The sequence below is a fragment of the Corythoichthys intestinalis genome, chromosome 3 (genome assembly GCF_030265065.1).
Source record: "Corythoichthys intestinalis isolate RoL2023-P3 chromosome 3, ASM3026506v1, whole genome shotgun sequence".
Lineage (NCBI taxonomy): Eukaryota > Metazoa > Chordata > Actinopteri > Syngnathiformes > Syngnathidae > Corythoichthys > Corythoichthys intestinalis.
This window is the reverse complement of record NC_080397.1, coordinates 65,211,532-65,464,075: the sequence shown is the minus strand read 5'-3', so window position 1 is coordinate 65,464,075 and position 252,544 is coordinate 65,211,532. Positions and strand designations below refer to the sequence as shown.

The window sequence follows — 252,544 nt, the reverse complement described above, 5'->3', positions numbered from 1 at the left end:
GTTATGCTGACACTGATGCAGGTTGGACCTACAGTAGCAAAATTAATGGTGTGTTCCCCACTTCCAAAACAATGATGTCTTTTTTAATTTCTAACAGTGGCTGCTGCTGGCTGAAAAAAAAAAAAACTTCTCATAGCTCTAATATCTAATGTGGGTGTGTGTGAGGGTTAAATCATCAGCCAACCAAATGTGCGTTTAGGAGGGGGAAAATGGACCGGCACATTCAGCAAGTGAAAAGATGTACGTGTACATCTAAACATAATAAAAATAATTCACTTAATAATGGTGGGGTCAGTTACAACAATTAAAACATATGGGAAGACAATATAAATAACCTATATAGCTCAAGTCATTACATAATGCAAATAAGGTTGCTTGAAAGTTGGTGGGGGCAATTTAAGCATCCTGAAAAGTTGGTAGTGTTTTGTCCCAACCGTCCCTAAGCAAACCTACGCCCTTGACTGTAGTAGTTAAGTTCAAACAAAACATTTATTCTAAGTCATTCATTATGGTATTTGCTTTGAGAATATTTCGAATAAAAATATATTTAGATTGTAAAAGATGGCCTTCAGTACATTTCTTATATCACTCTGATATCACTCTATTCATTATTGCTCTATACGCTGTATGTTTACATACCGTATTTTTCGGACTACAAGTCGCTCCTGAGTATAAGTCTCACCAGCCATAAAATGCCCAACGAAGAGAAAAAAAACATATAAGTCGCATCGGAGTATAAGTTGCATTTTTGAGGGAAATTTACTTGATAAAATCCAACACATAGAACAGACATGTCATCTTGAAAGGCAATTTAATATAAAAATACAATAGAGAACAACATGCTGAATAAGTGTACAGTGCATGAACAACGAAATGCGAATATACTGTCCGGCTACTGCTCGATTCTGGCAATTCAGCGGGCTAAACTCCCAAATGACGATGCTGGACGTCCGTATAATTTGCTGAATCAATTCCGTCCTTGATACCAAACAGGTTCGCGTCAATGTAAATAAATGATAATTAGGTGCTTTTACAACAATGACACATACGGTTAGCATGCGTTCGCTAGCATTAGCACATCGTTCAAACAACCACACAATTGGCTCTAAGTGTCTGATCGCGGGTGGAAAACACACAACAACTGAAAAGATGATACACACAGGCGTTGCCTCTGTAGAGATATTTTAAAGCATAAACAATGAACGTAGGTTCGCAGCCGTTTTTCTCTCTCGCTAACTCGCCCACTCACTCAGTCAGAGCTACGTAGCTGTCAGTCTTCTTCTGGCGTGTGAGCGCTCTTCTTCATGTAAACACGTGCGAGTGCGCCCCCACGTGGGCGTGAAAGCGCCACAAACTCAAAGCATGCATTTCAATATAAAAACGTCAAAAATACAATTGAACACACACTGCCAAAGACAGAACGCGAACATGGCCATAGCTATTAAGAGTTATTCCGATAACTATAGCATAAAGAACATGCTAACAAGTTTACCAAACCATCAATGTCACTCCAAAACACCAAAATAACATGTGAAATGATATCATTCATTCATTCATTCATTTTCCATGCCGCTTTTCCTCACGAGGGTCGCGGAGGTGCTGGAGCCCATCCCAGCTAACTACGGGCAGTAGGCAGGGGACACCCTGAACTGGTTGCCATCCAATCGCAGGGCGAGATGATATCATAAGGTGTTAATAATTTCACAAATAAGTCGCTCCTGAGTATACAGTTGTGGTCAAAAGTTTACATACACTTGTGAAGAACATAATGTCATGGCTCTCTTGAGTTTCCAGTTATTTCTACAATTCTGATTTTTCTCCGATAGTGATTGGAACAGATACTTTGTCACAAAAAACATTCATGAAGTTTGGTTCTTTTATGATTTTATTATGGGTTAACAGAAAAAGTGATCAAATCTGCTGGGTCAAAAATATACATACAGCAACACGAATTAGCAATTTCTTGTGAGTGATTATTGACTTGAACAATCATTGACTTGAAAAAGTCAGGAAAGTCACTTGGAGCCATTTCAAAGCAGCTGCAGGTCCCAAGAGCAACAGTGCAAACAATTGTTTGTAAGTATAAAGTGCATGGCACTGTTTTGCCACTGCCACGATCAGGAAGAAAACGCAAGCTATCACCTGCTGCTGAGAGAAAATTGGTCAGGAGGGTGAAGATTCAACCGAGAATCACCAAAAAGCAGATCTGCCAAGAATTAGAAGCTGCTGGAACATAGGTGTCAGTGTCCAAAGTCAAGCGTGTTTTGCATCTCCATGGACTGAGAGGCTGCCGTGCAAGAAGGAAGCCCTTGCTCCAAAAGCGGCACCTTAAGGCTCGACTGAAGTTTACTGCTGATCACATGGACAAAGATAAGACCTTCTGGAGGAAAGTTCTGTGGTCAGACGAAACAAAAATCGAGCTGTTTGGCCACAATGCCCAGCAATATGTTTGGAGGAGAAAAGGTGAGGCCTTTAACCCCAAGTACACCATGCCTAACTTCAAGCACAGTGGTGGTAGTATTATGCTGTGGGGCTGTTTTGCTACCAATGGAACTGGTGCTTTACAGAGAGTAAATGGGATAATGAAGGAGGATTACCTTCAAATTCTTCAAGATAACCTAACGTCATCAGCCCGAAGATTGGGTCTTGGGCGCAGTTGGGTGTTCCAACAGGACAATGACCCCAAACACACATCCAAAGTGGTAGTGGAATGGCTAAATCAGGCTAGAATTAAGGTTTTTGAATGGCCCTCCCAAATTCCTGACTCAAACCCTTGTGGACAATGCTGAAGAAACAAGTTCATGTCAGAAAGCCATCAAATTTAACTGAACTGCACCAATTCTGTCAAGAGGAGTGGTCAAAGATTCAACCAGAAGCTTGCCAGAAGCTTGTCGATGGCTACCAAAAGCGCCTAATTGAAGTGAAAATGGCCAAGGGACATGTTACCAAATATTAGCGCTGTTGTATGTATATTTTTGACCCAGCAGATTTAATCACTTTTTCTGTTCACCCACAATAAAGTCATAAAATAACCAAACTTCATGAATGTTTTTTGTGACAAAGAAGTATCTGTTCCAATCACTTTATCAGAGAAAAATCTGAGTTGTAGAAATAACTGGAAACTCAAGAGAGCCATGACATTATGTTCTTCACAAGTGTATGTAAACTTTTGACCACAACTGTAAGTCGCACCCCCAGCCAAACTATGAAAAAAAACTGCGACTAATAGTCCGAAAAATACGGTAAATATATTTTCATCTTAAATTAATGCAGAAAATGCACAAATTAGTGTGTAAAGATTCACCAGAATGCAGGAAATTACGGAGTTGATACTCTAAATGTGTGTGTGTGTGTCCCGGCACTTTTGGTGGGGCCCAAAGTGATATCTTTTCATGGGGCCCAAAATCCCTGGCAGTGCCCCTTATGATGACCGTCAATCCCCACGTGTTTTATTCCAACACATTGTCAAGGACAGCAAGGTGGCTGATGGTTAGAAATCGTAGCAGTTCTTGAACGCGTGACGAGCAGCTATGCTAAACGTTATCTCCGAACGAAACACCCGCCGCTTCAAAACAAAACAAGTTTCAATGGACTATTTTGTTCGCCTTTGCGTAAACAGAGAGAAATGGGGAACTTTTTAGAGAAAAACTAGAAAGGTAAATGAGAAAGCCCTCAAAGTTACCAGTTACTGAACTGAACAAAAAGTCCCACACTGTGGCAGAGACCTTAATACTAACTGCCCGCCATAAGCGGATTTTAAGGGGGGGCGAAAAGAGTCATTGCATGTAATTGACTTTCCTATTTATGATTTTAAAATAAAGAATTTTCTGGTAAAATATTGTCTATAAAAGTTGTATAGCAATAAAACAAACAAAAAAAATTAATACAATTAACTTTTTTTTTTTATAATGGGTCAAAATGATTTTTCGAACAGATCATGCGACTATTGTAATTATATGAGCAAATCATATCTGCATGTTCGATTAGTAATGTCTGATCGTCACAGCACACGGAAGTTAAAGATACACAGCGAGCTCAAGACAGCTGATAAAAAGCCCGCCAGTGGACAGTTAATGTTGATGATGCCTCTCTTCTGTTCTGTAACTAAAGATCTGTCAGTAAAAAACATCAACCTTTCAGTAAGTTGTCTTATTGAAGAAACCCACAAATGCAAAGAAACACAACTAGCACCTTAGACGGACATTTACTTTGCTTGGCCAAAACCACCTGAGGAACGAAAAGGCAAGATGGATAGCTATTCGTAATTTTTTCAAACCTAAGCTTTCAAAAGTGACAACAACTACTGAGCAAGAACCAAGGATTGAAAATGTGGACCATGAAAAGCCAGAGAGAACTGCCTAAATGGTGAGCGGAGTTTAAAATTTGCACCACTAAAGACGCTAATTGTACAACAAATTTTGCACCCTGACAATATCTTGTTCCCAAAGCTGTTGTGGCGGTGAATAAGCCCTCTTTTACATTCAACTGGATTCTCAATGTTATCCACAGGTGTTAAATAAACAAGTAACATCGTAAAACATATATGTTCCACACGAATATGGCGTAAATTCATGCTTAACGACACGGCGAAGACGTAAACAGTGAGAGAACGGCGTGCAGTTGTTGTGTGCAGCTAACATGGCAATATGTGTCTGAGGAGAACTTTTCTACATGTCCGTCCATGATCAAACCTAAATATTCGTTTTTTGTTTAAAGAAGTTTTGTAGTGTTTACTTTGCAACCGCTGTACTCGCGTCCATTTTTAACATAAAGTTGCAATTTTTGATGGTGTGCGATATTTGACAGAACACCTGTTAACACCGGCGGGCGTACCATATTCAATGGATGGCGATCTTGGCAAAAAGCATAGCTGTCCTAAGTAGCCTGATTAAGAATTCCACTCAAAAATGATGGAAAACAAAAAAACGCTTATTTTCAACTTATTATTATACTTATTCTTGGAAGTTAATTTTATTGCTGAAACTGCGTTTCGGGTTCATCAAGATGTTGTGCCCCCCTGCCCCAAAAGTCAAACTCCGCCTATGCTGCCCGCAAACCCATTGTCAGCAAGATGCTCGACCATGATGAGGTAAAAGACATTGCTAAAGTCCTCCTGTCTGATAATTTTGAGCTTCTCAAGCCTAACTGCTATATGAAAATAAAAAGAGAATTGAGCGCTGTTGACGAAGATTCCTGCCAGGATATCGGCTTTGTGTTCATCTAAACAGGCTCGGGTTTCACACTGAGTAAGTATAACTATTAAGACATTATTTTACAATTAAATATACTGTACAGAAGGTAATTTTGGAATGTTTTTTTGTATGTGATGTGCCGTGAGATTTTTTCCAAAGTAAAACAGTGCTGTGACTCAGAAAAGGTTGAAAAATACTGGTATAGGGAATGGAACGTACTACGTCATTGTTCGTGAGGTGAGGTTCTAGGGCTAGTTCGTGGTAAGGACTAACTGTAGCCAGGATGGTGTGCCGGTCAGAGCACAGGAAAAAAGGCATTGAAACCACTGCTGCTTTAGAATGGCTTTAATTTGCCTTAAATTGTCCAAATATTCCTTGATGTACAAATGAGGAATTTAACTCCACAGGACGTGAAGTATAAACCCAGGTATAAAACCAGTCTGAAACAATAAAAGGAAAAAAGGAATAAACTCAATTATTATCATGCATTTCAAATTAATCAAGAAAATACAGCCAAATGCACACATTAACCAAAAAGCATACAATGACTGACTTAGCTGACAATAAATGGTCTAATGAGGTCATCTAGCGGCCGTAACGTGAACTACCGTCTGATGACATCACAGTCTCCAATACTAATTTTCCCCAATACCAGTTTACAATACAAATTTAACACAATCTCAATTTAACACAGGAAATAACTCAGGTCATGCAACATCCACATCCTACATGCATCGCGAAGGTATAAAAACATAAACAATGCACATATAAACCACTCCATTAGCGCCCGTTAGCGATAGCGACCGTTAGCGATCGATGCTAATATGCTAACGAATCCACAAACGTCTCAAAAGGAACTAAACAGACGAAATACACCTGTATAACAGTTCACCTACTTGTAATCATTCACTGATGTGCCTGGACGCACACCAAGGAACGAGGAAAAGGAAGGATTGCACAGATTAAAGATGCTCAATGTGCTCAATGCTCAGTTGCTTACTAGCCAACACTAGTAAAAACCAGGCCTTGTCAGATAGCGACACCCACAGGAAAACCGCGGGAGAACAACTTAAGAAAATAAAATACACCTTAATCCAAAAATAATAGGAAGAGGGCTGAGCCTTTATTACAGCCGCCCCCAAATGTGCATGCACATTTGCTTCCAAATAAAGGCATCTTTTCACAGAAAGTCTACTCTTCACCGGATGGAAGAGCTGGCAACGACACCAGGCGAGCAACGGGACGGGTGTAGACATGACCTTTAACGTCCACATCAGCTGACCTAATACACCCATCATCACTCCTGTGGACCTTGGTCACCTGTCCAATGGGCCACGAAGCTCGGGGAAGCTGTGGTTCCACAATCATGACGACGGCCTTCTCTTGGAGCTCGGGGGTAGCAGAGTGCCACTTTTGCCTGATGTGTTGGGTAGGGAGGTACTCCTTTATGTACCTTGACCAGAATTGGTCAGCAAGGACTTGTGAGTGCCGCCATCGTTTCCGACTCAGAGTCTCTGTCTCTGGATACACAACTTGCGGAAGCGATCCATCTGGCCGCCCCATCAGCAACGTGTTCGGGGTCACGGGATCGATGTCGGCAACATCACTGGAGACGTATCCAAGTGGTTTGGAGTTGAGGATAGATTCTACTTCCAACAGAACGGTGAGGAGGACATCTTCGTGGACTGGTTGTGCTCCAACGCCGGTGTGCAGAGCAGCCTTTACGGAGCGGATCTCCCGCTCCCACACTCCACCAAAATGAGGGGCCGCCGGGGGGCCGAAGCAGAACCCGATCCCCTGAGAAGCAAGCCGCCGCTGCAGGGCGGGAGCCATGCCAGCGAAGGCCTCCCCGAGTTCGCGCTCTCCGCCCTTGAAGTTGGTCCCCTGGTCGGACCACAGCTCGGCAGGGACTCCCCGTCGAGCGATGAATCTGCGTAGAGCCATCAAGAACGCGTCGGCATCCATACTCTGCAGGAGGTCCAGATGAACTGCTCGAGTAGTCAGGCACTTGAAAATTATCCCCCAGCGTTTCTCATGACGTCTGGCCACTTTAACCAGCATCGGCCCAAAACAGTCAACTCCAGTTGAGTAGAAGGCAGGCTTGAAAAGTCTAAGGCGGGCGGTTGGGAGATCCGCCATTTTGGGGATAGATGGTCTAGCTCTCCATCGTCTGCATTCTACACAGGAATGCTGGTGTCGGCGAACTGCTTCTCTGCCTCGGAGGATCCAGAAGGACCTACGCATTTCGGCGTAGACTCGCTCTGGACCGGGATGATTTAGGTCTGCGTCATACTTCTGGATGAGCAGCTTAGTGACAGGATGTGAGGGGTCCAGAACAATTGGGTGCAATACAGAGTCACTGAGCCCTTCAGAACGTCGTAGTCGACCACCTACCCGTAACAAGCCAGAAGATCTGTCCATCTCAGGGGATAAGGTCAGCAGGCGACTTTTAGAGAGGACTGGCTTCCCCTCGCTCAGCAGCTTAAAGTCCTCAGGGAATGACTGTTGTTGGGCCTGCAGCAATACCTCTCTCTCAGCACGCTGGTACTCACGTGCACTTGGTGAGGACCCAGGTGAGCTTTGTCCCTGAAGCTCCTGGACTTTGGCTTGGATTAGCTGCTGCCATGTATCATACACCGGACCACTTGAACTGGTGGGTGTGGTAACTGCCAGGGCGCAGAAGGTGGCCTTGCGGAGTTCAGACGAGTCGGCAAGTGGCTCTGTCACGGGCTTCTCGGGCCAGGTGTCCGAGCTCTGTTGGAGGAAGGGGGGTCCCAAAGACCATCTGTTAGGTTTTGCAAGGTCTCGCAGGGACTTACCCCGCGTCAGGTCGTCGGCAGGATTATCGGCTGATCCGACGTAGCGCCAGTTGCAGTCCTGAGTGAGCTCTTGGATCTCAGTTACTCTCGTCCCAACGAACACTTTGAAACGGCATGACTGGGATTGTAACCATGCCAGGACAGTAGTGGAATCAGACCACAACACTATTTGAGTCACTTCCAGGGTCAACTCTTTCTTGAGGAGGTGGGCGAGCTGTGCCGCTACCAGTGCTGCACAGAGCTCCAGGCGGGGAATGGACTGTGTGCGTTTGGGAGCGACGCGTGATCGTGCAAGGATGAAGGACAGCTGCACGCGACCCTCTCCATCTTCGGTTCGTAGGTAGGCGACAGCTCCATACGCCTTTTCCGAAGCATCAGCAAAGATGTGAACTTCGTAGGACGTGCTCTCCAGCTTGGACTCTGTGGAAACATAGGGACGGGGAAGAGACACAGCAGGTAGGTATTCAAGCTCACCCTCCCAATTAGACCAGGCCTGCACCAATTCAGAGGGGAGGTTTGCATCGTCCCACCCACGCTGTCTGTCCCAAAGCTGCCTAACAATAAGCTTGGCTCGAGTAGAATAGGGCAGCAAATAGCCAAGGGGATCATACTGAGAGGCTAGGACTTTGTAGATATTTCTCAGAGTCAGGGTTTCATAGGATACAGGCCTGTGCTTGTAGCTCAAAGAGTCTGTCTCCCAGTTCCAACTAAGGCCTAGAGTGGATTCTTGGGGGTCAGCATTGTCTTGAGTTAACCACTTGTCCAAACTCTCTGACCGAGCCTCCTGAGGAAGGTGGCTCAGGACAGTTGCGTCGTTACAGGCCCACTGACGCAAGTCAAACCCCGCTGTGGCTAACAGGGCTCGAAGGCGAGTAACTAACGACTTAGCTTGGTCTGGGGTGCGTAGGCTTTGTAGACAATTATCTACATAAAAACAGTTCTCCACGGAAAACTTGAGGTCGCCCTCAGTGTCACCTGAATTCTCCACGTGACACTGCAGAGCATAAGTTGCGCAACATGGACTGCAGGTTGTGCCGAAAGGAAGAACATGCCACTCAAATACTCGGGGGGTTTCATCCACATTCAAGTCTCGCCACAGGAATCGGAGTAAGGAGCGATCCTCAGGGAGTACGCGGACTTGGTGAAACATGCCCTTTATATCTCCACTGACAGCTATCGGGCGCTCGCGGAATCTCAACAATACCCCCAGTAAGGAAGCTCCGAGGGTTGGGCCAGCCAGGAGGTATTGATTGAGGGACTGTCCAAGGAATTGGTGAGAACAGTTGAAGACTAGGCGGCACTTCCCATTATGGCTGACAAGATGGTGAGGAATGAACCACTCTTCTTCATGTGGCGTCTCTGAGGTGACTTCACGTACTGCACCGGAGTCTAGGAGCTTCTGTATCTCTTTCTTATAGGCTTCAGCCTGGGTAGGATTTTTCTCTAGACGTCTTTCGGTACTGCGCAGCAGTGGCATAACAGAGTCTCTAGTGGCTTTGAGGAGCGGCATGTCTGGATGGCGAAGCAGGGGTGTAGCGTACCTTCTTGTGCCTTCCACATTGACACGTACAGTTTTAGCTTTGAGCAGAGCCACTGCCATTTTGTCTTGCTTTGACCGCATTACTTCCTTCTCTGGTCGATGAGGGACCGTGTCCATTTGCCACAGCCTCTCAACATGTTTGTACAGCTCTTCAAGCTGGGGTGGGGAAGAGGTGAACAAACACTGTACTGAGTTGGTGTGCCGCCCCATGGGCTGAACTGGGCCTTGGAGAGTCCACCCTAGTCTGGTGTGGATGGCTGCAGGGCTGCCAGGCGGACCTAACCTGACTGGTTGGATCGGTGTGACTAGGTGCGGCTGATCTGATCCAATCAGAAGTGACGGTTCCGCTTCTGTGAAGGCAGGAATGGGAAGGCCTTGGAGGTGTCTGAACTTCTGCTTAAGGCGTTCCACCGGGTAGGTGTGTTTGGCGAGGCTAAGGCGGCTTGCAGTGAACGCACCTTTGATCTGGTAGCTTGTGTGAGGATTGGTAGCGGAGGAGATGCGGAACGACACTGTATATCCAGGAAGCACCTCAATGTCTTGCCTCACTGTGCGCAAGGGAAGGTCTTCGGGTATGCCTTTAATGCCCAAAGCTTTGACTGCACTCGGTAGGAGCATCGACCTTTCAGACCCGTCATCTAAAATTGCAAAGGTGTTCATGGTCCGGGCTCCGTAGTGAATGAGGATGGGCACAACCTTTAACATCACTTTATTCCCTGCGTCTGGGCGATCGAGGTAGAGGGAACGTGAGGAAGAGCTAACTAAACAGCTCTCTTCTTTAACTGCCACTTCTTGGGGGCCCCTCTCTGGCTTGGCATTTATCTCATGGAGGGCGAGTAGGTGCTTGCCCTGGCAACGGCTGCAAGGCTTCTTCAATGTGCAATGGACCGCTAAGTGGGCGCGTGCGCAACGCCAGCAGCGTTTATTAGTCTGAATCCATTCTTTCAGCTGCTCTTTGGAGAGCTTGGCAACCTCAGTACACTGACTAAGATAGTGTTCGTTGCTCTCACAGTAGGCGCAGTAGGCATTGGACTTAGACTTCACTTTATTGGCTTTACTCTGTGAGGGGTAAACAGCGGACTCACCGGCTCCATGCAGGACACTCACTGTTTGTTTGGCAGTCCGGCTATCATTCCTCACGTTTGGCCGCTCCCTGCTAGCCTTGATACCAATTTGACTGTCGAACCCCTGACACCACGACTCATAACGAAGCCACTCAGACAGGTCACAGAGGGTGTGGCTAATTCCTGACTGCTTGAAAGTGTGTCTTCGAAAGTCTGCACGCTGTTCGGCGGGAAGCTTGCTTAATAGGCGTGCCACGTGCGAGCCACACTTCAGTTCGATTTCCCCAGCTGGACCGAGGGTCTGCAGCAGGCCCACCAAGGATTGTATCTGGAGAGAAAACTTTTGAAATGCGGCAATGTCACCTCGCTTGACCTCCGGGGCTTCTAGGACAGCAGCTATTTTGCGAAGGGCAAGTTGATGCGGTTGACCAAACTTTTCATGGAGGGCTGCCATGGTATCAGAGTACGGAGTGGGTGAGTTCAAATAGGCGTCAGCAATAAGCCTGGCTTCTTCCAACCTAAGGTGATCTACCAGGATTTGGTAACGGAACAGCTCAGTGGCATTGCCTGGAAGCAGGTTTTCTAGTGCTATACGCAGTCTTGCGAACTCACTAGGGTCTGGGTTGCTGAACTTTGGAATAGTGGGATTTGGCCCTCTATAGACTGACTCTGATATCATGGGTGACACATGGCTACTAGGAGGACAACTGTAAAGGTTTGAAGGGTGCTGAGCTGGTCGTGTTGAAGGCCATGTCATGGGGTTTGCTGGAGCGGGCATCGAACACGGAGGAGGTGGAGCAGGCCATTCGAAGTCGTGCGCTTGTTCTTGAGGAGAGGAGACGTGAAGGAACTGATTGGTGACATCTTCTCTTTGATGGAACTGTCTGTTACTTGGCAGATCTGGTTCAAGCTTAGGCCAGGGTGGAGGAGGCAAATCATGTTCTTCCCGAAGGTCTGCTTGGAGGGAGTAGCTAATTGGCGCTACAGCACTGGAGGGATGCTCTGGTATCGCAGCAGTGCGAGGAGGTTGAGCCATGTCCGTCTTCAAAGAGCGGGCAATGTCTATCAGTTCCTTGATCTCATTTCGGGCTTCATTAAGTTGCTGCATGCCTGACTTGAGCCACTGTTGTGATTGGTGCAACTTTGCATTTTCCTCCTGCATTGCTTGGAGCGCTTGAGGAAAGTGGTGGTAGCTGTCATATGAGCTGTCCAAAGGTGATGCTCTAGATGGGGTTCCATGCAGGTTGTCCCATTCTGCGTTGGTCCACCGATGACGACTTGGGGCTAGCTGAGGCGTCTCGAGGTGAGCAGCATTCCCATAAGATCGACGGTGGGGAGGTGTCCGGAATGGGGTGGCTTGAGCTTGGTACTCCAAGAAGGGTTGTGGTGGTCCAGCTCGTGAGTGGCTTCCTATGTAATCCACTTCATAGTCGCGAAGCGCAGGAGGAGGCCGGGTTTGTCTCTTAGGTCTCACAGCAGGGTTCACTTCTTCCACTGGGTCCATCCTGATTACAATTATCCGGCTCGAAGGACCAAAATGTTCGTGAGGTGAGGTTCTAGGGCTAGTTCGTGGTAAGGACTAACTGTAGCCAGGATGGTGTGCCGGTCAGAGCACAGGAAAAAAGGCATTGAAACCACTGCTGCTTTAGAATGGCTTTAATTTGCCTTAAATTGTCCAAATATTCCTTGATGTACAAATGAGGAATTTAACTCCACAGGACGTGAAGTATAAACCCAGGTATAAAACCAGTCTGAAACAATAAAAGGAAAAAAGGAATAAACTCAATTATTATCATGCATTTCAAATTAATCAAGAAAATACAGCCAAATGCACACATTAACCAAAAAGCATACAATGACTGACTTAGCTGACAATAAATGGTCTAATGAGGTCATCTAGCGGCCGTAACGTGAACTACCGTCTGATGACATCACAGTCTCCAATACTAATTTTCCCCAATACCAGTTTACAATACAAATTTAACACAATCTCAATTTAACACAGGAAATAACTCAGGTCATGCAACATCCACATCCTACATGCATCGCGAAGGTATAAAAACATAAACAATGCACATATAAACCACTCCATTAGCGCCCGTTAGCGATAGCGACCGTTAGCGATCGATGCTAATATGCTAACGAATCCACAAACGTCTCAAAAGGAACTAAACAGACGAAATACACCTGTATAACAGTTCACCTACTTGTAATCATTCACTGATGTGCCTGGACGCACACCAAGGAACGAGGAAAAGGAAGGATTGCACAGATTAAAGATGCTCAATGTGCTCAATGCTCAGTTGCTTACTAGCCAACACTAGTAAAAACCAGGCCTTGTCAGATAGCGACACCCACAGGAAAACCGCGGGAGAACAACTTAAGAAAATAAAATACACCTTAATCCAAAAATAATAGGAAGAGGGCTGAGCCTTTATTACAGTCATTGTTTGGATACACCGTCATGTTGGCAATATACTTTCGGTCCGGCAGACTCAACGCAGATTGTAACCAGTCTTGCAGTTTACTTCACAGTAGGATATATATTAGGGGTGTCAAACGATTAAAATTTTTAATCCAGTTGGAAAGATAAGACACAAGATGGATATACACATTCAATATACTGTACATAAGTACTGTATTTGTTTATTATAACAATAAATCAACAAGATGGCATTAACATTATTAACATTCTGTTAAAGCGATCCCTGGATAGAAAGACTTGTAGTTCTTAAAAGATAAACGTCAGTACAAGTTATAGAAATTTTATATTAAAACCCCTCTTAATGTTTTCGTTTTAATAAAATTTGTAAAATTTCCAATCAAAAAATAAACTAGTAGCCCGCCATTGTTGATGTTGATGTCAATAATTACTTACACAATGCTCATGGGCGCTGAAGCCTATAGACCAGGGGTCTCAAACCGATTCCACAAAGGGCCGCAGTGGGTCCTGGTCTTTGTTCCAACAGATCCAAAACAGACAGTTCAACCAATGAGGTTTCTGCTAAAGTAAGCAGCACCTGACTGCAATTAACTGATTACACTTGTTAGACACCAGATTGGTGAAAAGGGATTGTTCTCGTTTGGTTGGAATGAAATCCAGTACCCACTGCGGCCCTTTGAGGACCGGTTTGAGACCCCTGCTATAGACCCTACTCACCAACTTCACAGAATGAAGTGTCGCTGTAAGTGCCCCATATTGTCCGTCATTGTTTATCCGTATTCTCAATGGTTTCAATTTGTCGTGCAATTTATAGTGCAATTCATGGAAGCCCCGGTGCTTTCAGACGCTGTAAACTCATTGGATGCGTTGCATAAAAGGCGTTATGTGGAAAAGCTTCAGTCTATCCATTCGCCAGATCCATATTTGATGCCTAAATCGATATTTACAGAAAAATATGGCATATTTATAGGTGTTTTGAATTGGGATTAATTACGATTAATTAATTTTCAAGCTGTAATTAACTCGATTAAAAGTTTTAATCGTTTGACCCCCCAAATATTTTTTTAATTAAATCGTTTTCTAATTGTATTTAATGTTACAGACAAAATGTCTTACACTCATCCAGAGCCTTTAGTTTTGGTTTAAAGATTGGTTCATAATAACAACAAACATCCTCCCCTGCCATTTATTGTCGCACTCACAAAGTGTGGCACCGAAAAAAACTTGGAACATTGTCAGCATTGTCATGTTGGACAATAAAAAAAGATACTTGGAGGAATTGAATTGAGTTTTATTCATTTTTTTTTTCTTAATGGATTGCCAAAATGTATATGATCGGGAAAAATTATTGGGAATGATTGGAATTGAATCGGGACCAAAAAAAAGCAATGGGATCGGGAAATATCAGGATCGGCAGATACTCAAACTAAAACGATCGGGATCGGATCGGGAGCAAAAAATTACATGATCGGAACAACCCTAGTTAGAATATTATAAATAAATTCATATTATTTGAAAAATTGAGTTTTATTTTTGTTTCATATTGCACGCTATAGAGCCTACCCACGTACCACGTGCTCGCTGTATGGTTCCGCCCACTTGTCCGTCATTTTGACTCTGTATTAGCATTGTTTTCAATTGATGGCGGAATTTAAAATGCATTTCATGGAAGACCCGGTGCTTTCTGATGCCGCAAACTCACTGGATCTGTTGCATAAAAGGCGTTATGAGGAAAAGCTTCGTTCTATACAGTCGCCAGATCCATATTTGATGCCTAAATCGATGATTTTTGACCGGCTGCCTTCGCCGTCTCTGCCTGACCCTGATATTTACAACTATCTCGTCCACACAAAATCAGCCTATTCTCACGAAAGTTTGAAAAACTTTAAGAGCTTGGAGGCTTATAAATGCTACGTTGCTGGTTGGGTGAAACAGGTCCTCGTACACGAAAATTCGGCAGGAATCTTGTGCTCGGAAGGTGAGTTACGAAATTTTCAGTTCAAAATCTTTTGTTCTTGCTAACATCCACTGTCAAGTCTAATGTATTTCATGTCGTTTGTCAATGGAGTTAAGGCTTTTAATATTTATATGGTTTAGCGATAGAACTCTCACTACATACATACGTGTATGTTGTCGGCGATTAGCCTAGCAATGATCTTAATGGCATACCGCACGCAGGCTATTTTTAGACCGTGACGTCACATCGTAAAGCGGAAGTAAAGCCGAAGTGGGACATTATAGACCCGCCCTCGCATAGACTCCACGTAAAAAGTGCTACTTTTCGCCGGTAATCTTTCAAAAACCAACATGCCGATCACGCATTGCTTTTTTGGAACTTGTAGAAATGACTCTAGACATTACGACCATGAACGATGTTTTCTTCATACGTTCACGGAAACCTAAAACTCGGGAGGAAAAAATGTGAAGACCGAATCAACTTGCGCGGACTTTTTAACACCAGCTCGGCGAATCCATTCAAGTTTCATATGCAGTAAACATTATGTTGGGTTGGCATGGTCTTTCAGAGGACAAAGAGGTAAGCCATTTTTTATTTTTTACTTTTTTTTTAGCGTAACGTTGTACCGTACTGCTTCTGTCTGACCATGAATGACCTGAAAAGAATTATAATGGTATCTGACTGCCACTGTCACCGTTTCTGTTTTATATATATTAAAAAACAACTTTAGTAAGGGGGGAGTGTAAATAAATTATAGGATTAAGATGTGTTATCAATGAAAAAATTACAAGTGTTCGTTGGCTGTCACTGAGTAGCATTTGCGATCGCTACACAAAGCTAACTAAAGTACCCCCATGAACGGTAAGAGACGTAGGACAACCAGAGGATATGTAAGAAAGACAGATGGTAAAGCTGATGGTAAAGGATAGCTTGTTGAAACGGGAGAATGTCATTGTCAGTCGCGTCGATAAAAAAGCTAAAGCTATGCTTAGGTCGGCTCGTTTTTTTTTTTTTGTCTTTTTCAGCCTTCGACACTAAAACCATCTCTTTAACTGAATATTTTTATGTTCTTCCACATCTATGCCAGTCAACTTGGCACCAGGCACATCATTTTCGGAGAGAATTGGTAGGTTTAGCGCTGTAAACGTCTCCTTCGTACACGATTTCCATTCATTTCCTATTAGGGACAAACGATGGCTTGTCCTTGGTAGCAACGGTAGCTAATGTAATGAATATTAATGAGCGGAAGTGACGTGTTGCTTGCGGTACGCCATTGTGGTTATTTGTCAGCCCCGTAGACGAGGCCAGTTTCTTTCACTTGGTACCAGCTAAATATTATTCAAAAAATAACGATGGTGGAAGAAAGGGAAGTCACAAACATCTTGAATTTGAAACTATGTCGTACTACGTCGTATGTTGTCGGCGATTAGCCTAGCAATGATCTTAATTGTGGTTGTCAGGCCAAAACTCTCTAAATATATATTAAATGCATCTTACCGGATATAAAATGACTACTACATAGTCTGTGGTGATTTTTTGGTGTCCAGTTTTCACGTCGAATTGCAGCCGTCCATTTCGCTCTGCTCTTTGGATCCCTCGGAATGTAAAACTTCAAGTCTCTCCTTCCATCTTCTCTGTTAGTGCAACCAACAGCCACACACGCCTTCACCATTTTGATTATTAATGTTAGGGAGCAGAAAAACACGCCGTAAATAGGAGAAATGTACGTAGCCGTAACAGGTTAACACTATGTTTTGACGGACAAGTGGGCGGTAGGCTCTATATAGAAAGTTGTAAGATTAGTCACGTATTTGACTGCGGTCAAGCCACCCTCCACTCGTTAAAACGAAGTCAAGCTAGCCGCCCCTCATTTGGATCATTATGTGCATTACGGTAATGCAACGCGCTGGCTTCCTAATGGTGCAACTTGCTGTATTCATAATGGAACGCGGTGGCTGCCCATTTCCGCTGTCATTTCGCCTGATTTCAAAAATTGATTAAAAAAAATCTGGCTGATATCCCGGGACGGTTCCACTTCTGAGGTATACTAGAGTACCCCAAGACTCGAACTAAAGTACACTGATAAAATTCTGATGTATCATTTCAAAATAAAAGTACTTTGAAAATTGCTTATTTTGGCTGTCATTTCGCCTGATTTCAAAAATTTATTTAAAAAAAATCTGGCTGATATCCCGAGACGGTTCCACTTCAGAGGTATACTAGACTACCCCAAGACTCGAACTAAAGTACTCTGATAAAATTCTGATGTATCATTTCAAAATAAAAGTACTTTGAAAATTGCCAATTTTTGCTGTCATTTCGCCTGATTTCAAAAATTAATTTAAAAAAATCTGGCTGATATCCCGAGACGGTTCCACTTCTGAGGTACACTACACTACCCCAAGACTCGAACTAAAGTACTCTGATAAAATTCTGATGTATCATTTTAAAATAAAAGTACTTTGAAAACTGCACATTTTTGCTGTCAATTTGCCTGATTTCAAAAAATGATTTAAAAAAATCTGGCTGATATCCCGAGACGGTTCCACTTCTGAGGTATACTAGACTACCCCAAGACTCGAACAAAAGTACTCTGATAAAATTCTGATGTATCATTTCAAAATAAAAGTACTTTGAAAATTGCTTATTTTGGCTGTCATTTCGCCTGATTTCAAACATTAATTTAAAAAAAATCTGGCTGATATCCCGAGACGGTTCCACTTCAGAGGTATACTAGACTACCCCAAGACTCGAATTAAAGTACTCTGATAAAATTCTGATGTATCATTTCAAAATAAAAGTACTTTGAAAATTGCCCATTTTTGCTGTCATTTCGCCTGATTTCAAAAATTAATTAAAAAAAATCTGCCTGATATCCCGAGACGGTTCCACTTCAGAGGTATACTAGACTACCCCAAGACTCGAACTAAAGTACTCTGATAAAATTCTGATGTATCATTTCAAAATAAAAGTACTTTGAAAATTGCCCATTTTTGCTGTCATTTCGCCTGATTTCAAAAATTAATAAAAAAAAATCTGGCTGATATCCCGAGACGGTTCCACTTCTGAGGTACACTACACTACCCCAAGACTCGAACTAAAGTACTCTGATAAAATTCTGATTTATCATTTTAAAATAAAAGTACTTTGAAAACTGCACATTTTTGCTGTCAATTTGCCTGATTTCAAAAATTGATTTAAAAAAATCTGCCTGATATCCCGAGACGGTTCCACTTCTGAGGTATACTAGACTACCCCAAGACTCGAACAAAAGTACTCTGATAAAATTCTGATGTATCATTTCAAAATAAAAGTACTTTGAAAATTGCTTATTTTGGCTGTCATTTCGCCTGATTTCAAAAATTAATTTAAAAAAATCTGGCTGATATCCCGAGACGGTTCCACTTCAGAGGTATACTAGACTACCCCAAGACTCGAATTAAAGTACTCTGATAAAATTCTGATGTATCATTTCAAAATAAAAGTACTTTGAAAATTGCCAATTTTTGCTGTCATTTCGCCTGATTTCAAAAATTAATTAAAAAAAATCTGGCTGATATCCCGAGACGGTTCCACTTCTGAGGTACACTACACTACCCCAAGACTCGAACTAAAGTACTCTGATAAAATTCTGATGTATCATTTCAAAATAAAAGTACTTTGAAAACTGCACATTTTTGCTGTCAATTTGCCTGATATCAAAAATTGATTTAAAAAAATCTGCCTGATATCCCGAGACGGTTCCACTTCTGAGGTATACTAGACTACCCCAAGACTCGAACAAAAGTACTCTGATAAAATTCTGATGTATCATTTCAAAATAAAAGTACTTTGAAAATTGCTTACTTTGGCTGTCATTTCGCCTGATTTAAAAAATTAATTCAAAAAAATCTGCCTGATATCCCGAGACGGTTCCACTTCAGAGGTATACTAGACAACCCCAAGACTCGAACTAAAGTACTCTGATAAAATTCTGATGTATCATTTCAAAATAAAAGTACTTTGAAAATTGCTTATTTTGGCTGTCATTTCGCCTGATTTAAAAAATTAATTAAAAAAAATCTGCCTGATATCCCGAGACGGTTCCACTTCTGAGGTATACTAGGAAACCCCAAGACTCGAACAAAAGTACTCTGATAAAATTCTGATGTATCATTTCAAAATAAAAGTACTTTGAAAATTGCTTATTTTGGCTGTCATTTCGCCTGATTTCAAACATTAATTTAAAAAAATCTGGCTGATATCCCGAGACGGTTCCACTTCAGAGGTATACTAGACTACCCCAAGACTCGAATTAAAGTACTCTGATTAAATTCTGATGTATCATTTCAAAATAAAAGTACTTTGAAAATTGCCCATTTTTGCTGTCATTTCGCCTGATTTCAAAAATTAATTAAAAAAAATCTGCCTGATATCCCGAGACGGTTCCACTTCAGAGGTATACTAGACTACCCCAAGACTCGAACTAAAGTACTCTGATAAAATTCTGATGTATCATTTCAAAATAAAAGTACTTTGAAAATTGCCCATTTTTGCTGTCATTTCGCCTGATTTCAAAAATTAATAAAAAAAAATCTGGCTGATATCCCGAGACGGTTCCACTTCTGAGGTACACTACACTACCCCAAGACTCGAACTAAAGTACTCTGATAAAATTCTGATGTATCATTTCAAAATAAAAGTACAGTGGTACCTCTACATACGATCACTTCGACACACGATCTTTTCGACATCCGACGTAAAATTTGAGCCGCCATTTGTTTCTACATCCGACGAGTTGCTCGAAATACGACGACATGACAGCACTGCAAACGAACGCACGGTGGATTTTCTTGTGTGAGAAATCAACACAGTTCTCAAAAAAAGTTGATACAGTTGGAGAAACAAGGAAAAAAGTGATGCTTACCTTTGAAATGAAGATGCAAGTTATAGAAAAATATGAGCTTGGGGTGCGCGTCCCTGAACTGGCTCAACAATACAGCTCCGTGGTCCTCTTCCGACCACCGTTCGCCACTATTTATAAGTTAAGGTGACAATTATCATTGTGGTAACATTGCCAAGGAAATCGCCAGCTTCGTCACGTTTTTATCATTTATTTAAGAACTTATCCAACACAAAACGCCGATTGTCTTAAGCAGTTGACTGCTCTCAAGAAAACGAAAGTATTATCTCTACCGCACCAACCTATCTCACTGAGACATCAGCTTCGCGGTGCGTTCAGGGACAGTAAAAAGTGTCCGCCATATTAGAATCCCATTCGTTACATTATTTACAGGAATAATTATTAATTATTCTTCTTATTATTATATTATTCTGAATTATTTATTTATAACTTATTTGTTTTTCTATGTTTAATTGACATTTGTAACAGTGCCAGCAGTATTTATTAAGAATTTAGTGTATGTTTTTAGGCTTTGGAACGAATTAATGGAATTATAATGTATTCCTATGGGAAAATCCTGCTCGACATACGACCATTTCGACTTACAAACAAGGTCCTGGAACGAATTAAATTCGTATGTAGAGGTACCACTGTACTTTGAAAACTGCACATTTTTGCTGTCAATTTGCCTGATTTCAAAAATTGATTTAAAAAAATCTGCCTGATATCCCGAGACGGTTCCACTTCAGAGGTATACTAGACAACCCCAAGACTCGAACTAAAGTACTCTGATAAAATTCTGATGTATCATTTCAAAATAAAAGTACTTTGAAAATTGCTTATTTTGGCTGTCATTTCGCCTGATTTAAAAAATTAATTTAAAAAAATCTGCCTGATATCCCGAGACGGTTCCACTTCTGAGGTATACTAGACAACCCCAAGACTCGAACTAAAGTACTCTGATAAAATTCTGATGTATCATTTCAAAATAAAAGTACTTTGAAATTTGCTTATTTTGGCTGTCATTTCGCCTGATTTCAAAAATTAATTTAAAAAAATCTGCCTGATATCCCGAGACGGTTCCACTTCTGAGGTATACTAGACTACCCCAAGACTCGAACAAAAGTACTCTGATAAAATTCTGATGTATCATTTCAAAATAAAAGTACTTTGAAAATTGTCAATTTTGGCTGTCATTTCGCCTGATTTAAAAAATTAATTAAAAAAAATCTGCCTGATATCCCGAGACGGTTCCACTTCTGAGGTATACTAGACCACCCCAAGACTCGAACTAAAGTACTCTGATAAAATTCTGATGTATCATTTCAAAATAAAAGTACTTTGAAAATTGTCAATTTTTGCTGTCATTTCGCCTGATTTCAAAAATTGATTAAAAAAAATCTGCCTGATATCCCGAGACGGTTCCACTTCTGAGGTATACTAGACTACCCCAAGACTCGAACTAAAGTACTCTGATAAAATTCTGATGTATCATTTCAAAATAAAAGTACTTTGAAAATTGCTTATTTTGGCTGTCATTTCGCCTGATTTAAAAAATTAATTAAAAAAAATCTGCCTGATATCCCGAGACGGTTCCACTTCTGAGGTATACTAGACAACCCCAAGACTCGAACTAAAGTACTCTGATAAAATTCTGATGTATCATTTCAAAATAAAAGTACTTTGAAAATTGCTTATTTTGGCTGTCATTTCGCCTGATTTCAAAAATTAATTTAAAAAAATCTGCCTGATATCCCGAGACGGTTCCACTTCTGAGGTATACTAGACTACCCCAAGACTCGAACTAAAGTACTCTGATAAAATTCTGATGTATCATTTTAAAATAAAAGTACTTTGAAAACTGCACATTTTTGATGTCAATTTGCCTGATTTCAAAAATTAATTAAAAAAAATCTGCCTGATATCCCGAGACGGTTCCACTTCAGAGGTATACTAGACTACCCCAAGACTCGAACTAAAGTACTCTGATAAAATTCTGATGTATCATTTCAAAATAAAAGTACTTTGAAAATTGCCAATTTTTGCTGTCATTTCGCCTGATTTCAAAAATTAATAAAAAAAAATCTGGCTGATATCCCGAGACGGTTCCACTTCTGAGGTACACTACACTACCCCAAGACTCGAACTAAAGTACTCTGATAAAATTCTGATGTATCATTTTAAAATAAAAGTACTTTGAAAACTGCACATTTTTGCTGTCAATTTGCCTGATTTCAAAAATTGATTTAAAAAAATCTGCCTGATATCCCGAGACGGTTCCACTTCTGAGGTATACTAGACTACCCCAAGACTCGAACTAAAGTACTCTGATAAAATTCTGATGTATCGTTTCAAAATAAAAGTACTTTGAAAATTGTCAATTTTTGCTGTCATTTCGCCTGATTTCAAAAATTAATAAAAAAAAAAATCTGCCTGATATCCCGAGACGGTTCCACTTCAGAGGTATACTAGACTACCCCAAGACTCGAACTAAAGTACTCTGATAAAATTCTGATGTATCATTTCAAAATAAAAGTACTTTGAAAATTGCCCATTTTTGCTGTCATTTCGCCTGATTTCAAAAATTAATTAAAAAAAAATCTGCCTGATATCCCGAGACGGTTCCACTTCTGAGATATACTAGACTACCCCAAGACTCGAACTAAAGTACTCTGATAAAATTCTGATGTATCATTTCAAAATAAAAGTACTTTGAAAATTGCCAATTTTTGCTGTCATTTCGCCTGATTTCAAAAATTGATTAAAAAAAATCTGGCTGATATCCCGGGACGGTTCCACTTCAGAGGTATACTAGACTACCCCAAGACTCGAACTAAAGTACTCTGATAAAATTCTGATGTATCATTTCAAAATAAAAGTACTTTGAAAATTGCCCATTTTTGCTGTCATTTCGCCTGATTTCAAAAATTGATTAAAAAAAATCTGTCTGATATCCCGAGACGGTTCCACTTCTGAGGTATACTAGACTACCCCAAGACTCGAAGTAAAGTACTCAGATAAAATTCTGATGTATCATTTCAAAATAAAAGTACTTTGAAAATTGCTTATTTTGGCTGTCATTTCGCCTGATTTCAAAAATTTATTTTAAAAAAATCTGGCTGATATTCCGAGACGGTTCCACTTCAGAGGTATACTAGACTACCCCAAGACTCGAACTAAAGTACTCTGATAAAATTCTGATGTATCATTTCAAAATAAAAGTACTTTGAAAATTGCACATTTTTGCTTGTCATTTCGCATGATTTCAAAGGTTAATTCAAAAAAATCTGCCTGATATCCCGGGACGGTTCCACTTCTGGAGTATACTAGACAACCCCAAGACTTGAACTAAAGTACTCTGATAAAATTCTGATGTATCATTTCAAAATCATATCTGCCTCATAGTTCTGAGAACAAGGTTCAAGTCATGGCTCCGGCCTTGCTGTATGACACTTCTAAAACACAGGATTGGTGAAAAGGTGTCTCCTTGTCCAGTAGGAGTGAAATCCTCCACCCACTGCGGTCCTTTGTAGAATTAGTTTGGTTACCGCTGATCTAAAGTCAGTGCGCCGCCAGCGGTGGCCACGGCCACCCCCATAAATTGGTTGGCCACCCCACTGGCCACCCCGCTTGCCAGTATATCGTTGAATTGTTGTAGCATCAGTTATGCATTTCATCCCAAATGAATGCATTTATTTTGTTTTGTTAAATGTAGGGCTGTCATATTTATCGTGTTAATGGGCGGTAATTAATTTAATTAATCACGTGAAAATATTTATCGCAATTAACGCATTTGCGGTAGGACTCATTCAAGCATTGCCGCAAACACCCTACAATGGTGCCGTTTTACTTATACACAGAGAAAAGAGGCAGTGTCAAGTGAGTGGAGTAGATACAAGCATTCATTGGGGCCGTGCGTTTAATTGCCAAAAGCTTAGTCATCTCTCCCACAGCAACTATAAATATTGTTGGAAGCGACGTGGGAAAGAATGACAGGAGTTGATCTTTTTCTTACACGGAGAAGATATAGCATTTGCAGGCACCACACACAGTCATGGTTGCACCACTTCCCATCATGCATTTGGGCAGGACAGTTAAGTCGCTACACTAACATTTACTGAAAGCTCAACAAATACACTAGATGGCAATATTTAGTCACAATATACAAACTCACATTTATCCTTTAAGAATTACAAGTCTTTCTACCTGTGGATCCCTTTCACAGAATTAATGTTCATAATGTTAATGCCATCTGGTGGATTTATTGTTATAATAAAAAAATTCAGTACTTATGTACAGTATGTTGAATGTATATACAGTGGGAAGAACAAGTATTTGATACACTGCCAATGGGTTTTCCCATTGACTGTGTATTAAATACTTGTTCTCCCCACTGTAGCCGTCTTGTCTTATCTTTCCATTTAAACAATAGTAATAAAAAAATAAATAGGAGTAATAACAATTTTCTACAGAAAAATATGGCATATTTTAGAGGTGGTTTGAATTGCGATTAATTATTTTTTAAGCTGTGATTAACTCAATTAAAAATTTTAATCGTTTGACAGCCCTAGTTAAATGTACATCTTATGCCTAATATATACATAACACAATAAAACAGAATTGTTGTGGAACTTAAAATGTTGACTGGCCAGTTATGGACAATGCACATTAAATCATTAGTAGCATCAAATATTACACAATACACCAAAGTATATCAGTAGTCGTGTCCTTAAGTCTTTCTGATAGTTTTCTCCTGACCTTTGTACTGCAATAATATAATGAAAACCTGAAATTATGGCTTTTAGTTTTGGCCACCCCAAGATTTTAAGTAGCCCCATCTGGCCACCCCTATCAAAAATTTCTGGAGGCGCCACTGTCTAAAGTCCCTTTTGAAAAGCGAGGACACTATAATTTGCATACTTTGTATGTTATCCGAGTGTGTGTATCACACATGACATAAAAATACATGATATTCCAGTGGTGAATGATATGGTCTGATTTTTAATTTAAAAGCCTCAAATATAAAAGACAGCAATTTATGCATATATCCTTGTCTAAAGTTCCCACCCAACGTAACATGAGACCCAATGATGTTTTTATTTTGACTGCTCTTTGATCCAGGGGGATGGCTTCAATAAGTGGTACCATTAACAGCGCCTAGGAACGAATGAACAGGAGTTGAAAATTGCCAAAAGGAAACAATTATTATGCATTATATGTTGTGCATAAGCATGCTTTTTATGTGTCATTGATATATATTATATTAGGGCTGTCAAAATTATCGCGTTAACGGGCGTTAATTAATTTTTTTAATTAATCACGTTAAAATATTTGACGCAATTAACGCAGATCCCCCACTCAGAGAGATTTAAATGGCAGTACACAGTGAAACGCTCACTTGTTGTGTTTTATGGAGTTTTGCCGCCCTCTGCTGGCGCTTGGGTGCGACTGATTTTATAGGCTGAGCATGAACTATGAGCATTGTATAAGTAATTTTTGACAGCAACAATGGCGGGCTACTAGTTTATTTTTTGATTGAAAATTTTACAAATTTTATTAAAACGAAAACATTAAGAGGGGTTTTAATATAAAATTTCTCAAACTTGTACTAACATTTTTCTTTTAAGAACTACAACTCTTTCTATCTATGGATTGCTTTAAGAGAATGTTAATAATGTTAATGCCATCTTGTTGATTTATTGTTATAATAAATAGCCCTTATGTACCGTATGTTGAATATATATATCCATCTTGTGTTTTATCTTTCCATTCCAACAATATTTTATGGAAAAATATGGCATATTTTATAGATGGTTTGAATTGCGATTAATTGCGATTAATTACGATTAATTAATTTTTAAGCTGTAATTAACTCGATTAAAAATTTTAATCGTTTCACAGCCCTAATATATATATATATATATATATATATATATATATATATATATATATATATATATATATATATATATATATATATATATATATATATATTCATTGGATCTATCAAAGAACAGTCAAAATAAAAACATCATTGGGTGTCATGTTATGTTGGGTGGGAACTTTAGACAAGGATGAATTCATAAATTGCTGTCTTTTATATGTGACACTTTTAAATTAAAATTCAAAACATCATTTACAACTAGGGGTGAAAGTGGGCCAGAACGGTCATGAACACAGTTCCGGTATAAGATTCAGGGCCAGAACGCAGTTCTGGTATTAAATTCAGGGCCGGAATGCTGTTCTGGTACACTCTGCTTTGATTCCGAAAATATGACGGCAACTGTCAAAATGCTATGTAAAAAAAAAAAAAAAAAAATGCTAAGCTGCCACACATGCCAAGAAGAAAACAATCTACCAACATCAGATTTACATACACAAGTGTTAACAACAAGCATAATAAAGTGCTTGTGTAGCGTAATCCGTTTCCACCAATATTTATAATTTATTTTATTCCGCGGACGGCATGGAGGTTTCCCCAGCTCCTGTAGTTATCCGAGTCTGACGATGATGAGTCACGTCAATGTGAAAATGCACGCAGCAAAGAAAAACGGCTGTACTCTTTAATCCGTTCAATTGGCTGAAATACTGACATGTTATCAGCAGAGGTAGTTAGCTCTGATTGGTACAAATGTGCATGTTTTCTGGAACAGCAATTAAAAATTTTTTTTAAAAAAAAGTCGTTGAATTGATGCGACAAAAAAAGGGCAATGCAACATAAAATGGATCAAATCTTTAAGAGCAACGAAAGAGTTGAGGAGGCTTATTTATCATATTTAGTTTTATTTGCTCTGATGGGGAGGTACAGAACATCTTAGCTGTCAATGTGCCCTTTGGACTTATATTTGTTCTTTTATTTTAGGCTACTGATTCATTTATTCATTCATTCATTTCATTATGATTTTAAAAAGTCAATGTTCAAACTATATTTCATTTCACTCTGCATAATATAAGTCATTTGTACTTATTTTTCTGAATGTATGTTACTTATATCTTTATTATCATTTAAAAATAAGTATTTGTTTACATTGACTTCAATTTTAATGTTTCCTATGTTCTTTACTAGTTAAAATTGAGATTTGGCATTTAGTATGTGAGGAAATAACGGAAAATAAAAATTAGAAGATGAAGGTTGGGGTTTTAGCTGTTTTTGTCAACTTTTATTTTGCATATCATTGAAAAAATAAGATTTTGAATGAAAATCAGTTTTTGTATGTGTTATACAAATAACTGTGCTAAAACTGTTTTCTTTGCATTTCAGTAGTTTAAGAGGTTTGACACCCCCCCCCCCCCACCAAAAATAAATAAATAAAATGAAAGAAAAAAATTAAATAAAATTTCTGGCTCCGTAGCGACCTTCACGTCGGGGAGTTCCAGCAAGAAATTCTAGCCACTTTCACCCTTGTTTACAACTGTAATATCATGTTGTTGTTGTTTTTTTTTTTTAAATTCATTCATCCTCTTTGCTGGTTATCCTTACGAGGGCTGCCAGGGTGATGGAGCCTTTGTCAGTTCACCATTAACAGTAAGAAAGGTATACCCTGAACTTGTTACCAGCCGATTGCAGGGCACTATTAAACAAACATACGTACAATTTGGAGTGTTCAGTTTGCCTTACATGTTTGTTTTTAGGATCGTGCAAGGAAACCGTAGAGGGCCATAAAAAACAACACACACACTGACAACATAAAAAGTATGCAAATTGTAATGTCCTCGCTTTTCAAAAGGGACTTTGGATCAGCGGTCACCAAACTAATTCCACAAAGGACCGCAGTGGGTGGAGGATTTCACTCTGACTGTACAAGGAGACACCTTTTCACCAATCCTGTATTTTAGAAGTGTCATACAGCAAGGCCGAAGCCATGACTTGAACCAACCCTTGTTCTCAGAACTATGAGGCAGATATGATTTTGAAATGATACATCAGAATTTTATCAGAGTACTTTAATTCGAGTCTTGGGGTAGTCTAGTATACCTCTGAAGTGGAACCGTCTCGGGATATCAGCCAGATTTTTTTAAATTAATTTTTGAAATCAGGCGAAATGACAGCCAAAATAAGCAATTTTCAAAGTACTTTTATTTTGAAATGATACATCAGAATTTTATCAGAGTACTTTTGTTCGAGTCTTGGGGTAGTCTAGTATACCTCAGAAGTGGAACCGTCTCGGGATATCAGGCAGATTTTATTAAATCAATTTTTGAAATCAGGCAAATTGACAGCAAAAATGTGCAGTTTTCAAAGTACTTTTATTTTAAAATGATACATCAGAATTTTATCAGAGTACTTTAGTTCGAGTCTTGGGGTAGTGTAGTGTACCTCAGAAGTGGAACCGTCTCGGGATATCAGCCAGATTTTTTTTTATTAATTTTTGAAATCAGGCGAAATGACAGCAAAAATGGGCAATTTTCAAAGTACTTTTATTTTGAAATGATACATCAGAATTTTATCAGAGTACTTTAGTTCGAGTCTTGGGGTAGTCTAGTATACCTCTGAAGTGGAACCGTCTCGGGATATCAGGCAGATTTTTTTTAATTAATTTTTGAAATCAGGCGAAATGACAGCAAAAATGGGCAATTTTCAAAGTACTTTTATTTTGAAATGATACATCAGAATTTTATCAGAGTACTTTAATTCGAGTCTTGGGGTAGTCTAGTATACCTCTGAAGTGGAACCGTCTCGGGATATCAGCCAGATTTTTTTAAATTAATGTTTGAAATCAGGCGAAATGACAGCCAAAATAAGCAATTTTCAAAGTACTTTTATTTTGAAATGATACATCAGAATTTTATCAGAGTACTTTTGTTCGAGTCTTGGGGTACTCTAGTATACCTCAGAAGTGGAACCGTCCCGGGATATCAGCCAGATTTTTTTTAATCAATTTTTGAAATCAGGCGAAATGACAGCGGAAATGGGCAGCCACCGCGTTCCATTATGAATACAGCAAGTTGCACCATTAGGAAGCCAGCGCGTTGCATTACCGTAATGCACATAATGATCCAAATGAGGGGCGGCTAGCTTGACTTCGTTTTAACGAGTGGAGGGTGGCTTGACCGCAGTCAAATACGTGACTAATCTTACAACTTTCTATATAGAGCCTACCGCCCACTTGTCCGTCAAAACATAGTGTTAACCTGTTACGGCTACGTACATTTCTCCTATTTACGGCGTGTTTTTCTGCTCCCTAACATTAATAATCAAAATGGTGAAGGCGTGTGTGGCTGTTGGTTGCACTAACAGAGAAGATGGAAGGAGAGACTTGAAGTTTTACATTCCGAGGGATCCAAAGAGCAGAGCGAAATGGACGGCTGCAATTCGACGTGAAAACTGGACACCAAAAAATCACCACAGACTATGTAGTAGTCATTTTATATCCGGTAAGATGCATTTAATATATATTTAGAGAGTTTTGGCCTGACAACCACAATTAAGATCATTGCTAGGCTAATCGCCGACAACATACGACGTAGTACGACATAGTTTCAAATTCAAGATGTTTGTGACTTCCCTTTCTTCCACCATCGTTATTTTTTGAATAATATTTAGCTGGTACCAAGTGAAAGAAACTGGCCTCGTCTACGGGGCTGACAAATAACCACAATGGCGTACCGCAAGCAACACGTCACTTCCGCTCATTAATATTCATTACATTAGCTACCGTTGCTACCAAGGACAAGCCATCGTTTGTCCCTAATAGGAAATGAATGGAAATCGTGTACGAAGGAGACGTTTACAGCGCTAAACCTACCAATTCTCTCCGAAAATGATGTGCCTGGTGCCAAGTTGACTGGCATAGATGTGGAAGAACATAAAAATATTCAGTTAAAGAGATGGTTTTAGTGTCGAAGGCTGAAAAAGACAAAAAAAAAAAAACGAGCCGACCTAAGCATAGCTTTAGCTTTTTTATCGACGCGACTGACAATGACATTCTCCCGTTTCAACAAGCTATCCTTTACCATCAGCTTTACCATCTGTCTTTCTTACATATCCTCTGGTTGTCCTACGTCTCTTACCGTTCATGGGGGTACTTTAGTTAGCTTTGTGTAGCGATCGCAAATGCTACTCAGTGACAGCCAACGAACACTTGTAATTTTTTCATTGATAACACATCTTAATCCTATAATTTATTTACACTCCCCCCTTACTAAAGTTGTTTTTTAATATATATAAAACAGAAACGGTGACAGTGGCAGTCAGATACCATTATAATTCTTTTCAGGTCATTCATGGTCAGACAGAAGCAGTACGGTACAACGTTACGCTAAAAAAAAAGTAAAAAATAAAAAATGGCTTACCTCTTTGTCCTCTGAAAGACCATGCCAACCCAACATAATGTTTACTGCATATGAAACTTGAATGGATTCGCCGAGCTGGTGTTAAAAAGTCCGCGCAAGTTGATTCGGTCTTCACATTTTTTCCTCCCGAGTTTTAGGTTTCCGTGAACGTATGAAGAAAACATCGTTCATGGTCGTAATGTCTAGAGTCATTTCTACAAGTTCCAAAAAAGCAATGCGTGATCGGCATGTTGGTTTTTGAAAGATTACCGGCGAAAAGTAGCACTTTTTACGTGGAGTCTATGCGAGGGCGGGTCTATAATGTCCCACTTCGGCTTTACTTCCGCTTTACGATGTGACGTCACGGTCTAAAAATAGCCTGCGTGCGGTATGCCATTAAGATCATTGCTAGGCTAATCGCCGACAACATACACGTATGTATGTAGTGAGAGTTCTATCGCTAAACCATATAAATATTAAAAGCCTTAACTCCATTGACAAACGACATGAAATACATTAGACTTGACAGTGGATGTTAGCAAGAACAAAAGATTTTGAACTGAAAATTTCGTAACTCACCTTCCGAGCACAAGATTCCTGCCGAATTTTCGTGTACGAGGACCTGTTTCACCCAACCAGCAACGTAGCATTTATAAGCCTCCAAGCTCTTAAAGTTTTTCAAACTTTCGTGAGAATAGGCTGATTTTGTGTGGACGAGATAGTTGTAAATATCAGGGTCAGGCAGAGACGGCGAAGGCAGCCGGTCAAAAATCATCGATTTAGGCATCAAATATGGATCTGGCGACTGTATAGAACGAAGCTTTTCCTCATAACGCCTTTTATGCAACAGATCCAGTGAGTTTGCGGCATCAGAAAGCACCGGGTCTTCCATGAAATGCATTTTAAATTCCGCCATCAATTGAAAACAATGCTAATACAGAGTCAAAATGACGGACAAGTGGGCGGAACCATACAGCGAGCACGTGGTACGTGGGTAGGCTCTATAGCGTGCAATATGAAACAAAAATAAAACTCAATTTTTCAAATAATATGAATTTATTTATAATATTCTAACTAGGGTTGTTCCGATCATGTAATTTTTTGCTCCCGATCCGATCCCGATCGTTTTAGTTTGAGTATCTGCCGATCCTGATATTTCCCGATCCCATTGCTTTTTTTTGGTCCCGATTCAATTCCAATCATTCCCAATAATTTTTCCCGATCATATACATTTTGGCAATCCATTAAGAAAAAAAAAATGAATAAAACTCAATTCAATTCCTCCAAGTATCTTTTTTTATTGTCCAACATGACAATGCTGACAATGTTCCAAGTTTTTTTCGGTGCCACACTTTGTGAGTGCGACAATAAATGGCAGGGGAGGATGTTTGTTGTTATTATGAACCAATCTTTAAACCAAAACTAAAGGCTCTGGATGAGTGTAAGACATTTTGTCTGTAACATTAAATACAATTAGAAAACGATTTAATTAAAAAAATATTTGGGGGGTCAAACGATTAAAACTTTTAATCGAGTTAATTACAGCTTGAAAATTAATTAATCGTAATTAATCCCAATTCAAAACACCTATAAATATGCCATATTTTTCTGTAAATATCGATTTAGGCATCAAATATGGATCTGGCGAATGGATAGACTGAAGCTTTTCCACATAACGCCTTTTATGCAACGCATCCAATGAGTTTACAGCGTCTGAAAGCACCGGGGCTTCCATGAATTGCACTATAAATTGCACGACAAATTGAAACCATTGAGAATACGGATAAACAATGACGGACAATATGGGGCACTTACAGCGACACTTCATTCTGTGAAGTTGGTGAGTAGGGTCTATAGCAGGGGTCTCAAACCGGTCCTCAAAGGGCCGCAGTGGGTACTGGATTTCATTCCAACCAAACGAGAACAATCCCTTTTCACCAATCTGGTGTCTAACAAGTGTAATCAGTTAATTGCAGTCAGGTGCTGCTTACTTTAGCAGAAACCTCATTGGTTGAACTGTCTGTTTTGGATCTGTTGGAACAAAGACCAGGACCCACTGCGGCCCTTTGTGGAATCGGTTTGAGACCCCTGGTCTATAGGCTTCAGCGCCCATGAGCATTGTGTAAGTAATTATTGACATCAACATCAACAATGGCGGGCTACTAGTTTATTTTTTGATTGGAAATTTTACAAATTTTATTAAAACGAAAACATTAAGAGGGGTTTTAATATAAAATTTCTATAACTTGTACTGACGTTTATCTTTTAAGAACTACAAGTCTTTCTATCCAGGGATCGCTTTAACAGAATGTTAATAATGTTAATGCCATCTTGTTGATTTATTGTTATAATAAACAAATACAGTACTTATGTACAGTATATTGAATGTGTATATCCATCTTGTGTCTTATCTTTCCAACTGGATTAAAAATTTTAATCGTTTGACACCCCTAATATATATCCTACTGTGAAGTAAACTGCAAGACTGGTTACAATCTGCGTTGAGTCTGCCGGACCGAAAGTATATTGCCAACATGACGGTGTATCCAAACAATGACTGTAATAAAGGCTCAGCCCTCTTCCTATTATTTTTGGATTAAGGTGTATTTTATTTTCTTAAGTTGTTCTCCCGCGGTTTTCCTGTGGGTGTCGCTATCTGACAAGGCCTGGTTTTTACTAGTGTTGGCTAGTAAGCAACTGAGCATTGAGCACATTGAGCATCTTTAATCTGTGCAATCCTTCCTTTTCCTCGTTCCTTGGTGTGCGTCCAGGCACATCAGTGAATGATTACAAGTAGGTGAACTGTTATACAGGTGTATTTCGTCTGTTTAGTTCCTTTTGAGACGTTTGTGGATTCGTTAGCATATTAGCATCGATCGCTAACGGTCGCTATCGCTAACGGGCGCTAATGGAGTGGTTTATATGTGCATTGTTTATGTTTTTATACCTTCGCGATGCATGTAGGATGTGGATGTTGCATGACCTGAGTTATTTCCTGTGTTAAATTGAGATTGTGTTAAATTTGTATTGTAAACTGGTATTGGGGAAAATTAGTATTGGAGACTGTGATGTCATCAGACGGTAGTTCACGTTACGGCCGCTAGATGACCTCATTAGACCATTTATTGTCAGCTAAGTCAGTCATTGTATGCTTTTTGGTTAATGTGTGCATTTGGCTGTATTTTCTTGATTAATTTGAAATGCATGATAATAATTGAGTTTATTCCTTTTTTCCTTTTATTGTTTCAGACTGGTTTTATACCTGGGTTTATACTTCACGTCCTGTGGAGTTAAATTCCTCATTTGTACATCAAGGAATATTTGGACAATTTAAGGCAAATTAAAGCCATTCTAAAGCAGCAGTGGTTTCAATGCCTTTTTTCCTGTGCTCTGACCGGCACACCATCCTGGCTACAGTTAGTCCTTACCACGAACTAGCCCTAGAACCTCACCTCACGAACATTTTGGTCCTTCGAGCCGGATAATTGTAATCAGGATGGACCCAGTGGAAGAAGTGAACCCTGCTGTGAGACCTAAGAGACAAACCCGGCCTCCTCCTGCGCTTCGCGACTATGAAGTGGATTACATAGGAAGCCACTCACGAGCTGGACCACCACAACCCTTCTTGGAGTACCAAGCTCAAGCCACCCCATTCCGGACACCTCCCCACCGTCGATCTTATGGGAATGCTGCTCACCTCGAGACGCCTCAGCTAGCCCCAAGTCGTCATCGGTGGACCAACGCAGAATGGGACAACCTGCATGGAACCCCATCTAGAGCATCACCTTTGGACAGCTCATATGACAGCTACCACCACTTTCCTCAAGCGCTCCAAGCAATGCAGGAGGAAAATGCAAAGTTGCACCAATCACAACAGTGGCTCAAGTCAGGCATGCAGCAACTTAATGAAGCCCGAAATGAGATCAAGGAACTGATAGACATTGCCCGCTCTTTGAAGACGGACATGGCTCAACCTCCTCGCACTGCTGCGATACCAGAGCATCCCTCCAGTGCTGTAGCGCCAATTAGCTACTCCCTCCAAGCAGACCTTCGGGAAGAACATGATTTGCCTCCTCCACCCTGGCCTAAGCTTGAACCAGATCTGCCAAGTAACAGACAGTTCCATCAAAGAGAAGATGTCACCAATCAGTTCCTTCACGTCTCCTCTCCTCAAGAACAAGCGCACGACTTCGAATGGCCTGCTCCACCTCCTCCGTGTTCGATGCCCGCTCCAGCAAACCCCATGACATGGCCTTCAACACGACCAGCTCAGCACCCTTCAAACCTTTACAGTTGTCCTCCTAGTAGCCATGTGTCACCCATGATATCAGAGTCAGTCTATAGAGGGCCAAATCCCACTATTCCAAAGTTCAGCAACCCAGACCCTAGTGAGTTCGCAAGACTGCGTATAGCACTAGAAAACCTGCTTCCAGGCAATGCCACTGAGCTGTTCCGTTACCAAATCCTGGTAGATCACCTTAGGTTGGAAGAAGCCAGGCTTATTGCTGACGCCTATTTGAACTCACCCACTCCGTACTCTGATACCATGGCAGCCCTCCATGAAAAGTTTGGTCAACCGCATCAACTTGCCCTTCGCAAAATAGCTGCTGTCCTAGAAGCCCCGGAGGTCAAGCGAGGTGACATTGCCGCATTTCAAAAGTTTTCTCTCCAGATACAATCCTTGGTGGGCCTGCTGCAGACCCTCGGTCCAGCTGGGGAAATCGAACTGAAGTGTGGCTCGCACGTGGCACGCCTATTAAGCAAGCTTCCCGCCGAACAGCGTGCAGACTTTCGAAGACACACTTTCAAGCAGTCAGGAATTAGCCACACCCTCTGTGACCTGTCTGAGTGGCTTCGTTATGAGTCGTGGTGTCAGGGGTTCGACAGTCAAATTGGTATCAAGGCTAGCAGGGAGCGGCCAAACGTGAGGAATGATAGCCGGACTGCCAAACAAACAGTGAGTGTCCTGCATGGAGCCGGTGAGTCCGCTGTTTACCCCTCACAGAGTAAAGCCAATAAAGTGAAGTCTAAGTCCAATGCCTACTGCGCCTACTGTGAGAGCAACGAACACTATCTTAGTCAGTGTACTGAGGTTGCCAAGCTCTCCAAAGAGCAGCTGAAAGAATGGATTCAGACTAATAAACGCTGCTGGCGTTGCGCACGCGCCCACTTAGCGGTCCATTGCACATTGAAGAAGCCTTGCAGCCGTTGCCAGGGCAAGCACCTACTCGCCCTCCATGAGATAAATGCCAAGCCAGAGAGGGGCCCCCAAGAAGTGGCAGTTAAAGAAGAGAGCTGTTTAGTTAGCTCTTCCTCACGTTCCCTCTACCTCGATCGCCCAGACGCAGGGAATAAAGTGATGTTAAAGGTTGTGCCCATCCTCATTCACTACGGAGCCCGGACCATGAACACCTTTGCAATTTTAGATGACGGGTCTGAAAGGTCGATGCTCCTACCGAGTGCAGTCAAAGCTTTGGGCATTAAAGGCATACCCGAAGACCTTCCCTTGCGCACAGTGAGGCAAGACATTGAGGTGCTTCCTGGATATACAGTGTCGTTCCGCATCTCCTCCGCTACCAATCCTCACACAAGCTACCAGATCAAAGGTGCGTTCACTGCAAGCCGCCTTAGCCTCGCCAAACACACCTACCCGGTGGAACGCCTTAAGCAGAAGTTCAGACACCTCCAAGGCCTTCCCATTCCTGCCTTCACAGAAGCGGAACCGTCACTTCTGATTGGATCAGATCAGCCGCACCTAGTCACACCGATCCAACCAGTCAGGTTAGGTCCGCCTGGCAGCCCTGCAGCCATCCACACCAGACTAGGGTGGACTCTCCAAGGCCCAGTTCAGCCCATGGGGCGGCACACCAACTCAGTACAGTGTTTGTTCACCTCTTCCCCACCCCAGCTTGAAGAGCTGTACAAACATGTTGAGAGGCTGTGGCAAATGGACACGGTCCCTCATCGACCAGAGAAGGAAGTAATGCGGTCAAAGCAAGACAAAATGGCAGTGGCTCTGCTCAAAGCTAAAACTGTACGTGTCAATGTGGAAGGCACAAGAAGGTACGCTACACCCCTGCTTCGCCATCCAGACATGCCGCTCCTCAAAGCCACTAGAGACTCTGTTATGCCACTGCTGCGCAGTACCGAAAGACGTCTAGAGAAAAATCCTACCCAGGCTGAAGCCTATAAGAAAGAGATACAGAAGCTCCTAGACTCCGGTGCAGTACGTGAAGTCACCTCAGAGACGCCACATGAAGAAGAGTGGTTCATTCCTCACCATCTTGTCAGCCATAATGGGAAGTGCCGCCTAGTCTTCAACTGTTCTCACCAATTCCTTGGACAGTCCCTCAATCAATACCTCCTGGCTGGCCCAACCCTCGGAGCTTCCTTACTGGGGGTATTGTTGAGATTCCGCGAGCGCCCGATAGCTGTCAGTGGAGATATAAAGGGCATGTTTCACCAAGTCCGCGTACTCCCTGAGGATCGCTCCTTACTCCGATTCCTGTGGCGAGACTTGAATGTGGATGAAACCCCCCGAGTATTTGAGTGGCATGTTCTTCCTTTCGGCACAACCTGCAGTCCATGTTGCGCAACTTATGCTCTGCAGTGTCACGTGGAGAATTCAGGTGACACTGAGGGCGACCTCAAGTTTTCCGTGGAGAACTGTTTTTATGTAGATAATTGTCTACAAAGCCTACGCACCCCAGACCAAGCTAAGTCGTTAGTTACTCGCCTTCGAGCCCTGTTAGCCACAGCGGGGTTTGACTTGCGTCAGTGGGCCTGTAACGACGCAACTGTCCTGAGCCACCTTCCTCAGGAGGCTCGGTCAGAGAGTTTGGACAAGTGGTTAACTCAAGACAATGCTGACCCCCAAGAATCCACTCTAGGCCTTAGTTGGAACTGGGAGACAGACTCTTTGAGCTACAAGCACAGGCCTGTATCCTATGAAACCCTGACTCTGAGAAATATCTACAAAGTCCTAGCCTCTCAGTATGATCCCCTTGGCTATTTGCTGCCCTATTCTACTCGAGCCAAGCTTATTGTTAGGCAGCTTTGGGACAGACAGCGTGGGTGGGACGATGCAAACCTCCCCTCTGAATTGGTGCAGGCCTGGTCTAATTGGGAGGGTGAGCTTGAATACCTACCTGCTGTGTCTCTTCCCCGTCCCTATGTTTCCACAGAGTCCAAGCTGGAGAGCACGTCCTACGAAGTTCACATCTTTGCTGATGCTTCGGAAAAGGCGTATGGAGCTGTCGCCTACCTACGAACCGAAGATGGAGAGGGTCGCGTGCAGCTGTCCTTCATCCTTGCACGATCACGCGTCGCTCCCAAACGCACACAGTCCATTCCCCGCCTGGAGCTCTGTGCAGCACTGGTAGCGGCACAGCTCGCCCACCTCCTCAAGAAAGAGTTGACCCTGGAAGTGACTCAAATAGTGTTGTGGTCTGATTCCACTACTGTCCTGGCATGGTTACAATCCCAGTCATGCCGTTTCAAAGTGTTCGTTGGGACGAGAGTAACTGAGATCCAAGAGCTCACTCAGGACTGCAACTGGCGCTACGTCGGATCAGCCGATAATCCTGCCGACGACCTGACGCGGGGTAAGTCCCTGCGAGACCTTGCAAAACCTAACAGATGGTCTTTGGGACCCCCCTTCCTCCAACAGAGCTCGGACACCTGGCCCGAGAAGCCCGTGACAGAGCCACTTGCCGACTCGTCTGAACTCCGCAAGGCCACCTTCTGCGCCCTGGCAGTTACCACACCCACCAGTTCAAGTGGTCCGGTGTATGATACATGGCAGCAGCTAATCCAAGCCAAAGTCCAGGAGCTTCAGGGACAAAGCTCACCTGGGTCCTCACCAAGTGCACGTGAGTACCAGCGTGCTGAGAGAGAGGTATTGCTGCAGGCCCAACAACAGTCATTCCCTGAGGACTTTAAGCTGCTGAGCGAGGGGAAGCCAGTCCTCTCTAAAAGTCGCCTGCTGACCTTATCCCCTGAGATGGACAGATCTTCTGGCTTGTTACGGGTAGGTGGTCGACTACGACGTTCTGAAGGGCTCAGTGACTCTGTATTGCACCCAATTGTTCTGGACCCCTCACATCCTGTCACTAAGCTGCTCATCCAGAAGTATGACGCAGACCTAAATCATCCCGGTCCAGAGCGAGTCTACGCCGAAATGCGTAGGTCCTTCTGGATCCTCCGAGGCAGAGAAGCAGTTCGCCGACACCAGCATTCCTGTGTAGAATGCAGACGATGGAGAGCTAGACCATCTATCCCCAAAATGGCGGATCTCCCAACCGCCCGCCTTAGACTTTTCAAGCCTGCCTTCTACTCAACTGGAGTTGACTGTTTTGGGCCGATGCTGGTTAAAGTGGCCAGACGTCATGAGAAACGCTGGGGGATAATTTTCAAGTGCCTGACTACTCGAGCAGTTCATCTGGACCTCCTGCAGAGTATGGATGCCGACGCGTTCTTGATGGCTCTACGCAGATTCATCGCTCGACGGGGAGTCCCTGCCGAGCTGTGGTCCGACCAGGGGACCAACTTCAAGGGCGGAGAGCGCGAACTCGGGGAGGCCTTCGCTGGCATGGCTCCCGCCCTGCAGCGGCGGCTTGCTTCTCAGGGGATCGGGTTCTGCTTCGGCCCCCCGGCGGCCCCTCATTTTGGTGGAGTGTGGGAGCGGGAGATCCGCTCCGTAAAGGCTGCTCTGCACACCGGCGTTGGAGCACAACCAGTCCACGAAGATGTCCTCCTCACCGTTCTGTTGGAAGTAGAATCTATCCTCAACTCCAAACCACTTGGATACGTCTCCAGTGATGTTGCCGACATCGATCCCGTGACCCCGAACACGTTGCTGATGGGGCGGCCAGATGGATCGCTTCCGCAAGTTGTGTATCCAGAGACAGAGACTCTGAGTCGGAAACGATGGCGGCACTCACAAGTCCTTGCTGACCAATTCTGGTCAAGGTACATAAAGGAGTACCTCCCTACCCAACACATCAGGCAAAAGTGGCACTCTGCTACCCCCGAGCTCCAAGAGAAGGCCGTCGTCATGATTGTGGAACCACAGCTTCCCCGAGCTTCGTGGCCCATTGGACAGGTGACCAAGGTCCACAGGAGTGATGATGGGTGTATTAGGTCAGCTGATGTGGACGTTAAAGGTCATGTCTACACCCGTCCCGTTGCTCGCCTGGTGTCGTTGCCAGCTCTTCCATCCGGTGAAGAGTAGACTTTCTGTGAAAAGATGCCTTTATTTGGAAGCAAATGTGCATGCACATTTGGGGGCGGCTGTAATAAAGGCTCAGCCCTCTTCCTATTATTTTTGGATTAAGGTGTATTTTATTTTCTTAAGTTGTTCTCCCGCGGTTTTCCTGTGGGTGTCGCTATCTGACAAGGCCTGGTTTTTACTAGTGTTGGCTAGTAAGCAACTGAGCATTGAGCACATTGAGCATCTTTAATCTGTGCAATCCTTCCTTTTCCTCGTTCCTTGGTGTGCGTCCAGGCACATCAGTGAATGATTACAAGTAGGTGAACTGTTATACAGGTGTATTTCGTCTGTTTAGTTCCTTTTGAGACGTTTGTGGATTCGTTAGCATATTAGCATCGATCGCTAACGGTCGCTATCGCTAACGGGCGCTAATGGAGTGGTTTATATGTGCATTGTTTATGTTTTTATACCTTCGCGATGCATGTAGGATGTGGATGTTGCATGACCTGAGTTATTTCCTGTGTTAAATTGAGATTGTGTTAAATTTGTATTGTAAACTGGTATTGGGGAAAATTAGTATTGGAGACTGTGATGTCATCAGACGGTAGTTCACGTTACGGCCGCTAGATGACCTCATTAGACCATTTATTGTCAGCTAAGTCAGTCATTGTATGCTTTTTGGTTAATGTGTGCATTTGGCTGTATTTTCTTGATTAATTTGAAATGCATGATAATAATTGAGTTTATTCCTTTTTTCCTTTTATTGTTTCAGACTGGTTTTATACCTGGGTTTATACTTCACGTCCTGTGGAGTTAAATTCCTCATTTGTACATCAAGGAATATTTGGACAATTTAAGGCAAATTAAAGCCATTCTAAAGCAGCAGTGGTTTCAATGCCTTTTTTCCTGTGCTCTGACCGGCACACCATCCTGGCTACAGTTAGTCCTTACCACGAACTAGCCCTAGAACCTCACCTCACGAACAATGACGTAGTACGTTCCATTCCCTATACCAGTATTTTTCAACCTTTTCTGAGTCACAGCACTGTTTTACTTTGGAAAAAATCTCACGGCACATCACATACAAAAAAACATTCCAAAATTACCTTCTGTACAGTATATTTAATTGTAAAATAATGTCTTAATAGTTATACTTACTCAGTGTGAAACCCGAGCCTGTTTAGATGAACACAAAGCCGATATCCTGGCAGGAATCTTCGTCAACAGCGCTCAATTCTCTTTTTATTTTCATATAGCAGTTAGGCTTGAGAAGCTCAAAATTATCAGACAGGAGGACTTTAGCAATGTCTTTTACCTCATCATGGTCGAGCATCTTGCTGACAATGGGTTTGCGGGCAGCATAGGCGGAGTTTGACTTTTGGGGCAGGGGGGCACAACATCTTGATGAACCCGAAACGCAGTTTCAGCAATAAAATTAACTTCCAAGAATAAGTATAATAATAAGTTGAAAATAAGCGTTTTTTTGTTTTCCATCATTTTTGAGTGGAATTCTTAATCAGGCTACTTAGGACAGCTATGCTTTTTGCCAAGATCGCCATCCATTGAATATGGTACGCCCGCCGGTGTTAACAGGTGTTCTGTCAAATATCGCACACCATCAAAAATTGCAACTTTATGTTAAAAATGGACGCGAGTACAGCGGTTGCAAAGTAAACACTACAAAACTTCTTTAAACAAAAAACGAATATTTAGGTTTGATCATGGACGGACATGTAGAAAAGTTCTCCTCAGACACATATTGCCATGTTAGCTGCACACAACAACTGCACGCCGTTCTCTCACTGTTTACGTCTTCGCCGTGTCGTTAAGCATGAATTTACGCCATATTCGTGTGGAACATATATGTTTTACGATGTTACTTGTTTATTTAACACCTGTGGATAACATTGAGAATCCAGTTGAATGTAAAAGAGGGCTTATTCACCGCCACAACAGCTTTGGGAACAAGATATTGTCAGGGTGCAAAATTTGTTGTACAATTAGCGTCTTTAGTGGTGCAAATTTTAAACTCCGCTCACCATTTAGGCAGTTCTCTCTGGCTTTTCATGGTCCACATTTTCAATCCTTGGTTCTTGCTCAGTAGTTGTTGTCACTTTTGAAAGCTTAGGTTTGAAAAAATTACGAATAGCTATCCATCTTGCCTTTTCGTTCCTCAGGTGGTTTTGGCCAAGCAAAGTAAATGTCCGTCTAAGGTGCTAGTTGTGTTTCTTTGCATTTGTGGGTTTCTTCAATAAGACAACTTACTGAAAGGTTGATGTTTTTTACTGACAGATCTTTAGTTACAGAACAGAAGAGAGGCATCATCAACATTAACTGTCCACTGGCGGGCTTTTTATCAGCTGTCTTGAGCTCGCTGTGTATCTTTAACTTCCGTGTGCTGTGACGATCAGACATTACTAATCGAACATGCAGATATGATTTGCTCATATAATTACAATAGTCGCATGATCTGTTCGAAAAATCATTTTGACCCATTATAAAAAAAAAAAGTTAATTGTATTAATTTTTTTTGTTTGTTTTATTGCTATACAACTTTTATAGACAATATTTTACCAGAAAATTCTTTATTTTAAAATCATAAATAGGAAAGTCAATTACATGCAATGACTCTTTTCGCCCCCCCTTAAAATCCGCTTATGGCGGGCAGTTAGTATTAAGGTCTCTGCCACAGTGTGGGACTTTTTGTTCAGTTCAGTAACTGGTAACTTTGAGGGCTTTCTCATTTACCTTTCTAGTTTTTCTCTAAAAAGTTCCCCATTTCTCTCTGTTTACGCAAAGGCGAACAAAATAGTCCATTGAAACTTGTTTTGTTTTGAAGCGGCGGGTGTTTCGTTCGGAGATAACGTTTAGCATAGCTGCTCGTCACGCGTTCAAGAACTGCTACGATTTCTAACCATCAGCCACCTTGCTGTCCTTGACAATGTGTTGGAATAAAACACGTGGGGATTGACGGTCATCATAAGGGGCACTGCCAGGGATTTTGGGCCCCATGAAAAGATATCACTTTGGGCCCCACCAAAAGTGCCGGGACACACACACACACATTTAGAGTATCAACTCCGTAATTTCCTGCATTCTGGTGAATCTTTACACACTAATTTGTGCATTTTCTGCATTAATTTAAGATGAAAATATATTTACCGTATTTTTCGGACTATTAGTCGCAGTTTTTTTTCATAGTTTGGCTGGGGGTGCGACTTACAGTTGTGGTCAAAAGTTTACATACACTTGTGAAGAACATAATGTCATGGCTCTCTTGAGTTTCCAGTTATTTCTACAACTCAGATTTTTCTCTGATAAAGTGATTGGAACAGATACTTCTTTGTCACAAAAAACATTCATGAAGTTTGGTTATTTTATGACTTTATTGTGGGTGAACAGAAAAAGTGATTAAATCTGCTGGGTCAAAAATATACATACAACAGCGCTAATATTTGGTAACATGTCCCTTGGCCATTTTCACTTCAATTAGGCGCTTTTGGTAGCCATCGACAAGCTTCTGGCAAGCTTCTGGTTGAATCTTTGACCACTCCTCTTGACAGAATTGGTGCAGTTCAGTTAAATTTGATGGCTTTCTGACATGAACTTGTTTCTTCAGCATTGTCCACAAGGGTTTGAGTCAGGAATTTGGGAGGGCCATTCAAAAACCTTAATTCTAGCCTGATTTAGCCATTCCACTACCACTTTGGATGTGTGTTTGGGGTCATTGTCCTGTTGGAACACCCAACTGCGCCCAAGACCCAATCTTCGGGCTGATGACGTTAGGTTATCTTGAAGAATTTGAAGGTAATCCTCCTTCATTATCCCATTTACTCTCTGTAAAGCACCAGTTCCATTGGTAGCAAAACAGCCCCACAGCATAATACTACCACCACTGTGCTTGAAGTTAGGCATGGTGTACTTGGGGTTAAAGGCCTCACCTTTTCTCCTCCAAACATATTGCTGGGCATTGTGGCCAAACAGCTCGATTTTTGTTTCGTCTGACCACAGAACTTTCCTCCAGAAGGTCTTATCTTTGTCCATGTGATCAGCAGTAAACTTCAGTCGAGCCTTAAGGTGCCGCTTTTGGAGCAAGGGCTTCCTTCTTGCACGGCAGCCTCTCAGTCCATGGAGATGCAAAACACGCTTGACTTTGGACACTGACACCTATGTTCCAGCAGCTTCTAATTCTTGGCAGATCTGCTTTTTGGTGATTCTCGGTTGAATCTTCACCCTCCTGACCAATTTTCTCTCAGCAGCAGGTGATAGCTTGCGTTTTCTTCCTGATCGTGGCAGTGGCAAAACAGTGCCATGCACTTTATACTTACAAACAATTGTTTGCACTGTTGCTCTTGGGACCTGCAGCTGCTTTGAAATGGCTCCAAGTGACTTTCCTGACTTTTTCAAGTCAATGATTGTTCAAGTCAATAATCACTCACAAGAAATTGCTAATTCGTGTTGCTGTATGTATATTTTTGACCCAGCAGATTTGATCACTTTTTCTGTTAACCCATAATAAAATCATAAAAGAACCAAACTTCATGAATGTTTTTTGTGACAAAGTATCTGTTCCAATCACTATCGGAGAAAAATCAGAATTGTAGAAATAACTGGAAACTCAAGAGAGCCATGACATTATGTTCTTCACAAGTGTATGTAAACTTTTGACCACAACTGTATACTCAGGAGCGACTTATTTGTGAAATTATTAACACCTTATGATATCATCTCGCCCTGCGATTGGATGGCAACCAGTTCAGGGTGTCCCCTGCCTACTGCCCGTAGTTAGCTGGGATGGGCTCCAGCACCTCCGCGACCCTCGTGAGGAAAAGCGGCATGGAAAATGAATGAATGAATGAATGATATCATTTCACATGTTATTTTGGTGTTTTGGAGTGACATTGATGGTTTGGTAAACTTGTTAGCATGTTCTTTATGCTATAGTTATCGGAATAACTCTTAATAGCTATGGCCATGTTCGCGTTCTGTCTTTGGCAGTGTGTGTTCAATTGTATTTTTGACGTTTTTATATTGAAATGCATGCTTTGAGTTTGTGGCGCTTTCACGCCCACGTGGGGGCGCACTCGCACGTGTTTACATGAAGAAGAGCGCTCACACGCCAGAAGAAGACTGACAGCTACGTAGCTCTGACTGAGTGAGTGGGCGAGTTAGCGAGAGAGAAAAACGGCTGCGAACCTACGTTCATTGTTTATGCTTTAAAATATCTCTACAGAGGCAACGCCTGTGTGTATCATCTTTTCAGTTGTTGTGTGTTTTCCACCCGCGATCAGACACTTAGAGCCAATTGTGTGGTTGTTTGAACGATGTGCTAATGCTAGCGAACGCATGCTAACCGTATGTGTCATTGTTGTAAAAGCACCTAATTATCATTTATTTACATTGACGCGAACCTGTTTGGTATCAAGGACGGAATTGATTCAGCAAATTATACGGACGTCCAGCATCGTCATTTGGGAGTTTAGCCCGCTGAATTGCCAGAATCGAGCAGTAGCCGGACAGTATATTCGCATTTCGTTGTTCATGCACTGTACACTTATTCAGCATGTTGTTCTCTATTGTATTTTTATATTAAATTGCCTTTCAAGATGACATGTCTGTTCTATGTGTTGGATTTTATCAAGTAAATTTCCCTCAAAAATGCAACTTATACTCCGATGCGACTTATATGTTTTTTTTCTCTTCGTTGGGCATTTTATGGCTGGTGAGACTTATACTCAGGAGCGACTTGTAGTCCGAAAAATACGGTATGTAAACATACAGCGTATAGAGCAATAATGAATAGAGTGATATCAGAGTGATATAAGAAATGTACTGAAGGCCATCTTTTACAATCTAAATATATTTTTATTCGAAATATTCTCAAAGCAAATACCATAATGAATGACTTAGAATAAATGTTTTGTTTGAACTTAACTACTACAGTCAAGGGCGTAGGTTTGCTTAGGGACGGTTGGGACAAAACACTACCAACTTTTCAGGATGCTTAAATTGCCCCCACCAACTTTCAAGCAACCTTATTTGCATTATGTAATGACTTGAGCTATATAGGTTATTTATATTGTCTTCCCATATGTTTTAATTGTTGTAACTGACCCCACCATTATTAAGTGAATTATTTTTATTATGTTTAGATGTACACGTACATCTTTTCACTTGCTGAATGTGCCGGTCCATTTTCCCCCTCCTAAACGCACATTTGGTTGGCTGATGATTTAACCCTCACACACACCCACATTAGATATTAGAGCTATGAGAAGTTTTTTTTTTTTTCAGCCAGCAGCAGCCACTGTTAGAAATTAAAAAAGACATCATTGTTTTGGAAGTGGGGAACACACCATTAATTTTGCTACTGTAGGTCCAACCTGCATCAGTGTCAGCATAACATTAAACTGTGTGAACTTGCTAACCTGCAAAACTCAAGTAGGAAGCTGCTTTGAGAGAAGGGTCCTGAACTGGGGAAAAAACACTTGTACCTTTTTTATGACCTTTCTTGTGATCTTGTGACCTTTTTGTTTGTGACCCGAATTGATCCATATACACATATAAACATAACTGTTTTTAACTGCGTCACAACTGTCTTTGAGAAGAGTAACTAACTGTGTGCTCTAGGTGCACACATTCTTTTGGACTGATAATGCAACTTCTTATCAGGTTATGCTCGCCACTCTGACTCAAGTTTTAGCTCATTTCTATAGTAACCAAGATATATGATGCTGCTCAAAAGTGCAACGAGTGGACCAATCATATTTGGACACGAGACTCATCTCCTTCAGAGGTTGAGCAAAACATGTTAAATTTACCATGTTTGGGCAGGCAATATGTCTCCTGAGGGCAGGGGTCAGCCCCCTCTGTTCTCACGTGGCATATGCCTATAAAGAGCGGACTTTTTCCGGGCCACACCTAGGGTCGGTCAGAGGATTTTACGCGTCAGTCGCTCGGCCGGAGTTCCTTGATTGCTCAAACCAGGAACGTTGTGTGGCCCTCCGTTCATTGTCGACAGGTAAGAGCTTGATTCATTGTCATCAGGGAACTCATTGCACTTTGGTGTGGGGATATTTTAGCTTCGACAACTAATTATCTAGCGCCATTGTTATGTGTGTTTGTGTGTTTTTAACTGCATCGTGGGGGGTTTTGACAATTCAGACCTAGCGTTGTAGTTATTCTGAGTTATGTTTGTTATTCTGAGTTATGCTTGATTTTTGCTTGCTTTTGTGGGATTGTAATCAATTAAACTTCATTTATTCATTTATTTGCAATTTCTAATCAATAAACATTGTCTATTAAGCAAAAGTGTGCCTGTTGCTTACTCACTGCGAACCTTGAAAATTTCGTAAAACAGGTCCTTCTCTTTGTGTTTTCTACTGTTAACATTAAATAAACTGAGAAATGTAGTAACCTCTGCTGGTAACTATGGAACTAGAAAAACGTTAGCAAAAAGCTGCTTAGAGAGAGAGAGGGGTGCTGCATAACCTCGTACGTAGCTCACACAACATCCACACAACAATCATAATTGATTATGTACATTAAAAAAAAAAGGATTTTGGGGGGGGGGGGGTGCCATGAGCTACCCACACTAGCTTTGTGACTGACTGGTCGATCGTGATCAACGTCATGAGCACCCCTGATTTAGTATATCAATTGATGAGGTTGATATTGTTGAGAAATATAGCCCTGACCTCCGTTCACCCAATCTGTTTGGTATTACTAATGTCCCATCCTGAGCAAAAAGTGTACATGCCGGTTATGCTGAAATATCATCCCTACCAATGTTGAGACCAAACCTACGCCCTTGACTACAGTATACATTACAGTATACAACTGTTTTAATATGAAGAAATTGCTAAGGATTTTCTCCAGTTAAATGTGGAGAAGACAGAGGTGATCATTTTTGGGCCAAAAAAGGAAAGGTCAAAGATAAGCAGCCAACTTAGTACAATGTCACTTACAGCTACAAATCAAGTCAGAAACCTTGGTGTAATTATTGACTCAGACCTAAAATTTGATAGCCATCTAAAGTCTGTCACTAAATCCGCTTATTACCACCTAAAAAATATAACCAGAATTAAGGGGCTTCTGACTCAACAAGACATGGAAAAACTTATGCATGCATTCATTTTCAGCAGATTGGACTATTGCAATGGTATATTTACAGGTCTTGATAAAAAATCAGTCAGGAAGCTGCAGTTAGTACAGAATGCTCCAGCCAGAGTCCTCACAAATACAAGGAAGCTGGACCACATCACACCTGTTTTGAAATCGCTACACTGGCTTCCAGTGAGTCAAAGGATAGACTATGAAATACTACTGCTCGTCTACAAAACACTTAATGGCCTTGGACCAAAATACATGCTTGACTTGTTAGATTCCTATGAGACATCTAGACCCCTAAGGTCGTCTGGAACCGGTCTTCTGCATGTTCCAAGAACAAGAACCAAGCAGGGTGAGGCAGCATTTAGTTATTATGCTCCTCACCTCTGGAACAAGTTACCCGAACGTCTGAAGTATGCTCAAACTGTTAGCTCTTTTAAATCAGGGCTAAAAACGCTTTTGTTTAGCACTGCATATCCATAACTGTCTATATATTTCAATCTACCTGCTTTCTATTCCTCTTGTGCTAATCTCCATTGCTGATTTCAATTATTATTATTAATAGTAGTTTTTGTTTTATTTTTATTTTTGTTTTATATTTATTTATTTATTTTTATTCTGTGATTAAATGCGATCTTTTGTCTTGGTTCTTACGTTGTGTTGATTTAAATGGGATTTTTATGATCTTCATGTGATGTAAATCACTTTGAATTGCCTTGTGTTGAATTGTGCTATATAAACAGGGGTGCACATAATTTTTTTGCCCAGGTTCTCAGAGGAGGACCTGGAGATGTGACTTGGTCCTCATTGAGCTTGAGAGCCGACCCGCCTGATGTGATAAATTTATGACAAGCTTTACTTAGAGCCAATTAACTTTAAATAATTATATTAACAATTAATGCTTGATTAACATCAACTGGCACAACAAAATTGCCATTACTTTGAAGTGAAATGTAAAGAAATAAACATAAAAGCACCAATTCAAAATAAAGGGCATTAAGCGGCTCCCACATTAACTCCAAGCCTTTTTAAAAGTGGGATGTCCTCCTCATAAGACCTCATTGAACGTGCATGTTTAGCTTTGTAAAATGCGAGCAAAAACACGTTTGTCAGTGCATGTCGCTGTTCATTACCATTATTCCGCCACATGTCCATAGGGCGAGTGGGGTCCTGTTTGACATCGATAGTTTGCTTAATTGCCACATGCTCTGTTTTTTTCGTGCTTTTCAAAGTTTGGATGGCTGAAATTCTTTGACCCTACATAAAATGCGCTGCTCTTATCGGCGACATTGGGATTCTCACGGCACATTTTGTACCGCATTTCCGTGCGAGCATCATTTGCTTCTAGCCATGGTACCTCTGGAAGCCACTTTTCAGCAAAAGTCCTTTTTTTCGGTAGCTCCGGTGACGTCTCTGTCGTCTGTCTGTCTTTTGACGGGGGTGGGGGAACACGGAAGTAATTACTCAGTGTGGCCTGCCTCTTCGACATTTTTAGAAGTTATTTTCCCGTGTCCGCCGCAAATACAGTGGTCAGCCATCGGTACGCAAAAGCGTATGGAAGCCGTTGAGGGCCAGCGCGTTTGTCTACGTCCAGTATGCATGCGGACCACTTATGTGCACCCCTGTATATAAATAAATTTGCCTTGCCTTGCCTTGCTGTACTGATTAAAAGTAAGCTCAAAGTGGAGCAAACACTAGCTAGCAAACAATTACAGTATTTCATTATGGAGTAGACTTAGCCTCATCTGGAAACCCGCGATCTCCACTATAGAGTACACACCAATTTTCAACATCTGTAGGATACCAAAAAATGTCGTCATGATTTGGAATTCATGTTTTTGAATAGGTGCATTGGCCCGGGAAAATCCCGTATTACTTACGGAGTGAGCTGGCACCTCACTTCGGAGCTAAGATAACAGGTTAATTTTCAGCACTACACTGACACAAGACACCAACCTTCCTTTGTGAAGTACTTTGTCACATCCTGTTGGCCTTTTCCACCCATCTCCTGTTTTGCTTTCTTTCCTCTTTTGAAAACACGATTTTTGTTTTGAAAACATTTCTGCACTAACGCGCTCTGCGCGCTTCGAGTCATTGACTGGTGTAAGTGCGCAGCGCACCGCTGCTCGCGTTCTAATTGAAGGAAGGGCGGACGAAACAATTTAATGAAAATACAGGGGTGGCTGGCAATACATATGCTCTCTGGGTGTTTACTTTTTGCCAAAAACAAAACAAGAAAACAAAACCCTTTGTTTATTACTATTAAAATTATAATGATGAATATTTAAATTTGCAAACGATTAACCAATGTTCTAATTTTCTTTTTGGGCCCCCATCAGGGCATGGGCTCTTAGAATCGTCTCACTTTTCCCCCCTATACGGTGCCCCTGATCATCATATATGGATAAAATGGAAAGGACACTTTCGTGTATATTGACACTTGACGAGTGTGATCAAATGATATACAGTAGACGTGCTGGGGTCCACATTGTCGCGGACAGCAAGGTGGCTGACGGCTACAAATCCGAGCAGTTCTTAAAAGCGACGTGCAATACCACTACCTACTCCTTCTTTCCTACAGAAACTTGTAACGGTCACTTCTGTGATCCTCTTTCTTCCTTAGGACATCCACCACACGGTGGCGCCTCTTTATGTTGTATGTTCTTTCTTCTTCAGTTGCTACCTACTTTTGGGGGAGTCAAGTGTGACCATGTGTGCGTGGTCCGTTGTACTCCCAAGTGACGAGTGGTTGAGCTGGATTTATTTATTTTTGTCTATTAAAAGTGCATAAGTGGACGTCTACTCCTTTTTTACCTTTTATGCACTCATCCTGCCCTGCCACGCGTTACAAATGGCGCCCGAACATTTTATCCTTGGACCTCAATCGAGTTTTGGATTCGAAGGTGACTTCGACTGCCTCACGTGGATGGTGGTTGGCGATTCCCGTGCCTCTGAGGATCGGAGTTTTCCCGACCGCGGCTGCGACATTAACGTGAGAAGGATCCGTCTATTTCTTGGATGTGATAGTCCGACCGCTGTTTCGACATTGGTTTGGGATCCGTCTATTTCCTGGATCGTCAAAACGATACGACCTCAGGCCCAGACGTTGCCCCAGGATGGCGTCTGGTTGGGCTAATCGTAAATGGACCAATGCCTTTCACACTGACAGACTTGACCTGGAGTGAGCTGTTTCTGGTTGTTGGCCATGTTTTGTGCTGCTCTTCTTTGTTTGTCATGTGTTGATTTGGTTACCATATTTGCCCATGTTTGTTGTTGAAATTGAGGATCATGTTTTTCAAAGCTTTTGAAGTTCAGAGAGTAAAAACCACTGTGCATTTGTTTTTGTTATTTTTCATATAGTCTTTGCCCTATGTGCCTTTCAGCCTTTACAGTCGTCTATGTATAGTATGCTGTTTAGCTGTTTTATGGTTCATCTTCAGCTGTGTACGGCTGTGGACAGCCTTTTTCTCATCGGGGGGACTATGTAACAGTCACTTCTGTGATCCTCTTTGTTCCTTAGGACATCCACCACACGGTGGCGCCTCTTTATGTTGTATGTTCACTTTCTTCTTCAGTTGCTACCTACTTTTTGGGGAGTCAAGTGTGATCATGTGTACATGGCCCGTTGCACTTATGCACTTTTAATAGACAAAAATAAATAAATCCAGCTCAACCACTCGTCACTTGGGAGTACAACGGACCACGCACACATGGTCACACTTGACTCCCCCAAAAGTAGGTAGCAACTGAAGAAGAAAGAACATACAACATAAAGAGGCGCCACCGTGTGGTGGATGTCCTAAGGAAGAAAGAGGATCACAGAAGTGACCGTTACATAGTCCCCCCGATGAGAAAAAGGCTGTCCACAGCCGTACACAGCTGAAGATGAACCATAAAACAGCTAAACAGCATGCTATACATAGACAACTGTAAAGGCTGAAAGGCACATAGGGCAAAGACTATATGAAAAATAACAAAAACAAATGCACGGTGGTTTTTACTCTTTGAACTTCAAAAGCTTTGAAAAACATGAACCTCAATTTCAACAACAAACATGGTAACCAAATCAACACATGACAAACAAAGAACAGCAGCACAAAACATGGCCAACGACCAGAAACGGCTTACTCCAGGTCAAGTCTGTCAGTGTGAAGGGCATTGGTCCATTTACGATTAGCCTAACCAGACGCCATTGTGGGGCAACATCTGGGCCTGAGGTCGTATCGCTTGACGATCCAGGAAATAGACGGATCCCAAACCAATGCCGAAACAGCGGTCGGACCATCACATCCAAGAAATAGACGGATCCCTCTCACGTTAATGTCGCGGCTGCGGTCGGGAAAACTCCAATCCTCAGAGGCACAGGAATCGCCAACAACCATCCACGTGAGGCAGTCGAAGTCACCTTCAGATCCAAAACTTGACTGAGGTCCAGGGAAAAAATGTTCGGGCGCCATTTGTAACGCGTGGCAGAGCAGGATGAGTGCATAAAAGGTAAAAAAGGGAGCAGACGTCCACTTATGCACTTTTAATAGATAAAAATAAATAAATCCAGCTCAACCACTCGTCACTCGGGAGTGCAACGGGCCATGTACACATGATCACACTTGACTCCCCAAAAAGTAGGTAGCAACTGAAGAAGAAAGTGAACATACAACATAAAGAGGCGCCACCGTGTGGTGGATGTCCTAAGGAACAAAGAGGATCACAGAAGTGACCGTTACAAACTCCACCCGACAAAGTAAAAACAAAACCAAAAAAATGCGATCTTGGATATTTTCTCACGGCACACTAGTGTACCTCGGCACCAGAGGTTGCGCTAGACTTTTTCGTTGACTGTCATTTTGACTGACAGTGTCATAAAAATCCGGTCATAATCTATTTTTACCCGTCACTTACATTTTTAAAATGATAATAATGACATATTCAATAGTATTTACTTTTCATTCATTTTCAATTAATAGAGGCAAACAGACAGCGGAGTGCACCAATCAGCGACAGGCAGACGTGCCGTTAGCAAAGCGACGAGGGCAGGACGAGGGACTTGCGCGCAGAAGTAAACATACGAGGAGAACGGAGTTTCTTCAACATGGCTAGCGCGAGACAGACTGTTGTCAATGCCTCGTGTCGATGTGTTTTAGCTCATTTAAAACTGAATTTACCGCAGATTGGAACATATTCTCGGCTCTCCCGCCATCCGTGTTGTTGTAGAGACGAATTTCGGCGCGCAAGAGTGACGTTGCCCGTGAAGAACACGTCACGCAAATAAACAAATCTGATTTGTCGATTGATTTTGTACCTACTCGAGAGGCTGTGTCCCAGACTTTTCTCTCAGTGTTTGAAAAATACAGGGAGAACAGTCTGGCCGTGCCAGGCAAACACTCAGTTGCCTTGACATTTTTCCAAGTAAGGCCAACGACGTCATGCATCAAGAGAGACAATAGCTAATTAATATGCTCACTCGCCACCCTGTGGTCTGGGGTGTGAATTGCAACCTGTCAAAATGACGGATGGACTTCAGTTTTTTCCGTCACCGTTTTAAAAAACCGGTCAACGACGGAAAATATTCGGTTAACGCGACCCCTACTCGGCACACCGGTTGAAAAACACTGCCCTATACGAACGTGGCAAACAAGTAGGAATTTGTTTATTAAAATATAATGTAGGGTTATTTGTGGTTTTCTTTTTAGAATGTTGCAAATGTGTAAGCCCATTTTTGTTTGTAAAATTGTATAAATGTGTTAATAAAAATAATAAAAAAATATATATATTCGTAGTCGTCCAAAAGAGAGTTGTATTTACATACCCACAAAAAAATCTGACGTCAGAATTTTGTGTTTACAGATACAAAGGCCTAATTATGAACACGAATCCGTAAATATGAATACGAATGTTTAAAAAAGAACACAAATATTTTATACACGAACACGAATATGTAAATACGACAACAAATCTTTTTGTCCCATATCTCCCTCCATCATCTCATATCCCAGAGTTCCGCACAGCGTACGCTGCGCACACGATAAAGAAGACGACTGGCCCAGTGCTGCTGACTAGCTAGCCACACCACGGTTGCTCATCATGTCTGCCTCCAAGCCAATCGACCCGCAATCAGGCACCGGCGTCCCCCGTTGGCAGCTCGCTCTGCTGTTCGGCGCGCCCATAGTGCTCGGGGTGAGAGCCGTGTATCTATGGAACAGCATGGTAGGACTAAATGCTCCACGTTTTGGCTGATTTTGAATGCCTTTGATGTTGCCTTTATATTTCAAAGAAAGAATTGTTCGCATTGGCCTGGTTTGGTTCCTTTTTTCAGGACACCTTGAACTTCATGTCCAAACTGTTGTTTTCTTCACTGACCAATTATAAATCAACATTTTGGGACCAAAAAGACGACAACAAAAAAAAAATCCTAAATTTTTTTGTCAAAATTTGTAATATGATGTCCTATTGACAACCAAACATGGTCAACGAACTGTTTTGAACCTTTTTATTCAAATCAGATCTGCCAACTCTCACGCTTTGAGCGTGAGACACGCAATGGCGTACCGCAGGCAACACGTCACTTCCGCTCATTAATATTCATGGCATTAGCTACGGTTGCTAAGCTGGGACAAAGCCACCGTTTGTCCCTAATAGGAAATGAATGGAAATCGTGTACGAAGGAGATGTTTACAGCGCAAAACCTACCAATTCTCTCTGAAAATGATGTGCCTGGTGCCAAATTGACTGGCATAGATGTGGAAGAACATAAAAATGTTCAGTTAAAGAGATGGCTTTAGTGTCGAAGGCTGAATAAGACGAAAAAAAACGAGCCGACCTAAGCATAGCTTTACCTTTTTTATCGACGCGACTGACAATGACATTCTCCTGTTTCAACAAGCTATCCTTTACCATCAGCCCTGTCTTTCTTATATATCCTCTGGTTGTCCTACGTCTCTTACCGTTCTTGGGGGTAATTTAGTTAGCTTTGTGTAGCGGTCGCAAATGCTACTCAGTGACAGCCAACGAACACTTTTAATTTTTTCATTGATAACACATCTTAATCCTATATACCCTACCCACCGACGTCACAAAACCACGTGCTCGCTGTATGGTTCCGCCCACTTGTCCGTCATTTTGTCTCTGGATTAGCATTGGTTTCAATTGATCGAGGAATTTAAAATGCACTTCATGGAAGACCCGGTGCTTTCTGATGCCGTAAACTCACTGGATGTGTTGCATAAAAGGCGTTATGTGGAAAAGCTTCGTTCTATACAGTCGCCAGATCCATATTTGATGCCTAAATCGATGATTTTTGACCGGCTGCCTTCGCCGTCTCTGCCTGACCCTGATATTTACAACTATCCTGTCCACACAAAATCAGCCTATTCTCACGAAAGTTTCAAAAACTTTAAGAGCTTGGAGGCTTATAAATGCTACGTTGCTGGTTGGGTGAAACAGGTCCTCGTACACGAAAATTCGGCAGGAATCTTGTGCTCGGAAGGTGAGTTACGAAATTTTCAATTCAAAATCTTTTGTTCTTGCTAACATCCACTGTCAAGTCTAATGTATTTCATGTCATTTGTCAATGAAGCTAGGGCTTTTAATGTTTATATGGTTTAGCGATAGCACTCTCACTACATACATACGTGTATGTTGTCGGCGATTAGCCTAGCAATGATCTTAATTGTGGTTGTCAGCCCCAAACCCTCTAAATATATATTAAATGCATCTTACCAGATATAAAATGACTACTACATAATCTGTGGTAATCGTTTGGAGCCTAGTTTTCTCGTCGAATTGCAGCAACCCATCTCGCTCTCTCCTCTCCGTGTCTCTCGGAATCCGGTAGAACTTCAAGTCTCTCCGTCTTCTCCGTCTATCTTCTCTGTTATTGCAACCGACCGCCACACACGCCTTCACCATTTTGATTATTAATTTTAACGAGCAGAAAAACACGCCGTAAATAGGAGGAATGTACGTAGCCGTAACAGGTCAACACGATGTGTTGACGGACAAGTGGGCGGCACCAGTCAGGAGAGCGGAGTTGTGACGTCACGTGGGTAGGGTCTATAATTTATTTGCACTTCCCCCTTTCTAAAGTTGTTTTTTTATATATATACATATATATATATAACAGAAACGGTACCAGTGGCAGTCAGATACCATTGTAATTCTTTTGAGGTCATTCATTGTCAGACAGAAGCAGTACGGCACAACGTTACGCTAAAAAAAGAAGTTAAAAATATAAAAATGGCTTACCTCTTTGTCCTCTGAAAGACCATGTCAACCCAACATAATGTTTACTGCATATGAAACGTGAATGGATTCGCCGAGCTGGTGTTAAAGTCCGCGCAAGTTGATTCGGTCTTCACATTTTTTCCTCCTGAGTTTTTGGTTTCCGGGAACGTATGAGGAAAACATTCTTCATGGTCGTAATGTCTAGAGTCGTTTCTACAAGTTCCAAAAAAGCAATGCGTGATCGGCATGTTTGTTTTTGAAAGATTACCGGAGAAAAGTAGCACTTTTTACGTTGAGTCTATACGAGGGCGGGTCTATAATGTCCCACTTCGGCTTTACTTCCGCTTTACGATGCGACGTCACGGTCTAAAAATAGCCTTCGTGCGGTACGCCATTGCCTGTTTTGTCAAGCACGCACGCCACACATCCAATTTTTCACCCAAAAAAAACCAAAACAATCTGATTTTGTGCCGAGACTTGTTCGTTTCTTTTTCATACTCTCTGACAGTAGATGGCGCTACTCGCCACTAGGGGTGTAACGGTACATAAAAATCTTGGTTCGGTACGTACCTCGGTTTTGAGGTCACGGTTCGGTTCATTTTCTGTACAGTAAGAAAACAAAATGCAAAATATAAATGTGCTAGTTGTTTATGACTTTTGTGCTTTCAACAATAGAAACATTAGCTTATACAAAGCGAGAATTCTGCTCAAAAATAGAAAATACAATATTCTGAAATGTTGATATTTTGAAAAACAAAATAAAAATAAATAACTTTGGCTAAGACTTTTTCTTTCAAAAAATATCTGATGTGCAAAATCGAACAGTTGCAACACCGAGCAGTTTCAAGTTTCTCATATTAACTTTATGACCACAGCCTCGAAAAGTAAGGGTTATTTAGGGCTGTCAAACGATTACAATTTTTAATTGAGTTAATCACAGCTTAAAGATTAATTAATCGTAACTGATCGCAATTCAAACCATTTCTAAAATATGCCATATTTTTCTGTAAATTATTTTTGGAATGGAAAGAGACACAAGACGGCTATATACATTCAACATACTGTACATAAGTACTGTATTTGTTGATTATAACAATAAATCCACAAGATGGCATTAACATTAACATTCTTTCTGTTGAAGACATTTTTTTTCTCTGCAAAAACAAACACACAACAGAGCCTTAGAACAGTAACTGAAACAATATTATTTATAATGTGTGCAAAGTGTGTGTAGTGTACACATAAATGTGGCCCTCTGCCCTACTTATTCTCTAGCCAGTCGCTGAGGCAAACCAACTTATTTACATTTTCTGAGAGTTGTTCCATCTATATTCTTTTTTCAATTGAATTCCCCACCCAGAGGGCCAACCTGCTTCCATGTTTACATTTTACCGTTATCCACGCTGCTCACTGCACTTCTGAGTGGTGCGACGGCCCTGGCCGTTTCATTGTTATCTTTTTTGAGACTGTCAGTCATCTGATCGCCGCGTCCGCCAATTGGCTGCCTCCCCTCCCACCGTGGCGTGCTCTGATTGACGCCGGACGGGCAGACGTCACAGCCGCTGATGGGCCACCCGAACTAGCCGCTGTCTGACAAGTATCCATTATGCAGCACTTTGTTTACATTTGCGGCAATAACGACACTTGATTTACGGCAGCTATTCCGATACGCGGTTGTACTATTAGGCTGTTGTTTGAGCTTGCATACCCGCGTGTTTGTTGTATCGTGCCTGAGTCTTGTTAACCAAATAAAGGCAGCGTTAACAAAAGTCATTTGACCGCTCGTCATTTTAGAGTCAACATCCTGAGAGTTCGCAACTTCGCATTTGACAGCATCCCTCGTTTTTCGCGGTTAATGGTGACCAGAACCCGCCGTGAAAAGTGAAAAACCACAAAGTTGCGCACCCCGCCCCACAAATTTTATTTTTTTTGTGTGTGTGCTCAATGTATTTATTCAGATTTAGCATTGGAAAGAGATACATAAAAGACATGTTTTTTTTCTCACTTTTTCCCCAAAGTATGATTTAAAAAAATGTGTATAAATGTATATAGATGGTTTTAAGCACTTCAGATATAATAATTATGTTCAATTTTAAACATAACTGTCCAACCAAATCATTTTTGAACAATAATAAAGTACTGTAGTAGAAAAATGCTTGGCTTTATTAAATACTTCTGTTTATCTACCTTAGCTGTGACTCTTGGTGGACATGTTGAAAATACAAACTCTTCATGATCACTTCTGGCATTTAATTTATATGTCTCAAACGTCTTCCCCCCCCCCCCCCCCCCCCCACACACACACACACACGCACATTCATTCCAAAGCGGCTTCCTTGCAGAAACTGTTTAACAAGTTAAACGATTATTGACAGCTGCTGCACTTTCATGTCCCTTTCTTTGGCAAGATCAAAGATACCAGCATCGTTCACTTTAATAAGCAAGTGCGGCAGTGACTGTGAGGTTCAAAAAGCTGGGAGAGGGAGGGTGTGAGGATGTGCGCAGAGCAGAAGGCAGGGCGTATGTCGATTTAAAAAAATAAAAACTATCGCACGTCCTTGCGATGGGACTATTGCGCACGCACTAAGGGTGCAACGGTTCAGTTAGCCCACGGTTCGGTTTGAACCTCGGTTTTGGGATCACGGTTTCGGTTCGGTTCGGTTTCGGTTTGCGTTTTGCTTTTTTTTTTTTTTTTTTTATAAACTGCCTTTATTTTGCTTTTAAAAAAATGAAATAAACACTTAAAATGTAAACATTTTCGACTGTTAAAATGCCTCTTAGCTCTTTGGCAAGTGTAGTGACTGACTACTGAAATACACACACAGTAGTAAAAAAGTTACTTGGCAAAGTAACTGGTGATACTTTTCATGTTTTTTTTTCATTAAAAAAAACAAACAAACAAACCCAAAAACATAGTAACCTTTGCTATGTTTGGAGTTCATTTAATGTTGTGAATCAACCGTTAAAGTTGATAAAATTGCTCCCGTTTTTGCCTTGGTTCCCTTCTGTCTACTTTCGACATGTGAAAATTTCAAAACTTTTTCATCCTTTAAAGATAGACTCAAGTCAAGATTTTGCCGATTTAGGAGTATTTTGGATAAAAAGTTGCTTAGGTTCGCTCGGAAGGTTTACTACAACAGAGCCTTTCTGAGAAGTTTCCTGCTCTAAAATGGCGGCAGTTTACTAACGCTACCGTGTGTCATTTCGCATGTAGTTCTATATGCATGAGATATGTAGGCGTAGATTGTTTGATGTCGGCCACAGTCAGGAAATATTGGAGCCGCCTAGCATCGCGTTTGCTACAAACCAAACGCGTGACCAAATCCAAACGGATGAAAAAAAACAACAAAAAAACGCAATGCACAAAAAAACGTGCAGATTTTGAACGTAACGTACGGCGTACACATTTAAAAATCAGTGCTCACTTGTACAAATAACGCCGAGACCGTACAACTTGACAGGTATGAATTATAGTGGACCGTCACAGTTAGGTAGTAGCACTCTGTAGCACGGGACGTCCAACTGTCAGCGGTCAGGGCGAAACTATGTGCTTTCGCGAAATCATCTTCGATGGCTTTGCGTGCCATTTCATAAATGTCGGGGATTATGTTGTTGGCGAAATATGTCCGCGAGGGAACAATATAACGCGGGTCAAGCGTTGCAATTAAATTAACTAAGCCCGCATCTTCAACCACAGAATATGGTTGCATGTCTTTTGCAATGCACATCCCCACTGCGTGGGTTATTTTCTTGTGTTTTTCTGACCTGATATTGTAAGGCTTTTGGAACGCCTCTTCTATAGACCCTACCCACCGACGTCACAAAATCACGTGATCGCTGTATTGTTCCGCCCCCTTGTCCGTCATTTTGTGTCTGTATTATCAATGGTCTCAATTGATCGAGCGATTTATAATGCATTTCATGGAAGACCCGGTGCTTTCGGATGCCGTAAACTCACTGGATGCGTTGCATAAAAGGCGTTATGTGGAAAAGCTTCAGTTTATCCATTCGCCAGATCCATATTTGATGCCTAAATCGATGTTTTTCGACCCGCTGTCTTCGCCGTATTTGCCTGACATGTGCTAGCTACCCTGATATTGTCCTATCTTGTCCACACAAAATCGGCCTATTCTCACGAAAGTTTGAAAAATTTTAAGAGCTTGGAGGCTTATAAATACTTCGTTGCTGGTTGGGTGAAACAGATCCTCGTCCACGAAAATTTGGCAGGAATCTATCTTGTGCTTGGAAAGGTGAGTTACGAAATTTTCAATTCAAAATCTTTTGTTCTTGCTAATATCCACTGTCAAGTCTAATGTATTTCATGTCATTTGTCAATGGAGCTAGGGCTTTTAATGTTTATATGGTTTAGCGATAGCACTCTCCCTACATACATATGTATGTTGTCGGCGATTAGCCTAGCAATGATCTTAATTGTGGTTGTCAGCCCAAAACCCTCTAAATATATATTAAATGCATCTTACCAGATATAAAATGACTACGACATAATCTGTGGTAATTGTTTGGAGCCCAGTTTTCTCGTCGAATTGCAGCAGCCCATCTCGCTCTCTCCTCTCCGGGTCTCTCGGAATCCGGTAGAACTTCAAGTCTCTCCGTCTATCTTCTCTGTTATTGCAACCGACCGCCACACACGCCTTCACTATTTTGATTATTAATGTTAACGAGCAGAAAAACACACCGTAAATAGGAGGAATGTACGTAGCCGTAACAGGTAAACACGATGTGTTGACGGACAATTGGGCGGCACCAGTCAGGAGGACGGAGTTGTGACGTCACGTGGGTAGGGTCTATAGACCCGTGTTTTCACTGGTGTCATCTTCGGGGTTGTCCTGCTCTGAGAAAGCGATGTCTGTGGGTGATGCCGGCTGAGGTGCCCAAGTCATGTTAGATAAGCAATGCTTGCAAATTGCTTTTTTTTTTCCAATATTTTCTCTCCGTCAGCATTGTAGTCCACTGGGAAACTGAAATGTTGCCACACCGCAGATTTGAAAGAAGCCGGTGCCTCCTCAAAAATCGGTCTGTCGACTCCTCCGCTCGCCATCACTTTTTTTGTTTTCTTTTTTGTTTCACTTTCACCTCGCTCGTAAGCGAGAGAGGGCGTTACTCGGCTCCTATTACACAGGTGCTTGACAGCGATTGGACATTTACTCGCGGGGCGGGAATTTTTCCACAGCTGCGCTCACGTTACACACAGGCACACACAGTTTGACCATTTCATTCCACAAGCGTTCGGAATAAATTACTGTAATTGCAAAACCAAAAAGACGCGGTTCATAAAGGCGTATTGAACCGTACAGGGCGAACCGTATGGTTCGGTTTTGAACCGCAAACCGTTGCACTGCTAGCACACACACATCGCGATGGCGATGTTTAAACGATATATCGTTCAGGCCTACTACAAAGTATTTCATAACGCATGCAGTATAGGCCAAAAGTTTTGAGACACCTCAAGGGTGGATACTTTGAAGAATGCAGAATATAAAACCTGTTTTCATGTACATAATTCCTCATGTTCCAGTGTTTCCCACAGGATTTTAGGAGACTGTGGTGGGAGGGTCTCTGACCATAGGAGTTTTTGAAACTGTGGTGGTGGGCTGCATCGGAGTCGGACAGCCACACCATGTCGTGCCACGGCGAATTTTTTTTTTTTTTTTCCATTATTTTTTTCCCCCCAAGAAGAACCATAACAAAGATATATTTGAAATATTTCATTAGCTAAGCTAATGTTATAGCTCTCAGCTACGGTACATGTATGTAAAATGCGTTGCTGATTACAGCTACGTTACCCTATGTAATAATGCGACTTTTTTTCTCGTAGCAATAGTACGACTTACATCTCGTAGTCACTCAGGGTTGGCAACCCAAACTGTTGAAAGAGCCATTTTGACCCCCCCCCCCCCAAAAAAAATTTTTTTTTAAAACTGATACAGTATGTCTGGAGTAGCAAAAAATTAAAAGCCTTGTACAAGCCTTATACTGTAATTATCAATACTAGCTATATTAGCCTACTATAAAAATGACTAAGTTGGCTAGAAATACATAATTAGCCTTCATGATTAAATGTTTATTTTCCCTGCAGTGGATCCTATAGCGCACCACGTGACTACTCTGTTGTACGATGACACCACAAGTTTAACTTCATTCCAATATTATTGAATTGAAAGAATGTTTGTATCATGTTTGTCCTCCTAGTAATCCTATTTAAACAAAAAATATATTCCCCTCCCCCATCTTTTTCCATTAAAAAAAAAAAAAAAAAAAGCTCCGAAGCGGCACTAAAGAGCCGCATGCGGCCCAAGAGCCGCGGGTTTCAGACCACCGTCGTAGCCCTCCTTTTTCCTTTTTATTTGACCCTTTTTCTTGATTCGGTGAGAAGGTGAATAGTTTTTTCCCCGTTGTTCGTGAACTAAATTTCCACACAAACGCACATCGAGGTACCATTAACTTAGCAAGGAGAGGTATGAGAGTCATTTTTCGAGTGTCCCAGAGCTCGCGAAATCGGGGGGGTGGGGGTGGGGGGGCATTTATCCAAGTTTCGTCAGCCGTAAATGTCTGAAGTTGGCGCGTCGGTGTTGTGCCGAAAAATAGCCACTCCACGCGAAATGTCCCCCCGACGGGAGCGGCCACACGTCACTCGTACAGCCTTTTCTTACCAATCGATGGACACGGAAACGACGTTCTTGTACCGTGAATATGTATCATTTTACTCTGCTTGAACTAATAAATACTTTACTGTGACCAACGCTCTGAAAATAGAGCAAGGCTTTATTTTGGGCCCCGCCTCTCCGCGCAAGTTCAATCAAAGTTTGCTTTCCATCCAAGAAGGCCGTCCACCGCTCACTTTCGCCGAAAAGTCCGATCCAAACTATTGTAATGCACCGGATATGGGGAAGAAGGAGAGAAGTCTGTATTTGCTTACCCACTTGATTGTGGTAACAATAATAAAGAAAAACAATAACAAAATAGCAGCGGGCTGCTACGACATGCGACCGCTATCTCTCGCTATCTCGCTCGTTCTCCCATTCTTCCTACTCGTTCCCCTTGCGTCTCTTAAATAAATAAAATAGTACTCTAAAATGCTGCTCTCGCTCGCGCGGGTAGTAGAGTGGAGTGGGCTACAGCTGTGTAATCGGCTGACTGACGCATCTGATTAGTATCTTTTTTTTTTTTTTTCGGCGGGGGGGGCAAACTAGACTGTGGCGGGCCCAAACGTCATTGATGGTGTGTTGTGTTTCATTGATGGGAAACACTGTGTTCATTCATAGTTTTGATATTTTCAGTGAGAATTTGCAATAGTAGTGAAAACATGAAACGCACAAATGATGAGGTGTGTCCAAACTTTGGACTCGCTCTTTTGTGCCCCCCCAACCCCCCACACAAAAAGTCCACTCCGCCTATGCTTGCAAAGTATAACTATAAAATGTACGTAAAGGCTGGTTACAAACTCGAAAAGTGCTGGCTTTCTCGTTACCTGTTGGCTTTGTTTCAATTTTTGTCGCGTTGTGCTGTAATTCCAAGTGGTTCCTTCAATTAGATGTAGAGTTATTAGCGGTCGACTGCCTTTTTGAGCCAGCGCAAAGTTTGCGACGCACGGAGATATTTTTTGTCATCTTTATTGGAGGTAAATGTGAAGTCATGGCTTTATGTCCAATAAGCAAATGCAGCCGTTTGTGGTCCTTCTCCTAGGTTTTCCACTGTTAGCATCCTGAGAGATAGCCAGGCTACGTTGTTTGTTGGCCGCCAACAGCGCTCATAGCATGGTAATACATGTGCAGGGGTCGCGTTAACCGGATATTTTCCGTCGTTGACCGGTTTTTTAAAACGGTGACGGAAAAAGCTGAAGTCCGTCCGTCATGTTGACAGGTTGCAATTCACACCCCAGACCACAGGGTGGCGAGTTAGCATATTAATTAGCTATTGTCTCTCTTAATGCATGACGTCGTTGGCTCTTCTGTCAGAATATTGTAGCGTCACCGGGGTCTGGCGGTGGCACCGTGATTGACACATCAACGCGAGGTTCTTATTGGTGCACCCGGTGTGCCAGTGCGTCATCCAATTGATGGACAAGATTGCCACCTGTGTATAGACCCCAATCACATGACGTCACAACTCCGCCCCCCTGACTGGAGCCGCCATATCGTCATGTTTACACATTACCGCGACGTACATGCCTCCAATTACGGCGTGTTTTTCTGCTCGTTAATATTAATAATCAAAATGGTGAAGGCGTGTGTGGCGGTTGGTTGCTGTAACAGAGAAGATAGACGGAGAGACTTAAGTTCTACCGTATTCTGAGAGACCCGAAGATGAGAGCGAGATGGACTGCTGTAATTCGACAAGAAATCTGGGCACCAAACGATCACCACAGACTATGTAGTAGTCATTTTATATCTGGTAAGATGCATTTAATATATATTTAGAATATTTTGGGCTGACAACCACAATTAAGATCATTGTGTGACGTTGGTGATTGGGGTCTATATCGTTGCCTCTTTTTCTTTGGGGGCGGAGTTGTTGGCGGTAAGCAGAGTAAAAAGGGAGAAAAATACCACGACTTCCGTGTCTAATTTTTCGCCGCCAAGCAAGCGTTACAATATTAATTAAAAATGAATAAAAACTAAACTATTGAATATGTCATCATTATCATTTTAAAAATTTAAGTGACGGGTAAAAATAGACTATGACCGGATTTTTATGACCCTGTCAGTCAAAATGACAGACAACGAAAATGTCTAGCGCAACCTCTGTACATGTGACCCGTTTTTTTTCCCCGATGAGAAAACGTGGCATCCGATGTCACTGCCAAACTCAAGAGCAATATTTTTTTATTAAGATTCTATTTGTACATGACTACAGTATTCTTTATTCTACATACATCATGAGGCAAAAACAAAATAGTAATGCACAGACACTAAGGAAACGAACTTTAATCAGATTACTGGTTTTGAAAAATGAACTCGTTAGATTTCTCGTTACCGAACAAAAGTAATCGGATTACAGTAACGCGTTACTTAGTGACAACACTGCTCATAACTATCGCTTAATTGTATTTTTTCTGTCGCTGTCACATTTTCCCCAAAATTTTAGATGATACATATTAGATCCAAACAAAGAAAAATAGAAAAATAACGTTTAAAAGGGTAAAATTATGAAAATCTCGACCACTCATTGTTGTCTGCGATTTCTGCATTGCGACCTTTGTTATATCACCGTGTTTCACCCATAAAATCCCCCCAAAATCCGGCTGTGGCCATTCACAGCTGTGTCTTGACACTCGGTGATACATGCTACATAGAGTTTTTCGATCGAAAGAAGGTAAGTATGCGATAATATCCTGGTTCACTTCCTACCTGTCCAACTGCACACAACTTGTCAAATTCGGCCCCATAAATCCAATTCCCTCCCTGTCTCCGCTGGCGTGCCCTAGGGTTCTGTCCTGGGGCCGCTTCGCTTTATCATTTACATTCTCCCCCTCGGTTCCATCTTCTGCAAACACAACATTCACGGATTACGCGGATGACACCCAGCTCTACATCTCCTCAAAACCAACTGCCTCCCTCCCACCTTCCTCCTTCACCCTCTGCTTAGATGACATTAACTTTTGGTTCTCCACTAACTTCCTCCTACTCAATAGCTCCAAAACATAAGTCCTCCTAGTTGGAACCACCGCCATGCTCTCTCATGTCCATAAATTCTCTCTATTACCATCAACAATGTACCGATCTAACCTTCGTCTCAGGTTAAGAGTCTGGGTGTCATCCTCGACATCACGCTCTCCTTCCAATCACATATCAACAGCATCACCAGATCACCCTATTTCCACCATCCCAACATTTCTTGTCTCCTCCCTTCTCTCACCCGCCATACCGCTTCCACCCTGGTCTGTAATCTAATAACCTCCCGGCTCGATTATTGTTGCTCACTGCTCTTCGGTCTCCCTAACAAGTCCCTCCAGAAACTCCAGCTCCTCCAGAACTCAGCAGCACGTCTCATCACTCGAACCCCTGCAACACACCACATCACCCCCATCCTCCGTCAACTTCACTGGCTACCCGTCAAACAAAGAATCAATTACAAGATCCTCATCATCACCTTCAAAACACTCCACGGCCTGGCCCCTCCCTACCTTTGCAATCTACTCTGTTTAAACAATCCAACCCGTCCACTTCACCCTACCACTATTCTCCCCCTCTCCGTCCCCCGTGTCCGCCTCTCCAACTTTGGTTCCAGAGCTTTTAGTCAGTTTGCCCCCCAGCTCTGGAACTCCCTACCCCCTGATCTCCGCAGCATATCTACCCTATCACTTTTCAAATCCAGACTGAAAACACACCTGTTCACTCTTTCTTATCCACCATAACCCCTAGCTCTGTTATATCTTTACTTCTCTTTATTGTGCTTTAAATCTTTTATCCTTTTAATACCTTTATATCGTACTGGATTCCATGTCTTTTGTGAAGCGTCTGTGTGGTCTGAAAAGCGCTCTAGAAATAAAATGTATTATTATTATTATTATTAATATCTCGTTAAAATCGTGGCGTCTTTAATTCTGCTCTCGCGTGCTCTCGCATCCAGTTCGGGTTTTGCTGTTAAAAAATGTTTTTTTTTCTTTTGTTTTGCCCTCCTGTTCAAAATGTTTTCTTCCTCCAGAAAATTGATATTTCAAGCTTTCCGCCATATTTATAATTGTCGCATTGTCTGCTTCCATTGTGCCGTCAGAAGAGCTCCTTGGATATGTTTCGGTTTTGGAAAAGGACAAGAAATGATGGAAATATGGACATAAACAAACGATCAATGCAGCGTTTTAATGTTGATTTGAGTGGACAATAAAACTTAAATGGCATTATCTCACCTTTTACTTGGTCGATTGACTTCAAGTAAAAATAAGGGTGTCCAAAATTAGCACGTTAACGGGCGGTCATTTTTTAAATTAATCACGTTAAAATATTTGACGCAATTAACGCACGTGCCCAGATTAAAATGACAGAACAGTGTCATGGCCACTTGTTACTTGTGTTTTTTGTCTCCCTCTGCTGGCGCTTTGGTGCGATTGCTTTTATGGTGAGTATTGTGTAATTATTGACATCAACAATGGCAAGCTACTAGTTTCTTTTTTGATTGAAAATTTTACAAATTTTATTAAAACGAAAACATTAAGAGGGGTTTTAAAATAAAATTTCTATAATTTGTACTAACATTTATCTTTCAAGAACTACAAGTCTTTCTATCCATGGATCGCTTTAACCCTTTAACACCTAAGCCTATTTTGGCCGAATTTGCATGCCTTTGATGTTGCCTTTATATTTCAAAGAAAAAACTGTTTACAACGGCCAAGTTGAAGTTGGGTCCCTTTTTTCAGGATACCTTGAACTTCATGTCCAAACTGTTGTTTTCGTCCCTGACCAACTTTAAACCACATTTTGGACCCAAAAAGACAAAAAAAAAAAAAAGACCAAAATCTTTTTTCAAAATTTATAATGTTGAAGTCCCACTGACAACCAAACGTGCTCGACCAACCGTTTTGAAGCTTGATAATATTTATTTAACTTGCTAGGATAATCATTCAATAGAAAAAAATAAGATTGAATAGTTTTATGTTTGACAATTCAACACTAACAGCAGCTATGGTCATAGGCGTTTTTGGCCTTCACACATACTATGGTCAAAACGTGTTATATACGGTGCAAAATAGTGAGATTTTTTTTTATATATATATATCATCCAACACAAAAAGGGTTTGGAGGATATCTCTTTGTGAAGTTAGGTATTGTACCCATCACCTTATCAAAGGTATATAGCGGAAAACACTCAGGTGACTTGTAGTTCCGCTCTGAAACCCCCAATTTGGCCAGATTTCAAAATTGTCCGATATGCATGTGTGATACATCATTGGAAAGCTTAAAATCTCAATTTTCTGGGGGAAGAAAAATTTTGAATAGGAGGGCATTTTTAAAACAAAATTTTTAAACAGCAAAACCATAACTGGAGGCGAGAGCACGCAAGAGCAGAATTAAAGGCGCCACGATTTTAACGGCATATTATCGCAAACTTACCTTGTTTCGATCCAAAAACTCCATGTAGCATGTATCACTGAGTGTCAAGACACAGCTGGGAATGGCCACAGCCAGATTTTTTGGAGATTTTATGGGTGAAACATGGTGATATAACAAGGGTAGCGATGCGGAAATCGCAGACAACAATGAGTGGTTGAGATTTTCTTTTTCATATAGTTACCCTTTTAAATGTTATTTTTCAAATTTTCTTAGTTTGGATCGATAATTTATCATCCAATATATCGGGGAAAATGCGACAGTAACAAAAAAATTACAATTAAGCGATAGTTATGAGGTAGATATCCGTGACTTTTTTACAGACGCCAAATTTTTCATTGTGACGCAATTTGTTTAAAAGTTTAAAATATGCGAGTGAATAATTTTTTAAAAGTCGTTTTCTTTTTTTAAACTAAATATTAGACATCAATTATTGATTCTAAGCTAAAAATGACAGACATTTTGAATAATGAATAGAATTACTTACCTTCTTTTTATGGCTAGGTTGAAACAAAAACGGTTGCGCGACGTCTGTAAACGGGGGTTTCCAGAGTAAAACGGGCAAATTAAAAATAGTTCGGGGGCTTAATGAGCCATGAATCTGCTATGGCAGCATATAGACATGTTGTTCTATCAAACACAACAGTTGTTTTGGCTTAAAATACAACAGTTTCTCTGCAAGAGGAGTGCAAGAGCAGAAACTGCTTTTTCAGTCTTGTCTGTGTTTTCCGCCATATATGTACATGCAATCAAGCTTCTCGAACACACATCTATATAAAAATCGAAAAGATTCATAGTGAAGAAAAAATAACAAACATTGAAAAAAAAGTATTTTCAAAAATATTGACAAGTAGTTCAGTTCAATTCAATTTTTTTTAGGCATGCGACCCAATGAAGTTTTTGTTTTTTTTTGCGCACTCAATAAAGTTTGTTTTTGAACATCTCACTAAGCTGCGTCACATACAACGTCACACAGCCTACTCATCCGCCGTTTGCGCGCTGCTGACACTTCTACTCGCCGAGAGGCCGACTGATCCGAGGAAAATAATGACAAATAGTGCTCATCCCATTCCTTGAGTTGATGAAATAATGCATTAGCTTGTGCTAAATTTAGTTTTCGATTAATTCTGCACGTTTCAAAGTGGCTAGCTCAATTCAACCGGCCGTTGCTTGCTACGCGTGTCTCCTTTCCCTTAGTTGGCGCCTTGCTCGTCAATTTATTAAAAATGTTCACATTAGGTTCGTCCTTCTTGACATCACAACGGCCATTGGGATATGTAGTCTTTTGTGCTGCATTCGGTTTTGAAAAAAGGACAAGAAATGATGGAAATATGGAGATAGACACATGGCCCATGCAGCGTGTCAATGCATATTTATGAGTGCAATAAAATTATAAAACTCAAATGACATTATCTCCCGTTTTACTTGGTCGATTGACTTCAAATAAAAACTGGTGTGGACATCAACTTCCGTACTTTCAAACGAGAGCAACCAGGGGCACGTGGGTGACGTAATTACAGCGTTACGAGGCTTCAAAGATGATATGCGTAAACGTGTCGGATCCGACACGTTCGGTGTTAAAGGGTTAACAGAATGTTAATGCCATTTTGTTGATTTATTGTTATAATAAACAAATACAGTACTTACGTACAGTATGTTGAATGTATATGTCCGTCTTGTGTCTTATATTTCCATTCCAACAATAATTTACAGAACAATATGGCATATTTTATAAATGGTTTGAATTGCGATTAAATACGATTAATTAATTTTTAAGCTGTGATTAACTCGACTAAAAATTTTAATCGTTTGACAGCCCTAGTAAAAACGAGAGTAAACCTCAACTTCCGCACTTTCAAACGAGACGACCAGAGCCGTATAGACCCTACTCACCTACGTCACAAAATGGGCGTGTCGCTGTTTCCGGCCGCCATATTGTACCTCTTTTTCAGACCTATTCTCATTGTTTTCAATTAGTCGAGCAAGTTATAGAGCAATTCATGGAAGCCCCGGTGTTATCTGACGCTGTAAACTCATTGGAACCGTTGCATAAAAGGCGTTACGTGGAAAAGCTTCAGTTTATCCATTCGCCAGAGCCGTATTTGATGCCTAAATCGATGTTTTTCGACCCGCTGGCTTCGCATGACATCTGATATCCTGATATTTACAACTATCTTGTCCACACAAAATCAGCCTATTCTCACGAAAGTTTGAAAAACTTCAAGAGCTTGGAGGCTTATAAATGGTACGTTGCTGGTTGGGTGAAACAGGTCCTCGTACACGAAAATTCGGCAGGAATCTTGTGCTCGGAAGGTGAGTTACGAAATTTTCAATTCAAAATCTTTTGTTCTTGCTAACATCCACTGTCAAGTCTAATGTATTTCATATCATTTGTCAATGGAGCTAGGGCTTTTAATGTTTATATGGTTTAGCGATAGCACTCTCACTATATACATATATAATACGTAATAAATATGAAGTGCGACAGCACTACTCCAGATTGTTCCTAGTTGAATTTATTTTTTGGCTTTTGACCTCAATAGTGAAATTGTAAATTAATTGTATGACAACTGTCTGATTATCCCCTTATAATTATATATTTTCAGGTAGTTCATTCACAACGTCTGAGTGTATGTTGTCGGCGATTAGCCTAGCAATGATCTTAATTGTGGTTGTAAGCCCAAAACCCTCTAAATATATATTAAATGCATCTTACCAGATATAAAATGACTACTACATAATCTGTGGTAGTCGTTTGGAGCCCAGTTTTCTCGTCGAATTGCAGCAGTCAATCTCGGTCTCCTCTTCGGGTCTCTCGGAATACGGTAACAATTCAAGTCTCTCCGTCTATCTTCTCTGTTTTTGCAACCGACCGCCACACACGACTTCACCATTTTGATTATTAATGTTAACGAGCAGAAAAACACGCCATAATAGGAGGAATTTACGAAGCGCTAATGCATTAACATGACTAGTATCCGGACAACATGGCGCGGGGGCGTGGCTGTGACGTCACGTGAGTAGGGTCTATAAAATGTGCTGCAGCTGTTGCAAGCGTTACATCACCTGACAAAGACCGATTGGATCATTTCTCACGGCACACTTGACGATCTCTCACGGCACTGCCGCGGCACACCGGTTGAAAAACACTGGCCTAATAGACATCTTTCTCCCCTTTTAGAGTCGTTTGGATCGTGCCCGTGAGGCAAATCAAAAAGGCAACAAATACTTTCAGGCGGCCAAGTACGAGAGCGCCATCCAGTGTTACACAGAGGCCATTGAACTCTGCCCCACTGTACAGAAGAGCTACCTGTCGGTGTTCTATAACAACCGAGCGGAGGCGTATGAGAAGCAGGTTGTCACTTACTCTCCTAAATTAGCAAAGAGCGCTTTCGTGTGACTCTGCTGCATATGGGAGACTTTTCTGTTACCAACGGTTGCCTTTTACCATAGATGAAATGGACTGAGGTGTCGCAAGACAGCTCACAGGTACTAATGTTCGACCCGCAGAACTTCACAGCTTTTACCAGTAAGCTGCGAGCTCATGAGAAACTGGACAATAAGAAAGAATGCCTGGAAGGTGAGTAAAACTAGTCAAACCTTGATCGGGCCTGACACTAAATTAATGGCTTCAAAATGTCTCACCTTTCGGCGAAATTCGCTGTTTTGAGGTTAAAAAGGGTGACTTGCGTGAATTGTGTGTGTGTGTGGGGGGGTTAAATTATTATTATATTATTATTATTATCATGTGATTAACTCGGTGCATAAACTGACCACTTCAGAAATCGGTCCTTTAAAAAAGTTTCACTTGGACCAGAGGTTGCGCTAGACTTTTTCGTTGTCTGTCATTTTGACTGACAGGGTCATAAAAATCCGGTCATAATCTATTTTTACAAGGGATGGGAATCTCTGGCATGAAGCCGATTCGATATGTATCTAGATACACAGGTTACGATTCGATTAAAAAACGATACGTTTTTAAGGCCGACCGATTCGATACAGTTTAAGAACGATACGGTTCGATACAGAGTGAAAACGATACGATAGTAAACATTTGTTGCGTGTGTTCGAACAGTATTTTAAACATATAAAAAAGACCACATTTCTAATAGCAAAATTAAACAACAAAATTTCATACCAATGTTATGTTTTATTTTTTTATGAAAAAAATAAAAATAAGGCTTACTATATGACCATCATTTTGTTGGATGGGATTTATAATAAAATAAAACTCCAGTGACAGACAACAATAAAGTGCAGTAAATCAATTAGTGTATTTCCTGGTGTTTCGAACACAAGAGGTAAGCAATTTAAGTGCAAACTTTCAACGTAAACATCTTACCAACAAAAAATATTAATTATATGCAGCAGCTGTAGAAAAAAAAAATTAAACCCCCAATGTTATTATAAATAAATAATAAATTATGCTGTACCACTGGTATAATTGGGGGAATAAAAACATGGCATTTTAGACAGACAGATCAATAATCATTACTTTTACCTTATACACAGCAGAGTCTTTCACTTATGCCTGTGCTTCCACATTTTTTTTCTTCCTCATCACTGTCCATATCTTTTTTGAAGGGCAGATTTTTTCTTGAGGAAGATAAACTAATCCACATTTTAATGTTTAAGTAGACTGCGTTTCGTGGGAAAAAACTCTCCAAAGGAGCGTGCTGCCCTTTCCACCATTGTAGTGGGTTATTTTTCAGGGTTAAAAACTCACGATCCCTGTACCGCTCCTCACTTCACACTACCTCTGTCTCATGCGAACAGATCTGGCTGCCTTCCTCACTTCAAAGTCCGACTTTTGTATTTCCTGGGTGCGTTGAAAATCAATCGCTGCACGTCGCTGGCGTCGGTGCTCAAACTGTCCATTGTTTTAGCATGTTGCTTCGTTGCCACTACCGGTTTCGTTTTCGTTTTGGGCTGTGAAGAAAAAGCTATGGAGCGTGCGTTACAATGGTTTTGTTAGCTCTCGCGTTGTGACACGCCCGTGACGATCGGGCAATGACGGCGACTAGTAGCGGTTCTGCCGAAATGCATGGGAAGTAGAGGCAACCATATGGTGAGTTGTGCTTGTCCATATTATAGCATGCGTGCGGTCTCAATCTAAGCGCGCTGTGTGGTGAATGACACAAGCGCAGCAAGTGAAGTAAAAGCTAAATTATCATTCCATTAAGCAATGCATTGAATTAGGCATTAGAAGCCGATTCTTGCGCTCGCGATATCCGAATTATAGCTCTACTATCGGTTCGTTGAATATTTAATGGCAAATTACTGTCGAATGGTAACTTTACAATCGATACAGCTGTATCTCTCACCTGTTAAACCGGATATCCGGTCGTATCGGTTTATCGTTCTCAAGCTTAATTTTTACCTGTCACTTAAATTTTTAAAATGATGATAATGACATTGTGGTGACCCTTTGTTTGGCATAACTTGTTTGGCGTACTTGTGTGTCCATTTGGCCGAGCGCGTTAGCGGCTACGACGCAGTCACGTGACAGAGACACTTAAGAGCCGTGCGCGTTCCGGCTTGAATATAGAGAGTTCACAGAGAAAAGCAGAGCTACAGCGACTGGACACAGCAATTCGAGCTAACTAGACTCTTAACATTGCATACCGCTTCAACATATTCAATAGTATTTAGTAGTGATGGCCAAATGAAGCCTCATGAAGCAATGAAGCTTTGCAGCCAATTGGTTTGCACATGTAGCAAAGCTTCATGGTGCTTCATTTACTCTATGGCGCCATCAAGTGGTCTAGAAGCCCAAGAGGTCAACATTGTTAAGAATTCAATGGTTATTTGATTATGACAAAGATATGAATGTGCTTATGCTAGTAATTTAGTATGTGAACAAAATGCAACAAGTGGTAAGGATAATTTGTTATTCATTTTTGTTGAGAAATAATAGCTTTCCCACAGTGGCTGGCTTTAAACGGTTTCTTTTTTTGGACAATATTTCACCAGCTTTAGAAAATATTCTTTCATAAGGCACAGATGAAGCTGGGGTGCAGATAAATGTGAGTGCCAGTTTATATAAATTTGGATAGGTATTCTTTTGTGCCTCCTAGTACACTAATGGATTGTTCATTCTGTTGATGTTTGGTTCAGATAGGTACACACACACTCACATTTATATTAATGTAGTTCTTCTCCCTTACCTTATTTAAAGCAATCAAATGAAAATGTTCCCATACAGGGGAGGATCGTTTTTTTCGCGCAGGTTCCATCGCAAGCAAAGGACAAGGCTCGCAAAAAGATTGCACTGGTTGCACTGTTGCGCACAGATGTAACAAGTACAGGAGCCCGAAATGCACAAAATGTGAGATAACAGGCGATCGCCATTGCGTTTTGCAACCAATTTATACCATAGTCTGTAGCCTACTGTGTTTGCAATGCGCGCCGAACGTCGGATCACTTCCGAAGCGGTCACTAGATTCATCCGGCCGTCGAGGCTTCTCACGTCATCATTTCCGGGTTCTGCCGAGATGACGCGCGCCTCGCTACAAGCTTCGTGGAAACACCCCTCCCATTACTCGACACAAGCTTCGGAACCTCGGCCCATTTCGTCCCATCACTAGTATTTAGTTTTCATTCATTTTAAATCAATATTCTGTCCGAACAAGCTTCACAGAGAATCCACACCGTGCCATCACACATCAAGCAGATGAATATGTAACTTTTTCTCCGCAGTGAGAAAAACAGCTGACTGTGGCCCCTGTAAGTAAGGCTACATATGGAACAATGAAATTAAAAGTTCACCTGCTGTGGCCTGAAAGGAGTCTTACACCTTCCTCCTGGTCCGCATGGACTTGAATTGCGTGCCCGCTTGTGCAGTCCCTGTTTTTTTCACCTCTTTCATCAACACCATCGTCGTTTTGGGGCTTTTTGAAGAAACTTCGGACACTCAGTTGCCTTGACATTTTTCAGAGTAAGGCCAATGACGTCATGCATCAAGAGAGACAATAGCTAATTAATACGCTAACTCGCCACCCTGTGGTCTGGAGTATGAATTGTAACCTGTCAAAATGACAGGTGGACTTCAGTTTTTTCCGTCACTGTTTTAAAAAATTGGTCAACGACGGAAAATATTCGGTTAACGCGACCCCTGACTTGGACAGTCAGCAAATCCTGCTGGCTGTTTTGCTGATCAGAACCAATCACCGGCCCATACCTGTCAAGTTGTACGGTTTCGGCGTAATTTGTACTAGTGAGCACTGATTTTTAAATGTGTACCCCATCGTTCAAAATCTGGACGTTTTTCGTGCATTACGTTTTTTTCTCCGTTCGGATTTTGTTACCGTTTCTGCAACGAGACAATGAGCCTTTACTATGCATTACTACGTTGGTTGGATGACGTGAGATAAGTCAGAGACACTGAGAGAGAAGAGTTTTTTGTGACGCTGTAGCAAATGCGATGCTAGGCTAGATGACTCTAATATTTCCTGACTGTAGCCGACAGCCTACAATCTACGCCTACATATCACGTGCATATAGCACTACATAAGAAATGACAGACTCTGCGGCGTTAGTCAACAGCCAACATCTTAAAGCAGTAGACTTCTCAGAAAGGTTCTGTTGCAGTGAACTTTCCTAGCGAACCTAAGTAACTTTTTATCTCTCAGCTCTGGTTCTGTCCCAGCTGCCTTCAAACAGGCTGTAGTCAGACTCCTTCTTACGGAAAAAAATCTTGACTCCTCTGTGCTGTCCAATTTTAGACCCGTCTCCCACTTGTCTTTCCTTTCTAAAGTTTTAGAAAAAGTTGTTTTAATTCAATTGCAAACATTTTTAGAGGCAAACTCCACCCTTGACAAGTTCCAATCAGGCTTCAGGTCCAGACATAGCACTGTTAAAAGTGTACAACGACATTGCCCTTTCTGTAGATGATGGAAATCCAGCAATCCTTGTTTGACTAGACTTCACAGCAGCATTTGATACAGTTGACCACACAGTCCTTGTATCTCATTTAGAACACTTTATAGGTATCCGTGGTAATGCTCTACAGTGGTTTAAATTGTACCTGAGACCTTCTCGGTAATGATTGGGAGATGTTCCTCCTCACAAACTTCTGTCTTGTGGGGTGCCATAAGGCTCTATTTTCGGGCCTGTTCTCTTTGCACTTTATATCCTACCTTTAGGATCAGTTATGAAAAAACTAGGGCTGTCAAAATTATCGCGTTAACGGGCGTTAATTTTTTTAATTAATCACGTTAAAATATTTGACGCAATTAACGCAGATGCCGCTCAGACAGATTTAAATGATGGTACAGTGAAACGCTCACTTGTTAATTGTGTTTTATGGAGTTTTGCCGCCCGCTTCTGGCGCATGGGTGCGACTGATTTTATAGGCTTCAGCGCCCATGAGCATAAAGTAATTATTGACATCAACAATGGCGGGCTACTAGTTTATTTTTTGATTGAAAATTTAACAAATTTAATTGAAACGAAAACATTAAGAGGGGTTTTTGTATAAATTGTACTAACATTTTTCTTTTAAGAACTACAAGTCTTTCTATCCACGGATCGCTTTAACAGAATGTTAATAATGTTAATGCCATCTTGTTGATTTATTGTTATAATAAACAAATACAGTCCTTATTAGGCCTGAACGATATTGGAAAAAACTATGGTTGCGATTTTTTTGAGGTGTGCAATATATTGCGATATTATATTGCGATATTAAAAAATCTTTTTTAAAGAAATTTTCACTAGATGACTTGAATAGCTGTTTGGAAATACCTTGCATGACACACCGTGACCACGGTGTAGTCATACAATACCGTTTCATTTGTGAATGATTAAGATTGCTGTATGAAGGGATCCAGGAAGCCATGTCTGCACAAAATAGATAATTTATTGAACACAATATTTGACACTTCAACAGCAGCAAATACATTAAATGACAAATAAAAGAGCAGGTGCATTAGTCCTCTAAGTTTTTGACAAAATATAACAAATAAAAACTTCTGTAAAATAACAACAAAGTTGTAAACATATTTGAACAAAATTATTAAATATGACAAATAAGAGTTGTTCACAAACTATAACAATAAATAAAAACCTCAGTAAAACAACAAGGAAGTTGTCAACATATTTGAACTTAAATATTAAATCTGTCAAATAAAAGTGCAAGTGCATTAGTCCCCTGAGTTGTTTACACAAAATATAACAATATAAAACTGCAAAACAGCAACAAAGTTGTAAAAATATTTCAACAACAATATTAAGTATCAAAACTTTATGTGCAGCTGTACTATATATAGTTATTTGAAAAATACGATTTACAATTAATTTAAATGTAAAAGAAACAGAAACTCGATTGAACTTGTAAATAATTGAACTGAATAACTGCAAATAACTGTGATGAATAACAGAACCATTTTAACTCCCAAATTTCCTGCCTTCCTGATAGCTGTCACATGAATAAAAATAAGAAAAGACATTCCTGCAGCTGTGTTATGTATTTGTCTGCATATCGTCCACCTTCCTTGCTCAGCAATTCTCAACTGGGTCTAATAGGTTTTTGGCCAAGACTACTAGTTTATCCACCATTGCAGGCTTGAGACAAGAACGTTGGCACGTAACAATGTTCCCACCTGTACTAAAAAGCCTCTGATGGGAAGCTCGTAGAAGGAATGCATAGATACCTGCGTTTTAAATGGTCCCACATGTTCAACAGATTACTTCTTGTTGAGGTAACCATGGCGAAGCACTGTCGACAGGGCTGTTTTTTGTCCCTTATAGTCTTGTTCTCGCCAAAATACTTCCAAAACTCCTTTTGGATACAGTCTTCCTCTCTCCTCCAACGTGTTGCTAGCTTGCTTTCACTTTGAGAACGGGCCCTCCTCCCTCCGCTCTGCTGTTCGGCCCCTCCTCCCTCCACTCCGCTGTTCGGCCCCTCCTCCCTCCACTCCGCTGAAGCAGGGGAGGGGGAGGAGCCGATGACTGCGAGCTGGAGGGAATGAGAGGCTGTGCGCTCTCCCTGCCGCTCCTTCCTCAAAACAAACGTTTGTGGATTAAAAAAAATGAAATGAAAAAACTATCGCACGTCCTTGCGATGGGACTATTGCACATGCGCACATCGCGATGGCGATGTTTAAACGATATATCGTTCAGGCCTAGTCCTTATGTACCGTATGTTGAATGTATATGCAGTGGTACCTCTACATACGAAGTTAATCCGTTCCAGGACCTTGTTTGTAAGTCGAAATGGTCGTATGTCGAGCAGGATTTTCCCATAGGAATACATTATAATTCCATTAATTCGTTCCACAGCCCAAAAACCTTCACTAAATCCTTAAAAAATACTGCTGGTACTATTACAAATGGCAATTACACATAGCAAAACAAATAAATTATAAATCAAAATCGGAATAATAATAATAATAATAATAATAACAATAATTCCTGTATTAATGTAACGAATGGGGTTCTAATGTGGCGGACGTTTTTTGCTGACCCTGAACGCACCGCGGGGCTGACGTGCCAGAGACAGACCGGTGATCTTGAGTTTCACTTTCACTTTGAATGTTTTCTTGAGAACACCGTCAATTGCGGCAGACAGAAGGTGTTTTTGTTTTGTATAAGTTGTGAAATAAATGATAAAAACGTGGCGAAGTTGGCGATTTCTCTGGAGATGTTAGCACAATAAGAATTGTCAGCTTAACTTATAAAGACTGGCGAACGATGGTCGGAGGAGGACCGTGGAGATGTATTGTTGAGCCATTTCACGGATGCCCACCCTACGCTCATATTTTTCTGTCATTTGCATCTTCATTTAGAAGGTAAGCTTCAACTTTTTCCTTGTTTCACCACCTGTACCAACCTTTTTTTCCTTGTTTCACCACCTGTACCAACCTTTTCTGAAACCAGTGTTGATTTGTCACACAAGAAAATCCGCCGTGCATTCGTCTGCGGTGCTGCCATTGTCGTCTTATTTCGAGCATGTCGTCGGATGTAGAAACAAATGGCGAGTCAAATTTACGTCGGATGTGGAAAAGTTCGTGTGTCGAAGCGATCGTATGTAGAGGTACCACTGTATATACATCTTGTGTCTTATCTTTCCATTCCAACAATAATTTACAGAAAAATATGGCACATTTTATACATGGTTTGAATTGCGATTAATTGCGATTAATTACGATTAATTAATTTTTAAGCTGTAATTAACTAGATTAAAAATTTTAATCGTTTGACAGCCCTAAAAAACATAATATCTCTTTCCATTTTTATGCTGATGACCTGCAGCTGTATCTCCCCCTGAGACCCAACGAACAAACTGCTCTCACTAAATTAATGGAGTGCATATCCGATGTGAAGCAGTGGCTAGCACAAAACGTTTTACATCTTAACGAAAGCAAACTGAATATATTGCTTTTGGCACACCTTGTATGTTAAATGCCCTTGAGCCCAACTCTGGCGCTCTGGCTCCCTTTTTCAGACCCGTGCCGCCCATAAGGCGAGCTAAGCAACCGCCTAAGCGCGCACCAGCGTCCATGGCGTCAAGAAAAATATTCAAATATTTGATGATAGCAGTATTCAAATAATTATACAAAGCAATAAAACAAATAAAACAACAAAACCGTTCATAATAAGTCTTTAAATATTAATGAAATCATTTTTCTAGTGTGCCTTCTGCTCGTTTCACTTTTTCCTGTCATGCGATAATTTCACCACAGACCCTAGTCTCTCTCACCACCCAGCAGACCAGCGAGCTACCTGAAGGGGCTGTTTTTCTACTTTGCAATTGAGCGACGTTACGGTGACAAGTCAACTTCATGAAAAGAAGCCCTCCGAGTCAGAAGAAAAAGAAAGAAGAGAGCAAAGACGTGAAGAAAAACAGGTTTATTGTGATGATTTTTTTCAACAGCATAAGCACGTAGACTTGGCGCAACTGCAAGCTAGCGGTTATTTACATAGAGTTTATATGACTTAGTGCTAAAGCTAAATTATACTGTACCATTAGCTAGGCTTTTGTTCTAGAAATCTTTTCTGTATTCAGCCAGCTGTGGATTAGTTTCAGTTAAATTTACTCCCCCTCCAATTTTAGAGAAATTTAGACAAAGTGTATAGGAGACTAAAATTGTCTTGCTTATTTATGTGATGTGAACCACTTTTACCTTGTGTTAAATTGTGCTTTTCAAATAAATTTGCCTTGCCTAAAAGTGCCAAAGTTATTTAAATAAATACACCATTAAATATGCAATTAATAATTTTAAAGTTCTGTGGTATGGGGGACTAAAAGTGCCACGGATTTAAATGCAAACATTTGTTATTAAATGTGTCATTAATTCCTTAAAATGGCGATCAAGTTCGTGTAAAAACATATTCAATTTTTTTTTTTTTTTTGCTATCATATATTGAATAAAAAATTAAATTATTGGATAGTCCTGTGTAGTTGCCGTGCTTCAAGAATTTATTTTCTTTTAACTGCGCCTATCAAAGATAGTGGCCAGATCCAATAGACAGGTACAGTAGGCTGCCAGAATTTAGGCGCTATTATGGTTATGTCTTGCTAGTTTTACGATCAACAACTATTTGACTAACATAATGTAACATTCCACTTCCTTCTCTTTATTGATGTTCTTCTGAAATATTTTCCTTCTACCTCTGTACATCCTGGGCCATCTTTTACAGCGTACTTATCCAAATCAGCACCAAGTCCAAGCCCACCAAGTCCAGGAAAGAAGTGCACCTTCCAAAACAACTGTCATATGAAAGTGCAATAGATACTTTTACATCAGTAAAGACAAGCTGAGTAAGGTTATAGGTCAAGGTGAAAAAAAAAAAAAAAAGTTTCTTTTTAAAGTGTTCTGTGTGTCTTTATATAGGTTTGTGTGGGCAGGTGTTAATCATATATGGCATAACAATTATAATTTATTTAATGCATTTATTTTTGAAGTGTTTTTATTGGTGTTTTTGAATAGTTATTCCAGCATTTTTCTTTTAATTTCTGCACTTGTTCGTTGTGTTTTTTAATATAATAAGTTACAAAGAGATAATGTGCTTTTTCAATGTGAGTGTTTAAATATATGTGGTGAAAATGGGGGGGGGGGGCCAACAAATGTGTTGCCTCGGGAACCAAATTGGTCAGGAACGGCCCTGCCCTTTTTTAAGACGCATGTTAAAAATCTGTTTTTTCCACCTCCGTCTCTTGGCCAAAGTGAAGCCTTTTCTTACTCGCCACGACCTTGAAAAAAGAATTCACGCTTTTATAATTTCAAGGCTGAATTACTGCAACGCACTTTATGTTGGTATTCCCAAGTCCTAGATTTCTCGTCTCCAACTTGTTCAAAATGCTGCTGCTCGATTTTTAACAGATGCCCCTAGACATGAACATATTACCCCCTTGCTATCATCACTCCACTGGCTTCCGGTCCATTTTAGAATTGATTTCAAATAGGGATGTCCCGATCCAGGTTTTTGCACTTCCGATCCGATACTGATATTGTTTTGCACTTCCGATCTGATACTGGCTGTTGCGTCCGCTAGGTTAAACGTGTTTAAATTGTGCCTCACCTGCGATCTTGTCCGAGAAAGGGTTAATTCACTGTCAGTCGGAAAGGGGTGTGGATTCGCATTTAAGCGGAAGCTGGGTCGGCGTGGTAGTCATTTACGTTCACGTTGGCGAAAGAGACACGCACCGCCGGTGAGTTTGTGCTCATTTGCTTGTACAGTGCCTTGCAAAAGTATTCGGCCCCTTTGAATCTTGCAACCTTTCGCCACATTTCAGGCTTCAAACATAAAGATATGAAATTTAATTTTTTTGTCAAGAATCAACAACAAGTGGGACACAATCGTGAAGTGGAACAACATTTATTGGATAATTTAAAGTTTTTTAACAAATAAAAAAACTGAAAAGTGGGGCGTGCGATATTATTCGGCCCCTATACTTTCAGTGCAGCAAACTCACTCCAGAAGTTCAGTGAGGATCTCTGAATGATCCAATGTTGTCCTAAATGACCGATGATGATAAATAGAATCCACCTGTGTGTAATCAAGTCTCCGTATAAATGCACCTGCTCTGTGATAGTCTCAGGGTTCTGTTCAAAGTGCAGAGAGCATTATGAAAACCAAGGAACACATCAGGCAGGTCCGAGATACTGTTGTGGAGAAGTTTAAAGCCGGATTTGGATACAAAAAGATTTCCCAAGCTTTAAACATCTCAAGGAGCACTGTGCAAGCCATCATATTGAAATGGAAGGAGCATCAGACCACTGCATATCTACCAAGACCCGGCCGTCCTTCCAAACTTTATTCTCAAACAAGGAGAAAACAGAGATGCAGCCAAGAGGCCCATGATCACTCTGGATGAACTGCAGAGATCTACAGCTGAGGTGGGAGAGTCTGTCCATAGGACAACAATCAGTCGTACACGGCACAAATCTGGCCTTTATGGAAGAGTGGCAAGAAGAAAACCATTTCTCAAAGATATCCATAAAAAGTCTCGTTTAAAGTTTGCCACAAGCCACCTGGGAGACACACCAAACATGTGGAAGAAGGTGCACTGGTCAGATGAAACCAAAATTGAACTTTTTGGCCACAATGCAGAACGATATGTTTGGCGTAAAAGCAACACAGCTCATCACCCTGAACACACCATCCCCACTGTCAAACATGGTGGTGGCAGCATCATGGTTTGGGCCTGCTTTTCTTCAGCAGGGACAGGGAAGATGGTTAAAATTGACGGGAAGATGGATGCAGCCAAATACAGGGACATTCTGTAAGAAAACCTGTTGGTATCTGCACAAGACCTGAGACTGGGACGGAGATTTATCTTCCAACAGGACAGTGATCCAAAACATAAAGCCAAATCTACAATGGAATGGTTAAAAAATAAATGTATCCAGGTGTTAGAATGGCCAAGTCAAAGTCCAGACCTGAATCCAATCGAGAATCTGTGGAAAGAGCTGAAGACTGCTGTTCACAAACACTCTCCATCCAACCTCACTGAGCTCGAGCTGTTTTGCAAGGAAGACTGGGCAAGAATGTCAGTCTCTCGATGTGCAATACTGATAGAAACATACCCCAAGTGACTTGCAGCTGTAATTGGAGCAAAAGGTGGCGCTACAAAGTATTAACGCAAGGGGGCCGAATAATATTGCACGCCCCACTTTTCAGTTTTTTATTTGTTAAAAAAGTTTAAATTATCCAATACATTTTGTTCCACTTCATGATTGTGTCCCACTTGTTGTTGAATCTTGACAAAAAAATTAAATTTCATATCTTTATGTATGAAGCCTGAAATGTGGCGAAAGGTTGCAAGGTTCAAGGGGGCCGAATACTTTTGCAAGGCACTGTATTTATGTTATGTATTTTCACCTACTGCATTGCTTTTGGACGGTTCGGTGTTTCTTTCATGGCGATCGCTTGATAGCCTTCCAGTTTGTGTGTTACGAGATCCGCTGAGAGTTGACAGTTGACGACTCGCGCGTTGGTTTAGCGTAGCCACTGAGTCAATCTCGCAGCGAATCAGCGAGCGGTACAGGTCACGCAGTGAATTATGGGTATTGTAGTCTCGGGACCCGCTGTATCGGTGCTTTTTAATCTGAGTGCTTGTGTGAAAAAACTATATTACCTCATGCCATTAGCCGCCACCTTTTCCAAGCATTGGACGGCGTTGTGACTTGTTGAAGTGTCTAAATCAGACATGTCCAAAGTCCGGCCCAGGGGCCAAATGCGGCCCGTGGTCAAATGTTAGCCGGCCCCCAGCCTCTGTCATAAAGTCAATAACGTCTGGCCCGCACATAGACTTTGGTTAGCAGTATTGCTACCAGCATATGAAGTAGTTTACACACTAAATGTTGCTCCTAATTCACCCATTAAAAGGCAGCAGCACTCTTAAGCAACATTACCCTGTGTGACCCTTTACTTCCAATTTCCTAAAATGGCGATAATTAACAAAAAAAAGAAAGTTGACTGCGTTGGCCGACGCTTCAAGGATAGGTGGAAATTGGACTATTTCTTCACTAAAATACGCAACAACTGTGTCTGTCTCATTTGCAAAAAGACAGTCGCTGTTTTTAAAGAGTTCAATGTGAGGCGGTATTACCAAACAAGACATTCTGACGTGTACGACAAGATTACAGGGAAGATACGCAGCGAGAAATTGAAGCAACTCGAAGCTAGTTTAATTTCACAGCAGCAGTATTTCGCAAGAGCTCGAGAGTTGAAAGAGAATGCCACAAAGGATAGTTGCGAGATTGTTGAAATTATTAATTAAAAAAAAATAAAGCAAATGTGATACACAGAATGTCTTGCTAACATTTGCTTAAATATATTCTTCTACGTAAGTTACGTCAGCCAAGGTCGGCCTCCCACATTTTTACAACACCAAATTTGGCCCCCTTTGCAAAAAGTTTGGACACCCCTGGTCTAAATGATGCAGCTATTGCCTAAAGAATACCGATTGAACGGTTAAAAAATGTAAAATGTAATTTTAAAATGATGCATCATATTTGGTTATTGCAATCTGAGCAACTTAATTGTGAATGAATTATATGTAGTATGCACAGGGTATTATTTATTCATTTATATATGAAGAAGCTTTGTATATATTTGTATTTAGCATATTATTATTTGTATATTTATAACCATATATACATTCTTTGCTTGCATTTATAGGTTTATAACCTGCTTGGTGTTTGCTATTTACTACTCCAAAAAATCAACAATAAAAAAACAACAATTTACTGTAAGCACAAGCCGAGTTATCCAGTGTGTTCTCGTTTCGGATCCCTTTTGGCGGGGAAAAAGCCACAAAAGCATAAACGGCCGAACACTGGCCGATACTGATACCGGCCAATCTGAGCATGTCTTAAAGTTTAAAGTTATTTAGCCTCTTTACTTAGTTGTCAAACTCATGTTGAAAAGGGTTTTAGTACTCTTGATAACAACTTGCCAGCGGAATTTGGTGAGTTTGAATAACACACAATGGTTGGTAACAAGAAACGGACCTGTTTATTCAGTGACAAACACAAAACATTATAAATAACAAACAGAAATGGCATAGTCAGTCAGTAAAACATGCAAATAATATTGTAAACTGTCTTAAAAAAGCAAAACGCACAAACAACCTCAGTGGAAAATCCCACAAACCCCCCAAGCTATTAAATGCTTTTAATGTTTCGTGCATTAGTGATAAAAATTGTTTAAAAAGCTTCTCAGGTTTAAATAAACTACTATTTCAGTATCAAGTTAATATTTTAAAACAGTCAATAAAATACTCAAGTCCCCATTCTGTATCAGCATTTTTAAACTACATTCAATTAATGAATTTTTTCAAATCAACTGTTAGTTGTTAAAATTGCTCCCGTTATTCCATAATTTCCCTTCTGTCTACTTTCAACATGTGAAAGTTTTAAAACTGTTTTGAAGATAGATTCAAGTGAAGATTTTTCCGATTTAAGAGTATTTTAGATAAAAAGTTAATTAGGTTCACTACAACAGCCTTCTATGGAAGTCTTCTGCTTTAAGATGGCGGCTGTTTACTAACGCATCTATTTTTCAATAAATGGTTTGTCATGCGCCGTCGAGTCTGTCATTTTGCATCTAGTACTATATACATATGATATCTATTATCTACAGTAAAACGATGTTGACGTAGTTTGTAGCGGCTGTCAGCAGCAGTCAGGTATTCTTGAGTTTTTTATCTAGCGACATGAGTTGAGCTAAAGCCGTGAGTTGAGCATTGGCATTACCCGTGTCTATGACAGGCAGTGTTGTTAATCTTACTGAAAAAAAGTAATTAATTATAGTTACAAATTACTTCTCCCAAAAAGTAATTGCGTTACTAACTCAATTACCTGAATGTAAGAGTAATTAGTTACTTGGCAAAGTAATTGGTGATAATTACTTTTTTTTTTTTTTCCTCAAAAAAAAACAAAAACATTGGCCATACTATGTGAAGTTTTTTGTGGAGGTTTTTGGTACAATTGGCCCGAGCCCAATTCTTTACCCTAATTTACCCTTTACCCTGAATCAACTGTTAAAAGTTGTTAAAATTGCTCCCATTATTGCATTAGTTCCCTTCTCTCTACTTTCGACATATGAAAGTTTTAAAACTGTTTCATCATTTAAAGATAGATTCAAATCAAGATTTTGCCGATTTAGAAGTATTTTAGTTAAAAAGTTACTTAGGTTCGCGAGGAAGGTTCTCTACAAGAGAGCCGTCCTAAAAAGCCTACTGCTTTAAGATGGCGGCTGTCATTTTGCATCTAGTTATATCTATACACAGTACATGTGATATCTACCATGTCTACCATATCTACCATAACATGCGGGCGTAGTTTGTCGGCTATCGGCTACAACATGTATTATTGGAGCTACCTAGCATCGCGTTTGCTCGGCGTCACAACTTTCTTGCCTCCTCCCCGCTCCTGCTCTGCTCTTTCGTCTAGGTGAGTCAGTCTCCCTCAGACTTTTCGACCAATATAGTAACGCATAGTAACGCATGCCTTTCCGTCCTCAGTAACGGTAACGGCGTTGCCAAGATGAGAAAAGTAATTAATTAGATTACCCACTACTGAAAAAAATAACGCCGTTAGTAACGCCGTTATATTGTAACGCCGTTATTAACAACACTGATGACAGGCATGATGTTTACTCTCGGGACGCAATGCGGTCCGTTTCTCATTGCGTCCCGAAGACCGCGCTGTGTATTAGTTCCGCTTTACCTGACATTTCAATAATCGGAATTTGGATGTTTGTAAATCGTTCTTGAATCTTCCACGGCCGAATCGCTCAAGGACGTAATGACGGCTGGGCATGTTGTACCGTGGTTTTAAGTGTTGGATGGTGCGTCTTTACTCACGAGAGATGATGGCTCATCATCCAGAATGACTTCGGCAATGACTCTTGTTATTCCCTGGGCTTTGGGACTGTCGGGGCCAGTTTGTCACGCATAGCAAAAGTTTCTGCCAGTGTTAGTTGCGTAGGACTTTTCTTTTTGTCTTCGTTTTTTTTTAACATACTCTAACGTTAAATGCTTGATTAGGTTGGTTGTATCAAAACTTCTTACAACTTTACCACCACGCTTGACTTTATTGTGGCATATGTTGCACTCTGCCTCTTCTTCTTTGTCGTCCTTTAAGGTGAAATGATCCCACACAGCTGACATTTTTACCGATAGTCTCTCGGTAAATTGGGAGAAGGTAATGTAGTTTGTTGAAGGTGTGCCGTAAAATGCGAACCGGATTTTAGGGAAACCGAAGCAAAAACTGGAATGGATTATGTAAATCGGTGCGCTGGAAAACCCGGACCGGACTATAAAAAAAAAACTGGATCGGAAGTCTGGATCGTAATTTTTCTGTGTCGGCCGATCCGATACCGATGCGCATTTTTTTGCCCATATCGGCGTTTGCTCCGATCCAAATATCGGATCGGAGCAACTCTAATTTCAAACTTTTACTGTTTGTTTTTAAAGTGCCTGTGACACGAAAAAGCGTGTTTATTTCATTGTACACGCGATATTTTATGCTCCGGAATGAAATGGACTAGAGCTGTCCCGACTAGTCGACGTCGTCTACGTCATCGATGACGTAAATGCGTTGACGGGCAAAACATACCGTCGACGGGTAATGACGGGTTAAAAAAAATTACATGCGGATAAAGTTTAGAATGGCAGGCGCTTGCGATACAAGCGGTTGTTACTGGCACCCCCAAGGGGCCCGCTGTTATTTTAATGTGACCGGCGTTGTCAGATTGAGCAAAGAGGAAGAAAGTGGGCGAGCGAGCGAGAGAGAGTGAGCGAGATCGGCGAGTAGAGTTGAGTGGCTTCATGCCCCATGTTTTTGTTTTGGTCAATAAAAGTATCATAAAGAGCCATCCGACGGCTCTCGGCATTTTTATGCACGCCGCCGCCTTCCTGTGGAGGAAATCGGACGAACCCAGACAAACTGACGACAACGAGCCAAGTGAATCGCCGGTGAGGAGTTGAAAACACCGCCAATTTCCAAAAAGTGCAGAGATGGTAACACGCGAAAGCGGCATAAAGCCAAAAAAGTGGACCAGAATAACCAGAGCATGGAATAATTTCAAGGAAAATATGGAGGGTGCCACTTTGTGTACTCTTTGCTAAGCTGAACTCGCATACCACGGTAGCACGTCGGCTATGAACGAACACTTGAAGCGCCGTCACACAAGTGTAATTTTCGAAGACAACAAGAAACAACAAGCTAGCGGATTGTAAGTCCATACAACTTTCTAACGATTTTTTAAAATGGAAGTTGCCTTTATGTGCGTCGTATCAAAGTGCATTTTTATTTAATAAAATAATTAGTATAATTATATATATTTTTAAATCATTATTAAATTTATTAGGATCATGGACGCTCCCATTTGGGCAAAATATATACATATATCCTAATACATAATATAATAAAAAAATAAACTCACCGGCCACTTTATTAGGTACACCGTGCTAGTAATGGGTTGGACCCCCTTTTGCCTTCAGAACTACCTCAATTCTTTGTGGCATAGATTCAACAAGGTGCTGGAAGCATTCCTCAGACAGTTTGGTTCATATTGACATAATGGCATCACACAGTTGGTGCAGATTTGTCGGCTGCACATCCATGATGCGAATCTCCTGTTCCAACACATCCCAAAGATGCTCTATTGGATTGAGATCTGGTGACTTTGGAGGCCCTTTGAGTACAGCGAACTCATTGTCATGTTCAAGAAACCAGTCTGAGATGATTCCAGCTTTATGACATGGCGCATTATCCTGCTGAAAGTAGCCATCAGAAGTTGGGAACATTGTGGTCATAAAGGGATGGACATGGTCAGCAACAATATTCAGATAGGCTGTGGCGTTCCAACGATGCTCAATCGGTACCAAAGGGCCCAAAGAGTGCCAAGAAAATATTCCCCACACCATTAGACCACCACCACCAGGCTGAACCGTTGATACAAGGCAGGATGGATCCATGCTTTCATGTTGTTGACGCCAAATTCTGACCCTCCGAATGTCACAGCAGAATTCAAGACTCATCAGACCAGGCGACGTTTTTCCAATCTTCTATTGTCCCATTTCAATGAGCTTGTGCAAATTGTAGCCTCAGTTTCCTGTTCCTAGCTGAAAGGAGTGGCACCCGGCGTGGTCTTCTGCTGCTGTAGCCCATCTGCCTCAAAGTTCGACGTACTGTGCGTTCAGAGATGCTCTTCTGCCTACCTTGGTTGTAACGGGTGGTTATTTGAGTCACTGTTGCCTTTCTATCAGCTCGAACCATACTGGCCATTCTCCTCTGACCTCTGGCATCAACAAGGCATTTCCGCCCACAGAACTGCTGCTCCTGGATATTTTTTCTTTTTTGGACCATTCTCTGTTCGGCAACAAAAGGGCAAAATCAGGGTACCTGGGGGTTATTAAAAGTATTAAAAAAGCATTGAATTTAGTTTTCCATTATTAAAGGTATGAAAAGTATTAAATTAGCTGTCGTAAGTCTGGAATTTTTTCACCGTGGTTTTAATTTTCAAGAACATCTCAGTGCAACCTAAATTATATCCGTGACAAAGTTTTTTTTTTTTTTAATCCATAACGAAGATGACGCGTACAATTTTTACGATGCACTGCACCTCGTGCGTGCACGCCGTTAGCATCATTAGCAGGGGTTGCGTTAACTGAATATTTTCCGTCATTGACCGTTTTTTTAAAACGGTGATGGAAAAAACTGAAGTCCATCCGTCATTTTGACAGGTTGCAATTCACACCCCAGACCACAGGATGGCGAGTGAGCATATTAATTAGCTATTGTCTCTCTTTATGCATGACGTCGTTGGCCTTACTCGGAAAAATGTCCGAACTAGCATTCAGGTGTAGCAAACACGGAAACGTTAGGAAGCTTTGGAGAGCATCGTGTAAGGCTATGTTCATTCTACAGGTCTTTATGCACGAATCCAATTTTTTCGTGTTTTTCCGACTCGAGTCAGGCATTAACTTGACGGTCTGAACGGGACAAGTCGCATAGAAGTTGACCATTTCAAATCCGATCTGGGTCATTTTTGTATGTGGTTCAAATCCGATCTGGGCCACATTTTTCCAGACTGTCACGGCGGTCTGTACCGTCCAGTGTCCCAAATCCGATTTCAGCTGTGCGTTATTAGCGCCTAGCTTGCAGTGAACACGGCTTTTGGGGAAGGGCCGGGCTTGACAACAGTCATAAAAAAATAAAAATGGGTTGAGGATAAGCATGAGAATGATCGGTTTTCTCTCTGCTCTATGTGAGCTATATTTCAACATTTCCTACACGGCCGAGAGTCGGGAGAGGGGTCTGGCTGCAGCCCGTCTTGGAGAGTCGGGGCAAACTGCCCGTATGCGAATGTGACATGCACGGACAGTGCGTGCATGCTATCGATCCATATAAACTGTGAATATAAGCCTAAAGGGGATTATTTATGTCTGTTATTTGTCTCCTCCTTTTGAAAAGCAAAATATGATATCCCTGGAATGACGGATGACTTGTCATTTGTTATGATGCTTCTGCGCACCGGCGCGTGTCGGACTGCGAATTAGAGAGCATGCGTAATACTTGAATGGTCTCAATGGACAAAAGCAGTCTGAACGGGCACGCCAAAAAAACGGATATGACAAAAAAATCGGATTTGTGCATTAAGACCTGTAGTATGAACGTAGCCTAATTGAATGAGCAGGGACAAACAGCTTGGAGTCAGAAGTACGTGCGCTATTCTCAAACCTGAACGCACCCCGAGTCTTGGATGACAAATCAACAGAGCAGAGAGTAGACACAACATGGCTGGTAGTTTCTTCAATTTCTTCAGAGTTGAGTAAGTAACGCGCCGCTTTTGACCAACACTGCAATTGAATATGTCATTATTATCATTTAAAAAATTTAAGTGATGGGTAAAAATAGATTATGACCGGATTTTTATGACCCTGTCAGTCAAAATGACAGACAACGAAAAAGTCTAGCGCAACCTCTGATTATTAGCATCAACATCACAACAGCAGGCAATCGCACAGTACTGTGTGATAATGCAAGGAACTGCTCAGATGCCTGAGTTGTTATGTTCGACGAAAGCCTCAACAAGACAACCAAGTCCAAACAGTTGGACCAGCATGTGAGGTATTGGATCGGCGACCAAGTCGCATCCAGACACTTTGGGTCGCAGTATATGGGTCATGCAAAGGCAGTGAACCTGCTTAACATTTCAAAGTAAGTTGCCAATTTCTCCAATTAAAATGTGTTAGATGCAATAATGTATTTCTGCACGGTTTGCCTTTCGAATGAAAGTGAATTTCGCAGTTTTAACTCAAGAGTTAGCCATGTTCAATGGGGTATTGGCAGGTGCACTAGCCTTAGCATGGATAAACCGGAGTCGTAGATCCACCATCACCCTCAGATATACAAGCACGGTTGACACTATTATTGGAAAGAATGCAGGGTAACGTTGATCTGAATAACATGGCATGGTGATAGGCAAATTATAATGTAGGTGATAGTAAAACACCTCCTGGTATATTTAAATGTTTTTCTTGATTGAATAAGAGTATGGATTTTCTTTATCTGATTAAAAGAAATGTCTTCAATTGCTAACAAAGGATAAACTTGTGTTTTGTATACTTCTTGTAATGTGATTAGAAAAAAACGATTAATGGTCATGTGTAGCTTTTTTATTTTGTGGTAATTAATGGTAAACTACTGCCATTTAGTGGCTGTTTTTTCAACTTTCACTGCCAATTGCAATCACTTTACAGTTAAGGTGACCAACTTGACAATCCCTTACCTACCACCTTGACTAGGTCCTCTTAAAAGGGAAACCTGTTGTATTGCAAATGTAATTTCTGAAGTTGCTTTACAATAATAGTGTAAAATCCATTTTATCCTGGGGGAAAAAAATTCTTAAATACCTTATATTTAAATGTGTTTTAATTGTACCTTCAATAAATGTGCATTCTTTTGTCAAACACACTTAGTAATAGTGGTTAAATTTGATGTCCAGTGCTTTATTTTTTTAATATGATTCAATATTATCCAAATAATGGGTGCAAGAAAAGTATTAATTTTCAGTTGAAATGGCATTATAAAAGATCTTAAGTCTTGAATTTATATTTATCAATCCTGGGGGGACCCTGAAAACAAAATCTCCGCTTTCGTCACTTTTCATTTTGCAGACTTCATCTATATGACCAATGTTGTTAATCTTACTTTTCAAAAGTAATTAATTACAGTTACAAATGACTTCTCCCAAAAAGTAATTGTTAGTAACTCAGTTACCTGAATGTAAGAGTAATTAGTTACTTGGCAAAGTAACTGGTGTTACGTTTCTTTTTTTTTTTTTCTCATTTTTTCAAAAAACAAAAAACACAGTAACCTTTCCTATAGTTGGAAGTCTTTAATGTTGTGAATCAACTGTAAAAGTTGTTAAAATTGCTCCCGTTTTTGCATTAGTTCCCTTCTGTCTACTTTCGACATGTGAAAGTTTTAAAACTGTTTCATCATTTAAAGATAGATTCTAGTCAAGACTTTGCCGATTTAGGGGTATTTTAGATAAAAAGTTACTTAGGTTCGCTAGGAAGGTTCACTACAACAAAGCCTTCCTGAGAACAAACACCGCCGAGTCTGTCATTTCGCATGTAGGTCTATATGCATGTGATTTGTAGGCTGTCGGCTACAGTCAGGAACTATTGGAGCCATCTAGACTAGCATCGCGTTTGCTACAGTGTCACATCAAACACTCTACTCTCTCCGTGTCTCTGACTTTTCTCACGTCTTTCAACCAATGTAGTAACGCATAGTAACGCACATTGTCTCGCTGCCGAAACGGTGACAAAATCCGGAGGGAAAAAAAAACACGTAATGCAAGAAAAATGTACAGATTTTGAACGTACGGTGTACACATTTAAAAATCAGTGCTCACTTGTACAAATTACGCCGAAACCGTACAACTTGACAGGTATGTTAACGGTTGTTGCGTTACTTCTGTCAGATAGCATCGCTCAGTCTATCCCGGAGGACGAGCTGAACGAGGAGCGCATGAAGTTCCCTATGGGAAATAAGGTGTGTACTTTAGATATTAACGTCCACGTTGTTCTACAAAAACAAATAGTAAAACCTTTCTTTGGGTTCTAGAAACGAGGGTGGATGATGCCTTCTCCTCAGTACATCAAATCCTACTTTGGTTCTTTCACCGATGACATCATCTCGCAGCCGCTGCAGATGGGCAAGAAGAAAGATGAAGACAAGGACAATGAGGGCGAGGCCTCCGAGGTCACAGCTAGGTACTAGAGAACATTTTGCCACCATGGTGAATAGAGGTGGGAATCTTGGGGCACCTAACGATTCAATTATGATTCAGAGGCAAGAATTTGATTATTAATTGATTAATGATGCCCCCCCCCCCCCCCCAGCTATTTGCTGCTTTTAATGTTTCGTACATTAGTTCCAAAATTGTACAAAAATTCTCTCAGGCTTATCAAACAAATTACTATTTAAGTATCATGTTAACAGTTCAAAACATTAATAAAAAAAATCTCAAGTACCCAGTCTGTATTGGCAGCTTTAAACTATTTAATGATGTGAATCAACTGTTAGTTTTTAAAATTGCTCCCGTTATTCCATAATTTCCCTATTGTCTACTTTCGACATGTGAAAGTTTTAAAACTGCTTTATCATTTAAGGATAGATTCAAGTCAAGATTTTGCCAATTTAGGAGTATTTTAGACAGAGCCTTCCAGAGAAGTTTATGAACGCCGGCAAATCTGTCATTTCGCATCTAGTTCTCTATACAGTGCCTTGCAAAAGTATTCGGCCCCCTTGAACCTTGCAACCTTTCGCCTCATTTCAGGCTTCAAACATAAAGATATAAAATTTTAATTTTTTTGTCAAGAATCAACAACAAGTGGGATACAATCGTGAAGTGGAACAAAATTTATTGCCTAATTTAAACTTTTTTAACAAATAAAAAACTGAAAAGTGGGGCGTGCAATATTATTCGGCCCCCTTGCGTTAATACTTTGCAGCGCCACCTTTTGCTCCAATTACAGCTGCAAGTCGCTTGGGATATGTTTCTATCAGTTTTGCACATCGAGAGACTGACATTCTTGCCCATTCTTCCTTGCAAAACAGCTCGAGCTCAGTGAGGTTGGATGGAGAGTGTTTGTGAACAGCAGTCTTCAGCTCTTTCCACAGATTCTCGATTGGATTCAGGTCTGGACTTTGACTTGGCCATTCTAACACCTGGATACATTTATTTTTGAACCATTCCATTGTAGATTTGGCTTTATGTTTTGGATCATTGTCCTGTCGGAAGATAAATCTCCGTCCCAGTCTCAGGTCTTGTGCAGATATCAACAGGTTTTCTTCCAGAATGTTCCTGTATTTGGCTGCATCCATCTTCCCGTCAATTTTAACCATCTTCCCTGTCCTTGCTGAAGAAAAGCAGGCCCAAACCATGATGCTGCCACCACCATGTTTGACAGTGGGGATGGTGTGTTCAGGGTGATGAGCTGTGTTGCTTTTACGCCAAACATATCGTTTTGCATTGTGGCCAAAAAGTTCAATTTTGGTTTCATCTGACCAGTGCACCTTCTTCCACATGTTTGGTGTGTCTCCCAGGTGGCTTGTGGCAAACTTTAAACGAGACTTTTTATGGATATCTTTGAGAAATGGCTTTCTTCTTGCCACTCTTCCATAAAGGCCAGATTTGTGCAGTGTACGACTGATTGTTGTCCTATGGACACACTCTCCCACCTCAGCTGTAGATCTCTGCAGTTCATCCAGAGTGATCATGGGCCTCTTGGCTGCATCTCTGATCAGTTTTCTCCTTGTTTGAGAAGAAAGTTTGGAAGGACGGCCGGGTCTTGGTAGATTTGCAGTGGTCTGATGCTCCTTCCATTTCAATATGATGGCTTGCACAGTGCTCCTTGAGATGTTTAAAGCTTGGGAAATCTTTTTGTATCCAAATCCGGCTTTAAACTTCTCCACAACAGTATCTCGGACCTGCCTGGTGTGTTCCTTGGTTTTCATAATGCTCTCTGCACTTTAAACAGAACCCTGAGACTATCACAGAGCAGGTGCATTTATACGGAGACTTGATTACACACAGGTGGATTCTATTTATCATCATCGGTCATTTAGGACAACATTGGATCATTGAGAGATCGTCACTGAACTTCTGGAGTGAGTTTGCTGCACTGAAAGTAAAGGGGCCGAATAATATTGCACGCACCACTTTTCAGTTTTTTATTTGTTAAAAAAGTTTGAATTATCCAATAAATGTTGTTCCACTTCACAATTGTGTCCTACTTGTTGTTGATTCTTGACAAAAAAAATAAATTTCATATCTTTATGTTTGAAGCCTGAAATGTGGCGAAACGTTGCAAGATTCAAGGGGGCCGAATACTTTTGCAAGGCACTGTACATATGCTAATGCCGCCGAGTCTGTCATTTCGCATCTAGTTTTATATACAGTGGGGCAAATAAGTATTTAGTCAACCACCAATTGTGCAAGTTCTCCTACTTGAAAAGATTAGAGGCCTGTAATTGTCAACATGGGTAAACCTCAACCATGAGAGACAGAATATGGAAAAAATAAACAAGTAAATCACAATGTTTGATTTTTAAAGAATTTATTTGCAAATTAGAGTGGAAAATAAGTATATGGTCACCTACAAACAAGCAAGATTTCTGGCTGCCAAAGAGGTCTTTTTTCTAGTCTAACCTCAGTCAGTCACACTCCAAACTCCACTGTGGCCAAGACCAAAGAGCTGTCGAAGGACACCAGAAACAAAATTGTAGACCTGCAGCAAGCTGGGAAGACTGAATCTGCAATAGGTAAAACGCTTGGTGTTAAGAAATCAACTGTGGGAGCAATTATTAGAAAATGGAAGACATACAAGACCACTGATAATCTCCCTCCATCTGGGGCTCCATGCAAGATCTCACCCCGTGGCGTCAAAATGATAACAAGAACTGTGAGCAAAAATCCCAGAACCATACGGGGGAACCTAGCGAATGACCTACAGAGAGCTGGGACCTCAGTAACAAAGGCCACTATCCGTAACACAATGCGCCGCCAGGGACTCAAATCCTGCACTGCCAGATGTGTCCCCCTGCTGAAGCCAGTAGACGTCCAGGCCCGTCTGCGGTTCGCTAGAGAGCATTTAGATGATCCAGAAGAGGACTGGTAGAATGTGTTATGGTCAGATGAAACCAAAATAGAACTTTTTGGTAGAAACACGGGTTCTCGTGTTTGGAGGAGAAAGAATACTGAATTGCATCCGAAGAACACCATACCTACTGTGAAGCATGGGGGTGGAAACATCATGCTTTGAGGCTGTTTTTCTGCAAAGGGACCAGGACGACTGATCTGTGTAAAGGAAGAATGAATGGGGCCATGTATCGCGAGATTTTGAGTGAAAATCTCCTTCCATCAGCAAGTGCATTGAAGATGAGACGTGGCTGGGTCTTTCAGCATGACAAATGATCCCAAACACACAGCCAGGGCAACAAAGGAGTGGCTTCGTAAGAAGCATTTCAAGGTCCTGGAGTGGCCTAGCCAGTCTCCAGATCTCAACCCGATAGAAAATCTGTGGAGGGAGTTGAAAGTCCGTGTTGCCCAACGACAGCCCCAAAACATCACTGCTCTAGAAGAGATCTGCATGGAGGAATGGGCCAAAATACTAGCAACAGTGTGTGAAAAGCTTTTGAAGAGTTACAGAAAACGTTTGGCCTCTGTTATTGCCAACAAAGGGTAAATAACAAAGTATTGAGATGAACTTTTGGTATTGACCAAATATTTATTGTCCACCATGATTTGCAAATAAATTATTTTAAAAAATCAAACAATGTGATTTTCTGTTTTTTTTTCCCACATTCTGTCCCTCATGGTTGAGGTTTACCCATGTTGACAATTACAGGCCTGTCTAATATTTTCAAGTAGGAGAACTTGCACAATTGGTGGTTGACTAAATACTTATTTGCCCCACTGTATGTATTCCATCGGTGATCCTGAATATCTGAGTAAGAACACTGCACGTATGCCGTGCGATTCCGAGTGGGGTATGGAAAGGCTTGAAGTTGATTGTAGAAAATGCTATTCAGAAACCTGTCTGCTTCGCTGAATGTAAACGAATGTGGAGCTTCGCTCTCATACAGGAAATATATTTTAGGGCTGTCAAAGTTATCACGTTAACGGGCAGTAATTCATTTTTTCAATTAATCACGGTAAAATATTTGACGCATTTGACGCACATGCCCCGCTCAGACAGATTCAAATGACAGCACAGTGTCATGTCCATTTGTTACTTGTGTTTAGGGTTAGGGTTAGGTGTTGAAACCCTTAAAATCAGTCGCCCTCTGTTGGCGCTTGGGTGCGACTGATTTTAAGGGTTTCAGCACCATGAGCATTGTGTAATTATTGACATCAACAATGGCGAGCTACTAGTTTATTTTTTTGTTTGAGAATTTTACAAATGTTATTAAAACGAAAACATTAAGAGGGGTTTTAATATAACATTTCTATAAATTGTACTCACATTTTTCTTTTCAGAACTACAAGTCTTTCTATCCATGGATCGCTTTAACAGAATGTTAATACTGTTAATGCCATCTTGTTGATTTATTGTTATAATAAACAAATACAGTCCTTATGTACCGTATGGTGAATGTATATATATACAGGACTGTCTCAGATAATTAGAATATTGTGATAAAGTTCTTTACTTTCTGTAATGCAATTAAAAAAACAAAAATGTCATACATTCTGGATTCATTACACATCAACTGAACTATTTCAAGCCTTTTATTATTTGAAAATTGCTGATTTTGGCTTACAGCTTAAGAAACCTCAAAAATCCTATATCAAAAAATTAGAATACTTCCTCAGACCAAGTAAAAAAATAATTTTATAACAGCAAAACTAAATCAAACATTTGAAAATGTCCATTGATGCACTCAGTACTTGGTTGGGAATCCTTTTGCACGGATTCCTGCATCAATCCGGCGTGGCATGGAGGCAATCAGCCTGTGGCATTGCTGAGGTGTTATTGATGCCCAGGATGCTTCGATAGCGGCCTTCAGCTCATTTGCATTTGTAGGTCTGGTGTCTTTCATCTTCTTCTTAACTATACCCCACAAATTCTCGATGGGGTTCAGGTCAGGGGAATTAGCAGGCCAATCAAGGACAGTGATGCCATGGTCAGTGCACCAGTTACTGGTGGTTTTGGCACTGTGGGCAGGTGCCAGATCATGCTGGAAAATGAAATCCTCATCTCCATAGAGCTTTTCAGCAGATGGAAGCATGTAGTGCTCTAAAATCTCTTGGTACACAGTTGCATTTACTCTGGACTTGATGAAACACAGTGGACCAACACCAGCAGCTGACATGGCTCCCCAAACCATTGCTGACTGTGGGAACTTCACACTGGATTTCAAGCAACTTGGATTTTGCTCCTCTCCAGCCTTTCTCCAGACTCTGGCGCCTTGACTTCCAAATGAAATGCAACCTGTGAACAGCCTGCTCTTTGAGAAATTTCTTTTTGTGTCTTACCCTCCTGATGGAGGGTATCAATGATGGTCCTCTGGACAGCAGTCAGATCAGCAGTCTTCCCCATACTTGTGATTTAGTTTACTGAACCAAGCTGAGTGTTTTTAAGGCTCAGGAAACCCTCGCAGGTGTTTCGAGTTAATTACAGTAGATGATTCAGGTGAGGGCGGCACGGTGGCTGAGTGGTTAGCACGTCTGCCTCACAGTTCTGAGATCAAGGGTTCAATCCCGGGCTTCGGCCTTCCTGTGTGGAGTTTGCATGTTCTCCCCGTGCCTGCGTGGGTTTCCTCCGGGAACTCCGGTTTCCTCCCACATTCCAAAAACATGCATGGTAGGCTGATTGAACACTCTAAATTGTCCGTAGGTATGAGTGTGTGCGTGAATGGTTGTATGTCTCCTTGTGCCCTGCGATTGGCTGGCAACCAGTTCAGGGTGTCCCCTGCCTACTGCCCGTAGTTAGCTGGGATAGGCTCCAGCACCTCCGCGACCCTCATGAGGAATAAGCGGCATGGAAAATGAATGAATGAATGAATGATTCAGGTGATTAGTTGAATAGCCTACTTGTATACTTTTTCATGATATTCTAATATTTTGAGATAGGATTTTTGAGTTTTCTTAAGCTGTAAGCCAAATTCAGCAATATTAAAATAATAAAAGGCTTGAAATAGTTCAGTTGATGTGTAATGAATCCAGAATGTATGACATTTTTGTTTTTTTAATTGCATTACAGAAAGTAAAGAACTTTATCACAATATTCTAATTATCTGAGACAGTCCTGTATACATCTTGTGTCTTATCTTTCCATTCCAACAATAATTTACAGAAAAATATGGCATATTTTATAGATGGTTAGAATTGCGATTATTTACGATTAATTAATGTTTAAGCTGTGATTAACTTGATTAAAAATGTTGATCGTTTGACAGCCCTAATATATTTCATAAACTTTTCCATCGTTATTTCGTTGTGTAAATGCATTTATAATAATCATAAAAATATGTAGACTATTTAAACATTGAGAACACTTGTGTTTTTTCTGCCAACTCGAAGAGATTAAAATAAATGTCAAATCCACTATCCGCCAGATAGAAAAGACACACAAATATAAAAGATGTTTATTGAATATGCATCTTACAGTCTTGTTTAACTGTGGGAATTCGTTACAAAAGAGGGGCTTTAATTTTTATCACTATGCAACAGGAATTGTCACAAATGGGATCACTAGAGGCGTGCAAAATTTCCGATTCTTAGATTATTTGCGATTCGGCCGTGGAAGATTCGAGAACGATTCACAAACATCCATATTCCGATTATTGAATTATACCAGGTAAAGCGTAAATGAAACGCAGTCAGCGCGTTTTCTGCTAGTTTCTGCCATATATATATATATATATGCATTAGGGTGACCAAATGTCCTCTTTTGCCCGGTCAAGTCCTACTTTCCCGTAGTATCCTCGTGGTCCGGGCGGGTTTTATAAATTTATAAAAATGTCCGGTTTTTATGATTTTTCACGGGACCAATTTGAAGAGAATCCCTCCGGCCGCTGGGTGGCAGCAGCTGTTGACATGGCTCCTACTAGAAGGGAGGGAAGGAGTAGTTCTTGTTTTTGTTGGCAGTTTACCTCTATCATGAGGCATTACCGCCATCTACTGGGTTGACGATTTGGCCACAACGGCTGCCCAGTTGTTAAGTTTTTTTACGATAAATACGTATTTAATGGCAACTGTTGACTTCTGTTGGAGCTTAGACTGTAAAATCCCGTTTGGTGTCGCATCGTTGCACTGACGATGATTTTAAACTTTTATAGCAAAGTTTGATTTTTGCCTCAGCTAACTATGAGTAAGCTAAACCACGCTAGGCATTATGGGAAACGTAGTTTTGAACTGCTACGTTTGGGTAAATGCTGGTTGAAAAGTTTGTCAGTTTTTTTGGGTTATTGTTTGAGTGCAATCTAGAACATTGAATGAGAATATCAATTGAATGGGAATAACAATTTGTCAAGGACAATTGTCGCTATAGTAATTTATAAAATGTTTAGTTGGCACATAGCCTACTGTGTGTATGTTCTTTGACTGGACTACATTTCCATGGGTCTGAATTTTATTTTACATATGGCGTAAAACACAGACAAGACTAAAAAAGCAGTTTCTGCTCTTGCACTCCTCTTTAAAAGAAACTGTTGTATTTTAAGCTAAAACAACTGTTGTGCTTGATAGAACAATATGTCTATATGCTGCCATAGCAGATTCATGGCCCATTAAGCCCCCAAACTATTTTTATTTGTCCGTTTTACCCTGAAAACCCCCATTTACAGACGTCGCGCAACCGCTTTTGTTTCAACCCAGCCATAAAACAAAGGTAATTATATTTGTTATTCAAAATGTCTGTCGTTTTTAGCTTTGAATCATTCATTGATGTCTCATATTTCGTTTAAAAAAAGAAAACGACTTTAAAAAATTATTCACTCACATATTTTAAACTTTTAAACAAATTGTCACAATGAAAAAAATGGCGTCTGTAAAAAAGTCATGGATATCTACCTCATAACTATCGCTTAATTGTATTTTTTTTGTTATTGTCGCATTTTCTCCGATATGTTAGATGATAAATAATTGATCCAAACATTAAAAAGTTGAAAAAAAAAACGTTTAAAAGGGTAAATATATGAAAATGAAAATCTCGACCACTCCTTGATGTCTGCGATTTCTGCATTGCGACCCTTGTTATATCACCATGTTTCACCCATAAAATCCCTCAAAAATCCAGCTGTGGCCATTCACAGCTGTGTCTTGACACTCAGTGATACATGCTACATGCAGTTTTTGGATCGAAACAAAGTAGGTACGCGATAATATCTCGTCAAAGTCATGGCGTCTGTAATCCTGTTCTCGCGTGCTCTCACCTCCAGATAGGGTTTTGCTGTTTAAAAAATATATTTTTTTAAAAAATGCCCTCCTGCTCAATTTTTTTTTCTCCCAGAAAATTGAGATTTTAAGCTTTCCAATGATGTATTACACATTCATATCGGACAATTTTGAAAGTCGGCTAAATTGGGGGTCTTAGAGCGGAACTTCAAGTCACCTGAGTGTTTTCCGTCATATATATATATATATATATATGTATATTAGTCATTATTTATTTATTTTTTTTCAAAATGCATTTTTCCATCCAGAGTGAGTGTTATGATCCTGCCCTTTTGTTCCATGCTGATGTCATTCTCCCTGTTTGCAGGCTGCACGGGTGCAAGAGGGACCGGTCTCCTCAGGGGCGAGGCTAACTGGCAACACCTGTGGCTTATTGATTAAGCCTTTTTAAGCGCAGGCCTGACACAAACCAGTTGCCAGAAGATTCCAGCACAAGCACTCAGAAGCCTCACTCCTGAGAAGACCGTGTTTCCTGAATATGCCTTTTGTAGTACGTTTTTCCCCTTTAGGGTGACTTTTCGTTTGACATTTTGTTTTTTGAATAAACACTTAACCACCTCTGCATTTGGGTCCTCGGCATTTCCTGATCGTCACGCAACAGAATCTTCTGGCCACATAATGGACCCAGCAGAGACGAAAGAACTGAAATTAGCGCTATCCCGTCAAGCTGCCAAAATGACTCGCCATGAGACCTGCCTGACTCAAGTAATGGAGCACCTGCAACAACTCACGTCAAGTGTGGCACAACTGGGCAACCAATTGTCTTCAATGAGCGAGCTTCCCACACCACCTGCCGCTCCCTCTCCACCTGACCCAGCAACTAACCAGATGTCTACCCCTGCTCCACAAGCCAGGGAACCATACATTCCCATTCCAGCCAGGTACTCGGGGGATTTAGGTACATGTTCACAATTTCTTCACCAGTGTTCCTTAGTTTTTAGTCAACAGCCTGCCACCTATTCCACTGTACAGTCAAAGATTGCCTTTATTATGAGTTTGCTCACCGGGCAAGCGGCAGCTTGGTCGCTAGCCATTTCGTCACGGCAAGATATTATTAATGACTATAGACTTTTTACGGATGAGATGAGGCGAGTGTTTGATCACCCCGTCAAGGGCAGGCAGGCAGCTGGCCAATTACTTGACCTCACTCAGGGAAACCAACCTGTTTCCCAGTATGCAATCAATTTTCGCATCCTGGCAGCAGAAACTGGGTGGGGGGACTCAGCATTACAGACTATCTTCATCAGGGGGCTGGCTGAAGAAATCAAGGATGAACTGGCAGTACGAGAGGAGAGTTCCTCTCTTAATTCTCTTATTGAACTTGCTATACGCCTGGATAATAGGTTGAGAGAAAGGAGCAGAGAACGGAAGCAAGCCAGGGAATGGCAACCAACCACCACACCCCAGCTGAGCTGCCCAGAGCCCACGTCCCCAAGTCACGACAACGCCCCCACTGCATGCCAGTTACTACAGACACCGTTGAAGGGAGCCCTCCAATTAGGGCAAACCCGGCTCACACAAACTGAACGGCAGAAGCGGATTCGGGAGAGGCTGTGCCTTTACTGTGGACAACCAGGATATTACATCAACCGCTGTCCCGAGACACCAAAAGACCAGGCTAGGAGGTTTCTGATGAGCCACGTGTCCTCATCGCCTACATCTCGCATCCAGTTGACAGGTATGATCCACGGGCCCGAACGTACTCTCTCAGTCCAAGTCCTCGTTGACTCGGGGGCAGACGACAATTTTATTGACTCGAATTATGTGAAAAAGCATTGCCTCCCAATTCACCAATTGACCAACCCCAAGGAGGTGCACGCTGTAGATGGCCACCTTCTGGAAGTGGTCACGCACAAGACTGGACCTCTGAAGCTCGTCCTGTCCAGTAATCACCACGAATATATTGAATTTTTTGTGATTGCCTCACCACTAAGCCCTGTTATTTTGGGTATCTCTTGGCTCAAAATGCACAACCCTCACATCGACTGGACGACTGCCACGATCCGCAGCTGGAGTCAGCACTGCCACGCCTACTGCCTCCGATCAGCTGTTCCTGTCAGGACCTGCCGCCCTGACCACTTGCCTAAGGTAATAAACTTGACTAATGTTCCGCCTGAGTATCACGACCTACAAGAGGTTTTCAGTAAAGACTCTGCCGGCACTTTACCCCCCCACCGCCCATATGACTGCGCAATAGACTTGCTCCCTGGTGCACCACTTCCCACTAAACGACTGTACAATCTCTCTAAACCGGAACGAGAAGCCATGGAAAACTACATCACCGAATCTCTAGCGGCCGGTCTTATCCGGCCATCCTCGTCTCCCGTGGGGGCTGGTTTTTTCTTTGTGGAGAAAAAAGACAAGACACTCCGACCATGTATAGACTACACAGGGCTAAATGATATAACTGTTAAGAATAAATATCCTCTGCCCCTCCTGGATTCTGCATTCAGCCCATTACATGAAGCATGCATTTTGTCCAAACTAGATCTTCGAAATGCTTACCACCTTGTCCGTATTCGCGAAGGGGATGAGTGGAAAACGGCGTTTAATACACATTTGGGACATTTTGAATACTTAGTCATGCCATTTGGCCTCACAAATGCACCCGCTGTATTTCAGGCTCTAGTGAATGATGTGTTACGAGACCTACTGAATCGTGTTGTTTTTGTATACTTGGATGATATCCTTATTTTCTCTCGCTCACTCGAAGAACATGTGGCTAATGTCAGAGATGTATTGTCACGGCTCCTGCGGAACAAATTGATTGTCAAGGCAGAGAAGTGTGAATTTCATGTACCCTCGGTCAACTTCTTAGGCTACGTGGTGGAAAAAGGACAGCTCCGGGCTGACCCCTCCAAGGTGGAGGCGGTTAGGGAATGGCCTGTTCCCTCCACTCGCAAACAGTTGCAACGCTTCCTCGGTTTCGCAAATTTTTATCGCAGATTCATCCGAAATTATAGCCTTCTGGCAGCCCCTCTCACTCGGCTCACATCCACCAAGGTCAGTTTTGCCTGGTCTTCTGAAGCACAGACTGCTTTTGAGAAACTGAAGCACATGTTTGTTAACGCACCTGTTCTTGTTCACCCAGACACCGAACGGCAGTTTGTGGTCGAGGTTGATGCCTCGGACACCGGGGTCGGGGCCATCCTCTCCCAGCATGCCTCTGCGGACAACAAACTCCACCCCTGCGCCTTCTTCTCTCGACGCCTCTCTCCAGCAGAACGAAATTATGACGTGGGGAACCGGGAGCTGTTGGCGGTGGTTCTGGCGCTACAGGAATGGAGGCACTGGCTGGAGGGCGCGTCTCAACCATTCGTCGTATGGACGGATCACAAGAACCTCTCTTACCTCCGCTCTGCCCGTCGTTTGAACTCCCGACAAGCTCGCTGGGCGCTCTTCCTGGGCCGCTTCCAGTTCACGCTCACCTACAGGCCGGGCTCCAGGAACGTCAAGCCCGACGCCCTCTCCCGGCAGTTCGCCCCTGAGGAGGGGGAGCCTTCCCGTGAGACCATACTGGCCCCTGACTGTGTGGTGGGGGCAGTGCATTGGCGGGTTGAACAGGAAGTCCTCGAGGCCCTTCATGACCAGCAGGTGCCAGATGGCTGCCCTCCCGGCCGCCTGTTTGTTCCCTTGGCAGCCAGGTCCTCAGTGCTCACATGGGGTCACGCCTCTCGGATAGCGTGTCACCCAGGGGTCAATCGCACACTCACCCTGATTCAGCAGCGATTCTGGTGGCCCTCCATGGCAGTTGACACTCGAACATTCGTCGCTGCATGCACGGTGTGCGCCCGCAATAAATCCTCGCACAGACCCCCGGCAGGCCTCCTTCATCCTTTGCCCATTCCCCCACGACCCTGGTCTCATATTGCCATGGACTTTGTTACCGGACTGCCCCCCTCTGAAGGAAATGATACCATATTGACCATTGTAGACCGATTCTCCAAAGCAGCCCACTTTGTTCCACTCCCTAAACTCCCCACTGCCTGGGAGACCGCCAACCACCTGGTGAAACATGTGATAAGACTACATGGAATCCCTCAAGACATTGTTTCCGACCGGGGGCCCCAGTTCGTGTCCCAGGTGTGGAAGGCGTTCTGTCGGGCTCTTGGCACCACAACCAGCCTGTCGTCAGGTTACCACCCTCAATCCAATGGACAAGCAGAGCGCACCAACCAGGACCTGGAGGCCTCCCTGCGCTGCGTCGCTTCCCAGCTCCCCTCCTCCTGGGCCTCCCATTTACCATGGGTGGAGTACACCCATAACACCCTGGTAAGCACAGCTACGGGCCTGTCACCATTCATGGTAAACCATGGCTTCCAGCCCCCTTTATTCCCCACGCAGGAGTCAGATACAGCAGTGCCCTCTGTTCAGGCCCAATTCAGGAGGGCCCGACGTGTCTGGCGGGAGACGAGGGCTGCTTTGGGCCGGACAGCAGAGCGGAACCGGCGTTGGGCGGATCGGCACCGCATTCCAGCTCCCGATTACAAGGTTGGACAACAGGTCTGGCTCTCCACAAAAGACCTCGCTCTACAAACAGATTCCAGAAAGCTGACTCCCAGATTCATCGGTCCATATCCCATTGAGAAGATCCTGAACCCCAGTGCCATCCGCCTTACTCTCCCTGCCTCTCTCAACATCCACCCGGTCTTCCACGTTTCCCTTCTAAAGCCGGTCACTGAGAGTCCCCTTCAGCCTCCAGCGCCTCCACCGCCTCCCCCACGTCTCGTCGACGGACACCCAGCCTACACAGTCAACCGGATCCTGGATGTCCGCAGGCGAGGCCGAGGTTTTCAGTACCTCGTCGACTGGGAGGGGTATGGCCCCGAGGAGCGCTCATGGATTGGGCGCGCCCTCATCCTCGATCCACAACTGCTACGCGATTTTTATGCAAGGTACCCGAACAAGCCTGGTAGGTCGCCCGGTGGCGCCCTTTAAGGGGGGGGTACTGTTATGATCCTGCCCTTTTGTTCCATGCTGATGTCATTCTCCCTGTTTGCAGGCTGCACGGGTGCAAGAGGGACCGGTCTCCTCAGGGGCGAGGCTAACTGGCAACACCTGTGGCTTATTGATTAAGCCTTTTTAAGCGCAGGCCTGACACAAACCAGTTGCCAGAAGATTCCAGCACAAGCACTCAGAAGCCTCACTCCTGAGAAGACCGTGTTTCCTGAATATGCCTTTTGTAGTACGTTTTTCCCCTTTAGGGTGACTTTTCGTTTGACATTTTGTTTTTTGAATAAACACTTAACCACCTCTGCATTTGGGTCCTCGGCATTTCCTGATCGTCACTCAACAGTGAGGGGGCACACTTTAAATATATTAAAGTGATATAGGCGTCTTTGAGTGAACTTCGAGTACAATTCAAGTATCTTGAGGCCGGGCTGAGTGTCCTCTTTTTGGAAATCAAAATATGGTCACCCTAATACATATATATATATATTATATAGTCACTCATTCACTTTTATGAATTATTAGACGGCATTCTTGGGGACAAGAGCAGCATCCTCCCACTATTTGCGTTTGACAACGCAGCACCTCAGCGCAGTCTTCGGGACGCAACGAGGAATGGACCGAGAGTAAATATCATGTGCAGCTAATGCCGCTAGGTAAAAAAACCTAGTGATGGGACGAAATGGGCCGAGGTTCCGAGGCTTGTGTCGAGTAATGGGAGAGGCGTTTCCACGAAGCTTGCAGCGAGGCGCGCGTCATTTCGGCAAAACCTGGAAATGATGACGTGGGAAGCCTCCCCGGCCGGCTGAATCTTGTGAGCGCTTCGGAAGTGATCCGACGTTTGGCGCGCATTGCAAAAACGGTACAGACTAAGTAAAAATTGGTCGCAAAATGCAATGGCGACCGCCTGTTATTTCACATTTTGTGGATTTCGGGCTCCTGTACTTGTTCCATCTGTGCGCAACAGCGCAACCAGTGCAAGCTTTTTTCGAGCCTTGTCCTTTGCTTGCGATGGAACCTGCGCGAAAAAAGCGATCATCCCCTGTATGGGAACATTTTGATTTGATTGCTTTCAATAAGGAAAACTACTTTAATATAAATGTGAGTGTGTGTGTGTACCAGTCTGAACCAAACATCAACAGAATGAAAAATCCATTAGTGTACTGGGAGGCATAAAGAATACCCACCCAAATTTATATAAACTGGCACTCACATTTCTCTGCACCCCAGCTTCATCTGTGCCTTGTGAAAGAATATTTTCTAAAGCTGGTGAAATATTGTTCAAAAAAAGAAACCGTTGAAAGCCTGTGGAAAAGCTATTATTTGTCAACAAAAATGAATAACAAATTATCCTTACCACTTGTTGTATTTTGTTCACACACTGAATTACTAACATAAGCACATTCATATCTTTGTCATAATCAAATAACCATTGAATTCTTAACAATGTTGACCTCTTGGGCTTCTAGACCACTTGATGGCGCCATAGAGTAAATGAAGCACCATGAAGCTTTGCTACATGTGCAAACCAATTGGCTGCAAAGCTCCATTGCTTCATGAGACTTCATTTGGCCATCACTAAAAAAAAACAATAATACCTGGCTGCGGCCGTCAGCCGCTACAAATAGCGTCAAGTTGCTAGTTGCTACAAACATACGGCTATGGTAGAGATCACATATATTTAGACTAGATTTGAAATGACAGACTTTCCCACACTAGTAAACAGGCGCCATCTTAAAGCAGACTTCACTAGAAGGCTCTGTTGTAGAGAACCTAATTACTTTTTATTTAAAATACCCCTAAATCGGCAAAATCTTGACTTGAATCTATCTTTAAATGATGAAACGGTTTTAAAACTTTCACATGTCGAAAGTAGACATGAGGGAAATTATGGAATAACGGGCGCAATTTTAACAACTTTAACAGTTGATTCACAAAATTAAATTACCGTAATTGAATGTAGTTTAAAGCACTAATGTGAAGTAATTTCTTCACATGCCAAATAGGGTCACAAGTAAAGTAATTAAACATTGTCCAACAAATTAAGCATGAAAAAATAATTTATATGTTGTATATTTGACAAAATAATCGCGTTTCCGAAGTTCGAACCTGAAAGGGGACGAACCCGGAAGTGATACGTCACACCGGGAACGCGATGGCACCTCCATAGATACGGCCGCCATACAAAGCCCTTCAAACAATGATTCAAACAGCGATATAAGCGATAGATCAAGCGCAAGGGAGGAGATCCAAGTTTTTGGAGAGTTGGAGGAAGAAGAGGAGATTGGAATTTCATGTTATTAGCCAGACGCTAATCATGATACAAACAATGTGCCTAGACTTCCTGACATGGAATGGATACAAGACCCATCGAGATTACAACATTGGTAAGATATAGGCTGCTATTATTTTCCTGATTTGAAAATGCAGATATTTGCTCATAATTTTATGTTTTTGTCTATCTGATGACATTGTTAAAAAAATAATAATCAGACTTCAAGTTCATTTTGGCAGATCCGGCAGCTCTCGTGCATATAAAATAATAATATAAAAACGTTGGGGGGGGAAAGAATACAATAACACATCTAAATGACATGCGTACACTCTACTGGTGAACTCCCGTATTACAACTAAATAAAATCCACTATATCACAGTCGCCACTTTATTGTGGGAACAATAAGAAAACAAAGTGGCGTCTAATGGCGTGCGGAAACGTAGTTTTTTCACACAAGCGAACAGATTACATAGCACCACTTCAGTGTTGTCCCGAGACTACATTTCCCATGATTCACTGCGTGGCCTGGGTGCTCGCTGATTCGCTGCCAGACATTAAAAGCAACACTTGTCACCTGTCAGCGGCTCTCGCGAAGCATGCCATAAACTAGAAGGCTTCAAAACGATCATCGTGAAAGAAACGGCGGAACCATACAAATGTAATGCAATGCTTGAAGCATGAAGGTGGAAATACATAATACAAATACAGATATATAAAAAAAATAATAAACTCACCGGCGGTGTGTGTCTCTTACTGCAACGTGACCGTGAATTACCGCGACACCGACCCGCTTAAGTGCACATCCACACCCCTTTCCCGATTGACAGTGGATTAACCCTTTTTGGACAAGATCGTAGATGACGCACAATTTAAACACGCTTAACCTAGCGAACGCAACAACAGCTATGATCGGGGATAGCCTTGGCTAACGTCGCTAGCTTATACTGTTCATTCCACAACAGTTGGCAGCTCTGCTTTGACAAAGTCATCAGTCATCTATCCAAAAATCACACTTTTTGGCAAATCCTTGATCAAAGGGAGACCGGTTAAGGAAGCAGGCATCTTCCAAGTGTTTGCAGCAGAGAACACTACTCGATGATGGCATGAAATTCATTCGCTTCGTGCGAACGAAAGATGTCCATTTACGCGCCCTGCTATCCTTTGGCCACTCATACAACTTTTCGTTTGAGTGAAAACAAAACATGGCCACACACCGCCGTGGCATCTTACCGAGAAGCAATGCAACAAACAATACTTTTCTATGGTGGACTTCCCTGGCATGTCTAGGTGTGACGTAATTTCCGAAGATTTCCGAAGATTGCCGAAGAAAAGCATTTTCGTTGTCAAGGGCGTTGCTATGGGTTAAACAAAGAATCTGGAAGGGTTGCGTTAAAAAAAATAATGAAAATATGCTTATGATTGTTTAGCCATTGATATTATTCAAAAACATGGTTGGCCAACCTTAGTTCACATTTGGCCTTTAAAGCTGCTGACACAGAATGGGGACTTGAGTATTTTATTTACTGTTTTGAACTGTTAACTTGATACTGAAATAGTCCTTTTTTTATTCAAGCCTGAGAGGATTTTTGTTCAATTTTTGAAATAAATACACAAAACATTTTTAAAAAAAGAATGTGGGGAGGGGCATCAATAATCGATTTAAATCGGAGTCCCGTAATCGTAATCAAATCGTTAGTTGCCCAAAGATTCCCACCTCTAGTGATCACACAAATCGCAACCACGCATCGCATTACAGCATTTCCTTCTTCTCATAAGACCTCGCAAATATAACATGAAATTGCGGGAGGGTTTAGGGCTTGGGCCTGCAAATCAAGTTAATTGACCGGCACGGATCGGGTCGGGCTGGATTTTTTTAAGTCCGATCTAACCTCTGCTCTGAAGATGTTCAAAGGACATACATATTCATACAGTCAATGGGACTAAACATACAATCATCCTCCTTCATGTGGTAATGCACAATAAATTATTTCTTACAGTTAACGTACCAAATCTTATTTTACTGTCCTGACAGCAGGCTTTATTTCTTTCCATGGACATGAGTAAACTGGCATATTGACGCATTCACAAATCACGCGATCTGTAATTCGCTGCCAACAGACCATGAGTCGCGCTCTACTCGCTGAAGCGGTGTTGGATTTCGCAGTGAGGGTGGATTTTAATCCCTCATAACTCCGCATGATTATCGTGCATTCCTCCTCCGTGACGTAAGGTGCCAGTGCCATCGTCACAAGTAGTGTTTGACTCTGGTCTCCGCCCCCTTTTATGTGAACGCGAAGTAACTCTGACTGGGTTGACATAGGTTTGACTAATCAACCTCATAATCGGCGTCGTAGCACCGATTGACCACAAACTAGATAACCAGATTTTGTCAACTCCGGTTACCCGCTGGTAAGCAGGATTACTTCTGGGGAGGTTGAACTCCGTTCGCAGTATAGGCCACAGACCTTTTTAATTGTTTTGGAGACCTGTGGCCTATACTACGAAGCCGGTTTTCTGGCTTAGCAGGGTAACTTTGAGAGTAACTTTATCACGTGCGACGTAAGTTCGCGGCTATGCGAGACTACGAAAGGTGGATATGTTGGAACGGAGAAGTGTTGCCATGGCAACACACGCCACACGCCAAACCTGGTCGTGTCAGAGTTAGATCTTGCTTAACATCAGGATTCCAATTAACCACGCTCTATTTAAACAGCACTCCTCCGCGGACGTGTCCTCCTGACAATGACAGTGTACTTGGACGACCCATACGACATTGGCGCGCGGATTGTGAGGGGCTCTCTCCGGAGGGCACGGGTATTTCGGGACCGCCAGAATCCGCTGGCGTACCCGGACGATGTACTCCACGAAAGATATAGATTTTCAGCTGAGGGACTACGTTACCTGTGCCAGCTGATCGAGTCGGACATAACTAATGTAACCCGCCGAAGTCAGGCCCTCACAACCGCGCAGATTGTGTGCCTGTCCGTGCGCTCTTTCGCCAGGGACAATATATGCATTCCATCGGTGATGCTGAATATCTGTGTAAGAACACTGTATGCGGTGCGATTTGGAGTGGGGTATGGAAACGGTTCAAATTGATTGTTGAAATCGCTGAATGTAAACGAATGCGGAGCTTTGCTCTCATACAAGAAATATATTTAACGGATTTTTCCAGTGTTATTTCGTTGTGTAAATGCATTTATAATAATCATAGAAATATGTAGACTATTTAAACATTGAGAAAACTTGCGTTTTTTCTGCCAACTCGAAGAGATTAAAATGTCAAATCCACTGACAGGACAGACGCACAAATATAACAGATGTAAATGTTTATTGTATATGCATCTTACAGTCTTGTTTAACTGTGAAAATTCGTTACAAAAGACAGGCTTTAGTTTACGCAACAACGCATGGCATCCCCGCAGGCTCGGGCTTGCAAATCAAATTAATTGATCGGGCCGGGTCGGGCAGCATTTTTCTAGACCCAAACTAAAATAAAAAGGACATACGTATTCATACAGTCAATGGGACTAAACATACTATCATCCTGCTTCATGTGGTGATGCGCGATAAATTATTTCTTACAGTTTACGTACCAAATCTTATTTTATTGTCCTGACTGCAGGCTTTATTTCTTTTCATGGACATAAGTCCATACTCAGCATCTGTTTTCTGCTCTTGAACTGTACCAAGGCTTTTAAAAAATCAGTGCAAATAATACCATTTTAAACCAAAAATGGCTTCTACTCTCCAATCTTCTCCACACTTTGTTGCTCCATCTCCATCTATTCTTCACAGTCCCTTCAGCTGTTTGCCCTGGATGCAGTCCCAGCATGATGGGGAGATTTTTTTTTTTGACAAAGACAAGCATTTCAAGATGCTCAGGTGACAGCTGACATTTTTACCGGTTAACTTTAAATTTGCATTGCAGTCATAATGTAGGAGATGCCACGGAGGTAAATTGGGAGACGGTAATGCCTGTGTGCTGAAGGTGTGCCGTAAAATGCGGACGGGATTTTAGGGAAACCAAAGCAAAAAACTGGAATGGATTATGTAAATCGGTGCGCTGGGAAACCCGGACTGGAATTCACAAAAAAAAACTGGATCAGGGGTCTAGATCGGAATATTTCCGTGTCGGCCGACCCGATACCGATGCGCATTTTTTTGCGCATATCAGCAGTCCATCCGAGCCAAATAACGGATCGAGACAACCCTAGTCCTGAATGAAATGGACCGCTTGGATGTGTGTGGAAGCGATCGCTATATTTATTTTTTTGAATCCCGCGCAACGAAAATGAGTGACTTCCGGCAACAGTCTCAAGTTGAGAAAGAGGGCGCTGTGACGTGTACGGTAGAAGGAGTCCTCTTCACTATACAGCCGTACTGTTGTATGAGAAGGACTAAGGATTCGGCTGATTTTGCGGATTAATACGTTTATTTTTCGCATCACGCCAGCCAAACGGCTGCAGAAAACTCTTGGTGTACGAGGGAGAAACGTGTGCGCCTTTTTGGGGTTTCAAAAGGTTCCCATTCATCGGTGGATATTGGCCAAAACAAGCCCTACTACTGTTGGACCATGGGACTCACAAGGAAGTGAGTAAAGATCGTTTTCTGTATTATGTCAAATACTGGGATCATTTTAATATGTAGGTGGCTTGCATTTTATCGGTTAGGCTATAGGCTACTCGGATTACTGCCCTCTTTATGTGCCCGGTGTTCTGTCAAATTTTCTGACCGATCAGAAATTGCAACTTTGTGTTAAAAATAGCCGCGAATACAGCGATTACAAAGTAAACACTACAAACTTTCTTTAAATAAAGGACTACTTATGTTTGATCATTGCTAGGCATGTAAAAAGCTCTCCTCATGCACATTAGCTGCACGTTAGCTGCACAACAACTGCAGCCGCCCTCCTCCGGGGAACGAGCTTTAAATTGCTCTCCGCCGGGCGGTTGGCCGATCAGCGTTGACAATCGACATGCCAGTCGTCATGTCAAATGTTCCGGGCTAGTTATGTGTGATTTTCCACTTTGAAGACTTTGAAACATCACTAGGTTCGGGTTAGCATGTCAGCTAGCTGTCACGCCTGCCATTGTTTACATTCTCCGAAGCCGGGGAAGGGAAATGACAGAAGCACGATTTAGGTGTCATAAAATATCGTTCGGGAGGTGCAACAGTAAAGGTGAAGTCGACAGTTTTGACCACTATGGAGTAATTTTGCCGTGTCGTCCTGAATAAGTGCATTTTTATTATTTCATATTCCATTTAGCACAAGACTGTTATTTGTCATGACCATGCCATTTATTTAGCAATTGGGGAAAAATACTTGGATAAAAAGAATATCCTGTAAAAATATTGAAGTAAAGAGACAGAAATAATGACATTTTGCAGCTCTCTTTGTCGCGTTTTCCTCGTTGTGAATAATTCCCCCTCAACGGGCTGACTGGTCCTTCTCAAGCCATTTATTTAGCTATTGGGGAAAAATAATTGGATAAAAAGAATATCCTGTAAAAATATTGAAGTAGAGTGACTGAAACAATGACATTTTGCGGCTGTCTTCGTCGGGTTTTCCTCGTTCTGAATAATTGCCCCTCAATGGGCTTAATAGTAAATCCCATGAGCCCTTTCTCCCGCTGACGTCATCCACCTGTTGTGGACGTTAGAGCCCTATAATGGTAGGCGTGGGTAACCGGCAGATTAAAAGAAAGAAATTTCTCGTCATCTGCGCTTTGCCAAATTGTTGTATATAGTCGAATCGTCTCTAAATACGATTCTAATTAACATAATAATCCTATTTAAGACTTTTTTTCTCGTGTCGTATGCACTTTAAATCAATAGAACGTAAAAACAACGACAATCAAAATAGGAAATGAAATTATACATAAAAATCGCATTTAATCACGAATAGAATAAAAATAAAACAAAAACTACTACTATTTTTCGGACTACGAGTCACACCTGTGTATAAGTCGCACCAGCCATAAAATGCCCAATGAAGAGGAAAAAAATTATATAATTCGCACCGGAGTACAAGTCGCATTTTTGTAGGAAATTTACTTGATAAAATCCAACACAAAGAACAGATATGTCATCTTGAAAGGCAATTTAGTATAAAAATACAACAGAGAACAACATGCTGAATAAATGAACAGTGTACAGTGCATAAACAACGAAATGCGAATATACTGTCCTCACCAGGACGCTACGGCTCGGTCCTGGCTATACAGCGAACTCCCAAATGACGATGCTGGATGTCCATATAATTTGCTGAATCAATGTGGTGCTCGATACCAAACAGGTTCGCGTCAACGTAAGTAAATGATAATTAGGTGCTCTTACAGCAACCGTTAGCATGCGTTCGCTAGCACTAGCACATCGTTCAAACAACCACACCACTGGCTCTAAGTGTGCGGGTGGAAAACACAACAACAATAACAGAAAAGATGATACACACAGGCGTTGCCTCTGTAGAGATATTTTAAAAGCATAAATGATGAACGTAGGTTCGCAGCAGTGTTTCTCTCTCGCTAACTCGCCCACTCACTCAAAGCTACGTAGCTGTCCGTCTTCTTCTGGCGTGTGAGCGCTCTTCACGTGAACAAGTGCGAGTGCGCCCCCACGTGGCCGTGAAAGTGCCACAAACTAAAAGCATGCATTTCAATATAAAATAGTCAATAATAAAATTGAACACACATTGCCAAAGGCAGAACGCGAACGCGGCCATAGCTATTAAGAGTTATTCAGATAGCTATAGCGTAAAAAACTTGCTAACAAGTTTACCAAACCATCAGTGTCACTCCAAAACACCAAAATAACATGTGAAATGATATCATAATGTGTTAATAATTTCACACATAAGTCGCTCCTGAGTATAAGTTGAAGCCCCAGCCAAAATATGAAAAAAAAAAAAAAAAGTATAGTCCGAAGAATACGGTACTAATAATTTAAATCAGTAATGGAGATAAGCACAAGAGGAATAGAAAGCGAGTAGATGGAAATATGTAGACACTTATGGATATGCAGTGCTAAACAAAGCATTTTTAGCCCTGATTTAAAGGAGCTAACAGTTTGAGCATACTTCAGACCTTCAGGTAACTTTTTCCAGAGATAAGAAGCATAATAACTAAATGCTTTCTCACTCTGCTTGGTTCTTGTTCTTGGAACATGCAGGAGACCGGTTCCAGACGACCTTAGAGTGTAACGATTTCAAAACCGGTGTAATGTGGTCCATTTTCCTTGTATTTGTGAGCATTCTGTACTAGCTGCAGCTTCCTGACTGATTTTTAAATTTTTTTTTATCAAGACCGATAAATATACCGTTGCAATAGTCCAACCTGCTACAAAAGCACTTTTAAAAAAAACAACAACAAAAAAACCGGTTGCTACAAATATGAAGAAGACAAGCTTTACCTTAACTCCTTTGATTATAGCCATCAGTTGTCTGAAAGTGCGTATGACACCAAAAAGCATGTTTATTTCATACTTCACGTGGTGTTTTATGATTATGAATGAAATGGACTGCTAGGATGTGTGTGAAAGCGATCGAATATGTTCAATTTTTGAATCCCGCGCCATGAAAATGAGTTACTTCCGGCTCCAGTCTCGGGTTTAGGACGAATGCGAATGTGACGTCACTCGGGTCAGCATCTCACAATACAGCATTGCTTTACAGCATGTAGATGGACTGTGGATTCAGCTGATTTTGCAGTTTTTTTTTTTATTTTTCGCATCACGCCAGCCAAATGGCTGCAGGCTTTTGTAACTGCACCAGGGAGAGGTGTGTGAGCCTTTTTGGGTTTCAGAAAGTTCCCATACACCCCGAGATCAGTCAAAACAAATGTGCTACAACTGTGGGACCATTGGACTTACGAAGAAGTGAGTAAACATCGTGTTTTGTATTATGTCAAATACTGGGATCATGGCACACGTTTTAATACGGATGTGGCTTGCATTTTGTGGCTGACATGCTCCTTGTCAGCCGAGAATGGCACTCGGCCGACGACTGGTGGCTTGTCGCACCGCCCCCCACTGGGAGAGCGCTACACTCGGCTTATTGCCCTCTTTGTGCGCCCGGAATTTTGTCAAAATTTCCACCCGATCAGAAACTTTGTATGAATATAGCGATTACAAAGTAAACACGACAAACTTTCTTTAAATAAACTAATTACCGTATTGGCCCGAATATAAGACGACCCCGATTATAAGACGACCCCCTCTTTTTCAAGACTCAAGTTTGAAAAAAGACTTTTTGAACACCAAATTAATTTTTATACAGAAAATAATTACAATACATCTGAAACAAATGATTATAACAATATATTTGAGAGAAGGCATTTAATTTCGCATTCAAAACTTAATATCTGAACATTTAAACATTTAACATTTAAATATGTAAACTAAAGTGCAATCAAATTCATAAATGAATGGCTTCTGGTTTTTGAAATATAAATAAGAAAAAAATATTGTGATAAAACAAAATTGCAATAACTGCATTAATTATCAAAGTGAAGTCTAACTGTCTAACTGTCAGGGGTTCGCTTTGGCCGCCGGAGTCGCGTTCAGCATTCGATTCATTGATGACTGGCACCATCCAGCGTCGTGAATGGGTATATGTCTAGGCCACAGTTTTTTTTGTTTTGTTTTTTTTAGGCCGCAGTTATAAGACGTCCCCCAGGTTTTCATTCTTACTTTAATGCAAAAAACACCATCTTATATTCGGGCCAATACGGTACTTACGTTCGATCATGGATGGACATGTAGAAAGTTCTCCTCACAAACATCCTGCCATGTTAGCTGCACAACAACTGCTCTCTCACTGTTTACGTCTTCACCGTGTAGTTAAGCATTATTTTACGCCATATTCGTGTTGACGATATTGCAGCGACGCGCTCCTCCGACATCGGCCGGTTTGTCCGGCAGAAATTGTCCAGCTGCTTCCCCGGCAAACATGCTCTCCTGCCCGCAGCAGGGGACAAGCTGTAACTTGCTCGCTGCCGGGCAGGTTGCCGATCGGCGAAGACAATCGACAACCCCGCCGCCGTGTGATATGATGCCGGGTAGTTTTGAGTGATTTTTTTTGCTTCGAAAGCCGAGAATAGACTTTGAAACATCACTCGGTTCGTGTTAGCATGTCGGCTAGCTGTCACGCCTCCTGGTTTGTATACGCTGTCCTAAGTCGGGGCAGGGAAATGACAAAAGCCGGACTAATTCCGGTGGCATAAAATATCGTTCGGGAGGTGCAACAGTAAAGGTGAAGTCGACAGTTTTGACCATGAATAATTTTGCCATGTCGTACTGAATAAATGCATTTTTAATATTTCATATTCCGTTTAGCACAAGTCTGTTATTTGTCATGACCATACCATTTATTTAGCCATCGGGGAAAAAATACTTGGATAAAAAGAATATCCTGTAAAAATATTGAAGTAGAGAGACAGAAACAATGACGTTTCGCGACTCTCTTCGTCGCATTTTCCTCTTGCTGAATAATTCCTCTTCTATGGGCTGAATTCTAAATCAGATGAAACGATGACCCCGCCGACGTCATTCTCTTGTTGTGGAAGCTAGAGCCCTTTAATGGTAGGCGTGGCTAAACGGCGGATTAAAAGACTTAATTCCTCGTCATTTGCGCTTTGCCAAATTGTTGTATATAGTCAAATCGTCTCAAAATGATTCTAATTCACATAAGAATGCTATTTAAAATTACTCCTGTCGTAGGCACTTTAAAATCTCCATACTAACTTGGAGTTAAAGGCTGTAAGTGCTAGCGCTACCATGGCAGCTTCGTTGTAACATAATGTGGATGTCCTTTCTTTTTAAATCTCTCAAACTACTCATGGCTAGCTTTAACTTGTTCTTCTGTCGTGGTAGGAATCATTAGTCTTCTTTAGCAATAAAATCCCGATAATGCCTCACGAACACAGCAAGCGACTCGCTAGCATAGCAACTTCGTCAGCGCAAAATGTGGCTGTTTATTCATAACAAAAAAATGGTTAGCCTCAAATTCTTCTTCTGTATTATCATAAAACATCTTGTCAGCCTTTACTGGTGATTAGCTCGCCTTCTCACAAATGATGCCGTGGGAATGCTAGCACTATGACGCTTTGGCAATCCACGATAAACGCGGACTGCTACACTTTATTCAAGAGTGTTGTTATATAGTAGCACACTTCTCCTAGTAGGCAGAGACACTAAATCTACCCAAAGCCAGAGGCGTAGCGTCCCATTAGGCATACGCAGGTAATTGCCTAGGACCCCCAGTCAGCAGAGGCCCCCAGAGGATCAACAGATTTAGCACACAAAGATTTAGCACACTCAGCTTCACCACACTGTCGTAGCGACAAGTATTGGGAGTGATTCAACGCTATGGAATCATTTGGCAGATAACTAACAATTCTCTTATCAGTTCCAATGAGCATACATGTTTAACCCTTTAACACCTAAGCCTATTTTGGCCGAATTTGCATGCATTTGATGTTGCCTTTATATTTCAAAGAAACAATTGTTTACAATGGCCAAATTGGGTCCCTTTTTTCAAGACACCTTGAACTTCATGTCTAAACTGTTGTTTTCTTCACTGACCAATTATAATCCACATTTTGGACCCAAAGAGACAAAAAAAAATCCCAAAATCTTTTTTCAAAATTTGTAATGTTGACGTCCCATTGACAACCAAACGTGCTCGACCAAACGTTTTGAAGCTTGATAATATTTATGCAACTTGTTAGGATAAACATTCAATAGAAAAAAATAAGATTGAATTGTTTTATGTTTGACAATTCAACACAAACAGCAGGTATGGTAATAGGCGTTTTTGGCCTTTACACATACTATGGTCAAAACAGGTTATGTATTGTGCAAAATAGTGAGAAAAAAATGTATATATATCATTTAACACAAAAAGGGTTTGGAAGATATCTCTTTGTGAAGTTAGGTGTTGTACCCATCACCTTATCAAAAGTATATACGTACATGCAATCAAGCTTCTCGAACACACATCTACATAAAAATTGAAGATTATAGTGAAGAAAAAAAATATATAACATTGAAAAAAGGTTTTTCAAAAATATTGACAAGTAGTTCAATCCAAATTTTTCAGGCATGCCACCCAATAAAGTGTTTTTTTTTTTTTTTTTTTTTGCGCACTCAATAAAGCTTCTTGAACAGGTCACGGAGCTGCGTCACACACAATGTCACACAGCCTACTCTTTCGCCGTTTGCGCGCTACTGTCACTTCTACTCGCCGAGACGCCGATTCATCAGAGGAAAACAACGACAAATACGACTCATCTTCTTCCTTGAGTTACTGAAATAATGCATTAGCTTGTGCTAAATGTAGTTTTAGTTTCATTCTGCACATTTCAAAGTCGCTTGCAACCCGCCGTTGCTTGCTTTGCATGCCTCCCTTTCAATAGACCCTACTCAATTTAATAATTTTAATTAGAGCAGCACTCTAAGCAACATTACCACGTGTGACCCAATTTTCTGAAATGGTGACAATCAATTTAAAAAAAAAACGTTGACTGCGATGGCCGACGCTTCAAGAATAAGTGGATATTGGACTAATTCTTCAATAAAACATGCAACAACTGTGTCTGCCTCATTTGCAAAGAGACAGTCGCTGTTTTCAAAGAGTTCGATGTGACGCGATAATATTACCGAACAAGACATGTACGACAACATCACAGGGAAGATACGCAGCGAGAAATTATAGGCACTTGAAGCTAATTTAATTTCACAGCAGCAGTATTTCGCAAGAGCCCGAGGGTCGAAAGACAACGCCACAAAGGCGAGATTGTTGAAATTATGAATTAAAAATAATAATAATAATAAAGCAAATGTGACACACAGAAGGGCTTGCTAAAATTTCTTTAAATGTATTGTTCTACGTAAATCAGCCCAGGTAGCCCCCCACATTTTTACCACACCAAATCTGGCCCCCTTTGCAAAAAGTTTGGACACCCCTGTTTAAGCGATGATACGTAGACGAGGCCAGCTTCTTTCACTTGTTACCAGCTAAATATTATTCAAAAAATAAAGATGGTGGAAGAAATAAGCATCTTGAATTTGAAACGGTATGTTGTCGGCGATTAGCCTAGCAATGATCTTAATTGTGGTTGTCAGCACAAAACCAGCCAAATATATATTAAATGCATTTTACCAGATACAAAATGACGACTACATAATCTGTGGTGAGCGTTTGGAGCCCAGTTTTCTCGTCGAATTGCAGCAGTCCAACTTGCTCTCCTCTCCGGGTCTCTCGGAATACGGTAGAACCTGAAGTCTCTCTGTCTAGCTTCTGTTATTGCAACCGACCGCCACACACGCCTTCACCATTTTGATTATTAATGTTAACGAGCAGAAAAACACGCTATAATAGGAGGAATTTACGTAGCGGTAATGCATCAACAACGACGAGTTGACGGACAATATGGCGCGGGGGCGTGGTTGTGACGTCATGTGAGTAGGGTCTATAGTTGGCACCTCGCTCGGAAATTTATTAAAAATAATCACATTCGGTTCGTCCTTCTTGACATCACGACTCTTGGGATAAGTAGTCTTTTGTGCTGCTTTCGGTTTTGAAAAAGGACAAGAAATGTTGGAGATGGATACATGGTCCATGCAGCATTTTAATGCATATTTATTAGTGCAATAAAAGTATAAAACTCAAATGACATTATCTCCCGTTTTTCTTGGCCGATTGACTTAAAATAAAAACTGGTTTGGACATCAACTTCCGCACTTTCAATTGAGACCAACCAGCGGCACGTGAGTGATGTAATTACAGGGTGACAAAGCTTCACGGACGATATGCGTAAATGCGTCGTTGCAGACACGTTCAGTGTTCAAGGGTTAAGCAAGCCCAAATAGTTTAGCACTGCATGTACATGCAAGGAGTGATTCATTAAAAACATAAAGAAAAGTCCTTGCGATAATATTTTATGTTGGTTTTCACAGGCCACCTCATTATTCATGTGACTACTTAAAGAAATTGTGATTTTTTTCGAGAAAGTCTATTAATGGGTCTATCGTATTCCTCGTTGAATACTATATGAGAAAAATAAAACATATGCATCTAAAATAATCCTAAAAGGTTTTATTAGCAATTTTAATGCTCCTTTTAGCAAGGTTCTACGGGTATGCGGTATGCCACTGCGTACGTTCCCATAGCAACTAGTCCTGTTATTGTCCTACGTCACAAGCGCTGCATATTCTGAGAATGAGAATAGGCGTAAGGTGCGCATTTCGAGCAGAGGACTGCCACCCCACCTGGTAGAGGATTAATCTGTGTGTCTATGAACGAATGTAAGTATTTCCTCTTCATGCCATAAAGTTCTTATGATAAGTTAGAACCGTTATCAGCGCAACCGTTTTGTGTTTTTCCTGTTACGTCGGCTGGTTGATCCCACTCATTCTCGCTGCGTCGAGGAGAGCTTCCTTTTTATTATACTCGCATTGCACATTTGCTTTAAGAGGGAAGGTGTTAGTTTAGCATCTTAAAATGATGTTGTACATCCATATGAGTGTAAAGTGCTTAGTTTTCGCCACTGTTATGGCCAAGATGACCGCACGCAGCGCGCACTCAACCACTACCACCTTTGTGTTCATTTTACTGCGCAAATATGTACAGTGCTTTGCAGAAGTATTCGGCCCCCTTGAATCTTGCAACCTTTCGCCACATTTCAGGCTTCAAACATAAAGATATGAAATTTAATTTTTTTGTCAAGAATCAACAACAAGTGGGACATAATCGTGAAGTGGAACAACATTTATTGGATAATTTAAACTTTTTAACAAATAAAAAACTGAAAAGTGGGGCGTGCAATATTATTCGGCCCCTTTACTTTCAGTGCAGCAAACTCACTCCAGAAGTTCAGTGAGGATCTCTGAATGATCCAATGTTGTCCTAAATGACCGATGATGATAAATAGAATCCACCTGTGTGTAATCAAGTCTCCGTATAAATGCACCTGCTCTGTGATAGTCTCAGGGTTCTGTTTAAAGTGCAGAGAGAATTATGAAAACCAAGGAACACAGCAGGCAGGTCCGAGATACTGTTGTGGAGAAGTTTAAAGCCGGATTTGGATACAAAAAGATTTCCCAAGCTTTAAACATCTCAAGGAGCACTGTGCAAGCCATCATATTGAAATGGAAGGAGCATCAGACCACTGCAAATCTACCAAAACCCGGCCGTCCTTCCAAACTTTCTCCTCAAACAAGGATAAAACTGATCAGAGATGCAGCCAAGAGGCCCATGATCACTCTGGATGAACTGCAGTGATCTACAGCTGAAGTGGGAGAGTCTGTCCATAGGACAACAATCAGTTGTACACTGCACAAATCTGGCCTTTATGGAAGAGTGGCAAGAAGAAAGCCATTTCTCAAAGATATCCATAAAAAGTCTTGTTTAAAGTTTGCCACAAGCCCCCTGGGAGACACACCAAACATGTGGAAGAAGGTGCTCTGGTCAGATGAAACCAAAATTGAACTTTTTGGCCACAATGCAAAACGATATGTTTGGCGTAAAAGCAACACAGCTCATCACCCTGAACACACCATCCCCACTGTCAAACATGGTGGTGGCAGCATCATGGTTTGGGCCTGCTTTTCTTCAGCAGGGACAGGGAAGATGGTTAAAATTGACGTGAAGATGGATGCAGCCAAATACAGGAACATTCTGGAAGAAAACCTGTTGGTATCTGCACAAGACCCGAGACTGGGACGGAGATTTATCTTCCAACAGGACAATGATCCAAAACATAAAGCCAAATCTACAATGGAATGGTTAAAAAATAAACGTATCCAGGTGTTAGAATGGCCAAGTCAAAGTCCAGACCTGAATCCAATCGAGAATCTGTGGAAAGAGCTGAAGACTGCTGTTCACAAACACTCTCCATCCAACCTCACTGAGCTCGAGCTGTTTTGCAGGGAAGAATGAGCAAGAATGTCAGTCTCTCGATGTGCAAAACTGATAGAAACATACCCTAAGCGACTTGCAGCTGTAATTGGAGCAAAAGGTGGCGCTACAAAGTATTAACGCAAGGGGGCCGAATAATATTGCACGCCCCACTTTTCAGTTTTTTATTTGTTAAAAAAGTTTAAATTATCCAATAAATTTTGTTCCACTTCACGATTGTGTCCCACTTGTTGTTGATTCTTGACAAAAAATTACAATTTTATATCTTTGTTTGAAGCCTGAAATGTGGCGAAAGGTTGCAAGGTTCAAGGGGGCCGAATACTTTTGCAAGGCACTGTATGTGTGTCATGTGACTCAGAGTGAGAGTGGGCGGCGATCGGGCCTTTTTTTAATTGGCAAAATCAAGAGAAGTTATCCGTCTGGGAATCGAAAAAAAGAAAGAAAAACTTAATATATACATTTTCATCTGGGAAGTTTTTCAGAAAGTGTCAGTCTCCCTCAGGGCAGCTGTGGTTACAATAGAAAGCTTACATCCACTGAGTGTGGAGTGAATGAATAATGCAATTGGGGGGGGGGGGCACTTTGAGTGTCCTAAAAAGCACTCTATGAGAGCGAGGCGTTATTAGACTTTTATTAAATATGCTATTGCTCCAAGTAGAGATGACCCGATCGATAGGGAGCCCGATCGATCGGGTCCGATCACGTCATTTTCAAAGTATCGGAATCGGCAAAAAAATATCGGCCATGCCTTTGTTTGATATATATATATTTTTTAATTAGATCGTTTTCTATTTGTATTTAAAGTTACAGACATAATATGCTACACTCATACAGAGTCTTTAGATTAGGCTTAATGTAGGATTATCATAAATATCCTGATGGCGGTGGTAAGTAATGAATTGATAAATGTGTCATGTTTCAATATTTAAAAGCTATTAATATTTGAATTATATGCCCCTCTCACTCATTGTCATATTCTATCTGTTGTGACGCCGTTTTACCTACATAGAGAGCCAAAGGCTGTGCTTAATGAGTAGAGTGAATTATGGTAGTCTTTCATACCATTCTTGACTTGACTATAACTTTACAAATCCTCTCCGTACAAGTAGAATTATCATGGGAAGCAATGTGGTAATGGGTTTTGTGTAGGCACCTTAAATTTTTTCTCAAAGCAGAGATGATATATGCATTGTTAGCACGACTCACAGTCATGGTTTTACTTCCCATCATGGTTCCATTTTCCCATCATGCCTTGGGGCATGCTGCAGTATAATTTACTGAAAGCTCAACAAATACACTAGATGGCAGTATTTAGTCACAATACACAAAGTCTTTCTATCCGTGTATGCCTCTCACAGAAAGAATGATAATAATGTAAATGCCATCTTGAGGATTTATTGCCACAATAAACAAATACAGTACTTATGTGCTGTATGTTGAATGTATATATTCGTCCGAGTTTTATTCATTTTTTTCTTAATGCATTGCCAAAATGTATATGATCGGGAAAAATTATCGGGAATGATTGGAATTGAATCGGGAGCCAAAAAAAGCAATCGGATCGGGAAATATCGGGGTCGGCAGATACCCAAACTAAAACGATCGGGATCGGATCGGGAGCAAAAAAACATGATCGGAACAACCCTAGCTCCAAGTCCAACTGTCCCCCTTACTTGCACATGCTCAAAGGGCCCCATGTTGCCTGGGGCCCCCGGGGACCCTTGCTACGCCTCTGCCCAAAGCCCCAACATCTAAGCATGGTGGCCTGCCAGCCTTATAAAGCACTGGGTCAAATCCTATTTAAAATGCTTCCTCATACACCTGATGATTAATTTTCTTATCCATGGTTGTCCGCAGCTGCGTGCCAACGCTCTCATCAAGCGTGGGATCCTGTGCAGACAGGATGTCCTACACTTGGCTGCCAAAGAGAACTTCAACTTCGCAGCAGAGATCGACGCATGCAATCCCGATGTGTACCATCACAGGGGGCAGGTAGGAGTTACCATAGGGTGTCCATATTTTGATTTCCAAAAAAGAGGACACTCGGCCCGGCCTTGAAATATTTGAATTTTACTCGAAGATCACTCAAAGATGCCTATATCACTTTATTGTATATAAAGTGTGCCATAAAAAATATATGGCAGAAAACACAGATAAGACTGAGAAAAAGCAGTTTCTGCTCTTGCACTCCTCTTTAAAAGAAACTGCTGTATTTTAAGCCAAAACAACTGTTGTTTGATAGAACAATATGTCTATATGCTGCCATAGCAGATTCATGGCGCGAACTATTTTTAATTTGCCCGTTTTACCCTGGAAACCCCCGTTTAGACGTCGCGCAACCGTTTTTGTTTCAACCCAGCCATGACAACAAGGAAAGTATATTATTCAAAATGTCTGTCATTTTTAGCTTTGAATCATTCATTCATGTCTAATATTTTATTTACTCGCGTATGTTAAACCTTTAAAGAAATTACATCACAGTGAAAAAATTGACGTCTGTATAAAAGTCACGGATATCGACATCATAACTTTCGCTAAATTGTATTTTTTGTTTTTGTTTCGCATTTTCCCCGATATGTTAGATGATAAATAATCGATACAAATAAAGAACAATTGAGGAAAAAAAAAAAAAGGTTTAAAAAGGTAAATATATGAAAATGAAAATCTCGATGTCTGCGATTTCTGCATCAAGACCCTTGTTATATTATCGTGTTTCACCCATAAAATCCAGCTGTGGCCATTCACAGCTGTGTCTTGACACTTAGTGATGTATGCGACATGGAGTTTTTGGATCGAAACAAGGTAAGTACACGATTATATCGCATTAAATTCATAGGGTCTGTAATTCTGCTCTGGCGTGCTCTCACCTCCAGATAGGGTTTTGCTGTTTTTTTAAAAAAAAAAAAAGCCCTCCTGTCCAAAGTTTTTCTTCCCCCACAAAATTGAGATTTTAGGCTTTCCAATGATGTATCACACATGCATATCGGACAATTTTGAAATTTGGCCAAATTGGGGGTCTTAGAGCGAAACTTCAAGTCACCTGAGTCTTTTCCGCCTTAGTATATACAATTGTGGTCAAAGGTTTACATACACTTGTGAAGAACATAATGTCATGGCTCTCTTGAGTTTCCAGTTATTTCTACAACTCTGATTTTTCTCCGATAGAGTGATTGGAACAGATACTACTTTGTCACAAAAAACATTCATGAAGTTTGGTTCTTTTATGACTTTATTATGGGTTAACAGAAAAAGTGATCAAATCTGCTGGGTCAAAAATATACATACATGGATGTGAAAAAGCGAATCATTGACTTGAACAAGTCAGGAAAGTCACTTGGAGCCATTGCAAAGCAGCTGCAGGTCTCAAGAGCAACAGTGCAAACAATTGTTTGTAAGTATAAAGTGCATGGCACTGTTTTGTCACTCCCACGATCAGAAAGAAAACGCGAGCTATCACCTGCTGCTGAGAGAAAATTGGTCAGGAGGGTGAAGATTCAACCGAGAATCACCAAAAAGCAGATCTGCCAAGAATTAGAAGCTGCTGGAACACAGTGTCCACAGTCAAGCGTGTTTTGCATCTCCATGGACTGAGAGACTGCCGTGCAAGAAGGAAGCCCTTGCTCCAAAAGCGGCACCTTAAGGCTCGACTGAAGTTTGCTGCTGATCACATGGACAAAGATAAGACCTTCTGGAGGAAAGTTCTGTGGTCAGACGAAACAAAAATCGAGCTGTTTGGCCACAGTGCCCAGCAATATGTTTGGAGGAGAAAAGGTGAGGCCTTTAACCCCAAGTACACCATGCCTACCGTCAAGCACGGTGGTGGTGGTATTATGCTGTGGGGCTGTTTCGCTGCTAATGGAACTGGTGCTTAACAGAGAGTAAATGGGCTAATGAAGAAGGAGGATTACTTTCAAATTCTTCAAGATAACCTAACGTCATCAGCCCGAAGATTGGGTCTTGGGCGCAGTTGGGTGTTCCAACAGGACAATGACCCCAAACACACATCAAAAGTGGTAATGGAATGGCTAAATCAGGCTAGAATTAAGGTTTTCGAATGGCCTTCCCAAAATCCCATTTAGAACTTGTGGACAATGCTGAAGAAACAAGTCCATGTCAGAAAGCCATCAAATTTGACTGAACTGCACCAATTCTGTCAAGAGGAGTGGTCAAAGATTCAACCAGAAGCTTGTGGATGGCTACCAAAAGCGCCTAATTGAAGTGAAAATGGCCAAGGGACATGTTACCAAATATTAGCGCTGCTCTATGTATATTTTTGACCCAGCAGATTTGATCACTTTTTTCTGTTCACCCATAATAAAGTCATAAAAGAACCAAACGTTTTTTGTGACAAAGAAATATCTGTTCCAATCACTCTATCAGAGAAAAATCAGAGTTGTAGAAATAACTGGAAACTCAAGAGAGCTATGACATTATGTTCTTCACAAGTGTATGTGAACTTTTGACCACAACTGTATTGCCACATAGTATATATTGAATACAGTGGGGCAAATAAGTATTTAGTCAACCACTAATTGTGCAAGTTCTCCTATTTGAAAAGATTAGAGAGGCCTGTAATTGTCAACATGGGTAAACCTCAACCATGAGAGACAGAATGTGGAAAAAAAAACAATATCACATTGTTGGATTTTTAAAGAATTTATTTCCTAATTGGAGTGGAAAATAAGTATTCGGTCACCTACAAACAAGCAAGATTTCTGGCTGTCAAATAGGTCTAACTTCTTCTAACGAGGCTCCACTCGTTTCCTGTATTAATGGCACTCACCGGCCACTTTACACCTGTCCAACTGCTCGTTAACACTTAATTTCTAATCAGCCCATCACATGGCAGAAACTCAGTGCAGTGCAGTGCATTTAGGCATGTAGACATGGTTTAAGACAATCTCCTGCAGTTCAAACCAAGCACCAGTATATGGAAGAACGGTGATTTGAGTGACTTTCAACGTGGCATGGTTGTTGGTGCCAGAAGGGCTGGTCTGAGTACAGTGATACCTCAGCTCACGAACGCTTAAGCTCACGAACTTTTCGCCTCAAGAACATTAAATTCGCGAGCATATAGTCTCTGCTGACGAACTAGTTTTCGGCGGACGAACCAATTCACGCGGTCGAAAAGCGCCACGAGAAGCTGACGCACGCTCACGGCGTCCCAGTTCGTCCCCTCACTTTCGTTGAGTGCGGACGTGGTTTGTGTTTGATAGACATTTTGGACCATTTTGAGTGTACTTTTGCTATTATGGGACCGAAAAAGAGTTACCTACAGTCCTTATGGAAGGTGACTCGTGTTACCAATTCGCCCTCGACTGGTAATTGGCGGTGCTTTCAGCTTCCCACCGTAGTGAGAAGTGGACCGGCGAGTCACGTTGGATCGTTGTCGTCGGTTGTCTTCGGTTCGCCCGATTTCCTCTCCAGAAAGGTGACGGCGTGCATACAAACACCCAGAGGCGTCGGATGGCTTTTATTAACAACCAAAAGCATGTGGGGGGCACAGCAGTGGAGTCTACGCTAACTGCGCACTTTGCCGGTAACACTCTCCTTCCAAACAGTAACTCCCTCCCTTCCTCCCTCCTCCTCCCACTCCATTCCATCAAGCCATCAACTACCATCACAAAGGTAAATAAAACGACTTTATTATACAGTACAGTTTATTTCTTTAATTATAATACAATAGCACATTTATTATACATAAAATAAGGTATATTTTTGTGTAGTTTTAAGGCTTATTTAGTAGAAAATTATGTTTTATGGGGACCTGGGAACGGATTATTCTCATTTTAATGGTTTCTTATGGGAAATAAATGTTCGGAAGACGAACTTTTCGCCTTACACACACTTTCTGGGAACCAATTATGTTCGTGAGCTGAGGTATCACTGTTATTTCAGAAACTGCTGATCTACTGGGATTTTCACGCACAACCATCTCTCGGGTTTACTGAGAATGGTCTGAAAAAGAAAAAATATCCTGTGAGCGGCAGTTCTGTGGGAGGAAATGCCTTGTTGATGCCAGAGGTCAGAGGAGAATAGCCAGACTGGTTCGAGCTGATAGAAAGGCAACAGTGACTCAAATAAACACCCGTTACAACCAAGGTAGGCAGAAGAGCATCTCTGAACACACAGTACGTCGAACTTTGAGGCAGATGGGCTACAGCAGCAGAAGACCACGCCGGGTGCCACTCCTTTCAGCTAAGAACAGGAAACTGAGGCTACAATTTGCACAGGCTCATCGAAATTGGACAATAGAAGATTGGAAAAACGTTGCCTGGTCTGATGAGTCTCGATTTCTGCTGCGACATTCGGATGGTAGGGTCAGAATTTGGTGTCAACAACATGAAAGCAAGGATCCATCCTGCCTTGTATCAACGGTTCAGGTGTAATGATGTGAGGAATATTTTCTTGGCACTCTTTGGGCCCCTTGGTACCAATTGAGGATCTTTGGAACGCCACCGCCTACCTGAGTATTGTTGCTGACCATGTCCATCCCTTTATGACCACAATGTACCCAACTTCCGATGGGTACTTTCAGCAGGATAATGCGCCATGTCATAAAGCTGGAATCATTTCAGACCAGTTTCTTGAACATGACAATGAGATCACTGTACTCAAATGGCCTCCACAGTCACCAGATCTCAATCCAATAGAGCATCTTTGGGATGTGGTGGAACGGGAGATTCGCATCATGGATGTGCAGCCGACAAAACTGCACCAACTGTGTGATGTCAATACGGACCAAACTCTGAGGAATGCTTCCAGCACCTTGTTGAATCTATGCCACGAAGAATTGAGGCAGTTCTGAAGGCAAAAGGGGGTCCAGCCCGTTGCTAGCATGGTGTACTGTCGTATTATGGGTTTATTGAATACAGTCGGTTTTGAATAGAACGTTGGCTTTATTCACGACCAGCAACTCGGCAACCAGCCGGACATATATTTGTCAAGCACACGCATATACAAACACGACATCCGGTACAGCACTTCCTGTTACATATCAAAATAAAAGCATGGTAGTTTATACCACATCTCCCTTTCTGAAAAGTGGAAACATAAATTACACCTGTAACATTGCAATTTCTAGAATAATCGGTATTCTCTTTCAAGGACTCATACATGCACAATAACTCACAATATTGCATTTTCAGGTTTCACAATGTAGAATATCAAAATAATTTCTTCAATCTTTCAGGAAGCAAATAATGTAAACAGCATTTAACACTTGAATCGAACAATCAATCTCCAACCTTTTTCTTATCATAAGTCCAGTCTTTGAGGTTTTCTCACCTCTCTCCCACTCCTCGTAATGTATCCGCCTGCACGTGTGGGTGTCACAGGAGAGTGTGACGTGGGAGTCTGTGGAATCGATGACTTCGGGCATCTTGGGGAAGTCACTGTAAACTCACGCTGTTGAGGTGGTGTGCTCGGGCTCGACGTGCGAGGTGGTCGCGCTGGAGTCTCTGAAAAAGGAACAAGATGGTGCCTGTTTCTTCTAATGGTGCCGGTAGGACCATCCACAATGTAAGAACGTGGAGTTGAATGAGAAGAAACCACTGTTCCTCTGGATCTTGCATCTGTAATCCAGACTTGTTGACCTGGGATGAGTTTACTCAAATGTCTCACACGATGTCTGCTGTTAAATCTCTTCGAGTCCTTGTCTCTCTTTTCCCTTTCTTTAGCAGCGACGATGATGCTGTCTGGAAGTTCAGGGGATAGAAGAGATGGATGCTGTGGCACTGGTGTGCGTAGTCTTCTGCCCATCAGAAGCTGAGCTGGACTGAAACCATTCGCAAGCGGTGTAGCTCTGTAAGCCAACAGCGCTAAATATGGATCCTCAGCCTTTTTGAGCATATTTTTCACAGTCTGTACATGACGCTCAGCCTCACCGTTGCTCTGCGGGAAACCAGGGCTGCTGGTTGTATGAGTGAACCCGTAAGCTTTCGCGAAGTTCTTGAACTCCTGACTGGTGTACTGAGGGCCATTGTCACTGAAAAAAAATTCTGGCACGCCATGCCTGGCAAAAATTGATTTAAGATGAACAATAACATCCTGGGAACGTGTGGGACTTAGTTTGGCAATCTCAACAAATCTTGAGTAATAGTCCACAACTAACAGGAAACAGTCCCGTTCAAATGTAAATAGATCAGAACCTACTTTCTGCCAAGGTCTCTCAGGTAGCTCGCCGGACATCAGTGGTTCAACAGAGTTAACACGTTCTTTGATGCAAATGTTGCAGTTTTTGATCAGTTCATTTAATTGGCTGCTTATACCTGGCCACCAAACTGTTTCTTTGGCCCGCTCTCTGCATCTGGTCACTCCTTGATGTCCCTCGTGTAGAGCGTTGAGGACTGAGTTGCGCATTGCTGTGGGAATAACCAGTCTGGAACCTCTGAGCAAAATTCCATCATGAACAGTGAGTAAAGCTTTGTCAGGCCAATAAGCTTTTGCGGGACCTGTGAGTTTGCTGCGGTCAGGCCATTTATTCTGACAGAAATACATTATTTCCGAGCACGCACTGTCTTCTTGCAGTTGCTTTCTCAGTTTTTCCATGTACAATGAACTGGTGGGCATGTTATTGATGACCTCATCAATGTAGATGTTTGTGTCTTCCATTAAATCTTTGTCAGTCTGTGTTATATTGACGTTTTGACTCACTGGTGAGCGTGAAAGATGGTCGGCCGTGAACAAGGATTTGCCAGGTGTGTGTGAGATGGTGTAGCAGTACCTCATTAGTCTGAGTCGGAACCGCTGGATTCTGGGAGGAAGCTCGGTGAGTGCCTGATGAGAAAGCAGGCTGATGAGTGGCTTGTGGTCGGTTTCCATAGCGAAATGTCTCCCGACAAGGAAGTCTCGGAAACCAAATGAAGAGGCGTCTGCCAACAATTTCAGCTCTTTGTTAGGGTCGTAAAGAGTCAAAACTGGTGGTGATGTGAGGACAGTTTTAAGCTGATCAAACGCTTTTTGCTGTGCACACCCCCAGGCCCACTGATTTTTCTTTGACAGAAGATCCCTCAATGGCTTGTCTTTTTCCGCAAGGCCAGGAATGTATTTCCCCAATTGATTTAGCATCCCGAGGAAACTGCGCACCTCACCAATATTATTTGGCTCTCTCATGGCCATGACAGCTTTGACTTTGTCTGGGTCTGGCTGTACTCCATCAGCTGACAAAATGTGACCAAGGAACTTTACCTCACCTCTGCTCAGCTCACACTTGTCCATGTTAAGAGTGACTCCTGCTTGTTGGAGCTTGTGGAGAACAGAGTGAAGCCTGTTGTCGTGCTCTTGCTGGTCTTTCCCCCAAACAAGGACGTCGTCCATGTGACACACCACTCCTTGAAGACCCTCGATGATCATTGACATGCGCCGCTGGAAATGTTCTGGGGCTGACGCTATGCCAAAGGGCAATCTGTTGAAGTAGAAGCGACCAAAGGGAGTGATAAACGTGGTGTACAAGGAAGACTCGGGAGATAATGGAATCTGCCAAAATCCCCGGTTGGCGTCCAACTTACTGAAGACTTTTGCTCCTGCTAGGGAACCAATTGTTTGCTCTACTGAAGGCAGAATATATCGTTCCCTACAAACTGCTTCGTTGAGACGAGTGAAATCAACACATATGCGCACTGAGCCATTTTTTGTAGGCACAGGAACCATACCTGAACACCAGTTAGTCGGTTCTTCTACTCTTGTTATGACTCCTTTTTCCTCCATTCTTTTGAGCTCCTCTTTGACTTTATGTAGAAGAGGAATCGGGACTCGCCTTGGTGTAGACAAGGAGTATGGAGTTTCCTCAGCTCTGAGCTTGATTGTGTATGGCCGCTGCATCATTCCTAGCCCTTGACACAATTTTGGGTAAGCCACTTCCATTTTTGACTTGTCTATGCTGTCAGCTCTGTAGACTAGCTTGAGCTTAACACTTGCAGGTCTGCTTAATAAAGCTACATTCAAGTCATTGACGACATAGACGTCTTCTTCAATCACATGCTTGCCTTTACAAAGTGACTCTTTGTATTTGCCTAACACTGATAAAGGCATACGACCAGGGCCAAATAATGGTCTGTCGGGTTTGGCTAGCTGTGTGGCGCCATCTGTGATGGTGTGGTAGATTTGTGCAGGGATAACTGAGACATCAGCTCCAGTGTCTATTTTGAACCGGATTTTATGGTTTCTAACAGTCAAATCAGCAAACCACGGTTCTAATCCTGCATCCACTGAGCCCAAAAATAAAGGAGTGTCTTCACAACTTTTGCTTTCAATAGCATGCACTTTTTTTGTTGACTTACACACTTTACTATAGTGGCCTCTCTTTGCACATGTGTGGCAGGTGACATCTCTGGCTGGGCACTGTGCTTTGGCATGTCCAGGGGACTTTCCACATCTATAGCATGTGTGGTGATCAGATGATGATTGTTGGTTGACGGATGTGTGCTTTGGGTGGTTAGGAGACTTTCGTGCAAAAGGCTTTTTATATTTTCCTTTTGTTACTACATCAATGTCCATCCTACCTCCTCCTCTGAGGTCAGTTTGCTGCCTCTTGATCACTTCAGACTGACGAGCCATGCTGACCGCTTTTTCCAAAGTTAGATCTTTATCCAGCTGCATCCTTACAGCGAGACTTGTGTCTTTTAGCCCCACCACAATCCGATCTCTGATTAGTTCGTCGTGGAGTGCGCCGTATTTACAGTTTTCAGCCAAGGCATACAACGCTGTGATGAACATATCCACTGTTTCATTTGGTTGCTGCATTCTTTGATTAAATCTCGCCCTCTCATATATCACGTTCTTTCTGGGCACAAAGTACGTTTCAAAGGTGGCTTTCACTGAGGTGTATTGCTGCCGTTGCGCGTCGGTTAAATCTTGCCCGCGCAAAATGTCGTCCGCTTCGTCGCCCATACAGTATATCAGAGTGTTCACTTGATTTGCCTCTGTACTCATATGGAGGTTACTGGCCAGCCTAAATCTCTCAAACCTGCGAATCCATCGTTCCCAATCCTGAGGTTTTGAAAAGTCGAACGCTTCAGGTGGTTGAATGGAAAACGTAGCACTCGGAGGAACGTTAGCATTAGCTTGTAGCTGGGGAAGTTGCTGCTGCCGTGCTGCAGGTGCAGCCGCGCCGTCGCCACTTTCAAACATCGCGTCTCGCGTGTAAAAGTCACCTTCCAGCTTCTATGTGTTCTTTTCACCGCTGCCCGACTTCTGACACCATGTCGTATTATGGGTTTATTGAATACAGTCGGTTTTGAATAGAACGTTGGCTTTATTCACGACCAGCAACTCTGCAACCAGCCGGACATATATTTGTCAAGCACACGCATATACAAACACGACATCCGGTACAGCACTTCCTGTTACATGTCAAAATAAAAGCATGGTAGTTTATACCACATGTACCTAATAAAGTGGCCGGTGAGTGTAATATATGTACCGTATTGGCCCGAATATAAGACGACCCTGATTATAAGACGACCCCCTCTTTTTCAAGACTCAAGTTTGAAAAAAGACTTTTTGAACCCCAAATTATTTTTTATACAGAAAATAAAACAGTACATTCTAAACAAATGATTATAACAATATATTTGAGAGAAAAAGCATGTTATTTTGCTTCATTCAAATCTTAATTTCTGAACATTTAAATATGTAAACTTAAGTGGAATCACATTTGTAAAAAATGAATGACTTCGGGTTTTTGAAATGTAAATAAATCTATTGTGATGAAACAACAAAATTGCAATAACTGCATTAACCATCAAAGTGAAATATAACTGTAATGGTAGTCTTGAAACAAATCTGAATAAGGAAAAACATAGCAATAAAGTAATGCCAACTGGTTAAACTTGAGATTTCTTAGATGTCATGACAGAAAATCACTTCAATGATATCTGGCGCTATTTAGCGTCGTGAATGGGTAAAATGTCTAGACCGCTGAGCTCATGACAGAACATCGCTTTAATGATATCTGGCGCCATCTATTTGCATGTGTGATACATCATTGGAAAGCTTAAAATCTCAATTTTCTGGAGGAATAAAAATTTTGAACAGGAGGGCATTTTTTAAAAAAAAAATGTTTTTTAAAAAGCAAAACCCCATCTGGAGGCGAGAGCACGCAAGAGCAGAATTACAGATGCCATGACTTTAACGAGATATTATCGAGTGCTTACCTTGTTTTGATCCAAAAACTCCATGTAGCATGTATCACTGAGTGTCAAGACACAGCTGTGAATGGCCACAGCTGGATTTTTGGGGGATTTTATGGGTGAAACATGGTAATTTAACAGGGGTCGCGATGCATAAATCGCAGACATCAAGGAGTGGTCGAGAGTTTCTTTTTCATATATTTACCCTTTTAAACTTTTTTTTCCAAATTTTTTTGTTTGGGTCGATTATTTATCATCTAAAATATCGGAGAAAATGTGACAGTAACAAAAAAAATACAATTAAGCGATAGTTATGAGGTAGATATCCGTGACTTTTTTACAGACGCCATTTTTTTCATTGTGGCATAATTTGTTTAAAGGTTTAAAATATGCGAGTGAATAATTTTTTTAAGTCGTTTTTTTTTTTTTTTTAAACGAAATATGAGACATCAATTAATGATTCTAAGCTAAAAACGACGGACATTTTGAATAATAAATATAATTAATTACCCTTGTTTTATGGCTGGGTTGAAACAAAAGCGGTTGCGCGACGTCTGTAAACGGTTTTCAGGGTAAAACGGGCAAATTAAAAATAGTTTGGGGGCTTCATGCGCCATGAATCTGCTATGACAGCATATCGACATGTTGTTCTAATAAACACAACAGTTGTTTTGGCTTAAAATACAGCAGTCTGTTTTAAAGAGAAGTGCAGAAACTGCTTTATCAGTCTTGTCTGTGTTTTTCGCCATATATTTTTTTGTGTGTGTACAATGTATTTATTCAGATTTAAAATTGGAAAGAGATACATACAAGACATGTTTTTTCACCTTTTTCAAAAGTAGTATTTTAAATATACTGGACTGTCTCAGAAAATTAGAATACACAATATTCTAATTTTCTGAGACAGTCCTGTACATTAATCCACCATTTAAAGCAGGGGTGTCCAAACTTTTTGCAAAGGGGGCCAGATTTGGCGTGGTAAAAATGTGGGGGGCCGACCTTGGCTGACGTCCTTTACATAGAACAATATACAGGACTGTCTCAGAAAATTAGAATATTGTGTATTCTAATTTTCTGAGACAGTCCAGTATATACTGTCTTGAAATAAATGTTTGTTTTTTTTGCATACACATGCACATTCATTCCAGCCCCAATCACGCAGAGCCAGCTGCCTCTAACGTCAGCGCAAACACATATTAAAGCGCACGCTTCCCTATCTCTCCCCACCCGCGTATGCACACACACAAAGATCAAACTTGTTAACATTTATTGGCAGTTAAACGATGATTGACATGTGCTGCGCAATCATCTGTCACCAATGTTGACTTCAATAAGCAACTCCAATGTGCTTGCCTGGGGAATCAGAGAGGAAAGAGAGAGGGAGGGAGCGACAGTGAAACGGGTCCGCGACAGACTGAAGGCGCTGTACTAGGACGTGTGGTTCTAAAAGAAAAGAAAATTAGTGCTGATGCAATAAACAATGCAAATTGACTGGAAAGCAGTTAATAACACACACACAGTGGGGAGAACAAGTATTTGATACACTGCCAATGGGAAAAACCATTGGCAGTGTATCAAATTCTTGTTCTCCCCACTCTACATGACTCGCAGTGTAACGAACACAAAGGGGAGAAGGGGGTGCGCCCAAGCCGGAAGCACGCTGCGTGCACGTTCGGTCAACAACACGAAACGGCCGCGCTGATAACGGCTAGTGACGGGATCCGTCGTTCACTTGAGTAAACGAATCCATTCCGGTTCGTTCAGTAAAAAGATTCGTTCAAACAAATAGTTCAACGAATTGTTCGCCCCCCTCATCTCCCTCCCCGCCCAAACGAATCGTTCGGTTACTGAACGGGAAGTGACGTTGCCGAACGAATCACCAAAGACCGATTCGCAGTATAACTGAACGGGAAGTAACATTGCTTGGTCCCTCCCTCTCTTGCACACAGGCTCCTCATTGACCGCTCGTCGTAGTTTCAGAAATGAGTGACAGGCTGGATCATTCTGCTTTCACAGACAGCCTCGTCTCCCTCCCGCTGCTGCAAAAGCGAGGGAGAACTTCCGCGTATTCTGTCCTAGTTCTATGGGCTCAAAGTCATGGCTTGTGCTTGCATTTCGATTTAGGACACGGTTAAACATTTTCCTTTTGTGGGGGGAGTGGGGGTTTGGGGTCGGGGGCGCACGGACTTTCTTTAGCATGTTCTTGATCACATACTGGACTGTCTCAGAAAATTAGAATACACAATATTCTAATTTTCTGAGACAGTCCTGTACATTAATCCACCATTTAAAGCAGGGGTGTCCAAACTTTTTGCAAAGGGGGCCAGATTTGGCGTGGTAAAAATGTGGGGGGCCGACCTTGGCTGACGTCCTTTACATAGAACAATATACAGGACTGTCTCAGAAAATTAGAATATTGTGTATTCTAATTTTCTGAGACAGTCCAGTATACAATGCTGCTGCTACCAGCCAACGCAGCATGCTTGCTGTCACGAAAATAAAAATAAATCGAAAGTTTAATTTCTAAATATGGAACGACCAACACATCATATTTACCTCTCGCTCTGTTGTATTTTTGTTTTTATGCTCATTAGTATTATTTTTGGTCACTATTGTTCAAACTAAAGTGTACATAGCTAGTTGTCAAATGTGCTGCTCTGAAATAAAAAACAATACTACATTTTGATATTTGACAGTTTAATTGCTAATCAGTATTAAGATGATCGTATAGAATTTTTGCACTGGTATTAATAAATAAAATAATCCTGTCAGGTCCCCTGTCGTCCCCGCATCTCAGATCGTCAAATGCTGACGAGAAATAATTGTTTGCTCTTTACGGTGTCGCCTTTCTACTCTCATTAGTCTGTTAAGAAAAATGTAGACATATTGCGACATCTCCCGTGTCCGCGTTAGAGGTGTGCAAAATTTCCGATTCTTAGATTATTCGCGATTCGGCCGTGGAAGATTCGAGAACGATTCACAAACATCCAAATTCCGATTATTTAAATATGCCAAGTAAAGCGGAAGTACAACACACAGCGCGCCGCGCAGTCATTGAGCAACGGAGCGAGAGTAGCTAAACATCATGCTTCTCATTACCCGGCCCCTCGGGTAATGCCAATGCTCAACTCACGGCTCTAGCTCAACTCATGCCACGAGATAAAAAAAAACAACAACATACCTGACTCCTGCTGAAAAGCTGCTACAAAAGTACGTCATCCACATAATGTTAGGGTAGATATCATTTATATAGGACTAGATGCACTACGGTAGCGGTAGCGTTAGCAGCGCATCTACAAAAAGCTAGATGCGGACGTAGTAAACGGCCGCCATCTTAAAGCAGTCCACTTCCCTGCAAGGCTGTTGTAGCGAACCTTCCAAGCAAGCCTAATTAACTTTTAATCTAAAATACTCCTAAATCGGTAAAATATTGACTTGAATCTATCTTTAAAATAGTTTTAAAACTTTCACATGTCGAAAGTAGACAAAAGGGAAATTATGGATTAACGGTAGCAATTTTAACAACTTTAACGGTTGATTCACAACTTTAAATTAATTGAATGTAGTTTAAAGCTGCTGATACAGAATGGGGACTGGAGTTTTTTATTTACTGTTATTTTTGTATATTTGTTTACTGCTATATGTTAACTTGATACTGAAATAGTAGTTTGGTTTAGCCTGAGAGTATTTTTGAACAATTTTGGAACTAATGTACAAAACATTGAAAAAAAAAAAAGAAAAAAAAAAAAGGAGGGGGGTGCATCAATAATCGTTTTAGAATCGAATCGGAGCATCTGAATCGTAATCAAATCGTTAGGTGCCCAAAGATTCCCAGCTCTAGTCCGCGTGCGTTGTTTTTGGGTGCTTGAATAGCACATGATGGACGGATTGACATAATTTGCCAAACCAACCAACACCCGACACGCTCTGACATGAAAAAAAATAAAACACTCGGGAAAAAATGACATGTATTTACAGTTTCATTGCAAATCAGTATTATGGTGATCATACTAAATATTATTTTTTTTCTGTGCACATATGAGGTAAATATCGCTGCCATGAAGCCTCCATATAGTGACAGTTCTCTGCCCGCTTCACTGCCGTCACGCGACCGCAGCTCAGCTTTTGCTTGCCTCGTAGCTACGCGTGTTTTAAATTACTGTAAATTTGATAGTATATCGTCATAGGTAGTCCTGAGTCTGTTGAGAAAAGTAGAACACTAAACCATGCTCGCTAGATTTGTGTGGTGTTTTTGTCTGTTTGAGCAGCATTTGATAGGCTCCACGTTAACAAATATGTGACAAAGTCATTTCCTTTCATTTTATGACTCGTTCACCGCATAGTCATTACTGGAAAGTCAAGTTAGCAGCAAGCTAGGTCAGGAACCGGAGGACCGAATCACTGAACGGGAAGTGACAAAACTCAGTCTTTCCCCCCTGCCTGCACGCTGGCTGCTTATTGGCCACACGTGGAAATGAGTGACAGACGCCTTGATTTTGTTTCCGCTCCCTCCCCTGCCCGCGATGAGGCTGGCGTCTGATTGGTCGTGTGCGATGTCAGAAGACGCTGCCGCTTGCTCAACGCCATCCCACGCAGCGAACAAGCGCCACCAACTTCATAGAACGAATCAGTGCAGATGGTGATTAGTTCGGTCTCGTTCACCCAAACAATTCGTTCAAAAGAACGAATCGTTCGCGACCGATACAACACTAGCCGGAAGCACGCTGCGTGCACATTCGGTCAACAACACGAAACGGCCGCGCTGATAACGGCTCTACTTTATCATAAGAACTTTATGTCATGACGAGGAAATACTTACATTCGTTCATGCACGCACAAAAATGAATAATTCCACTAACAGGTGGCCGTCTGCTCGAAATGCCCACCTTAAGCCTATTTTCGGTCCCAGAATACGCTGCATGTGACGTAGGACAATACCAGGAAACTGACTGGCTGCTCTTGGAACGAACGCATATTCATGAAATATTTCCAACAGGAGTATTAAAATTGCTAATAAAATCGTTTAGGATTATTTTAGATGCATATATGTTATATTTTTCTTACAGAGTATTCGACGAGAATATGATAGACTTATTAATAGACTTTTTTGGAAAAATCACCATTTCTTTAAAGAGCATACGACACGAGAAAAAAAAGTCTTAAATGGCATTATTGTGTGAATTAGAATCATATTTTGAGACTATTCGACTATATACAACAATTGAGCAAAGCGCAGATAATGAGAAATTAGTCTTTTAATCTGCCGGTTAGCCACGCCTACCATTATAGGGCTTTAGCGTCCTCAACAGGTGGATGACGTCAGCGGCAGACTGGGCTCATCGGTTTTACTATTCAGCCCATTGAGGGGGAATTATTCAGAACGAGGAAAACGCGATGAAGAGAGCTGCAAAATGTCATTGTTTGAGTCTCTCTACTCCAATATTTTAACAGGATAATCTTTTTATCCAAGTATTTTTCCCCAATAGCTAAATAAATGGTATGGTCATGACAAATAACAGTCTTGTGCTGAATGGAATATGAAATAATAAAAAGGCATATGTTCAGGACGACATGGCAAAATTACTCCTTAATGGTCAAAACTGTCGACTTCACCTTTACTGTTGCACCTCCCGAACGATATTTTATGACACCTAAATCGGACATATGTCATTTCCCTTTCCCGGCTTCGGAGAACGTAAATAAACCAGAAGGCGTGACAGCTAGCCGACATGCTAACCCGAACCGAGTGATGTTTCAAAGTCTTCGAGGCGGAAAATCACACATAACTAGCCTGGATTATTTGACATGACGACCCAGTTGTCGATTGTCTTCTTGGATCAGCAAACCGTCCGGCGGAGAGCAATTCACAGTTTGTTCCCCGGAGGAGGGTGGCTGGAGTTGTTGTGCAGCTAACGTGCTGCTAATGAGCATGAGGAGAGCTTTTTACTAGGGTTGGGAATCTCTAGCATGAAGCCGATTCGATATGTATCTAGATACACAGGTTACGATTCGATTCAAACACGATACATTTTTAAGGCCGACCAATTCGATGCGTTTCGATACAGTTTAAGAACGATACGGTTCGATACAGAGTGAAAACGATACGATAGTAAACATTTGTTGTGTTCGTACTGTATTTTAATCATAAAAAAAAAGACCACATTTCTAATAGCAAAATTAAACAACAAAATTTCATACCAATGTTATGTTTTATTTTTTTATGTAAAAAAAATTAAGGCTTACTATATGACCGTCATTTTGTTGGATGGGATTGATAATAAAACTCCAGTGACAGACAACAATAACGTGCAGTAATTCAATTACTGTATTTCCTGGTGTTTCGAACATAAGAGGTAAGTAATTTAAGTGCAAACTTTCAACGTAAACGTCTTACAAACAAAAAATATTAATTATATGCAGCAGCTCTTGAAAAAAAATAATTAAACCTGCAATGTTATCATGAATAAATAATAAATTATGCTTTACCACTGGTATAATTGGGGGGAATAAAAACATGGCATTTTAGATAGACAGATCAATAATCATTACTTTAACCTTATACACAGCAGTCTTTCACTTATGCCTGTGCTTCCACATTTTTTTTATTCCTCATGACTGTCCATATCTTTTTTGAAGGGCAGATTTTTTCTTGAGGAAGATCAACTAATCTACGTTTCGTGGAAAAAAAAAATCTCCAGAGGGTCGTGCTGCCCTTTCCACCATTGTAGTAGGTTATTTTTCAGGGTTAGAAGCTCACGATCTCTGTACCGCTCCCTGCTTCACACTAGCTCTGTCCCTGTGTCCCATGCGAACAGATCTGGCTGCCTTCCTCACTTCAAAGTCCGACTTTTGTTTTTCCGGGGTGCGTTGAAAATCAATCGTTGCACGTCGCTGGCGTCGGTGCTCAAACTGTCCATTGTTTTAGCATGTTGCGTCGTTGCCACTACTAGTTTCGTTTTCGTTTTGGGCTGTGAAGAAAACGCTCCGCTGCGTGCGTTACAGTGGTTTTGTTAGCGCTCGCGTTGTTATGACACGCCCGTGACGATCGGGTAATGACGGCGACTCGTAGCGGTTCTGCCGAAATGCATGGGATGTTGTGGCAACCACGACCGTGAGTTGTGCTTGTCCATATTATATCATGCGTGCGGTCTCAATCTAAGTGCGCTGTGTGATCAATGACACAAGCGCAGCATGTGAAGTAATAGAAGCCAATTCTTGTGCTCGCGATAGCCTAATTCTATCTCTACTATCGGTTAATTGAATATTTAATGGCTAATTACTGTCGAATGGCAACTTTACTATCGATACAGCTGTATCTCTCACCTGTAAATCCGGATATCCGGTCGTATCGGTTTATTGTTCTCAAGCTTACTTTTTACATGCCTATCAATGATCAAACGTAAGTAGTCTTTTATTTAAAGGAGGTTTGAAGTGTTGTCCCACAATGGTCCCACAGTAAATATCCACGGTGAATGGGGAACCTTTTGAAACTCCAAAAGGGCGCATACGCCTCTCCCTCATACAGACTTATTTTTCTGCAGCCTTTTGGCTGGCGTGATGCAAAAAATAAACGTATTAATCCGCAAAATCAGCTGAATCCTTCGTCCTCACACAACAGTACACTGTATAGTGAAGAGGACGTCTTCTACCGTACACGTCACAGCGCCATCCTCCTCAAAGCAAGACCGAAGCCGGAAGTCACTCATTTTCATGGCGCTGGATTCAAAAAACTAAAATATAGCGATCGCTTCCACACACATCCAAGCGGTCCATATCATTCAGGGGCATAAAATACCGCGTGTATTATGAAATAAACATGCTTTTTTGTGTCACATGCACTTTAAACAGTCTCATGAATGAATTGGCCTGTGAATACCACTTTTTTAAAACTCGTCGGTGACACCTCCTGGTACCTTTGGTAGGTGGTTCCACTGTGAGCACTCATGTTATGTTACTTGCTTACTTATCGGTGTGTATCATGCGTCAATTCCGTGAAAGTGATAGTACTGTTAGGAATCTATAAGACAATCGTTAAAAAATCTGCCAAACGATTCCATGGAATTGATACACGTGGAACCAGTTCCACGGGAATGGAGAACCGGTTCTCTATAAGAACCGGTTCTCCATTCCCATCCATAAATATAATACTAACATTCAACAGAATACACGAACGCAGAAGAAGTAATACAAGACTAATACAATATACTCCATCTCTGTGGACACATACAGTGTGGCAGTGTATCAAATACTTGTTCTCCCCACTGTATAAGCCAATATAGACCAGACACATGATCGACATTAAGAGATAAACTTGAAAGGGTTTATGGAGCACTATAAACAAAGCATGAGAACGATAAACCGATACGACCGGATATCCGGTTTTACAGGTGAGAGATACAGCTGTATCGATTGTAAAGTTACCATTCGACAGTAATTTGCCATTAAATATTCAACGAACCGATAGTAGAGCTATAATTCGGCTATCACGAGCACAAGAATCGGCTACTAATGCCTAATTCAATGCATTGCTTAATGGAATGATAATTTAGCTTTTACTTCACTTGCTGCGCTTGTGTCATTCACCACACAGCGCGCTTAGATTGAGACCGCACGCATGCTATAATATGGACAAGCACAACTCACGGTATGGTTGCCTCTACTTCCCATGCATTTCGGCAGAACCGCTACTAGTCGCCGTCATTGCCCGATCGTCACGGGCGTGTCACAACGCGAGAGCTAACAAAACCACTGTAACGCACGCTCCATAGCTTTTTCTCCACAGCCCAAAACGAAAACGAAACCGGTAGTGGCAACGAAGCAACATGCTAAAACAATGGGTAGTTTGAGCACCGACGCCAGCGACGTGCCGCGATTGATTTTCAACGCACCCAGGAAATACAAAAGTCGGACTTTGAAGTGAGGATGGCAGCCAGATCTGTTCGCATGAGACAGAGCTAGTGTGAAGTGAGGAGCGGTACAGGGATCGTGAGTTTTTAACCCTGGAAAAATAACCCACTACAATGGTGGAAAGGGCAGCACGCTCCTTTGGAGATTTTTTTTCCCACGAAACGCAGTCTACTTAAACATTAACATGTGGATTAGTTTATCTTCCTCAAGAAAAAATCTGCCCTTCAAAAAAGATATGGACAGTGATGAGGAATAAAAAAAAATGTGGAAGCACAGGCATAAGTGAAAGACTGCTGTGTATAAGGTAAAAGTAATGATTATTGACCTGTCTGTCTAAAATGCCATGTTTTTATTCCCCCAATTATACCAGTGGTAAAGCATAATTTATTTATGATAACATTGCGGGTTTAATTCTTTTTTTCTAGAGCTGCTGCATATAATTAATATTTTTTGTTGGTAAGATGTTTACGTTGAAAGTTTGCACTTAAATTGCTTACCTCTTGTGTTCGAATTTCCATGGGTCCCTTTAACAGAAAGAATGTTAATAAAGTTAATGCCATCTTGTGGATTTATTGTTAGAATAAACAAATACAGTACTTATGTACAGTGTGTTAAATGTATATATCCGTCTTGTGTCTTATCTTTCCATTCCAACAATGATTTACAAAAAATATGGCATATTTCAGAGATGGTTTGAATTTTAATTGTTTGATAGCCCTACTATGAACGTCACAGAACTACTCCTTATTGTGGTCTCTAACTGCCTGATCTCTCGCCAAACCGTCAACCCAGTAGATGGCGGTAATCCCCCATGATGCAAGGCGTAAACTGGCAGCAAAAAACAAGTTGAAGACTTACTCCTTCTCCCGCTAATACTCGTAGGAGCCACGTCAACGCAGGCAAGTGCTGCCCCCCAGCGGCCAGAGGGATTCTCTTCAAATTGGTCCCGTCAAAAATCATAAAAACCAGATTTTTTCATGAATTTATAAACTGGACGGTTAAAATAGGATATCAAAAGAGGACTTGTCCGAGCAAAAGAGGACGTTTGGTCACCCAAAGCAAGCAGCTTTTCATACAGCTGGAAATCTCTCCAAAAGGTGACATACTGCGGTTCTATTTACTCTCAGCTTAAAATAGACCTGTACCTGGTGGATGAAGCTGTAGAAGACTTTGACAAAAGCATCCAGCTCAGACCTGACTTTGCTCTCACCCAGGCGCAGAGGTCCTTCGCTCTGGTGAGTTTTAATGATCAGCCATCACGTTTGTTGAATATTTTGGGTTAAAAGCGACAATTGTGGTCTTCAGTACAAACAAGCATACACCGAGCTCTTCCCATCCAAGACACACGTTCAGAAAGCCATGGATGGATTCGAGGACGTTATCAAAAGGTTTCCCACTTGTGCAGAGGGCTACGCACTATACGCTCAGGTAGCAATGTGTATTCATTCTTACTGTGACATCTAAACTTTAACATTCTTTCGTTGTCTTTCCCAGGCTTTAACCAAGGAGGGACGCTTCAGAAAGGCAGACAAGATGTACGACAAGTGTATTGAAGTGGAACCAGACAACGCCAACCATTATGTTCACAAAGGGTAAGGGTGACGCTCTTAAGCAGTTGCCCCCTGGTGGCTGAAAGTGTCATTGCATGTAATTGACTTTCCTATATATGTGTATATGCAAATGGCGGAAAGCATAGACAAGACTAAAAAAGCAGTTTCTGCTCTCGCACTCCTCTTTAAAAGAAATTGCAGTATTTTAAGACTAAACAACTGTTGTGTTTGATAGAACAATATGTGTATATGCTGCCATAGCAGATTCATGGCCCTTTAAGCCCACAAACTATTTTGAATTGGTCCATTTTACCCTGAAAATCCCCGTTTACAGACATCACGCAACCGCTTTTGTTTCAACCTAGCCACAAAAAGAAGGTAAGTAATTATTGTTATTATTCAAAATGTCTGTCATTTTTAGCTCAGAATCATTAATTCATGTTTAATATTTAGTTCCAAAAAGAAAAATGATTTTTAAAAAAATGAAAGAAAAAATAAAAACACTTAAAAAAAAAAAACTCGCATATTTTAAACTTAAACAAATTACATCACAATGAAAAATTTGGCGTCTCTAAAAAAGTCACGGATATCTACCTCATCACTATCACTAAATTGTATTTTTTTGTTACTGTCGCATTTTTCCCGATATGTTAGATGAAAAATAATCGATCCAAACAAAGACAAATGGAAAAATAACGTTTAAAAGGGTAACTATATGAAAAAAGAAAATCTCGACCACTCCTTGGTGTCTGCAATTTCTGCATCGTGACCCATGTTATATCACCATGTTTCACCCATAAAATGTCCAAAAAATCAGGCTGTGGGCATTCACAACTGTGTCTTGACACTCGGTGATACATGCTACATGGAGTTTTTGGATCGAAACAAGGTAAATACGTGATAATATCTCTAAATAATAATATCTTAAAATTGTGGCGTCTTTAATTCTGCTCTCGCCTCCAGATAGGGTTTCCCTGTTTAAAGAATTATTTTTTTTTTAAATGCCCTCCTGTTAAAAATTTTTCTTCCCCCAGAAAATTGAGATTTTAAGCTTTCCAATGATGTATCCCACATGCAATTTTGAAAGTTGGCCAAATTGGGGGTCCCAGAGCTGAACTTCAAGTCACCTGAGTGTTTTCCGCCATATACTGTATAGAAATGTTGTAAAGCAAGAAAACAAAAAAAGATATTTTTTGAATGGGTCAAAATTATTTTTCGAACAGATCATGTGACTAGCACTTTAGACGGTCATTTCCTTTGCATATTATTAAAATAAATAAATAAATAGGGGAGGGCAATTTTATTTTACAAATGATTTTTTTTCTTTGATTGAATTTTTTTTTTTTTTTTTGATTGAAGCAACTTTTGGGGGGAATTATTGACATTTCCTACCCATAATATGACCCAAACACTAAAGGGATTGCTCAAATCAGAACTTTTTTTAAATGAAAAATGAAGTGAAGTTTGGAGTCCCAAATATTTTTTTGCATTCAAAAACTTTTTTTTTTCTATGATTGAAATTTTTCTTTTTTTGATTGAAGTGATTTTTCTTTTGAAAATATATATATTTTATGTAAGAAGCAACTAATTTTTTAATTCAATAATAAAGACACAAATGTCCAAGCCAAAATGTGGCTCAAACACAAAACATTACTTTCATTTAAAAAAATGCTCCGATCAAAAAAAATTTTTTTGACTTAAATTAGAAAAAAAAAAACTTCAAATAAAAATTGCTTTCAAATGCATTTTTTTGAGTTTCAAATTTATTTTTGCGTTCAAACATTTTTTTTGATTGAAGTGACTTTTTTCATTGAAAATATATATTTTGATTGATGCAACTTTTTAAATTTTTTTTTGATCGAATAATGAAGACACAACTATACCTCCATATAGCTCCGTCCAGGAGATAAAATTTTTGACTGAGGTAACAAGGCACCGTCTAAACGTTTGCATTACTCTAACACAGGGGTCCCCATCTGCCGGGCCGCGGACCGGTACCGGTCCGTGGCGCATTTGCGACCGGGCCGCAAAGAAAAAATAATTTAATAACGACAGCATTCTGGCCGAATTAACCCTGTGCCCCTGCTTAACACACCAATATCTCTGTCTACTCTAGATATAATACTACGGGATAGATTACAATGTTGTCATAGAAGTCCATTGATTGGACTGCTAGCAGTACATCTTGTTTGTGTATATAACATATCTATGTGCGCTTGTCTTCGATAATAGCGTATTACTAGGCCGCGGCGCAGCACATTTGTTCCCGGAAATAATTAGCCCCCACACGGGCGAAGATAACAGGAAAACAGACGTCTTTGGAAATATTTTTACGGGGAAAAGGATATTTTTACGGTGAAAAGGGCACCTGACGAGCCTACAACCTCGAAGACCTACGAACTGCGAAGGAGTGGCTTCGTCACCTGTTTGTGAATAAACAGAGAGATCGCAAATGACGGCGTCATTCTGGAATATCCTGACATCGCGACAAGAGCGTTGAAAACCTTACTACAATTTCCAACATCGTATCTTTGTGAAGCCGGCTTCTTAATTAATGTTTAACGATAAGGTGAAGTCGTTAATGGTGAGCGCGGTGTGCAGCTGTTGTGTGAAGCTTACATGGCAGGATGTATCTGAGAACTTTTCTACAAGTCCTTCCATGATCAAACGTAAGTTAATATTCCTCCGTCCTCCATCGTTGCAACTTTTGATGGGTTGCAAAATTTGTCAGAACACCGGTCCGTGAAAAAAAAGACCCAAATAACACCTGTCCGTGGTGCAAAAAAGGTTGGGGACCCCTGCTCTAACATACGTAATACAATCAATCAGGGAATAGTATCATTTCTCATAGGTACTGTAGGATTGTTTGTACTACTCTAAAACGCTAACACATTCATTATAGTAAAGCATCTAACTATAGTTTAGGCAGACTTCACTCCATGACCTTGGACACAGTAAAGTGAATCACCTTGTCAGCCCTGTCGGGGATCATGAGGGGGAAATGAAAAAGATGGTACCGTTTCTCGTAGGCACAGTCTAACCGTTTGCATTACTCTAACACACGTAATACAAACAATCAGGTAATAGTATCATTTCTCATATGTACTGTAGGATTGTTTGTACTACTCTAAAACATCGAATAGATAATAAATAGCACACCATAGTTTAACTCATTCACTTCCAGCCATTTTCACCAGAGCAAGGCCCTTTGCTCCTGGCCGTTTTTTCCGGATTTTGACTGATTTTGCAAGGCCCACAGAAAATTCTGTTCCATTGCTATATAAACATGGAACCCACCAAAAGAAAGATTAGACTCTCTTTTTTCAGCAGAAAAAAAAGTTCATATCTTTTTCCATTCTTTAGAAATCAGCATTAGAAAATAGCTTAGTTTGAGCAATTTTCCAATTTCTGATGAAAAAATGGAGAAAATGAGCTTTTGTAAACGCATACATTTCAAACATACGTTTGACTTTAACACGGCTATTTTTTGCTTCAGTGACATCCCAAACATCTGAATAATGTTTTCCTTTTACAAAATTACATGAACAACCAGACAAATAGAGCTGTTGATAGAAAAGTAGCAATTTATTCACACATGACTACTGAGAGATGACAGTTTGTTGCCGAGATGAGGCCGTTGTCGCCTTGTCAGCCGTATAAACTTTTCCCTCATCGTTGTCTGTCTCACAAAGATGGATTATTTTTGCGTTTCTGCGGGGTCTGCTTGGCGAGCCGCTTTACTGAAGGTCTCACTCGTTTTGCGCAGTCTTCCAACGCCTGGCCTTCCAGGCGTCCTCTCGTTGTTTTGTTCGGTCGGAGCGCCGCCTGGGCTCAGGCCGCCAGCGCTCTGACAATGCTGCCCGGCCGGCCGTTCACTGCTGTTGAATCGGGTTGCCTGGTCTTGCAAAATGCGCTACTGCCAGTTTTATTGCTTTAAAATGGGTTAGGAGTAGTGTTGTTCCGATCATGATTTTTTGCTCCCGATCCGATCCCGAACGTTTTAGTTTGAGTATCTGCCGATCCCGATATTTCCCGATCCGATTGCTTTTTTTTGCTCCCGATTTAATTCCAATCATTCCCGATAATTTTTCCCGATCATATACAGTTTGGCAATGCATTAAGAAAAAAATGAATAAAACTCGGACGAATATATACATTCAACATACAGTACATATGTACTGTATTTGTTTATTATGACAATAAACCCTCAAGATGGCATTTACATTATTAACATTGTTTCTGTGAGAGGGATCCACGGATAGAAAGACTTGTGACTTTGTGTATTGTAACTAAATATTGCCATCTAGTGTATTTGTTGAGCTTTCAGTAAATGATAGCGGCATGCCCCAATGCATGATGGGAGTGGAACCATGATGGGAAGTAAAACCATGACTGTGTGTTGTGCTATCAATGTAAATATCTTCTCTACTTGGGGTAATAATTCAAGGTGTATTGGCAATGAGCTGTTAAAGGCTGGCAAATCCGCTCTACACATGTTGCGATGCTATTGATCTCTCTTTACAGATTTAACACTGTTGTTACAGGTTGAGTATCATACCAAAGTGATTATGCAAATGTTACACAATTTGATGTGACACATTTATTAATAAATTAGATGCTGCCATTAATGGGATAGTTTAAATATCTCTATGTCAAGCCTAAACTACAGGCTCTGACTGAGTGTAACATATTATGTCTGAATGTTAAATACAGTAAGAAAGCAATACATCAAAGTTATATATTTATATATTAACAAAAGGCATGGCCGATATTTTATTGCCGCTTCTGATACTTTGAAAATGACGTAATCGGCGCCAATCAATTGGGACATCTCTAGTTAGGAGTGCTGTTCTTTGTTTCTCAGATACATTGGAAGGTATATAGAGCCTACCCACAGACGTCATAAAGCCACGTGTCGCTGTATGGTTCCGCCCACTTGTCCGTCATTTTGTCTCTCTATTAGCATTGGTTTCAATTGATCAAGGAATTTAAAATGCATTTCATGGAAGACCCGGTATTCGGCCATTCCTTACTACGCGGCGAAACGTCCTACACAATGCTCAGGGCGCTTGCGCATGCATTCACACGCATGCGCACATCGGTTAGAGGCGATGATTACTCACTATTTTTGTTTTTATTTAGTTATTTAGAACCTTTTCACAGCCTCAAAGATACTTTTTGCATGTATTACCCTCTCATACTTTTAACCATTGTGTTTTTTTGTGTTAGCTTTGAAGCAGTTGACCACATTAGTCACGTAGCGTATTTAAACCGTCCTTATTTGATATAACTACATTTAAGTATTTTCTGCATACATTTTTTAGTACCTTATTCCTGTATGCATCTAAACAAAACAAGTTAAGAGCGCACGGTAGTACTTTAGGTGTCAAATTCGACTAATGTAGGACGTTTCGCCAATGTAAGACATTTTGGCAGAACACCGGTGCTTTCTGATGCCGTAAACTCACTGGATGTGTTGCATAAAAGGCGTTATGTGGAAAAGCTTCGTTCTATACAGTCGCCAGATCCATATTTGATGCCTAAATCGATGATTTTTGACCGGCTGCCTTCACCGTCTCTGCCTGACCCTGATATTTACAACTATCTTGTCCACACAAAATCAGCCTATTCTCACGAAAGTTTGAAAGACTTTAAGAGCTTGGAGGCTTATAAATGCTACGTTGCTGGTTGGGTGAAACAGGTCCTCGTACACGAAAATTTGGCAGGAATCTTGTGCTCGGAAGGTGAGTTACGAAATTTTCAATTCAAAATCTTTTGTTCTTGCTAACATCCACTGTCAAGTCTAATGTATTTCATGTCATTTGTCAATGGAGCTAGGGCTTTTAAATTTTATATGGTTTAGCGATAGCACTCACTACATACATACGTGTATGTTGTCGGCTATTAGCCTAGCAATGATCTTAATTGTGGTTGTCAGCCCAAAACCCTCTAAATATATATTAAATGCATCTTACCAGATATAAAATGACTACTACATAATCTGTGGTAATCGTTTGGAGCCCAGTTTTCTCGTCGAATTGCAGCAGCCCATCTCGCTCTCTTCTCTCCGGGTCTCTCGGAATCCGGTAGAACTTCAAGTCTCTCCGTCTTCTCCGTCTATCTTCTCTGTTATTGCAACCGACCGCCACACACGCCTTCACCATTTTGATTATTAATGTTAACGAGCAGAAAAACAACGTCGTAAATAGGAGGAATGTACGTAGCCGTAACAGGTCAACACGATGTGTTGCCGGACAAGTGGGCGGCACCAGTCAGGAGAGCGGAGTTGTGACGTCACGTGGGTAGGGTCTATATGCTTCTTATTAAAAAAAAATGCAAAAGACGTATAAATACGTTTTTGGGACAGTGAAGCATTTAAAAATAGAACATATTTATACGTTTCCGGGAGCAAATGAGTTGATGAAAAGAAGCAGAATAGATACACAACGCCATCTTATCACAGAAGCCCAACGTGTGCGTCACAAGCAAGATTGACGCACCAACTCTAGCAATCCGTTCTCCCGGCTACTCCAAGGACAAAGAGCAGGGCGCTCTGTCCTAAAACAAGTAGGGTCTCGCCCAGCCAGGATAACAAAGTTGATAGCGGGCGCTTGGGACGTCAAGACCAGCGTCGGTCGCTGTGGCAACCACGTCCCAGCCACGCACGAACCTAACCGCCCAAAACCGGCCACAGAGGGTTGATCCCAAGACAACCCCCAGCCACACCTTCGGCCCGGCCCACTCCACTGCAGCTTTCAAAAAAGACTGGACACTGAGATAGGAAATGTTTTTGCTGCTCAGATCATTGCTATGTAGCCGTTGTTTTGACAACCCTGGATCCAGAATTGTCCCTCCGTCGTCTGTTTTTGCCTTGTTTTTTGACCATTGTCGACGAATAAATTGTCAACTTGTTTTCGGTGAGCCTTCTTCAAACTTTTGGAACATGGAGTCAGTACAAAGGGTTAACACAGGAAGGGAACGTGCGCAATATTGGCCCCCACCAGTCTCTTTGGGGACGGCCTCAGCAGAGCGCCACTTTGTTCGGCTGTCTCCGTTTCTGCGGCTTGGTGCGGGCGGCCGAATTCCTTCAGCACGACACCGGCGGGCGTACCATATTCAATGGATGATGATCTTGGCGAAAAGTATAGCTGTCCTTCCAGCAGCCTGATTTAGAATTCCCCACAAGAATGATGGGAAACACAAAAACGCTCACTTTCAACTTTATTATAAATATTCTTGTAAGTTAATTTTTTTTTTGCTGACACTGCGATTCGGGGTCATCAACCTGTTGTGCCCCCCTTTGCCCCAGAAGTCAAACTCCGCCTAGTCCACACATGGACATAAGGAGACCTTGTAATGCCAAGCAATATAACCTGAAAGGTGATTTTTTTTTGCCTTCTCTTTTACTGTGTAACTTGAATGTGTGAAGTGTCAGCTGAAAAGATGTTATGTGACTTTTAAGAGGGTGTTAAAAGTATACGCTAATTCTCGATTCCTGTTTTACTGCAGATTATTACAGCTCCAGTGGAAACGAGGCATGGACTGGAGAAGCTTGTGTGGGTTGGCCCTGGACCTCATCAGAGAAGCCATCGAAATCGACAACAAATGTGCCTTTGCTCACGAATCATTGGGATATGTCGAACATGCATGGTGAGGACACAACTGACTTTCCTGTATATATATATATATGAAAATTGTGAAGCAATAAAACAGGAACAAAAATGAATGAAATGAACAAAAAAATGTTTATATTGGGCCAAAATTATGTTTTGAACAGATCATGTGACTAACACCTTAGACTGTCATATGCTTTGCATTTAATTGTCATTAAAAAAAAATATTAGGGGAGGGCAATTTTATTTTTCAAATGATTTTTTCCTTTGATTTTTTTTTTTTTTTTTTTTTTTTTTTTTTTTTACCGAAGCAACTTTAATTGCCTGGATTGAACGATTGAGACACAAATGTCCTACCCTTAATATGGCCCAAATACAAAAAGAATTGCTTTAATCAAAACTTTTCCAATGAAAAATTAACTGTTCAAATGCAGATTTTTCAATCTCAAATATCTTTCCGCATTCAAAAACTTTTTGTACGATTGAAAATTTTCTTTTTTTTTTTTTGGATTGATTTTTCTTTATAAACATAGATTCTTTTTAAGCAACTTACCTCATCGGCCCGAATATAAGACGGCCCTGATTATAACACGATCCCCTCTTTTTCAAGACTCAAGTTTAAAAAAAGACTTTTTGAACAACAAATTCATTTTTATACAGAAAATAATTAACAGTACATCTGAAACAAATGATTATAACAATATATTTGAGAAAAAAAGCATGTTATTTTGCCTCATTCAAATCTTAATACAGTGGTACCTCTACATACGATCACTTCGACACACGATCTTTTCGACATCCGACGTAAAATTTGAGCCGCCATTTGTTTCTACATCCGACGAGTTGCTCGAAATACGACGACATGACAGCACTGCAAACGAACCCACGGTGGATTTTCTTATGTGAGAAATCAACACAGTTTTCAAAAAAAGTTGATACAGTTGGAGAAACAAGGAAAAAAGTGATGCTTACCTTTGAAATGAAGATGCAAGTTATAGAAAAATATGAGCTTGGGGTGCGCGTCCCTGAACTGGCTCAACAATACAGCTCCATGGTCCTCTTATGACCACCGTTCGCCACTATTTATAAGTTAAAGTGACAATTATTATTGTGGTAACATTGCCAAGGAAATCGCCAGCTTTGTCACGTTTTTATCATTTATTTAAGAACTTATCCAACACAAAACGCTCATTGTCTTAAGCAGTTGACTGCTCTCAGGAAAACGAAAGTATTATCTCTACCGCACCGACCTATCTCACTGGAGACGTCACCTTCGCGGTGCGTTCAGGGACAGTAAAAAGTGTCCGCCATATTAGAATCCGATTCGTTACATTATTTTCAGGAATAATTATTAATTCTTCTTCTTCTTCTTATATTATTCTGAATTATTTATTTATAACTTATTTGTTTTTCTATGTTTAATTGCCATTTGTAACAGTGCCAGCAGTATTTATTAAGAATTTAGTGTATGTTTTTAGGCTTTGGAACGAATTAATGGAATTATAATGTATTCCTATGGGAAAATCCTGCTCGACATACGACCATTTCGACTTACAAACAAGGTCCTGGAACGAATTAAATTCGTATGTAGAGGTACCACTGTATCTGAATATTTAAATATCGAAACTAAAGTGCAATCACATTGGTAAATGAATGGCTTCTGGTTTTTGAAATGTAAATAAACCAATCTATTGTGATAAAACAACAAAATTGCAATAACTGCATTTACCATCAAAGTGAAGTCTATCTGTAACTGTAGTCTTGAAACAAATCTAAATAAGGAAAAACGTTGCAATAAAATAATGCAAACTGGTTAAACTTGAGAGTAGCTGAGTATTGTCATGACAGAACATCGCTCCAATGATAATCTGGCGCCATCTAGCGTCGTGAATGGGTATAATGTCTAGACCGCGAAAATAAGTCGACCCCCACTTTTTCAGTCTTATTTCAATTCAAAAACACTGTCTTACATTCGGGCCAATATGGTATTTTTTGATTGAATAAAGACAAAAATGTCCTTGCCAAAATGTGGCCCAAACACAAATCAACATAACTTCAATCAAAAACGTTGCTTCAATCAAAAAAAAAAAAAAAAAGGCTTTTACATGCGTTTTTTTTGTTGAGTTTTTTGAGTTTCAAATTTATTTATTGTTTTATACAGGCATGAAAATGTCTCACCTTTCGGCGAAATTCGCCGTTTTGATGTAAAAAAGGGCAACCTACGTGAATTGTGGTGATCAAAAGAGAAATTTATTTATTGCAATAACTGCATTTACCATCAAAGTGAAGTCTATCTGTAACAGTCTTGAAACAAATCTAAATCAGGAAAAACCTTGCAATAAAATAATGCAAACTGGTTAAACTTGAGAGTAGATGAGTATTGACATGACAGAACATCGCTTCAATGATAATCTGGCGCCATCTTGCATGTGCATGTGAATGGGTATAATGTCTAGACCGCGAAAATAAGTCGACCCCCACTTTTTCAGTCTTATTTCAATTCAAAAACACCGTCTTATATTCGGGCCAATATGGTATTTTTTGATTGAATAATAAAGACAAAAATGTCCTTGCCAAAATGTGGCCCAAACACAAATCAACATAACTTCAATCAAAAATGTTGCTTCAATCAAAAAAAAAAAAAAAAAAAGGCTTTTACATGCGTTTTTTTTGTTGAGTTTTTTGAGTTCCAAATTTATTTATTGTTTTATTCAGGCATGAAAATGTCTCACCTTTCGGCGAAATTCGCCGTTTTGAAGTAAAAAAGGGCAACCTACGTGAATTGTGTAGATCAGAGGAGAAATTTATTTATTGCAATAACTGCATTTACCATCAAAGTGAAGTCTATCTGTAACAGTCTTGAAACAAATCTAAATAAGGAAAAACCTTGCAATAAAATAATGCAAACTGGTTAAACCTGAGAGTAGCTGAGTATTGTCATGACAGAACATCGCGTCAATGATAATCTGGCGCCATCTAGCGTCGTGAATGGGTATAATGTCTAGACCGCGAAAATAAGACGACCCCCACTTTTTCAGTCTTATTTCAATTCAAAAACACTGTCTTATATTGAGGGCAATATGGTATTTTTTGATTGAATAATAAAGACAAAAATGTCCTTGCCAAAATCTGGCCCAAACACAAATCAACATAACTTCAATCAAAAATGTTGCTTCAATCAAAAAAAAAAAAAAAAAAAGGCTTTTACATGCGTTTTTTTTGTTGAGTTTTTTGAGTTCCAAATTTATTTATTGTTTTATTCAGGCATGAAAATGTCTCACCTTTCGGCGAAATTCGCCGTTTTGAAGTAAAAAAGGGCAACCTACGTGAATTGTGTAGATCAGAGGAGAAATTTATTTATTGCAATAACTGCATTTACCATCAAAGTGAAGTCTATCTGTAACAGTCTTGAAACAAATCTAAATAAGGAAAAACCTTGCAATAAAATAATGCAAACTGGTTAAACCTGAGAGTAGCTGAGTATTGTCATGACAGAACATCGCGTCAATGATAATCTGGCGCCATCTAGCGTCGTGAATGGGTATAATGTCTAGACCGCGAAAATAAGACGACCCCCACTTTTTCAGTCTTATTTCAATTCAAAAACACTGTCTTATATTGAGGGCAATATGGTATTTTTTGATTGAATAATAAAGACAAAAATGTCCTTGCCAAAATGTGGCCCAAACACAAATCAACATAACTTCAATCAAAAATGTTGCTTCAATCAAAAAAAAAAAAAAAAAAAGGCTTTTACATGCGTTTTTTTTGTTGAGTTTTTTGAGTTCCAAATTTATTTATTGTTTTATTCAGGCATGAAAATGTCTCACCTTTCGGCGAAATTCGCCGTTTTGAAGTAAAAAAGGGCAACCTACGTGAATTGTGTAGATCAGAGGAGAAATTTATTTATTGCAATAACTGCATTTACCATCAAAGTGAAGTCTATCTGTAACAGTCTTGAAACAAATCTAAATAAGGAAAAACCTTGCAATAAAATAATGCAAACTGGTTAAACCTGAGAGTAGCTGAGTATTGTCATGACAGAACATCGCGTCAATGATAATCTGGCGCCATCTAGCGTCGTGAATGGGTATAATGTCTAGACCGCGAAAATAAGACGACCCCCACTTTTTCAGTCTTATTTCAATTCAAAAACACTGTCTTATATTGAGGGCAATATGGTATTTTTTGATTGAATAATAAAGACAAAAATGTCCTTGCCAAAATGTGGCCCAAACACAAATCAACATAACTTCAATCAAAAATGTTGCTTCAATCAAAAAAAAAAAAAAAAAAAGGCTTTTACATGCGTTTTTTTTGTTGAGTTTTTTGAGTTCCAAATTTATTTATTGTTTTATTCAGGCATGAAAATGTCTCACCTTTCGGCGAAATTCGCCGTTTTGAAGTAAAAAAGGGCAACCTACGTGAATTGTGTAGATCAGAGGAGAAATTTATTTATTGCAATAACTGCATTTACCATCAAAGTGAAGTCTATCTGTAACAGTCTTGAAACAAATCTAAATAAGGAAAAACCTTGCAATAAAATAATGCAAACTGGTTAAACCTGAGAGTAGCTGAGTATTGTCATGACAGAACATCGCGTCAATGATAATCTGGCGCCATCTAGCGTCGTGAATGGGTATAATGTCTAGACCGCGAAAATAAGACGACCCCCACTTTTTCAGTCTTATTTCAATTCAAAAACACTGTCTTATATTGAGGGCAATATGGTATTTTTTGATTGAATAATAAAGACAAAAATGTCCTTGCCAAAATCTGGCCCAAACACAAATCAACATAACTTCAATCAAAAACGTTGCTTCAAACAAACAAACAAACAAAAAAAGGCTTTTACATGCGTTTTTTTTGTTGAGTTTTTTGAGTTTCAAATTTATTTATTGTTTTATACAGGCATGAAAATGTCTCACCTTTCGGCGAAATTCGCCGTTTTGATGTAAAAAAGTGCAACCTACGTGAATTGTGGTGATCAAAAGAGAAATTTATTTATTGCAATAACTGCATTTACCATCAAAGTGAAGTCTATCTGTAACAGTCTTGAAACAAATCTTAATCAGGAAAAACCTTGCAATAAAATAATGCAAACTGGTTAAACTTGAGAGTAGATGAGTATTGACATGACAGAACATCGCTTCAATGATAATCTGGCGCCATCTTGCATCGTGAATGGGTATAATGTCTAGACCGCGAAAATAAGTCGACCCCCACTTTTTCAGTCTTATTTCAATTCAAAAACACCGTCTTATATTCGGGCCAATATGGTATTTTTTGATTGAATAATAAAGACAAAAATGTCCTTGCCAAAATGTGGCCCAAACACAAATCAACATAACTTCAATCAAAAATGTTGCTTCAATCAAAAAAAAAAAAAAAAAAAAAGGCTTTTACATGCGTTTTTTTTGTTGAGTTTTTTGAGTTCCAAATTTATTTATTGTTTTATTCAGGCATGAAAATGTCTCACCTTTCGGCGAAATTCGCCGTTTTGAAGTAAAAAAGGGCAACCTACGTGAATTGTGTAGATCAGAGGAGAAATTTATTTATTGCAATAACTGCATTTACCATCAAAGTGAAGTCTATCTGTAACAGTCTTGAAACAAATCTAAATAAGGAAAAACCTTGCAATAAAATAATGCAAACTGGTTAAACCTGAGAGTAGCTGAGTATTGTCATGACAGAACATCGCGTCAATGATAATCTGGCGCCATCTAGCGTCGTGAATGGGTATAATGTCTAGACCGCGAAAATAAGACGACCCCCACTTTTTCAGTCTTATTTCAATTCAAAAACACTGTCTTATATTGAGGGCAATATGGTATTTTTTGATTGAATAATAAAGACAAAAATGTCCTTGCCAAAATCTGGCCCAAACACAAATCAACATAACTTCAATCAAAAACGTTGCTTCAAACAAACAAACAAAAAAAAAAAGGCTTTTACATGCGTTTTTTTTGTTGAGTTTTTTGAGTTTCAAATTTATTTATTGTTTTATACAGGCATGAAAATGTCTCACCTTTCGGCGAAATTCGCCGTTTTGATGTAAAAAAGTGCAACCTACGTGAATTGTGGTGATCAAAAGAGAAATTTATTTATTGCAATAACTGCATTTACCATCAAAGTGAAGTCTATCTGTAACAGTCTTGAAACAAATCTAAATCAGGAAAAACCTTGCAATAAAATAATGCAAACTGGTTAAACTTGAGAGTAGATGAGTATTGACATGACAGAACATCGCTTCAATGATAATCTGGCGCCATCTTGCATCGTGAATGGGTATAATGTCTAGACCGCGAAAATAAGTCGACCCCCACTTTTTCAGTCTTATTTCAATTCAAAAACACCGTCTTATATTCGGGCCAATATGGTATTTTTTGATTGAATAATAAAGACAAAAATGTCCTTGCCAAAATGTGGCCCAAACACAAATCAACATAACTTCAATCAAAAACGTTGCTTCAATCAAAAAAAACAAAAAAAAACTTCTTCAATCCCCCCCCCAAAAAACCCAAAAAAACAAAGAAAATAGCTTTTACATGCATTTTTTTTGTTATTTGAGTTTCAAATTTATTTTTACATTCAAAGCCTTTTTTTTTTTTAAATTCAGGCATGAAAATGTCTCACCTTTCGGCGAAATTCGCCGTTTTGATGTAAAAAAGGGCAACCTACGTGAATTGTGTAGATCAGAGGAGAAATTTATTTATTGCAATAACTGCATTTACCATCAAAGTGAAGTCTCTATAACTATAGTCTTGAAACAAATCTAAATAAGGAAAAACCTTGCAATAAAATAATGCAAACTGGTTAAACTTGAGAGTAGCTGAGTATTGACATGACAGAACATCGCTTCAATGATAATCTGGCGCCATCTAGCGTCGTGAATGGGTATAATGTCTAGACCGCGAAAATAAGACGACCCCCACTTTTTCAGTCTTATTTCAATTCAAAAACACTGTCTTATAGTGAGGGCAATATGGTATTTTTTGATTGAATAATAAAGACAAATATGTCCTTGCCAAAATCTGGCCCAAACACAAATCAACATAACTTCAATCAAAAACGTTGCTTCAAACAAACAAACAAAAAAAAAAAGGCTTTTACATGCATTTTTTTTGTTGAGTTTTTTGAGTTTCAAATTTATTTATTGTTTTATACAGGCATGAAAATGTCTCACCTTTCGGCGAAATTCGCCGTTTTGATGTAAAAAAGGGCAACCTACGTGAATTGTGGAGATCAAAAGAGAAATTTATTTATTGCAATAACTGCATTTACCATCAAAGTGAAGTCTCTCTGTAACAGTCTTGAAACAAATCTAAATAAGGAAAAACCTTGCAATAAAATAATGCAAACTGGTTAAACTTGAGAGTAGATGAGTATTGACATGACAGAACATCGCTTCAATGATAATCTGGCGCCATCTCGCGTCGTGAATAAGCCTGTCGCAATATGCAATAATTCCATTTATCGCGCGATATATAAAAATGAAGGCGGTCATTTTTTCCGCTGCGATTTATCGCCTCGCGTGCACGTGTGTGCGCGCGTGCGGCAGACGTGCTGTTAAAAGTTCGTTACCAACTGCGCAAAATGCATCTTCGGTCCAGGTCCGGCAAAAACTAGCGCCAGAGCCAATCGTTCCCATTATATCCTATTGTTCAACGTATACCGGCCGCGTCAGTGCTCCGGAGTGACTGTAGACCATCTATGGCGCGCCGGTGTTGTTGACGTGTGGGCGCTCCCGTCAGGAGTGACATTTCACGCGGGGCGGCTATTTTTCGGCACAACGCTGGATATTTACAACGAAGTCCTCCAAAACATTGTTACCGACTTGGCTGCTACGAATAACCTCACTTTGACAACGAACAGCTGAATGAAATTAAAAGCGCTGTGCTTCAAACTCGTCCTGTTTATGAAAGCCGTCATATGCTGGTGTAGTAATGAGCAGACGTGACTCCAGCGGCACTTGCTAACTTTTTTAATGCGCGGTTGCGCGCACGCACACACTAGATATCATGAAATGGCAAACTAGATGTGCTACGGACCATGCCATTGGCTACGTGAGCCCAGAGTGATTATGGGACATGTAGTCCATATACTACATCGATGAATTCTAAACTGTCATTTGTCACATGAGGTTAAGAAGGCCAAATCAATCCATAACAGTGACTATAGATAATGTTGCAAATATTGTTAATTCAGTATGTGACACAGATGGATTCGGACCATAAATAGTATGTCTTGCTCATGTTGTAAACCTGGCTGCTAAGAGAGCTGTAGCAATCAACGGTGTGCCCTGCCTCACTTTACAAACAGTAAAGATTGTTCTCAGCACTTTTATACAAATTTTTTTCATATCAGTAAGAAGTAAGCACGTAAATATTATGCACTAAAATGCATGTTTATATGATGGCAAGGAAACAAAAAATACAGTTGTTATTTTTTTTGCAGAGCATTAAATGTATTGAATCGGATCGAAAATCGTGTCCCCCGTATCAAAATTCGTACCGAACCATGACTTAACTGTATCGTTGCATCCCTATGGAACACCATTGCAGAAGCTATGATGGGAAATGTTTTCATTTTCCTAAATGCTTAAGTTATTAAGTGCAATTTTTTATTTTTATTTTTTTAAACACATTTTATTTATTCTGTGTTTCTGTGCGGTATCAATATTGTTGTTTTTTACTTAAGAGGCAGGGTCTATTGTTTTTAGTTGTGATTTCTTAAAAAGTATATTTGAATTTAAGAGTAAATATTTATCGTGTTTAAATGGGTGTACTTGATCTATTAATATATACTGTATTCGCACTGTGTTATTGTAAATTGGTAAAAAAAAATTGGGGGGGGCGCAATAATATCGCATATCGCAATAATTTATGAGAATAATTATCGCACACTAAAATTTGTTATCGCGACAGGCCTACTTGTACGTATTAGTTTTGACGGACCGGAGAGGCGGAGCTGAACAGATCATGTGGACCGCCTCGTATTGACTATAATACAAACGTATTTGTTGCGTCATTCGGTACAGAGCTTAAAGTAGCGCGACGGACTCTGTGTGTTTCGGGGGTAAATTTCAGGCGAATAGGCACATTTTAAAATTTTTTAAATTTTTTAAATTTTGCCATGCACTCGCGTGTCAATAGTTAACCCTTCGCGTGCCAGTGCTGACACGTGTGTCATAGGTTGCCGACCCCTGGTGTAAAGGGAAGAATTAGTGGGGCCATGTATCGAGAGATTTTGAGTGAAAATCTCCTCCCGTCAGCATGGGCGTTGAAGATGAGACGTGGCTGGGTTTTTCAGCATGACAATGATCCAAGGGCGTAGGTTTGCATAGGAAGAGTAGGGACATATCACGACCAACTTTTCAGGATACTTAAATTGTCCCCACCAACTTTTACGCAACCTTATTTGCATTATATAATGACTTCAATTACATACGTAATTTAAATTGTCATCCCATGTTGTGAGGACAGAATTAACCCTACCATTATTAAGTGAATTACTATACTTTCAATATGTTCAGACTTACATTGACCCCTTTTGACTTGCTGAATGTGCTAGTCCATTTTTCCCCCCTCAAACGCAAATTTGATTGGCTGATGACTTGACACCCCCCCCCCCCCCCCCACACACACACACACACACACACTATTTTGCTCCCGAGGCTTTTGTGGTGGTGAATAAGCACTCTATTACATTCAGTTGGAGCCTCAAAGCTATCCAAAGGTGCTAAATAAACAAGAGATTATTGATTAGATTATTGTTTTTTCCAGCGATGCCGAGAAGCTGTAATAGCTGTAGTAGTAGCTCTACCGATTTCACCAATGAGACGTAGGCCGGTCGCGATAACAAATTTTAGTGTGCGATAATTATTCTCATAAATTATTGCGGTATGCGATATTATTTGCCCCCCCCCCCCCCCCCCAATTTTTTTTAACCAATTTACAATAACACAGTGAGAATACAGTATATACTAATAGATAAATTCAAAAATACTTTTGAAATCACAACTCAAAACAATAGACCATGCCTCTTAAGTAAAAAACAACAATATTGATACCGCACAGAAACACAGAATAAATAAAATGTGTTCACAAAAAAAAAAAAAAAAAAATGCACTTAATAACAAGCATTTAGGCAAATTAAAACTTTTTCCGTCATAGCTTCTGCAATGGTGTTCCATAGGGATGCAACGATACAGTTAAGTCACGGTTCGGTACGATTCTTGATACGGGGGACACTATTTTCAATCCGATTCAATACATTTAATGCTCTGTAAAAAAAAAAATTATATATATATATATATATATATATATATTTTTTTTTTTTGGCTAACGAGCAAAAATTTAATTGCCATCATATAAACATGCATTTTAGTGCATAATATTTATGTGCTTACCTCTTACTGATCTGAAAAACTTTTGTATTAAAGTGCTGAGAACAATCTTTACTGTTTGTAAAGTGAGGCGAGGCACACTGTTGATTGCTACAGCTCTCTTAGCAGCTAGGTTTACTACATGAGCAAGACATCCTATTTGTGGTCCGAATCCATCTGTGTCACGTACTGAATTAACACTATTTGCAACATTATTTATAGTCACTGGTATGGATTAATTTGGCCTTCTCAACTTCCATTCAGACATGACAGTTTAGAATTCATCGATGTAGTATATGGACTACGTGTCCCATAATCACTCTGTGCTCACGTAACCAATGGCATGGGACGTAGCACATCTAGTTTTCCATTTCTTGATATCTAGTGTGTGCGCGCATTAAAAAAGTTAGCAAGCGCCGCTGAAGTCACGTCTGCTCGTTACTACACAACACCAGCATATGACACAGCGCTCTTAATTTCATTCAGCTGTTCGTTGTCAAAGCGAGGTTGTTCGTAGCAGCCTAGTCGGTAACAATGTTTTGGCGGACTTCTTTGTAAATATCCGGCATTGTGCTGAAAAATAGCCGCCCCGCGTGAAATGTCACTCCTGACGGGAGCGCCCACACGACAACAACACCGGGGCGCCGTAGATGGTCCACAGTCACCCCGGAGCACTGACGCGGCCGGTATACGTTGAACAACAGGATATAATGGGAACGATTGGCTCCGGTGCTAGTTTTTGCCGGACCTGGAACGAAAATGCATTTTGCGCAGTTGGTAACAAGGAATCTGAACTTCTAACAGCACGTCTGCCGCACGCGCGCGCGCACTTGCACGCAAGGCGATAAATCGCAGCGGAAAAATTACCGCCTTCATTTTTATTTATCGCGCGATAAATGGAATTATTGCATATTGCAACGGGCTCAATGAGACGTCGCAAAAATAATCACATGACTCCATTATACTAATCGGACGCAAGCTTGCCGTTCTAGCTTCACGCCAGCCTGCTCAATCATGTGGTCTTTAGCACTTTTGATATTGAGCGCTGCTCTCAACATGACTCGAAAGTGCGGATTTCAACCTCTATCTCAGTTTTTATTTGGCCAAGGAAAACCAGATATATGCTCGTTTCGATTTCCAAATAGTAATAATTAGGGTTGTTCCGATCATGTTTTTTTGCTCCCGATCCGATCCCGATCATTTTAGTTTGAGTATCTGCCGATCCCGATATTTCCCAATCCGATTGCTTTTTTTTTGCTCCCGATTCAATTCCAATCATTCCCGATAATTTTTCCCGATCATATACATTTTGGCAATGCATTAAGAAAAAAATGAATAAAACGCAGACGAATATATACATTCAACATACAGTACATAAGTACTGTATTTGTTTATTATGACAATAAATCCTCAAGATGGCATTTATATTATTAACATTCTTCTGTGAGAGGGATCCACGGATAGAAAGACTTGTAATTCTTAAAGGATAAATGTGACTTTGTATATTGTGACTAAATATTGCCATCCAGTGTATTTGTTGAGCTTTCAGTAAATGATACTGCAGCCATTTAACTGTTCTGCCCAAATGCATGATGGGAAGTGCAACCATGACTGTGCGTAGGGGCACCAATTGATATATCTTCTCTGCGTTGGGAAAGAACATAGGGTGTCAAGTAAATGATCAACTACTAAGCTATTTTTAATTGCTAAGAGAGGGATTGTAAGGCTTTAGCCAAATAAAAAAAGGCTCCAAAGGCTGTCAAAATTCTCTCTACTCATTATACGCTGCCTTTTAGCGCTATATATAGGTAAAACGGCGCCTTTATAGATTGAACGTTACAATGCGTGAGTGGGTCGTGCAGCGCATGCGTTAATTATTTAGCGTGATTAATTTAAAATAAACTACTTACCGCCGTTAACGCAATAAATTTGATAGCTACTTGAAGCCAAAACTACTCTGGATGAGTGTAAGACATTTTGTCTGTAACGTTAAATACAATTAGAAATCGATTTAAATAAAAAATATCCAGTACTGTGCAAAGGTTTTAGGCAGGACACCTGCCTAAAACCTTTGCACAGTACTGTATATTTTTATTATATTATGTATATACAGGATATACTGTATGTATATATTTTCCCCAAGTGGAAGCTTCCATGATCCTAATAAATTTAATAATTAAAAAATATATATACAGTACTGTGCAAAAGTACTGTGTATATATATAAAAAAGGCATGTCCGATATTTTTTTGCCGATTTCGATACTTTGAAAATGACGTGATCGGACCCGATTGATCGGCATCCCGATCGATCGGGACATCTTTAGTAATAATGAAGGAACGCTTCACTATGAAAACTAGGAACTGTTTTCTCCACTAGAGGGCACTCATACTCTTTGGACGAATAATGCCTCATTTATGTTTTTTCTCTCATTGGAATTCAATTATCATCATGATTATTTTTTTGTATTTCTTTGGCTTAATGCGGTTATGTAATGTGTTATTGTCCAGTATCATTATAAAAACAATTCATATACCATTGTTTAAAAAACAAAATCTAACAAAAATAAGCAGTTACTTAAAGTGTTACGCTTACTTGAGTATTCTTTTCACTGTATGCTTTTTTTACTTGTACTTCAGTACGTTTTTTTTGGATGATTACGTTTACTCTTACTTGAGTGATATTATTTTGAAGTAACGGTACTCTTACTTGAGTAAAAGTTTTGGCTACTCTACCCACCACTGCGTTTAGATATTGCAATTTAAATTTGCTTATAAAATCCAGACACTTATTCTGGAAGTTAAATAAATTTGTATTGCTTTATTTTGCATTAATAATTTAGCCTAACAATTCATTTGGTTCACATTGGAGAGAAGTGTAGCCCTGACCACCGTTCACCCAATCTGCTTGGTCTTATTAATGTCCCGTCTCAAGCAAAAAGTGTACATGGAGGTTATGCTGTTATATCGTCCCTACCAATATTGTGACCAAACCTACGCCCTTGCAATGATCCCAAACATGCAACAAAGGAGTGGCTTCGTAAGAAGCATTTCAAGGTCCTGGATCGAATTGTGACCTGTAAATCGTAACATTAATCGTATTGTCAAACTTGAGGCAATACACCCCGCTAATATAAGCAATAGAAATAAATGGTTTCGCAAAGGACACGCAACCAAAAAATTATAATTTTTTCAGATAGCTAGCTATATGTTAGTCTGCATTTTAACTCTTGGCTGCTATTGACAGTCAATTAATTTGAATTGGGAGGATAGCGGTAAATGATCATGTTTAAGTGCCATTGAGTTGATAGATACCGAATTTTTTTTTTTTTTTTAAATTAAAAAAAATGTATTAAAGGTTGTGAATAAAAACATAAAATAATATATATATATTTAATTGAACTTCGTTTTTCATTAGAAAAAAAAAAGATTATTCACAGGCCTCTAAGTCTAAATGGATTGGATGTGTATTTATACTAGTCCTTCTCAAAAAATTAGCATATTGTGATAAAGTTCATTATTTTCTGTAATGTACGGATAAACATTAGACTTTCATATATTTTAGATTCATTACACACAACTGAAGTAGTTCAAGCCTTTTATTGTTTTAATATTGATGATTTTGGCAAAAAAGTCGATCTTGCATCGCCCCGTGGCAGTTCCTCGGCGTTCTCCTGCCTCCGCCTTCCCCTCTCTTCTCTGACTGGATATCCGCCCTGTGCTCCGTCGCGGATCGCTGGCTGGGCGCCGGTGTATCAGCGGGGTGTTGCCTGCACCGGCGGGGGACCCTGCCCTGCTCTGGGCTTTGTGGACTGCTGGGGGGGTCCCGTGGCGTGCTGTGCCGGTTGGGGGGCTGCGGCTGTGGCTCGTGGCCCGGGCGGGCGGGGGTGGAGGTAGGCGTGGGGTTGGTGCTGCGTCCCCTCCTGCCATCTCTGAAGGCCGGTTGATGGGTGCGCGGGTGGCCCAGGGGACCACCCTGAATCCCGGGGGGGACGATGGCTCCTTTGCTGGGCTGCGGGAGGAGGGATTGGCTGCGCTTGATCCCCGCCCGCCCTCCCTCCCTGGGCTGGCTGGGTGGGGGCCGTGGCCCTGGGTTGGCGCCCGCGTGGCGTCTCCGCTCGTCTGTCACGCGCCTGGTGGGGCTTGCGTGCGGTTGGATGTGATAGGGCACACTCGGGTGGGGGGTCCCGGTGCCGGGATTGGCGATGGGGCTGCGTAGGGTTGGTCACCAACGGGCTTACACTCACAAGGGATTTACACGATTACTGGGTTCTAGTTCACAGAGCTGATTTGTGTACACTCTATCCCTATAGCTTATAGACTCCCCCACCCTTGTCCCCCTCTTTCCCTGGTCAACAGGCCCCCCACATGGTGTCAACCGGAAATACATCTAGCTGACGATAGCACCAACATATTAGTAATTGGTCTAGATGTTATATGTATTTTTTGTTGTAGTTTGTTTTTCTTTCCTTGTGTTTCTTTTCCTCTGTTCCCCCATAACCCCTTCCTGTTCGCTGCTTTGTCATAATAAACGAGGTATGTATTGTTGAATGATCACGACGGGAGCATGTCAGACTCTCAATGTGAAACATTAAAACTGTTCAGACTATCCGGGCACTTAGACTTCTATTCTCAGTGTCAAACAGCTGAACAGGACAGGTTAAAAAAATAAAATAAATTGAAAAAAATAAAATAAAAGCTTCAGGAATCTTTCGCACGGGTTTTGAGTTAATTCGTTGATTCAGATGATTAGGTTAGTAGCTTCTTTAGAGTACCTTTTCATGATATGCAAATATTTTGAGATGGGGATTTTTGTTTTTTCTCGACTTTTTTGCCAAAATCATCAATATTGAAACAATAAAAGGCTTGAACTACTTCAGTTGTGTGTAATGAATCTAAAATATATGAAAGTCTAATGTTTATCAGTACATTACAGAAAAAAAAATGAACTTTATCACAATAGGCTAATTTTTTGTGAAGGACTAGTATATGAAATAACATTAAAGCAATTAGAAAAGTAGAAAGGTTGGTGATCTGTTTCCTTTTGAGTTTTGCAACTGGTAATATGTCAAAGTTACAATGTGGTCAATGTAAAAAGTTAATTTTTAGAGCAGATCTATTGTTGGGGATAGCCACTAGTGCACATTCATTTTCAAATGTTAACAGAATACAAATAAAACAGCCAAAACAGGCATGTTCATCCATAAACTGCCCGAATGGGTTGACTGTCTGATCCTAGCGCACATAAAATACAAGATGTCTTATGACCCACGTTATGTTGACCTGAAATAACTAAGCATAAGTTCCTTTTCAGGTGTAACAAAATCAGAATGTACACCGAGGATGAAAGGGCGAATGACGTGGGCACCCATTACATAGAGCGCGAAGAAGCGTACACCCACAGACAGGTATTCAGGAAAGTACGACATCAGGTAACTCCTCCGCCATACTGAGGGATGGTTATTCTCCAACCGTCACTGTGTTAAGCTTTGCATCCATTTGTTCAAGCAAGGGGGAAAAAATTCAGAGTTGTAATTTTAAAAGAATAAGAGCCCTTCTGAAAATATATGCCGGGAAATGAAGCTTGCTCCCAAAAATGGATTATATTAGTCTTAATTCACCAAACCCCACCAGATATCCTCATTCACTTGAATTGATATCATTAAAATTTTGAGTAAAGGGAAGGCTTCCAAAAATGCTGGTGCAGACCATCTAGATCCATGTCTTCTTCAATTAAGTGCTCATTTTATCAGTCCATATTTAGCTCATATTTTTAACCAAACCCTTCTTTCTGGCATCATACCAACCTCTTGGAAAACTGCTACTGTTCTCCCGCTACATAAAAATGGTGACATCTCTGACCTCAATAATTACCGTCCAATATCCAAACTTCCGTTTTTATATCAAATTCTTGAATCTTTGATTAATTCTCAACTACGTTCTTTTATTGACTCATCTAACATACTTCAGCCGCAACAGTCTATTTTTCGCCCAGGTCACAGTACAATTACAGCTACAGTTTCTGTCTTAAATAACATTGTCTCCTTTCTTGATAATAACCAGTTCTGTGCTGCTCTTTTCATTGATTTTTCAAAAGCACTTGATACCGTTGATCATAAAATTCTTCTCCATAAACTGCAGACCATTGGTTTAGATCAGTGCTTCTCAATTATTTTCTGTTGCGCCCCCCCAAGGAAGACGTAAATGTTTCGCGCCCCCCCCCCAAAAAAAACTCTCTGCCGCCACTGTAAATAGTATCATTTGTCTATAAAATTACTAATATAAATACGCATCTGCCTAACATTGTGTCCTTTTTTTTTCAAATAAAGAAAAAAAGTAACATAGATCAACTTTTAATAAAGTATAACTTTATTAACAATGTTTTGTTTGTGACAGAGAAGACTTGACGCGCATCAATTTGCCTGAATTTAAAAAAAAAAAAAAAAAAAAGTCACATCCAAACTGTAAAAATACACTCAAGGTACATTTTTGACCATTACATACAGAAAAATAAAATGTAATAAAATCAGTAAATAACACATTCAAATTGATTAGAAACATTCACTAATGAGGACAATATGCCCAAAAAATTGACCAAAAAAACAAAACTGAATAGAATAAGAAAAAAGTGTCTTTGGACAGAAGGAACGTTTTTATTTTCGCTGCTCACAGTTGTGATACTGTGGCGATTCACCACAGTGCTCACTGGTTTACTGATATAACACTGACAAAGCGGGACGATTGTGGCAATTGGCAATATTCGGCACGTTTTCGCTGAAAAACAATCAAGCGGCTTATCAATGAGATTGAGGTCTAATGTCTTTAAGTGGCGTCTTAATTGATTTGGCTTCAGACTCTCCGCTATAATCATTTTTTGACTCAGTAAACAGTGGTCGTTCCTCATTTCCCACTATATTAAAAGGCAAACGGCCCGAAAAAAGCGCATTCTCGGCGGCCGAGGGAGAACCGTAGGTGAGGGCGGTCGTCGTAACGATCCCAAGCCGAAAATGGCACTTCTCGGGCGGAGACATGAGAACTGGAGAAGACAGTGGGTCGCTGCGTGAGTGAGTCCGGTCGGAAAACGGCGGCGGCCCTCTGCTCCTCATATTGGTTTTCTGTGTGCTGAGTGCTCTTCCTTAGTTCAAAAATACTGCCCGCACTCTGAAAATGACAGCGCTACTGCCACCCACTGAGTGGATGTGCAAGTACACTTTATTCCAGTACGGCAAAAAAAAAAAAAGCATGTTCCCCGAGGTCACATGCGCCCCCCCTGGCATCGCTCTGCGCCCCCCCAGGGGGGCGCGCCCCACTATTTGAGAAGTACTGGTTTAGATGTTAATGCCCTCAAGTGGTTTAAGTCCTACCTTACGGACAGAATACAAACTCTTGCTGCTGACGGTGTTCAATCAAGTCCACTTACTATTAAAAATGGGGTGCCGCAGGTGTCCTTGGACCACTCCTTTTTACGTTATGCATTAATAATATTATTCTTCCTAATCAATGTTGTAATGTCCACTTTTTTTGCTGATGATTGCCGATTTTCCTCCTGGTTCTTCCCCAGCTCTAGCTCTGACTCATTTACAGACTGCTTTTGATTGTTTACAAATATCTCTTCATAACCACAGATTAGTTTTAAATGCTGAAAGAAACAAATACATGGTTTTCTCCACTTCCACCATTACCGACAATGACCTACCTGGAATCAAATCCCTAAATGGTACCCAAATTTCTCTCACTGATTCATACAAATACTTAGGAATTTGGATTGACAGTAATTTATCATTCAAAACTCATATTCATCATCTAATCCGTAAACTTACATTCAAACTTAGCTTCCTGTATAGAATCAAAGGCTGTCTGTCAACTTCAAACCGAAAAAACCATTGTGTTCTCTTTTGTTTCTGTTCTTGATTTTGGGGACATCCTGTACTGTCGTGCAGCTCCATCAACTCTTCATCAATTAAAGCCGGTCTATCACAGTGCACTACGTTTCATCAACAATGACAATTTCTGCACTCATCATTGTACCCTTTATCAAAACGTTGGTTGGTCTTCACTACAGTCAAGAAGAAATATCCACATCATGTTATTCATCTATAAGGCTTTTCTATGCAAACATCCTCACTACCTCACATCTCTCCTGTGATTCAAATCCAGTAAATACAAAACACGATCATCTAATTACTTAACCCTAAGCATTCCACTCACACGCACTAATGTTGGCTTTAGCTAACATGCTACTCTTAAGTGGAACAAATTGCAATCTACTCTTAAACTACAGTCAATCGTTCATCTTGCCGATTTGGAATCTCTTTTGTCTGATGTTTTTACTGATTATTGCAACTGTTTTTGTTAGTGTATTTTGTGAATGTTTCTTAAAAGAGATAAAAAAGAGATCTTAAAAGAGATATTAATCTCAATGAGACTGCCTGATAAAATAAAGATTAACTTAAATAGAAAATAAACACAGACAAGACTGAAGAAGCAGTTTCTGCTTTTGACCCCTCTTTAAAATAAACTAGGGCTGTCAAACGATTCAAAATTTTAATCGAGTTAATTACAGCTTAAAAATTAATTAATTGTAATTAATCGCAATTCAAACCATCTATAAAATATGCCATATTTTTCTGTAAATTATTGTTGGAATGGAAACATAAGACACAAGATGGATATATACATTCAACATACCGTACATAAGGACTGTATTTGTTTATTATAACAATAAATCAACAAGATGTCATTAACATTATTAACATTCTGTTAAAGTGATCCATGGATAGAAAGACTTTTAGTTCTTAAAAAAAAAAAAAAAAAAATATTAGTCCAAGTTGTAGAAATTTTATATTAAAACCCCTCTTAATGTTTTCGTTTTAATGAAATTTGTAAAATTTTCAATTAAAAGGTAAAACTAGTAGCCCGCCATTGTTGATGTCAATAATTACTTAGACAATGCTTAGGGTGCTGAAGCCTATAAAATCAGTCGCACCCAACCGCCAGCAGAGGGCGGCAAAACTCCATAAAACAATTAACAAGTGTGCGTTTCACTGCACCGTTATTTAAATCTGTCAGAGCGGGGCATCTGCGTTAATTGCGTCAAATATTTTAACGTGATTAATTTAAAAAAAAAAAATTAACGCCCGTTAACGCGATAATTTTGACAGCCCTAAAATAAACTGCTGTATTTTAATATTAACGCCCGTTAACGCGATAATTTTGACAGCCCTAAAATAAACTGCTGTATTTTAAGCCAAAAGAACTGTTTGTTTGATAGAACAATATGTCTATATGCTGCAATAGCAGATTCATGGCGCATTAAGCCCCTTAACTATTTTTAATTTGCTTGTTTTATTTTCCCTGGAAACCCCTGTTTACAGATGTCGCGCAACCTCTTTTTTTTCAACCCAGCTATAAAAACGTAAGTAATCTTATTCAAAATATCATTTTTAGCTTTGAATCATTAATTGTTGTCTAATATTTTGTTTTAAAAAAAAAAAAACAAGAGTTAAAAAAAATGATTCACTCGCATATTTTAAACATTAAAACATTACGTCACAATGAAAAAAATGGTGTCTGTAAATAAGTCACGGATATCTATACCTCATAACTATGGCTTAATTTTATTTTTTTTTGTTACTGTCAAATTTTCCCCAATATGTTAGATGATAATCGAGCCAAACAAAGAAAATTTGAAGAAAAAAAAAATTCTAAAAGGGGCAATATATGAAAAAGGAACATCTCGACCACTCCTTGATGTCTGCGATTTCTGCATCGCGACCCTAGTAATAATACCATGTTTCACCCCTAAAATCCCCCCCAAAATCTGGCTGTGGCCATTTGAATCTGTGTCTTGACACTTGATGACACATGCTACATGAAGTTTTTGGATCGAAACAAGGTAAGTACACGATAATATCTCGTTAAAATCATGGCGTCTATAATTATGGTTTTGCTGTTTTAAAAAAAAAAATGTTGTTGTTTTTTTAAATGCCCTCCTGTTCAAAAATTTTCTTATTAAAGTTAACGATGGCTTTGATCTGGCCAAAGAAGCCGGGCAGCAATCTGTCAATCATCGTTTAACTTGTTAAACAGTTTCTGCAAGGAAGCACGGGTTGGAATGAATGTGTGTGTCTGTGGGGGGAGAATGTGGAGACTTCGAGACATTTAAATAAACGCCAGAAGTGATTATGAGGAGTTTGTAATTTCTACATGTCACTCCAAGAGTCACAGCCATGTTAGGTAAAAAGAAGCATTTAATCAAGCCAAGCATTTTTCTACTACAGTACTTTATTCTTGTTTAAAAATGATTCAGTGGGACAGTTATGTTTAAAACAGATTATAATTATTACATTTGAAGTGCTTAAAAAGCGTTTGTTAAAAAAAAAAAAAAATTTTCAAAATCATAATTTGGGGGGAAAAAAGTGAGAAAAAACATGTCTTATATGTATTAGGGTTGTTCCGATCATGTTTTTTTGCTCCCGATCCGATCGTTTTAGTTGAGTATCTGCCGATCCCAATATTTCCCGATCAGATTGCTTTTTTTGCTCCTGATTCAATTCCAAGCATTCCCGATAATTTTTCCCGATCATATACATTTTGGCAATGCATTAAGAAAAAAAATGAATAAAACTTAATTCAATTGCTCCAAGTATCTTTTTTTTATTGTCCAACATGACAATGCTGACAATGTTCCTAGTTTTTTTCGGTGCCACACTTAGTGAGTGCAACAATAAATGGCAGGGGAGGATGTTTGTTGTTATTATGAACCAATCTTTAAACCAAAAGACTCTGGATGAGTGTAAGACATTTTGTCTGTAACATTAAATACAATTAGAAAACGATTTAATTAAAAAATATTAGGGGTGTCAAACGATTAAAATTTTTAATCGAGTTAATTACAGCTTAAAAATTAATCATAATCAATCGCAATTCAAACCATCTATAAAATATGCCATATTTTTCTGTAAATTATTGTTGGAATGGAAAGATGAAGACGGATTTATACATTCAACATACTGTACATAAGTACCGTATTTGTTTATCACAACAATAAATCCACAAGATGGCATGAACATTATTAACATTCTTTCTGTGAAAGGGATCCACTGATAGAAAGACTTGTAATTCTTAAAGGATAAATGTGAGTTTGTATATTGTGACTAAATATTGCCATCTAATGTATTTGTTGAGCTAAACGAAGTGTTTGAATAGTTTGCCCAAATGCATGATGGGAAGTGGCCATGACTGTGTGGAAGTGGTGCACCATGACAGTGTGTGGTTGCAGCAAATGCTATATCTTCTCTGCGTTGTGTATGTTGCATGGGTTAAGAAAATGATCAATCCTTGTCCAACTGCTCCAAAGTGACTCCCACAACATACATAGTCACTTTGGGAGTGTTGCAAAGCTAGTGCTCATTAATTGCACGGCTTTAGTGAATACTTACACGTACTTCACTTGCTTGGCGTTGGCTTTTATCACTGTATCTAAGCAAAACAGCGATATTATAGGCTGTAACAGCAATGCGTGAATGGGTCGTGCCGCGCATTCGTTGATTGCGTTAAACTCCGATATTCTTTTGCCGATTCCGATACTTTGAAAATGACGTGATCGGATGCTGATCACTCGGGATGCCGTTCGATCGGGGTATCTTTGATATGTATCTCTTTCCAATGCCAGGTCTGAATAAATACATTGAGCACACACACACACACACACACACAAAAAGGGGGGGGGGGGTGCACTACTACGCGGTTTTTCACTTGTCGCGGCGGGTTCTGGTCCGTATTAACTGCGAAAAACGATGGAATACTGTACACTGTGGTCATGATGAGTCATCCAAAGTCTTTCCAAACAGCTATTTAAGTCATCTAGTAAAAATTTCTTTAAAAAAAATATACACTATATATTTTAATATCGCAATATATCGCAAACCCCCCAAAAATCGCAGCAATAGTTTTTTTCCAATATCGTTCAGGCCTACTTTCAAGTCCGTGTTTTCCGCCATATAAAGCATCGTGTTTACGTTGTATTTCAAAAAGGGTTTGGAATGCTTAGTTCTTTTCACATTGTTACATGCACAGGAATGACACTGTAAGCTTGTCCAAATGACAATTACTATGATGAAAAGAGGACTTGTGGCTGTTTGTTGACGTTGACTGACAATACTGTAAGAGCAAGTTCATGCATCAAGTACAGTTTCAATTAGTGCTGCAACGATTAATCGATCAACTCGAGTATTCGATTTGAAAAAAAGATTCGAATTAAATTTTGCTGCTTCGATTATTCGTTTTATTGTGTGGCAATGTATTGGTTTGTTTTGAAAGTGTTTGCATTTAGTTTTATTGATTTGGGTGGATACACTGCCCTCTAGTCTGCTTGATTTCATGTGGCTGAATCCAGCTGCTCCCTGTTAAGACCAACATAAATGCTAAGATTTTGTTTGGGCTGATGTTTTTTTTATGCATTTGTGAAGTAGTTTCTTGGTATATTTAGCCGTTTTTTTTTTTTGTAGGGATATGTGTCTGAAGCATTTGTATTAAAAAAAAATTTTTTTTTTAAAGCATTTTATAGCATTTAAGCTAACGGACTTTTGTTATTTTTGTTCTTTTGTTGTACATACATCCCCATTTTTTAAATTTTTTATACCGTTTGAGGCTCAGCTCAGGTAATTTAATTTTTTTATGTTCCTTATCCGATTACTCGATTATTCGAACCAACTAGTTCATCGATTAATCGACTGCTAAAATAATCGATAGCTGCAGCCCTAGTTTCAATATTAGGGTTTGGCACCGAACATCGATGGGAACTGGTTCTAACACTCCGATGCTCCCGGATCCGTTCGAATTTTCAAATTTCAATTCCATGTTTCGATGCCCCGACTGAGCAGAAAAAAATTGCTGCCGAAAACCACGAAGAAGCCACATAAAGCGTGTTTGTGCATTGCACCTTGATCACAACAATGTACACGGTGCGGCGGCGGTGCTCAAAAGTTTGGGTCAACTTTACACAAAAAAAAAAGACCAGTCAGCTCAGTGCAACTACAGTGAGGCAAAAAAGACTTAAAAAGATGACGGAGGCCTGTAATTTTCTTCATTGGTGTACCTCAATGATGGGAGATAGAATGAGAAAAAAAATTTCCAGAAAATAACGTCTTATTTATAAAGAATTTTTTTGCAAATTATGATGGAAAATAAGTATTTGGTCAAGAACAAAAGTTCATCTCAATGCTTTGTGATATTCCCTTAATTGATAATGACAGAGGTCAAAACGTTGTCTGTAGGTCTTCAAAGGCTTTCACACACTGTTGCAGTTATTTTGGCTCATGCCTCCATGCTCCATCCTTTCAACTCCTCCCAAAGATTTCATACATGGGTGAGCTCTGGAGATCCGCTAGGCCACTCCAGGACCTTGAAATGCTTCTTAAGAAGCTACTCTTTGTTTCCCGGGCAATAGGTTTGGGATCATTGTCATGCTGAAAGACTCAGACACGTTTCATCTTCAATGCCCTTGCTGATGGAAGGAGGTTTTCACTCAAAATCACAATACATGGCCCCATTTATCCTTTCCTTTACACGAATCAGGTGTCCTGGTCCCTTTGGAGAAAAAATGTGATAAAGCATGATGTTTCCACTCCCATGCTTCACAGTAGGTATGGATACAATTCAGCATTCTTTCACCCTCAAACACGAGAAGTTGTGTTTCTACTAGGGCTGTCCAAATTATCGCGTTAACGGGCGTTAATTTTTAAAATTAATCACGTTAAAATATTTGACGCAATTAACGCACTCCCCCTGCCCAGACAGAGTTAAATGACAGCACAGTCAAGTGCTTGTTAATTGTGTTTTATGGAGTTTTGCCGCCCTCTGCTGGCGCTTGGGTGCGACTGATTCTACAGGCTTCAGCACCCTTGCGCATTGTGTAAGTAATTATTGACATCAACAATGGCGGGCTACTAGTTTATTTTTTGATTGAAAATTTTATTAAAACGAAAACATTAATAGAGGTTTTAATATAAAATATCTATAACTTGTACTAAGATTTTTCTTTTAAGAATTACAAATCTTTCTATCCATGGATCGCTTTAACAGAATGTTAATAATGTTAATGCCATCTTGTTGATTTACTGTTATAATAAACAAATAGTCCTTATGTACTGTATTTTGAATGTATATATCCATTTTGTGTCTTATCTTTCCATTCCAACAATAATTTACAGAAAAATATGGCATATTTTATAGATGGTTTGAATTGCGATTAATTGCGATTAATTAATTTTTAAGCTGTAATTAACTCGATTAAAATTTTTAATCGTTTGACAAGCCTAGTTTCTACCAAAATTTTTTGTTTCATCTGACTAAATGACATTCTCCCAGTCCTCTTCTGGTTCACCCAAATGCTCTTTAGCAATCTTCAGATGGGCCTGGACGTGTACTGGCTTAAGCAGGGAGACACATCTGGCACGACAGGATTTGAGTTCCTGGTGGCGGAGTGTGGTACTGATAGTAGCGTTTATTACTTTGGTCCCAGCTCTCCCCAGGTCATTCACGAGCTCCCCCCATGTGATTCTGGGATTTTTGCTCACTGTTCTTGGGATCATTTTGACCCCACAGGGTGACAAGATCAAGGCAGATGATCAGTGGTCTTGGATGTTTTCCATTTCCTAATAATTGCTCCCACAGTTGATTTCTTCACACCAAATTGCTTACCTATTGCAGATGAAGTCTTCCCAGCAAGATTCAGGTCTAGAATTTTGTTTCTTTTATGTCCTTTGACAGCTCTTTGGTCTTTGCCATTTAGGAGTTTGGAGTGTGACTGTTTGAGGTTGTGGACAGTTGTCTTTTGTCCTGAGAATGAGTTCAAACACGTGCTATTAATAGAGGTAACGAGTGAAGGACAGAGGACCCTCTTAAAGAAGTTACAGCTCTGTAAGAGCCAGAAAACTTGCTTGCTTGTAAGTGAACAAATAATTCTTTCCACTATAATTTGCAAATAAATTCTTTAAAAATCAGTGATTTTCTGGATTTTTTCCCCTCATTTTGTCTCTCATCGTTGAGGTTCACCTATAAAGAAAATCACAGGCCTCTGTCATCTTTTGAAGTGGGAGAAGTGGCACAATTGGTGGCTGACTAAATACTTTTTTGCCCCACTGTATATCATGCAAAGGTTGCTGCACAACCAATAGGATTAAACACCTCTGGCTTCATGGAATATAAGTGACAAGTGCATAGCTGAGTACCGCGCATTTGACACACTACGCCGGTCCTCGTCCTCTAACCAGTAAGAACCAAGTACCGTATTTTTCGGACTATACCTCACACCTGAGTATAAGTTGCACCAGCCAAAAACTGCACAATGAAAAGGAAAAAAACATATATAAGTCGCACCGGAGTATAAGTCGCACTTTGGGGGAAAATTTATTTGATAGAATCCAGCACCAAGAACAGACATGTCACAACAGACTGAATAGGTGTATGGTATGCTAACATTACATGACGCAAGAAGATAGATCGGGCCTAAAAAATCCAGCCCGACCCAACTGGTCCACGGGTTTTAAAGCCCGACGCGGCCCGAGCCCGATCATTTACCTTGATTTGCTTGCCCGAGCCCGAAAAAACATAAAATTTTATGTTTTATTTGTAGGCACGAGCCCCCCAAAAAAACAAAATTTTATGTTGTATTTGTGAGGACTCAGGAGGAGGAGGAAATGCAGGGATGCGATGCGTGGTTGCGTTTTGTGTGATCACGTTTGTGATGATGCCGGTGCTTATATGTATAATGATAACAAATTAAAGCCTGTCATTTGTAACGAATTATCCCAGTTAAACAAAACTAAGACGGATATTCAATAAAAATATTTATATCTTTTCTATTTGCGTGTCTGTTCTAACCGGTGGATAGTGGATTTGACATTTTAATCTCGAGTTGGCAGAAAAAAATTGAAAAAGTTTTCTCAATGTTTAAATAGTCTACATATTTTTATGATCATTATAAATGCATTTACACAACTAAAAAACAATGGAAAAGTTTGTTATATTTCTCGTATGAGAGCGCCACATTTGTTTACATTCAGCGAAGCCAACAATTTTCCGTATAGCATTTTCAACAATCAATTTGAATCCTTTCCATATCCCACTCCGACCACAGTTGTTTGCTTTTCAATTCCCCTGTCTTTAGTTTATTTTTCACTCCTATAGCTGCTCCATATCAAAAAGGAAATACCAGGATGCTCGCGGAGGGCGCCACGGCGCGGGAAGGGAAGATTGAAAAGAGAGCGAGGCCACTGTGTTCATGTGCGCAGGCATACACAGCGCCTTCCCTGTTTTATCCAAATTATTTTATTTAACATCTGTACATCGTTTCAGTATAAATATATGAATATATATTTATTTTAAAAAAGTTAGCGAGAGAGAAGTCGGCCCAACCCGACCGTAAATAATCACAAATAAGTCACTCCAGAGTATAAGACGCACCCTCTGCCAAACTATGAAAGAAACTGCGACTTAAAATCCGAAAAATACGGTAAGTAAAACTATAAATTACTCATGTCTTCTGCTGCCCCGTTACCCTAACCCAGATTAAGTGGTAGATGATGGATGGATGGAATAGTACGAGAATAAGTAGTAATATTACATCGGGCTAATGTAGCTATATAAGCAGCTACTGTACGTAGCGCGTTGCCGCCTCCGTTAAAATCAACAGTAGTAAAAGCATCTTTTGTTTTAGAATCTGTTGTGTTGCTTGTTTAGAAAGAAGCAGCCATATGAAGCATTCCATTACTTTTTTAATGTAAGCACATACCAGTAAGCACATAGCATCACGTCACATAGCATCCTAGCCGGATGCTCTCATCTCTTCGTCTCCGCATTATACGTACACACGCCTACAGCGCCATTCACTGGCCTAACTAGTATTGTTACAACATAAACATTGCATGTGTCTGTAAACACAACAGTATTGGTTTTACAAATAAGGCAACCTTATTATTTTGCCTCATCTACATCAAATAATAATCAATAGACAAACTTACAGTGGGGGCAAATAAGTATTTAGTCAACCACTAATTGTGCAAGTCCTCCCACTTGAAAATATTGGAGAGGCCTGTAATTGTCAACATGGGTAAACCTCAACCATGAGAGACAGAATGTGGGGAAAAAAACCAGAAAAGCACATTGTTTGATTTTTAAAGAATTTATTTGCAAATCATGGTGGAAAATAAGTATTTGGTCAACACCAAAAGTTCATCTCAATACTTTGTTATGTACCCTTTGTTGGAAATAACAGAGGCCAAATGTTTTCTGTAACAAGCTTTTCACACACTGTTGCTGGTATTTTGGTCCATTCCTCCACGCAGATCTGATCTAGAGCAGTGATGTTTTGGGGCTGTCGTTGGGCAACACGGACTTTCAACTCCCTCTACAGATTTTCTAAGGGGTTGAGATCTGGAGACTGGCTAGGCCACTCCAGGACCTTGAAATGCTTCTTACGAACCCACTCCTTTTGTTGCCCTGGCTGTATGTTTGGGATCATTGTCATGCTGAAAGACCCAGCGATGTCTCATCTTCAATGCCCTTGCTGATGGAAGGAGATTTTCACTCAAAATCTCTCGATACATGGCCCCATTCATTATTTCCTTTCCACAGATTAGTCATCCTGGTCCCTTTGCAGAAAAACAGCCCCAAAGCATGATGTTTCCACCCCCATGCTTCACAGTGGGTATGGTGTTCTTCGGATGCAATTCAGGATTCTTTCTCCTCCAAACACGAGAACCTGTGTTTCGACCAAAAAGTTCTATTTTGGTTTCATCTGACCATAACACATTCTCCCAGTCCTCTTCTGGATCATCAAAATGCTCTCTCGCGAACCGCAGACGGGCCTGGACGTGTACTTTCTTCAGCAGGGGGACACATCTGGCAGTGCAGGATTTGAGTCCCTGGCGGCACATTGCGTTACTGACAGTAGCCTTTGTTACTGTGGTCCCAGCTCACTGTAGGTCATTCACTAGGTCCCCCCGTGTGGTTCTGGGATTTTAGCTCACCGTTCTTGTTATCATTTTGACGCCACGGGGTGAGATCTTTCATGGAGCCCCAGATCGAGGGAGATGATAAGTGGTCTTGTATGTCTTCCATTTTCTAATAATTGCTCCCACAGTTGATTTCTTTACACCAAGCGTTTTACCTATTGCAGATTGTCTTCCCAGCCTGGTGCAGGTCTACAGTTTTGTCTCTGGTGTCCTTCGACAGCTCTTTGGTCTTGGCCATAGTGGAGTTTGGAGTGTGACTGACTGATGGTGGACAGGTGTCTTTTATACCGATAATGACTTAAAACAGGTGCCATTAATACTGGTAACGAGCGGAGCCTCGTTAGACCTTGTTAGAAGTTCGACCTCTTTGACAGCCAGAAATCTAGCTTGTTTGTAGGTGACTAAATACTTATTTTCCACTCTAATTTGGAAATCTTTAAAAATCAAACAATGTGATTTTCTGTTGTTTTTTTTTCCACATTCTGTCTCTCATGGTTGAGGTTTACCCATCTTGACAATTACAGGCCTCTCTAATCTTTTCAAATAGGAGAACTTGCACAATTGGTGGTTGACTAAATACTTATTTGCCCCACTGTATACTAATGCTTGGTCGTAGCTTCCAGCTAAGGTGCATGTATGGCAAAAGAATATGTGTAAATGTTTTCTCCGTGAGCTTTTGAAAAATGAACACCTTTGTGAAAGTGCACTCTTGTGGAAAAAATCCTCATCACATTTAAGTTTACAGATTGATATTTATATACAAAAATCGCAATGAGAAGTTCATATAATTTAAAAAAATCATCGAGAAGTAGAAGAACTTCAATATAAACTGTGCAATGTTTTTGACCCTGCCTCTTTTTTTTTTTTTTCTTTTTTTTGACGCCGCCTCTTAAAAGAATCTGAATCGTTCGGAACCGGAATCGAAAAGTGGAATCAGAATCGGAACTGTTCAATTCCAAAGGATGCACAACCCTATTCAATACGTACAGATATCGGTTCCAAATTGAAAATTAAAACCACTGAACCTAGTGTGTAATGTCTGTGTTTGTACTAAGAGGGCTTGACTGATGGATAATAGCCCTGTATGTGAGAAGCAGCTAACTTAAAACATTTTTTAAAAAATTCGTAGTTATTGAATTACCCTTTTTTTCCCCATTTTTTTTGTGCAGCATGTACACTTTGTCATGTAAATCCAACGCCTGCGCTGTTTGAATAAGAGAAAAACCTTTATCAGGCTGACCCAAACGCCTCCTTTTTAATGCTCATACATGACTAAAATCTCTAGTACAGTTCTATTTTCGTTGTTTTTGTTTCTAATTTTAAAATCATTCCCTGAGCCTGTCTTTTCTCTCTCTCTCTCTCTCTCATTTGACAGACTGGCAGATAGGGTGTCGTTTTAAGAATGGAAACGTTTCAAGACAGCCACTTCGATTTTGACGGACAAATTCGTCTGATATTCTTCATCGATACATATGGTGACCAAAGTAAAATAGAACTTAAATCTGAATAAAGTTGATGATGATTCCTGGAAAGAGATGTGGTGCTTTTTCTTTACTGTATCGAGTTGTTTTTCAGTGGAATGTACTTGATATAAAATGTTTTATAAATAATGTGTGAAACAACTACTGTGATGGTTCAAATTACTAAATGGTGTACTTTACCACTACCAATTTAGTTCAGTTAAAAAGCACCTGTGGCTAAAGATTTAGTAAATGCATTAAAAAAAGCTAACTTTTTGTCGTATTTAAATATGTTGGAATTCGAGGCAACCAAGGACATTTTGGTATATATAAAACAATTCCAAATGTATGTTGATACTTCTATATTATAAATCTTTGGATTGCAATCGACCGGTGTTTAGTCCTCGCTGACCGAATCAAACTCCCGCGATACCTTTCGTCTCTTGACGCATCTCGTAAACACAATAATGGAGAAAGGTCAGACTGCAGCCGCAGCCACACTACAAACCACGCCTCATCCAGACTTTGCCCCTCCAAACCACGCCTCATCCAGACTTTGCCCCTCCAAACCACGCTTGCAGTTGGTGCGGTGGCGCAAAGAATTTGTTTGCTGTACTTGTAAGTACTTGTACTTGAAGTTGAAAGGGTTTTGAGACAATAGGCCCTAGCCCAATTCTTTACCCAAAACTTAACCAGACACAGGGGTATTGCGGATATTGCTATCACTAGATGGTAACCTTGGCTGTGTTTGGTAGCCATTTAATGTTGTAAATCAACAGTTAGAGTGGTTACAATTGCTCCTGTTATTGCATTATTTCCCTTGTCTACCTTCGACATGAACGTTTTAAAACTGTTTTATCATTTAAAGTTAGATTCAAGTCAAGATTTTGCCCATTTAGGAGTATTTTGAAGGTTCACTACAAAAGAGCCTTTTTTGAGAAGTCTACTGCTTTAAGATGGCGGCTGCTTACTAACACTGGGGAGTCTGTCATTTCGTATCTAGTTCTTTATACATGTTCTATCGCCACCATGCCAGCCATTTCGCGTCTAGTTCCATATACATTGGGGCAAAAAAGTTTTTAGTCAACCACCGATTTTGCAAGTTCTCCTACTTGAAAAGATTAGAGAGGCCTGTAATTTTCAACATGGGTAAACCTCAACCATGAGAGACAGAATGTGGGGGGAAAAAAACAATCACATTGTTTCATTTAAAAAAAAAAAAAATTCTCAAATTAGAGTGGAAAATAAGTATTCGGTCACCTACAAACAAGCAAGATCTCTGGCTGTCAAAGAGGTCTAACTTCTAACGAGGCTCCACTTGTTAACTTTATTAATGGCACCTGTTTTAACTCATTATCGGTATAAAAGATACCTGTACACAACCTGAGTCAGTCACACTCCAAACTCCACTATGGCCAAGACCAAAGAGCTGTGGAAGGACACCAGAAACAAAATTTAAGACCTGGACCAGGCTGGAAAGACTGAATCTGCAATAGGTAAAACGCTTGGTGTAAAGAAATCGACTGTGGGAGCAATTATTAGAAAATGGAAGACCTACAAGACCACTGATAAGCTCCCTCGATCTGGGGCTCCATGCAAGATCTCACCGTGTGGCGTCAAAATGATAACATGATACCATGACATAACATTATAACATGAACAATGATAACGGTGAGCAAAAATCCCAGAACCACACGGGGGGGACCTAGTGAATAACCTACAGCGAGCTGGGACCACAGTAACAAAGGCTACTATCAGTAACACAATGCGCCTGGACTGCCAGATGTGTCCCCCTGCTGAAGAAAGTACACTTCAAGGCCCATCTGCGGTTCGCTAGAGAGCATTTGGATGATCCAGAAGAGGACTGGGAGAATATGTTATGGTCAGATGAAACCAAATTGGAGGAGAAAGAATACTGAATTGCATCTGAAAAACACCATACCCACTGTGAAGCATGGGGGTGGAAACATCATGCTTTGGGGCTGTTTTTCTGCAAAGGGACCAGGACAGGAATGAATGGGGCCATGTATCGAGAGATTTTGAGGGAAAATCTCCTTCCATCAGCAAGGGCGTTGAAGATGAGACGTGGCTGGGTCTTTCAGCATGACAATGATCTAAAACACACAGCCAGGGCAACAAAGGAGTGGCTTCGTAAGAAGCATTTCAACGTTCTGGAGTGACCTAGCCAGTCTCCAGATCTCAACCCCATAGAAAATTTGTGGAGGGAGTTGAAAGTCCGTGTTGCCCAATGACATCTGCATGGAGGAATGGGCCAAAATACCAGCAGCAGTGTGTGAAAAGCTTGTGCAGAGTTACAGAAAACGTTTGGCCTCCATTATTGCCAACAAAGAGTACATAACAAAATATTGAGATGAACTTTTGGTATTGACCAAATACTTATATTCCACCATGATTTGCAAATAAATTCTTTAAAAATCAAACAATGTGATTATATGTTTTTTTCCCCCACATTCTGTCTCTCATGGTTGAGGTTTACCCATGTTGACAATTCCAGGCCTCTGTAATATTTTCAAGTGGGAGAACTTGCACAATTAGAGGTTGACTAAATACTTATCTGCCCCACTGTATTTTATTATTCCACAAAAAAAATGAGTTATGGGGACTTTAATAAAAGTGTTAAGTGAATGGTTTTAAATATTTAGAGATTTCAACTATCCTGCTGTAGACTTCTTAAGAAAAGGAAACCTACTGACCTAGTGCCTTACTTGAGCTTATTATTAGTTCTTATTCATTCATTATTAGTTCTTGTTAATTTATGTTTAATATTTGTTTTTTTAATATTTTATTATTTTTTCTGTGAAATGTATTTTTCCATATTGTTTTATGTTACAAGGAATTAAATGCTTGATTTATGTTTTGTTGCTATTTATTTTTATTTTATTAAAGGTCTGTTTCAATTATTTCGAAAATTCGAGTTCGAAAATTGTGTTAGTAAAATAACATTTAAAAAATGGCAAGTGACTATAGACAAGTTTCCTGAGCGAAATATGGGCGGCGCCATCTTGGACAATGTCTGCCTCGAACTTCTTGTTCAGAAAAAACTACATGAATTACGGTTGAAGTAAGTGTTTTGTCAAAGTTAAAACTGCTAAATAAAAGCAGTGGAACTGAGATGAAATTACACATTATATTACATTTGCCAAATGCAGAAGGGCTGACACGGATTTTGTTGGATTTACAAGGAAATATTACAAGCTATTTGCATATATAAAAAAACAGTATGTCATTCTTTTTTATTGTAGATAATGTTAGCTATAAAAAACATTTGGAGAACATGATTCCATTTTTTTTTTTAAGATTAGCGCATGTGCAAAACAGGTCAATAAATCACAATTTATAAAATAATTAGAAAAATATTAACAAAGGTAAAGCATACGAGGAATGCATTATCAGACAGCAGGGCTTAAGGAAGCCAAACTATCATATCAACCGACATTACGAGACCCTCGGCGGCATTCAGATGGGCTTTCTCCCACTATCCTCGGTAATTAAAGCTCCAATAGCATATCAGATGCTGCAGTTAAAAAGTTTGTAGTTGGATCTCGGCGAACCACCATCTGTCCCTGCCTCTCGATCGCCCGCAAGTCGAGCTGTCCATCATCAAAGTAGAACGCACGTGGTCTCGATACATGTCGATCAACGTACAAGTCGTCTTCCCTTGCGTAACGGCGTTTTCCAGCTGTAAACAAATCAACAAAAAAAACTTGGATTTATGCGGTGCCATCAAACACGTACTGATTAGCAACAGGCTAACAGCAGCAGCCGTAGTTGCAGTAAAAATTATTGACCCTTTAACACCTAAGCCTATTTTGACCAAATTTGCATGCGTTTGATGTTGCCTTTATATTTCAACGAAAAAATTGTTCACAATGGCTAAGTCGGGTCCCTTTTTTCAGGACACCTTGAACTTCATGTCCAAACTGTTGTTTTCTTCACTGACCCAAAAAGACCCAAATCCTTTTTCAAAATTTGTAATGTTGATGTCCCATTGACGACCAAACATGCTCGACCAACCGTTTTGAAACTTGATATTTATTCAACTTGTTTGGATAAACATTCAATAGAAAAAAATCAGATTGAATAGTTTTATGTTTGACAATTCAACACAAACAGCTGGTATGGTCATAGGCGTTTTTGGCCTTTAAACATACTATGGTCAAAACAGGTTTTATACAGTGCAGAATAGTGAGGGAAAAAAATTATATGCATCATCCAACACAAAAAGGGTTTGGAGGATATCTCTTTGTGAAGTTAGGTATTGTACCCATCACCTTATCAAAAGTATATACGAACATGCAATCAAGCTTCTCGAACACACATCTATATAAAAATTGAAACGATTATAGTGAAGAAAAAATATATATAACATTGAAAAAAAGTATTTTCAAAAATATAATAAATAAAGCTGCTTCTTGAACAGGTCATGGAGCTGCGTCACGCACGTCACACAACCTACTCTTTCGCCGTTTGCGCGCTGCTGTCACTTCTACTCGCCTAGACGTCGACTCATCTGAGGAAAACAACGACAAATACGGCTCATCGTCTTCCTTGAGTTAATGAAATAATGCATTAGCTTGCGCTAAATTTAGTTTTAGATTCATTCTGCAGGTTTCAAAGTCGCTCGCTCAATCCAGCTGGCCGTTGCTTGTTTCGCATGCCTCCCTTTCCTTAGTTGGCACCTCGCGCGGAAATTTATTAAAAATGTTCACATTCGGTTCGTCCTTCTTGACATCACAACGGCTCTTGGGATATGTAGTCCTTTGTGCTGCTTTCGGAAAAAGGACAAGAAATTATGGAAATATGGAGATAGATACATGGTCCATGCAGAGTTTCAATACATATTTATGAGTACAATAAAACTATAAAACTCAAACGACATTATCCCCCGTTTTACTTGGTCGATTGACTTCAAATGAAAACTGATGTGGACATCAACTTCGGCTCTTTCAAATGAGACCAACCGGCGGCACGTGGGTGACGTAATTACAGCGTGACGAAGCTTCAAAGACGATATGCGTAAATGCGTCGCTGCAGATACGTTCGGTGTTAAAGGGTTAAACGTCATAATTACAATCATCAATATCAATAATATATCATTAATACATCAATAATATAAAAGCAACAAGTCGTTTCATGCGCCAGATTTTAGGTTTCATATATTTGGAGAACATACCTTCCATAAGACAGTGTCAGACACAAACGGCCGTGACCCACGGGACAGCCTTTGTTTGGACGTCTCCCTCCCTCCGGTATTACGAGCACCCATGGTTTGTGGAACGGAGCATTGAGGCACTGGCTTGGTTCTACATCTGCATTCATGAAGACAAAATTCTCGTGCTCGTGAATGTGGAAATAACCAACTTTTTGGGTGTGCCACTAGTACTGGAATGCCTCGGAGCTTTCTGATGGCGTTTTCATTGACTGCCGTAGAGTTAATAAAATACGCTAATATTTTACTTTTGGTCACCCTCGGCCACTTCTTGATGTTGTCTTCCCATGTCCAGATGGCAGAAGGATGCGGTATTTCCAAATCGTGGTTTTCCAGGGGTTTTAGTGAGTGATGCCACTCCAGCGCCATTGAAGTCAATGGTAAAAAAAAATCGGAAACGGAAGTGGTAGGCAGACAAGGAAGTAAAGCGGAAGTACCTCGGAAACTTGTCTGTAAAGAGAGTCGCGACACTCCCATAGGGATCCATTATAGGGATGTCCTGATCCAGGTTTTTGCACTTCCGATACGATACGGTTATTGTTTTGCACTTCCGATCTGATACCGATACTGGCCGATACCGATACCAGCCTATCTGAGCATGTGTTAAAGTTTAAAGTTATTTAGCCTCCTTACTTAGTTGTCGGACTCATGTTGAATCTTTCCATGCTGTTCAGAGCGCTGTGAGAGGATGGCCCCAACGCCGTCATTGGAAGTGTCAACCTCCGCCACAAACTGGCGTAGGGGATCAGGCAAGTTCAGTATTGGTGCTGTGGTGAAACAGGTCTTAAGGGTCTGGAAGGCGGCCTCTGTCACAGGGGTCCACGAGAACCACACCTGTGGAGAAGTGAGAGCATGGAGGGGAGCTGCTATTGCGCTGAAGCCTCGGATAAACCGCCTGTAGAAGTTAGCAAATCCCAGGAATTGCTGGACCTTCTTGCGGCTATCGGGGGTTGGCCAGTTAACCACAGCGCTGATTTTAGCCGGATCCATCTGAACCCTTCCAGGGGCTACGATAAAGCCCAGGAAGGAGATGGTGTCGGCGTGGAATTGGCTTTTCTCTGCCTTAACGTACAGTCGGTTGGCTAAGAGTCTTTCAAGTACTGTGGCTACATGCTGCTGGTGGGTGGCTAGGTCAGGTGAATAGATCAGAATATCATCTAAATAAACAAATACAAAGCGGTCTAAAAATTCACGTAGGACATCATTAATCAATGCCTGAAAGAAAGCAGGGGCGTTGGTAAGACCAAACGGCATCACAAGGTATTCATAATGACCGTCTGGAGTGTTAAAAGCCGTCTTCCACTTGTCCCGCTCCCGTATCCTAACTAGGTGATAAGCATTCCTTAAATCAAGCTTTGTGAACACCTTGGCTTGTTGCAACTGATGGAAAATTGATGACATTAACGGGACCGGATAACGGTTCTTAATCGTGATATCATTGAGCTGGCGATAATCAATACACGGACGCAGGCCTCCGTCCTTCTTCCCCACAAAGAAAAAACCTGCCCCAGCAGCAGAGGAAGAAGGGCGGATTAAACCCGCCTTTAACGAGGACTGGATGTAATCCTTCATGGCTTGTCTCTCGGGACCAGAGATCGAGTAGAGCCGTCCCCTGGGGATAGTGGACCCAGGGACGAGGTTGATGGCACAATCATAAGGTCTGTGAGGAGGTAATGACATGGGACTGGTCTTACAGAAGACCTGGCTTAGGTGGTGGTAACAAGCGGGGACTGTGCTCAAGTCGATCGCTGGTCCTGAGGAGGTAGAAATAGACATGTTATTAACATCAACCTTCCTAGCCACCTTACTAAACACCCTCCCACAGTTCCTTGCACAGTCATTACCCCAGCCCACAATTGTCCCAGTTCTCCATTCAATTTGCGGGCAATGTTTACACAACCAAAAGAACCCCAGCACCACAGTGAGTCGATGTTGAGAACAGGTGGAAGCTCATAGTCTCGGTGTGTCCCTGTACCCCAACCTCAACTGGTTCGGTAGTATGGGTAATCGTAAACAACTTTGTGCCATCAAGGAACCTGGCCACTAGAGGTCGCTCAAGTGGAAGTGCCTGCAGTCCCAAAAGTTTACACCCCCCCCAAGGCATTAGGCTTTCATCTGCTCCAGAGTCTATGAAGGACCGGAATGTGTGGGTCCTGGCCCCGTGCGTTACCTGGATATCGGTGGTCGAGCGGGGTGTACTCTCCGGAGTACGTCGTGGTTCACCTGGTTGGTTGGGGCGAGAGGGACAGGCAGCTACAAGGTATCCTGATGCCCCGCAGTAGAAGCACCTTCTCTCTAGTTGGCGGCGCTTGCGCTCCTCTTTGGAGAGACCAGTTGGCCCTAGCTGCATGGGCTCGACGTCTACTGGTTGCAGTGCGGCATGATGCAGAGAAGGGTGACGGATCCAGGCATGCAAACTGGTTAGGGGTGAAAAAGGTGACAAAGTAACATGGACACACAGCATGAGCGGAAAAGTGCATTTCATAGTGCAACCAGAGACATCTCGAATTAAACGCAGTACATATTAATTTAACATACTGGACTGTCTCAGGAAATTAGAATACACAATATTCTAATTTTCTGAGACAGTCCTGTATATTGTTCTATGTAAAGGACGTCAGCCAAGGTCGGCCCCCCACATTTTTACCAAGCCAAATCTGGTCCCCTTTGCAAAAAGTTTGGACACCCCTGCTTTAAATGGTGGATTAATGTACAGGACTGTCTCAGAAAATTAGAATATTGTGTATTCTAATTTTCTGAGACAGTCCAGTATACAAGTCTAAATCTCTCAGCCTGAAATCAGAACATATAGGACACATTAAGTAGCAAATTATACAAAATCTAAATCATAAAATATATAGTATGTCCCATTTGCATTAAGCAGAGAACAACTGTACTCCCGCCTCTCACTTTTGTCAGTCATTTGTTGTCACGAGAAGAGAGTGGCGGTGATAGGTCTGGGTCATCGGACTAGAGCAGGGGTCCCCAACCTTTTTTGCACCACGGACTGGTGTTATTTGGGTCTTTCTTTCACGGACCGGTGTTCTGACAAATTTTGAACCCCATCAAATTGCAACGACGTGGTTATGCGCATGCGCGTAACGTTAAACATACCTGCAAAATGCGCAAATGCAGTGGACAGTAAACACTACAAACTTTCTTGAAAGAAAGGAATATTAACTTACGTTTGATCATGGAAGGACTAGTAGAAAAGTTCTCCTCAGATTCATCCTGCCATGTAAGCTGCACACAACAGCTGCACACCGCGCTCACCATTAACAACTTCGCCTTGTCATTAAACATTGATTAAGAAGCCCGCTTCACAAAGATACGATGTTGGACATTGTAGCAAGGTTTTCAAAGCTCTTGTCGCGATGTCAGGATATTCCAGAATGACTTTAATCCAGAACCTCGGTAGAGTTGTTGTCTCAAATGTACGTTTAATAAGGTCGCCGTCATTTGCGATTCTGTTTATTCACAAACGGGTCACGAATCCACTTCTTCGCAGTTCGTGGGTCTTCGAGGTTGTAGGCTCGTCAGGTGTCCTTTTCGCCGTAAAAATATCCTTTTCGTCGTAAAAATATCTCCAAAGACGTCCATTTTCCAGTTATCTTCGCTCGTGTGGGGGCTAATTATTTCCGGGAACAAATGTGCTGCGCCCGCGGCCTAGTAATACGTTATTATCGAGGACAAGCGCACATAGATATATTATATACACAAACCAGATGTACTGCCTGCTGTCCAATCAATGGATTTCTGTGACGACATTCTAATCTATTCCGTAGTATTATATCTAGAGTAGACAGGGATAGTGGTGTGTTAAGCAGGGGCACAGGGTTAGTTCGGCCAGAATGCGGTCGTTATTAGATTATTATTTCTGTGCGGCCCGGTGGCAAATGCGCACCGGAACCGGTCCGCGGCCCGGCAGATGGGGACTCTTGGACTAGAGTGTAGTTTTGAGCATGGACTACGGTTTTGAAGTTAACGGTTTCACTCGCTCGTTGACAGACACCCCCCCCCATCGCCCCATTTTTTTCTCCTCGGATCTACGTGATTCAGAAAAATGACCCATTTTGATTTCAAAACGGCGAAATTTCGCCGAAAGGTGGCAAGTTTGCATGCCTGCGGATCTCGGGACGCTCAGATGTCCGGGGAGGGGGCCTCTCGGAGTGGTTTGGTCGGACCCTCTGGAGCTCCTGCAGTCGATGGTCTGTTCGAATGGCTAAGGAAATGAGGGAGTCGAGGTCGTCTGGTAGATCCAGGGGAATGAGCTGCTCTCGGATAGGAACGGAAAGCCCCTTCAGAAAGGTGTCGTAGAGAGCCATGTGCCCCCAACCGCTTCCTGCGGCCAGGGTGCGGAACTGGATGGCATAGTCATTGACTGAGCGGCTGCCTTGCAGCAAGTTTCCCAGTTCCCGCGCTCGAGCCCGTTCGGTGCAGACAGGGTCGAACGTCCTGTTTAGGGCTTCTCTGAAAACAGTGAGTGAGTAACAGATTGGAGAGTCGCGCTCCCACTCAGCCATCGCCCATGACCGGGCACGGTCAGTCACGTGAGTGACCATGTACGCGATTTTAGCTCGGTCCGAGCTGAACTTGCCCGGAGAACAGTCAAAACGTAGCGTACAATCAGTAATGAATGTTTTACTGGTACCAGCCTCTCCAGAGAAATGCTCAGGTGGCGGCAACCGAGGACCTCCCCCAGAGTGAGTGGAAAAAGCTGACGAGGGGACAGCAGCTGCTGCAGGAGGTGAAGTGAAGGGCTGAAGCCTACCCGCCAGGTCGGTCAGTTGAGCTGTGAGCTGGATCAACTGGGTGGCCATGGCCGTCTGGAACTGCTCCTGACGGTTGAGTCTGTCGTCGTGGCCCTGAAGCGAAGCGCAAAGCTTGGCGAATTCCGCTGAGTCCATTATGGCGAAAGTGTAATATCACACTTGGACGGGATGGAGCGGACTCAAGTGCAGAATTCAGTCTTTTATTCATTCATTCATTCATTTTCCATGCCGCTTATTCCTCACGAGGGTCGCGGAGGTGCTGGAGCCTATCCCAGCTAACTTTAATGAACACAAATAATCAGAAGCAGTAACAAACTGAGGGCGCTCCAGAAGGAGGAAATGACAAGCTATGAAATAAAATCAGGCATGCAAACTGGTTAGGGGTGAAAAAGGTGACAAAGTAACATGGACACACGGCATGCGCAGAAAAGTGCATTTCATAGTGCAACCAGTGACATCTCGAATTAAAAACAGTACATAATAATTTAACATATACAAGTCAATCTCTCATCCTGAAATCAGAACATATAAGACGCATTAAGTATCAAATGAAACAAAATCTAAATTATAAAATATACAGTATGTCCCATTTACATTAAGCAGAGAACAGCTGTACAGCATAAAATATAAATGTACAGGTACAGTATAAATTCCATTCACTTAACTATTATGTGTAAGATAGATAGATACAGTGGGGAGAACAAGTATTTGATACACTGCCAATGGGAAAACCCATTGGCAGTGGCTCCCCACTGTAGAATAAAAAAAAAAAAAATACAAGTCTTCAAAAGCATTAACTGTAGTGATCATAACTTTATTTACATTCAACCAAAGCAATTAGTCCCATGGTCCTTAACTTCGATGTTTTATGAACGGGGGTGTGTACGAAGAACGCGGGAATGGGGGTACTTTCAAATGCAAGCTGTAGCGGAGCTCTCCGGTTTGATAAACTCTCGATGGCTAAACGAATGAAACGACCTCCACAACAAGGCAAAACTCTTCCCTTTATGTAATTATCGTAAAGTATAGAGGGGCCTTAAATAACTCGTTGTCAAAAATAACTGGTGACCATTCAGAACTTTACTGACAAAGCCCTGAACATGACTTGTATGGAAGGCACTAGTTCATCACTCTAGTTACCTCATTGCTCATGATTTTTGTTTTTTATCGTTGACAAGCGCTTTACAAAGGGGCCTTAAATAACTCGTCACAACGCCAACTGGCGACAATTCAGATCCCAACTGACGTTCGCTAATTTTACTTACAAAGCCCTGTGTGAAAGGCGCTAGTTAGCCCCTCCGCAGTTAGCGCTACCTCGAGTAACCGCGTTCTACGAGGCGGTGAAATATCGAGGACTATCTGAAGTCAGTTATCAAGAAATTAAGCGAATACTTGTGTTATAGACACCATTACAAGCGCAGGAATTGGTCGAACAACACGATTGAATGATTTATGAAGACTATTATAGGCCGTCACTCAAACTTTTAGCTTTCAGAAGTTAACCATTTTTGACATTAATCCCTTACCTTGCCGCAATTTCCAACGGGTCCGGGCGAGAAGCTGGGAGTGGGAGGGGTTCCGCCTCCTCATTGCTGATTGGTGCTAACTGTGCTCAATATTGTCAGTCATTTGTTGTCACGAGAAGAGAGTGGCGGTGATAGGTCTAGGTCATCGGACTAGAGTGTAGCTTTGAGCATGGACTACAGTTTTGAAGTTAAGTTTCACTCGCTCGTTGACAGACGCCCCTGACCCCCCCCCTCCGTCCCATTTTTTTTCTCCTCGGATCTACGTGATTCAGAAGAATGACCCATTTTGATTTCAAAACGGCGAAATTTCGCCGAAAGGTGGCAAGTTTGCATGCCTGAAAATGGTACAAACGGGAAACAAGAGAGCCAGGCAAAAAACGCACTGGAGTAGAATACTATAACAAAGGACTTTGCATTAAGCATAAAAAAAAAAAACTGTTGAATACTATTAATAAACTCACAACGTAGAATGTCTTGGACTATGAATATGGACTGTAGTGAAGACGAAGGACGAAGACACTTTGGCACAAGACTAGGGAGTGACAAACAATTTAAGCACATGAGGAATGGGGCACAGGTGGGAACAATAGGTAATCATAATCAGTGACAGGTGAGACGTCAGGAAGGGTGAGTGATTCTTCAAAATAAGGCAGGAAGAGAAAATACCAACACATGACAACCCTCACCCAGGCATGACATATATATATTAAATGCATCTTACTAGATATAAAATGACTACTACATAATCTGTGGTAATCGTTTGGAGCCCAGTTTTCTCGTCGAATTGCAGCAGTCCATCTCGCTCTCCTCTCTGGGTCTCTCGGAATACGGTAGAACTTCAAGTCTCTCCGTCTATCTTCTCTGTCATTACAACTGACCGCCACACACGCCTTCACCATTTTGATGATTAATGTTAACGAGCAGAAAAACACGCCATAATAGGAGGAATTTACGTAGCGGTAATGCGTCAAAACGACGAGTAGACGGACAATATGGCGCGGGGGCGTGGTTGTGACGTCATGTGAGTAGGGTCTATAAGGGGTTAAGTTTGCAGACACGGCATTCTGCCCTATTGTCATCTGACTTTAACCAGTTTAAATGTATCCTAATGTTAACTGCGTTTTCGGCTCATCTTGAAGGCCTACAAACCGCGTTTGTCCGTCGTCTTTTCCTCCTCATCCTGTGTGTCTGTGCACTTGCAGCTGCGCGACGGACGGTGCTCAGCGTGGCGTGCAATCCGTGGCGTGGCGTGCAGTACTACCAAGCCCCTGGCCCCTCCCCTTTCTCTTCCTTTCTCCCTCTCTGCGCAGGGCACTCCCTCACCTGAGCCACTGCCACACCTCGCTTCAGACACGTGGGAAAGCGAGAGAGAGAGAGGGAGGGAGGGAAAATAAAGAGCCGGCTCTCGAGGGAGGGTGCCGGTGTTGTGCCGGCTCTCTTCGTTCACTTCTTTGTACCGGCTCGTTCGCGACCGACACATCACTAACTTCCACCCGCCACGCTCTTTTTGGTGGTCGCTAATAAAATACTACTCGCCAGAACCCGTTTGTCTGCACTGGGATCCCTTCCTGCTCACGCACACCCTAACACAGGGGTCCCCATCTGCCGGGCCACGGACCGGTACCGCATTTGCGACCGGGCCGCAAAGAAAAAATAATTTAATAACCACCGCATTCTGGCCGAATTAACTAAGCTTGAGAACGATAAACCGATACGACCGGATATCCGGTTTTCCAGGTGAGAGATACAGATGTATCGATAGAAAAGTTACCATTCGACAGTAATTAGCCATTAAATATTCAGTGAACCGATAGTAGAGTTAGAATTCGGCTATCGCGAGCACAAGAATCGGCTTCTAATGCCTAGTTCAATGCATTGCTTAATATGATAATTGAATTTTTACTTCACATGCTGCGCTTGTGTCTTTCAGTGAATGACACAAGTGCTCATCATTCACCACACAGCGCTCACGTAGATCGAGACCGCACGCATGTATAATATGGACAAGCACTACTCACAGTCGTGGTTGCCTCAACTTCCCATGCATTTCGGCAGAACCGCTACTAGTCGCCGTCATAACCCGATCGTCACGGGCGTGTCATAACAACGCGAGAGCTAACGAAACCACGGTAACGCACGCTCCGCAGCAATTTCTTCAAAACGAAACTAGTAGTGGCAACAAAGCAACATGCTAAAACAATGGACAGTGTGATCACCGACGGCAGCGGCGTGCTGTGATTGATTTTCAACGCACCTAGGAAAACAAAAGTCGGACTTTGAAGTGATGAAGGCAGCCAGATCTGTTCGCATGGGACAGAGCTTGTGTGAAGTGTGGAGCGGTACAGAAATTGTGAGTTTTAACCCTGAAAAATAACCCACTACCACACATGTTAAGTCTCACGATTTGGTCGGGAGACTACCGCTTTGGCCACGATTCTCCCGCCTACCGATTAGAGAGCAAAATCTACCGATTTTCAAAAAATTGTCAATTTTTTTTTTTTTTTTTTTTTTGTCGCCGAAATTTTGTCACCGAAAAAGTATGTGAACGAAATTGTGCCGATTGAAAAGGTGCCGAAATATCCATAGCCTTTATCACTGCCTTTTTTCTCGCAATATACCGGGAAAGGATTTGATCGAGACTCGTCAATTATAATCTCGCACAGCACGTGAATCTCATTCCTTCGAGAACAGCAGACGAGTAAACATGGCGGACAATAACAGTAGCGTGAAACAACCTGCGAAAAAAAGAAGATATGAGTGTAAATATCAATCTAGTTGGCAAAGTGACTATTCCTGGATAAAAACAAGCGATAGAGGAGTTGGATACGCATTTTGTTTGGTGTGCTGTATTCATATTTCAATAAGTCACGGTGGCAAAAACGATGTGGCAAAGCACGATAAAACTTCCCAACACGTGGAATTAACAAACGCTCGCAAATCAAGTAAGAAGATAAACTCTTTCTTTACCAACACGAAAGAGGAGACTGCAACAGAAGTTACTAAAGCTGAAGTTCTGTGGGCCAATTTTGTCGCGGAGCACAACTTGCCTTTCGCAATCGGGGATCATTTTTCAAAACTGGTGAAAGTCATGTTTCCGAAGTGTGATGTTGCGAAAAAATTCTCCTGTGGCAGGATGAAAACAACGATGCTACTGAAAAATGCCATTGCCCCAGAAGTGCTAAATCCTGTAGCACAGATGTGTAGAGATCAGCCATTTTCACTGATGATTGACGAGTCAACAGATGCTGGAGCAGAGAAAAATCTAGTGATATTGGTTCGCCTATTTGATGCTATACTTGGACGAGCTGTAACCAGATTTCTAGATATGCCTGTCTGCAACATTGGTACAGGAGCTGCAATCTTTGATGCATTAGACAAGTCCTTGAGGTAATTTATCTTTTTTTTTTGTTTTTATTAATCACAATAAAAATATAATAATTAAATACTGAAATATAAATGCCGCATAAAGTACCATATTTTTTTATATTAATTACAATGTAATACTATAATTTAACAAAATACTACAATATAAATGCTGTACATCCTAATTTTCTTTTATTTATATGTATATATTTTTGGTTTCAGTTCTTTCAACATCCCATGGTGCAACCTCGTATCCTTCACCAGCGATAACTGCAACACGATGAAGGGTAGAAACAACTCTGTCTTTTCAAGGATCCTGGAGCAGCAGCCTGCAGTACTTGACATGGGCTGCATTGCACACCTTGCTAATCTGTGTTGTGTGGCAGGAGTAAAGCAGCTTCCTCTTCCCATAGATGATTTCCTTGTAGACATATATTATCATTTTCACCATAGTGCCAAAAGAAAAGAAGATTACAAAGAATTTCAAGAGTTTGTAGAGGTGGAGGCTGCCAAAATTATCAAACACTGCAACACTAGGTGGTTAAGTCTAGAAAAATGTGTGAAAAGAACTTTACAACAATGGCCAGCACTCAAGAGTTACTTTTCTAGCCATGAAATGTGTGAAAAGCCAGGCAGGATAAAAAGAGTTGCAGAATACCTCAATGATCCTGAGATGAAACTGTATTTTCATTTCTTAGATTTCATTTTGGGGCCTCTCAACCAATTCAACACATTGTTTCAGTCAGACAAGACTTTGATCGGTGTTCTCGTCCCAGAAATGAAGATGCTAATGAAAAAACTACTTGCAAAGTTTGTCACCATGAGGGTGATAAAAAATGCAGAAGAGATTACCGATGTAGAATTCAAAGAACCTGAGAACTGGCACTCCAATGACAAAATTGCTATAGGCCTTGCTACAAGAGATTATTTGGATGAAGTTGAAGATATCATAGGTAACACTTCTAAAGCAAGATTTTTCCAAAGTGTCAAAGGCTTTTATGTAAGTGTAGTGGAAAAAATGATCAAGAAATTCCCCTTTGGTGACAAGACTCTAGAGGATTTAGCTTTTATTAATCCCAAAGAGGCAATTGATAAAATGGACACAGATGTTTTGATGCGATTAGGAAAACGTTTCAACGTGATTAAAACAGAACAGTATGATGAGCTGGAAGAGGAGTGCCAGGACTTCCAGCTTATGTCAAAAGATGAAGTGCCATCTTTTGATGAGGAAGAAACAAGGCCGGATCAATGGTGGCATCAAATAATGAGAATGAAGACCCCAAGAGGAATTGTGAGATACCCACTTTTGAGCAAAATTCTACAGGCTATTCTCACAATACCTAACAGCAATGCAGACAGTGAGAGAGCTTTCTCAATGATGAAGAAAGTTCATACCTCTTACAGATCCCAAATGAACAATGAAACACTGTGTACACTTATGGCTGCAAAAATGAACACAGATGTTGAATGCTTTAATTATAGTGTTGACAAAGAACTGTGCAAAAAAGCAAAAAGTGCAACATGGGATTATGTTAAAGAACACCAGTAAATATATTGAACATTGAACTGATTTGTAATGCAGCCAAATCTATCTAAACATGAAATTATAGCAAAATAAATTGAAAAAACAAAGTATTTTATTGTTGTATTTTCAAATGAAAGTCACTTTGATGATTGTCTTAAATTGCAATTCTGCTGACCACATGTGTCACGTAGTTGTTTGCGCGGCGCGTCGTCCATCGCATCTGAAAATCTCCCTATTTGCCATTTCTGAAACTTAACATGTATGCACTACAATGCTGGAAAGGGCGGCATATTGTTTCCACGAAACGCAGTCTACTTAAACATAAACATGAACATGTGTATTAGTTGATCTTCCTCAAGAAAAATCTGCCCTTCAAAAAAGATATGGACAGTGATGAGCAATAAAAAATGAGGAAGCACAGGCGTAAGTGAATGACTTTGCTGTGTATTAGGTTAAAGTAATGATTATTGACCTGTCTGTCTAAAATGCCATGTTTTTATTCCCCCAATTATACCAGTCGTAAAGCATAATTTATTATTTATTTATGATAACACTAGCAGGTTTATTTTTTTTTTTCAAGAGCTGCTGCATATAATTAATATTTTTTGTTTGTAAGATGTTTACGTTGAAAGTTTGCACTTAAATTGCTTACCTCTTGTGTTAAAAACACCAGGAAATACAGTAATTGAATTACTGCACTTTATTGTTGTCTGTGACTGGAGTTTTATTGTATTATTAATCCCATCCAACAAAATGACGGTCATATAGTAAGCCTTTTTTTTTTTTTCTCATAAAAAAATAAAACATAACATTGGTATGAAATTTTGTTGTTTAATTTTGCTATTAAAAAATGTGGTCTTTCTTATATTTTTAAAATACTGTACGAACACACACAACAGATGTTTACTATCGTATCGTTTTCACTCTGTATCGAACCGTATCGTTCTTAAACTGTATCGAATCGTATCGAATCGCTCGGCCTTAAAAATGTATCGTTTTTTAATCGAATCGTAACCTGTGTATCTAGATACATATCGAATCGGCTTCATGCCAGAGATTCCCAACCCTAGAATTAACCCTGTGCCCCTGCTTAACACACCAATATCTCTGTCTACTCTAGATATAGTACAACGGGATAGATTACATTGTTGTCATAGAAGTCCATTGATTAGACTTCTAGTAGTACATCTTGTTTGTGTATATAACATATCTATGTGTGCTTGTCCTCGATAATAGCGTATTACTAGGTCGCGGCGCAGCACATTTGTTCCCGGAAATAATTAGCCCCCACACGAGCGAAGATATGAGGAAAACAGACGTCTTTGGAAATATTGTTACGGCGAAAAGGATATTTTTACGGCGAAAAGGGCACCTGACGAGCCTACAACCTCGAAGACCCGCGAACTGCGAAGGAGTGGATTCGTGACCCGTTTGTGAATAAACAGAGAGATCGCATATGACGGCGACCTTATTAAACGTACATTTGAGACAAAAACTCTACCGAGGTTCCGGATTAAAGTCATTCTGGAATAACCTGACATCGCGACAAGAGCGTTGAAAACCTTGCTACAATTTTCAACATCGTATCTTTGTGAAGCGGGCTTCTTAATTAATGTTTAACGACAAGGCGAAGTCGTTAATGGTGAGCGCGGTGTGCAGCTGTTGTTTGAAGCTTACATGGCAGGATGAATCTGAGGAGAACTTTTCTACAAGTCCTTCCATGATCAAACGTAAGTTAATATTCCATTCTTTCAAGAAAGTTTGTAGTGTTTACTTTGGAATCGCGGTATTTGCGCATTTTGCGGCTATGTTTAACGTTACGCGCATGCGCAGAACCGCATCATTGCAATTTTTGATGGGTTGCAAAATTTGTCAGAACACCGGTCCGTGAAAAAAAAGACCCAAATAACACCGGTCCATGGTGCAAAAAAGGTTGGGGACCCCTGCCCTAACACATTGAAGATTCTTCCGGACTTTCGATGCCGGATGACGAGGACTTTGATGACGAGGATGGATGACGAACATAAAAGCGGAGATGAGAGCGAGCAGGGTGACGGAGACTGAGACGTTGAGGCGGATGACGAAAATGACGGCGATCTAGGCGGTGACCAGAGTGAGTGGCTTTCAAAAAATAAAAAAAATGTTACATGGTCTCGCAATCATGACGTGGCCACACATTATGTCCCCCTTCGCATTCCTACGCCTAGGCCTACCCTCCACGCAGTCGCCAGTCCTGAAACTGCGTTTATTTTTCAATGAAGGAATCATTCGACGGATTTTGGACATGACAAACCTCCAAGGACGCAGGTCAGTCACTTGTTGGACCACACTGACTATTGAGGAGCTGCGAGCTTCTTTCCAAAAATGGACGCTTCTGCCAAATCAACCGGGCAATTAGATTTGATGACAATTCCTGAGAAACCATACGAAGACCCATTGCCTCAAATGTTACATTGGGAGGAAAAAAGTAGTTTTGCCGTTTAGTTTGTAGTGGTTGTTCGTTTAGGTAACTGGTGTTTTGTGTTCGTGAATTCTGTATTAGGCTCGAGTGTATGACGTGGCACTCGCGAGGTTTCCGCCGCTATCGCCATTTTGGAAGCGGGAAACATAAACAGTGAGGCATTTCAACACATGTCGCTCTTTAAAAATGGTTGGAAATTATTGTGCAGTAAAGAATTGCAACAACCGATCGAATAGAAAGGAGAATGTCCAGCTCGAGGGAACACCATTGAGTTAACAATTAAGATCATTGCTAGGCTAATCGCCGACAACATACACGTATGTATGTAGTGAGAGTGCTATCGCTAAACCATATAAACATTAAAAGCCCTAGCTCCATTGACAAATGACATGAAATACATTAGACTTGACAGTGGATGTTAGCAAGAACAAAAGATTTTGAATTGAAAATTTCGTAACTCACCTTTCCAAGCACAAGATAGATTCCTGCCGAATTTTCCTGGACGAGGACCTGTTTCACCCAACCAGCAACGAAGTATTTATAAGCCTCCAAGCTCTTAAAGTTTTTCAAACTTTCGTGAGAATAGGCTGATTTTGTGTGGACAAGATAGTTGTACATATCAGGGTAGCTAGCAGATGTCAGGCAAATACGGCGGAGACAGCGGGTCGAAAAACATCAATTTAGGTATCAAATATGGATCTGGCGAATGGATAAACTGAAGCTTTTCCACATAACGCCTTTTATGCAACGCATCAAGTGAGTTTACGGCATCCGAAAGCACCGGGTCTTCCATGAAATGCATTATAAATTGCTCGATCAATTGAGACCATTGATAATACAGACACAAAATGACGGACAAGGGGGCGGAACCATACAGCGATCACGTGATTTTGTGACGTCGGTGGGTAGGGTCTATAGACGAAATTTTCAATTCAAAATCTTTTGTTCTTGCTAACATCCACTGTCAAGTCTAATGTATTTCATGTCATTTGTCAATGGAGCTAGGGCTTTTAATGTTTATATGGTTTAGCGATAGCACTCTCACTACATACATACGTGTATGTTGTCGGCGATTAGCCTAGCAATGATCTTAATTGTGGTTGTCAGCCCAAAACCCTCTAAATATATATTAAATGTATCTTACCAGATATAAAATGACTACTACATAGTCTGTGGTAATCGTTTGGAGCCCAGTTTTCTCGTCGAATTGCAGCAGCCCATCTCGCTCTCTCCTCTCCGGGTCTCTCGGAATCCGGTAGAACTTCAAGTCTCTCCGTCTATCTTCTCTGTTATTGCAACCGACCGCCACACACGCCTTCACCATTTTGATTATTAATGTTAACGAGCGGAAAAACACGCCGTAAATAGGCGGAATGTACGTAGCCGTAACAGGTAAACACGATGTGTTGACGGACAATTGGGCGGCACCAGTCAGGAGGGCGGAGTTGTGACGTCACGTGGGTAGGGTCTATACGCAGACTTTGCAGCTGCTTAGGGCCCCTGACCACTAGGGGGCCCCCAATCTGGCAATTGTTTCATTCATATTCTATTTTGTTTACTACAGTTTGCATTATTTGACTTTTGTGAGTTTTGTTACTTGATTACAAGCTTAAAAAAAAAAAAAAAAGTTCTACCTTAACTTCTTTCTTTCCTCTTTTAGAAAAAGGTTTGGCGCTAAGTACTGTAAGTAGTGACAATCATTTGGGGTGAGAAGTTTGAAGTATGCAGTGCGACAAAATCTGATTAATATACAAAATACGGACGTATGGGTTGGATTGCATGTATGGGTTTCACAGTACACTGTGACGAAATGGTGGGCCAAAGATATATGGGCCCCTTTGCATTATTTTGCTTAGGGCCCCCAAATGGCCCTGTATCCAAGGAGGGAATTATGTCATATGAAATATTTTACTTTGATTTATATATACATATAGCCTATATAGCAAAGTTAGTTTTGCTATTAGGATAATGCTGTTATTGTCCATAGGGGGCATTAAAAAAATTAAAACTATATATGCTGATGCTACTGAACATTTTGAGTGGTAGAGAGGGAAAAAATATTTAGAAACGACTGAGTTATTACACTTCAAAGGAAAAGTCATAATTTGGACAAAATCCCAAGAATTTAGTGTGATTCAGAAAACTGCCATTGTGTAAAAACTGGGCATGCATAAAAAATTCTGTTATAGCTTACAGACTTATTCAAGCCTCTATGTCATTTGAAATATTCAAATTAGACTTTTGTTCTTTATATATATATATATATATACACAGCATAGTTAGTATTGCTGTTAGCATAATACTGCCATTATTGTCCGCAGGGGGCATTAAAAAAAATGTAGATAAGTCTGATGTGACTGAACATTTTGAGTGGCTGAAATTGGAAAACATATTCAGAAATGACTGAGTTGTCACCCTTCAAAGGAAAAGCCATATTTGGGACAAAATCACAAGAATTTAGTGTGATTCAGAAGACTGCCATTGTGTAAAAACTGGGCATGCATCAAAAATTCTTTTGTTATGACTTATTCAAGCCTCTAACTATGTCATATGAAATATTCAAATTAGACTTTTGCTTTGTATGTACCGTATTGGCCCGAATATAAGACGACCCTGATTATAAGACCCCCTCTTTTTCAAGACGCAAGTTTGAAAAAAGACTTTTTGAACCCCAAATTATGTTTTATACAGAAAATAATTACAGTACATCCGAAACATATGATTATAACAATATATTTGAGAGAAAAAGCATGTTATTTTGCCTCATTCAAATCCTAATATCTGAACATTTAAATATGTAAACAAGTGGAATCACATTTGTAAATGAATGATTTCTGGATTTTGAAATGTAAATAAACCTATTGTGATAAAACAAAATTGCAATAACTGCATTAACCATCAAAGTGAAGTCTAACTGTAATTGTAGTCTTGAAACAAATCTGAATAAGGGAAAACATTGCAATAAAGTAATGCCAACTGGTTAAACTTGAGATATGAGATGTCATGACAGAAAATCGTTTCAATGATATCTGGCGCCATCTAGCGTCGTGAATGGGTATAATGTCTAGACTGTTGAGATCATGACAGAACATCGCTTCATTGATACCTGGCGCCATCTAGCGTCGTGAATGGGTATAACGTCTAGACCGCGAATATAAGACGACGACGCTTTTTCAATCTGATTTCAATGCAAAAAAAAAAAAAAAACCACCGTCTTATATTCGGGCCAATACGGTATATATATACAGCATAGTTAGTATTGCTGTTACCATAATACTGCTATTATTGTCCACAGGGGGCATTCAAAAAATACTATATATGTGTTGATAGTAGACATGTGCCGGTTACCGGTTTCACGGTTTACCGTGGTGTGAAAACGTCGCGGTTTCAAAACCACTAAAATTTTCTGTCATACCTTAGTACGGTATTCGCCATTTTTCATGTGCCAAAATGCAGCCGAAGTGGCTTGGTGCAGCACCGCTCACCCCTTCCCGTTTGTTGCCGTGAGTGTCACTAAACAGCCAGCAAACCCATAAACAAATCCTCCAAATACAAGGCGTACTTTTCTTCAATTTATTGAGCTCTCAAATCGTGGTGAAATATACAAATAAATACATTTAAAACGCTGTACAATTGTATTTTTCCACGTGTGATTAGGTTCAACAGGATAGCAGTAGCTCCATTAAAAAGTTCGCCAAAAACAAAACACACATTTTCCTTTCAAATTCAATATACAAACTAACTAAAACTTACAAAGACGAATGTTAGCCTAGGCTAAACTGGGAAAGCAGCTTCTTTTTGTGTTGATTTGTATTTGTGGGTTTCTGGAATAATACAACTTGCTGAAAGAGTTGACGTTTTTTACTCACAGATCTTTCAGTACAGAACAGACATGAGGCATCAACATTTGCTGTGCACTGGCGGGCTTTCTGTCAGCTGACTCGCTCCTGCGTATGCTCCAACTTCCGTGTACTGTCACTCGCAGACATCACTAATCGAACAAGCAAATACGATTTGCTCATATCATTACACTTTTATGTCTCACAGCCGCTGAGTGAGAGAAAAGCTTGAATGCAGGGGGGGAAGAAAAAGAAACGCGTCAAAGATCGCTAATTGAGAGAGGAGGTCTCACTCCTCACTTTTTTTTTTTTTTTAGATGAAACCTTTCCTCAACAATATTTACATTTTAACAAATTTATAAAACTAACTTATACATTTTTAACTAACTTATTATTTTATGAATTCTTTGTTCTTTTTAACACAAAGGCATGGCATCATGTAGACTAGAGTTGACACAGTGGCTGAAAATGGTGAAACTTCACTTGAGCTTCCCCCCTCAAAAAAAAGTCATACAGTATATATTTTTAATTTTATTTAGAAGTGTTTTTACTTTTTATAGCAATTATTTTGTTCTTACTCTAAAATTGAGCAACTTGAGCTGTGGCTGTGGGTATAGTCTAGGTTCTATTTATTTTAATTTTATATAATATTTGTTATTTTTTGTTAATTTATTTATTTTCACATTATATTCATGTTCCAATTTGCAAATATGTTTTGAAAAAAATCCTGCTCAATGGATTTAAAAAAATTTTTTTTTTGTAACCATACATCTCAAAATTTTGGAGCTATAATTGCAATACCGTAATACCGTGAAACCGCGGTATTTTTGCTCACGGTTATCGTACCGTCAAAATCTCATACCGGCACATGCCTAGTTGATAGCTATGATGCTACTGAACATTTTAAGGGCTCGAAATTGAAAAAATATTCAGAAAGGACTGAGTTATCACACTTCAAAGGAAAAGCCATATTTTGGACAAAATCACAAGAATTTTGTGTAATTCAGAAAACTGCCTTTCTGTAAAAACTGGGCATGCATAAACAATTCTATTGTTATGACTTACGGACTTATTCAAGCCTCTAACTGTGTTATAGGAATTATTCAAATTAGACTTTTGTTTTATATATATATATATATATATATATATATATATATATATATATATATATATATATATATATATATATATATATACAGTGGTACCTCTACATACGAATTTAATTCGTTCCAGGACCTTGTTTGTAAGTCGAAATGGTCGTATGTCGAGCAGGATTTTCCCATAGGAATACATTATAATTCCATTAATTCGTTCCAAAGCCTAAAAACATACACTAAATTCTTAATAAATACTGCTGGCACTGTTACAAATGGCAATTAAACATAGAAAAACAAATAAGTTATAAATAAATAAGTCAGAATAATATAATAATAAGAAGAATAATTAATAATTATTCCTGTAAATAATGTAACGAATTGGATTCTAATATGGCGGACACTTTTTACTGTCCCTGAACGCACCGCGAAGCTGACGTCATAGTGAGATAGGTCGGTGCGGTAGAGATAATACTTTCGTTTTCTTGATAGCAGTCAACTGCTTAAGACAATGGGCGTTTTGTGTTGGATAAGTTCTTAAATAAATGATAAAAACGTGACGAAGCTGGTGATTTCCTTGGCAATGTTACCACAATAATAATTGTCACCTTAACTTATAAATAGTGGCGAACGGTGGTCGGAAGAGGACCATGGAGCTGTATTGTTGAGCCAGTTCAGGGACGCGCACCCCAAGCTCATATTTTTCTATAACTTGCATCTTCATTTCAAAGGTAAGCATTACTTTTTTCCTTGTTTCTCCAACTGTATCAACTTTTTTTGAAAACTGTTGATTTCTCACACAAGAAAATCCACCGTGCGTTCGTTTGCAGTGCTGTCATGTCGTCGTATTTCGAGCAACTCGTCGGATGTAGAAACAAATGGCGGCTCAAATTTTACGTCGGATGTTGAAAAGATCGTGTGTCGAAGTGATCGTATGTAGAGGTACCACTGTATATATATATATATATACAGTGCTGCTCGAAAGTTTGTGAACCCCACAGCGATGGTCAGATTTTTTGTAAAAAAAAAACTAAAATAACCTTATTAAATGTTAAGTTATACCCAAATCCACAATACTGACATTCCAAATAATGGACTGAAACAAAAGAAATAGTTATATTGTCATTCTTTATTTAACAAAAGTGGTTGATTTAAGAAAAACTCAGATATCATGTGTGCAAAAGTATGTAAACCCCTTCAGTTAATAGGATATTGCGCCTCCTTTTGCAGAGATTACCTCAACCAAACGGTTTCTGTAGTGACTAATCAGCCTCTCACATCTACTTTGGGGGATTTTTGCCCATTCTTCCTTGCAGAGCGCAGTCAGTTGAGAGAGGTTTGATGGGCGTCTGGCATGAACTGCTCGCTTCAGGTCCCGCCACAGCATTTCAATGGGATTTAGGTCAGGACTTTGACTGGGCCAGTCCAGAACACGAATCTTCTTCTTTTTCAGCCATTCCTTGGTTGTATTGCTGGAATGCTTTGGATCATTATCATGTTGCATGATCCACCTTCTGCCAAGCTTTAACTTCAAAACAGATGGCGTCAGGTTATGTTCTAGGATTTGACAATATTCCTCAGAATTCATGATTCCCTGGACTATGTGGAGTTGTCCAGGTCCTGAGGATGAAAAGCAAGCCCAGATCTTGACATTCCCACCTCCATGCTTCACTGTTGGGAGAAGGTTCTTTTGGTGGTATGCAGTGTTGACTTTTCGCCAGACATGGCGGTTTTGGTTGTGACCAAACAGTTCAATTTTGCACCTACATCAGTTGATGAAAACTCTTTTTAATTTAGTCTCGACAACACAACTGTTAAAAAAACAAACAAAAAAACTACTGAATTGATTGATTAGGAAATCAGGTTGAAATAATAGAAAATTCCAAAATGTTGAGGGGGTTCACAAACTTTTGAGCAGCACTGTATATATATATATATATATATATATATATACATACATATATACAGTGCCTTGCAAAAGTATTCGGCCCCATTGAACCTTGCAACCTTTCGCCACCTTTCAGGCTTCAAACATAAAGATATAAAATTTTAATTTTTTGTCAAGAATCAACAACAAGTGGGACACAATCGTGAAGTGGAACAAAATTTATTGGATAATTTAAACTTTTTTAACAAATAAAAAACTGAAAAGTGGGGCGTGCAATATTATTCGGCCCCCTTGCGTTAATACTTTGTAGCGCCACCTTTTGCTCCAATTACAGCTGCAAGTCACTTGGGGTATGTTTCTATCAGTTTTGCACATTGAGAGACTGACATTCTTGCCCATTCTTCCTTGCAAAACAGCTCGAGCTCAGTGAGGTTGGATGGAGAGTGTTTGTGAACAGCAGTCTTCAGCTCTTTCCACAGATTCTCGATTGGATTCAGGTCTGGACTTTATGGTTCTCATGCATTGACTTGGTACTCTTCCATGAGGGCGATACCTTATAGCAGACATGTCCAAAGTGCGGCCCGGGGGCCAAATGCGGCCCGTGGTCAAATTTCAACTGGCCCCCAGCCTCTGTCATAAAATCAATAACATCTGGCCCGCACACAGACTTAATAAATTGGTCAGCAGTACTGCAACCAGCATATGAAGTAGCTTACACACGAAATGCTGCTCCTCATTTACCCACTAAAAGGCAGCAGCACTTTAACCCTATATTGCCAAATGTATCGCATTTGATACACCTAAAATTTCATGATTTTCAGACTAATTTAGAATTTTGACATTTGTTTTTGAAAAAAAAAAAGATGGATGCAAGTCGACACATGCATCTGCAGGTTCCATGAGAAAACAAAACATGATTTCGCATGGGTTATACGTAGATATTAGAGCGCTTATTACACATATTCATTTTGACTTCACAAATTTGAAAAGAAGGTTTCATTAGGACCTTATTTTTATAATTTTGGGATTCTCTGATAATTGCTTCATTTTGCAGGTATTTAAAGTGTTTGTGACACGAAAAAGCATGTTTATTTCATAATACACGCGGTATTTTATGCTCCTGAATGATATGGACCGCTTGGATGTGTGTGGAAGCGATCGCTATATTTATTTAGTTTTTTGAATCCCGCGCCAGGAAAATGAGTGACTTCCGGCTTCGGTCTCGCATTGAGGAGGAGGGCGCTGTGACGTGTACGGTAGAAGACGTCCTCTTCACGCTACAGTGTACTGTTGTGTATGAGGACGAAGGATTCAACTGATTTTGCGGATTAATACTTTTATTTTTTGCATCACGCCAGCCAAACGGCTGCAGAAAAATCATTCTGTATGCGGTAGAGGCGTATGCGCCTTTTTGGAGTTTCAAAAGGTTCCCATTCACCGTGGATATTTACTGTGGGACCATTGGACTTACAAGGAAGTGAGTAAACATCTTGTTTTGTATTATGTCAAATACGAATACAGTGATTACAAAGTAAACACTATAAAATTCCTTTAAATAAAGGACTACTTACGTTTGATCATTGATAGGCATGTAAAAAGCTATCCTCACGCACATTAGCAGTTAGCTGTTAGCACGTTAGCTGCACAACAACTGCAGCCACCCTCCTCCAGGGAACGAACTGTAAATTGCTCTCCGCCGGGCGGTTTGCCGATCCACAAAGAAACTCGACAACCGGGTCGTCATGTCAAATAATCCAGGCTAGTTATGTGTGATTTTCCACTTCGAAGACTTTGAAACATCCCTCGGTTCGGGTTAGCATGTCGGCTAGCTGTCACTCCTTCTGGTCTGTTTACATTCTCCGAAGCCGGGGAAGGGAAATGACATATGTCCGATTTAGGTGTCATAAAATATCGTTCGGGAGGTGTGACAGTAAAGGTAAAGTCGACTGTTTTGACCATTATGGAGTAATTTTGCCATGTCGTCTTGAATAAATGGATTTTTATTATTTTATATTCCATTTAGCACAAGTTATTTGTCATGACCATGCCATTTATTTAGAAATTGGGGAAAGTACTTGGGTAAAAAAAATATCCTGTAAAAATATTAAAATAAAGAGACAGAAACAATGACATTTTGCCGCTCTCTTCGTTTCGTTTTCCTCATTGTGAATAGTTCCCCCTCGATGGGCTGACTGGTCCTTCTCAAGCCATTTATATAGCTATTGGGGAAAAATACTTGGATAAAAAGAATATCCTGTAAAAATATTGGGAGTAGAGAGACTGAAACAATGACATTTTGCAGCTCTCTTCGTCTCGTTTTCCTCGTTCTGAACAATTCTCCCTCAATGGGCTGAATAGTAAAACCGATGACCCTAGTCTACCGCTGACGTCATCCACCTGTTGGGGACGCTAAAGCCCTATAATTGTAGGCGTGGCTAACCGGCAGATTAAAAGACTAATTTCTCGTCATCTGCGCTTTGCTAAATTGTTGTATATAGTCGAATCGTCTCAAAATATGATTCTAATTCACATAATAATGCCATTTAAGACTTTTTTTTTGGTGTCGTATGCTCTTTGTATTTAAGGGCTAAGCAACATTACTCATTGTTACCCTCTACTTCCAATTTTCTATAATGGCGACAATCATCAAAAAAAAAGTTGACTGTGACGGCCGACGCTTCAAGGATAGGTGGAAATTGGACTATTTCTTCACTAAAATACGCAACAACTGTGTCTTGCCTCATTTGCAAAGAGACATTCGCTTTTTTTAAAAGATTTCAATGTGAGGCGATATTACCAAACAAGACACGCTGACATGTACGACAAGATTACAGGGCAGATGCGCAGCGAGAAATAGAAGCAACTTGAAGCTAGTTTAATTTCACAACAGTAGTATTTCGCAAGAGCCCGAGAGTCGAAAGAGAACGCCGCAAAGGCTAGTTGCGAGAAATTGAAATTATTAATAAAAAAAAAAAAAAAAAATTAAATGTGACATACTGAATGGCTTGCTAAATTTTGCTTAAATATATTGTTCTACGTAAAGGACGTCAGCCAAGGTCGGCCCCCCACATTTTTACCACTCCATATCTGGCCCCCTTTGCAAAAAGTTTGGACACGTTTTGCCTTATAGTGATGGGCGATACCAGTGATTTTGGATTCAATCCGATACCAAGTAATACCAAGGCCAAATATTGCGATCCCGATCCGATATCGATACCGGAAGTTCATATTTTATATACAACACATATAGTATATTTATATACACAACCCTGCAGAGTTCTCAGCCATTCTGATGATATCTAATGTACAACTACAGCAAGCACTCAAAAACTGTTAAAAGTCTCTTTGTGTCAAATATGCATTGCAATGGAAAAACTGCTGCTTTTAATAACTAGCAAAGCAGTTTCCCTACAAACTTACAAACAAATCCATCAACAACAAAATCTGATTAGTCAGTCTCACTCTTTAACCCTGACCCTTAAATTCATATACGCAGAACATTTCCCTGCTACACGTTGTATTTGATCAAATTTTAGTAGTATAGTAGCATGTTACTGCCCTCTAATAGTAGATAATTACAAACAAATCCAATAAACAATAGTCACTTGCAATTAAAAATAAACAACAAAAAAATAATAGTTAATATTAGAAATACAGTAAGGGGAAATGTATCTATTTAAAATGTTAAGTAATATTTTTTTTTTTTTTAATACCCAACTTGCCTTGTAGTAGTTCACTTGACTATCCTATTGAATGTGATGTGGGCTGATTAGTCCTCATTGTATCAAAAATTGATAAAATGGAGACTCACATTTAGGTTACAGTCAGAGGTTGCGCTAGACTTTTTCGTTGTCTGTCATTTTGACTGATAGGGTCATAAAAATCCGGTTATAATCTATTTTTACCCATCACTTAATTTTTTAAAATGATGATAATGACATTGTGGTGACCCTTTGTTTGGCATAATTCACCTTCCGTACTTGTGTGTCCATTTGACCGAGCTACGACACAGTCACGTGACAGAGACACTTGACAGCCGCCGCGTGCGTTCCGGCTTGAATAGAGTTCACAGAGAGCAGCAGAGCTACAGCGACTAGACACAGCAATTCGAGCTACCAAGACTCTTAACATTGCATACCGCTTCAACATATTCAATAGTATTTAGTTTTCATTCATTTTAAATTCATATTCTGTCCGAACAAGCTTAACTGAGAATCCACACCGTGCCATCACACAGCAAGCAGATGAATATGTAACTTTCTCTCCGCAGTGACAAAAACAGCTGACTGTGGCCCCAAGTAGGTAGGCTACATATGGAACAATGAAATTAACTGTTCACCTGCTGTGGCCTGAACGGAGTCTTACACCTTCCTCCTGGTGCGCATGGACTTGAATTGCGTGCCCACTTGTGCAGTCCCTGTTTTTTCACCTCTTTTATCAACACCATCGTCGTTTTGGGGCTTTTTGAAGAAACTTCGGACACTCAGTTGCCTTGACATTTTTCAGAGTAAGGCCAACGACGTCATGCATCAAAAGAGACAATAGCTAATTACCGTATTTTTCGGACTATAAGTCTATAAGTTTTTTCATATTTTGGCTGGGGGTGCGACTTATACTCAGGAGCGACTTATGTGTGGAATTATTAACACATTATGATATAATTTCACATGTTATTTTGGTGTTTTGCAGTGACACTGATGGTTTTGTAAAGTTGTTAGCATGTTCTTATGCTATAGTTATCTGAATAACTCTTTATAGCTATGGCCACGTTCGCGTTCTGCCTTTGGCAGTGTATGTTCAATTGAATTATTGACTTTTTTATCTTGAAATGGATGCATTTAGTTTGTGGCGCTTTCACGCCCACGTGAGGGCGCACTCGCACTTGTTTACGTGACACGCCAGAAGAAGACTGACAGCTACGTAGCTCTGAGTGAGTGAGTTAGCTAGAGAGAATAGACGGATGCAAACCTACTTTCATTGTTTATGCTTTTAAATCATCTCTACAGAGGCAACGCCTGCGTGTATCATCTTTTCTGTTGTTGTTGTGTGTTTTCCACCCGTGATCGGACACTTAGAGCCAGTTGTGTGGTTGTTTGAACGATGTGCTAATGATAGCAAACGCATGCTAACCTGTTACTTATTACTAATAGTACCTAATTATCATTTATTTACGTTAATGCGAACCTGTTTTCTATCGAGGACCAAATTGATTCAGCAAATTATACGAACGTCCAGCATTGTCCTTTGGGAGTTCGCTGTACAGCCAGGACCGAGCTGTAGTGTAGGACAGTATATTCACATTTCGTTGTTCATGCACTGTACACTGTATATTTATTTAGCATGTTGTTCTCTATTGTATTTTTATATTAAATTGCCTTTCAAGATGACATGTCTGTTCTATGTGTTGGATTTTAACAAGTAAATTTCCCCCCAAAATTCGACTTATACTCCGGTGGGACTTGTATATGTTTTTTTTCTCTTCGTTCGGCATTTTATGGCTGGATCGACTTATACTCAGGAGCGACTTGTAGTCCGAAAAATACGGTAATTATGCTCACTCGCCACCCTGTGGTCTGGGGTGTGAATTGCAACCTGTCAAAATGACAGATGGACTTCAGTTTTTTCTGTCACCGTTTTAAAAAATTGGTCAACGACGGAAAATATTCGGTTAACGCGACCCCTGGTTACAGTCATACTTCACTGTCACTATAGTCATTTGACCTTTTTTATATAATGCGGTATGAACTTTGCTTTTCACAAACAAGATGTAGCTACAACTTTCCATTACAAAGCATACTCAATGGTGCTGCAAAGTTCTTTTTGGGTAAATATGACAAAAACGCCATATTTATTGTTTCATATTGCACATCAGCCACTTATGCTTATATTGCCTCGGATTATCTATTAGCACCTACGTTACCTGGATAAGTCCTGCCTTTCGCAACCGCCACTTCTAAGAGCTTTGCTTTTGCTCCGGCAGCGTGGTTTTTTTTCTCGTGTCCTCCTCGGCTTGAGCGGCAGGTTTTTCATTTAATTCATCATGTGCTTCGGGATGCACCTGAAGGTGTTTCGTGAGGTTTGTGGTATCACCACAATATCTGACAGTTTTGGCACAAACTGTGCACTTAGCCTCGTTGCTATTTATTGAATTGAAATATGTCCAAACCAGACACTTCTTTTACGTTCTGTCGTCAATGCCGCAGCCATGCTACCAGCCTGCCAGCTTTCAAATGTTTGTTGTGGCAGTGTTGGTGCCTCGTGAGAGGGGCGGAGGAAAAGCATGCTGATCGATACACAGGATAGGGACGTAAATGGGGGCGGGAGCAGACGCCGGTGCACTGCTTATGTGCGTGTAGAACGCGAAAGGGAAAAGTAGAAGAAAAGATTTTCACAAAAATATAGACAAAGAAAATATAATACTGTATAGTAATTCCAAATATCGATACTTTTGCTCGGGGATCGATACCTAAAACCCAACGCGCTGGATCGAAATATCGATATTTTGGTATCGATCTTCCCATCATTAATACCTTACTTCAAAGCATGTCATGTGTTGTACCTCATTTTAAAGCTGAAGGTCTAATCTTTACAATGATATCAGTCATTTAGTTGCTGCTCAAACAGTGTGCAAACAGTTTGCATGTTAATTTGGATAGCAATTAACCACTTTCAGTCACATTTCACAGGTCAAAACATTCACTGATCCTCCTTTTAAAAACATGCTACTTTCATGTTTTATACATTATTTTAAAGCTTAAAGTCTAATCTTTACAAATATCAGTCATTTAGTTGCTGCTGAAACCGCGTGCAAACAGTTTGCATGTTATTCTGACCAGTATTTCAGCACGTTTAGTCACATTTTGCTGGTGAAAACATTCACTGCTCCTCCTTCTTAAAACATGCTAATGTCATGTGTTGTACCTCATTTTGAAGCTTAAAGTATTATCTTTACAAAGATATCCGTCTTTTAGTTGTAACGTAAACCATACCCAGACAGTGTGCAATTCAGTTTGTAAAATATTCATGCTTAATTGTGGACAGTATTTCAGCACTTTTAGTCACATTTCACAGGTCAAAACATTCACTGCTCCTCCTTATAAAAACATGCTAATGTCATGTTTTGTAACTCATTTTAAAACTTAAGATCACATAATCTTTACAATGGTATCAGTCATTTAGTTGTTGCTCAAACCGTGTGCATGTTAATCTGGAAAGTATTTCAGCACGTTTCGTCACATTTCACAGGTCAAAACATCCAAACTCTGTCAGGAAAGCTCAAGTTTGAACTTCAAGACAAGTGTTACCTCAATAGCTCGATTAGAAAAATGAATACGACCAACCAAAGATTGCCTGCTTCGAAGACTTTATAAACATGATATATCAACGGTACAAAATGATGTGATTCAGCCAGGAGCTGTGATCACCCAGAAGTACAATAGAGGCTGGACATTTACACTGTTGAAAGGGCGTTACCCAAGGATGCTTACTGTGAAACGATACCTATGAAAACAAAAGTAAAACTTAAGTGTCAACGCTGGTGGTTTTCCACAGAAAAACATCTCCAGTAAAGGAAAAACCACCTCAAGTTATGACTTTGAACACCGGCTCTGGCTAGAACGATGATGAGCTCAGTCTGATAAGCCACAGTCGCCCATTGTATTCATTCAGGGCATATTGGAAAACACAGGAACATAACAGTCCATATTTGGGCATGTTGTGCTACAGTCTACAATAGTCAAGGCTATGGGAAGGCACACTCAAACAGGTTAATATAACAATGATGCTCTATGCTACAATGTTCTCATGCAAGCATAACAAAAGCATACAAAATATGATGTATAATGATAGTGTTTTAAGCATGAAGAAATTCTTTCACATGCTCTTCCTTCTTAAAACATGCTACTGTCATGTGTTGTGGGGCACTGTGAGCTGATGCCTATAGCCACGGGACCAAAGACAACCAAGGATTAACCCTTTGAGGCGGTATCATATTGTTTTAAAGAGTACTTAACAGGAGTCCTGAGGCGGACAAATTTCGCACATCCCTGTTTAAACTGTTCATCAATTGCTACATTTCTTCCACCACTTGATAAAGCTAAGTTCTAAGGCCACATCCATGTTTTTACGATCCCCTGTCGGGGCTCGTGAGGGGGATTGAAGGAGAAACGATATCGTCATCGCACACACCGTATAATTGTCTGCATTAGTCTAACACATATATAGTCTAACACATACATATGGTACAGGTTTTCGTAGGCACTGTCTAACTGTTTGCATTAGTCTAACACACGTAATATAATTCATCAGGAAATAGTATCATTTTCATATTTACGGTAGGACTACACTACTAATATAAAATAAATAGCACACCATAGTTTAATGAGAAGAAATAGAAGAGATACACAATGCCGTCTTATCACAAGAGTGACGCACCAACTCGGATAATCTGCTCTCCCAGCAAACTCCAAGGACAAAGCGCTTTGTCCTAAAACAAGTACAACCAGCCTGGGCAGCAAAGTTGATAGCGGGCGTCCCAATCCGCGCACGAACCTAAGCCGCCCAAAACCGGCCACAGCAGGGGCGGCCCAAGAGCAACGCCCAGAAACGCCTTCGACAAGACCCGCGTCAGCAAAGACTTCAAAAAGACTGGACACTGAGATGACACAGATTTCTTCTGCTCGGAAACATGTAGCCTTGTTTTGGATCCAGAATTGTCCCTCCGTCGTCTGTTTTTGCCTTGTTTTTTACCATTGTCGACAAATAAATTGTCAACCTGTTTTCGGCGAGTGTTCTTCAAGCTTTTGAAACATGGAGTCAGTGTGCAAAGGGTTAACAGAGGAACGCGCGGAGTTTGGCTTCCTCCTGGCCTGGCTCTTCGGGGGCGTCAAGCAGCGGAGCACATTTCCGTTCTGTTGCCGGCCTCCCCGTGGGGTTTGGGCTGGGAGGACTAAATTCCTTCACTCCTTTTGAAGCTTCAAGTCTAATCTTTACAAAGATACTCATTTTTTAATTGTAACGTAAACCATGCCCAGACAGTTTGCAATTTAGTTTGGAAAATATTCATGCACAATTGTGGCCACTATTTCAGCACGTTGAGTCACATTTTACACGTCAAAACATTCACTGCTCCTTCTTCTTAAAACATGTTAATGTAATGTGTTGTACCTCATTTTAAAGCTATGGACTTCATAATACTTTACAGGACACGGGAAACAGGGCCGATCCCTAGGGGGGGCCTATTTTAAAAAAAACATTTTCAAAACCAAAGCTGCAAAACCAAAAGAGGCACCTGCTTTAGCCATATTGAAGTCTCCATGAGCAGCGGCTTGAAAGAATTCAAAGTCGTTCGCTAATAAAATCCCGATTCATTATTTTTTATATAAGTATAACAAAACATAAAATGGCTATAAAATTCTCAGATTTTACACTAGATGCACAAAAATCAGCAAATGCAGAGATAATCACCTATATTTTCAGGATCAATAGCAATCTTAAACATGTATATATGTTTTTGCCCAAAATAGCAACTTCCATCCCCCCCCCCCCCAGTTTTCAACACATAATAAATCACTAAATTTTCACATCAGAAACTTAATACTTGAGGAAACCATGCAGAATAAACTATATATTGTAAATAGATTATTAATAAATTGTTAGTGATGCACAATAATGCATTTTTCAACCGATACCGATAACCGATAATTTCCTCCTCATTCCAACCGATAACCGATAATGTCAAGCCGATAATCCTATTAAAAGATTTATGTAAAATTTTAAAGTATACACAAAAGAAAATATTACTGTGCAAAAACATAATTTATTGCTTTTTTTCAACATAAAGTATGAACAAGTCGTCAGTTCAAACATCTAAATAATGACAGATTGTCTGACATTGTGTAATGGTAAACCTTTGGCAACAATTACTTACAGAGTAAATACCTAAGTTGCACAAAAATGCATTTAAGCCATTCCTAACATATATAACATTAATCCGCTGCAAAACACACCTCCTTAAAACTAGTCAGTTTTAAGTGTAAATCTATTGGCAATAAGTGAAATTATCTGCCATCGCTTCAAGTGTATTTCTCTCAGATTTCTTGGAAGAAAAATAGCTAGCTGAAAATAATCTTAACAGCCTTGTTTTAAGCAATACATTATTATACTTAATCCTAAAAAAAAAAACTTGAAGAAGGAAAGATTTTGAATATTTGTGGCTACAGAATATCGATTTAAGAATTTGATTACCTACTGTGACTGTAATTGAGCAGAGAAATAAGTTAAATAATTTGAAAAGTGATTGCTAATGTTATATGCTTTGTTGCACACTGTGAAAATGATTACTTTAAAAGAGCGAGATGTCATGTACCCATTCTGGAGCGCTTTGTTTACATTTGCGGCTTTCACGACATTTGCGTTACAGCAGCTAAACTGCTACACGGCAGTACTATTTGGACGGAGTTGGAGCTCGCATCCACGTGCGTGTTGTTTTGTGCCTGAGTTTTATTAAGCCGAAAATAAAGGCAGCGTTACAAAGTCATCTGACCGCTCGTCATTTCACATTGTGAATGCATTATTGACTGGCTGACTTCGTTTTCTCCATGTTTAAATTATCTTATAACCACTGTGCCGTCATGATAAGCTTGCTTACCGGACATCACTTTTTCATGAAGAATGGTGGTCGTATAAACTGCATTATTTCTTTTATCCAGGGCCTTGGTTCTCGGGTCATTAAGGTATAAAAAAAAAAAAACTGCGTCTCGTCTCGGTGGCGGATAATCCGGCCGGTTCGCCGCGGCGTATTCGGGTCCTGGCTCTGCTCGCACGCCGTGGGGGAACGCTCGAGAAACCGGGGTGTTTGCCGGAGGTCCAAAGGCCGGGGAACCGGTCTCGGCCCGCCCCGCCTATGGCGAGGCGGCGGCCTGCCGGACTGGCCAGAGCGGCGGGCTCGTCAGAAGACGGCTACTTGCCGACTATCGGTCTCCAGTAGTGCCGGTGTTTAGCCTTAGATGCGAATTTACCACCCACCTTGGGCTGCATTCCCAAACAGCCCGACTCTGTATCGTCACAAGCCCTGTAGTTTAACTTAGTGTTTACAATAGCTTTAGCATTCCTGCTAGCAGCAGCCTCGTATTTGTTCCAAAATTCTTTGTGATGCAGTTTTAAATGGCTGCTGGGTTAGTGGTTTTGAATGAGGACGCGTTCTTTCTGCCTCGTGGAACTTATACGGTACGTTTTGCAGATGGCGAGAGCGTCGTTTTTTTAGTAACAGCCGCCATAATATTCAACTACTTCTTGTCTTGTAACTCCGCCTCCTCAACCCCTCCTCCCTCAGGGGCTTCAGAGAGGGGAGGGGTTGAGGAGGCGACTTGCTGAATTCTTCGGTTGCGCACATTTGGAGGCAAAATCAAGTATATAATTATCGGATTGCATTATCGGTTGAATTTTTTAATTATCTGGATTATCTGTGTGACGTCATAATTGCCATTATCGGCCGATAATTATCGGTGACCGATATTATCGTGTATCTTTATAAATTGTATACAATATCGCAATTTATTATACAATATATTAGATTAGAATCGTCCTATATTGTGTACAATGCAACTATGGAGCATTTCCCTTTACTGTGCAGTGTAAATGAAAATCTCAAAGTGACTTGCAAGTATAAAATCTAAATAAACATGAAATGTGCATGAGATAGTCATATGTTCAGGCGGTGCAAATAATCGAAATGAATGAGTAGCTGTTTTAAAGTTAATGCTTTGAATATTGCAGGTGAGAAAGTATTGAACATAGAATATGCATGCAAATGAATACTGGACTATTGCTGCTGGTGTAGATGTTCTTCCAAAGGTGCACGGAGTCAAAGTAGATGAAGATCTGCTTGTTGCCATCGGCGTAGGGGTTGGTGTAGGACCATGGTGTTTTACTGAGAGTTATTAGATTGAAATGTTACATAAAAAAAAAAAAATGTAAAAGCTGATTGTTTTTAAATATGGAAGTAGAAATGTCTAAAATAAAATCTCGATACAAAATCCAACACGGCAGCCATAGCAAAACAATGAGGTTTTTACTAGAATTGCTTGTGAATAAATGCTTAAATCCCTAGATTCTTTATAAATACAGCCGTAAAACATTCTCGATTTTTGGTTAGAAGCAAAAGAAACCGTGCACGAAGGATTAATTTCACTTAAAAGGCTCATCTTTAAGTTCACTGTGGCGCCGCCTTACCACCAGTCCATAGCAGAGCTTTTTACGTTGAACTTCTTGTGAATGCTTCAATCCCTGAATTCTTAATATATATATATGGGCGTAAAACAGTCCCGATTCCTGGTTAAAATTTGTCAAAGAATGACGCCAATGGCTCCCATTGATTTTTTTCACGACGTTTCAAAATGCAAGCACTGTACGAAAAATCTAATAATAATCGGTGTAACAGATGTGTGTCCCAGATGTAGGGATGGTGCCCAGTCTGGATATTAAGCTGGTTCACCTGCAATCACATTAGGTTTTATTTAGAAAGTTAGGTAAGATTGGATGTTTCTTTGGCATTTCACAATCATAAGCACTTCATAAGGTATGCTACCATCCCATCAGATCACAAGAGGAAATCTCACGCGTTGATAAATATTTCTGTGTGTTTTTGCTGTTTACCTTTATCTTTCAAATCGTTCACTCTGTAATGTTTTTATAAACTACGACTGAATAAATTTAACACTGATTTATCACGAACAGATTAACCCATTTCCACTGCCTACCCATTCCTCTTTGTCTGCAGTTTACAAGTGAGGCTGGCTAGTTAGCTAGTTAAAGCAGAAATGTGAAGTCATTTCAAAACATGCTAAATAGGGTCACAATCAAAGTAATTCAACATTGTCCAACAGATAAAGCATGAAAAAATCATTTATATGTTGTATATTTGAAAAAATAATCGCGTTTCCGAAGTTCGAGCCTGAAAGGGGACGAACCCGGAAGTGATACGTCACACCAGGAACAGCGATGGCAGCTCTATACATACGGCTGCCATACAAAGCCCTTCAAACAATGATTCAAACAGCCATATAAGCGATAGATCCAGCGCAATGGAGGAGATCCAAGTTTTTGAAGAGTTGGAGGAAGAAGAGGAGGTTGGAATTTTATGTTGGACCTAATATGTATTAGCCATATATATATATCCCGCACAGCGGTTGCGCTAGACATTTTCGTTGTCTGTCATTTTGACTGACAGGGTCATAAAACCCGGTCATAATCTATTTTTACCCGTCACTTAAATTTTTTAAATGATAATGATGACATATTCAATAGTATTTAGTTTTCATTCATTTTTAAATAATATTGTAACGCTTGCTTGGCGGCGAAAAATTAGACACGGAAGTCGTGGTATTTTTCTCCCTCTTTTTACTCTGCTTACCACCAACAAAACAACAACTGCGCCCCCAAAGAAAAAGAGGCAACTATATAGACCCCAATCACAAACGTCAAACAATGATCTTAATTGTGGTTGTCAGCCCAAAATCTTCTAAATATATATTAAATGCATCTTACCAGATATAAAATGACTACTACATAGTCTGTGGTGATCGTTTGGTGCCCAGATTTCTTGTCGAATTACAGCAGTCCATCTCGCTCTCCTCTTCGGGTCTCTCAGAATACGGTAGAACTTCAAGTCTCTCCGTCTATCTTTTCTGTTACTGCAACCAACCGCCACACACGCCTTCACAATTTTGATAATTAATGTTAACGAGCAGAAAAACACGCCGTAATAGGAGGCATGTACGTAGCGGTAATGTGCAAACACAACGAGCTGACACACAATATGTCGGCTCCAGTCAGGGGGGCGGAGTTGTGACGTCATGTGATTGGAGTCTATACACAGGCGGCAATGTAGTCCACGCGGGTGCACCAATAAGAACGTCGCGTTGATGTTGCCGCCGCCAGACCCCGGTGACGCTACAATATTCTGACAGAATAGCCAACGACGTCATGCATTAAGAGAGACAATAACTAATTAATATGCTCACTCGCCACCCTGTGGTCTGGGGTGTGAATTGCAATCTGTCAAAATGACGGACGGACTTCAGTTTTTTCCGTCACCGTTTTTAAAAAAACGGTCAACGACGGAAAATATTCGGTTAACGCGACCCCTGATCTGTACATATCTTACCCAAAATAAAACAAGAGACACATAATTGTCACTAAAAGAAAGAAAACTTACCGAAATATGTGTAGAGCACAAATAGCAATTTGCATTGCATTGTGAATACAGCATAAACGTCTCACAACTACTAATTCTCCCACGTTTAGAAGACATAACATGAGTATGGAACGGCGCTGCCCCCAAGCGGCCGGTGGCATTCTCTTCCCTCTTAATGTCCATAAACGGCCTCATTTAAATGTTTGAGGCAATATCCCAGCGGGTCATTCATTGCATGCGTTAATTGCGTCAAATATTTTAACGTGATTAATTTAAAAAAAATAATTAACGCCCGTTAACGCGATAATTTTGACAGCCCTAATATTGACACTTGACGAGTGATCAAATTATGTACAGCAGACGTGCTGGGGTCCACATGGTTGCTGACGGCTACAAATCCAAGCAGTTCTTGAAAGCGACGTGCAATACCGCCCGACAAAGTAAAAACAAAACCACAAAAATGCGATATTGGATATTTTCTCACGGCACACTAGTGTGCCACAGCACGCCGGTTGAAAAAACACTGCCTTATGCAAACAAGTAGGAATGTATTTATTAAAATATAAGGTAGTGTTATTTGTGGTTTCCTTAAATGTGTAAGCCCGTGATGGGATAAAATGGGATAAAACATTTTATTTAAATATGCCCCGGATTGAATTAGCATGACGGTAACCTTAGTAACTGTATTAGAGCTCTGCCACTTTGGCACCTCTGTGATGCGTGATTACAAAGACACGTGTAACAAGGAGCGAGTAGTGCGTCCTCATTGAGTACGAATATTTATATAAGAACACAAATATTTTATATACAAACACGATTGTGTAAATACGACAACAAATCTTTTTGTCCCATATCTCCCTCCATCATCTCATATCCCAGAGTTCCTCATGGCGCATGTGATAAAGAAGACGACTGGCCCAGTGCTGCTGACTAGCTAGCCACACCAGGGTTTCTCATCATGGCTGCATCCAAGCTAATCGAGCCGCTGTCAGGCACTGCCGTCCCCCGTTGGCAGCTCGCTCTGCTGGTCGGCGCGCCCATATTGCTCGGGGTGGGAGCCGTGTATCTATTGGACCGCATGGTAGGACTAATGCGACATGTTTTGTCTGATTTTGCATGCCTTTGATGTTTCCTTTGCAGTGGCATGGTTTGGTTCCTTTTTTCAGGAAACCTTGAACTTCATGTCCAAACTGTTGTTTTCTTCACTGACCAATTATAAATCAACATTTTGGGACCATAAAGACAAAGAAAAAAAAAATCCAAAATTGTTTTGTCAAAAATTTGTAATATTGATGTCCTATTGACAACCAAACATGCTCACCGAACCGTTTTGAACCTATTTATTCAACATGTTAGGATGAACATTCAACGCAAAAAAAAAAGTTTTATATTTGATAATTCAACATAAACAGCAGGTATAGTCATCGGCGTTTTTGGCCTTTTCCATGCTCTGGTCAAAACAGGTTATGTACAGTAAACTGAAGTATAGTGGGAAAAAAAAATACCCTAATTTTCGGACTATAAGCCGCTACTTTTTTCCCTCATTTTGAATCCTGCGGCTTATAGTCCAATGCGGCTTATTTGATGATTTATTTGGGTTAATAGATAACACTTTATTTTACAACGGCGTCATAAGAACGTCATAATTATGACATGACATTATCATGGGCATTACTGAATGCTTATGACGGATGTCACTATGTGTCATGTGGCATATTATGTTACTAACTCCATATATGCCCAGCTCAAATCTTTTACATCCATTCAAAAGTGAGATAATTTGCTGGATGACACTAACCGACATCTATTATAAGCATTCAATAACGCTTATGACAGTGTCATGTAATAATTATGACAGTATTATGGCATCATAAGACTGTCATAAGAACGTCATCATTATGACATGACATTATCATGGGCATTACTGAATGCTTATGACAGATGTCAATATGTGTCATGTGGCATATTATGTCACTAACTCCAAATATGTCCAGCTCAGATCTTTTACGTCCATTCAAAAGTGAGATGATTTGCTGGATGACACTAACCGACATCTATTATAAGCATTCAATAATGCTTATGACGGTGTCATGTAATAATTATGACAGTATTGTGGCACCACTATCCAAGCAAATGTTACCAAATACAATAGCTAGCAATTAATGAGACAACTGGAACAGTAACTGAAGAAATAATTAGCACAGAACATGAATTTTGATTGTTATTTACATCTGTAGTGCCGCAATGCATCCTAGGAGGAATGTTGGATGACAACAGTGTTGACAGCAGGTGGCAGCAGAGGTTGACTGTCTCCCCCCAAGGGAGCAGTGATGGCCAAATGAAGATTTTTGAAACAATAAGACTTTGCTTTGGTTCAAAGGTTCATGGTGGTTCATTTGGTTTCATGACAGTCTTATAATGCCTTTGTCAAATAAAGTGTTACCAGTTAATATCTTTTGGTGTAAATCTCCGATAATACAATGAGGACAACTGCGGCTTAGAGTCCAGTGCGGCTTATCTATGAACAAATGCCGTTTTCATGTCAAATTTGGTGGGTGGCGGCTTATAGTCAGGTGCGCATTATAGTCCAGAAATTACGGTACCTTCTAACACAAAAGGGTTTGGAGGACATCTCTGTGTTTAGGTCTTGCACCGATCTCTTAATGAAAATTATGTACACACAATCAAGCTTCTTGATTACACATTTATATACACAAATTGAGGAGACTGACTATGGGGGGAAAAAATTAAAATATGTAGGCTGAGCCAGTGGTGACCGACTTCTGCCGTGCTAACTTCTCCAGCATCATCTGCGCTGACAACCCTTTTCCAGTGGGGCAGTGAGTGTAGATCGCTCATTATCACTAAGCATGTACAGGACATGAGAAAAAATATGTAAGTATCCATTAAAGGGCAACTGAAGAGCTTTTCAGATTCCTCTCTTGAGTGTTTTACTCAGTTGAATTGTATTAAATGCATCATTCACTGTCTCAAAAAGTCACATAAAAAAAAATAATAATAGTTGACCGCGTAGTTTTTGAGTTATGGCCGTAGCAACACCATAGCAACGAGGGACGCGCCGCCCTGCCGACCGCTACCTGATGACGTAACTTCCAGGGAGCCTCGCCACCACTCTGAACACGGAAATATAGCACCACGCTATCCTCGCCATATATTGCAAACATTTTCTGGGTTTTACTCGCGAGATTCGTCATGCCATCTCGATGAAGACTCGAGACTCTATGAGTGGTCAAAAAAAAAACTTCTCCTGCAAAGGTTTGGACTGTTTTTGTGAGCATGCATACAGGTCCCCAATCGGCTCATTGTTTTCATCATTTCAGCGACGACAGCTTTGAAAAGCTACAACAATGCAACCTTGGTTTTACAAAGACGTAAGTAGAGGCCTTTACTGGCTTTTGATTCTAAAATTTGATGCACTTCTATTGATAAAAGAGGGGGACTCCTACTGCCTGTTTGTTGAAGCGCGACATTTTTTTGTTGTTGCTGTTGCAGTCATAAGTAGATAAGTTTGCTCACAGATCGTCTACTCATGTGAATAGGTACTATGTAAATTCAAATGTCCCGAGCACCAAATAGGTCTTTGGCTCGTTGTTTTTTGGCCTGTCACAGGGTAAATATAAAGCCTATATATAAAACAATCCACCTGCCAGGCCCTAATGTATCAAATACATCTCAATAAAACAATGACTATTGTACTACAGCATCAACTTCAATTTGTGCCTATTTGAAGAGGGAACAATTGCATCAAATAGATGCTGCTTTGACTGTGGCATTATTATTTGATCACCATGAAATTATTATTAAAATTAATTTGATTAAAATTAGGATTCATCCAATATTTTCATGCTGCTGTGATTTTTTTCTTCTTCCCAGGAGGCCAAAAATAAAAAATTAAGCGGCGGAAACCCTCAACACGATGAAAAAAGCGTTGCAAGTCAGTCACCACCCAGTTTCCCAAAATCAAGAGAGAGTGGGTCGAGTCATGTGATGACCCAAGTGATGCGGTTCACGGTGTCCAGCGATGACGACTGAAGACGCCTGCCAGATGCTGAATTTCTTCCGTCTGCAACATCAGATGATTAAATTAAACCATTAACTAGTCATATATAGAGTACACATTTTTAAAAGAAAAATCTAGTTACCTCCATATTTTAATAATGATTTATCTTTGAATAGAGAACACTTAATGCTACAGAAAAGAGTAAATATATATTTCCCACTGCCATTATCATTTTTCTATGTTGCGCTAGTCTGTTGCTATCCTAACTTTGTGTTGCTTACTAAATTTATGTTCTTTGATGTGTGCCATTGTTTGCTTGGTATAACTTAGCTTTCTATGTTGTGTCACAATCTGACAGCAAAAGGTGATGCTGATTCAACATAAATCTGGTATCAATTATTGTGGCATATTAAATATTGTTTCAGAATGTAATATAATTACAATATATTATATACCAATAGAATACATTAAACAGTCAACAAAATATGTCAATGTTGTTTACAATTTATGGATTTATTTTTTTAAATGTAATTCATGCCCCTGTCAGTGCTTCAGCCTCCTCAAGTTTGGCTCTCACGTCTGGGATCTCCTGACGACACAGGCATACTCTTTGAAAGGTAATTACTTGAAGGTTTACAGCAACACCTGGAAAATAAAATCGTTTTGTCATTTATTTTGAAAAATCAATAACGTATCATTTATTTAGCCACATTTGGGCTAGCTTTACCATCTTTAAATACAGTTGTGGTCAAAAGTTTACATACACTTGTGAAGAACATAATGTCATGGCTCCCTTGAATTTCCAGTTATTTCTACAACTCTGATTTTTCTCTGATAGAGTGATTGGAACAGATTCTTCTTTGTCACAAAAAACATTCATGAAGTTTGGTTCTTTTATGACTTTATTATGGGTGAACAGAAAAGATCAAATCTGCTGGGTCAAAAATATACATACAGCAGCGCTAATATTTGGTAACATGTCCCTTGGCCATTTTCACTTCAATTAGGCGCTTTTGGTAGCCATCCACAAGCTTCTGGTTGAATCTTTGACCACTCCTCTTGACAGAATTGGTGCAGTTCAGTTAAATTTGATGGCTTTCTGACATGGACTTGTTTCTTCAGCATTGTCCACAAGTTCTCAATGGGGTTTAAGTCAGGACTTTGGGAAGGCCATTTGAAAACCTTAATTCTAGCCTGATTTAGCCATTCCATTACCACTTTTGATGTGTGTTTGGGGTCATTGTCCTGTTGGAACACCCAACTGCGCCCAAGACCCAATCTTCGGGCTGATGACGTTAGGTTATCTTGAAGAATTTGAAGGTAATCCTTCTTCATTATCCCATTTACTCTCTGTAAAGCACCAGTTCCTTTGGCAGCAAAACAGCCCCACAGCATAATACTACCACCACCGTGCTTGACGGTAGGCATGATGTACTTGGGGTTAAAGGCCTCACCTTTTCTCCTCCAAACATATTGCTGGGCATTGTGGCCAAACAGCTCGATTTTTGTTTCGTCTGACCACAGAACTTTCCTCCAGAAGGTCTTATCTTTGTCCATGTGATCAGCAGCAAACTTCAGTCGAGCCTTAAGGTGCCGCTTTTGGAGCAAGGGCTTCCTTCATGCACGGCAGCCTCTCAGTCCATGGAGATGCAAAACACGCTTGACTCTGGACACTGACACCTGTGTTCTAGCAACTTCTAATTCTTGGCAGATCAGCTTTTTGGTGATTCTCGGTTGAATCTTCACCCTCCTGACCAATTTTCTCTCAGCAGCAGGTGATAGCTTGCGTTTTCTTCCTGATCGTGGCAGTGACAAAACAGTGCCATACACTTTATACTTACAAACAATTGTTTGCACTGTTGCTCTTGGGACCTGCAGCTGCTTTGAAATGGCTCCAAGTGACTTTCCCAACTTGTTCAAGTCAATGATCCATGTATGTATATTTTTGACCCAGCAGGTTTGATCACTTTTTCTGTTAACCCATAATAAAGTCATAAAAGAACCAAACTTCATGAATGTTTTTTGTGACAAAGAAGTATCTGTTCCAATCACTCTATCGGAGAAAAATCAGAGTTGTAGAAATAACTGGCCATGACATTGTTCTTCACAAGTGTATGTAAACCTTTGACCACAACTGTAGGTAGGAGCTATCCCGTAATCTAATAACCAGTTTTAGCTATGTGGAGAGCATCGAAAATATATACAACCATGTAATCGCATTCTCTCAAATAGAAAAACCACGATGCTGGATTTAGGCTTACCACTCACTCTCCCGATCGTGAAGTGTCGAGCTGTCAATTGGCATCATGAGGACATCTGCTGTGTCAAGTAAATCTTCGTCATCTGACGCCTCAGGTTAAACATGTAGGGATTAATTGTAGTTAATCTTTCCTGGGAGCCTTTGCCATCGGTAGCGTCATGAAAGAGCGATCCTGAATGGTTACCTCTGGTGGAAATATCACTGACATCGTTGTTGCTGCTATGCTTGCTGTGCAAATTATCCTTGCAATTACGTGTTGATAATGTCATGGTTGTTCTGACGAACTCATCCAAAGTTAATATTCTTAAAATTACACCAAAATCCGGAAAGCTCTTCAGTTGCCCTTTAAAATAACAGTATATATGCAGGTATAAATAATAGTAATAATAATGGAAATATATATATATATATAAAAGTCACTGAATAACTGCTACATACCTAATCTTCATATGGAAAGAAGAACAATAACTGGACTAACTGTAAATGCCTGTCTGAGATACACATACAATATACTACACAAATGACTTTGAAGTAATGTGCACATTTTATTACATCATATACAATAGTGACGGGATCTGTCGTTCACTTGAGTAAACGAATCCATTCCGGATCGTTCAGTAAAAAGATTCGTTCAAACGAATCGTTCAACGAATCGTTCGCCCCCTCATCTCCCCGTCCAAATGAATCGTTCGGTTACTGAACGGGAAGTGACGTTGCCGAACGAATCACCAAAGACCGCTTCGCAGTATAACTGAACGGGAAGTGACATTCTTGGTCCCTCCCTCTCTCTTGCAGACAGGCTCCTCATTGACCGCTCGTCGTAGTTTCAGTAATGAGTGACAGGCAATATCATTCTGCTTTCACAGACAGCCTCGTCTCCCTCCCTCCCGCTGCTGCAAAAGCGAGGGAGAACTTCCGCGTCGTCTGTCCTAGTTCTATGGGCTCAAAATCATGGCTCGTGCTTGCATTTCGATTTAGGACACGGTTAAACATTTTCCTTTTGTGGGAGGAGTGGGGGTTTGGGGTCGGGGGTGCACGGACTTTCTTTAGCATGTTCTCGATCACATATACAATGCTGCTGCTAGCCTGCTACCAGCCAACGCAGCATGCTTGCTGTCACGAAAATAAAAATAAATCGAAAGTTTATATATGGAACGACCAACACATCATATTTACCTCTCGCTCTGTTGTATTTTTGTTTTTATGCTCATCACTATTATTTTTAGTATCTATTGTTAAAACTATAAGTGTAAATAGCTAGTTGTCGAATGTGCTGCTCTGAAATAAAGACAATACTGCATTTTGATATTTGACAGTTTAATTACAAATCAGTATTAAGATGATCGTATTGAATTTTTGCACTGGTATCAATAAATAAAATAATCCGGTCAGCTCCCCTGTCGTCCCCGCATCTCAGGTCGTCAAATGCTGACGAGAAATGATTGTTTGCTCTTTACGATGTCGCCTTTCTACCCTTATTAGTCTGTTAAGAAAAATGTAGACATATTGCGACATCTCCCGTGTCTGCGTGCGTTGTTTTGGGGCGCTTGAGTAGCGCATGATGGACGGATTGACATAATTTGTCAAACCAACCAACACCTGACACGGGAAAAAAAATAAAACACTCGGAAAATTTTGACATGTATATACAGTTTAATTGCAAATCACTATTATGGTGATCGTATTGACGTTTTGCACTGGTATTAATAAATAAAATAATCCGGTCAGCTCCCCTGTCGTCCCTGCATCTCAGATCGTCAAATGCTGACGAGAAATAATTGTTTGCTCTTTACGATATCGCCTTTCTACTCTCATTAGTCTGTTAAGAAAAATGTAGACATATTGCGACATCTCCCGTGTTCATGTGCGTTGTTGTGGGGCGCTTGAGTAGCACATGATGGACGGATTGACATAATTTGTCAAACCAACCAACACCTGACACGGAAAAAAATGGACATGTATATACCGTTTCATTGCAAATCAGTATTATGGTGATCATACTATTCTTTTTTACTGTGCACATATGAGGTAAATATCGCTGCCATGAAGCCTCCATATAGTGACAGTTCTTTGCCCCCTTCATTGCTGTCACGCGACCGCAGCTCAGCTTTTGCTTGCCTCGTAGCTACCCGTGTTTTAAATTACTGTAAATTTGATAGTATGTCGTAATAGGTAGTCCCGAGTCTGTTGAGAAAAGTAGTACACTAAACCATGCTCGCTAGATTTGTGTGGTGTTTTTGTCTTTTTGAGCTGCATTTGATAGGCTCCACGTTAACAAATATGTGACAAAGTCCTTTCCTTTCATTTTTTGATTCGTTCACCGCAGTCATTACTGGAAAGTCACGTTAGCAGCAAGCTAGGTCAGGAACCGGAGGACCGAGTCACTGAACGGGAAGTGACAAAACTCAGTCTTGCCCCCTTGCCTGCACGCTGGCTGCTTATTGGCCACACGTGGAAGTGAGTGACATACGCCCTGATTCTGTTTCCGGTCCCTCCCCTGCCCGCGATGAGGCTGGCGTCTGATTGGTCGTGTGCGATGTCAGAAGACGCTGCCGCTTGCTCAACGCCCTCCCACGCAGTGAACAAGCACCAACTTCATAGAACGAATCAGTGCAGATGGTGATTAGTTCGGTCTCGTTCACCCAAACAATTCGTTCAAAAAGAACGAATCGTTCGCGACCGATACAACACTACACGAAAGGACGTCAGCATGGTGATATGTGCTTTTTAGAACTTGTGGAAACATACAGAAGAAATGGACAAAAGACAGTGTCCACCACTTCACTGTGAAGACCGAGGAACTATATAAACTTTGGTTACTCTCTGCTGGATATGACATTCACACACCGGTGGAAAAAGGACTAAAATGGCGAATTTGCAGCAAGCATTTCGCAACAACCGACATCAGGAAAACATTTTGTGGCTATTCTCTCCTGAAATCAAATGCTGTGCCTTCGACTGCCCAAACAGCTTCAAGATCTTCTGATAAACAGGTTAAAAAAAAAAATCATGTATGAAAATATATCGCATATACACTTCTACTAGGTGTTGGTGTACATGCACGCCAAAAGCGAGCTACTTGTAACAAACATCGGGCATATTTATGGTTCGTGTTTTTAAATAGGAAACAAAGATCAACTTTCATATAACCATCCCAAATGCAGTAAATTATTCCAATTTGGGTTGGGTTCGGTTTACAAATGGTTCGTTAATTGGTTTATGTTGTGCCGTTCGTAACTTCGTAGGGTGATCTTTTGCCCTGTCATGTCCTCGCGCGTCCCGAGAGGTTTTCTAAATTCATGTAGATGATGCTGCTTTTTCTGTCTGCTTTATACTTTTTCTTTATAAAACTCGGACATACGCAAATGTGTTGAACATAACTTCAAGTATTATTTCTTGAATTACAAGTGGCCCCCTTGAACACTTGATTTAAAAACTTGAAGTTGCGTAATTTGCGGACTATAATCCGCTATGTTTTTCCCTTATTTTAAATCCTGCTGCTTATTGCTTATTTGTTGGGTGAATTGAAAATGTGTCCAAGCTAGAGTTCTGTAACCTATATACTTGCGCTCTATCACATGAGGATTTTGGCACATTCTTTTTGAATCATCCTATATTATAGTATGATTAGTGTATAAATATTATAATTTAAGTTACTCGAGGCCGGGTCGAGTTTCCCCTTTTTTTGGAAATCTAAATATTGTCACCCTACCTAGAGAGCCTACCCACGTACCACGTGCTCGCTGTATGGTTCCGCCCACTTGTCCGTCATTTTGACTCTGTATTAGCATTGTTTTCAATTGATGGCGGAATTTAAAATGCATTTCATGGAAGACCCGGTGCTTTCTGATGCCGCAAACTCACTGCATAAAAGGTGTTATGAGGAAAAGCTTCGTTCTATACAGTCGCCAGATCCATATTTGATGCCCAAATCGATGTTTTTCGACCCACTGTCTTCGCCCTGTCAGCCTGTCATCTGCTACGCTGATATTTACAATGATCTTGTCCACACAAATTCAGCCTATTCTCACGAAAAACTTCAAGAGCTTGGACGCTTATAAATACTTCGTTGCTGGTTGGGTGAAACAGGTCCTCGTTTGGCAGGAATCTATCTTGTGCTTGGAAAGGTGAGTTACGAAATTTTCAATTCGAATTCTTTTGTTATTGCTAACATCCACTGTCAAGTCTAATGTATTTCATGTCGTTTGTCAATGGAGTTAAGGCTTTTAATGTTTATATGGTTTAGCGATAGCACTCACTACATACATACGTGTATGTTGTCGGCGATTAGCCTAGCAATGATCTTAATTGTGGTTATTTGTCAGCCCCGTAGACGAGGCCAGTGTCTTTCACTTGGTACCAGCTAAATATTATTCAAAAAATAACGATGGTGGAAGAAAGGGAAGTCACAAACATCTTGAATTTGAAACTATGTCGTACTACGTCGTATGTTGTCGGCGATTAGCCTAGCAATGATCTTAATTGTGGTTATTTGTCAGCCCCGTAGACGAGGCCAGTTTCTTTTACTTGGTACCAGCTAAATATTATTCAAAAAATAACGATGGTGGAAGAAAGGGAAGTCACAAACATCTTGAATTTGAAACTATGTCGTACTACGTCGTATGTTGTCGGCGATTAGCCTAGCAATGATCTTAATTGTGGTTGTCAGGCCAAAACCCTCTAAATATATATTAAATGCATCTTACCGGATATAAAATGACTACTACATAGTCTGTGGTGATTTTTTGGTGTCCAGTTTTCACGTCGAATTGCAGCCGTCCATTTCGCTCTTCTCTTTGGATCCCTCGGAATACGGTAAAACTTCAAGTCTCTCCTTCCATCTTCTCTGTTAGTGCAACCAACAGCCACACACGCCTTCACCATTTTGATTATTAATGTTAAGGAGCAGAAAAACACGCCGTAAATAGGAGAAATGTACGTAGCCGTAATAGGTTAACACTATGTTTTGACGGACAAGTGGGCGGAACCACACAGCGAGCACGTGGTACGTGGGTAGGCTCTATAGTAAGTAGTTTTCTTCGTCCCATTCTCATTCAGGCATTTATTTAAAATTTTGTCGTTTGCGTAAAAGCAGAACTGTATTTGTAAATATTAATGTAAATGCCTGAAAAGACATGAAAAAAAAAAAGCGAGCAGCTCTCTCTTTTGTATGATAGGCCTTACGAAGCCAAGCATTTGTTCATACTTTCTTTTGTGATAATGAAATATAGGTAAGATCTGCTGTACCACAGTCCACGCCAGTGAAGGATACCACATCAACATCAGGCCAGCCGAGGACAATTCAACAATCATCACGACTAAGTGATCATCTAGTAATAATTGCCACACGATATTAGGGTTGGGAACCTCTGGGTGCCTCACGATACGATACGATTTGCGATACAAGACTTATGATAAAGATGATCTCACAAACAATACAACAATTATCGATAAATCGGTCAGGAAATGCTTCTAGGATATTCAACAAAAAAATAAAAAAACAGAGAAACTGATTGGACCTCTACTAGAGATCCAATTAGTACAAAGAGGGAGGAATGGCAGTGGATAGTTATTTGCTGCCAGCCAACTTTCCACTTCAAATGGATTGGACGTACAGTGGGGAGAACAAGTATTTGATAAACCCATTTGCAGTGTATCAAATACTTGTTCTCCCCACTGTATATGGCTCTCAATGAGCTCGATTTGGGGCATTTCACATCATTTCCAGTTTATTTTCGATAACTTCCTTTTAACGGGTCACTTCCTGTTGATTTAGGCTTACTGACCACTCAAAAATGTCCCCAAACAGTTTGGAAGCAACTCCAATGCAACAGGAAGTATCCTGTAAAATGCCCTAAAATGAACAAGAAATGACCTGTAAATGACATGCTCTGGTTTCAGTGCCATTGACCGTGCTCAATGTCCAGTCCACTCAAAATGAATTGCATGTCTAGCGCCGTCAATGGCAGCCATTGAGCAAACATAGACACTCATCTAATAAAAGATTTTCTTTATTTTATATTTCTAAACCGTGACACCTTTTGAACACTGGCCAGGTGGATCAGTTGATACAAATCACTGTTGTTTCCAGAGAAGGGTCATCTAACTCTAATCAGAATATTTTTTTGAGCATTGAGGTCCTCATTTGGCATTCGCATTCACACTAGCAAGCATCTTAAATATTTGCAAATGCAGGGCTACCTTGGCTTTGTCAGAAAATCAAGCAGACGACATTTTTACATATTCCTGTATGTGAATTGAGGTGCAAAGGCACGACACCACCTCTCATTTACTCTCTACTTACTTACTTCCTCTATTTTACGCTACAAATCTCTATAGCTTAATGTCCTGATAATTATGTTTTAGTGTTTGTTAACTGCTCAGTATGGTTGTCTAATGTGATTGAATTGTGCGCTTTTTGACAAAATTAGGAAGATAGAAAAAAACAGCTCAAAGTCCCAACACAGCTGAAGGTTGATCTCCTCTCCATCTCAGTCACATGGGTGGACTTCAATAAGGATCATTTCCACCAGCTCTTGGCCATAGAATTCCTCAGGGCACTGACGTACGTAAGTAGGAAACTGCAGCTAAGGGAGTCCTGCATTTGCAAATATTCAAATGCTATTCGCAACTATAAAGAGTGCCCCCCCCCCTTCACACTCAGGCAGCAACCCCTCTGCTTGATTGCTTGTTTGAGTGGTCTGTTGTTTGACAAAGCCAAGGTAGTCCTGCATTTGCAAACATTCAGATGTTAATTGTACCTATCCACCTGAGTTTGGTATAGTGGTCATCTAATGACTTTCTGGTCTTTCTTTATAGCCAAAAACACAATCCCCCTGCACTTCTAGTGTTTTAAATATATCACTTTTTGGTGGGAGTATATCGATAACCTTGTGGCCTACAGACTATCGCTATATATCATCTTTTCTATATATTGTCACACCTCTAGACATGCATCCTGTTTGTTTAGCCTCTTCAACTATGAGAGATAGATTGACATTCCGAAAACTGAAGGACTAGACCTTTTACACACTACTACACTATTTACAACACTAATAGCTCACTTGATTTCTGATTGAATTAGAAGCAATTTTCCAAACATTTATTTTATTGCAGTAGAAAATGTTATCCTCTGCCATTGACATCCCTAGTCCATTACACATACATAATATCAATGCAATTTTAGTATTGTTTAAAACAAAAGTACACAATGATGATCGACAGGAGCAAATTTTTGACTAAGTTGTTGCCTCATCAGGACACCAGATCGATTAAATCTTTTTGGTCTCCTGTATTTTTTGGCTGAACATGAAAATACTGCATTATTTATTTTTTTCTGATACTTGGGTTTGCCTTATTCCGTGGTGCGGTTGTGTCTATAACACTGGCGTATATCATGACATATCTCACAAGCTACTTTTTATTGTGATCTGTAGGTGACCTGGAGGTATACCACAGTGCGATGCTGAAGTACACCCAAAAGAGGCTCCACTTTGTCTATAACTCCATGAAGGCAAGGACACTGATGTCTGTTATGGACCACAATGAAAATGTCGGGCGCCAGCAACAGAGGAACGCTGATGGTAGGCTTACTCATACGTCATGGACCAAATTGAAATCTGTCAACATTTGTCCCATTACAATTGCACTCTACCTTTCTTATCGTGTACATATCTCTATCAAATTTACTCTATTAGGCACTTTGAAATACAGCTTGGCGTTTCCAAAGCAAACAAAAAGATGGGTTGCCCGGAGCTGTTACGAGCCAACAACGCAGACATTCAGAGTGAATTTGTTGGAGCATGTCCTGGAAAGACGGCAGGATTCATCATTCAAGTTTGCTGAGCCAGACTTCTATTTCAAGCCTCCAACTACTATTCCACCGAACATTGTAAACATCGAAAGGCCTGACAAAGAAAAAGTTATTTTAAAAAATGTCAGTCGCTTTAAAAAATAAGTAGGCAGACATTTTCCTTTTTTAATAGATATTTTACAATGTAGATATTTTTGAATGTACAATAAAAAAAACACACAGATATTGTATAATTTGTGAAATGTGAAGGTTTAAAAGATAAAACGTTTCTGGGTATGGAGGAAATGGTATGAAAACGTATGTAGGTAAGTTGTAGTTAGAAAAATTGCATAGCATCTTCAGCTTCCCGAAAACCATTGTAGTTCTCACTGTCAGAAGGGTACTTCTCAAGGATGCAGGAGACGACACACGATGGAAGAACACGTCGCTGGCCTCTTCCCAGATGTTCGCCTTTCAACGCCCACTCAAGAACAACCCTATAGGCTACCAATCAGAGTTGCCTAAAACAAAACCATAATAGAGGGTGATTCAACAAGAAAGTTCCAAAATCATCATGTTGTAGATCAACAGTATATTATAAAAAGTTACAGAACTCTAGATTATTTAGCAATATACATTTTAAATATACCCAACAAATAAGCAGCACTTGACTACAAGCAGCAGGATTCAAAATGAGGGGAAAAAGAAGCGACTTATAGTCCGCAAGTTACGTAACTTCAAGTGCTCAAAGGTGCCCATCACCGGCACTTGTAATACATGAAATGATACTTGATGTTCAGCACATTTGCCTATGTCAGGGTTTTATAATGTTTTTCATTTTTGACATATCCCGTGATGATTTAGGCACATTCTCGTAAATAATTGCCATACAGCTACTGCTTTTGGTAATGTCATCATGCTTTTACGCTCACAATGCATTACAGTTGAGATGATATAGCTGCTTACCTGAAGTAGAATGAAGCTTAGAGTATACCATAGGTAGTTTTATTATGAGACCATTACGAATATTCGTCCAGCGGCAAAATAAGGCTTGCAGGAATTCACTTACCTCATTGATAGCTGTCCATTTGGGCCTGCTGGCCTTGTTTTTTTCTTTCAGTTGATCTTGTCAACGAAGAAAAAAGTTTCCTAGAACACCTTTGTTGACAAGTGGTAAAAAGTCTTCGTGTTCACTTATGCATCGAAATGCTTTTTCATCGTCACTATGCAGCGATATATTGAGTTCATGAAAACTCGTGTCGGAAAGTTGCGTCGTTGCCACACAAAAAAAAAAAAAACTGCGGTGAAAAGACCAACGTGATATCCCTCCGCCCTGAGTGCCCGGCGCTTGTTCTCTGCAAAACAACTGAATTACTAATGTTGCTCGACTTGCATTAGCATAGCCACTCCGGAGCCCTGAAAAATAATAAAAGACTAACAAACGCTACGTAATATTTTGAAATCTACTCCACTGACTAATTAACCCCCCCCCAACTCGATGATTAAGCCTGATGTCAAAAAATCCGGAGTTCCCCTTTAAGGCTTTTACCCTGTTATTAAAAAAATAATCTGTGTTTTTGTATTTTTTATGAAGGTAAACAATACTTCATAATGTAATTGACAGGGCGCGGGGCCGATAAATTGGGGGCCTGCATTGTCGGCGAGGCCGTCAAAGCTGACCAAGTGAAATCACAGACTTTTTTCGTTGAAAATTCTTGTGAATAAATGCTTAAATCCCTGAATTCTTTATGGATATGGACATGAAACAGTAAAACAGTCTCGATTCTTGGTTAAAAGAAAAAAAATGTCCAGGTAGCAATTATTTTATGTAAATATGTCGAAGGTGTGGCTTGTTTTTTTAAGTTCACTGTGGCGCCGCCTTCCCAGATAGCAGACCGTCGTTGATAAGATGTTGGGTCAACATTCCGCTGTCGATCTTATATCGTTGAATCAACGTCACTTTTGCACCCTCAATTAATGTTGTTTCAACGTTGAAATCCTTACAAATTTAAACGTCATTTCGATTATTGATAATATTGGAACAACGCTGAATCACTGTTATGTTTTCGACCAAAACGCCCACTCATCAACAGTGTTGTCACAGATTACTTGAAAAAGTAATTTAATTACTGATTATGCTTCAAAAAAGTAATCTAGTTACTTTACATATTACTTCATTATCAAAGTAACTAAGGCTACGTTCATACTACAGGTCTTAATGCACGAATCCGATTTTTTCGTGTTTTTCCGACTCGAGTCAGGCATTAACTTGACGGTCTGAACGTGACAAGTCGCATAGAACGGGACCATTTCAAATCCGATCTGGGTCACTTTCGTATGTGGTCTAAATCCGATCTGGGCCACATTTTTCCAGACTGTCGCGGCGGTCTGTACTGTCCAGTACCGCAAATCGGATTTCATGCAGCAATTACGTCATCAAATAGCGAGAGAGTCGTTACCGTAGCGATGCACCTGTGCGTTATTAGCGCCTAGCTTGCAGTGCACAGGGCTTTTGAGGAAGGGCTGGCCTTGACAACAGTCATAAAAAATAAAAATGGGTTGAGGATAAGCCTGAGAATGCTCAGTTTTCTCTTTGTTCCAAGTGAGCAATATTTCAACATTGCCTCCACGGCCGAGAGTCGGGACAAACTGCCCGTGTGTGTGTGTGTGACGTGCACGGACAGTGCGTGCATGCTATCGATCCATATAAACTTTGAATATAAGCCTAAACGGGGATTATTTATGTCTGTTATTTGTGTCCACCTTTTGAAAAGCAAAATATAATATCCCTGGAATGACGGATGACGTCTGTCATTTGTTTTGATGCTTCTGCGCATGCGGGTCTTCTTGCTTCGCGCGTGTCGGACTGCGAATTAGTGCGCATGCGTAATACTTGAATGGTCTCAATGGATAAAGGCAGTCTGAACGGGCACGCCAAAAAAACGGATATGACAAAAAATCGGATTCGTGCATTAAGACCTATAGTATGAACGTAGCCTAAGTTACTTTAAAAGTGATATATCAGTTACTTTTTACTCATTTTTCTCCCTTTGCCGGGTAAACATAAGAATGACAACAGAAAAATGTCATCACATGTATTGCAAACTGACAGCACAATAACAACAACACACAAGTGGATTGTACAGTGCAATAAACACAAAGGTGGTGGCGAGCGCGGATGCGCCTGCAGCCGTGCACATTAACAACCCGGAAGTACTCCTCTCAACACACGCGCGGTCAATTTGGCCACAAAACGTGGCGGCAACTAAGCGCTTCACACTCAATCGGACTTACAACACATCCCACAGATGCCAAATGAACACATCACCTCATGGCATAAATGTGCAACACGCATATGATGTAAACAAAGCTTGCCAACTTGGAACGATGACTGCCTGTCGTTGCAACGGCAAAGCTACGAAACGGCCGCGCATGTAGGGGGATCCAACCTTTTGCTGATACCCTCCAGAATGAAGGAAAAATACTCATCTTCATTCATGGATATCCACAGATCAACATTCTCTTGCAACGTCTCAACACATGGCGCGAATGTCCACCCGCCTCAGTCCCACAACACGTGACGCGAGACCAAAACAGGAAATAGCTAAGAGGTTGTCATGGAAACACGTACCGGGAACCTTTTATTTTAGCATTTTCTATTCAAAATGCTCTTCGTACATGACTACAATATTCTTCATTCTACATACGTTATGAGGCAATGAAAAAATAGTAACGCAGAGACACTAAGGAAACTAACTTTAATCAGATTACTGGTGTAGAAAAATGAACGCGTTAGATTACTCGTTACTGAAAAAAGTAATCAGATTACAGTAATGCGTTACTAACTAACGCGTTACTGACAACACTTCTCATCAATAAGTAAATGACTTTTCAATCATATTTCCCGGTCGATCATAAATCAACTATTTGTCAACATTAGTTCATCAACTATAGAAACAATGTTAACCCAACCATCGCCTGACATACCAAAGAGCAACGTTGCTTCAACGTCACTTGACGTCAAAAATTTTAATGTCAACCATACTGATGATTTTGATGGAAAATCAACGTTTATTCAATGTCGGTCTGCTATCTGGATTACTGCAACAAAGAGCTTTTTACGTTGAAATTCGATTGAATAAATGCTTAAATCCCTGAATTGTTTATTGATATGGACCTAAAATAGTCTCGATTCTTGGTAAAAAGCAAAAAAACGTGCAGGTAAGTCTGTCGCAATATGCAATAATTCCATTTATCGCGCGATATATAAAAATGAAGGCGATAATTTTTCCGCTGCGATTTATCGCCTCACGTCCACGTGTGTGCGCTCATGCGGCAGACGTGCTGTTAAAAGTTCGTTACCAACTGCGCAAAATGCATCTTCGTTCCAGGTCCGGCAAAAACTAGCGCCAGAGCCAATCGTTCCCATGATATCTTATTGTTCAACGTATACCAATACCGGCCGCGTCAGTGCTCCGGAGTGACTGTGGACCATCTATGGCGCGCCGGTGTTGTTGACGTGTGGGCGCTCCCGTCAGGAGTGACATTTCACGCGGGGCGGCTATTTTTCGGCACAACGCTGGATATTTACAACGAAGTCCGCCAAAACATTGTTACCGACTTGGCTGCTACGAATAACCTCACTTTGACAACGAACAGCTGAATGAAATTAAGAGCGCTGTGCTTCAAACTCGTCCTGTTTATGAAAGCCGTCATATGCTTGCGCGCACACACTAGATATCATGAAATGGCAAACTAGATGTGCTACGTTCCATGCCATTGGCTACGTGAGCCCAGAGTGATTATGGGACACTGCCCTGCCTCACTTAACAAACAGTAAAGATTGTTCTCAGCACTTTTATACAATTTTTTTTCATATCAGTAAGAAGTAAGCACGTCAATATTATGCACTAAAATGCATGTTTATATGATGGCAATTTAATTTTTGCTCGTTAGCAAAAAAAAAACAAAAAAAACAAACAAAAAATACAATTGTTATTTTTTTTTACAGAGCATTAAATGTTTTGAATCGGCTCAAAAATCGTGTCCCCCGTATCAAAATTCGTACCGAACCATGACTTAACTGTATCGTTGCATTCCTATGGAACACCATTGCAGAAGCTATGACGGGAATTTTTTTCATTTTCCTAAATGCTTAAGTTATTAAGTGCAATTTTTTTTTTATTAAACACATTTTATTTATTCTGTGTTTCTGTGCGGTATCAATATTGTTGTTTTTTACTTAAGAGGCAGGGTCTATTGTTTTTAGTTGTGATTTCTAAAAAAGTATATTTGAATTTAGGAGTAAATATTTATCGTGTTTAAATGGGTGTACTTGATCTATTAATATATACTGTATTCGCACTGTGTTATTGTAAATTGGTTAAAAAAAATTGGGGGGGCGCAATAATATCGCATATCGCAATAATTTATGAGAATAATTATCGCACACTAAAATTTGTTATCGCGACAGGCCTACGTGCAGGTAGCATTTTATTTTAGGTAAATATGTCGACTGCGCAGCTCTTCTTTTGCGGCTCGTCTTTTAAGTTCACAGTGGCGCTGCCGTACAACAATAAAGCGGTGTTGTATGTTGAAATTCTCTTGAATAAACCCTGTAATCCCTGAAGTCTTTATAGATATCAAGGGCGTAGGTTTGCATAGGGACGGTAGGGATATAACACTAGCAACTTTTCAGAATGTTCAAATTGACCACACCAACTTTTAAGCCACCTATTTGCATGATACAATGAGTTCAGTTGTATGGGTAATCTTGATTGTCTTCCCAAATATAAGGATAAAAAATACCTAACCATTATGAAGTGATTTATTTTCATTATGTTCAGACAAAGGGCGCAGGTTTGCATATGGACGGTAGGGATATATCACTACCAACTTTTCAGGATGCTAATATTGTCCCTACCAACTTTTACACAACCTTATTTGTAGAGCTGGGAATCTTTGGGCACCTAACGATTCGATTACGATTACGATTCAGAGGCTCCGATTCGATTATAAAACATATTATTGATGCACCCCCCTCCTTTTTTTAAATTTTTTATTTTATTTTTAATTTGTATTTTTTTGAGTTTTGTACATTAGTTCCAAAATTGTTCAAAAATACTCTCAGGCTAAACTAAACTACTATTTCAGTATCAAGTTAACATATAGCAGTAAACAAATATACAAAAATAACATTAAATAAAAAAACTCCAGTCCCCATTCTGTATCAGCAGCTTTAAGCTACATTCAATTAATTTAATGTTGTGAATCAACCGTTAAAGTTGTTAAAATGGCGTACCGCACGCAGGCTATTTTTAGACCGTGACGTCGCATCGTAAAGAGGAAGTGAAGCCGAAGTGGGACATTATAGACCCGCCCTCGCATAGACCCCACGTAAAAAGTGCTACTTTTCGCCGGTAATCTTTCAAAAACGAACATGGCGATCACGCATTGCTTTTTTGGAACTTGTAGAAACGACTCTAGACATTACGACCATGAAGGATGTTTTCTTCATACGTTCCCGGAAACCAAAAACTCGGGAGGAAAAAATGTGAAAACCGAATCAACATGCGCGGACTTTAACACCAGCTCGGCAAATCCATTCACGTTTCATATGCAGTAAACATTATGTTGGGTTGGCATGGTCTTTCAGAGGACAAAGAGGTAAGCCATTTTTATATTTTTACTTTATTTTTTTTAGCGTAATGTTGTGCCGTACTGCTTCTGTCTGACAATGAATGACCTGAAAAAACTACAATGGTATCTGACTGCCACTGTTACCGTTTCTGTTATATATATATATATATATATATAAAAAAAAAAACTTTAGTAAGGGGGAAGTGTAAATAAATTATAGGATTAAGATGTGGTATCAATGAAAAAATTTAAAGTGTTCGTTGGCTGTCACTGAGTAGCATTTGCGACCGCTACACAAAGCTAACTAAATTACCCCCAAGAACGGTAAGAGACGTAGGACAACCAGAGGATATATAAGAAAGACAGGGCTGATGGTAAAGGATAGCTTGTTGAAACCGGAGAATGTCATTGTCAGTCGCGTCGATTAAAAAAAAGCTAAAGCTATGCTTAGGTCGGCTCGTTTTTTTTCATCTTTTTCAGCCTTCGACGCTAAAGCCATCTCTTTAACTGAACATTTTTATGTTCTTCCACATCTATGCCAGTCAATTTGGCACCAGGCACATCATTTTCGGAGAGAATTGGTAGGTTTAGCGCTGTAAACATCTCCTTCGTACACGATTTCCATTCATTTCCTATTAGGGACAAATGGTGGCTTGTCCTTGCATAGCAACCGTAGCTAATGCCATGAATATTAATGAGCGGAAGTGACGTGTTGCTTGCGGTACGCCATTGCTCCCGTTATTCCATATTTCCCTTTTGTCTACTTTTGACATGTGAAAGTTTTAAAACTATTTTAAAGATAGATTCAAGTCAATATTCTACCGATTTAGGAGTATTTTAGATAAAAAGTTAATTAGGTTTGCTTGGAAGGTTCGCTACAACAGCATTGCAGGGAAGTTTACTGCTTTAAGATGGCGGCCGTTTACTAACGCCCTCATCTAGCTTTTTGCAGATTTGCTGCTACCGCTACCGAGTCTATTTTGCATCTAGTCCTATATAAATGATATCTACCATAACATTATGTTGCTTAGCTGTACTTGTAGCAGCTTTTCTGCAGCAGTCCGGTATGTTGTTGTGTTTTTTTAATCTCGTGGCATGAGTTGAGCTAGAGCCGTGAGTTGAGCGTTAGCATTACCCGAGGGGCCGGTTAATGAGAAGCATGATGTTTAGCTACTCCCGCTCCGTTCCGTCCCGAAGACCGTGCGGCGCGCTGAGTGTGTTGTACTTCCGCTTTACTTAGCATATTTCAATAATCGGAATTTGGATGTTTGTGAATCGTTCTCGAATCTTCCACGGCAGATTCGCGAATAATCTAAGAATCGGAATTTTTGCACACCTCTACTTATTTGCATTATAAAATGACTTCAATTATATAAATAATTCAAATTGTCGTCCCATGTCGCAAGGATAGAATTAACCCTACCATTATAAAGGGAATTAAGGTACTTTCATTATGTTGAGACTTGCATTAACCCTGCTGAATGTGCTAGTCCATTTTACCCCATCAAACGCTAGTTTGATTGGCTGATGACTTCACATTTACACACGTTCACAGCCAGTGTTCTGTCAAATTTTTCACACCGATACTATTTTGCTCGAGAAGATTTTGTGGTGGTGAATAAACACTCTTTTACACTCAGTTGAACTCTCAAAGTTATCCAAAGGTGCTAAATAAACAAGAGAATATTAGATTACTGTATTTTTTGGACTACTAGTCGCACCTGGGTATAAGTCGCACCAGCCATAAAATGCCAAACGAAGAGAAAAAAAAACGTACAAGTCGCACCGAAGTATAAGTTGCATTTTTTGGGGAAAGTTACTTGATAAAATCCAACACATAGAACAGACATGTCATCTTGAAAGGCAATTTAATATAAAAATACAATAGAGAACAACATGCTGAATAAGTGTACAGTATGATAATGTTACATGATGCATGCACAACCAAACACTGGAATATACTGTCCTCACCAGGACGCTACGGCTCAGTCCTGGCCATTCAGCGGGCTAAACTCCCAAATGACGATGCTGGACATCCGTATAATTTGCTTAATCAATTTCGTCCTCGATACCAAACAGGTTCGCATAGACGTAAATAAATGATAATTAGGTGCTTTTACAGCAATGACATGACACAAACGGTTAGCATGCATTCGCTAGCATTAGCGCATCGTTCAAACAACCACACAACTGGCTCTAAGTGTCCGATCGCGGGTGGAAAACACAACAACAACAGAAATGATGATACACACAGGCGTTGCCTCTGTAGAGTTTTTTTACAAGCATAAACAATGAACGTAGGTTCGCAGTCATGTTTCTCTCTCGCCAACTCGCCCACTCACTCTTGCTACGTAGCTGTAGGTCTTCTTCTGGCTCGAGCGCTCTTCTTCACGTAAACAAAGCAAGTGCGCCCCCACGTGGGCGTAAAAGCGCCACAAACTAAAAGCATGCATTTCAATATAAAACAGTCAATAATACAATTGAACACACATTGCCAAAGGCAGAACGCGAACGTGGCCATAGCTATTAAGTTATTCAGATAACTATAGCATAAAGAACTGTTTTACGAAATTTCAAGGTTCGCAGTGAGTCAGCAACAGGCACACTTTTGCCGAATAGACAATGTTTATTGATTAGAAATTGCAAATGAATTAAGTTTATTGAAAAGATACAATGTTTAATGTAGAAAAAAGAAGAAAGCAAACAGTAACGGTAGATATAGATTGTCACTTCTAAGATCCCTGCGCTACTGTTAAAGCACACAAGATATTCATTCCATTAAGCAATCAAAACTCTTACCGTTGACAAGCGGGCGGAGAGCCAACACCCCGATAGAGTTACAGAGGAATACAGGCCGAGCGATACGTATGACATCCACGGCTGACACTAACCGGGGAAGGAAAAATCCTAGCTTTTATAGTGGTACATCACGTCAGAGAGAGGGGGCCAACCTCCTCTCTCAGATGAAGACCACTCGCCCAATGATATCGCTACACGTGTTTGTGACACATGCTTTGCAATCACGTATCACAAATATGGCAAAGTGGCGAGGTAAACAAGGCAAAGGGAATACTACATCATAAGGACGCCAAAGTGGCGAAGATAACATCAAGGCAAAGGGAATACTACATCATAAGGACGCCAAAGTGGCGAAGATAACAAGGTTACAGTCATAAAAGGGATTCATCACAATAGGCTGACACAGTCACTAAGGGAATCAACGCAATGTGCTATTTCATTCCGGGTCATATTATATATTATATTTCTCCCATCAAGAACATGCAAACAAATTTACCAAACTTTCAGTGTCACTCCAAAACACCAAAATAACATGTGAAACGATATCATAATGTGTTAATAATTGCACACATAAGTCGCTCCAGAGTATAAGTTGCGTCCCCAGCCGAACAATGGAAAAAAAACTGCGACTTATAGTCCGAAAAATATGTTTTTTTTTTTTTTTTAAACAAGCAAGTAGCTCAATCGATTTCACCCTCCCGGCTCGATTATTGCAACTCACTGCTCTTCGGTCTCCCTAACAAGTCCCTCCAGAAACTGCAGCTCCTCCAGAACTCAGCAGCACGCCTCATCACTCGAACCCCCGCAACACACCACATCACCCCCATCTTCCGTCAACTTCACTGGCTTCCCGTCAAACAAAGAATCAACTACAAGATCCTCATCATCACCTTTAAAATACTCCATGCCCTGGCCCCTCCCTACCTTTGCGATCTTCTCCGTCTAAACAATCCAACCCGTTCACTTCGCTCTATCACTATTCCTCCCCTCTCCGTCCCCTGTGTCCGCCTCTCCACCTTTGGTTCCAGAGCTTTTAGTCATTGCGCCCCCCATCTCTGGAACTCCCTGATCTTCGCAGCATATCTACCCTATCACTTTTCAAATCTAGACTGAAAACACACCTGTTCACTCTTTCTTACCCACCATAACCCCTAGTTCTGTTACATTTTTACTTCTTTTTATTTTTTGCTTTTAATTTTTTATCCTTTTAATACCTTTTTATCGTACTGCGATTCCATGTCTCTTGTAAAGCTTCTTTGCGTGTTCTGAAAAGCGCTCTAGAAATTAAAAAAAATAATAATAATAATAATAATAGTAAAAAGACGTCGCAAAAATAATCACATGACTCCATTATACCAATCAGACGCAAGCTTGCCGTTAGTTTCACGCCGGCCTGCTGAATCATGTGGTTTCTTTAGCACCGTATTTGATATTGAGCGCTGCTCTCAACATGACTTGAAAGTGCGGATTTCAACCGATTTCAACCTCTCTCCCAGTTTTTATTTGGCACTGACTGACCAAGGAAAACCGTATATATGCTCATTTTAATTTCTAAATAGTAATTATGAAGGAACTCTTCACTATTCAAACTAGAAACTATTTTTTCCACTAGAGGGCGTCAATGCTCTTTGGACGAATAATGCCTCATTTATGTTTTTTTTTCCTCATTGGAATTCAATGTACTTTTTTTTTTGTGTGTATTTCTTTGCCTTAACGTGGTTATGTTATGTGTTATTGTCCAGTATTATTATAACAACGGTTCATATACCGTTGTTTAAAAAAAATAAAATAAAATCTAACAAAAATAAGCAGTTACTCAAAATGTTACTCTTACTTGAGTATTCGTTTCACTGTATACTTTTTTTATTTGTACTTGAGTACATTTTGTGGATGACTACTTTTACTCTTACTTGAGTAATATTATTTTGAAGTAACGCTACTCTTACTTGAGTAAAATTTTTGGCTAAATTTAAATTTGCTTATAAAATCCAGACACTTATTCTGGAAGTTTTCAAAATGTTTCAATAGTTTTTGGAAACAAAGGTTTGAATCGAATGGTGTTCCACCTAAACAAACCGATGCATATGCACTGCAAAAGAGAAAAAACGCTTAACTTCCCTTGTTTTCAGTGTAAATCAACTAGAAATAAGTGAAATTATCTGCTAGTGCTTCAAGTAAATATTATTCAGATTTCTTGAAATAAGGAAAATACCGAGCTGAAAATAACCTTAACATATTTTAAGGAAAACATTTGTATATTTAATATTTAAAGAAAAAAAAAAAAAAACTTGTTTGTCAGAAATGTTCTTAATTCAAGAATAGACGTTTTTCAAAACATTATTTGAAAGCATTTTTTCCTTGATTTAGGTGAAAAATGAACAACTTGTAGTTGTATGGCTTTAATAAGAACAAATACTGTAGTGATATTTACTTAAAGAGGAAGAATCTGACACACTAATCTGTTAACCAGCCTTTAACACTCAGAACAAGATGGAGAAAATTATTCGACTAGATTTAAGAAAAAATGTCAGATTAAGACGTTATAAATTTGCAGTGCAGAAGTTAAAAAATTTGTATTGATTTCTTTGCATTAATGATTTAACCTTTCAATTATTTGGTTCACGTTGGTGAGAAGTGTAGCCGTGACTGCCGTTCACCCAATCTGCTTGGTCTTATTAATGTCCCGTCTCAAGCAAAAAGTGTACATGGAGGTTATGCTGTTATATAGTCCCTACCAATATTGAGACCAAACCTACGCCCTTGGTTCAGATTTACATTTATCCCTTTTCACTTGCTGAATGTGCCGGTCTATTTTCTCCCCTAAATGACACGTTTGATTGGCTGATAACTCGACCCCCTGCTCCCTCCTCCCGCCACATAGACACACTCACATAACCTCGTCGACAGAAATACAACGTGCCAACTCCTCCACTCCCTTCAAAGAGGAGAGATATTAGACGTTTTTTTTCCCCGCCAGCACAAGCCACTGTAATACCTCTTTCCCACTGGCCAAAAAACCCGTGTCAACCCGCTAACAATCGGCTTTTGGTGGCAGGGGGAATGGTGCAGCGACCCGCCTCGACGTGTCAATCAACCCGTCAAGCGACCGCGTTAAAATCACCTCGGCTCTGATCGCCATGCAGTGTGAAAGCAAAACCCCGAGTCAACAGTCAACACCCTAATTTACGTGGTGATGTAGGCTAGTACGTGATGCGTCATAACAAAAAACAAAAACCATGCGCTCTAGCCCGGATCCGCATACGGCGAACAGTCGGTGTAGCAGCGTTAGCAATAGCCATAACAGATGAAACAAAGGCTCTTCTCCTCCTGTGACATACACGACTCCTTTCAATTTCAAACCAAAATTTACGTCGCCTACGTTGACTCAGCACAAGCACAGTGTTGATCCTTTGCTGCATGTCGACCATTTTGCGGGCAGTAAAAAGCATGAAAAGAGAGAACACAAACGGAAAGGAGGCTTCCATGTTGCTTTGCATTGTTAATTTTCTTGAACTGAATGAATTCGGTCGCAGTTGTCGAAGCGCATCTTAAAAAAAAAAAAAGACACGGCTTTTTTCGTCAATGGGAAAGGTGTCAAATGCCAATTGCTAGTGGGATGCATCGGCTTGGAAAACGTGCGTTGACCCACTAGTTTCAGTGGGAAAGGGGTATAAGTAATGTAAAAAGATGTCAATGTTGTGGAGGTGGGGGGAAACACCACTAATTTTGCTACTGCGTTCGACCTGCATCACAGTTAGCATAGCAATAATCTGTGTGAACTTGATAACCTGCAAAACTACTGTGGTCAGAATAACCTCCACAAGGAACAACGAAGGCAAGCTAGCCGAACCTCATTTGGAGCATTGTTTCCATTATGTGCAATGCCGTAATGCAACGCGGTGGCTTCAGAGTAGGCCTGAACGATATATCGTTTAAACATCGCCATCGCGATGTGCGCATGTGCAATAGTCCCATCGCAAGGACGTGCGATAGTTTTTTAATTTCATTTTTTTTTAATCCACAAACGTTTGTTTTGAGGAAGGAGAGGGGAAAAAAGCGCAGTTTCTCTTTCTCTCCAGCAAGTCATCGGCTCCTCCCCCTCCCCCTGCAACAGCGGAGTGGAGGGAGGAGGGGCCGAACAGCAGAGCGGAGGGAGGAGGGCCCGTTCTCAAAGTGAAAGCAAGCAATCAACACGTTGGAGGAGCAAGGAAGACTGTATCCAAAAGGAGTTTTGGAAGTATTTTGGCAAGAACAAGACTATAAGGGACAAAAAACAGCCCTGTCGACAGTGCCTCGCCATGGTTGCCTCAACAAGAAGTAATCTGTCAAACATGTGGGACCATTTAAAACGCAGGTATCTATGCATTCCTGCTACGAGCTCCCCATCAGAGGCTTTTTAGCACAGGTGGGAACATTGTTAAATGCCAACGTTCTTGTCTCAAGCCTGCTATAGTGGATAAACTAATAGTCTTGGCCAAAAACCTATGAGACCCAGTTGAGAATTGCTGAGCAAGGAAGGTGGACGATATGCAGACAAATACATAACACAGCTGAAGGAATGTCTTTTCTTTTTATTCATGACAGCTATCAGGAAGGCAGGAAATTTGGGAGTTAAAATGGTTCTGTTATTCATCACAGTTATTTGCAGTTATTCAGTTCAATTATTTACAAGTTCAATTGAGTTTGTTTCTTTTATATTTAAATTTATTGTAAACCGTATTTTTCAAATAACTATATATAGTACAGCTGCACATAAAGTTTTGATACTTAATATTTTTGTTGAAATATTTTTACAACTTTGTTGCCGTTTTGCAGTTTTATATTGTTATATTTTGTGTAAACAACTCAGGGGACTAATGCACTTGCACTTTTATTAGTCAGATTTAATATTTAAGTTCAAATATGTTGACAACTTTGTTGTTTAACTGAGGTTTTTATGTATTGTTATAGTTTGTGAACTCTTTTGTCATATTTAATATTTTTGTTCAAATATGTTGACAACTTTGTTGTTTTACTGAGGTTTTTATTTATTGTTATAGTTTGTGAACAACCCTTTTATTTGTCATATTTAATATTTTTGTTCAAATATGTTGACAACTTTTTTTGTTATTTTACAGAAGTTTTTATTTATTGTTATATTTTGTCAAAAACTTAGGGGACTAATGCACCTGCTCTTTTATTTATCATTTAATGTATTTGCTGCTGTTGAAGTGTAAAATATTGTATTCAATAAATGATCTATTTTGTGCAGACATGACTTCCTGGATACCTTCATACAGAAATCTTCATCATTCACAAATTAAACGGTATTATATGAATACACTGTGGTCACGGTGTGTTATGTAAAGTATTTCCAAACAGCTATTCAAGTCATTTAGTGAAAATTTCTTTAAAAAAGATCTTTTTTTTTTTTAATATCGCAATATAATATCGCAATATATTGCAAACCTAAAAAAAATCGCAACAATAGTTTTTTCCAATATCGTTCAGGCCTACTTCAGAGTACAATTCCCAAGAATGGGTCCACTTCAGAGGGACACCGACATGAACATGAACTGACATGAAAAATAAAATGAAATGAAATCACACATCAGAATTTCATGAGAGTACTTTGGATGCCTCAGATGTAGATCAGTCCTTGGATATCCCAGGTTTTTGTTCATGCTTTTTCCCAAATCACATTTATATTTCAATACTTTAGATTTGAGTCTAGGTCCCCCAGA

General features: G+C 40.6%; 3 protein-coding genes across 3 annotated transcripts; 2 read left to right on the top strand and 1 right to left on the bottom strand.

Annotated features, from left to right (window-relative positions):
• Window positions 1-5,435: 5,435 nt before the first annotated feature.
• On the bottom strand, window positions 5,436-12,946 carry LOC130913548 (uncharacterized). The gene is made up of 3 exons (XM_057832227.1): window positions 12,823-12,946; window positions 6,089-12,366; window positions 5,436-5,632 (listed from the first exon to the last, which is right to left on the bottom strand). The coding sequence occupies exon 2, from the start codon at window positions 12,117-12,119 to the stop codon at window positions 6,384-6,386; it is 5,736 nt and encodes a 1,911-aa protein (XP_057688210.1). The 5' UTR covers window positions 12,120-12,366; window positions 12,823-12,946; the 3' UTR covers window positions 5,436-5,632; window positions 6,089-6,383.
• Window positions 12,947-32,838: 19,892 nt separating this feature from the next.
• Window positions 32,839-39,415, top strand: LOC130913547 (uncharacterized). Its single transcript, XM_057832226.1, has 2 exons — window positions 32,839-32,962; window positions 33,419-39,415. Exon 2 carries the CDS (start codon window positions 33,666-33,668, stop codon window positions 39,399-39,401), a length of 5,736 nt encoding a protein of 1,911 aa, XP_057688209.1. The 5' UTR covers window positions 32,839-32,962; window positions 33,419-33,665; the 3' UTR covers window positions 39,402-39,415.
• Window positions 39,416-39,579: 164 nt separating this feature from the next.
• On the top strand, window positions 39,580-183,481 carry LOC130913546 (mitochondrial import receptor subunit TOM70-like). Its single transcript, XM_057832225.1, has 15 exons — window positions 39,580-39,696; window positions 53,483-53,693; window positions 70,956-71,129; window positions 71,228-71,354; window positions 92,729-92,799; window positions 92,872-93,020; window positions 108,502-108,549; window positions 112,370-112,394; window positions 125,213-125,347; window positions 145,521-145,628; window positions 145,699-145,821; window positions 145,888-145,985; window positions 153,453-153,593; window positions 169,256-169,373; window positions 183,334-183,481. The coding sequence occupies exons 2-15, from the start codon at window positions 53,571-53,573 to the stop codon at window positions 183,343-183,345; spliced, it is 1,452 nt and encodes a 483-aa protein (XP_057688208.1). The 5' UTR covers window positions 39,580-39,696; window positions 53,483-53,570; the 3' UTR covers window positions 183,346-183,481.
• The last annotated feature ends 69,063 nt before the right edge of the window (window positions 183,482-252,544 follow it).

Bases quoted from the DNA above. Each gene is read 5' to 3' on its own strand.
- LOC130913548 (XM_057832227.1), bottom strand. From the start codon at position 12,119: ATGGACCCAGTGGAAGAAGTGAACCCTGCTGTGAGACCTAAGAGACAA.
- LOC130913547 (XM_057832226.1), top strand. From the start codon at position 33,666: ATGGACCCAGTGGAAGAAGTGAACCCTGCTGTGAGACCTAAGAGACAA.
- LOC130913546 (XM_057832225.1), top strand. From the start codon at position 53,571: ATGTCTGCCTCCAAGCCAATCGACCCGCAATCAGGCACCGGCGTCCCC. The intron at 71,355-92,728 runs GTGAGTAAAACT...TACTTCTGTCAG, and splicing joins TAAGAAAGAATGCCTGGAAG to ATAGCATCGCTCAGTCTATC. The intron at 92,800-92,871 runs GTGTGTACTTTA...TTTGGGTTCTAG, and splicing joins AGTTCCCTATGGGAAATAAG to AAACGAGGGTGGATGATGCC.